This window comes from Melospiza georgiana, chromosome 3 (genome assembly GCF_028018845.1).
Source record: "Melospiza georgiana isolate bMelGeo1 chromosome 3, bMelGeo1.pri, whole genome shotgun sequence".
Lineage (NCBI taxonomy): Eukaryota > Metazoa > Chordata > Aves > Passeriformes > Passerellidae > Melospiza > Melospiza georgiana.
In genome coordinates, this window is record NC_080432.1 from 65245072 (window position 1) to 65533429 (window position 288358).

The following is a 288358-nucleotide window of genomic DNA, read 5'->3' on the forward strand; positions in this document are numbered from 1 at the left end:
TAATTTTTACCTTTTTTCCTCAGAGTTAAAAGACCCTCTCTCTTCTGTATGTCCAAGGAAAATTTCGGAAAGATTAAAAATTATTCCTAGATGTTGCGCTGTGCCAGACCCATGTGTTAAATTGTCATCAAGAAATATGAAATGGAGGGGAAAAACTTTGTCACAAAATTGCTCTGCTTTATCATTTACATTTTTCTTGGCAGTAAAAAGGAACAGGGTATTTCAGCCATGAATATTGGCTCATTGTTTCATTAATTTGTTTTTTTCCTCCTTTTTTTTTTCTGGCTAAATTAAGATGTTGTGGTGGAAAGAAAGATTGTGGAAAATAACAAATGGAGGTGAAGTGCCAGGCATCATTAAGTTAGTCATTAAGTTTTTAAGGGCCAGATTTTCACGTGTGGCCAGAAACCAGCAGTTTCTGCTGATAACAAATGCTCAGCACTTCTGAAAACTCTGACCACTTCATCTAAGTGCCTCAGCCAAAGTCCAGCTCTTCAGAAAAGCTGGCTTTTCTAAGAGTCGCTCTTTTGAAGTAACCCCTTAGAGATTGTAAGTGTATATCTGTTCAGGAACAATAAGCACAGAGGTTCTTCCCAAGCCTTCCTTTTCCTTGCAGACTACTGCTAATGGGCTTGTGCGCTCAGAGGATTCAGGGTGTTTATACCTGGAACAAAGACATTCAGGCAGCAGCACCTCCTGCCATGGCCCAGAGCTGCCCCCCGAAGCCCTGGCAGAGCACAGCTGAGCTAGGCAAAGACCTTTGCTTCTCTAGGAACAGATGGCAATGAAAGGGGTTGGAACGGCAAAATGCCAAGTACTCTGACATTCCTTTGCAACTTTAGCAGCAAGATTTCTCATCACCTCATGGAAACAAGCCTTCAGAGACTACACCTCCTGCTGTTAAAATGAATGTGGAAACTCCATTAGTTTCTATAGCAGGGTGTCAGCCTCTTCTTATATTCTGGCAGGAGATGGGGGAAAAAGAAATGCTGTTCTTCGGTACAGAGCTGGATCTGCCTCCGCTGGCTTTCTGCAGCTCACTAGGTGCTCATGGGGCCGTGTGCTGCCATGCATATTCATCCCGGCTGTTTCGCTTTGCAGCGCTCCTGTCAGTTCAGAGATGTCACTCATCAGGGAGGTATCTGAAAAGGCAGTTTATAAAGTAATATTGTTTGGCTTTTTTTTTTTTTTTTTACTAAGCCTCCTGCTGACCAAGCTCCCATCAACATGTCAGCTTCAGAATGAATATTCATACAATGCAGAAAAGCAAGAAAACTCACTAGAGCAGAAAATTTTTCAGGTTTTCAGAAAGCTGCTGTTTTCTTCTACCACTGTTCCCACCAGCCTGCAGTCCAGCCTGCAAGCAGATCTTGTAGGCTATTTGCATTCTGGAACAGACCTTGGAGGTGTTGGGCTCTCAGAGTCCCTTGGCTGCCCTGCAGCAGAGGTGCACTGGTGCCTGATGTGCCGTGGGTGAGAGCCTTGCCTGAATAGGCAACATATGATTTTGCAACATATACAGCAATGCTCAGTGCAATAGAAGACCATCCATATTTCTTAAAGCTCAGGGAAAATGACAGCAAGGCAGCTTGTGCAGACACTCACCAACATGGACAGACAACAGTCCTGAATGCCAGTTTGTTCTTTATGGGGATTCTTGGGGTTCATGGTCTTTGCTCCCAAGGATGGGTTTTATTCAGTTCTGCCTCCACTTAAGATTAACTTGTATGAAAAGATGGAGATATTTCCTTAACTTCTATCATATGCCTACTAAAGCCCTACACATATGTACAAGCCACCTCTATACCCACAAATCAAAGAAACTCTCAGAAAGAGTTTTTGTCACCAAACACAATCACTTGGAAAAGACTTATGTACACACAACAAATCAGCTTATTATATCTCATGTAGGCATCATCACAGGGGCAAAAGCCAAACATTTCGCAATGAAAGCTGTCTACCCACGTTCCTGGTGCTATCAGTGGTTCCAAAGCCAGTTAAAAGCAGGCATGTTAAAGATAGTTGCAAACACACGTGACAGATGAAGCATATGTAAAGACCCCAAGAATAATTGCAGAACAAGTCAAGCTATCCAGCATTTTCATCTTAAATTGACCTTACAGTAAGCATATGTTCAGGGTCTGTGTTTAGTGCGTGTAGTCTGTGTTTGAGAAAAGGGCACAGGAACATTGTCACTGTAATAAACTCAATTAGTACACAGACTCCTGATTTTTTCATGCAGGCATCTTAACTGAAAAAAGCCCCACCAAAATAGTGATTAGACTAAAAATACATGATGTGCTGTGCAGGTTTTGCATTGAATATCCTGGATTTACTTTAGAGACATTCTTTAGAGAATATTGATTGGGATTTTCAGGGGTGGCTGCATGACTTAAAAGGATAACTTCCATTGACTTGTTCCACTGGACAATGAAATAAATCAATAACGCTTGTTGTTCCTGAGCTATTTAGGGCAAAACCCAATAAAGGATTCAGGCATTGTAACACCTAACTTTTGGGATTTGTTCATCACTCTGAAGCTCAGAATTTTAAGTTTTGGCCCACCTCCACTGGACATAGGAGAGTCAGCCACCTCAGACAGGGGCTGGATGCTAAGTAGAAAGCACGTTTGGAAACTGTGCTCTCCAAGCTGTCTAGAAGACTTCAAGCAGGGAGCTGCTTGAACTCAGCCCTTGTCCTTCTAAGTCTCTGTCACACCACTCCAGTCACCAGCTTTCCAGGCAGCTCTCTTCCACTGAGCAGGGCACATCCAACAGCTGTTTGTCTTGGGGACAGTAGCCTACAGTCATGATGATCCAGTGAATCCTGAATATTTTGTTTCACAGCAGGAGAACTTCGGCAGAAAACAAAAAACTTCTTGTGGGGCATTTTAGGGCACTCTCCTAGGAGACTGGAGGTGTTGATCTAGCTGTTTTTAGCACAGATTTGGGATGGTTTGGGCTTTTTTTAGATATCCATAAATGGGGACAAAATAATTAAACTAATCTGTGAGAGGTAATGACAGCACTTGCCAAAAGTATAATTCAAGAGGGAAGCATATTTCACCATATTTTCAAAGACCCACTCAGTAGGGCAGGTCCCTTGGAGGCTCTAGGCAAGAAATACATACCTTCTGGTGCCCAGGTCAAAGTGGGAGGGGAAGAGGCATGAGGCAGTTCCAAGAAGAGAAGTTCACCTCATGCCCAAAAGCAGGAAACAGCTTTAAACAAGGTGGGGCGCCTTGTAAATTGAGGTGCCTCTAGGGGTAAATGGGAGTTGACTGCAGCATTCTTGAATTGAAATTTTTGTACCTAAGTCCTTTGACTCCATTGGGGTCTGCTATAGTAAATGATGTCCTTTATTGGTGCTAATTATTATCCACTGCTGGCAGTGGGTCCTGCAGTGGGGAAGTCCACACAGAAGTATTTAACATGCAATAGAGTTACTGCCCTGAGTCAGAATCTAAAGCTTTGTGAGAGGATTGTGCAGGCAGTTATATGAGACTGATACACCCTCTGTCTTGCTGACGTGAGTAAGTCCTGAAGTGACTCTAGTGACAGTGTTCTGAGAGAAGAAACTAAAGAGAGCTTGCCAGAGCATCTGTATTTCCCTTGTGCTTTACAGAAAAGACATATGGATCTTCATAGAAAATTATAACCTCCTTGAACAATATAATAGGTAATTATATTCCTGACGTGGAATTTTTTTAGCGCATTGCATGTAAGGATCCTTGTTGGGCTCTGCAGTTTCTTCTAGAGTGCCCTGTTAAATCTTTTCACCCCTTTTAAAAACACAGAGCGTTTACATCAGAGAGCTCGGGGTTACACTTTTTTTGGTCCTAAGAGCCCTCCCTGCATCTGCTGCACCGAGTGTTGTGCAGCAGCCCCCTCCCCATCACCCTCAGAGGGGCTGCCTCACATAGGAACTCCAGTCCTGCCCGGAGACTGGCATTCCCAGCAGGGAACTATGAAGCTGCAGTCTCCCAGCGCGGAGGCTGAATCCATAGGCTCATCACAGGGGGCACAAACAGCCCCACACCATCCTCTGTAGGCTCATCACAGGGGGCACAAACAGCCCCACACCATCATCTGTATGATCATCACAGGGGGCACAAACAGCCCCACACCATCCTCTGTAGGATCATGACAGGGGGGCACAAACAGCCCCACACCATCCTCTGTAGGCTCATCACAGGGGGCACAAACAGCCCCACACCACCATCTGTAGGCTCATCACAGGGGGCACAAACAGCCCCACACCATCATCATCTCTGCAGGCAGCGTGAGGGGGCTGCACTGGGAGGTGCAGGCAGAGAGCTCAGGGAATTATTTGTCCCCCCAGTCCCTGCTGCTGTGCTTGCACAGTTGATTCTGAAAATTGCTCATGCCTGGGAAAATTTTGTCAGATATGTTTGCCATTTGTCCTCCACACCCTTTACAAAGCATGAAAAGTCATCATTGATGCCTATGCCCTGCATGAGGATATGTTTTTTTTCAAAGCACTGTATACACATTATCTCATTAAGAAAATACAATTAAGATTGTAAGTACCTGAAACCTCTTCAGCATTGCTCCATTGTAACCCAAAAATATCACATGTAATTTCAGTGATACTTGCTCACCGATTATAAAAAAAAATGCCCCAAGGCTGAGAAGGTAGATGGCAAATTGCAGCTGCAAATTAATTAAAATAATCAAACAAGTCAGAGGTAACTCCCACAGTAAGAGGGTTGCTTACAATGGCAATGTTAATAGAGCATTTACCATCAGGAGTTGCTTGGTTCCCTTTTAATAAAATATCTGTGATTACCTGATTAGCTGATCATTGTGCAGAGCATTTTGTTCTCAATACAGCCATGAAGCCCAGGAGAAGAGAGGCTTTTATCAGATGGAGCTTGTTTATTTAAAATGTATAATTGAGTTCTCCTTTTTTTTTATGGAAGCATGATCCAACAGGCTGCTCATCTCCTACTATATATACTGTTTCTCCTCTCTCCAATCTGAGATGAGCCAGTTTTCTGGCACATGCTTTTCTTGGCAAGGTTACCACAATGATCTGGAATAAAGGCAGAACATTGCAGTGGGTATGAGAAGCTAAGCTTTAATGTTTAGAAATGGTCACTGTCCATTATGGTATTACACTAATCATATGCCATCATGCTAGAATTATGACAACATGCCACCTGTGGCTCTGCCCCCACACAGAGAAATAAACTGGTTTAGTTTGGTAATTGATGAGAAAGCCAATATATGGTCCACATTTTTCACTGCCACTCACATTTTTAAGGGTGCTTCTTGTGCAGAATGCTGGAACACCAATAAACTTGGAAAATTCAAAGAACACATGAAAACTAGACACCTCATGCATGTAACTGTATATTTATTTCTTTTTAAAGAACACTCCTTAGATGTATTTTCAATATACAAACTTGTTTTCACAGATTTATAATCCACTAAATAGCACAAAATATAATCCAGGTCGTTGGTTTCTTTCATCTGTGCGTGTGCATGCGTGTGTTTGAGTGTGTGTGTGTGTGCGTGCGTGCAGGCACGCATGCTGCTGGTGGTAGTGGTAACCCACCACACATGTTCAAACACAAGCCCAGGCTCCTCCTCCCTTCCCTCTGGAGCAAACCTTGCCCAGGTGAAGACCCTACACTGGAAGACTGCGACTTTCTTGCCCATGAAACCCATTTCAGAAGAGGCCAGGGTGGTGGTGCTCTCCGCCTTGCCGGCAGGGCCACACACCTCCATCCACAGGACAGGACGGAACGGGACAGAACGGGAGCCTCCCCCGAAGCTGGCACAGGTATTGCAGTAGGGAGTGGCCAGCTGTGGAGTTCAAGAGCAAGGAAACACCTTTTTCTCCTCTCCAAACCCCTCTCTGACACTCCAGGGCACTTCTTCTCCATGACACCTACGGCCCTTGGTGAGCCCTCGGAGCAGGGGACTGCCAGGCTCGGCAGGGCGCCGTGTGTCCAGCCGGCAGGCCAGCTCCTGGCCCAGCCCCAGGCGGCCGTAGGGGCCTTGCCACCCTGCTGCTGGAGGCCAGGCAGTGGGTCAGGGCGCTGCTGGGCTCTGCCCTCGGGCAGGCAGCAGTGCCCCAGTCCGCTCCTGCAAGCACCAGCACAGCAAACCCTGCCGGTCCCGGTGAGCTACACAGATGGCACCAGTGATGCACATATTTACATGGGGTGGAATGTTTTCCCATAGCTTTTTAAGGAGTATATAGATCAACATGTTCACATAAGACCAAATACTTTTAATATATTTATAACTGTTTTATAAAGCTTTGAAAAAACTCACAATAGCACATTGTTTTACTTTAATGCTTTACGGTACTATCAGTTTAAAATCACAATCAGCACTTAAGTTATAGTCAATCCGGCAAACAAGAGACAAAAAAAATTACAAGAGTTAAGAACTGACTGATACATCTTTTATCTTTTTTTTTTTAACTAATGCATAAGTGCAGAATAATATAAGATACTCTAGTTTAAATATCTTGTTTTACAATATACATTTTGTTCTAATTACGCAACAGTAAATCCCATGCTTCACATAGAAAAGCAATCCACAACATTAAGAAAAAAATTTACAATTTATGAAACAAAGTAAATAAATATTAGTATTACAGAATCAGAGCTGTACATAAAAGCTGTTCAGTTTTAATCATATAAAAATATGTTTTAGTGCAACCTCACATATATTGATGCTGTTCTGTTTTACATCATTTAGATCCAAGTGTCCAAAAAAGGAAAGAAATTACATTTATTACAAAGCAGATACACAAATTCTAAAATATGTACAAATTACTGCTAAAAAAATGCTTATAAGAATATAAGCAAAGTAAAGAAAAGGCACAAACATCTGTACAATTTAAAAGTACCAGACCCAATAAGAATTTCAAATTTAGTTTTGGTCAGGCTCATGATGACTTGTTACTTTATCTAATTCTTTTGATATAACAAAAGTATATATAATAGCAAACTACTGTAACTTAGAACAGGCATGCTGTAAATTTGAATACTTTTTCTATCTCTAGAAAAAAAAAAGGTGGGGTAAATGTATGGGGTGAAAGTCTCCATGCATCTCAGATCAATGCGGCTTGCTCTTCTCAGATGACGGATCTTTCCTTTCCTGTGTGCTTGACGGGGGCTCGCTCCTGCTGTGAAAGCCCAGCTGCTGGACATCCACAAAGCTCTTGCTGTAAAAGGTGGGATGGGCTGGCGCAGTCTGTGATGTACCAAAACTGTCCTGTTCACCACCATGCGAGTCAGGATGGGTGGCTGAGGCACAGGGCTGGCCCGGCTCAGATCCACTAAAGTGTTTAATGCTAAAATGTGCACTTTCTAAGGGTTTCTGGTGAGGCTCAGAAGGCCTCTGCAGCTGCTCCGCCCCGTGCAGAACGGCTTCTTCTGTGGCGATTCGCAGAGAGGCTATGGCTTTTGTACAAGTCTGTATGTTCTCCTCCTGCTCCCTCTCGGTAGCCACCACACTGTCCTCGGATGTGCTCTGGGCCAGCAACAGCAGCGGCGAGGAGGGGGCGCTGGGGGGAGCGGCGGCGTGCAAGCTGTGCGGAGAGGTACGCTTCTCGTGGGGCTTCGAAACGCTGAACGGCTCTTTCGCCAGGGCTTCCGCAGCTCCTCTCTGCTTCTCCTCAGAGACCTGCCTCTGCAGGGCCAGAGTGGACGGAGAATGTAAACCTGAAAGGGCCACGGGGACTGAATGGACCATCTGGATCCCCCCGATGGGCATCATGGGGATAGGTGCTCGGATCTGCTGCTGGGAGTGTAGTGGAAGATGACTGAAGACGTAGTCGCTCGGACCTTCAGGGAACAGGCTAGACCTGCGATGCTCCATGCCTCCTTTTTCTCCATAAATGTTGAAATAAGGTGCCTGAGACAACCCCCTCCTCTGTAACCAGAAGAAAAAAAAAGAGATGTCAGCACTGTAACTATCAGAATTCTTGTCTGGCTGCCAAACCACCTATCTGCTTTCCTGTCTAACACAACCTCCCATTCACGAAGCACCTTTCATCCAGACGGATCCCAAAGCATTTGGAAAACTCCGCTAATTGCATATCCAAACAACAGAGGAGGTTTTGCTTAGCTCAGCCCTACAGGGCTCATGACTCTGAGGTGAAAGGCAGTGGCTAGTTAATAGAGTTCAGCAACACAATGCAGCAATTTAGGTCAGGAAGTGGAGGGTATTATATTCAATTGAAACTTTGAACAGAATTTGGGGTAGATAGATTTTCATTCCCCAAGAGAAATTTGGCCAGGAGATCCACCTTACCCTCTCTTTTGCAAAAACGCGCTGGTATTTAAACTTTATTGCAGAGAAGTACACGTCTGAACATCCCCTGCTCAGCACCACTGCTGGGCGTAACAGGGAATATCTGACAGCATGTATGTATTTACTGCCTTCTGAAAAACCTGCTCTTGAGCCCCACAGAAGGCACTTGCTCCCTGGGAGCTTTATCCAATCCTTGGTGAAAGCAGATGGGTATTTCCATGCAAGTTCAAGTGTCTTTGTGTGATGAAGACACAAATTTTTTTAGTCATTGAGACAATGGAGTACCCCTCTGGCTTATCTGCAGTGTAAACAATAAATAATAAAAAAAGCAGAGGCATCAGCTGTGAGCAGAAGTGATGATTGTGTCCCAGGGAGACTCACCCAGTCATAATGGGGTTGAGAAGAATGGGGGATTTTGTGACGGCTAATAAAAGCCAATCTCGCAATATTGACATTTTCACTGCCTTCCCATTAGCTCCTGCCTTGAAAGAATGAATAGCTCCATCTCCACTCAGTATTAAATATGCCCTGGCCTTTTGGGTTCCTTTTTATTTTCATTCCTAAGTTTTAAAATTTGTTTGCTATCTGATGATCAAGTATCGTTTCTTGCTGACCAGACGAGTAATGATGACAGAAGTGCAGGATGACATTTTCATAATTATATGTGGGATTTGGCCACACATCTCTCAGGGACTCTCATGTGAAATTAAATGAATGAAAACGCTCATCTCTGCTCTGTAAATTGACCAAACATGGATCAATTGCCCCAGGGCTGCAATGCTACCACAGCCTTGGTGTGGCAGCCCGAGGACTGCGCTGCTAAATGCCAATGCACTGAAGTGGCAGCACTTCACTGCTGGGAAATCCTAGCTCTCAAGGCATTAAGCAACCTCTTGATCCCATCCTAGGGAGCTGGTTTACGGGGCAATTAAAGATTCAGTTTCTGTGCTACCCAAGGGCTCAATCTCACTGTGCTCAGATGCTTTGTCCTGTTTAATATAAATCAATGTCGAGACAGGAAAGGGTGACCCATAATCATCAGAGTCAAACTTCAGAGATATTATTCAGAGACTAATCTATGTTGGGAATTTTCCTATTCAGAAAGTGAGACACTTGAGTCTCATAAAAGAGAAACTGTCACAAGAAAGCACAGTGACAGCACATCATATTGCTGAATGGGGAAAACTATACAAAATAAACTGCAACTGCCAAGCCACAAGACAGTTCACCTACCCTGTCAGTCCTTCCTATCACTAACTTCACCTCTGCACAGCTGCTTGCCCCTTTTTTTTTTCCATCTTTGGTCTGTCAACCAGCTTCTCAGTCATATTGTCCTTTTGGACATTTCCAACACCATGACATTTATTACTATTACATCTGATGTGAACTTGGGCTAAGGGAAATTGAGCAAAAAAAAAAGAGTAAAACTCATCAAAGAATAAACCTAGTCACACACAAATCTCTAATTGAGAAAGACATTGGCTTCATGTTTTACCCTGCCAGAGTTTCAAAAGGGAATAGAGCAAGAGTCTGTCCTTGCTGGATAGAGGTGCCTAACATGACAGAAACTGCTGTGTGCTTCAAAATCCGCCGCATCATCCAATATATGTCTTGTATGCCCAACTTTAACACAGACAGTGACAGTGTGTGCATGTCACTGGATACCTTCCAAGCCTGGCTGGGCACATACTGGATTATTTTTCTCTAACCCAGCCAGGTAAGTTTGGAAACAACACAAATGGTTATAATCACTAGTAACTGTTCCTACCTCTTTCCCCGCTTTTATTTCCTTTACCAATATCAAGCATTTTCATTCCTACAAGCAGACACACATATTCACAGAGAAAGACTGCCTCTTTTCAACAAGCATCCTGAAAATGTAAAGACTTTCTGCAGTTGACAGGGCAAGGATTAGATCACAGAGCACAGAGCACAAAGTCATGGCATCTTTTTGCAGTCAGAATGGGCTGCTGCCAGTGCTGCGAGCTGAGCTCTTCTCTTTGTCAGGTAATGGGAATCCAGTTAGTTTTCTATTAATTCTCATTTGTTACAGTTTAGCATATTTCCCTTCAACTCCAGGTAACATATAATTTCCCAAGCAACAGTATTCTGTAGCAGCTCCTCGCTAAATGCTCTGACCTGGTCACAAAGCTAGACTGCCACATCACACCCCTGAGCAAAGCCAAACCTAGCTTCACAAGTCCCTCAGAATGCCTCAGGGATGAGACAGGGTTTACCCTGTATCTGGTACATCACCCAAATCAGGCTGTGCGAGATTAGGAGGAAGATCACATTTCAAAGCCAAGCATCCTCTGGGCAGCCTCAGACCACAGCTTGCAAAAACATGTTGGGTTGAAAACAGTCTCTTTGATTAGCATGTCATAATGTACTTGAGGATTTTTAAAGTTAAAAACCAGAAAACACTGAACTCTACAGTGAAAATCTGTAACAGAGCACATTACCAATGCGCCTCCTGAAAGACATGGTGCCCAATAAAGTGACTGTAACTCTGTGTGGCCCTCACTTTCAGGATCAGCTCAATTTGCAGCCCAACACAGAATGCACCACAGTAGCCCAGATGCACCAGGGAACCTATTTACTGTTTACCTGGAATTCAGAATTTCTGGCTCTCTGTACAAGAATGCACTTCACTCAAGATGATAAAGTAGTGAGTGTTTGGGAAGTGATTTAATATCCATGTTCGGGATGATCAAAGGACCATAAGTCCTATAAACTTTCAAGTGGTCATAGAGGTGCCTAATTCCCTTCATCCCTTCTGAATATATCAAGACAGGCTTCAGACTTCAAAATGAATGAGATGAGCAACAAGATGGCAGCAGAAGCAAAATCCACTACTGCCTAGAAGCTAAGATAGTTGTGAGAGACCAGTCTGTGCCACTCCCAGCAAGGCACCTCCTCGATCTCTTTGTGTCTATCCTGGGACTGGAAGAAGAGGCAAAGGTTCTGGTCTGCACTAGGAAGTAGCAGAGTGTACTAAGGTTTGGGACAAGCTGGAATGGAGTGAAAACTGCTTGTGCTGGATCCCATATTCACAATACAAGTGTCGTGGGTTTGGAAGGAAAGGTTGCTTCAGTCTAGCCCGGTGTGGCCTCTTTGCAGTCACTTGGATGGCCACTCACAGTTCAAGGGCACCTGCTGCCCTCCTGGTGCACATTTTCAGTTTAATTCCATCTGATAACAATCCAGGTCACTTACTCCCAGACTGAAAATGTGAGTCAAAACACAAAAAATGTGACAACAGAGACATATGCTTCATCCAAATGAAAATGATAAAAGAGATTCACTCAGGGAGAACAAATGAAGCCTTCCTATTACTTCTTGTTCTCTCAGGACTGGCAGAAGATGACTTGGAAGAAGAATCTGAGCCCTTTGATAATGGCATCAGCCTCCTCAGTAAGGAAAGAAACCTCTGCAATTGACAGAAGATCCCGAATGTATTTAGAGAACAGAAGAAATCTGGCATTAATTTTAAAGACACCAAGTTAACTAGTCAAAGCCAAGTGTGACCTTGCATACACTAGAGACTTAGGCTACTTTAGAGAGAGTAATCTGTTGCAAGAGTCTATCCTGCTATTGCTTGCCAAAGGAGAAAATAAGTGTGTATTTTCCTGTATTTTTATACAATCTAAAAAAAATATTTACTTTCACCATGCTCTTTTCCACTTCCTAAACAAATAATTTTAATTGCTTTCTATGTAGTGCTTTTCATGCCTGAGCACTTTATAAGCCTTTTGCAAGAGACCACCAAAGTGCATGGACATTCAACAGGAAGCAAGATGAAGGGCAACTAGACCAGCACTGGCCAAAGAGACTGAACAAATACATCCATTTCAGCTGAGAAGAAAGAAAACTGGCTCTTCTGAGAACTGCAGGCACTGGAAGCACAAAACTGCCCTTACTCCTGCAAGGACTGGGAACCCAATGCAGCTCTGAAAGTACTTTAAGGATTGTAAGCCAGCATGAGCATCACCAATGCAGCTGCTAATGATGTTCTGGTTTGCTGGATTTTGCTGCTCTAAAAAGTGAAAAACAACCTTTATTCCTTTTTCTTCTCTGACAGCTTTCACTTATTGCTAGCTCAGGTGCTATTTGTCTTCCCACATGCTGAGTATAATAACTTGTGTTTCACTTAAGCTTGTCTAATGTTTGGCTAAAGTCCATTTTCCAGAAAGGCATCAAGAGACAAGGAATGCATATTTCCTTCCTTGCAGTCATTTGTTGCAACAGGCAATCATCCTCACTTGTCCTTTTTTTCATTTACATTTGCCTGGGCTCTGCTTCCAGTGATGCCTCCTCTATTCAGGTTGTAGTGACTCTACTGAGGTCTGGCCTTCTCTCCCAAACACCCAATATGCCATCAAGTTACTGATCCTTTCTGTAAGACAACTGAACTGATTTTTCATTGTGTTTTTCACTACCACATGCCTGACTCTCAAAAAACAAGGTAAGCACTAGAAGTCTATCTGGCATGGTGGACTCTTTAAAAGAAGGAATGAGAAGTGCTAAGAGAGTCCTTACAATGTGCTAAACGCCTTGCTGGAAGGTGTGCATAATGCATAAGAAAAATATTACAGCAAGAACTGTCAGATGGTCAAGGATTACCATTTTTGCTAGCATCATTAACATCTAAAATCCTTTACTACAGGATGCCAGTGTGCATCATGTGGGGCATGAGGGACTGGGGCACCCTGCACAGTGTCAGCTGTAGAATCCCATATGATCCCATTCATCTGATACTAAGACATCATGACTAGTTAAACTAGTGACTCTTCACCCACTTGTGCTTCCTCACACAGTCCGGAATGCAGAACTGCTGGTGGGATTTGTACCCTCTCTCAGCTGTGCAGCGATCACTCCTGTCAGAGAGCAGCAGGGTTTCAGCAAGCCCTTTCTCAAGGACCATTTAGTCAATCAGTCACCGTCTAAGATGTGAGAGAAGCATCTCTGTTGCTCTCTCCCATAAATACAGCCACTCAAGTTGCAGCTTTCCCTTACACCCCTGAAATGCTGGGAAATCACTTATGGATCTGCCAAGCTGGCAGCGTCTCAGCTCTTTTTGGTCCACCCCAGCTCCAAACATCCTTGCCCAGGTGCATCCTTCATCCCTTATCCTGGGAGCAGATAACACATCAGCCTGACTCTACAGAGAAAAATACACCAGAGCTGAGAAATGCTGACTGTATGAACTGAAGGTTCAATTCTTCTCCTCCACAGAGGAACACTGCAAAGACTACACGGAGAGCCAAGAAGATTGGGAATGGGGAAGCAGGAAGAAGAGGCCAGCCAGGAGAAGAGCAACGAGTTCTGAAGTAGCTTGCCCAGGTTGAACCCACATATAGGAAGGCAGTGAGAGGGCAGCCACAACAGCAATATGGTGAGGAAAGCATAGTTAATAATTAAGTAAATTCACACCTAGGAAGGCCATTCCTTACCTCTGAAGGAATCCACAATCTATTTGTGGAGGGAGTGCTTTGTGAATGCTAGAGCTGGCCAAAAGTGCCAATCAGGCAGTTTCTGGGAGCTGATTTACCAAAAGGGAAGAGCACAGACAGCAGCTGCGCAAATTTTGCATATTTCCACCCAAACGGTTGTGGCACTTCCTGCGGGGCATACAGCTGCCTGCTCCTCTCACACAATAATATCCTTTAAATTCCAGCCACAGATCATGATTTCAGTGTGCACTCTGCTTTTCTAAGAGGTTCCATTATCTTAGCATTTTTATTCCATTAAGCAATACTCAGTGGTGGGCACCGTACCACAAGAACTGGGCTTTAAGCCTTGGTTTTGGCTGGATCTCACCTGAGAGTCCAGAAAGTACAATATTTCTTACAGTGCAGAAGAAAGCCTCACAAACCATGTAAGCTTTCTGGGCCATTTAAAAATTATACACACATATATATATGTAATGAATATGGAGGCAGAAAATGCAAACCAGTCTAATTTCATTGAAGTTCGTGGAGCTACTCAGAGTTCTACCAAGTGAACACTTGTCCCTTAGGCTGATTCTAGTGTATCTAAATGTATTAGCATCCTGACTTGGTCTTTGTCTATTCCAAATTTCTTGCATTTATTCCAAGACTTCCCACCAAGACTCAAAGTTTATGTCTTCTTCTTCTACAAAGCTGCAAAGATTTTTGAAATGCTCAAATTCAGTAAGAGCACAGTTTTCTACAGGAGGAATGAAAATATTCTTTCATACTTACTGAATGTCCCACTGGAATAGACTCAGACTGTAAATATTGACCCATGGACAATGCTGGGTTGTGGTACAAGCCCCTCCGGGGAGACGCGGCTCTAACGGAGGCCATGTATCGCCTCTCTCGCCTGGGAGACAAATCTCTTCGAACAGACACATCTTTCCCTGGTGACATTGGTCTCCTTGGCGACAGGTGACGTCTCGGGGACACGTCCCGTCTTGGTGATAACTCTCTCCTCAGCACAGCCTCCTTCCGCGGGGAAAGGTGCCTCATGGGTGAAATATCTCGTCGGGGTGACAGATGTCTTCTGGGTGACAAATCCCCTTTTGGCATCAAATACCTCTTTGGTGAGTTATCTCTGTAGGGTGAAGAATCGTAGCCAGGTGACGATTGTCGACTGGAAGGTGAGAGGTCCCTCGGAGAAGAACTGGGATCCAACGAAAGCGTGCAATCCTCGTCCATGCTGCTGGGTATGTCCAATCTGTCTTTATCGGGCTCTGAATCCGTACTCTTGCTCTGGAAAAACCTCTGATATTCTGTCATTTGTGTGTCGTCACAGGAGTCGCTTGGTGTTATAAGCTGAGTAACCTGAATGCTAGGTAAGGTGACCAAGTAACTGATGAGGGAAGAGTGTCCCACGGAAAGGGAGCCCTCTGGGGAAGCCCCCTGCGATGCCCCAGCCGAGTTCACTGACAGGGAGGAGAACCGAGGGGGCTGCGGGCTGGTGCTTCTTGATCTGGTTTTTGGTGTCGAGTCTCCCTGAGTATCATCAAAATCATCCTCATCTTCATCATCATCATCATTGTCATCGCCGTCCTCGCCATCCGATTCCTCTGCGTCAGAAAACTGGTGCTCTGCTGACAGCCCTGCCAGGCTGCTGCTCTTCTCTGCTTCCTGCTGCATGTCCTCCATATTTTCTGAAACAACCACAGCAAGTCCAAATGATTAGCACATATCCCACCTCTCACACCACAACCATTCCCCACCCAGCACACTCAATGCCATCGCTGGATGCTCTTCACCTGGGATGGCTGCATAAAGCCATTCCTCATCGATTAAAACCACATTTTTTTTCAAAATAATGCCTAAAATTCTAAACTTGAAGTATGGAAGCAAATTCATCCTATACGACCTTGCAAGTTCACTCTTGGGAACCTCATATGAGACAGATGACAACAGGCCATATTTTTATTTCTAGCATCTCTTCATGTAAAAAAAGTATAACCCAGACAACTAGATAGGATTTTTTTTACTTCCTGTTTATTAAAACATTAACTCCTAATTAAAAAATACCCCAAATACTCATAATATATTTTCCCATGCCCATCACTGTGCTAAAGTGCAGTGAGTCATTTACAGACTCCATACTTTCCATACTTTTGTTGGAATGAGGCTGTTCCAACTAAATTAAATCATTTTGACATACCTGCTTCTTCAGTTTCAGCATCATCTACAGATGTCATTGATACTCCAAGCTCCAAGCATTTTTTCATGTGTGCTTTAGACTTCATATGTTTTGTCAGATTTCCTGTGGATCAGAGATTAATGTAATTAATGGACAACAACAAAGATCACTCTTCAAGTAAGGTTTTGGTGTATCTTAGCTCCATTATACTGCAGATAATGGGGTTTAGCTTTAGAAAACACCAGAACAGACAGGGCTGACTCATCAAGACCACTGGCCTCAGAGCCTGTTTTAATGAGAGTCGGTTTTTATATAGAAAATAAAAAAATTAAATACACTCAGGGCCTGAGACGTACATAGGCATCTCTCCAATTTTCCGCGTAATATTTAGGCACCCCTACAAAACCCACTTTCGGATGTTACCTGTTCCTGGACTCACTGTTCATAATATATACAGATTGCCACAGCACAGCAGCCATTCAGGGCTCATGCTCCCATTTACACAGTGGCACTTTCCGGGTAAGGGCTCTCACATTTAACTTCGCACATGGTTTCCAAATGCTCCATGTATTTGAAGCATTTGGAGGCAAAAGTACCCCACCAAAAAAAAAAAAAAAAACCAAAACAAGACACTTATAGGAGACTTTTCTATGCAAATTTACCATCTAGCTGCAGTCTCTGAACTGAGAGGATCTGTGCTTACAGCACCCACCTGGGACGGGGGAAATTCAAGTTCAGCTCCCAGATTTAGAGTACGGATCTAAACCAGACACAGCAGAGATTTGAAAGCAAATCTCCCACTCCCCTGAGGGAGCAATCTAACACTAGACTATTGACTTTCTGGAGCGCCTGTCTTGGTCTGTTTTTTCATAGATTAAAAAACTGGGTTGAGATTGGCCCCAAGAGACATTTCATGACAAAGAATCTTGAGCACAAAGCACAAGCTGGAGAATATCGCTCTAATCCATTTGCCACTTCAGCCTCATTTGCAACACCCAAACGGGAAAGCATGGCACAAGCAAACCCAACCCACTACCAAGTCATGGTGTTTCTTAGCTCAAGGAAAGCCCTCTGGAAATGCATTTATGCTGCTTCTAGGACCCCAACCAGCATCTCCAGATGGTGTTGTGGTACATGTCATCTGGGGTCAGGAACACTGCACTCCTCTGCTGAATAGCGCAGGTGTGCTTAGAAACTCACAATGCTCTTCTTCTCTGCCTTTCAGCTCCAGCTAGTTTGAATAATTCCCTTCTCACTAGGAGTTTCTTGAGTCTGTGCACTGCATGAAAAATTTAACTTGGCCATTGATGCTTCTGGATGGCTAAATGCTCGCAAAAACTAAAAACATAAGTACTTCTGAAAGTTTGTCCTCACTGCTCACAGCAAAGTAGCAACAGTAGTTATGAGGCTGACAACTGCTTATAATCAGTAATGCACCAGTTAAACACTGCTTGTACTTCAAAGGCTAACCTAGTCTCTTGCTACTCGTGCCCCTTCTGTGCAAGAGTAAACCACCTCATCCATGTTTCTCCTTCTTTGTCAGAAATGCTGGCCACAGCAAGCAATTTCTCTTTTTTTTTTTTTTTCCATGCCACCTCTTCTTCCTGGAATGTCCTCTCTGAACACAGGTATAAAACCACAATCCTGTCATGTACTTCAAGTCCCTACTCAAGACCCATTCCTCCAGCAATGTCAAATGTAAGCAATGATATGAGAGCAGCTCACCAGATGGTCTACTGGGACTACAAACAAGCAGCTCCTCGTCTTTGTCTCTACATGCCCATGAACATTCCCATCTTAAATTAGGCTGATGGGTCTACTACCATCCATCAGCTGTTCCCATCTTTGGCACAGAAAGAACTGCTGGAGTCATGGAAACTATTACAATTCTCAATCCTCAAAACAGCCATGAAACTGCACGGGGATCTTGGGAGAAATTTCCTTCAGCATCCTTTCTCCTCCTTTGAGTTAAGTTTCACTGCACTGGGACTAGAATCCGTTCTTTTGTCTGCCAAAGGGAAGCTAAGAAACTCAGAATGTAAGGCTGATTTAGGCTGTGCTACAAAGAAATGATACCAAGGAAAGGATTTTTTTTTCAAGGAAATGGTTGCATCACGAATCTGAATTCCAAAGAATACCATTATCTGTGGCCACAGGGTGACAAATGGAAGCTTTTTTTTCTAAGCTGATAAATACATGTGAACAGAAGCTATCAGATCTCTATTCATAATTAATGCCACAGTGGATGGACTGGCCCATCTAGGAGACATATATTATTTATAAACTTGAAACTGACCCACTGTAAAGCCTGTGAAGGCATGTCTTCCTCAGCAGCTGATGCTCTGCTTCTACATTATGTCATAAGAAATATGGTCTCCTGGTAGCATTTAAGTGCTGCTGCAATTAAAATTTGCACCATGCAACAATATTGGCAAAGTATTATTTTTCAAGGTGGTTCTTATGCTACTACATTTTCCCTGCAGACAGAAGGACCATCTAAGAGTCTCTAGGTTCTCAATGAAGCTATCCTAGGAGTCTCAGAGTCTTACAAAATCCCTGGATTAATTGTACGGAAGAGAACAAACTTTCTTATTACGTCCTTTATATAGAAACATAACAATTTTATTCTGAAGAAAATATTCTTCTTGATTGCAATGGGTGATTGAGTCCCAGAGGGCAAAATAGCTCCAGAAGTGGCAAGAGCTCAATTAAAAAGGTCAAGTACCTTTAGTTTTGAAGGCAAAATTGCACAGCTTGCATACATAAGGCCGGACATCAGTGTGAGTGCGGATATGTTTTTTGAGCATGCTGGGCTTTTTACAGCGAATGCCACATTCTTCACAAATGTACTTTCCTCGGCCACGACCTCTGACATAGACATAATCCTCATTTGATTTATACCTGTGGGAAGAGAGCAAGTACTTAAGTCATTCAGATTTTAGGTCTGATACATGTACAAACATCACTTCTATGCATCTGATCCTCATAATCAACGCAAACTCACAGAAGTCCAAAGGAACTACTGAATTTTCAGTATGGAACTCATAAAGTATTTGGCTTTCAGAGAATGTACTGGCCCCAATATATTTAAGCAATATGAAACCAACAAGTTGCAGTATGAGAACAGTAAAAACACCTTGTCAGGAAACCAACGAAGAACCATTCCTATAGACACAACTCCAAATATAAGCCTATAGGTTGAATTTCAGCTCACTGTATTCTTGTACAGCACAGACATTTACCACCACTGAAAACAGCATTATTTTGCAGCACCGTTCATTTAACTATTTTAGTGTATTTATCCCTTGGAATCAGATAAATCACATCCTGGAAATGCCCGTTTCTTCCCATTAAGCATAAAGGGAACATGGATGACGAGCAAGGATATATTCATTCACATTACACATGCCTGACATCCCCAAAGATAAATTGCTCCCCAAAGAGACATGGAGTTGATTTCACTCAGGTATGTGATGCTTTAGAAATAAAATGGTCAAACACAGATACTTTGAAGAAAGCTATTACTGAAATTTTTCTTAGGGCATAGAACTGACACAGAGACATAAGGTTTCGATTTTTTTTTTTGCTGATCACATAGTGTGTAGTTAGAAAATAAATAAGATATGAAAATCTATGTAAAGTTGTACATTGCCTTTATTATCATGTAAATTCTTAATACTGAAATCTAAAGGAGTCCAGGGAATCTACTCCGGCTGTTCTGAGGTTTGAAGACTGCATTCCTTTGGGGAAGAATTCCATCCTCATTCACTCAAAGTAAAATCCAGGAAGTGCAAGAACTGAGAAATAATATTTCTTCTGCTCTCCATCCTCTATTGCCCTCATCCTAAGCAGCACAAAGTACTTTCAGTCATTCTGTGGATGCACAACCCACAAAATATCGTTGATACTGACATTCAGTACTTCAAATAAAAAAGGGACTATGTGAAAGATTCTGTTAATGCGATGATAACTCTACAAGAAAAAAAGTGGCAATTTTTGGGTTACAGAGCTGGAACATTTTTCAAGTGTGCTGTTCTTAGATGAACACTTTCCCATATGTTTAGCTATATCATAGGCAATATAAATTCTGAAGTTAATATTCTAGAAAAACAGTGTCCTGTTCTGAAGTCAATCTTCTTATCTTTTAAACTCATTAGCTCCTCTTTCAAATGCAGATGCCTAAATTCAGGTTTTTTTCATCTCACTTCCAACAAAGTTGTACTTCTCCCATATCCTTCATTGTCCCTGGCAGCATGGACAAAACTGGAATAGTCTAAAATAATGTAGTATTTAGTCATCTCTCTAGCAGGTTTTCTGTACAATATTTTTGGGATCTTGGTTGCCCCGTTTCCCAGGTTCTCCTTCATATGCACATGCCAAGGACTGCTAGTCATCTCTCTATCCACTGCTTCATCAACTTCCTCCAAGCTTTCTCCCACAGACAAAAAAAAAGAAAAGTCCATTATTATTTGAAATACTGCTGTTTTATCTTCTCTTCATCTCTCCTTACAGTCTTATTTTTCTGGGATGGAGTCTACTGTACCACCCCTGATTGATACTGCTAAGATAAATGCTGTGCTATTATATGTGCTTTTCTGATGTTCCATCTCTGCTCTTCTTCTGCTTGACCTCATTCCACTGGCTTCTGTCACCTGTCAGATCCCATTGGACACAAAGAGAACGATAAAACATGTGTCTCTTCATCATTCATATAGATGGTTTTTGGCCACAACTGACCTTGACTCTTTAAGTATGCTTTATCATAACAATGACTGTAAGAGAAATTACACACACAAACTTGACATTTAAAGAAGGGCTGGTGCAAAAACTAAAAGACCAGAAGTCAGAGTCATGGTGATTACCTTTTAGACCTCAGGAATATTCGATCTTACTGCTAGTTTGTGCCTCACTCAAAGCTTTGAGTAATTTCCCCCTTCCTACTATGTAATCTCCATGTAAGGACTTTGGCCACTGCTGCTCAGAGTTTGACTAGGATGGGACTCTTGAGTTAAAAAGCATTAATAACTCTCAGAGTCCTGCAATTTCAGAATAATTCAAAACTGAATTATTATTTGAGTTATAATTGAGTTATTCTATTTGGGTTCTTCAATTAGAGTCCATTACTGGTAAATATGAAAGTACAAACATAAGCAAATGGTGAATTCTTGCTGTCAGCTAATGTCATTAAACTAGGTGTCAGATGAGCAGGCATGCTTGTCCTGTCCCTTCTTTCTTTGCACACCACTAGTAACTAACTGTAAGGCAGCAAGGATTGAACCTGAAATTACCACTTTTCTTTGAGAAATACTGCTTCATATCCCATCAGTCACATCTGCAGTCAAATGATGGAAGGCAGATTTTGTGATTCTGGTAATTTCACTTGAATCAAGCCACCTGCCAGTGATAACAATGTGGGGTTTAGTTTCTTCCTTCCAAGCTCCCTCTGCTATGATGCTTACAAAAAGCTCTTGATGGGCTTTCTGCGGTGAGGTGGTGATGTGCTGTGACATCTGGTGGCACTGGCTGACATTTGGACTCGATCTCAGAGGTCTCTTCCAACTGCAACAACTCTATGATTCAATGATCTACTTTTTGCCTCAATTCTGATTCTGCTCCTTCAGCTTCTCACTCATCCCCAGCCCCAGCTGTCTTGCTCCAGCGGGGTGGAGCATTCATATGGCCCAGCTGCCATATGAATGCTCCACCCCACTGGCACAAGGCAGCTACAGAGCTCCACTTGCCTGCTAATTTCACACAGACCAAAAGCAGACAACCACAGATCTTTCTCAGCTAATTACCTTCTTCACACCTATGAAACAAAAGCAATCACAAAGCCTAAGGAAACCCATTCCCCATGAAAACCGAAAACCAAAATGAAAATATCCTGCTGAAACAAGGTACAACCATTCATACTTGTCTATCCAGGGGAGAAAATGTGACATGAAGACAACAGACATTTGCTACATAGTTCATTGCACTATGTGCTTAGAGGAGATGAAGGTGTGCTTGAAGAGAGAAGAACAAAATAGCTCAACAAACAGCCAAGAAGCAAGCATAGAAACCCACCCACATCAAAAACTAGCTTTAAGAAGTGATAGACAATAGATAGCTTTAAGTGCAATAGACAACAACTTGAAGAGAAGGAAAAATTCAATAACCCTGACAGAAAGCAGTGCTAGACATGACAATAATGTCTAAGGTATATTACACCGATTTAAAAAATAGCCAAATGAATGTCAAGAATGGAAAGAATTAATCTGTTCTTCCACAAATAATTGTTGTAAAATGTACCATGAAGTTATGATGCACGAGGAAAGAGTGCATCACTGCATCACCTCATTTGCTGCAGTTTTGCAGTTTTTATGTTTCTATTGAGGAAGTCCCAGTCTATTGCACAGACTATTTGTTCTCCCCACTCCAGAAACTGATGTGCACATCAAGGTTTCCTATGTTTTGTTTTACTCAAAGGGTATCTAAACATAGCTAAGTATTACTAGGAGACATTTCTAAGTGAAGTGTGAATTACATGATTTTACTCAAATAGTTTCATAAACCTTATTGATGTACAGAAAAACTTAAGGTAGTGCAATTAACACACAAAATTTATTGACGTAAGTATTAGATAGTAGAAGTTTTTTATAGAGTGATCTGCTGCAGCTCACACTCATCTGAATTCTCCTTTAAGTTGCTTTTCTTAACACACTTTCACTCTTCTGACCTCTCATCATGTAGCTTACATCAAGGCAGACTATCTTCACCTGGGTCATCCAAATTCAGAAATGGTACAAAGTGGGAAGCAACTTTATTCTTCAAAGTGGGAGTGAGTTGAAGCACCAGCTCTTTACATTTCTTGTAAACTTAGGCTTACAACTGAATTTGGCTCACTTTTGTAAAGCCAGTCTACTGGCTTAGGTACTAGGACAAGGTACAACTACAGAGAACAGGACAAGGGTGTCTGGGCCAGCACACCTATAAAAATCTCCAAAAGAACTTTTTCAGTCTTTCAAGCAAGATGTAGGCTATACTCCTTCAGTGTTGCAGACTACAGAGAAATGGCAATGGTAATTTCATGGAGATTATTCAATCATAGAAAAAAACACAACATCAATGAAGGACAATTGAGATTTTAAAGGGTACAAACTGACAGGAAAAGGAAATGGATTTATGAATTTCTCACATCTCCCTCCTGACCTATTTAGTCACCCCAATAAAACAGTGCTTTGGGACCATCTGAGTTTGGTAAGACTACAAATCACATCTTGTTTAGCCACCTGACTATGCACAACTAAAAACTAGCAAACTAAGTGCATTGTGTCAGAATTCTGTAAAAGAAACTCAACAATATCTTCCATTTTAGAGAATACTGCAGAGACAAACAAGTGTCTATTTAATTTTCCTTTCTTAACAAGTTTCATAAGTCTCAAAATAATGTTAATTGGCTTTCCCCTCTTTGTTATTTGCTTCTGTTATCACTTGAGTGATAGATTGTCATAGTAAAATGAAACAGTATTTTATCAACCATACATGACAGATCTATGGATTATCCTTAGATACCATAGATTTCATTGGCATTTTACATTTAATCTCCAAAAGCCAACCTCAGTAAATAATACAATATTGCAAGAATAAGAACACCTTGTCAACCCATTCAACTGAGTGGAAGTACACAAGTGCCTAAAAATGGAAACACATCCTCATGGAAGTCATTAAATACAAAGAAATGGCACAGAAAATATCAAAATGTTAACAGTTCATCCACTTCCTTATGACTTAAGAAATTAAAGTAACAATTGCAAGCAAGTGCTCTCACACAGATGGAAAACAATTGTCTTAATAGCAAAGTAGCAAAGTGAGCATACAAGTACCCTGTGGTGCATTTTAAGACTGACAAACACACAAAAAAGAAGAGACTTGGGAGCTACAGGACATGGCAAGAATACAGAAGACTGTTCACATTCTAATTAATTCATATTCATTTTCAAATGTCTGTAAAATGACAGGCTGAGCTTTAAATTTCCAGTTATATTTTCTTACCCTCCTTCAAAGATTTTAATTCGTATCGGCTCAGTTTGTTTGGATGTAATGTCTTTATCTCCATGAATGTCTCCTTTTACTCTTTCTTTTATAATATTCCCCACTACTTTCTTTTCAAGCTTGCTGCCAAACAAGAAGAATGGCTCATGTTTCATCTGTAGAACAAAGTCAAGCAAGGGTGTTACTTCTGGAGCATACAATAAACGCACACTTCATTTCAAATACTTTTAACATACCAGGTCAAAGCCAAACTCTCATTCTGGTCCAACTCTATACGATGAATTAATCTGTCCCATTTAATTTGACAGAGAATAAAAGAGGAGGCAACACAGACAAATTTTTACAAGTCTTGACAGAAAATACAATACTTTATCTTTCCTCAGGAAAAAAAAAAAAAATGGAAAATAGATATGAAAAAGCCTCAGAAGGTAATTTATTGCCATTACAGAATTTTCCCTGGCACTATTAGCAAACCCTTAATCCGTGAGGAAGAGTCAATATGTAAAAGACATTAAATGGATCTGAAGTTCCTTACTCAATTTTATCTTAATCTTTTCTTACAAAAGCATGTGGATGTTTGTGTCTGACACACGGTTTATCAGGAAAAACAAAGGGCAAAATAAAAGGCGATAATGTGTCAGACTCTGGCACACATAAATGGAAGGCTTTAAAAGCCTCACTTTTTACATCTGATTTTGAAAATAGAAACAGAGACAGAGACAGTAGCAGTAGCAGAGCTTGCAGAAGGATAAACTGAGGCTCCAAAGTTGTCTTGGGAAGATGTCACTGGCTGATTTCCCAATAGGGAAATTAAAAAAAAATTAACTCACATTTTATAGTTTACTAGAAATTTCTCACATAAATATATATGCATGTAATTTTATTAAAATTTCTTATTTACCTGAGCAAACTGCTTCCATGCACTTGATGATGTCAGTTTACCAGCTCCAGGTCTGTGCATAGCAGCCAGGGTGTAGATTTCCGTGGTGTTTTTTTGCTTGGACCTTAAAAGTGCTAAAGTGGTCTTTGTACTTAACCCAGATGGGTTTGGATTACATGAACTTATACACCATGAGGCATAAACAGAAGCTTTGAGGGTTGGTTGCTGAGTGTAATTGGGTTTTGTATAGTTTAAGAAACACCAGCTCACAGTAGTCGTCGTTCGCAGACTTGGGAACTGAAGGATCTGTTGAAAATCTGCTACGTCTGTCAGGAGAATGGTTGAGGCTGTGACTTTCCCAACAGCATTAGATGACATCTGGACCAGCATGCCAAGAGGTAATTTTTGATGTTTCAGTTGGTCTTCTGCCTGAATTTCTCCTGGTGGCAGTGAAGACCTCTGTGGACTCATGCTCATATCTGAGGCTGTTTCATCCACATCCAACTCTTCTGGTGAGTCTCTTCCTTCAGATGGGCCACTGGACTTCTGTCCCGGGGATGCGGAATCAAAACTGGAAAGTTTCTCTCTGCTCAGTGGGAATGCATCAGCTCCCGCCATGCTGACAGGTGGGAAATCTTGAGATGTTGAGGATGACAGCGATGAAGAGGATGACATGGATGGCAGACTTTCTTTTGGCTCAGTAGCACAGCTCTGCCTTACTAGTTGAGGCTTCTGCATTCTTGGATAATCTTTCTTTATATCTGAGTTAGTCAACTCAACTGCACTTAGCTCCTCAACTATCTGTCCATACATTTTTTCTTCTTTGACTCGTTTCTGCTGCTTGGTCTCCATGAAGAGGTCCAAGCTGCTGGCAGGGGAAAGCATTCGTTTGCTTCCTCCCAAGGTAGAAGCCATGTCAGAAGTGGAAGGCAGACACAAGGGAATTGGTGCCTCCAGTCCAAGTGGAAGTGTCTGCGGCACTTTCCACAAGGGATATTTTTCTAGTCCTCCATGATGACCCAACATCTGAGCTATGTTAAATCCAATTCCTTGCATGGTTGCATTAGTTGCCAATGTTCTTTGAGAAACTGTCTCATCAACTTTACATATTACAATTGCAGGACTGTTGCTCTGCCCAAGGATCTGGGAAATGCTTGTGTACATGACACTACCATAAGATGGCACGTGGGTTTGTATCCTGACGGGAACAACTGTTCCTGGCAAAGACTGTACAGATCCATCACCTGGGGAGTCAAAATCTGTCTGAAGATGCTGCTCAGAGGAGGTATCTGTTGGTTTAATGCTGTGGTCTGACTGGTACTTAGCAAGGGTATTTTTTGAATACGACCCAGATGTTCCTGAGTAATGCTGGTATGCTTGCTCTTTAGCGTGCACATAATCAGCTGCTTTCTTTCCAATAAGCTCAGGTGCATGTTCTAGGTGATAACTTGGAGGTACATCTATTTGGAAAGCCTGTTTGACATAAGATTTCTGCAGCTGTTGTACAAATGGATGCTGGAAGTGCAGAGGTTCTGTGCAGGACTGCCACAAGATAGGCTGCTGAGATGGTGGTAAGTGAACCATGCAGACAGCCGGATAGGGGAACTGAAACAAGGTGCTATGAATAGGGGGAAACGGGACTTTTTCCTGATGTGCAAATAGCTGCTGCTGCCCTGATGGATGTTTGCTAGGAATATAAGGTGCTTGTTGGATTAAGGGAGTCCTTAACATTTCTGGGCTGTCTGCAACAAGAGCCTGTTGCTGGGCAAGGTGGGATGAGCTATTACTAAGCTGAGCACAAGAGCCAATAGCCTGTTTTCCAGAGTCATCCACCTGAATGGGCTGGAGAACAGAGGAAGGGGAGTGATGCCAGACAAGCTGGGAAGAGCGAAGACCAACCTGTGAATGTTCCATCTGCTCCTGCTTTATACTTTGTTCTGAGCTCTGATCAGTCTGAGAAATCTCTGGAAAACCACTGAAGGAAGCTTGGCGAACCAAGAAGCATTTCTTCCTTTCTCGGGATGGAGACAATGCCACAGTAGGTGTTCCAGCTGAAGAGGCATGAGACAGGTTCCCATAATCAAAGGATTTACTTCGGATCTCTGGGATTTCAGCAGCATGAGGACAGGGCATCTGTTCAGACGAACAGCGTCTCATTTCCCTCTGATGGTGATGCCCAGGGACGGAAAGTGAGTAAGCACCTGCTGGAACTGTTAAAAACTCGGACTGTTTTCCAAATTCATCTTGTTTGGAAGGTGTGATGAACTTCATATTCTCTTCTCTTTCAAAGGACATTGAAAAACTTGAACTGTGGGACAAATTACTTTCTTGGCTAGGGCTGCGAGAGAGACTTGTACCTGTCGACTCAAAGCTGGATTCCCCAGAGGAGTGCTCCATGTCAGCCAGTCTTAAACGCTTCTTTTTGGGTGGTAGCTTTTCAGCTGGAAGCTGAGAAAGGGTTTCACTTCTCTGGGGCCACTGAAATTCTTCAGTGGGTCTCTCCGGCTCTTTACTCTGCACTTCTTTATCTTTCTCAGGCTTATCTGGCTCCTCTGTGACACGAATTTCAGGTACCTGTATGTTGTGCTGGCGAACCAGCCTGGGCTGGATATGACAGGGCTGAGGCTGCTGGGACGGGGATGGCTTACTGCTGTCAGCATTTTCCATTTGTGGAGCTCGGTCTGGGCTCATTGGGGACTCACAAATCTCACTCTCACATGTTTCAGATGGTGAATACATCTTTTCCTGCTGGCATGCAATATGTTCTGTAGATTCAGACCTTTCGAATGAGTTTGGCCGACTCAATGAATTTGTGTGCTGAATGACAGAGATGACATTTCCGGGGGGCTTTCTAACCAGTGATTCCGCAGCCTTCTCTTGCTCTGCAGTAAGGGATGAGTCTTCCAAAGAAGCTGCTGGACTTCCAGACTGCAAGTAAGGCCTGCACATTTCAAAACGTTCCGCATGGCAATGGGGAGCGTTTTCCAGACCTTGAAGGGCAAATCCACTTCTTGGCACTTCCTGAATTTGGGATTTGGGATCGAAGTCCAAAGGTTGAATTCCCCCAGGGGTGCCAGTTGTACTGCTGCAAATCATAGGACTGTCTTCCTCATCTCCAACACTCTCCTCTTTCCTGCGCTTTCTGTTTTCAAAAGTTGTTCCAAGCATGGATGGCACCGACTGGAATTGTCCAAGTGCATCAACAAAAAACTCTCCGCCTTTGTTCATCCCACTTAAGGATGGTGAGTCCCTGTAGTTCTGCTTCTGAGCTTCAAATTCTTCCCACTTTCTGTAGTGCTTTCCACTGGCATCATAGTCATAAAAGGTCTTGTCTCCTTTCTTCTCCTTTAAGGATGGTCCTTTGTCACCTGCTGTCTGTCTGCTCGAAGCAATGATAATATTTTTCCCTTGTCTTCCATGATAATCTGAATCCGAGTGTCCCTCCTGTACAGATGGCAGTTCAAAGGCAGCCTGCCTTCTCAGCATTCTTTGGTGGGATATTCCCACCGTCCCAGGATAAAATACATCATCAGAGCCAGTCATCTTCTCATCAAATGAATGGCTTCCTCTCAGAGATGGGGGAACACTTAGGCTGTTTGCAGAAGAGGTTGGCATGGAGTTACTTCTAATAAGAGGAGATGAATCTACTGGGGGCTCTAAAAGGACAGGCACATCACCCTGCTGACTCACTTGGTACAAGTTGGATTCACTTTTGATGGATGATGTGGTCTGGGATTGTCTACATTCTGTATTGCTGCCTGCATAAACTTGTGTAGATTTAATAGTGCTCAAATTATTGGAGTCAATGAGTTCCTCTTTATTTGGAGTCAGGTGAGAAATATGTTCCTCAAGCATCTTGATATCTAATCTGTTATTTAAAAGAGGTGATGGGTCTGTTTTGCCCTTTCTACCCATTAAACTGTGTTCCTGATTTGTTGTGGCTACAGTTAGTGCTGTTCTTTGATTAATCCTATAGAACTTCCCAAAAATTATTTCTTCGTAAGACTTTGCATTAGTATTTGGTGGGCTAATTTGCTGCTCAGCGCTTTCTGAGCGGGAAAAATAGCCAGAGTCAGTGCTTCCCTTACTGTGTGGGCTCAGGAGGTTTAATGACTGCTCAGAATCTTGTCCTTTTTTCTCTGACAGTCTTAGTGCAAGTCGCTGTTTAACTGTATGAGAGTCATCAGACTTGGTACTTAAGGATGAGGTTTGCAACATATCAGAGCTAATATATGGTGAACTCTCACTGGGTAACTGAATCCCACTTTTAGGGATAATCAAAATGGGGACTTTCATCGACCCCACCAAGGACTCCTCCATGGAGGAGTGAAAGCCACTCCTGCTGGCAATGTCCAGCGGGAGCTGTGAGACGGGGCTCAGTTTGTCAGAGCCTTCCACCAGGAGTGAGGTCTCCTCATCCGTGTCTGTGCTCTGCTCTCCATCTGAATGAATTTCAGCTTCCACATCGATGTAACTGGCATCAAGGTCCAATTTAGAGACTGCTGACTCTGTGAAAGGTACCAACCCTGCCTTAATTGCATGGGCATGTGACTTCCTGTGTTTGTAAAGGTTGCTTTTCGTCTTGAAGGAGAAACCACAAGGGACACAAGGGTACGGTCGCTCACCAGTATGAGACCTAATATGCTTTTTAAGTACACTAGGTTTGGCACAGGCCCGATTACAGTAAGGACAAATGTACTTGCCAGGCTTTTTGGGTTTGTGCTCTTTTTTGTGAGCATCTTCTGATTGTTCTAAAGATTTCTGTGAAAATTGGCTGTATGCAGGGTTCAAACTTGAAATCTTCTTCCTGGAGAAACCTCCACTATGGCTATGCATATGAAAAGGAAACAAGTCCTCTGAGGCAACTGATTGCAAGTGGCTAGGAAACTGCCATGGAGGGCCTTCCAAGCTCTGATGTGGCTTTATGTTGTGCAAGAAGCCTTGTGGCAACGAATGCTGTGGAAAGGAAAGTGAATGTTGACATGAATAAGGGCTTGGACGATGCTGCGGATATTGCTTCTCTGTGACTTGCTGTGCAGCTTCATTTGATGATACCAGTTTCCCAGAACTAAAAAGTTGTGCTGAGGCCGTGTTTCCTACTTGCTCGTGATCTATTTGTGGTTGCCGCTGTACTTCTTGACTGCCGAAAGTGCTCATCTTAATACCAGCTGAATGTTCTTGCCTCCATCTACTTGGTACTTTAGCAGGTTCTCCAGACCTTGAGGTAGCTTTTTGCCCTATAGCTGTGTCCCCAGAGTCCATTTTGTTACACAAGGTCTTAAGTGCTAGTTCACTTGAAAGCTGTGCAGACACATGGAGTGTGCCCAAAGCTGTGCTTTTCAAAGTCTTGTTGCTCCCATTTTTCCAGGGCTGTTGCAAGTTCACAGACTTTTCTTTCTCTTTGGAACTTTCCACGCAGTAGTCTATAGGCATTAGATTTGTGTCTGTACACTAATGAGAGTATTACACAGTTCTGTTCATGGCATGAACTTTCCTAAACAGTTTATTGTACATTTGCAAGGATTTGTTATAGCATTTGGACATGTTTCATTATTATGAAATACTGAGATGAAGAATGATCCAGAGATTGGGATCTCCTAGAGCAAAGTCGTCTTCATCTCTTCCATGGTGACACAGCCATCTGTACAGAAATATAAAATAAAAAAGAAAACAAATCCGCACACACCAGTTAGTACAGCCATACTAAACAACATCAGTGCAGTCTATTTAGCCTTACATGGAAATTACTGAGGGACTTCAGCAAAAGTAACTACATTTCACTAAACTCCCTTTTGTGAGCAGACACAGTAAAGACTGGCTCCAGAGACTGCACACAAGCATAATCACTACTCAATAGCAGCTCTAGGATTGGAAAATAAAGACCTACACTTTCCAAATTAAACAGTAGTTTTGGAAGGTTTTCAGGGGACAGTTTAAAGGCTTGATCTCAAAAAGTCCACCACATACTTTCAAAGCTCTTTCAGCAAATCAGTGCTGAAAATAGAAGCCTAACACTGTGAGTGGGAATTACCTTATCCAGTATTACTCACTTAGGGTTCAGACATGCACTTTAGTCACCTGGCCTTCCTCTCAAGTCAAAGCAGGTTGATCAGAGAAGAAATATTCCCATATCATGACAGATGCTTTTGACACAGAGGCTGTCCATGCACAAGGTGCTCCACTATGGAGATGCTTGTGCCTAACTAGTCAGCTTGGGATATATACTGAATATTGCTAAAATACTGCTGAAGCGAGGCACTTCTTACCTTAGATCATCTAACTGGTTTTATAAGAAGGTGTTGTTTGCCATTCTAAACTACTTTTAAACAGTCAAAAAAGAGACATCAAAGAAGCATTTCAAACCCAGCACTACTGGTACCTTTCCCCAACTCCATCTTCAAATCACTAAGTTAAATTCTAGTGAGAATGTCTTGCCAGATGTAAAGGATGTATTAGAGATTTTTGTTTATGTGACTTTAGCATTTTAGATTTCACTGTTGAAACAATTCCATGCAGGTATACATGTATTTTTAATGCCTAAACACAAAAAGGTTTCCACAGTTTCATTAAAAAGACCAAAAGCTCAGAGGTATGATTTTCATAGAAAAGTATGGCATTTGCATTTGAAGTAGATCTTCCTCTCTGTTTTCATGTTATCCAAACACAAAATATTTTCTGGATAAAATAGTGAGAATTATACAGACAGCCATGATTTAACTACAGCAAGGAAAAGAGTTAAGAAGTCAGTATTACAGATACTGGAATACTTTTCATTCCTACAGTGGACAAAATGAATTTGCCTTAAAGAAACAATAGCAAAGTGCAGGAAAACACACAGGTAATAGGCACTTCAGATTTTTATTTCAGTATAAAGTAATTACCTGCATCTTCTAAACATCTAATAGGCATGACTATCTTCAAAATCCCTGTGGGGAAAAAAATACAATTATAAGAAATTTTTATATTAGGTATAGATGATGATGAAAATCTTCTATTCTTTACAGTAGAGGTCTGAAAATTTCATTTACCCATCCACTAGAAAATTTTATGTTGTGTCTTAGAGGTCTGAGTAATTACATTTGAAGACTCTAAGCATGAATAGTTTTAAAGGACTTAGGTTTCTAATGTGTAGATGAATAACAGCAAGTCTAAACTAATAAAGTCTCACCTTCCTGAATCAGTGAAAAGAGAGCTGCCAATGTACCTCTTCATTCCTATGCCTTTGTTAAGCCTGGATTATCCCTGAATCCCCTTGGCAAATCCCCTTTCAATGCCTCTCTCCAGCTAATACTTTTAGACTCCAGGCCTCTCATTAAACGTTTCAGGGACCAGCACAAACTCCTGGTCAGGGTGTCACCACTGAGGGACAAGAAAATGTAGTGAAACAGGAGTAGGTGTCCAAATTAACACCTGTGTGATAGCACTACAGAATGTACGGCTGCTTTCTCAGAGAAGAAATTTACAGAAGAAAATTACAGAATACATGGTTAAAAGGCCTCTGTGACTGCCATTATTTGCCACCTCTCTGACTGCCACCACACTGCAGGCTACTCTGAATTGTTGAAAAGACCAGCTCAGAGAAGAGGGAGCATGAGCATCATCTCATTGCCTTAAGACCATTTCTCCCACAAAACGACGACTCTCAGTTTCTGACAAATCTTTCTTCAAAAAGATTTCTGCTTTTGTTTCAATAAAAAGGATATATGTTCAATTGTGACAACAAAAGCAACAATGACAGTGTTTATTGGTTTTATTCATGCCAAAAGTCAGAGCACCGCTAAAAAACAGATCTTTAGAAACAGCTGGAACATTAGCTTCAGAGTAGGGGATACAGACTATTGTAATGATCCTCAATTAGCAACTATCACAAAGAAGCTGGAGTACTCATGTTTATTTTTCATTGAATGACACCAAAAAATTATCAAAAACTAACAACTATAAAGAAAAAAAATCAGTAAAAACTGAAAAATATTTTTTAGTTCTTTGTAATTATTATCACTTTCCAAGAATAAATGGACATTAGCAAAGCCTAATAACTTGACACAAATAGAATCAGTACCATGCCACCTGTTATGAATTAATCATTAGTAGTACAAATAATATATCAGTAGTTAGGCCAGCCATAACTGATGGGATGTTGGTGTAGTCAACTATATTTTTAACTATAGAGAAATCCCCTGTAGTACAAAATAACAGCAAGCTATCAAATGCAAACCAGAATGTTTTAGACCTTAATGTCATTTAGCTTTGATGTGCTAATGGCTTCTTTAAATAAGTCTGTTGTCTTATTCTCTAAATTAAAAAAGAAAAATACAATGCAAGTGTATATTTTTTTTTTATTTCCTTATCCACTTCCTCAAAGAAAAAGTGTCAGTCCAAATGGAAAAAGAAATCCTTGTGCACGAGTTACTGCAGAGCAGCTCGGCAGGGGCTCATGAGGAAATGGCAGGGAAGTGGCCCAGCAGTTCCAGCAGCTGAGCTACGCTGACTCCCAGGCGGCTAATGATGCCAATATATGAGCACAGATGTAAAGGAAAATATGTGGCTTGAGAAAGCAGAAACAGGGACAGGAGTGATTGGTCCTCGCTGAGAGAGCAAAAGGGTATTTTCCATCTTCAAAGAAAAATATTCCTTATTAGGCAATTTTGCAAATGATGAAGGAGAAATTTCTAGAAGATGGCAGTATCCTTTCTTTCCATATTCCTTTTACTGAGAGCACCTTTAAAGAAGAAATCTGCCAGTCACAGCAATGGCTTTATTTCAGCAAAAGATGATGCTAATATACATCCAAAACTTTTCTGCTCTGCGCTGAGAACTCTGTTACAGAGTGAAAGCCTTCTTCAGTCCTGCAACTTCAGAACATTCTATACAATTTTTCAGCCTCCACTATGAAACAGGTAGAGACTAATTACAGGGATTATTGATGGCTTAAGTACGGCAAGAGCCACTCTCCTGGGAAAAATAAATCCCTTTCCAGAATGAACATAGTAATTTCTGGTTTGGTTTGAGCTGCCATCCCTCCTGTGTCAAAGATGGCTTTAATATTACTTCTCTTGTTCCTTTTCTCCTCCCTAATGGGAGACTGACCTAACTGGAGAAATGTAAGACACTGCAAAGCTAGTTGGGATTGTGTCTGTTTTATCCAGTCAAAACTCTGTCTCATCTGGCTGCATTCAAAGGCTAACTTAAACCAACAAAATACTTCAATTTTTCCAAGTGATCAATGTTTCTCCTTTAGAAAAAATTGTAAATACACTTTTAAATATTGCTTTTCATCAAATACATACTACTCGATAGGCAGAAACCCATTATATTTCAAGTACTGCCTATTCAAGGAACTAAGGATGATAAAAGGACACAATTTTTTTAATACCTTTGGCACGGCTCAGCTCTGCTGGAGTGAGTGAGAGCAGCCCACCTACCCGGATCAGAAGCTGTATGGGAGTTGCACGGAGCACATTGTTTGACAGGAGCTGCAAAGTCCTTCCTGGCTGGTGGCCAAGCCAGGTTTCCTGGCAGGAATGGGGCCCGAGAGCCAGCTCCCCTAGTCACATTAGCTCTGCTATCTGCCTGCTTCAAAACAGGACATTTCACTCCTATGAAAACTTTGAACACGAGAAGATTACTTGGAAACCAGGAGCTGTATTTATGTCAGATGCACCTACTAAATCAAGACTTTGAAAACTTTCTAGAAAGGAACATTATCCTTTTGCTCCTTTTTTAACGAGAGTGCCTTTGTGAGCTGTATGCAGGGGATGTATATCTGATTGACTGCAGAGCTCCAAGATTATTCCTTCTTTTCTTTTTTTTTTCTCTTTTTTTCAGACCATTAAAATGGTTACACTCAACAGCTTTAAAATAAAATTTGGCAAAATATTACTTTTACTGCTTCTCAATTTGTAGATCATATTACAGTTCTTGCAAGTGAACAAATTGGAAGCTTATGTCTTCCAGGCTAAATCCTGAGTACACCATACAGAATAAATATTGACTCTAGCATAAGGACTAAGGGTCAGATCTAGCCTTGTTTTAAATCTTTTCTGTCCAGCTCTGCCAGCACAAAGCTGGCCTAAAACCACAGTAACTGGCCCCTGAAGAATTTGTATTCTATAGGGCAAGTGTTAGCTCAGACAAGCTGCAGTGGCTCCTATGAAATCCTCACACTCATGCACCGACTTCTGCCAAGACCCTTATTAGGCAAGTCTAGTTTATGTCTGGGATAAGCACAGCAGCCTTACTAGAGAGGTGGCCACCTCTGAACTCTTCCCCACCTGCAACTGAGAAGAAAATTGCCTTGGCTTTCAGGAAGAAAGGCAGCATACTTTCAGCTTGCTGTCCTACATGTTTCCATCTGTCTTACTAATGAGATTCTCCAAAGAACTGCTTGGTGTTGATATCCCAGTGAAAAATGTAAAAAGACCGAGATCACTAGTAAAACATGGATTTAAAGTTTCTCCTGCATCGGCAAAGTCATAGATGGGCAAAGTCTGAAGAAGACCTCTCAACCAGCACCCAGTGTGCACCTCTGAACTGAAGGATTAACTGGTATGAAGTTAAGATAAGCATTTGTTCCTTCTTCTTTCCAAGTTTATATATTCATTCATGGGCTGAGGATGTTATGTAGCAATATAACAAAAAGAATGCAGTCCTTGGGGGGTACAGTTATGGCATTTTACACAAATGAAAAAAAAGATGACCAACTGACACTTGGCAAGGTCTGAATTACTGGTAATGGGAGCATGCTTGTGCTTTTGCTCCAGTTTGGCAGGAATTGTAAGACATCATTTTGCATATGCGAGTCAAAAAAGGCAGCTCTTTTAAAAGAGGTTAGATGTATTTATTTTAGTCTACCGCTTTCTATGTTATAACTGCTGTTGTTAGCTCTTCAGATTTGAAGATAATACTCTAATTTGTTAATTTAATTCCACCCCAGATGTTCTAACTGCCATCTGGATTTCAGTGCTTTACTGAATGTATTGTCACTCTCCAAAATCAGCCAGAGAACCACAGTTTTGGAAAAAACGAAAATATTTAAATTAATACTTATGGGTTTGGTTGGATTTTCAGGGTTTTTTGGGTGGGTTTTTTTTGAGTAGTTTTTTGGTGGCTTTTTTTTTTTTTTTTTAATTTGGGCAGCTGAACTAATTATTACAATATACTTTTTAAAATGTCATTTAAAAGTACCATCCACTACAAACCCAAACACTGCTCAGCAAATGCACCCAGTACACAATGATCTAACAAACTGTACTGAGTTTACCTGAGGTCAAGTTCCAGGGCAGGATCTGTTCTCCATTGCTATACTGTGCTCACACGGATTCCCCAAGAAGCCAGGAACTGAGGGCACTCACTGAGAGGATCCACTTACAGATACATCAAGGGCAGACTGCAGCCTCACTGTGACCAAAACAACAACCTCAGGCTTTTGGGCACATTTGTGTCCCTGGTAGTTGCTGGTTTCAAGGGACAGATTCTGTGCATGTAAAACTAGAAGTGGTGTAAAACCTGGCATTTTGATTTGTGCAATTATTATTTCAGTGCTTGAGCTGTATTTGGCTTATACTTTGAAAACTGTTCTAGAATCTTAGCCATTGAGAATTGGCATCTAACACATTTTAGACAACTGTAGTAGAATTGAATATTTAATTAGTTTTATGTTTTTACCAAATTCACCTCGATCATAATTATTTCATATTATTCAAAATATTACCTGAGACCATTATGAGAGTATGCGGAAGAACATACTTTAAAAGCACAACCAAGATGACAATCAACACCTACTAAGAAAACAATCAAGTAATCAAATCTGTTGTACCCTAACACATGATAACCTGAACTGTAGGATCTTAGACCTGTTAGACATTTCATATAAATGTCTGTATGTACTTGCTGTGATGAAGACCCAAACTCTGAATGTGACCCTACTGAGTAGGAGGTCAGGCACAGACTAAGATAAAAATCAGTTTTGAAACAAGAGTCATTCATTACAAGATTTGACTCAGAGAGACTGAAAGCACACAAATTATTCCAACAAGAAGGAGAGCCAAATTCTGCTCTACATTAACTTGGTACGAATCCGAAGCAATGAGTTGCAAATCCAAGGACATCATTCCAGATTTATTCCTCATAAAAACAAACAGAATCAGACCACTTAGGTTTAGTCTTTTACATCCGACATACAAAATACCTGAAGTTATTTGCCAGAAGGTGAAAATAAACTAATCCAACACCTCTAAGATGTCTACAGAGAGAATTGTAACATATATTGCAAGAAATGCTCAATTACACAGTAGTAAGAAAACATGGGTGATTTTCACTAAGAGATGTTGGTTTGTATTATAAATGCTTTGAGTACAGCTGCAGCAAAATACTCAGTTTTTGCTATGTTAGGTATCTCAAATATAATTTTAAACTGCTACTCACTGTAGAAAAACAGCACCAACCAAAAACCTTAACTTCAAATTGGATGTATTTTAGGAAGCCATATAGGAAGTCTGGAGTAGAAATGCTTTAATACTGACCTTTTAACTATAATGACCAGGATTTCTCACTTAAAAGTATATCACTATTTCCTTTTTCAGCATCATACACAATGTACACATTACTATCAGATGGAAAAAAATGTATTAAAAAAGCTTTAATGTTGCCAAAGACCAGTTGAACAGTTATTTCCACAGGATGAGTATTAAAGGGAAAAAAAAGAGAGAAAAAACTATGCAGGAGCCAAATTAATCTTAAATGCTTCCTTTATAGGTAGGAATTTGAAAACAAATCTCAATTTTTCTCCTTGAACTGAACAAAACCCTGCTATCAAAGAGATGCCAAAACAGCCAACAAGTCAAAGAATCTTGTCAACCAATTAGCAGTTAATTGATCCCTCTGATCCCACTGCTTTTAATGGATCAGGTAAATATTTTGTTTCTGGTTGCCTCATCTTGCTGTGAACCTCAAGAGTCTGACAGAGCATGTCGGATAACACAAAATCTACCTGTTCTCTCTGACTGTCTTCTGACATGGACATCCTGAATCTGTCTCTATACAAAAGCAAAGGATTGGGATTATTCAGATATGAAACTAAACAAGAGAACTATATAAATTGCTAATCATTTCACACTGGTACTTATTTCCTTGGAGGAGCAAGTTAAAAAATGAAAACAGTTTAATAAAATACCAATCATTTCCCATGTGGACCTTAAAATGTAATGGCAGAGCAACAGCAGATCTGACAGGCAGTACTTCCAGGATTATTAAAATTTCAGAAGGTAACGAAAATGCCACCATTGTTTTGCCCTGCCCATCACCCCACCCCCACTCCCCCCTTTCTTTTGAACTGTAGTACGCAGAGATTTATAAGAGTGAGAACAGCTCCCATGCAGAGAACAGTTAGAAACCAATGCCCACCAAGGTCCTCTTTAAACACCATTTTGATGGCTGAAACAAGGTTTATGTGATGCCTACTCCCATTGGTGCTATCTGCAGAACAGTCTCTCAAGAGTGAATTAAGTAGTAAGCAACAGTATTTACTAAATACACATTAACAATGTACAGGGGTATCCAATACAGTGCTGAGATACAAATGAGCTCTTAAATTCTTGGACTACTCTCTGTCAGCAGAAACTCAACTTTATCTCGCTTTCTTCTGAGCCACAGCAGTCAAACATAAGGACACTGTGCCAAACCATAGAAGTGTCAAATAGTTTCTAATCTAAGAATTACTTTTCACCATGTAGAAAAGAAATGGAGCTTTGGCCCTGCCCAAAAAGGGCTAAAAACCTCTGCAAAGCAAAAGCTCGGACACTAACCAATGATGCTATGTGATGCCACTGGTATTGCAATGGAAGTCTTGCATTTGGAAGAACTGGTGAAAATTACTGAGATTAAAGAATTTTTATTCTCAATTCAACACAAAGGAAAGTGTTAATCGGAAAGGGAAATTTCACACCCAATGAAGGACAGATTAAGTCCTGACTATGAATTTAGCAGCACTTCATAAGGATAAAGTGTGTGCAAAAAACCGGATTCCCATGCAGATGTGGTTTGTAGTAATTTATAGACTTATAAAACATCATCTACAGTAGGAAGGGTAAGAGTTCAAACCATAAAGTTGTCAGATATAAGAATTTTCCCAACTGAAAGACAGGCAAAGGCTGAAATGCCTCATCATTTTCACACAAGGACTGCAAAAGGGCAGCCACTGGGGAAAACGCAGCTGCACTGGTAAACCTCTGTTAAGATATCATACAGCTTTCCCCCAGGTTTTCCCAGGGGGAAAAAAAATCAAAATTTGAGTAAATATTGCAACATTTTTTGGTACAAAGTAATTATTCTTCTCATGCCAAAAGGAAATACTAGGCAAATATCAGGCCTCAGCCTAGCATTTTCACCTCAGAAGGAAAATATAACTGAATTTTCTGGGAAGAGGTTTTTTAAGTTAAAAAGTTACACAATCCTAATTATGCAACTGCAGCAGATTTTGTGAACAGTCATGCCTCCTTTCACACCATGTCAAAAGAAACCACTTTCATTTCACATGAAAATATCAGTGTCTTTCAAACACCTTTTTGAATGAGCAAATGCACTGCCTCAGACTGAAACTCTTGCCCTGGCAAGAATTACATATGAAGACATTTATAGTACCTGAGCTTGCATTTGTTTTTCACTCACACCAATTATTATACAAGCTTATTTTAAAACCTGTCTTTGTTTACTAAGCTCTGTGGTTATCACACGTCAAAACAAAAAGAGGCACATGCCAAACATCAACAGTATGTTCTTACTAATTTTTTTCCACTTTTTGCCCCCAAAGTAGAATGGGTCTTCACAGCAGTTTTATTTCAATCCATCCTGAATACTTTTTAAGAGTTCACCTGAGATCAGCTATTAAGCCTCAAATCCTAAATATTCATAGATGTCACAACAGCCACTACTCAGCAGCAAAATGTTTTATTTTGGCAAATGACTCAATACAGGCATTTTGGTGCAGCAAATCCAGCCATTGAACATTGCCTAAAGATTCTGATCACTAGAGAGGTAATGTAGGATACATTAATTAGACTGCATATTTAAGAATGCTGCTTTCTTTATAACCCTCAGGACGGCCAGCAGAGGAAAAGAATAATAAAAAAATTCTTTAGAATTATTTGGATCATATTTTACAGTACTTTGTTCTTTTTTACTGTATGAAGCATTGAAAGTCAGTATGTATAACATTCAATTTCATCAGAACACCTCTTAAAAATTCAGCAAAATATGCATATGCTTTTTGCTGCGTTTTGTAGTTATACATGAAATTTCACTCTTTGCATTTAAGTTTCTTTTTGCAAAACCCAAATCAACTGTGTTTATTAACATTACCATCACTCTCACAAGCAAACACTTCTAAAGAGATGAATGTCTACCAAAATGCCTGAAACTGCATTTAAAACCTCTGTTATTATAGAGCTGTTGCTACTTAAGGCACAGACCAAGCTGACAACTAAGTCAAGATTTCAACAAGAACAACATAATAAAACCCAAAACATTTTTGAGGAAAGACACTAGTCAGATTTCATGATGGCTTTTTACCAGACAAGGATAGATCGGAGGGCATCACCACAGCACCTTAAAGTTTTATCTACGTGTCCCACATACCACTAACTTTTGTAACTACTCCAAGGAAACCTGCAATATGAAACTATTGAACACCAAATTACTCCTGTCCATGAGAAGCTGAAGTAAGGGCAGCAAAGAATCCTAATTTCAGCCACCAGGCAAGAGCTCAATAGGCTCTAAGAGGACATTCTCTCTTGAAGATCCATCAAAAGGGAAAGCAACTGTAGCTCAGCTTTAAAAAACTCCAGACAACTTCATACTGGGTTCTCCTTCTCCTGCATCCTGCCTGGCCCATTCCATCAAGTTTAGCTTTTATTTCCATTGTCAGAAGTGGAAGAGAAATCACCTAACAGTCTGGCCCAAAAGTAACTTAGGTGCTTGCGATACACCAATGACACTTGCACACAACAAACAAAAGAAAGCATCACCAACACGCAACCCAATATTTTGAGTTGGAAGAGACCTTTAAAGATCAAGTTCAACTCCCAAACATCCCCATGTCTAGCCCTCAACATTCCCTTTATAGACAGGGAAATTATCACATAGAGTATCTGTACAGGCATGCATATTTGCAAAGCTAGACTTGAACTAATTATTACTGAATGCTCCTTAGGATAGCTCCCAACAATCTGAAATGTTGCACTGCCAGCCAAAAACATATAGGGCTATTTTCCTTTAGACCACATTGCAATGTTTTATCACTCAGACCACCTAAGATAAATAATCCACTTAATCGTCTTGCTCATTCAATTGAACTCTTCCCCCTCCTTTTCCCTTCCTCCCCCACCGTCAGGGTTTGAGGACAGCCTGTTCGCCTGGAGATGGTGAATCACTACAAGCCAGCAGGCCCACTCGGTTCCTCAAAAGTCACAAAAGGTGTAAAAATAGCTCGTACTAATGAAGCAAGTACAGCGTCAGCAGCCAGATGAGCGTGGGTGATCTGATAAGGGTCTGCTGTTGCAAAGGGCAAATTATTAAGAGAATGCTTCTGCCTCTCTCTCTTTTTATTAAGCTTTGTTCTTCCTTTGCTGAAACCAGCCCTCTGCAACGCCTGATAAATGACATCTGACAAGGCTGGCTGTAATTGCCAGTTTCATACCAGTGCAGGAAGTGGTGCCTCTCTACAAGTCGAAGGTACAGTGGAGATGTCACTAAAAAAAAAACCCAACAAATAAAGAGAGGCACAAATAAAGCCTAAAAATAGCCAAGACTACCCACTGAGTATGACTGTGTGGGTATATTTAGTCTGTCTAACACCAACTTTCCTTGTTAAAAACACAATTTTACCTTTATGCAAAACAGCTTCCTGTTTCTAACTTGAGAAACTTGAGAACACAAGGGGGGTAAAAGTCCGATTTTAAAATCATCCCCTTTTCATTGACATCATAACAAGAGTAAAGGTGAGAAGACCAGGCAAATCTTCCATGTGGCTTTTGCATCCTGACATGCCATAACAAATAATCAGAAGCTTTCCATTAAGACATCCTAATAGACAACCCATCAAACTATGGGAACAGATTCAGAGGCAAAACCAGAGCTGCACCAGCAAACTGGGGAGCAGCAGGAGGTGAAGGCAGGGGCAGGTCCCACGCCCTGGAGCGTGGCTGTGCCCGGCCAGCAGCAGTGGGAAATGGTGGCTTTCTCACAGCCTGGTCCTGCATGCCACACCTGCCCTGGGCTGGTGCACAGCCCCTCCTTGGCACCAAGGACCTGCCAGGAAGGGAGACATCAGGTGCTGCCATTTCAGGTGCAGCCAAAGGGTCGCCCCTTGGCCGAGAACAGGAGGGCTTGGCCTACTGCCACTGCCAGCCAGCCTTGCTTGGGCTGCCACAGGAACCATCCACTGCTCCTCCTGACAGCAGCCTCCCGTGGGTTTGACTGCAACAGGACAAGCACAGCTACACTCAGCTGAGATGTCCAGAGGTGTTCAGCCAAGTCTCCTGCCAGGGAAACTCCGTGCTCCTGCAGGCCATGCGCTTCGCTCCCCGCTTCCCTAAAGGAAGGCAGGGACGGTGCCCCCAATCCCCCTCAGAACATCTGCAACTATTTAAAGCCTGTGACTGGAATACCACTACTGAAGCAACACTCATGCCAAATTCCTAGTGCTGACTAGTGCTCTGCATGAGCTGTGCAAAGAAATGGTCTCTCCCACAATTTTGCTTTTTCTACTTGATATCATGAGTCGTTTGGCTGACGCACACAAGAGGGGTTTGTTTCATTATTATGCAGCCTTCCTGTGTGCCTCCAAATACCGCCCATCACTTCTACTAGGCTAAACAAAAACACACACGTTTTTACCAGACTTTTTCTCTCATTTACAACAGGAAAAAAAAGCCCACTGTAACATACTGCCAACTTCACATGCAAGATCCAATCCAAATGATTATTCTGAAATTAGAATTTTTATTTTCCTCTGATTTAAACATTAAACAAAATGTAATTGAAGCTAATAAGATTAAATTTTTAACATTAACTACAGTGGGAAATTGAGACTGTGTTCTTTTCTTGATATGCTGTGATTAATTCCCACTGATGCAAGAGCACTCTTTGTGCAGCATCACAGTTTTGTCTTTTCATTCTTTGCCTTAGCAGTAAATTTAATAATCACTGATTTTTTTCACTAGAATAGATAAACATGATGATGTAAGACAAATCAGTTCATGATACTATTCTTCAGACAATTTAATTTTCATCTGAAATGAAGAATAGATGTTATTATATTAGAGGAAATACGGATGTAAAAATAATTATTAGTAGGCTTAAATACTGAAGACCATATTCTGGATGTATATTTCCATAAATTAATAGGAAACAGGACCACATATTCTCAATCACTTTGTATAAAGTACACAACCTTCAGTGTAGCTCCTCACTCAGATTTGGAACAGAAATTCTGTCTAAGCAACAGTAATATAGTACCTGTCTTTTTAAGATTGCACCTATTTAAAGAAACATACAAAGGAGAAGATGAAACTAGAAAAACTACAGAAAAGTGTATTAAGAAAACATAACATTTACTATTATATTGCATTTTCCAAAATTCTGTAGAATAGACTGAAATTCCAAAATCAGGGAAAGAAATCTTTTTTGATAAGTTCCTGCCATAGGCTTTCTCCTTTGGCCAGTGTTTAAACTATGGGTGCTGGAACCTTCTTGTCCCAAATGCAGAATCATGGAATCATTCAGATTAGAAAAGACTGTTAATATTATTAAGCCCAACCATTAACTTAACACTATTAAGTCCACCATTAAACCATGTCTCTAAGTGCCACATCCACAAGACTTTAAATACTTCCAGGAATGGTGACGCCTCCACCACTGCCTTATTAAAGCAGCCTGATCCAGTGCTATGAAGAAAGTTTTCCTAATACCCAAACCAAATCAAACCTCCCCTGGTGCAACTTAAGGCTATTTTACCTTGCCCTAAAGTAAGTCCCCAACTCACACCTTCAGAAACAGATGGCACAGGTGGGGTGGGAGACTGGATATAGTGGTGTCCTGCACTTCAGATGGGACAGTAGTTCCACAATGACATTTCCCACAAAATGAAAGCCTACAGGAGGTTAAAGCACACCATGGGCAAATGGAGGCTGTGGGCACCAGCACAGGACAGCAGGGGAGGCTGCAACAGGAGCTACAGGAGGCAGTAAGGAAATACAGCATTAAGTAGAGTCTGCACTATCTCACATCATCCTACATCCTGCTGCAGGTTGCTTTTCCTGCCACAGCCTTCTCCCTCCCGCCCCTGCATGGTGTCATTTTCCCCAGTGTGCACTCCCCTCCCACTCACCAACACATAAGGCACACCATGATTTATGTCACCTCTCAGATCTGGCCCAGCATCTTGGAGGTGCAAGCATAGATGCAGTCTACAAAGGCTTAGGATTAATTTGCTTTATTGCCAATTGCAGCAGGCAAGTGGCTCGGCTCATAATGCAATTTTGTCCTCAGGAGACCTGCAGGAGGTGGGAGCAGGTTGCCACGAGCCTGGTGCCTTCTGTGCACTGACATGTGTCCTTGTTGCTGGGCAAAAGGGCACATCCAATTAGGTGTCTTTTATTATTAACGTTCTGCTGTTTCATCTCTTGATCATGTATCCTCCTCTTGGCCCCTCTGCACCCCAGCTTGTGTAACGCACCAACATCTGCAGACACACTGCTCTACCTGGGAAAGTTCAAGTGGAAATCTGGTGGTGGAGACCAGCTATCTTCCTCTTGTAGACCCAAGCAATATCACACTAACTAGGATCCTCAAGCTAAAAGGATGAGAAATATGAGGTATCTGCCTTGCTGGGAGTAATAATTACAATGTATTATTAACAAAACTCAGGTTTCATCATTAACTCGACTCAGGTTTCAAGAGCTGATCTCACCCTAATGATCCTCCAAATTACATCCAGTCTTTCCTTCTGAGTGGATCTAGTACCAGCAAGGAAGTCTGCTGGTAACTGTTACACTGAAAAGAAAGCACGGGTAAAAATGAGCTATAAATACCACAATCAAACAGGTGCAAAGAATTATAGACATTTTAAGTTGCCCGAACTCAGGGCCATCTCACCACTTGGATCTGATCCTGCCAAAAAGATAGAGACTGTAACTTCAAAGCAGCTGAGAGGAAAGGGCTCACTGTCAGTGTGTGCTGCATATGGCACAGCTGACCTGACCCTCCTTCTGCAAAGGATTGACTCCACTCCCCTCAAAGATGTCAGTCAAGTCAGAGCTCCTCTCTTGCATCTCAAAGCATGAGAAAGGCCACCTACGTGTTTGCTATAATGAAGTAGCCAACTGTCTCAACTCCTGCCACAAAAAAACTTGTTTGATTTTGTTCCTCACCCAAGCTCATCAGAGGAACAAAGACCTTCAAAAGCGTTTTCTCAACCCCTAAGTGAGAGATGAAAATGCGACTTTAATTGTGGATTGGTGAGGTCTCCTTGAGTAAAATAAACCAAATTGCTCAGATGCAACTGCGTAACAGGGAGCCTAATTGCTTGGCTAGCATCAACAAAGGGCTGCTGGTTCATTAGAGCAGCTGGAGGAGCTGCTCTTTGCATCTTCACAAGCTGGGAGTATTTGATTGCAAAATCGCTACGGCTGTTTGATCCAAAACTCAGCCTCTGAGTTCTGATCAGGAAAACTTAACAGCAAAAAGCCATCACTCTGATATTTTTCTTCACAACTTTCTTCAGGGTGACAATTTATTTTTCTCCTTGATCTGTTCAAGGATGTCAAATCTAATCATAAGATAGGATATGAACTTTTATATTCTGTATATGCTGCATAGAGAAAGAACAGAACTGATGTGAACCAAATTGCAGTTTCACATGACAGCTGGAAGATGCTGGCACTTAAGCTGCTATCCTGAGGTCTAACTGCAACAGGACCTTGCCAGAAAGAGCAAAGGGCAGAGGAAGGCCAGGAAAAAGGCCAGTGGAGGTCAAAGGCACTCACATTTTCTGCTTACTGGTCAAAGCAGATTTGGACAGCAGGCAATCGGGCAGACGGCAAAGGAAGCTTACTTCCATCTTATCCAACAGGGAAATAATTTGCTAAATCACACTAAAGGGGAAGCAGTTAGTGGCAGCTAGTGCCATCAAAATGTTCGGAGCATTCTCTGCCTGGGGCAGTTCTACACCACTTTTGGGAGACCACACTGCTCTGCTTAAATTTGCCTGTCTACCACTCACCATGAAGCTTAGATAAACCACAGACTTGCTTTATGCTTTTTCCATCACAACCATCTTTAGACTTAAAACCTGCTCGATGAAAAACACAAACGTAATCTCAGGCAGATAACTGCCTCAGCAAGTCTTTTAAGAGCGCCTTATTTTCTCCAACTCAAACTCCACGTGTGAATAGGTCCACATACAGGCTCAGACACATTTGCATAAAGAGGTCCATTTGCCTGAGTGTTTACTAATGAATGCTTGGCAGTCAGAGAGACACCAGAAGTGCATCCAATTGTTTTCATTTTTTAAAGAAAAGGTGGTTTACATCTCTAGGAACAAAGCATCGATGAACTTGCTTATAAAATGCACCATCCATGGCTTCAAATCTTTGGGTGTGCATTTTTTCCCCCCTTTTATGCAGTCTGAATCAGCTTGTGGGAAAGTTATTAGAAATATTCCACCAATGAATTGAGAAGTGGATCAAACCAGGACAACACAAACCTTCAATAAAGCAGAAGACTCCACATGGGGTGCTCTCAGGAAAATCGCTCAAATGCAGAACTACCCATTGTGCTGAGGGCTTAGGTAGGTCAGCTCTGCTTTGCATACTCTGCTTTTCACTCGAGTTGCTCATCAGGAGTGGAAACTAAAATCTTCTTTTCTGACAGGTTATGAATTAGATACATCTGGTTTCCAGGATCTCTTACCTGCTGCTAGCAATTTCACATAGAAATAATAAAAAAGAGTCCTCATAGAGTAAATTATTTCTAGAGGTATCTTTTTAATCACAGACTGCTGTAAGATATTTCTTCTCCAGCAGCAGTGAGTCCAGGAAGCAGAGAGCACCTGCCAGCATTTAAAGAAGAGCACATCTAAAACCATAGCTCCAAGTTGTCAAAATACTGCTTGTTGCAGGAATTTCATCTATGCTAACACTCTGCTAGAGCAGTTCAGGTAATAACAGCAATAACAAACAAAGAAAAAGTTATAGGCCTGCTAATATAAATGGGGCAGCATTGCTCACAGATATTTTTAAGTCCCAGTGGTGTTGATCCACCCATAAGCAGGTCTGGATTTATAGAAAAGGAAAGAGTAAGCGGATGACTACCCCACAGGAAGTTTCTATTTAAAAAAGTGTCTGCCTTGACTGAAAATCAAGATAACACCTCTGAAATTCCCACCTGTCAAATGCATTCTGTTTCCTCCTTGGTTTTCTTTTTCTTTCTACAGTGAACTGAACTACTCTAAAATTTTCTTTCTGTGATTTTCAGCTAAAGTAGATATGGAAGGAACTGCGGACAATCACTGAGGGCATTAAGCCTACAAGACTTAGCCTTTGTCTCCCTTGAGAAATGGATACAATGCCAGCTTGAGTGGACTCTGAATCCAGGTTTTAATTAGACAGAAGGTGAAATCAGCGAAACCTACCTCTTGCTCAAATATTATTCTTTCCTTAGTATCCCAGTGCTCTCCAGAAAAAATGCTCTTCTGACCTGTTGGTCGCCTGTTGGTCACCACTTGTGCAGGCACAGAATCCAAACTCTGTCCCCAGTGTGTCCTCACCATCTGCATGTTGTCCACCTCTCCATCGAGAGCCTCCAATAAAAACTTCCTATAATAGAATTGTCCTGACTCACAGGTAGGGGGGGAGGGAAGCTGACCTCGCTGCAGCATCAAGAGTCTCTGACGCATTTTGGGAGGCTGTGGTTTCAGGTCTGAAAGAATTCAGCCTTGTTTTCAATGAGGTTTCATACAATTAACTTCCAAAATATCACCCTATAGCTCCATGTCCATTTGAAACTTGATATTGTTTAGTGGTTCAAGTGAGCACTATTCAGGGCTTTAGGCGTGCACTTGGCGAATTAGCAGTACTCACCAGCAGAAGAGAGTTTCTCAGAAACGCAGCCACCCAGGCTCCTGACTGGCTCCACCTCTTGTCCGCCCACTCCCAGTTTCAGACATTTCACATTCCAAAACTGGAAGTGTCTATGCAACGTAAGGTCAGATTATTGCACAACATGCTCTTTTCCTTCTAAGAGCCACTGCATCTTCAAAAGTACATCTACTCTAACAGCAAGAGAGCTGTTTACAGCGAATTTCTATCTGAGTGGGAGTATTTTCTCCATGAATCTTATAACAAGGACATGACGTGTAAGACTCTTCCCTACATTCTGTAAAATTGTTACTGAGATGGCATTTATTCAATACTTCCACATCAGCATGCCTTCCCCTTTAAGCTGCCTTTTGAGAAATTGAGAATTCATTTTTACACTTCCTTAAAGTATTTCTGTGCTGGATAATTTTAGGACACACTAAACAGAACAATTTCTGCCTATCTTATATTTAGAACCAAGGCCTTTGCAATGCAACCATGAAATACAACTGATTGTCACAAATGTAGGTTTTGCCAATTGTTTTTTTCCTGCCAAACTGTGAAGTAATTGCTGTGATCATTCCTTCAGTTAGTCTTCCAATTCTAACAGGTGAATGAAAACTCCAGTTTCAATTATACTTGAAGAAAACCTTCCTTTTTAGTATAGGGGACTACAAGTGAGGTGGGGTTTATTGTTTTTCCCAAAGAACAACACAAAGGTGGAAATTATGGTGATATATTGTATTCTTTGAAACTGTGTTCAGCTTTCAGTACAATTAAGTCTTTGCTGTTAGCACAGAAGGCCTATTTGGTGTTTCCTTGAACGCCAGCAACTTAGGTTGGTATCACCTAAAGGCAACTGTTGACATATTTAAATAAAGAATTAATGACCAGTCCTTATGTGTCCCTTCTTCTTTCTATTCAGACCAGTCACCTTTGTCTTCAGCATCACTGGGGAAGCTAAGCAGTGGGGAAGCAGAAGGGTTTGGGGCTGGGAGGGGTCCCACCATCACCTGGTAAGAATGGGGATGCTGGCAGAATAAATGACTAAGGCAGCACTCAAAAACCCTTCCTGATTTCACAGTCAAACAAGATCTCCATAAGCTGTCGGTCCTATCCTCCCAGAAGGAAGAAGGTTCAGATCCAACAGTCAGCATTCAGAAATCTAATTCAAGCTACCCAGCAAAATTATGAGAGTCTAAACAAACCAGTGACAGAGTAAGGAACTTGAGAGAATCCTATGAAAGGAGCAGAAAAAGGGACAGAGAAGGATGCTTTAGATGTGTGCTGGCACCATGCTTTCCTGCAGGTAAAGATAGCCCAGGATTTCACTCCAAGTCATTCATTTGGAAAATATGATTGAGAGTCAACTGCCCATCATCCAGTGGAAGAGATACTTAAAATGGAGCTAATGGCTTAAAGTTACTTAGCTCCTGTTCAGTCTGTGAGCAAGTAAAAGGCTAGACTGTAATATTGAACCACAACTCCCTTGCCTTTCTGAGAAGCCCAGGGGAGGCTGCCTAAAGGAAAGTCAGGCATCAGCCATGCTGCTTCCTGTGTGCACCAGGTGAAAAAATCTGCACCTGCCTTCGGGCTCATGTAGATAGCGAGCTTCCTCTGGTGCAGTGGCTGTCACACACAGCACTTTCTGGTACAGCCCATTTCCTCCTGGGGGACATTTCCCTCAGGGACAACAGGGGCTAGTGCTCTGTGCGTGCCACCAGTCACGATCACAAAACTGCCAGCCAGTCGCCATGCAATATAACCAAAGTTCTAGTGCTGTGACTAGAACTTGCTCCATGTGCCAATGAGAACAGAATGAAGAATGGATGAGAGACAGCAAGACAAAGATTCACAGAAATCTGGGGACACTGTACCATAAGAGAACCCAGCACCTACCACAAATATTGGTACTATTCAAACTGTTAGTTTAAAAAGTAAAAGTGGTATTCATTCTTTTTTAGCATTCATCCATAAGAGGTCACTGTGTGATACAATGAACACCTTGGTGTCAGCAGCATTCTTCTCCCTTCCCATATGCTCAGCACCAGGCGTCCAGACACCTCCAGTAATGTCTCAGCCATTACCCAGCTGACCACAGTAGGGGCTACCAGGGAAGGAATTAAAACAAGACAAGTGGAAGACTTCATGTTGATTGTGTGATCTTAGTCAATTTTACAATCACTTAAACATATTTTTTATTTCCCATTAATCTCAAATGGAGTCCAAGAGTTTAACAACCCCCACAGACATGTTAAATAACCAGTATAATATACAGAAAGTTTTGGGAAACTGAGTTTAAACAGAAAGACATAGGCTCACAAATGAACAAGGCTCCTCTGGTTTCCCAGGGTTTGGGGCCTCTATTTTAGAATTTGTTTCACTTTGACATTGTTTTTCCAGTAGTAAGTAGACTCTTTCACCCAAGTGATGACAACCCAGTGTGGGACACAAAGACTGTCAAGGTGATCTGCCCACACAAACTTCTTAAGCATAAAATTTTTGTACTGCCATTCATAATGAGATGAGAAACATAACAGGCAACTTAACAGCAACTGAAACCATTTTAGCTCAGATCAGCTAAACAAAGGTCTTCTTCATGGAGTAAAGTGACTTAAAGGGAAGTATTTAATTCAGAGATTTCCATGGGAAAACAAAAAAAATAAAAATAGCAATATGGAAATTTTCCAGTGGAAAACTTGTTCTTGTGGAAATTCCGCTTTCAATTGACAAACTGTTTTTATGGGAAATTCCTAAGCAGCTGTAGGCACAGCCCTCATGCTGAGAAGTTTAAAAGCAGCTCATTTTTGACCCAGCACCCTCAGATTTCCCACATCAGATAAACTGCAAAAGCAAAGCCCTGACTTTTCCCTGACTCCCGAGCACACCCTGCAGCACACAAGCAGTCTCACTGCGGGCATGAGAATATACTGACTGCAGTAGCAGCAGGCACGTGGTTACTGATGGAGTGTTTGCAGGACTAACCTTTTAATGTCCCAAATCAAGACTAACTAGAGGCTCTTATAGGAGCTGTCTTTATATTCTGATAACTCTGATACTGGTAAAGCTGTCGCTGACTCCAGCAACAGGTTTACCTGCACTAGGGATTGCAGGCTTGGGAGAATCCAAAATGAAGCTTCTCACAGTGGACTGCATCAAGGAGAGAGAACTTGGTGCTGACTTTTATGTGCTTATGTGAATGGTCACAAATCATGGATACAAGTCTGTCATTATTAACTGTCTTACACTGGCTTAAACCTGTCAATAAGAACTATTCACCCTACAGCTAACATTACAGAGAGCAAGACAAACATTTTTAGCAAGCTTGCTAAGGGTCTTCTAAATTTGCAGTGGAGCATTGAGTAAGTGTCACCTTTACAGAATGATATTAGGAAAGCATAAACCATTCATTATAACACATCTTCTATCCACCACTTTAGCATGAATCATCATACCGTGTAAACAAGCTAGAAATCATATTTATGGTAGGACTCAAAGTATCTCAGAAAGTCAGAGGAAGAAAAAAGCAATTACAGGAGGCAAGCATGTACAAAACCTCACAGTCCAGAAAGGTACTAGAAAGGTACTGAGCACCTCAATCATTCACCTGAACATTTGCAGTGATTTACATGTTTCTGTACCAGATCTGGACATTTCACACTAATGCATTTTTCACACAAAATAAAATTTAGAACCCCTTGAGTAAAAAAGTTAACTCTACTGGCTGTACGGGACCGGTCTTCGTAATTTATTCTCAAGAATGAAACTGTCTCTTTCCCAATCACCTTCTGCCCCATACAGCCTATTCAAGCACAGAGAGGATCCAGCATACCCCATAGTGAGCTGGGCTGGAGGAGCTCAAGCACAGTTGAGTTTTGGCAGGAGCAGGAACCCCAAGGTGCCATTGGAGGAGGATTTTGGCAGCTGGCTGCCTGCCAGGGGCTGCGGGCTACAAGGTGAAGGAGTGGACAAAGGCCACTGCTCAGCTGCTATAGTGACCTTCAGCTATGCTGATCTGCAACAGGAATGCACCCTCTGGCCATGCTCGTGTTTCCACATGCTTTCTTGGCTATCTGCAGCGCCACATACACACGCCTGACACCGAGCTGGCGTGCACAGCCCATGTCCGTACTGCACGCAGGCCAGCGAGTTCCCCTCCAGCTGCACTGCTGCTCCTCACCCACGCAGCTCAGCACCCAGACGTGCCCACCAAGGCCTGCTGGTGAGCTGCAGGCATGGTCAGCATGCAAGGCCTGCTGCATGGCTATGACAACCAGACACCCTGAGGTCGAATGGCAAGTAGCGTGAATTTCAAAGATGGGTAAAGAAATCCTGTCTCTCCACCTGAAGGAATTAGTCTTTTCTGATGTCACAGTAATAAAATTGTAATGAAAGCCTTATTAATGCAAGCTTTGTTACTGAAGCGACAAGAAGGGCATTTATTTTCAGAGCCAGACACTCAAAGGAATACCCCACATGGTAGAGAGTGTAAGTATCCTGCATTTCCAATATGTAACAGAGCTACTTCTACTACACTGAAGCACATGTGATAAGCGAAAAGGGCCCAGGCCCTTCTCCATATTCTCTGCATACCTGTTACTATCACACAGCTGCTCTCAAGTCTACAGTTTCCTGTGCAGTACAAACTGCATACCACTTCCCCTACGGAAAAAAAAGGGCCTTGCTTGTTCTTAATTGACGATGGAAATACTGTCATATTTTCCACTAGCCAAGCTCAAAACCATTACTGAACAAACCTTCATTAATTTTTCCACAACATTTTGCAGAAATGTCAGGAAACAGCTGCACCAGAATGATTAACTGTCCTTATCACTAAGGCTTCATTGGCCAACTTCAAATTATATAGGTTTTCTTCTTTCAAATTCTACTTTTAGTGGTATTTTTTGCTATTCTTCAGTTGACTGTTTCAGTACAACACTTTCTCTTCAAAAGTATCTGATTGCACAGGTTCAGTGGCAGACAGACATTTTACGACCAGTGGAAGAATTTGTACAGTTTGGAGCGGCATACTTCTAGGAAAAGATTGCTTCCTGCAGATTGCTCAGCTGTGTCTTTCTTGGATCAAATTCAATGAAATTCACAACTTGCAGTCAGATTGTATTTGCCAGTCAGGCTGAATTCATTACACTGACATAAACTTCTCTTCCTGCATTTTCTTATTCCTTTCTTTTCCTGTCCTCCCCTTTTCCTTGTCCCTTCTCTCTCCCCACACTCTCTTTCTCACCTCTTCTTTGAGCTATACCATGTGTCAAAACTTATCATACAATGCCCTGTACATTTTCTGGCAAAAACAAGTGGAACAGTACACATCACCATCCCAAACATGCAAACTCTGAGATGCTAGAAGGCTTAGTACCAAATGAAAGTGCAGCCATCTGGAGGTAACTGCTAGTGTGGATCTGAGCTTCCCAACTGTCTGAAACTTTGCAGTCTCAGAACTTTTTAGCAAAGTGTCAGTGAGCAAGAGACTCCACTCACATGGATTTGCACGGGGCATTGGACTTTTCAAAACTCTAAAATTCTTCAAATTTTGTCTAGAACACAGCCAAGTTCATGGGATTAATTACTTTTAAAGACTGACACTGTAGTATAGAATCCTGCTTGTATTTTGAAATTATTTAGGGTTACTATAGCATGGTGTGTAACAATAATTCTGCGTATATGTCACTGGCAGATTTAAAATTGCAGTTGTTCACTCCATGTTTTAATTAAAGCTGCAAGCCTCGAATATAGAACCTTAAGACATTTTTAGGCAGAGGGAAATATAGATGCAAAAAGGTATATACACATCTTGGAAGCTAAATAAAATTAACGCCATCAAGTGGGCCCCCTATCCCCGAGCAAAAAGTAGGGTACTTGCAGGATTATAAAGAAATGAAATATATCGAGGTTTATCTAGGTCTTATAAAGAATCCATTTGCATGTCTTGCTTTTTAAAAGTATCTCTCCCACAGCAGTGCGCATTGCAGCACACCATCCCCACAGCTGGGTCAACTCCTGAGCTCCTGCATTGCCTTCAGCAGGTATATGGACACCTGGGAGCCCCTGGGCCAGGATGCCTGCCTAACACAGAATGCTGGCCTTGCTATGTAATTGGTGCAGTGCTGGCTACGAAAAATTAAAAAAACCAAAAAAAACCAAAAAACCAAAAAACCAAAAAAAACCCCAAAAAACCCAACAAACAAAAACCCCAGCTATGTTTTTAAATTACTCTACCAAGATATCTGCTTAGATGGCAGAAATTGCAGTACACTATATTCTGCTTAAAATACGTATGAATATATATGGGTTCTATTTACGAGTTACGAAATACTGCCAAAAGTACGCAGGTTCTTTAAGGATTCAGTTTCATAATGTGCAACGCCAAATTTCTCCTTCACAATATCCTTATCTGTCTGTGCTCTAGCTGGAAAGCAGCAGCTCTCGGTGCCAGAGCATTTCAGGGACCGTGTCCTTCCTTCCAATGGGCGGGATGTCGGCGCACTGCCGGCTGCGGCTGCCCCGGCCACATGTTGTTGGGCGGGGGGGAATGAACTTGTTCGATTTCATTAAGCAAGCGCTGATTTTTATGGCTCTGGGGGTTGGTTCCGGTTTTTTGGGGGTGGGGACGCTGTGCAGTGAAGGGAAGCCGAGCGCGGCCCCGCCGGCGGCAGCAGGGTGATGAGCGGGGAGCCGCAGCTGCCCGAGGCCCGGGGCTGGCAGCGGCAGCTGCGCCGGGCGCGGCCTCTCCTCCCTCAGCCCGGCCGCCCCCGCCCGCCGGGCCGCTGCCTCGGCAGCGCGGCCTTCCGTGCCCCGCAGCTGCGAGCCTGCGGAGCGCCGTGCCCGTTCCTGCCTCTTCCGGGCCTGCCCGGGTCTCATCCCCCCAGCCCGGCACAGGCTGTCAGGGAACTGCCGCATGGATTTGCTGTCCAGCCGCGCTGCTCGGCCGCCTCCGGGACGGGAAAGCAGAAACGTGTTTTGCCCCTCTGTGGATACTAGCGGGACCAGAAGCAGGTGCTCCCACTTACCCGAGTTTGCACATCTCGAGCTCAAACCTACAGGAAGATTCAGCCTCGGTCTATTCATGCTGTCAACAATGAGCAGCAGGATCTAGGGGCAATGTCACAACAAAAAGAGAGACCTTGAACTTGCTTCACCCTTTGCATAGTCATTTATATTTGGGCAAAGTGGATAACAGCTCCTTTAGCACCAGCGTAGTGGTATTTTATGCTCGCTCGGCATTCACTTTACCCAGGTATAAATAGCAAAAGGTTTCAGGCAGTAGAGAATCAGGACCAGTATCTTCAAAGGATTCCTAGCCAAAATAAAGCAGCTAGTCCTCCACACCACAGCTTGCAATCTTGCTCAGCTGCAGGAAACATTCCCTGAAGGATGCCTGAGACTGCTGGTTTGGCAGCCTTGCATGCTCTGGTCCCTGGAGAAAATGTGCCTTTCCTACCACCCCGTGCCTAGAGATGGAATCAGACTGCAAGCTTTCACCTGTACAGTAGGCAGTAATAGGGTTCCATTTCTTCATGGGAGCCTTTTATTAGCTCACACAGTGTATTTACTACCCTACCAGTATTAAGTGCTTGCCTTAATATCCTTAGCACACAAGGTAGTGGTACATATCATCATAGCTACAATAACACTGGTTTGAACTACATGAATTGAGAGCATCTATTCTAAAATTTAATTGTTCCAAACAAAAAGTGAAGTGTGCTATTATTCGGCTGACACATTACCGGGGAGAGTTCTCCTGTACAAGAGCCACAGCAAAAAGGGCCCAATGCACACAAGTGCCTTTAAGTTACATGCTGACAAAACCTGAAAGCTGTATGCTAAAACCCCGTTTCAGAGCATGGCTGCCATACTCTTGTGTGCCAAAGTTCTCCGTTTTCCACTTAAATCCTGCCTGGTGAGTCAGGACATGGCCAGGTTTCCATACTCCAGCAGTGTTCCATTACTCCTCCTTATAAATTTCACACGCTGTTAATGCTTTCCAAACTGGCAACACAGCTCAGGGGTGCATGAGGACAGTTTATTTTCCTGCTGAACTTTAAACAGAAATTCCACAGGACCTCTGGCGGGGGTAACAGCCCTGCTGACAGCCATCAGTTCACACCCTCTCGCCCACCCAACTCTGATCCCAGGCTGCCCACAAACATCTCGGCTGCTCTCAGAGGCTGCAGGGGGGAGAGAGAACAATGCAGATACCCACGACCCCCATTGCAGGGACCCTGAGAGGGATCCATAAGAAGAGATATCCCATATAGCACCATTGTGGACTGCAGAATATTTGGGATCAGTTCCAGGGTTGAGCAAAGGTTGAAGGGATTGCCCTTCTCAATTTAACCCCTTCTTTCACTGAATTCATATATAGAACGAAACATAGGTCCAACACTATAACACTATTTACATAATCCTGAAAAATCTGGTGCGGTTATCTCAAATCTGTATTTGAGAAAAATCTGCGGTTATCTCTATGTTCTGTATTTTCTTTGAACACCTCGTGCTCGTGATATCACATGAGAATCTTCAGGGTCTTCCTTATACACCTAGCTTCTATGGTTGAAGATAAATACTGGATAATTAAAAAAAAAAAAAAAAAGAAACTCAATGAGAGAGATCAAACTTTCCTTAACCTTTCACTCTTTCAAGCTTGCCTTAATAAATTCTAAGGGCTAACAATTCTTTGACCATCAAGGATGTGCGAGAAGATGAGAGCAGCTTCTCAGTGCTTCAGGTCTCCTATAGCAAGAAAAGTAACTTTGTATTACTGCACACAGGCACAGTTTTTGAGACTGTGAATAAGAAAACTGACCATCTTGGGACTACCAACCCTAATAAACATGGTGCTGCAATCAGTAGCTGAAAATTGACTTTTTCTTGACAAGATAAATTGTCTTCTGAACTGATGCCACAGTAAGACCTCTGTTGGGGATCCACTAACTTTAAGCTTGGGTGTTATTGCATACAACAACATTAGCACTTTTATAACTGCAGTTTCTAAATGCCCAAGCGTTCAAGACCCAGAGGGAAAATGAAACCTTGAACAGTACTGTCCATGGTGCACTTGAAATGGCAAGATTGTCAAGCATAAATCACCAACTTATATTTTAGGACAAAGTAAATAAACACCCCCAGACATTTCAGATATAAAAACCTCACCCACCATATCTTCCTGTATTTTTACAAGCACGCTTTTTGGTTTAGTTCAAGAAGTGGAGTCCCTGGATATTTGATATAAGAATTGCATAGGAGAAGGGAAAGTGGAAAACCAAATATGTGGACAAAACAAAGACATCACTTCCAAATTAACAAAAACCTGCCCCAAAACAGAAATGTCTCTAATTTTGGCAAAAGCTGGCTTCAGTTGTAACAAAAGGACACATAATGAGGAGTTAAATGTGGGTGACTTCCACATGAAGCCTTTTCAGAATTAAAAACTGCTCTCAGACCCACTCCCTCAGCTCATGCAAAACCACCCTTCCTTTGCTCTCCTACCTGGCTGCTGCCATCAAAGGTGCACATGAGTAATGGTTCCAGTCAAAGCAATTTGGTTCACTACTCCAGCAAATATGGCTGTTGACTCTCTCTTCCACCTGTTTGGAAAACAAATATTAAAGATTTTTAAAGACTGTGATCAATTCAGCCTGCTGTTTGATTTAATAACCTGACTTTATGGTGTTGGCTACATCAATACATGTAAGAACTTCAGAGATTGTTACAGTCCTTCTTGCTGCCTTCAGAGCAATGTGGCACCAGCAATCAGTAGCTCTCCTGTGGTTTCCAACTTGCTGTGGGCTAGAATACACATCAACTAATGCATGTCAAAGTGAAAACAATAGACATAGACATACAAGGCCAGTAGGTGCATACAATGACGTATTTCAAACATGATATATACAAAAAGCAGGGTAAGCACAAACCATGAATTGTCTTTTAGGCCTTGTCATTCCAAGTGTTCTGCCTAATTTCTGTCCAATTTTGAAAACATCATGCCCAAATCCTAACTTAAGAGCACATAATTTTTAATTAAATGCAAATACATTCCTGTTATTGAACCAGAGCAATGTGATTATCTTTCATCCTGCTTCTTTCCTATTTAGCACTTTAAAAGTGAGACCACCTATAGGAATTCCCTTTTCCATATGATGCTAGTTTGTTTTAGAAAGTAAGTTATTAGCATACAGTGTGAAAAACAGTCATAATCCTTACATTTCTCCTTACATGTGATGGCACTCTGGGAAAGACCACAAAGAAAGCACTTTCTGCACACAAAAGACCTGCTGTAGGCACGTGTGCAGGAGTGTGTGTGCATCCAAGGCACAGAGCACCAGGAGATATGTTCATTAATGTGTCAGACACGTTAGACAGCCACAGGCTGCTTTGCTTACACCTTGCAGGGAGTGGGTTATTGAATACCCCTAACTGGGGCAGACACACAAGGCACCGGGAACTGGAGGCTCAGATCTCATTTGTACACAGCAGAGCTGACTGAAATGCCCACCTTGTTAATACTCAGGCAACAAACCTTCAGTGAGCTTGTATTCAGTGAACTACATACTCCAACAGGCCTGGCTGTTCTGACTTTGCAAAGACTGGTGTGAAAGACAACTACAGCATGCATTTTGCTCAGGGCACTTTCTTTCAGGCTTCCCCGCATCCCTGAATACCCACATGTGAGATCCCAAGCAATGTGACAGGTAGGAAACAAGTGTGAGCATCCCAGGGGAATGTGCTCCTGCACAGGTCAGCACTCCAGGGTCCCAGCTAGAAGTGCAGCTCATGTCACCCCTTCTCCTGCTCTTTTGCCCTGGCTGTGGCACTGGGCTCTGGCTGGCTACCATCTCAGGTGATCAGGCCACCACAGCAGAAGGTACATGCTCCTCAAGGCCTTACACGTCATGGTAGAGGAGCATGTCAGAGGACTTGGACAGGAAAATCTCAAACTTAGCCCACCTAACTTGCAGATTTGTGCCTGTGGCCTGACCACACCATACCCTGAAGCCAAAGCAAACTTCCCTCTGCTTCCAGCAGGGAACCTGTGCTCTGGGGTGTGGGCAATACATGGTGCTTCCACTGCTAGCAGAGCACAGATGTGAGCCAGTGCAAACAGGGTGCCAAAAGCTGAAAGGTAAAACAGGGCTGGAACTGGCTGGCAATAAATGGACATGCTCATGCTGGTTTTCCCTGCAATGTTTGCTACCAGCAACAAAAACAAATAGTAAATGATAATGTGTTATTGACCAGCAATATCAACAGCAGTCTATACAGGCATCTGAGTGCATAAAATAACACATGCTCTGGCTGCAGCCCCTGGCACTTTATCACACCAATCTACAGCTTTCTAGGAAATTATCTGGATGTGAAGCCAGGAGCCACTTTTGAACCTTTGAACAGACAGGGCCTAATATGGTTTTAATCGGTTGGTGAAACCTTGGCACGTCTCTACTCAAGGGCTAAACTCTGTACTTAGCATGGCCAGCATTTCAATCACTACTTTTACAATTGACCTGAAAAATGTCCCAGGCAAAAAAGCAAAGTAAAGCAATAAAGAAGTCATGAGTCCTTATTCTCCCATCCTTCAGTAGGATCAAGGAGTGATCTGGATTGTAGCCTCTTCCCCCTGGTGTGGCATGGATACCTTCCAGCCCTAAAGCAGATTTCTTTGTACTTTCACAGGCTGAAGTGGTTTTAGTGCTGCTGGCTACACTTGCACAGTTATTTCTAATTAATATGCATCATGAACTTGTTTATCCTATCTGCAACCTAAAGACAAGGGTTTTTATACTCATTTATACTCAATCCTCTCTATGGCATCCTGGCAGAAGCAGAGGAGAATTTCAAGAAAAGCGAATAAAGCCATAAGTGAAAGATGTCATTTATAGAACAAATTCACACTTCTTCTCCAGCTTCATGGAGAGGGTTTAAATTGAAATCCATGAGGAACGCTATATTCCATTTTGCCCTAACTTATTTTAGCTCAAAACTGAGCTAAAATAAGTTAGGGCAAAATGGAATATGTCCAATGTCTTCCCTCTTGCTGTGGTAACCTCACTGTCTTCAACATGGTTCCTCAAATACTCCAGCATCTGATCTGTTAAATTCAGGCTGGATCAGTTTCTGAGTATTTAAGAAACTTAATAATTGCTTACAAGGACACAAAATATTCTTCAAACCAAGACCTAGTTAGGGACAGCAGGTTTTCATCCTGGCAGTACTAGTGCATCTCCTTGCTACCTTAGCACCTCATAGCAGCACTGGTTCTAGCAAAGGGGAGGTAGTCTGAAGGAACAGCCAATCTGCAGAGTCTCTAACAAGCCCAGATAACTCATGTGTCCTCAAACAGGATTTTGCTGCCTAATTAAAGCTCAAGAGTTTTTGTTTGGATAGCAAAACAGGAACTTTTCTTTTTATCACCATATTAGTAAAAAATTGAGCGATCCTTTGTTCCTTTGCTGCAGAAAAAAAACAAGCATGCCTCCAATGCCTGCCCACCAAAGACAGAGAGCAATGCAGCCACCACTGCTGAGCATTTTCTAGTGTTTGTAAGTTGCTAGGTCTCTTCTTACAACTAACAAATTGTTGGGCAAAAGGAAATTATTTCTAGTTGCATCAGAGGAGGTTTAGATTGGATATTAGGAAAAAACTTCTTTGCAGAAAGAGTTGTCAAGCCTTGGAACAGGCTGCCCAGGGCAGTGGTTGAGTCACCATCCCTGGAGGTATTTAAAAGACATGCAGATGTGGCATTTGGGGATGAAGCTTACTCATGGTTTTGGCAGTGCTGGGTTAACAGCTGGACTTCCAACCTAAATGATTCTGTGATTCTATTTGGTCACACCTGGTCATGACTCTCCTAATCTCTTCTGCAGTTGTTTGGCAGCTATTGGGACTATGAATAGACAAGCTCATCAAAAGGGAAATGAGAGTATGAAAATCACAGCATGTCTCACTGTTTGGAAGAGCTTTTTCAAACACTCTGGGAATAGCCTTTTACACAGGACCTGGAAACACAGGCAGAGGTGCTCTGATAATGACTTACACCATCTGCTTTTGAAAGACTCCTAGCAGCCTTGACAACCCCTGTAACTATTTTCTAGTCATAAAACTACACCTTCAGTGGTGACACAAAAATGTAACAGAGACATCAGCATCATCTGATCATAATAATTAAGTAATGTCATGGATCAACAGCAAGATCTTTGTTTTATATCACTTTTTAAATATTTGTTAAACTGCCACTGTAGGGTCAGTTGAGGGTAGGGGGTTGACTGGGACATTCCTGTGCACCTTCCAAAGCAAAAAAAACGTCAGAAATCTCCTGTGTATTTTAATCAGAAACTAAAATTTTTGGAAAGCAACTGGATAATATTTTACTGCTAATTATTCAAAGATTCTGAATTAGTACAGTAAACAGGTGAAATTGCTTCAAGAGTACAAAGGGCTAATAAAGCCATGCCCATGTTACTCCTTAACTGGCTTGCAGCAGATAGCATTCCAGCATAGTCTGTAACTAACCATGGTTTGGGAATTTACCTAAAGCCTCATTTTGACTAGGTCTGTAAGGTACCATTAAGCTGCAGCCAGGTTCTAGGATTATACAGAATAATTTGTACTAAAGAAGAGTTAAGCAATATGGGTAGAAAAATGTGCACACTTCTGCAGTGCATTGACCATCAACTTGAATTCATGGCGGGTAACACAAAACAGGGGGGGCTATATGCAAATCTCTCACTCGGAGCCATCTTGCATGAGCTCTCTCTTTACAGATGTTTTCTTACTTAATGCAATTAATTGACCACAAAAACTTCTCTAATATGTATAGAGTGTGAAGCCAGTCAGAGTGGATTTTCAAATATTTTAATTTTTTAATTTTCTCATTTTTTTCTTTTTGCTCCTTTTTTCCTTTCCAAACTCAGAAGGTTCATAGAACTCTGTGAATTATCATCTGTTATAGGAGAAATAAGTCTAAAATTTGTTTGATTGCAGCTATGATACATTAAGTTCCAGGCATCAATCTCAATCACAGCACTTTTTCTCCAAATGGGCAATATTTTACAGTTATCGCTCTCTAAACAAAACACAATTTATTATACACACAATTTGATAGCTATGGCAGCTAGAAGCAAAAAAGTCTTCTGAAGAAGAGAAGGAAGGTAAAAGCAATGTCATACTTTAAATTGACTTCATATCATCAATGCCAGAAGACAATCATCTGTGAAATGATGTTCATGCCTTGATCAAATGCAATCATACCATATGCAATTGAATTTGGAAAAAGTGGAAGAAAATTATTCCCATTAGTTTACTGGTGTTCTTAATATGTTCACACAAATCATCTTTGAATAGATGAATTAAAATACTTAAAGCAACCCTACCCTTGCCCTCTTAATTCCAGGTCATTCTGGCAGTTCCCGATACTGCACAAATATGTTTGCCTACAACCAGTTAGATAAAATTAATGGATCAAATCTTGAACTACTTCCAAACTAAGAGGTATAGAATTCATTTTTTGAATCAAATGTTGCTATGCTGTAAACATTTTTGTCTTCATTATTAAAATGGCAAGAGATTTGAAGCCTGCTTTATCTTTCGATATATATATGCTTCTTTTGTTTTCCACAATTTTCTCAATAGGACTGTGATAGCCCATTTAAATCTTTTTTATAGACAGCTTTTCTTCATTTTGGTATCCTGCTAATACCATGTTGCAGATCTCAATGCAAAGAGCACAAAGAAATATTTGAAATATTTCAGTTTGTTCAAATTTGTACATGTATAAATTTATGTGCATATATAAGTGTTTATCTACATAAATATATGTATATATCCATATGTACATATATGTACATATTATATAAATAAAAATAGACATATTTACTAATGCATGTGTGTCAGTGGAGCTGGTTCTATTGTTGCTCAGGTTCTGCAATTCAAACGAAATTTAACTAAAAGGAACATCTATGAACTTTGTTTACTTTACACATAGGAAATTCACTTTATTAAAACCAAGAACCTAATTACTTCTTGGAGCCACCCTATGTTATCTCCTTTATCTTCAGACCCCAATCTGCACAGGAGCTTATTTAGCTGCTGCCACTGAAACTATGATTTTGGGTTACTTTTTTTCACTTCAGCCAGGAGCTAAATTAGCAAGAGCACATCCCCCTAAGTACAGGTCTATAACCTCACTGAAAATAACGGTTTGGATGCTGCCAGCTGAGACCTGCACCCTCACTAACCAGGTCTGATGCTTTTAGACAATGGTCAAGCTGACAATTGACACAGTGTCCTCAAACACACATTGCTTAACCCATTTGCCTAGCCTGTTGCTGCCAAGAGGGCTGTTTGTGCGGGCAGCTGGCAGGAAGATGGGAGTACATCTGGCGATCCTCCGAGAGTAGGCAGGGAAAACGAAAACATCAGATCTCAGCCAAGCCCAAGATAGGATTCTAGGTAAAGCTCATGCTCTCAGGGATCCAAACATGCTCTTTGGCACAACAGACTTTGGCAAAATCATCACGAGGAACCTCCCACACTGAGTGGCCTTGGCTTCCATTCTCTCTTTGAATGACTACCCTGCTACGACACCCATGCATTGGGGAAAACCAATGCAGCAAGGTGCACGGTGAAGAAACTGAGGCAGAGGTACTAAGCAGACATTAAGGCCACTAAGCAGGTAGGCTACAATATGGCAAGTATCCCATTAGACCATGCCAATCACCGAGCTGTCAAAACTATCTCCATCTCCATGGAAAGGCCATGGCAGCATCGAGCCCATGGCAGAGTAACAGCCATAGGGCTGAACAATCTCAGCAGCAGGTGAAAGCTAACTCGTTCCCAAGAAACTGACAATAGGGTCAGCCGTGCAGGATAACAGTGGGATTTCTGTAAGCAACAGAATTTTGTCAGCAGGGAAAATAATCTAAGGACTTAGGGTCTGTTTACAGAGTTTTGGTTGTTGTCTGCAAAATCTAAGCTAAGGCTCCCTATAAAATAAAACTAAAAGCTCAATGAGTCTGATGTTAGTTAAAAGTATAGACTTCACTCAAGGCACTCTGAATTTAGCCCAGATAAGCTGAGATCAGTCTCGGACAGTTGCAGAGACAGCTTGTAAAGCACAGGATTACACAATTGTTGTTTCAGGTTGGCAGCCCCAGTGTAACACCATCACTGGCAACTGACTATTTGTCTTGAAAATCTGATGGTTTGGGCCACCAAACCATCTCTGAACACACACTTTCATAGCACTTCTGCTGGACATCATGTGACCTCTCTACAAGGAAACGACCTCACTATCCCTTGTAATTGCCACATCTAGAGAGGGACTGTTTCAAGGGTCCTCTCTCCCAGCCCCTCCACTCTGGTCCTCCAGGTCTTAAGACTACCAAGAGAGACAGCAGTGAAGACTCTGGTGCTCCTCAGTGAGGCAAGATCCCTCTGCACTGATGTCACTCTGCTCAGTAATTTGTCATGAGCGTGGGCTCTCTCCATACATGGCAGGCTGGAGGAGGAATGACCTCAAACTCCGCTTCTAATCCAGGGGGCGTTGCCAAAGCACAGTGTTTGAGTTTGATGCATGAAGCGCAGAGATATTTTCAGCTACTGAATCACACTTTTGGCTCCACAGCTAACTTGAACTTCTCCTCAATTTTGTTTGCAATTTTTCACATTTTGCAATCACCACTGACTCTCAGAAAAAGAAAAATAGGTGGTGCTTTAAAGAAAAATAAAACCTGCATAATCATAAAGGTGAAGATTTTTTAAAAATATCCATTTTATTTGAGTAACTTCTATTTTATTCTCTTACATGTGTGGAGGAGTGGAGTTAAACAGATTACTAATAGATTATGGTGCATCACTAATGTCTGGCTTCTTTATTTCACGTTCTAAATATATGCTATTAAAGGCTGCCAGTGAATGTTTTCTAATGATTTTTGTGTCAACAAAAGAATGAAAGAGTCTGAAAAACAAGGCAGTGCAACAGCAGTTAGCTTGGACACAGCTACACAAGAGCTTTTAGATGAATTCCTATAGCTGCTCAAAAATATTTTGCTATACTTGCCCCATGAAACCATATTCACTTGATTACAATTCACAACCACAATTTGAAACTGGCAGTAATGGAAAAACAAAATATCATTTTACAATACAAAGGGCATAATTCTTAATTGACTTATCCTGCCCGTTACAACTGCATCCCTCTCTGTCCCTGTGGCCTGAGCCTACTACTCTCACTAATTTGGGAGAAGAGCTCCAGCAGAGAAATTATGCAACCTCATTCACAGCTAAGCAAGTCATTTAAGCAAGTCACTTAATTCCATCTCTAATCAGTAAAGTCAATTCAGCAAAGCAAAGCATGTGCTCAAGTCAAAAGTGAATAGGTAGTGTGCATCTTTTTGCATGTTGGTTTTTCACAGAGTGAGGGTTTTCCACAAAATTTCCCTTGATTTACCTTTGGAGCTCATTAGGCTGGAAGAAGGTAGAATTCAGCTGTTAATCAACTGTCACTCATGCATGTAAATACTAATCTTTTTAACTCATCCATAAATCAGTTAAGCAAAAACAAATTTTAAAAAGGCCATGGGACATATCCTTGGAGTGGACATAGATATACATATGTATACATATGGAATACAGGGACCACAGAGGCAGGAGTCAACACAAAAAAAGTGAGGTAAGAAGCTACCATAGGAAATTGTGTACATACATTGCTGATGAGCCTCACTCAGCCTTTACACACAGTGAACTGGGAAATTATCTGCTGGAAAAATAGTGAAAAATAATGGGCATTTTGACTCTTCATTTACATTTTCCTCACGTGGCGACAAGGAAAGAGCGGGGATAATAAGCACACTACTTTGATAGTAGTGTGAGGAATGTGGGTCTTCCCTTGATGGACTGAAGTAACAGGGCAGCCTCTAACACCATCTGAAATCTATTATTTTCCTTCAAATTTCTTTCAGTCTTCGCAAGCATCATTAATCTAACAGAGATGACTTCCAGTCAAGCACAGATCCCCAGGAGCATTCCTTGACTGCAGACAAGTGGGAAAGGAAAAGCCTGTTGCAAAGAGCAGGGCTGGAGCCAGTCATGGGGAATTTATGCCCAGCAGCAGGCTGCACCATTTGCCTGCCTCTGCCCTTCTCCCCAGATGAAGGAGCCTTATCTGCCTTTGCAGATACCAAAATCAATTACAAATACCACAGGGCTGCCCTAAACTATGCTCTGCTGCCTGAGGCTGCTTTCTGCCAAGCTCCCAAGCAAGTCCCCATAGAAAAAGGCTGTGGGGAATGTGGGGAAGGGAGCACTGAGGGCCAGGCTCTACCTGTTCTTCCACTCCTCCAGCTGCTGTCAAAGCACTGACTTGTTCTGTGTTTGAGATTGCAATCTGTCCCTGCCCCAAAGGTGCTGCCAACTGTACAAATGTTTTCAGAAATTAACTCCAGAAAAATACACATTATGCAAACATCATCTCTCTTCCCAGATGACACAACATGGAGCACCAAGCACGAACAAAAATGGACCAAAGAAAGCACAGAGGCATTGTGGAAAAAAGCTCATTTAGTGAAGGGCTTCTCTGCCCTCTTTACAGCCATTGGGACAGTAATGCTGAACTGGCTGGTTGGCCACAAAAACTGGATAAATTGAGAAAACAGAAGAGACAATTGAAAGCAAGGGGACAAACAGCAAAAATAAGTGAGACGAGATGGAAAGCAGAAATGCAAAGTTTAAACTGCATCTGTAATTCTGAAGGTAACAGTCACATTTAAGAGTAGTTCAGTTTGCTTTCCAGTTTTGGAGAGGAAAAGAGTTTTCTTATAAAAAACCCCAGCTTGTCAGCTGAACTGCTGTGGGTTTTCCCCAGGTATTTTGTGGGACAGGAAAATTATTTTTCTCCAAGCCTAGGAATGCAGAAACACTTCTAAGAAAGGGCAAAATTCTGACAACCCTCTGGTGTTGTGCTAGGGCTGTTGGGATGGGAGAGGAAGGTCACATCAATAAAATCTATAGCCGCAAGTGAAAGAGCTGTGTTTTAGTTGCTGCTGGCCAGGGGTCAGTCCCTGGCACTGTTCAGAGCTCTCCCATGGTAGCACTACTTCCTCAGTCTTTCTCCTTTACTAGCATGACTCTTACAATTAGGCAGGAAAAGGGTAGTTATTGTTGTAGCAATGTTTTTGTAGGTTTATTTGGCAGCTTTTCTAGCAGGATTTTAGTACAGTTTTGATAACATGCAAGTATGGGAAAGAAGGATTTCCACATTGGCCAAAGAAACACTTGTGGCAAGACTACCTATTTTTAACATGGTTTATTCCTAGCACTATTTCAGACACAGTATTTTCTCTCCCATCTGTTGACACAGTTGTTTTGTTCTTCTGAAGACATAGTTGTCTGTCTCTTGGAGAAAAAAACGAACACCAACACCATGAATAGTTGCAGAAAAAAACATGAGACCAAAACCCAATCAAACAGTGATCTGGTCAAAAGGTAACACTGGCAAAGCTTTATGACTGCAATGTACAGCAATTCTTCAGATGCCTCTTAAAATTTACATCAGGTATTTCAAATGTGACTGCAAATCTTTAAAATTCAGGTCTGGTATACTCAACAACAAAGATGGTTTATTGATCTAAGGGGTCTGACTGCAGAGCTGCTGTTGGAGCAATGTACCAGTCTGTTCATGAGGAGTGCAGACACAGAGTAAGGTGCAAACACTTTCTTTAATAACGGAAAGAAAATGTAATGAGAACACCAAGGGGAAAAACATAAACCCCAAAGGCTGATAAAAATTAAACTGGCAAAACAGGATGAAACATTAAGCAATCCTTCTAACACTTGGGTTCCCAGGCTGTTCTCTCTGATTTTTCATGATAATTTTTTTGCCTCACTGGAGTTCACGGTCATGATCTAGTAGGCAATCTGAAAACCTTATCTCCTCTCAAAGGCATTTCAGGCAGCTTGAGAGCTGGTAGGTGGGAGCAAATAAAACTGAAGCATGGCTAAGGTAGGACCTCTGCAGATCACTAAAGCACCTCTGTTCTTGTAGAACAGCCTATTTGCTGGAAAAGCTGCAATATGAAAACCTGATATATTAAAGGTCAAGACTACAATACAGAGGAGACTCATCTGTATTGTGTTTTAATTTCTTTTTATGCTGAGAAGTGCCTAGGGTTCTGAAGAGGTGACAGAAAGATAAATCATGCATGACAAACTGGAACAGAAGACAAGGCTGTATCCAGAATAGGATAGCTCTGCTGGTGCAGCTGTCCAAGCACACTGTACTGACAGTGTTCCCAGCACAGCCTTCCTTCGTACCAGCAAAGTTATGTTATTTGCTGGCACAGCTTTTTCCTGAGGTCCATCTTCCCTCATCCAACACACTAAAAGTGTTTCAGTAAAAGTAAAGGTTTGTTCTAAGTGTATCCACAGTGAGAAGAGCTTTTGTGTGTGTTAGAGATCAAGTCAAGGATCATGCCTCTTTATACCTTTGGCCAAGACAGCAGAGACAGCAAAAATCTGTAAAACAGGCATGTTCTTCATTTGACTGCAGTAAGAAGTCCTTTGTAAAGGCTTCAATACTGGCTTCTGCCCCCATTGGAAATCTTACCTTCTCATGCACTTCTGCAGAAATGCAGAGATAAAATGTCTCACCACATGTGCTCTTGTCAGAAAGGTTATGGTATTTCCACAAGCAAAAGAAGTTTCCAGCACTCCCATGACTGACTCCAGCTCCTGCTCCACCCCCATTCTGCAGAAGGCTCACCCACCTGGCCCTGTCCCCATCAGTGTGGCTGAACCTGGGCGAAGTACTCTTCCCCAGAGCCACAGGAAGGGAGAAGCAGACAGTGGGCCTGGTGCTGCTGCCTGCTGCAGTCACAGCCTTCTCCCAGGATGGAGAAGAGAGGACCATGATGTGCAGAGACATGGGGGAAAATTATGCCAAACTAAGTGCCTGATACTATATGGGCAGTTTAAGAAAACAACTGGTTTAAGATGTATTTTAAAAATAATTTTATTAGTAAGCTTCCAGGAGCCATGTGAAAAGTTGTGCTATATGGTATGACCTACTGGTCACAATCATTTAAGTGATTTAAGATTTTAAGACTTGTCTGTGATTTTCATAAGTGACTTTAACAGAAAGCAGAAATGAGGACCAGCAAAGGATCAGGCAGCATACCCATACATGGTTTTCAGCCTGTTAAAAGATCTTACCTGCCTTTGGTTTGACAATGTCTACAGCTGCAGCCATTGGCCACTCAGTATGATCTAATTTTTTTCTAAAACATACAAAACTTCCTATTTCTGGAAGGCTGGACTTACTCCAGGCTACTATGGTTTCCATAGACAGGAAGCTTGAAGGTCTGGGATTAAAACAGCAGGAGGTTGAAAAGAAAATTGAGGACCTGGAAATAACAACTGATAGTCCTGACGCAATCATCACTGAGAACACTGCAGCTCTGAAAAATGTAATCAACAGCCTGGAGAATAATCTCAGATAAAAGGCTAGGTTTTGGAGGCCAGTGGAAAGCTCCTGCAAGGATAGTTATAAGGCAGGTTCTGGTATCCTTTTCCATAAGGGTTTCAAGACTTTTTCCTCAGCGTCATGTAGGAAAATGTGATACAAAAGCTCATAGCTATCCAAGCCATCCTGGCATATCTCATTTAAAGGAAAATGTTGCTGGCTAAGAGCTATGACAGCATGTCTTGCTCTAGCTATGGAAGCCGAAGGTCCTTCTGTCCCTACTTGTTCCATGCTGGCTGAAGGCTCACATTTCTACCTCATTCACTGTGAGCCCTCACTGACCTTCAACCAAAGCCAACCCAGATGGCTTTGCCTGGAGTAAGAAGCAGAGCACTTCCACAGCTCTTCTGACAAGTAGTCTCCAGCCTGTAAGCAATGATGATCCATGGGCAGAGGGTCATCTTTAAGCTGTGCAGTCCCTTGCAATTCCTGTCCACTGTCTGAGATCTGAAGCATAGATGAAGAGTTATGGAAAAGGCAAGATGGAAAGTTTAACTTGCTGCATCACTAAAGTAACAGCTGAAGAAATAAGCTTACCAGACACGCTACTGAACTTAAAGCCCCAAATAAAAATTATCTATGATGTGCTACTTGACAGAAGACTCATTTCTTCAGGGCAGACACACAGGTTTTAGCCTGAATTTTCAAAGCTCATAAATGTTGTTGTAGACAAAGTACCCCTCTTGAATATCTTGAATATAATTTTGTGATAGTCAAGACAAGAAAGACTTCAAATAGTGTACTAAACTCATCCCTCTCTAAATTGCCTATTTTACTATGCCCAGAAAACTGATCAAAAAGCAATATATTTTAAGAAAAAATTACCGACCTTTGGAACACAAATGATAATGTAGGTGAGCAGAGCCTCCACTAAATTTGATGCCAGCTCAAACAGATACTATAGCACTAAATGGCAGAAAGAGACTGGCTGACTTAAAGAGACTGGCAGGGATTAGCTAAACCTGATTTCTGAGGATGTTTCATATTAACATATGGTATCTTCAAGGCCTGGTTGCCCCAGGAAACAGAGAAATGGAAAAACAGGTTTTTAGGCTACCTTTGCTTTCATTGCTGCATTCAGCTGAGCTTTGGGGCAGCTGCAAGCAAAGACTAAGGAGTATAGGGTGGCAATTTCACCAAGACTCATACCCTTAAACCCTCAAGGTTTGATTTTATGTAAGGGCTCCAGCTCAAAAATTAGTAAAACCAGAAAAATGGTGAGAGGCCACTCTGACTGTAGAAGCTCCAACCAAGGAAAAACTGCCCCAGGAAAGGAGACAAGAAAAATCCACAGGACTCAAAAAGTGCTTTTGGATAACAGAACCAACACATAAGGCCCAAAAAATTGTTTCTACCAGGAAAATATAATGTTACTACTAAGAAACATAAATCAAGCTAAAGGCTTCTCACAAGGAATAAAAGACACAACAAACCATAGTGATCACTCAGAAATTCAGATACAGTGAATGGTTAAGAGAAGTGATAAGGTAGGGAAAAAGGACAAAACAGATCCCTACTGAATTTTACATCTCCAAAGAATTATTCAAATTCCCACTCAAGCATTTCTAAAAATTAATAACATAATTTTTGATTCAAGCAGTTATAACAGATATATAAAAATTTAGTCAATTATGTCTCAAACCATTATTGCACTGTTCTAAAGCATTTGTGACCACCATAAATTCCTTACACTCCTTACTGCTTCTTGATAGAAGAGCAAGCACTCAAAGAAAAGAAGCTATTTTTTTCTGTCAGGACTACTTCATGGGAGACAAGCAGAATAACAAGATCCCAGGAAGAGGCTCCAGGCAGAGCCTGATGAACTTTGCATGACCTTAGGACACTGCTCACCTCTTCTCTAAGGATTGCTAACTAATACACCAATCCTACAGCAGTTTCAAATGTGATTAAAAGAGGATAAGTAAATGGAGTCAGAATTAACTGTGCTGGGGCTACTTCATTTCTTTCATTCTGACAAGTCAAAGAAATTCTTAACTTGAATGGCAGATGTAGGTTTTGGCACCTATGTTCCAATGCTTTTCATACCATTTCATAACAGCTAGTCCTGGCAATGAGCAATGAAGTCCTCAGTGGGTTTGCAGATCATCACAGCAACATGATTGGAAAACTTGATCCAAATATCGTAAAAGTCAGTGGAACCTGGATTGAGACCAAAGAGAAATGCTCTTCCGTGCCAGGTGTGATTAACTATACATCATGTTGCTCCTGTGGGTGAAAGTCAATCTTTACCCATGCACCAATTTTAATTAACACCAGAGCCTGCTTTTGAGAACAATGAAGTGTCATGAAAGAAAACATAACCTGGCACAGAGGAACTGTGTCTTCAATTAAAAATTCCACTGACAACAGTAACTGCTGGGAAAGGCTATCACACCATTACTTAAGGGTGTGCACATACGTATGAACACACAGAGCTTACTGATCTGTAAGTCGTCAAAACCCTTCCCTGGAAACTTGCACCACGACAGACATTTGTAGCAGGACAGATGTAGCTCATGTGGTCATGGGGACACAGAGTGCATCTCACCTCTCGTGTGAGATTATTCTCTAAAATGCTACACATTTCCTATCTTTAAAATATGGAGAAATTCCTGTGAAAAAAAAGTATAATTCTAAGGAAAAAACCCAAATGTTTTAAGTATAGCCTAAATATTTATAAGATTTTATTTTTAATACCAATTTCCAGAGATTATTCACAAACACAAACACACTGTATTATGCATTGTAATACATAATTTATGCAATAATTATTTGGCATTTTATATCTGCAATAAATGCAAAGTAATATTGGTCATATTTTTATCTTACATGCAGAGGGCTTTTTTGCCAATAGGGCTGTAACAATTCACAAACCAACCAGAAGAACAAGTCAGTCTGACAAGAGTTGAATCAGAAGAGAACAAAAATCACAGAAACATTTAGGATGGAAGCCGCCTCTAAAGCCACCCAGGGTCATCCTAGGCCACCTATAATAGTCACTTACCTAGTCTGGCTGTCACTGACCCCACACCTTCCCGTGGCAGTTTGCTCCACTGGCCTAAATGTTGTACAGTAGTAACCCCTTTGCAGTATTGAACAGTCTAGAGCAAAGTACTCCCTGCTGTAGTTTAACCACAGTATTTCACCCCAATTTCTCTTCAGCAACATATGAAAAGATCTTGCCTTTTCATTCCAGCCCTTGCAGATACATATGTGCACCCAAAGCTCTCACTTAGGCTCTCTCCAGGCCCAATGTACCTAGATTTGTTCTCTCAAGCACACTTTCAGCTTGACTTTGGGTTTTCCATCTTCCTGAAGAGTCCTGTGAACTCAAGTTGCCTTTTGGATCTTTGATTTTGTGAAGAAGATTTTAAATATTTGCACCAAGTCTACCTAGGAATTTAATTTATGAGGCTTGAAGTTAAAAATATGTCATTGCACAACTCCCTGCTTTCTAGTGGCATTTGTTCTTTCAAATTTAATATTGTTCTCCCAAGAGATACCTCAAGAAAATCCCACATACAAGATCAATACTGATATTAATTAAATAGCTGGAATTTAATACTGCTCTTCTTCAGCATGTGCCCTGTAATTCCAGAGAACTTCCACCCAAACACCAACCAAGAGTGTTATCTCCCTCCATAAGCTTATGCCACCCCCATTAGGGATTGCTCAGAATGAAGCCACATCAGCACCAAGATTACCTGAACATTTGCACAGAACATCTGGAGGCTGCTGAGGCCATACTAAATTCCAGCAGCAGGAACTTAAAAGCTACTTCTGCTATTCCTGGTCTGCAATCATGGCCCATATACTTTGATTTTTAAGTACCACCCCTCACCTCTTACATGTGACACACCTGTGCTCCCAGCACAGAGGAGGTCCAGGAGCACAGGAGAAGCTGGTGACCTCCTCGTGCTCACAGAGGGTCTTTGGCTGAGCTGCCTGGAGTCACACACTGTGCGTGCAAGGCACATGCCACCAGACATCCACTGTCCCACCTCTGCCAGTGCCCAGCACAGATCCCTCTGAGTGATGTCTGAGCATCCCAAAAACACAGACTGGGGTGGTCAAGCTCTCCATCTGTGATAGAACACCTGTGCTGCTTTTGATACCTGAGAAAATGCAATTTCCACAACTGTGGATTTAAAAATCAGCATTCATTTTGCATATCATTGTATCATATATCTGGGACTTTAAATCAATTATCTGCCTGTAGCATAAAACAAGTCCATTTTCCCAATGAAAATACATGCCTGAAGTCAGCACTTGACATGAAGACACATGAAGAGAGGACTTATTTTCCTCTGTTTAGAGGAAATTGGCAGAGTGCATCTGAATGGCTCTGCTCCACTGTTACTTCAAAGGGCTGCAATATAAGACTCATCCAGCTTGTTTTCAGAATCAACACGTGGAAGGTTTGGGTTTCCTAGTTTTTCACTGTTTCAACAAAGAGAGGACACCAGTGCTGGGACTGCCTTTGCCTAGTGCCAGCATGAGAAGCTGAAAACAGGTTACAATAGCATGGCACGAGCAATTTCTATATTAAAGAGAGAGATATAAACTCTGATACAAACAGACAAGCATTATGTTTTCCAACATGCAGCTCAGAAGACAGGCTTATTGACCATAAAATGAATTATATAACCCAACTTGTATTATGTCATCTGAGACCTTGGTTAGGCCACTATCTTTGATATATATATATATATATATATATATATGATATATATCATATATATAATTATTTCCCCCAGAAAACTGTCAAGTTACATTCCTTATGTAACACTGCTGCAGTGCTAACCTGAAGCATAATGACTGTGCTCATTATAGGGTTATTATGAGTTCTGAGATGAAGAGGTGTCAATAATTTAATTTTCTCCATATAAGGTAAAACACTGCCTGTTGAAAAGGGAATCCCAATTATATCTGTTTGAAACATTAATTCCAGTAATAAACAGGTTAAGAGCAGTAACCACAGGTCCCCTCTGGCAAGACATGCACGCCTGTAACTCAGGGGGTGTGCAGGGCAAGGAGAAGGGATGCTGCAACCTCAGCTGCTGGACCTGGCCTCAGTGTACAATCCTCTTCAGCCTTGTACTGAAGAAGATGGTTCACAATCCTGCAGTGCTTATGGCCAAACAGACTCAAAGTTTTTTTGTATAAAATATATAATACCTATACAAAGTAAATCTTCTGATAATTCAGTCTGGCCCTTTTTTTGGTCATTTTTGCTGTCAGTTCAGTTCAGCCGATTAAAGACTGTGAAAAGAAATGGTCTTCAGTGGGGATTTATATTCCAATCACATAATCTCAAATTTCTTTCAGAAAAAGAGCTATTGACCTGGTTCTTCAGTTTTCAGGTAAGTGAGGTCCAACTTTCAGATGCTGCCCTTATGTTGTGATTAGGTTTGGCCAACGACTTCCTATTTAATATACTGCAAGATAAACTGATACTGTGCACTTGGGTTCCAAATATGTTAAATCAATTTGATAATGACAGACCAAGTAGGTAAGTCTCTACCTGTCCATTTGTACAGTAGTGGGTGTTTTGGTCATCTTTTCTTTTAAAGACCTGTGATTTAAAGGTCTTTTAAAGGCCTTTTGTTAAAACCACCTTTTGTTGCTACAAGTTCTTGCAGTAAAAAAGCATAGGTGTTCCTTTTCAAGGATTCCACTGTATCCCTTACCATCAATATCCAATTAAGTTGCAAAGCATACTCTGGATTCTGTCAGACCCCTTACTGGGGCTTGCCCTGGTTTGTTCCTGATGTTTGCCTGCACTGGTATTCCCAAGAACCAGCTGGGCTGTGTTGAGTGCAGGCCGATGGATCAGCAGGAGATCATGGACCGCTGCAGTGCTCACAGCAGCTGCCTCTGCCTGCTCAGCCTCTCTCTGCCCTAAAGCCTGCAGCCTGCCTCAGTGCAGCCAGGGCTCAGGGCTGATGGATTATACCCCCCTGCTATCTAAAAGAGGTTTCAATGACTGATGTTCAGGTGTAAAGGTCACTGAGGATGAAATCAAAATCTTAGGAACAACTTGGAATGCAGGCAAGTTTATTTCGGTGTATGTGTGTTACCAGAGTTTGAAAATTTTTAACAACCTAGCAAAAGAGAAGAAGTCCTGACTTTAGGGCTTCTGCTGCATCTAGTTCATCTGCCTGCTCCAGGCAGTTCACCTAATGCAGCAAAGTACAAGCCAGCCATAGTGAGACAGCCCTGTTTCACAAGCTCACTGATAAAATGCACTTCCATTTCTAGGGCTCAGCCCACAGTCTGCCACCTTACAGAGCCTCCTCCTGACCCCAGCCCTGCAGGGTGAGCCAGCATTCCATCCCCTCCACTGTCAGACAAGTGACACAGATTTGCAGCTGGAGGTGAGAGAACAGCTGCAAAGAAAGTGCAAACCTTGTTACGTCCACGCTGTCCCTACATATCCCCTCCCTACATATCCCTGCCCTCTCCTAGCGGCACTCACAGCCTGCCTGCCCTTTTGGGCTCAGCCCCTTCTTCCAGTGCCCCCCAAGCCACTGGGACCAGCACAGGCTCCACTCCCTGCCTGAGATGCTGAGGAGTGACGACCAAGAGTCTGCTCCTGCACAATCCACCCCAAACCATAACTCTAAATGTATCTTCAATTCTACTCATGTATTTATAGGCCCTTGCATGGGGACAAATTATGCTTTCAAAAATATTACAGGAAAATGCTGCAAGTGGTTGTCATTAAAAAAACCCATCATAATTTCATTAAAAATTAACAAAAAGAAAGCATTAGTGTTGTCCTGCCAGCTGGGGGTTGGGGGGTATCTCACATTATTAAATTGAGAAGGCTAGCAATGGAAAGCCTTTTTAGATTGGTGTTTCCATTCCTTCCTCTTTTGCTTGGTTCAAAAGTCCTGCATAATTAATACTGTAGTACTTAATAAATGCTTATGAACCTACTACCTCTCTGCTTTTTCCATTTAATTAGGTGATTGACTTCAGGCATACTATAAATTATAATGACAATTTAATTACTTTTTTAATGTGCGCACTTAAAAGATTTATAAACAGAAATAGGGTAATACAGTGCACTCAAAATTAGAAATACCATGAACTGGAGAACAGCACAAAGTAATGACATCTAAAGTATCTCCTCAGTGGCTGAGCAGCTGCAGTGACTGGGAGGTAGGATATTTAAAGTGTCTGGTACTAGCACAGAAAACTGTATATTTCTGTCCAAATGCCCACGTACACAGCTTCTAACTTTTCCTTCCAGCATTTGCGCATCCCACTTGACTTCATGGCAGAAACATAAAGGAGTTCCAAGGACAAGTCTGGCTGTGTACTGCAGTGACTCTTAGGTCAAGCATTCACAAGAAGTGGAAGACCCTTTCTCTTCTTTTAAACAAATCATAAAACTTCTGCATCACTTCATCATAACACAGTCATTGTTAAAATTTGCAGGGGGCCAAAATCTCTTACAATATTCCAGCTGACACAGGCAAACTGCCAAAGAGCGTGGATTCCATCCTCTCATGAACGGACCCTTCCTAGTCAGGAGGCAGAAATGTCTAAGAATATTTCAGAGAATATTTCACACCACATCCTACAACAATCCAAGTTAACTCTTCTGATATTGTTGTTATGCCATCTAGGGCTCATTCTCCTGTCACTCACAGGAATTAAAAGCTAAGAGGATTGCATATATAACAAATCAAGTAAGAATCACATCCTTCAAACTAGTGCTTAAAAAAAATTGCTAAACTAAAAATTAACTTTTAAAATTTGAATAGTTTAAGATAATAAAAGATCAGTTAACCTACTTAGTTAGCCTACCTAAATGTCCAGACATTCCCAAGCCCTGGTTGGTTGTCACAAAGAAAGCTATATTTTCTACAAGTTACCTATCACCAACAGAGAGAGATGATAGCATTTGTTTTAAATCATGCAGTGTGCTACACTGGTGAAAATTTTTCATGTAAAAAAGTCATTAAAATTTGGTCTAGAGGAGACGCTTTCCCATCTGGGATCTGAATCTGGTTTGGTGTGACTATTCCTGTCTGTTAATTTAGCAGTACAAAGTATAACTCTACATTCTTAGCATACTTACTGGGAATGCTGGCATCTCTGTAACCAGAAATGCTTACAGAGAGGAAAAAAAAAAGACTGGGCAATTCACAGTGTGCTAGAAAAATTATGGGCAATTCCACGTTTTAAGCATCATCTATCAACAGTGTTGAATAGTTAAAAGGGGAATAAATTTGAATGCATTGCCAAGGCAAATGCTGTGATAATTGTATCTGCTTCTCCTTTTCAATACAGAAAAAAAAAATCCCAGACGCTCATCTCATTTGCGCCCAGTAGAAGCTGAGTGGAAAGCGGATCAATCCCACAGCTTCATCGTGGCTGCCTGTCCACCTTGGCCAGCACAGAGCAGGAGAAGTACCAGAAAAGGTACAGGTAAAAGAAAAACCACCAGGAGGCTGAGCAGCGTGGTGAATCACAGGGAGCCGCTTTGTCTGCAGCTTCCGCTCGCTGAGGAACTGTGCAGGGCTGAAACAATGGCTCTCCTACGGAGCCGCATCTCATCTACCTCATCTGCAGCCGGTGATGAATGATGGGTCAAGAGGGCAGCAGACTTTGGGTGCACAACCCTAAATACTTTATCAAAGATGGCAAAAGGCCATGTGCTTCAATAACACAGCAAATACTTCCTTTTGCTGTGTAGCAGACAAATTCCTTCCTCTCTGCTGGCTCAAACTGAAGCTTTTTGGTTCACAGCTCAGAGTGTGTGCGAGTTTTACATTCACAAAACATACACGTAAAAAAGCTTCAGTTTTATTCCTGAGACCATTCAACTGTAAACATTCTCACAGAAATGGAAAGTCAGTCCTATCTGTGCTGAAATCCTATGCTTTCAAAAATACGTAATTCTAGGGATTGTGAGGCTTATAGACAATAAAAGAGGGCACGTTTTACTTATTTTTAAAACAGAAACTGAACAATAAGAATTGAAAAAAATTTAAAACTGTAACTCATTCAAACTTTTCCTACTGGGGTTTCCTGAAAGAAAAACATACTGATTTGATAGAAATGAAAAGTTCAATAAAATATAAAAATTTTGTCCCTGGTGTAAATGAAGAGAAATGAAAATAATAGGCCTTGTGATATAACAAGATACTTCAATACTAAAGTTTGACAGTATTTTGCTAGTTGATGAGTTGGAATACCGTCATGACATAAAAAATATGCAAAATAAAACTGTAGCAACATTTTAAATGTTCTGAAGTAAGATATCTTACTGCTTAAGAGTTGTCAAGGTTTTGTCCCCATTAGAAGAGAGGTAAAGTATTTCAGAACCTTCTGCCATCTAAATTTTCTTTCAACCACTTTTGTCTTCTGCTCCTCCTTAGCTGTTTCTTTGTATTTTTATTCTTCTAGATATCTTTAAAAATTCATCTAACTGTCATCTAATTTGACAACAAAACTCAATGTTCCAACAGGACAGAAAGCTGTGGGCTCTTGTTTGGTTTCTAAAGGAAGCGGCAAAAAGCAATCTTGGAAAAAAAACTCCAAATCAGCTGTGATCATTTCAGCTCCCTTACAAAAAACATCAACAACAGAAGAAGCCCACTTGTGTTCCTGCCCACCCAGCACCAGAAGCCGAGGTAACTTTGGGATCATTGTTTAATGGCAACAACACTTAGTCCTGGACCATAACTTTCCCATTTTGGAGGCTTTGAGGAGTTGGTTGGCACCAAAACACCGATGTGAGCAGTGGCACGTGGGCAGTGAGTTGTGCCATCCCACCACCCATCCTGCAGCGGCACAGGAAACCTGAGCCTTTCACCTCCAGACACGTCAGGGCAGAAGAAATGGGTGCTTTCCCTCCCAAAGATCTTACATCATTTTACACTACTGCAATGGATTTGCATAATTTCAATCAAACGATGTATTAAAAATCTTACCAAAGGTTTTGAATTTGAACACTTCAGAACTGAGCAAAGTAAATGGTGCTCATGCTCAGAAAATGGAAGGTCTTGGAGTGGAGGTATCTCAACTTCCCTGTAGCCCTGCTGAACCGATTACAAGCAGGCCTGACATCTCTACTTCAGTCAAGTGAAAATTTCAGAATAAAAAATGAATTATTTTAATTGAGAGCCATAGTGAAAATTTTCTAAAATAATAATAGCTTTTACACAACCACTGCTGCCCAAAAAGGAAATCAGCACAGAAGTAACTCACCCTCTGAGTATTTTCATTCCTTTTTCAGAGTGTGAAACTAAGATTGGCACCAAACTGCATCACCTTTTTAATGCATTTTCCATCCAAACTGAGAGGCACTTGAGGAACCACAGTGATGTCCCAGAGAAAACACATTCAGTATAGCTTTTCTGCTACACCCACCTTCAGTTCATGGCCCAGCACTCTGCTCCCATTTAGTCATCCAGGTGAGGAGAAGCTGACAGCTGGGGGAGGGAAGAGATTGGGAGCCATATGGAGCTACAGTCAATTTTTGGTATGTATTTGTGAATAGATACAAAAGACATAAATGCTGGCATGCATAAATTCATATTTTATCAATACATATTTTGGTACTTATTGTCAGAGCAATTTATTCCAAAATCAGTTTTTAAAAACGTACAGCAGTTTAAAGAAAATTCCAATCCTGACTTATTTCTTGCCATAAATCCAGGATCCCAATGGCATGAATCTGCATGAAAGGAGGCAGAATCCCACTCAACAGGGTTTACCTCATGATGCCAAAAGGGAAAGTGGTGCAAATAACCAAGAACCCAAGAGAGAGATTCTCCATGTCCCTGCTCCCCAGGAATGGGGATGCTCAAGCAGGGGTGGGCAGCCAGCTTTGGCACAAGGAAGCATTGAGGGTCCACATCTGAGCTGCTCACACAGAGGGCAAGGAGAGCTGATGGTTTTGCATGCAGCATCTTGTGATAACAAAGGTTATCAAAATTACAAGATTCACTAGATTGGCTGCCTGTAATTGCTTGCTGCACCTACAAATGTTCAGTTTCACTTCTCAGACTTATTCAAATGATCCAGCCCCCATGGGCCTGCAAACCTGAGCTGCAAGTCTGAATACGGAAGGGGATTTATTAAAAGACTGCTGGTTCATCTGACCATGACAGAATGCTAAAATATGAAAAAGTAATGAAACACACAGAACATTTCTGAGCCCCTGATTATGTTTGGCCTGGATCCAGTGGACACGTTTGATATCCACTGGCTCCCCTATTACAAAGTGTTATCTCCCCAAACTTTGATCTAAGGCCACCGCAAGAGCAGAGGAGAGAAAGTATCTGTGAGAGTCACTTATTCCATTAGTCAGAAATCAAAAATCAAAAGAGCCACTTGAAACACTAACAGAATGAAAAAATTCATCACTTCCTTCAGAGAAGGGCAAAAGACCTTATTTGCAATTGTTGATTGGAACATGTGCCATAGCAGAAAATTTCTGGACTCTATTACCAGCTCTTAAATAGTTCTGTGGCTGGACTCCAGCAAATGGTTTGAATTTTTTATGCTTTTTCAAAATCATAATAAAAAACACATACCCACCTCACAGAATAGAGGCTTCATCAATGTTCCTAACTCACTCTCAGCTTCTTAAGTAGACAGTCCTGCAAAAGTGCAGAGCACCATTATTTAGATTTGATTTGTTGTTGCTTTTTTAAAATAATCCTGTCTATTACTTTGTTGGGTTTTTTAATAAGTATTTTTCAGGTAGGAACAATTTTGGATGCAAAATCAGCATCTCTGCCTGGAGACTAGCCTCAGGCTCCTGCCTCATGCATATGTGTACATCATATTCCTACATCTTCCACAAAACAGAAAGTGAGTCTGTGAACAGGTCAGTAGGATAAGCCAAGCAATGTACATCTAAATCTGAATGCAGAACAAACAAAAAAAGGGGGTATTTTTAAGAACAAAACTCTTTCCTAAGAACTTCATTTCTTCATGGTCACACAGTCTGGGTGCAATGTGTAAAAAATGGCTTTCTGAGGTACTGTGGTGTCTTCTGAATCACTGCCATTACCCGAGAAAACCCCAGGAAGTGGTTTGGATGAGAAGCTGTACCCGGCTTGCGTAGGTATCAGCTGATGTCAGAATACACACAGCACAAAGCCCTAACAGTATGGACATTGTGAAACCGGGAATAACCTTCTCTTATCTCCTGCAGTTGGGGAAATCATTTCTAACCCAGTGACTGTAGAGCTTAGCAATAAGTCAAACAGTTAATTATTCACTACGCTTCCTAATTAATCTTCATTTCAGGCCAAATCTTTGTATGCCCATAAAAACACGAAGATCTCCAGTGAGGGAAACAACAGCATGAGCTTTTGGACCTCCTTCTGCAAAGCAATTCGTTTTTCCATAAACAGTTACTATTAAGCAAGGACAAAGCAACAAACCAGACAGCCATCTGTGTAAACCAATTTTAAAGGATGGTGACCTCATAACATTTTTCAAACTAACGCTCTCCATTTAACTTCTGCCACCCCGTCCTGCCCCAGCAGATGCTGGGTTCGAGCAGCTCCTCGGGTGAGCACGGTGCTCTCGCTTCAGGGAAAGCTGGTGCTTTAAAGCCACAGTGATTTCAAACCCGTGAAAAGAGCATGTCAATGAAAATACCTCGGCATATATGGAAGCAGGGTAACCTTAGTGGCTGCCCACGCTCCCAGAGGGTGTTGCCACAAAGGTCTGTGCTATGTTTGCCAGCTGAGCTTCCTAGAGCTATGAGGTCAAGCGAGCACAAAGGTTCAGGCCACCAATGGTAACACAATCCCTGCTGAACTGTGTTCTTTCTTACGACCCAGAGAGAAGCCAGAACAAGCACAGATGGCAACCACGTTAGAAAAGAAGGCAAACTTGATAGTCTTAGATCCACACTTATGAATCCACATACAGCACGGCTATGCTGTGTGTGCCCAGGATGGCCACAGCATCCCCGGCTCATTCTGCCCATTTAGATTTGAATCCAATGAAGCTTCAGGCAAAATATGCAAAATAAAATCCCAAGTAGAACACCTACAAAGAAGTTCAAGTAATAAACACCCAAGGACATGTCTTGCACAAGGTCACTTGCAGAACTGTCCTTTATTCCATTTACTAAAGTCAGTCACAGCCACACAAGAGCTGAGAGCAGAGTGCATCAGATGATGGTGACATCAGACCATTGGTAGCACAACAGAAGAAAGTGCTCAAACTCATTTACAAGGGCATGTGGACTACAAACATTTCAGTATCAAAGAAGGTAACTGAAAAATGTATATTCTGTATAGTATCTTTATATTTCCAAACATCAGAACAACATAACAGCATATAAACTGTATTTCAAGTGGTGGAAGAAGTGTGTGCTTCATTATATAAAGATGGTGTTTCTAATCTACATAATGCAGACACAGTAGAAATTACCTTCCACAATGCCAAGGCTTGTTACATGGACTCTTTTTTCTTTAACCTGCATTTTCAAAGAGTCATTACTTTACTGCCACAGCGCCTGATGTTTGTGTGCCTGGTATTTGTGTTTGCTTTAAAATAATGGCTGTGAGGTGAAGGTAACTTGCCCTTCTGACCCAGTGCGTAATTGTACAACTGTTTGTGCAGTAATAACCCATGGTACACATAAAGTGACAGTTCTCTAATTGGCATTTGCTGAACACAAGGGCACCCTCTGCAAACACAGTGGCTTTTTTTATTGGCAACCTCTTTAATTATTTCACTCTTCTAACACAGAATCTCCTTTCTGTCATTAGAGAAGAACAAAATGTTCCTCACCACAGCCACAGTAATACTATATATTTCTTTATACGTATCACTGAATACTATTAAAGATTAGCCTTAAAAGACAGAGTAGTATTAACAGCTGTCCTGGGAATTGGTTCCAGAAAACGGAACACTTCTGACCTTTGAGTCTATGTTTCAGTGCCTTTTTGAGATGCTTCAGAACAAAAGTTCAAGTGGCATCTCCTTTCAGTTTGTCTCATCTTGTTGCATGTTAAAAGTGAGGATAGAAATCCAAGAGAAGCCTGGCTGGTGCTGCTTTCCCTTGCCTTCAGTTCTGCCGTGTCAGCTGATGCTGGCACATGCAGCATATTTCTCTGCTTCCTTTGGTTTTGTCTTTCCTTGGTCGCTGCTTCGAGTCCCCACCCAGCCATCTCCACAGCTCTCCTGTCACTGCCATGTTATGTAAAAACTCAGAAATGGCTTAGGAAACATTTAAATCTGTGCTATCTTGGCAAGCAGCTAATCCTTGAAGCAAATGCTACTTACACAACAGAGTGCCTGCATTTCCTACCCTGGCGTGGAGATGTCATGCCTCATCTCCTAAGGCTGGAAGAAATGCACAGCGCTTCATAAAATAGCTCTGACTTTCCATTTCTACTATATAAGCATCTTGTTATCTGTTTTCATTGGGAGGGAAAATGGGAAAGGGAATTCCTGGAAGAGATTACAATTGTCAAACTGGCTTTTGATATCTGTTAAACAGCTGAAGCATTAATTTTTTGGCGGCACTGTTAAAAGCCTATGAGAGCTTCCTGACTGAAGTGGAGGAAATAGTACATTTAGTTCAACTACAAGCTGTACTTTTTAAAAAATCCATATGAAAACAGACTCATTATTCATTTTTCTGTTAATATGTGGTTTTGCCCTGCAGTTTCAGTAATATTTTTTGTAAGACCTGGCAGTCTCAAAAAAGAACTGTAACTTAGAGCTAATGTTTTAATAAACTCTTGTTTATACTATAGTCAAACCAGAACAAACAAAATACAGCTACAAATGACATTTTTATAGGAAGTCAAGAAAAAGATTCATGTGTCTGAATATTTTAGTTACAGTGTGGCAGGCATGACTATTATTTCCTGTAAAGCCAAATTGTATCTTTAAGGAACTGGAAGAAGGCTACCCTGGGAATAGAACATGGATATGACTTGGGCCTCTAAAGAGCAGCTGGATAAAAATACCTTACAATTTAATGCAAAACTCCCATCAAATATTCTGAGAATTTTACAATGGGGCAATGGCAAGATATGGCCATGAGAAATGTTTGGAGTCTTCAAAATACCATCGTGCTGGATTACTGCAAATTTCAGTGGTAATTTACTGTGGTAAAACTGATGAAAAATTTCACAAAGATGGTTTGCAGTGAGACAGGCAAGAAAATGACCATTTTTAAAAGGTGATCTTAGAATCCCAGAAATTAGAGCAAAAAGGAAATTACGCAAGTCTATTAGATCATATTGTATCTAAGTAAGAAAAATCTACGTAGTATATTTTTCAGCATTTTGTCCAGTTCACTTTTTAGTTGATCCAACTAGAGGTCCTCTAGTTTCCATCAAGAGAATAGACTTCCAACATAATTTTTTTCCTAGTAGTTAAAATAATGCTCCTTTTGCTCATTTGCATCATTTTACTACTTCATACCTCTTTGAAACATTCCCTTCCAGGTGATCTTGTCTCTGATACCACTCTGATATCTAATTTAATAGAAATCAAGGTATAAATGCTAAACTAAAAAGAGCATCTGACCTTCTGATATTCAGCCTTGCTCCCTCTGTAACCAGCAGCAAGCTCCTGCTTGCATGAGACTGAGCTCCTGGTCAAGAGTCAAGAGGGTGGAAAATCACTACCCTGCTTCTAAAGACAGGCTGTATTTCATCAGTGCATGCTCTGAGCTTTATGGAGAATGGAGAGCTAACAGCAAAGTAGCCTCAAAAGGCTCCTATTTTCTTTAGTCAATGTGATGCTCCGTGATTTGGTTAGACTGAGAAAATTTGGTTACTATCACTTTTCCCTTCATGTTAGTGAAAGGGGGTTTAATAAGTTTTCTGTTTCTTAGTTGTAATAACCCCTTTTTATTCCCAAATTGCAAACTTCCAGATTAGGATGTCTGGCTGGCCTATGTCTAAAGAAATAGAATTCCTTGAAGGAGAGAAAGGAGTTGCACACTGCAGATTGTTATCCTACCTCCCAAGCAAGGGACAGAAGATGTCATGACCTCATGGACTGACTTTGTATCTCCTCTGTCCCTGAACAAACATGGTCCCAAGCAGCACCCAGAGCAATCCCCAAACATTCGTTCACTTCACAACCCAAAAGGATAAATAAGTGTGCAAGAAGAAAAGAGAGTCCATCCTTGAGGAAGCTGGAATAAGTTTGTGAAAACAAAATGAATAACTGGTAAGGAACTTAATTTTTTAACTTAGTTGTTATTATTTTTAACTAGCAGGGCAGCAACTGGTAATTATACTAGAGAAAGACTGGTTGAGTTTTTGGAAAACTCCTCCATGCTAAAGGCCTGTCAGCAGAGGGCCAAAGTCATGTCATGAAACTAAGACACTTGGCAAACTCCTCAGCAATTTTGAATAAGTACCTTGTACTGCCCTTGTGTTATTAGCTATTGCAGTATCGTGTAAATCCTTCATGACAGTGCCATTTTTGAAGTGCCGCTGTACCATCAGGTGTCCTGACATTATCAAGGCTCCTGGGGATGTCAGTGTGAGGTATCTCTTTCTTGCCTCCTTTACAGCAAGTTTCCAAGCCAGGATGTGCAAAAGGCCAGCATGTGACTCAGAAAAAATGTAACTTGGATTAGAAAGAAGCTTCTTCCCTCACTGTCTCCTTGGAGTCCAGGATCCCTTTATCCAGGATAACCCTGTCCATTAGCCACTCCTGCCTCAGGATGCACGTCTGGCTTTTCATCTGAGAACAGTGGCTGGTAGGGAGTGCTGGTGGCTGCAAGCAGATGGACAGGGACACTGGGCTGAGTCTCTGGAAGCTCACCACTTGTTGAGCTGTTTGAGGTCCTGCAGGAAAAATGCTCACTTTGTGACACTAAAGAGAAATACTTCCAAGAGCAAAAATTGCTAGAAGAACTACTGCTCCGTGTAGATACAGGGAACGAGAACAAGAAAAGAATTTGCCACAGTTTACAGGAGTTGGTGCCAAACTACTGACATAAAGGAGGCACCTTCCTGTCTGCCACAATACACAGCCTTCACCTGCAGTATATTCCTTCTCTCTTCTGCCCACGTGCCAACAAACAGGTGGATTTCATGGATTTAATTTAAATTAACTGTTTGGTGCCAGGGTAACATTTATAAATCTATGAAATTTCTGACAACCTAGTCCTGGATCTCCAACAATCTATTAAAGACACTAGCCACTTGCAGGGAGGACTGAGCTGATGACTAGAGGCCTCAGGACCAAGGTTATCAGGCACAGAACACACAGGAAGAGCTGAAGTGTATCTCACTCCATTCACTCACATTACTGTATACACTAACATCAAAAAGATGGAAGACTCTTCATTCACTAGACCAAGTGGATTTAAAAAATTATATTCACAAAAATGAAGTAACTTTTTCCACTGTTCTGACTTTTCTTTATACTGTATTTTTCTTGTATTTTTTCTTCCTCTTCACTTTTGTTAGTCTATCACCACAAATATGAGCAATGTTTATGAGTAACTCCTTATTTTTCCCTACAGAAAACTAATGCCTAAATGAAGTGATGGCTAGCCTTTATTTCTTCCACGGTACCCAAAGGAGCAAAACCCAAAACAAACCAATGAAACTATATAAGCTATTGCTCACACAAACTGACCAAAACTGCAGTTTCCAAGCATCTGGGAATTGCTTCACTCATTTCAACTGGACTTTAGGGAAACACAAACATCACCTTGAGAGATAAAGTATTTATGACTATAATAGATGATTTTGAATGAAAACAAACAAAATATACCATGTCCGCTGAAAATGTCAAATCACACTTTGCCTCATATTTCAGAGTATTTTTACAACCTATAGCCAGCTCACACTAATAATGTATATTTACTTGTGTTTGAGATTTCACTAATGAATGAGCAGCACTGCCTGCTCTGTACAGTCACTCTTCAAACAAAATAGTGCCGTCAAAACAGTGGGCCATGGCAAGGTGAGCTTTCTAATTTTTTTCTCTTCTTTCTATCCCAGAGCACCTCTTTACACTCAAGAGTATTTAAGCTCTGAGAGTACTTTGTGTAAAAATGATCCAATACTATTAAATACCAACTCATGACCCTCAACAAATACCCAACATACATCAGCTGTACAGAGCAAACAGTCATAGATTTAACAGGTGGGAGAGGTGGAAGAGAAAAGAATAGCATTTAATCGTAAAACAGATTTCAGAATGAAGCCCCAGTATTCCTGTGTCAGATTCAGTCTCCGTTTTTGCCTCCCAGCTATGGTAATTACAGTGCTGTGCCCACTGGGAACTAGCTGCACATTGAAACACCAACACACTTTGCTGGGGGAGGGAGAACTTTGCCGATGGAGATATTACAAGATGCAGCAGTGAATACTCTGACTTTCAGTCAATGTGCAGTATCCCTTGCTCACAACACCCAATTATTTTAACTAAGCAGATGAATATCTGGTTAGCCACTGTGCAGGGAAAGTTTCAAGATTTTAAAGGCGGACACTGAATAAATGAACGTTCTTCTGGAAAAACAAGGCTTTAGTTACTGCGATCATCATTCCTCAATTCAAGCTGTGCCAGCAGAACTTGGTGCCTGCTCTTAGTTGCTGAAGGCAACAGGGTGTAGGCATGCAGACCCAGGCATCCATGGGGCGTGACTTCACTGCAGGCTCAGCACCTAAATTAAGTTTGTCCCCAGCGCGACATCTCTGTCACAGCACACAGGGAGGTACCTACACACCCTGCCACATGCCAGTTTGGAATTCATCCCTCTGCCTTGGCCTCAGTGCCAAGCATCAGGAAACGGCAGGCAACTTGCCAACACTTTTTCTTAGAAAACGGCAACCCTTTCTGGAAATGTTCTGAAGGTTTGGAGAGTCTTTCTGGAAAGGTGGTACTGCTGAGCTTTTGCACAAATACTGTAAATGAAAGCTATCCCAAAATGCTATCGCTATCCTAAAACATGATACCCCTAAAAATGGGGGCAAATGAGGTCAATATTAGCCAAAAGATATTACTGTGGAGCCAGGCATTTTGATTCCTAGAGAGCTGAGGTAAATGGCACATATAGTAGCATCAACCAGTTAGGGAGCTTTACATTTGCAAAGCACACCCTAGGAAAATCCACTGATTTTTAATGCAAATGACTCAAGATTCATCAAAACATTTTGTGCTCAACCTTCTACAGATTTTGCATTATATAACCAGTTTGTCATGAATCCCAAAATGTTACTGAAGCAACTGAAAAAAACAAACCCAAAAATAAAAGAAGAATATACTTGTAAATCACAGTTCAATGAAGACCTTTCCATTCCCTCCTCTCCCCGTCTTGATTTTCCAAGCTTCTTTTTAATTGCTGCTTCTCTTCCTACTGTTTCTGCCAAATGCAATTCTTGACCAGCACTCAACCAGCCAGAGCAGATGAGGAAATTTACTTCAGCCCCAGTGCACGGTTGGACCAGGCACCTGTCCGAAAGGGGCAGAGAGGTGCACACAGCCCGTGTGGCCCAGGGCACACCTGTACGCACTGTGCCAGCAAAGGCACAGACAAGGGTTAACCGCCTCCTGCGGGAAGCCTGGTCCCATTCATTAACTGCGACCTCTGGGCTAGTACATGCGGAGGAGGGAGCACACAGGCGAGTTCAAACAAAGCTGCTGTTTTCCCTCCGAAACTTTTCAAGTCTTAGAATCTTGCACAAAACCCGCTCTGCTGTCACCTGAATGGAAAACAATAGCAGGCGCTCAAACAAGCGAGACCCGCGTGAGAGTTTGCAAGCCCAGCCTGTGCGGAAGGCCACCTGCCAACAGGAAGAAGTGGTGAGAAGGAATTTGGATCCAGCTGCTAGCCTCCCTCAGCCAAACAATGCCACACAATAAACAGCATTAAGGATTTTTTTTTAATCCTCAATCACACTGGGAGCATCTATATCTGTCATTTTTATTCCCTGGTTACCAGGAGAAGGGCTTGAGAGATTTCTGTGCACAAGTTTGCAGACAGCCAATCTCTTGTTTCCTATCACATAGCTTTATCAAAGGGATTGAGACAAGAGGAACAGGAGGGAAAGAAGAAGAAATGACAAAGTGCCTCGCCGTAGGGCTGACTCAAGCTGCTAAATTCATCACAGGTAACACAGAAAATCTTGTAGCTGTCTTGCAGCCCCATTTCGCATGTCAGACAGAAAGGAAGAGTGGACACAGAAAGAGAAGATAACTCAGTATCTGCAGTCCCGATTTCCTTAAAATGAAGTACCGAACACCAGGAAATGAACTACGGCTGTGTGCTCAGTGGGTCACTGTGGCAGGTGCAACTTAACCTTAAGACCACGTAGCCTACTGCATCTCCAGATTTAGCCCAGGCAGCACCTGGGTGAAGCATGCCAATAAATCCACTCGCCGCCGATGGCAATAAAAAGGGTTAAAAACCAACCAGACTGCAGCTGAAAATTCCACAGCGTTTCCCTCCACAGCGCTGCGAAACTGCGCGTCTCCCTTGTTTCAAACGCACGGGAAAGCTGCCCCTAAGATCGGCCAGGCGAACACATGGCAAGGCCGGTGCCACCGGCGGGCGGGGACGGCCGGGGAGCCGGGAGAGCGGGAGCATCACGGGCGGGACGCGGCGATCCTGCTTCCCGGCGTGCGGGGACGCGCCGCTGGCGGCGGCGCCGGGTTCAGCGCCGAGGAACCCCCCTCTCCTTCCTCCCGCCCCAGCCCCCGGTGAACACCCAGGATCTGGGCACTACCTGCGGTTATCAGCAGAGCCATGCCGTGTCTTCAGTCATTCAAGGAATTTAACAGCCTGGAAATTCCCGTTGTCCATTATTTGAGGTCACAGATAAAAGCTAAACAGCAGCCGTGACTCCCATCAATCATAAGTCACTCACTGATAGAGCGTATGGTAGGAGACCTACTGATGTAAGCTAGTCACCAGAGAAAATACCCACTGATGACGCATATCCAGGCACAAAAATAGTTACAGGGCCCCCAAAGGGATTATTCAACAGCCTACATTTAGATATTCCTTCAAGAGACCCGCAGTCAATTTGCTGCTATTAGATGGCTGGGGAACATTGAAGTTTAAGTTTCCTCAGCAGACATAACCACAAATAGCTGGTTTAAATAAGCTACTGCAATTACAAGCTGTTTTGTAAATTTTAACACTGCATTATAGCGATTAAGTCTAAACAGAACTGGCTAAAAAATGCTGTATAGCCTTTGCTCTCAATATTTACCAATCCCTCCTGCATATTAGCCAGCAATGAAAAGAACAATTTAAAATTCATTCACAAATGTTTAAACTAAGCCCCTCGTGCTAGCCTAGAGCAATGTTTCTTTATCATAAAAAACCAAACAATATATGCAAAATGGTACGGGATATTTCAGTGCTGCTTAAATGCTATCTTGATCAACTTTTGCCTTAATTTTTATCCTTCTTTGGTATTTGGCTCTGTACTACACAAAAATACCCAAATAGTTAATTTTCTTGCACAAATCAAAACCATGCAAAGGTAAGTGATTGCAACATGCAAAACCATGTACCGTGCACCCGCTTTGAGCAGGGGCTAGAAAGAGGATCCCCAGAAATCCCTTTGAGCCTAAATTATTCTGCAATTCTGTGCAGCTGGATTTTTTGGCATTAAAAACATAATCCTCTAAATTAACCAATCAACTGATAATCCTACAATACTCCTGCCCCCTTCAACAGTTTCAGGATCCTTCTCATGCCCAGACAGCAACAAAACTTACGAGGCTGCAGCTGAGCCTACTAACACTGCTGAGCATAAAACACTGACTGTGCATTTTTGGCAATATTAAAATATTTATTTTTTTTAATATTTGATTTTAACATCCAACCCCCCCTTTTTGAAAGCAATTTTGGTGCTTAGGAGTCTAAAGTTTACTGACTTTTTATTGCAAATTTAGACTCTAAATATAGGAAAATATTTTATGGCTCTGATGCCTATTTTATTGACATACTTTTGGAAAGCATTACCTAGCCAAACAAACACTCAAGGATTTATAGTGTTTATGCTGTAAAGCAGGAGAAGGAATTGTCTCAGGCTATGAACTTCTACCTCACTTTCTTCATCTGTGATAACATTATTAAAAATAACACCAAAAATTATTTTTAGCACAACTGTTTCGTAAAGCCCTCATGTTTCTCTCATGCATCCATATGCTGCCAGTCCACATGGCCTAATTTAACGGCCCTAAGAAGAAATATTGGTGCCCTCTAGCTGATTTTCCTCTCCAATTTCCTGCAGACACTGAGCAGCAGTCTCTCTTTTCTCCTGACATTCCTGGGTCTTTCACTGGTGCCTCCAAAATGCAGTGCCCCAGAATAAAATAAGGCACTTCCTACAGAAGGAACAAGGAATCAAAACACTTAAATCCCTCAGTGCTCTCAACTGCAGGAGCTCTTTAAATAGCATAAATGCTGTGAAAAACAGAGGACGTATAACTGTGTTCAATACCACCTTACCAAGAACAGGTGAAGCACCTAAATACACTTTGTAGCAAGTCTGCACATTCCATGGGGAAATACAACCTTCAATTTTGCATGGAACACAGGAAGCCCCTCACCCATTCAGAAGTTATTCTGCAATTCCCCTCTGTCAGGAGCCTTCAAAAAGCTCGTAAGTCTTTCACTGTGTTCTGCCACACATTCTGAGGTTAGTTGCTGATGGATCAGACAATTTCACAGCTCAGAGCCCAGGGCCTCCCTTTTGCCATCACACAAGCCGTGGCAAGCAGGGAGAGCTTTCCTCTCCTCTCACTGACGTCAGTCAAAGGGATGCACTCCCTGTTCCACCCTCCCTGTTCCCAACCCCTCTGCCTCCAGCCCCTCTCCTGGAGGCTGCATCGGGTCCCACCGAGGTGCAGGGCCTCATCACCTCATAGCTGCGTGTCCCTGTCCAGCAGGGACCCGGCTGGAGCACAGCTCCAAAGCTGGGAAAGCCACGAGGCAGGGATGCTAACACATACTTTGAACACCATCTCCAGTGTGACAGGTGACGTCAACAAAACAGTGTCCAAATCCCAAAGAGGAGATCTCTCCTGGCTGGAGGAAAACCCCTGCTGAGGAAGAGCTGTCTCAGGAAACGCTGAGCCTGTGGGGGCAGGCAGCTGCCTGGCAGCTGCTGGAACAGCTCTTTGGCACCTCTGAGGGACTGCATCTGCTCTAAGCCACACCAGCGGCTGCCCAAGGGATGCAAGAGAACAGGAGTCTGTGTGGAAAGCAGGGTTAAAGCTCTGTTCTCTTCCTCCTTGTCCAGCTGAAAGAGGCAGAGGTTGGCCGGAGCTGGCTGTCTCTGTGCGTTTAATTAAAGCCATAAACCTCTGTGGAGAACTCTGGATGGCCCTATTAAACATTAATCAAATTAAACATAGAAGGGAGATCAGGATCTGAAGCTCAAAATAAATACTGTGAGACAGACTAACTTTTAGGGTTGCATTCATAATCCTCAGAAAGTCTCTGTAAACCTTGATAGGGAAAAAGGAAGCTGCAGCATATACTGTTCACTTCTGTGTTTGAACAGCAGTTTTAAAGCAGAAACTGCTCAAATGAGTGGGAAGCATCAGGCTAATCCTGCAACTTCCAGCTGTCTTTGGAAACTTAACTTCCCATGTGCCGTCTTCCTTTGGATGACAGAATGGGTTAATCACAGTGGCCAGGCATTTTGGAAGGGTCCTAGGGCTCCATTTCTCCAGCACCTTACTACAACATTCCAGCTAATGTTTCTTTCACATACACCTCTAGGAAAAGGATGCTATGGACTCAGTCAATACTCATTAGGTGGTTTTAATCCAAATCTCTACATCAATTAAAAGATGAAGGGCTTATTTGAACATGGAACAAACCCTTCGTTCACATAAAAGAGGCATTTTATGCCATTTGGAAAGTGAAAATTTTGGCACAGTTAATTTTTCGGCTTGCTTGGGGTTTTTTAATTGGTGTGTTGTTTGGGGGTTTTTTGGGGTTTTTTTGGGTTGTTCTTTTTTTTCAACCAGCTGTGACATGACAGACCTAGAACAAGGCTGGTTTGTGCTATTTCTTTTCTGGAAGGCAACAGACTTTTCAAAAGCTTGATGTCTTGAAACATAAAGGAACACATCAAACCCTTGAAGAGAATAGGTACAGATGTGGTAATGTGACAAATGGGCAGTAAAAGTGGTATCTCTGGGATAGAAGGAGATATGGTGGAAAAATTAAGATCTGGCAGGAGCAGCTTTTGCTTTTTCCAATAGCAAAAATGTGTCACCTTTCAATACAGAGAAAATATAATGAAAACAGGTGAAGGACAGAACAGGAATCATGGTTATAGTGGTAACTAAGTATTCCCATTTAATAAAGTCTTAAAGAGTTTAGAGATGTCCTATTACCACAAAAATTCATGATAGCTGTGTTTGAAGTGGGAAGCTGATGAATTATCCCTTACTGGCATCCAGTTCTGAATATACATTAATGTAGTGCAGGAATATTGTTTATGAAAAGTAAAGAGATTATGATTTTTCCAAAGACAGTAAGAGAACATCTCACATTAGCAATTTTTTATTTGAAATTTCTATGATTTTTGAAACAAGGGGCAGTATTAGAAAATATTGGGTCACTGAGGATGGGATAGTATGGTGCATTTCATCACTGTATCATACAACATTAGATAAACCAGGACACTGATGTCAGAAACATAAATATAGTTCATGCTATTCTGAGTCTGTCTGCCCATCAATGTCTTAGGGCCTTTCTCTCACTGCTGGCATTGGTAAAACAGGTAATATTGGTTATAATTGGAAAAAAAAATTAAAATATTATAGAAGCACAGGTTTCTGAGACTACATATTGATTTTTATTTATTTGGAAGCTCTCCTTGCATTCAAGCACCCCTGAAGAAATCTAAGATGAATCAAAAAACCCCAATATTTTTATCTGTGGAAATAAGTACACTTGAAGTTAAATTTCAAATTAACACTACCTTTGATATAATCTAAGCTAGATACATTGGTAGCATATTTAACAGTAAATTACAGAGATTATAACAAAGCTCTAAAATAAATCAAACCACAAAACTAAAGAAAGCTATTGCCTGAGCACCCGAAACCGGGTTTTCTTGAAATAAGAAACTAGCATTTGATAGCAATAGCCTTGTCTGTGTACAACCCTATTCCAAGATAATAACTAAAGATATTTTAACATCTATTCTTTACCAAAATTCCTTTAAAGTATTTCTAGAATATGGTGATGAAAGACAACACTAGTCTCTGGTTTGTTCACATGGTATGTAAGCCACTTGAGTTGAAGGGACCAAATAATGTCAATCATCAAAACATGACAGATTTATTCTATATATTATTCTACAGTGCCTGCACTGGTGGATAAGGAAAGAGAAACTGATGTCATTGTCTTGCCTTCTTTAAGGTCTCTGATACATTCTCACTCAACATCTCTGTCTCTCTGCATTGGGGAGATAAGGATTTGATGGCTGGACCATTCAATAGGAAGGGAACTGGCTGGATGGCCATACCCAGAGAGTTGCAGTCAACCTTTCAATGTCCAAATGGATCTGCATCAAGCAGTGCTCCTCGTGGAACCTTATTGGGACTAATTCTGTGCAATGTCTTAATTAATGACATAGTGGAATTGAGTACAGCCTTAGCAAGCTGGCAGGGAACACCAAGCTCGGCGGTGCAATTGGTACACTTGGTGGAAGGGATGCCATCTCCAGGGACCTTGACAGGCTTGAGAAGTGTCCCGGTGTGAACCTCATCAAACTCAACACGGCCAAGGATCTGCACATGGGCTGGGGCAACCCCCAGTATCGGAACTGGGAATGAATGGTTTGAGAGCAGCCTGTGGAGGACTTGGAGGCACTGTGTGGTGGGTTGACTTGACAGGACACCAGGAGCCCACCACAGCTGCTCTGTCACTCCCTTCCTCAAATGGACAGAGGAGAAAAACCACAACAAAAGAGATAAGGATGGAGGAGATCACTCACCACTTACCATTACAGACAAAACAGACTCGATGTGGGCAAAGAAGTCTAATTTCTTGCCAAAAAAAAATACCAGAGTAGAATATTGAGAAATAAAACAAACCTTAAAAAAATTTCCCCTCACCCTTCCCTTCTTGCCAAGCTTAAATTCACTCCAGACTTCCTCTACCTCCTCTCTGCCAGTAGTACAGGGAAATGGGGAATGAGGCTGTGTTCACTTCTCCTTCCTCCTCAGGGGGAGGACTCCTCACACTCATTTCCCTGCTCCAATGTGGGGTCGCTCCCATGAGAGGGAGCACAAGCTTCCCATGGGGTCGCAGCCTCTTTCAGGCATCCCCACGCTCCAGTGTGGGGTCCTCCATGGGCTGTAGGTAGGTATCTGATCCACAGTGGAACCTCACGGGATGGAGGGACACAGCTGCCTCACCATGGTCTGCACCCCAAGAATCTGAGCTCAGGCACCTGGAGCACCTCCTGCCCCTCCTTCCTCACAGGCCTTGGTGTCTGCAGGGCTGTTGCTCTCACATGTTCTCACCCTGCTCTTCTCTGGATGTAATTGTTGTTGTGCAGCAGCTTTTTTTTTCCTTCTTATATCTATTATTCCAGAGGTGTCACCTCTGTTGCTGATGGGCCCAGCCTTGGCCAGAGGCACATCCATCTAGGAGCCAGCTGACATTGGCTCCATTAAACCCAGGGGAAGCTTCTGGCAGCTTCTCACAGAAGCCACAGCTGTAGTTCCCTGCTACCAAAACCTTGCTACACAAACCCAATGCATGGTTAGATGAAAAATAAGATAGGACCCAGCAATGTGCACTTGCAGCACAAAAAGGCAACTGCACCCTGAGCTGCATCAAAAGCAGTGCGGCCAGCAGGTCAAAGGACATAATTCTGTCCCTTTACTGGGCTCCTGTGAGACCCCACCTGGATAGCATTTGCAGCTCTGGTGACAACGGCAAGTCAAACACAGACCTGTAGGAGTGGATCCAGAAAGGGCCCCAAAGATGATTAGAGAGCTGGAGCACCTCTCCTGTGAAGCCAGGCTTTGAGACTTGGGGTTATTCAGCCTGATGAACAAGCTCTGGAAAGACCTTACAGCAGCCTTCCAGTACCTACAGGGGACCTAAAAGAGAGGACTTCTTACCAGGGCCTGAGATGATAGGACAAGGGACAACACTTTTGAACTGAAAGAGGGTAGGTTTAGATTAGATATAAAGAAGAAATCTTTGTTGTGAGGATGGTGAAGCACAGGAATAGGTTTCCCAGAGGAGATGTGGATGCCCCATCCCTGGAAGGGTTCAAGCCCATGGCAGGGGGGTTGGGACTAGGCAATCTTTAAAGGTCCCTTTCAACCCAAACCATTCTGTGACTCTGTAATTCCAGTGCACAGAATTAGGAGTAGCTCAGAGATACTGGAAAGCAAAAATAAAGACAGTGACTGCAAAGAGACTATTCTGAAATTACATTTATTTCAGTTTGATGTTTAATTGTTAATCAGTAAAACAATCTTCATCCACAGGTACTGCCAATAAAAAATTAATTCAGAATGTATATCCATTTCTAACCCCATCTGGAAAGGGAAACACAGAGAGAGTGACTAGGGATATCACCAAAACTGGGGAGTGGGAAAGGGCAGCATACAGACACTCCACTGTCTTCACTTTCTCCATCCCTGAGCACTGTGATAACCTAAGATCGTGTTTAAGTGTTAACGACCTCGCATGCACAGGATCTGACCTGCCCTTGAGGATGAAGTTTCATGCTTCAGTGAGGTCAGTGCAGTGGTAAGCTGCCATCCAAGAGGGGAGGATGCCACTTGGCTTCTTCCTCTCAATGCCAGCTGTGTGTTCCTGCCAGCTCTAGAGCTTGCCTGTGCCCATGGGGAGCCAATCCAAGGCTCACCCATCAGAAATCCCTGGCTATCCAACATCTCACTGCCTGCCCAGCTGCCCAAACCAGCCCAGTGTGGGCTGCAGAGGGCAGGTAGCAGGAGCAGCCCCTCTGGCACATGAAACCACAGCCAGGACAGTGGGAAACCTTTCCTCAATCTCCAGCCACCTGCCCACTCACTTCCAGCTTTGGCAGCACTGGAGAATCCAAGCCAAGAGAAAGGAAAAGCTGACCTCTCAAAGTTAAGAGGCACTTCAGACACTGATGCAGACAATCCAGCAGGGACCACCAGAGAGCCAGCAGGGCCCTGAAGGAACTGCAGGGGGAAGAAAGGGGAATGTCCAAACCACTCTATGCAAAGGAGAGACCCAGCCTGGCTGCAGCCCCCTGGCTGGTCCCTGCCACCAGTGCCTGCCAAAAGGGGAGCTCACCCCAGAGGTGCACTGAGCTCTGCATTGATTTGCTTACTGGGCCCGTTGAAACCCAAGTATGCCTGCTGTTTCAGAAATGCCCATTTGTGATATTTTTCAAAACCTTTGTCCATTTTTTTCCCTTTGTGGCAAACTGTACAGATTAAATCCGTGAGTAGTTTCCTCTAAAAGAGATGGTTTCTTTTCTTCTTGCGAGGTTTTTTCATATTGCTCATCAAGGAAAGAACGCAAGGATCAAACTCATAAAGCATTCTTAAAAATCTGATTTATTTAAAAAAGTACAATTACCAAATTACATTGCTTCATCTTTTATATTTCTTAAACAACATAGAAAAAAATTATGACATCTCATGGAGACTCTTCAGGGATTTCTCCTCAAAAGACAGTTTTGCTTGTTAGTTATACTCTTCCTGGACTCCCTCAAGCCACCAGCTCTTATCTCTCATCTCTGGAATATGTTAAACTATGAAAAAAACATTATCTTGCCAACTTGGCATAAGAAGAGGGGAGGCATCTCTCCTTGCTCTTATGGGAATGCCTACTGAAATGAAAGTTTTTGGGTTACTCCAGCTTATGCACTGATTAATATAACTCTTCTCTCACTGACATCTCCTTTTCCTGTGAAAAGTTCAAAAGTTCAGCTAAGCAACACTCTGATGTCTTAGCTTGCTACACAAGCCTCTGGGTTATTTAATAAAGAAATTAGATTTCTACAACACATAGAAGTCACTCACCACAGTCAGACTAGGAACTGTTGCTAATTAACAAAAATGCCAACATGCAATTATTTATTATATTAATTAATGAAAGCATATATAAGCAGCCTATCTGTAAGAAGTTAGATGCAATCTGTAACAGACTTCCTGCTGCTGTGCTGCCAGTTTCTCAGTGCAACTGTGGCCATTCCCAATTAAATAAATAATTTACCCTGGAAGATTTCATTGAGTGCCAGACACAAGCACCAGGGCTGGGTGAAAATAAATCACTGTCGGCAGCATGCCAGTACTCGTTCCTAGAATCTATGGAAAACGGCTACTTCCCTACAGCAAACATTTTGCATAACCATTCTGCACAGCTTAATTGATCTCTGCAATAGCATGAGAGTAAAACCTCCTCCATTTCCATGTATTTTAAGACAGTTTTTCATTTTCTTTTTATTTTATTCTCTTCACATTTACTGGCTTTTTGCATCAGTTGTGCAGCTTCTGGTACAGAATCATATTTTTTAAATTTTTTTATTTAGGGTGAAAGTCTTCCTCAATACCAACTTTTAGTATGATGCTGACCCAAATCCATCCCTTTAAGTCAACATGCTAATGCTCTGAGTCTATCACCATCCCCTGCTTTGATTTCTACCATGCTCCTATCAAACTGAAGTTACTGCCTTCTCTACCAATGTCCTCTAATCATAAACTCATAAACCCTGCTTTTAATGTTTAACATTTACTGTGCTACACTGCTATTTAGGCATTTTCATAACCATAGAAAAAGTTAGGAAAATTCTCACTTTGTGCTGTGATGTCAATCTATTTTAAAACCTATTTCAAGATACCACAACAAATATTATGGTGTGACTTCAATACCTGACAGCAGTGTAAACATCAGCAAGTTTTCCTGGGTAATCGCAGGCATCTCAATTATCCAGATACTGTCTCAGCAAAAGGGCAGCCTGACTTACCGCATGGTCAATGACTTTCTATGCATTAGTAATTTTAGAAAACCTAGACAGGAAAAAGAGTCCTTGGTTGCTCCTTCACAGAAAATTTCTCCATACATTTTTGTGGTGAATTTATTGTTCCTGTTCAGAAGAGTTCAGGCATTCTGGGGGGAAGGGTCTGTGCTCACCACTGCCTGCCCCACGCACCAGATCCAAAAGGTGAGCTCCTGGTCTCTCTGCCCGGTCAGGTTTCAGTTGCTATTCCCCAGTCTTTCAGAGAATTTGGGTTTTTTCTTGCAAATTTTGGCAGCCAGCATGTGACACTTCTAATATAAAAAAACCCACTGGCATTTCAAGGAAAAGCCAACCACCTTGATGGGGCTGCTCCCCTGAGGAAACAATGAAGGGAACACATTCCTCTCTGCATACACTTTACCCCAAGGCACATACCTTCCCAAGTGCCTGCAGTGTTTCACAGCTCCCAAAACTCTGCTCGACCACCTACCCACTTTTTGGCCAGCTGGCTGACCCAGAAAAGCAGCAGAGAAGCAGCAGCCAATGCAGGGAGGAAGCAGCAAGCACAGCCTGCAGAGCAGCACCGCGTGGGAAGGAGCTGCTGGCTGGGCACAAAGAGGGTCAGCTACGGCTTGCCCTGGAATGAACAATCCAACGGGAGCCGGACACAGAGGTCATGAGAAGAAAGGACAGGGAAGAAAGAGCACACCAAGGGAAAGAGCTTTCTTCTTCTACCGCAGTTAACTCCCCTAAATTTCCTCCCTCCTCCTGGTTCCCCAGTTTCCAAAAATAACCTATACAAAAGCAAAAACTGCAGAGGCAGGGAGCCTTGAAAGAGCTGCAGTTGGAAAACACAAAAAGGTGGCAAGGGAATTTATTTAAAAGAAAAAATCCCAAGAAAAAAGAGACACGCTCTTTTTGGAAAAGAACAGTGATGTCTTTTAGCGTGAAGCCATTTCAGCAAGGATGTAGGTCAGTAGCTGAAACCAGCCCCTGTGGGGTCTCAGGTCCTGGGGCTGATGTGGGCAGCCAGAGGGGCCCAGGGGTTGTTTGGCCTCTCCCCAGGAAGATGGAGAAGTCTTGGGCTGGTCTTGGTCCCTCCTTCCCTCATATGATGCTGCTCAACAAATTGTTCCTCTTTAGGCAGCCACACATTTCATGTTTCTAGTATCCGAAGATGCTTGACATTTGCCCTTAAAAGTAAAGGCACCTTAATGTGGAAAACATCTTTTAATGACTAAGAGAGCCAAGAGCAAATATTTGCACCCAAAGAATTCAGTTCCTCCCACATCAAAGCAACCTCCTAGAAAACTGATTATAAACAAATTAAAAAACAACTAGCGTGCCTATAAAAATAATTGTTTTGCTGCTGGCAAAGAATTACAGACTCAGAGGGCCTGAAACAAACACTGGGGGTTAAATTTGATTCCTAATTTGCTAGACTGGACAACAAGGTGAGAGAAGGGGAAAAAAACTCCTCCTGTTGAGCGGAAATGGTTATCCTGTTCACATGGCATCTGTGGGATGGATGGTGTTCCTCAAACAATTTAGAAATTAATTCAGGTACAGGTTGAGAGATTTGGGGTTACACAAACATCAGCCATCATAATTTCCACATCACACCGGCTTTGATTTCAGGTGTATTACAGCACTCCAAAGCCACATGCAATTCTTTTGTCTCTGCTTTTCAGCCCTGATCAAAATAAGCAAGTGTCAGCACATCTCTGCATCACTACAGTGAGATACAGGAACATCCCCACTCACGCCACCAGAAGCAGCAAGACAGCACTCACTGTCAAAAGGTCTGTTTTCACCAACATCTCCTTCTTGTGCCTTTCACCACTTGATTTCTCTATAATAGGAAAAATTATTAGGGTCTCCAGGTCTCCCCATGCTTTTAACAATAAATACTACCACATACTGCAGAGTATCTCAGAAATGAGTGCCCAGAGAACCATTCCACTTCCTGTACAACAAACCCACTATTTTGAATGAACATTTCCCCACCTCTGCAGACATCTGTTATCTTCTTGCATTTCAGTAGGGACATTCCAAAAAGTCTGGAGAAAATTGGTAGCTGGCTCTGAGGAGGAGTTCCAGACTGATGCCCCAAGCTCAGTCCTCGGGTGCTGCATGGCCACTGTGGTGCTCAGCCAGGGTTTGGGCCTCAGCCTGGCACACACTGCTACCACTGCCCACAAAACAACCTGTTTCAGAGAGAGGATGTTTCTCACCTTGGTGGTTCTCAAGAAAAGTGTAAAAATACAAAGCAAATATCACCTAAGTCCTTAGAAAAGAAGAAGCCTAAATGGCAGAAATGGTTTGGAGCTTTGGATAGGGTTTAAACCTCCTAATTTCTGATCTCTTTCTTCCCCTTTGTGCTTAAGTAACCATTTTCAAATGACACAGCTAGCGGTGCCAATGAGTTTTTCCACAGCAATCTTCTTCAGCCTCCTATCAAGATGGAAGTCATCACAATCCCAGAAAACATCCCCTGGCAAGCGATGGCACTAAGTGGGCCAAGCCACTCAGAGAAGCAGCAAAGCTGTTGAGAGAGCAGCATTTTTAGGAGCAAAGTTTAGGAGAGTGGGAAGAAGACAGCTTCACACAGCCTTAGCTGTTTTTCCCAGCAGAACAGAGCTTGAGAAGGAAAAACACCACAAGCCTCTCATCTTCCCTGGCTTGCCACAAACCAGGGGTGTATTTCTCAGCAGGATCCTCTGAGTCTGACACCGAACTTAGCTCAACTGACATGAAACGTTAATGTTTAGGAACAAGGTAGGTGGAGAGGAGGAGGAGGAAAGAAGACATTCATTATTTGATGCAGAATTCATTCACAAGCTTCTTTGGAACAGCCAGAACGAAAATTTCCATTCAGCTCTTTATTTCTGGTAGCCTAGATAGCTTGAACAACTGGAAGAGGGATCTAGAGGGAGCCCTTACCCTTGCCTGCATAGCAACAGCCCATCCTCAGATACCTTCAGACAAAAGCAGGCACATTTTTATGACTGTGAGTCTTCAGATGCAGAATGAGAAATTTTCCTTGGGGATATTCATACTGGCTTTAGGCTTCCAGACATGGTGCACAGAAAAGATCTGTCTCCAACCACCCATTCTGTTGCCTGCAGCAGCCTCCCAGTATGGCCCTACTGCTCCTCACCAGCCCCCAAAACCTCCACAAGAAGGTCACAAGCTCTTGGTGCTACAAACTTAGCAACTACTATTTAAAATAGGCTGGACCATGCTATGAAATTCATCTCTCTATTTTATGTATTTTCTCCTCTTCATGTCAATCTGAATTCTCCTCCCTCTGGTACCTTCTTCCACTTTGTGTATTTTAATTTTTTGCTCTGTTTTTTATTTGGTTTGGTTTTGTCTACAAATCACCTGAAAAACAGCTTTTCCCTCATAGGCACCAGAGGAGCATCTCTTTCCTTTGCTGCTCTCTTCCCAGCCCCATTTCTTCTCTGATCACCCTTCTGCCTTTGCTCTGTTTCCTTTCTCTTCCCATCCTTGATTTCTCTCCTCCTTTTTTTCTTCCTTTGATGATCCCCTTGGTGCTTTCTCCTCATCCTTCCTGCCAAGCTGACTGAGGCACTCCCCTGGGAAGGTGCTGACAAACAGCAGCTGGGCTGTTTGCAGGGCTGGATCAGGTAGGGACACCCACAAAGGAATCCTTGGGCTCTCTTGCTACATTGTTGACTGGAGTGATTCCTCCTACATCTGCTTCCTTGTTTTGGGGGGCTGTGCAGAAATCAGAAGCCACAACAACAACAGTAAAATTGTGAGGATGTCAAATGCAGCACTAGCGAGGGACCTGGTCTTACCAGCGCTGCTCTCCCTAAGAAAGAGAACATTTTAAAATGACACCTTCTTACTTTGCAGCTCTACTGCCTGGAGGGTGAAATCCACCCCTTTGTGGAATGCTGAGACAGGATCACTTCAGTGCTATTTATTCCCTTAGAAAAGATTCACCCACATTGCACTGGTCTCCTGAAGAGGGTGAAATTTCCTCCAAGCAGAATCTCAAACTCAAGGTTCCCACTGCAATGGCAGCAAGACTTGTTTTTAAGAAAAAATATATTCCTGCTGCTATTTAACCACAAAAACTCCAAAAGAAATTTTAAAAAAGGAAGAAAAGAATACAGATTAAAAGAGAGATTCATTTTATCCCTTCTCTCCTCTTGCACAGTATAACCACAGTTGGAAGTTGGTCAACTGCTTCCTTCTTGCACAGCAACTTCCAGCTGCAGAGCTATATTCATCCCCCAGTCAGACACAGAAACCTTGCTGAAATCTCTAGGCTACAAGCACTGGTATGTTCAGGCTGCTTTGCCTGTTTTAGCAATACAGAGCAGCTGTAAATCCAGTTTAACTTGCCACTTCTGTCAGCTTCACCATGCCAGATTAGCACTGCTGTTAGCCTCACAAATATCAACATCTGGAGATTCTCCTACTGCCCAGTCTGACTTTAAACCTTGCAAATCTGCAATTCATCCACCCTTCAGCACAGCTGGCAGGATCAGCCTGAGGTAGTTCTTCACTCTGAGAAAAATCAATTTATCACAATCTCCCATCCCACATTCCTGCAGTCAACCAAGCAGATCAAACAAAATTCACGTAATGATCAGCTCTCAGTTATTCCCTGGACAATTGCCCAGTTGTTCTGGAGGGTGACTCCTGACCCTCTCTGGAATCAGGTGCCTTTCTAGTGCAGGTCTGTGAATCCAAGTCAGCTGGGAAAACAAAATGCACCATTTCTTTGTACTTTTATATTTCTTTGGATGTCAGGAAACAGAGCTAAGTCTTGTTTCCTGCTCCTCAGCCAGGGGAGGTAGGGGAAACTGGAAGTAGATGCAGAGAAAGGCAGAAAGAGGGCAGATCAAAAGGATCAAGGAAAAATAATAAAAAAAAAATCCACCAAACAAACAAAAACCAACCAACCACCCACTGCTTCACTCTGCTCTGTAAAGCAGTATGTCTTGGAAACAATATGTCCCTCCACCCCCATTCCAAGTCTTTTTCTCTAGGGATATACAACCATCTCTGGGATTAATATCACTTTCTTTCAACATTCAAGTGCTGCTGCACTTACAGTCTTATAAAAAACCCTCAGAAAACCCGGCTTCTTCATTTGCTTTATGCCTGAGAAAAATGTATGCAAAGAAGAATCAGAGAGAACTGGGGGGAGTGGGGTGTATTCATGTAACTTTGATTTTCTAAGGACAAAGGCTCTACTTTATATAAAAATAAGTTAAGGGGGAAAATTTAGGTGCATTTTATTTTTGCCCAGCTCAATCCCAGCCCCTCACTCAGAATGCATTAATGCAGCCACCTTCAGCACAGTCGGGCCCTCCGTGTTGCCATGGAACTGAAACCTTTGCAGTTTGGATGGAGATGTACTTATGCTGTATTTATGCTTTGGAAGCATACTGTTCTTACACTTCCTATAACAGAAGCAAAATCACTGCATAGCATTAACTCCCTTCGTATTTAAGGCATTCAATGTCTCTCTTGCCTGCTCGTCTTCACACAGAGTTTGCTTTTCCTATCTTGCCACATGCAAATGAAGCACATTTGACACAGCTATTCTCGTCTTCATGAACTCAACAGCTCGCACGCTGAGCACATTAGAGAAGGGCCACAAGACTGTGGTCTTTCCCTCTTTAATAGGAGGCTGCTGTCAGGCCTGCAGCAGCAGAGGCAGGGGCTGCAGAAAGCATAAATATATGAAATATACGTGGATACAGAAAAGTATTACCTTTCAAGGTGGCATTTAAGTAGACTTTTTAAACCTAATAAACCTATGTGTTGCTAATGCTCTTGATGCTCTCGAATATTCTTTTGTCTGAATAAACAAATTAGATTATAAAGATCGTGCAGTAGGCACGAATTTTTTCAATACCTTTCTTTAACAACCTAGGCTGGTGGGATATCAGTGGTGAGCAAAGCTTTGGGCACTTCAGTTAGAAAAAAAACAAAGTCAGTAAAATTCTGTGTCATCCTAAAGATTTAGCCTACATTGATTATCTTCAGCAGATCTGAGCCATTTGCCAGTGCTTCTGAAAATGCCGGTACACGAATTGCAAATACATAGATTTTTATGCTGAAAGCAAAAGCAGAGTCTAAAAATATCCAAGTTCATTATAAAATGATTACCATAGTAAATAAATAAACAAACAAACAAATAGCCATTCATGTATGTAAACATTGGATCTGTACCTGCAGAAACAACTGGAAGCCAGTCCATGGTCTGAAGCCAGCTTGAGGCTTTTTTTGTCCCAAGTTAAATATTTGCATAGTATTAAGCTTAAAATTAAAGCATTTGCTGAAGAAACTTGCTGACTTGTGTATATGGAAAAACAAGAGGGAATTTACTGTCCCTGCACACTGGGGCAGATTCTTGGGATGCCTTCTCCTTCCCATGAATTCCTGGACAGCAGAGAGACAGACAGACTACCAACCGGGGAATTCCCCTCTTGGTTTCCGCAGGATTTTGTGCCCAGGCTGGACAGAGAGGCAATAACCCAGGTAGTGACTTTATGAAGGCACCATTTGTTGCTTTGGTGCCTGCCCCTCGACCACCTGGTAACACTCCTTCCTTTTAGCATTGTCCCCAGCTCAGAAAAGCCCCATTCACGCAGCACCTCCACCCGCGCAGGTTTGCCCGGTCCCTGTGCCGCTCCCTGCTCCCCCATTCCCGGTGGCTGGGCCAGCGTGCCGGGCTGCTGGCCACTCACTGCCCCAGGGACACGGGCTGGGGGCTGCTCACAGAGGGGCTTTCTGAGGCAGGCTTGGCTCCTGGCGCCCACTTGCCAAAATAAGGCACAAAAGCACTGCTGTGCCTGTGTGTCTGTCTGTCAAGGCAGCTGATTCCCCACGCCCAGGTGCTAGCGGTGCACACGAGACCCTGTGAGTGCCTGTGTTTTTGGGTACCCCCTTCTGCCCCCCTCAGAGGCAGAGCTGTGCTGGCAGCATGAGCTCCCTCTCCTCCTTCCATCCTCAGCACAGTCTGACAGTCACACGTCCCCATCGCTGCGCCCATTACCGCGAGCCTACGTAAGGCTCTCGCCATCGCTTTGCTAGCTACAGGAAAATGTATATTGAGCTGTGATGAAAGGCCAGCGCAATGTCAAGAGAATTAAAAGGGCTCCAGAGACTGATTAGAGTCAAAAAGGAAAGGATTTATGATGGTTAATAAAGTTAAACCTGCCAGAGTTCTGCTTATTCTTTCCAACTGAAGGTAATCAGATCTTAAAGGAAAAAATATTAAGGTGTAAAATTATTAAGTGTATTACCATCCCCTCTGAAAGAAAACCTATGTGTTGCTGTAAAGCACCTGGCCAGGAGAGAGTCAGGCTCACTGTGGCACCTACACTGACCCCAAGGAAGAGAGGAAAAGGAGATAACATCATCTGCCCTGTGCCTTGGGTTAGCAGCAAGGACCTCAGTACCCATCATGAATGTCACCTGAACAGCCCCAGTGGCACCTGCCACTCCACAGGTGGTAGCTGGGACAGAGCTAGGACTTCCACAGACCATGGAGCACCATGGCACAATTCAGCAACAAGCATGGGCAGACAGGGAAGAAAAGCTTCCCCCTCTGCTGGCACTTCACATCCACAAGGGAAAAGGACAAAGCAAAGAAGGAAGCTCTTGCTTCTCCCAGTCTGGTGTCACATATGCACCTTCTGCTGAAGAATGCAATCTACCAGGATGCCATGGGATTGCTCTGAAACTTGATTTAAATGTTTTATAATCTAATGCGCCTACAAGTTAAGATAATTTTACAAGACACTGGAGCTAGTTGCCCAAAGCAGCTGTGAGTGTCCCAACCCTGGAAGTGTTCCAGGCCAGACTGGATGGTGCTCTGAGCAACCTGGTCTAGTGGAAAGTGTCCCTGCCCATTGCAGGGGTGCTGGAACTAGAAGGTCTTTAAAAGTCCTTTCCAACTGAAGTTGTTCTATGATTCTAAGAAGTTAATGATTTTCCACATTGAATAACAAAGCTGAGAGAAGGCAAATCAAAGTGAAGGGCCAAAGTTTAAAAAAACTGTTGGGAATTTTCTATCCATATCTAAATTACATACACTTTATTGGATCTCAAGTTTTCATTTTTCTACTGCTTAATAATCACAAATATGTTATATATACCCTTTCCATTTTGTCATTCTTTCACTATATTACATCAAATTTAATTTCCTGTGGAAGTGTGTAATCTTTTCAGCTGTCACTGTCTCAGAAGCTTTTCTGTAATAAGCAGAGCCTCGTCCTCTGGCAGGTCAATCTTTTATGAGCTGTGCTCCTGCAGATTAGCTTCCTGAAATGTTTGCAATGCTATATGAGAACTGGCAAAAGAGGAGAACCAAAATAACAGCCAAAAGGAAAAATAAACATGAAAACCTTCACTTCCTTCTGACTCCTGTGTTCACCAGTCAAAGGAAATTTCATTTTGATGTGTGTAGATGGCAAATCCGCGAAGGTTATTGCCGTGTACCAGCAGCTTCACGAGGTGTGAGACACAGTCTCCCTTGCCCTACAGCTCATTAAAAGCACAGCTGTGAGATGGCTGCTCGCCCTTTGTGCTGGGGAACACGGAGATCCGCGAGGAGCCACCACTCCGACAGCCGCCTCTCCCCACCGCCGGCCCTTGGCGCTCCGAGAGGGGCCCAAAAAAGCCACATCCCACCAGAAAAGTGAAAATGTCAACTGAGATGCACTCATGCTTTTCATGATGAGATACCTGTGATGGCAGGAAAGCAACCAGCTGGCCTGCTGGGTCCTTTCCAGACCTCTGCCCCTGCAGGACATGAAAATCATTTTCTTCAAACCAACTCTCCTTTACTAACTCTTATACACACACCAAAACAACTTCTTTACAAAAACACATACCAATAAATTCTTTTGAATGTTTGAAAATGAATCAACTCACAAGAAACATAAGCAATAGAAATTCTTATTTCTGTGTCCCTCCTGAAAAGGTGCTTAGGTATGGACAACAGAAGAGACATCTGAACAAATACAGTGTCTGCAAAGGGTCATGTTAATGGTGTTTGGCCAGCAGAGACTACTGAGAATGGCTAAAGAGCCATGCTAGTAGCCCTGCCAGCAGAAGAGGTGCAATGCTTTCCCGCTTCTGTGCTAGATGTCACCTCTGAGAGCTTCTCTTTGAACAGTCCAGCCAGATGTGGAAACCTTCAGCAACCAACACAGAGGCTGCCAAAGGTGTGAACTGCTTTCCCAAAACACACTGCATTGATCAATGAAGAATGATCTTTCTCTTCCTGCTCCCCGTAAGACTTGTCTTGCTTTCCCGCTCCTCGCATCACTGCTGTAGCAGTGGATCATCCGTATTTCTGACAGTGTCTTCAAAATGGCACATCAGAACACAGTGCATTAAACCCAGATATATACTTTTAGAGCAGTCATCTCTCCTTATCACATGTAACAAACATTTCACTAATTGAGTTCTCATTATTTTGTCTATCCATTTCCTTGTAATTCTGTTTTACGTTTGTATCTTTAATACTTAATCTCTATGAAATGGCTAAGAAGTAAAAAAAAAAATCCAAGCAGGGAACATTAACAGAAGGTGTTAAATGCAGTGCTATTCCACTCCCATCAGCATGAAGAAATTTTTTCACCCAGCTTCGATGGAAGTTGCATTGGGGCCATAAGTCAGATGCTCCATGCTAGCTATGTGGTGTGCTCTGAACTGCTTTAGAACCTAAAACAACAATGTAATCACTCCCATAAAACCATTTTGCCATATTTTGCCTTACAGGATCTGAGTGTGTGTTAAAAATATCAAGTCAGAATAGAAAAACATGCCAGCTATCAGTGACCTTAAAATTTTTGCCTTGTAGGCCATAAATTGAATAGCCTCCCTTCACCAGATGTGGATCTCAGCCTCCATTTCCTTATACATGCTGAGGAAAACAGGCTCAAACATGAATTTACTTCCTATTGAAATCTTGGTCAAAGACAGTGGGTGATGTAAAGACGAACATCAAGGGAATAACTGCCATCATCTGGTTGAGTTTGGTAAAATGGAGTTAATTTACACTTCTTTAGGGACTCACTGGTGTGTGAAATTAATCTAATTTAGACTAACCAGAAACTGAAAGTGGAATGAAGAAAGAAAGCAATTAAAGACCTTTCCTAAATGCAAACAAAAAGTACTGCTATAAGTGCAGCAATACAGTTAAAGTACAGAACCCTTCATGCTACTGCTACCACTGCCTCCTTCTTGAGAGAGAGAATAATCATCTGTATATCTACATATCCTCACTGTACCAGTATAATCTCATCCAAAGGAAACATTGGTAGAATGCTTCTACCAATATCTGTGAATAAATACATGTTCAAGTTGAAACTGTTCATTATTCTGCATACAGGCCAGGCCTAGCAGATAAACATCTGCTGGAACAGCTCCATGTAACTGGTTGTACATGTGGCTTAACATTCACTTCAATGACTTTTAGCACCTTCTTGTTATTGTTCCTGTGCTGTTCCAACAAGCAATGGTTAATGTAAGATGCAGACGCTCACATACCGTGTACTTGTGAATAACTGGTTCCCAGAGATGTGGCAGTGATAACATTGTCATCATCGTAGGAGTCAAAGTAGCTCAGGGTAGATCACATGTCAGAAGAGGTCCCACCTGAAAGTATAACAAATCCAGATACTAAGTTCATCATATTCACGGGTTTACAGCAAGCTCTGCCAATGCATTTGTGCATTTCACACATTCATCCTGTGCATTAACAGGGTCTGTGCTTTTTCCAGGCTCACAGAAAACATTTTGCCATTCACAGGGGCAAGCAAAAGTGCCCTGCTGTAGCCAAACTGTTTTGGCCCACTGGTCCAGACCATATTTTAGGCATACTATCAAAGCATAGAAAACTAGTTTTCAACATTAAAGCAGAAGCTGTTACTGTCTGGTGGACAGATACAGAACTTCAAATTTCCCATTTGTCAGGTCCTTGAAAAGCATGTAACTCCTTTCAGCAGTACACCAGTGCATTGCCAGTTTGGCTTTATCTTCTTTTTTTTTTTTTTCTCCCTAACATTGTAAACTGATGGTTTGGAAGTAGACACAACCCTGAAGCTCTCTTGCAACCCGTTTTCTTGAGATCAAGGGATCTTAAGAAAGCATTTACTTTCCACAGGTCACTACAATCACCTTATTTATAATCATTTGATAATTTAAAACCACCCAATGGATGAGTCTGTTTTTAAATATTTTGGAAGGTAACCAATGCAGAGATGGAAAATGAGCTTGCATTAGCAGTGCTATCTGCAATGACGAGACACACTGAAACAAACAAACAAACTACCCAATTTCTTAATCAAGCCTCCCCAAACAGAAGTTGATCTTTCTCCTACTCTACAAGCTGCATCTAGTCCTAGAGTAAGTGGTTTTCAGGAAGGAAGCCTGGCAAATAACAAAGAATTTTCAAGAATTTAGATTTTAGGCATAGTTTATATTTTACAAATTACTCTAATGCTTCTTTGAGTTTTCATGCCCCCAAAGTGGCTTGGCTCTTGCCTTTATTACACTTCAGTGAGCAGCCTCAACACCTCACAGTTCACTAGAATCATGTACACCTTCATTTGCTGCCCCTTAAGCAAGTCAGTGTCTCCTATATTCTGCATTTGGTTTTCAATAACAAGTGTAAAACCATGTAAAGACTAAGTTGCAAAGAACATAATCCATGGGTCCAAAACATCAACAAAAAATTACAGGTGAAGGGCGGTATACTGCCCGTGGGTATGATGCTACAATGCAATATCTAAAGTTTGCCTGCTCTGAAACAGTATTAACAAAAACAGAGTCGTGCACCTATCTGTGGGCACAGGCAGACTCAAATGCCAGCCACTGAGGTGAGCTGCAAAGCCACAGCCTGGACCCAGCAGCAGTGAGGAAAACAGGGCAGCAGTGACTGCCCTGAGGCAGCGCTGGCTGGCAGACGGTGCAGAGATCTATCTGAGTCTCAGATAGATCTGTTCTATGGAACTGCTGAAATTTTCTTTCCCAATAACTCTCCTTCACTGACAAAAGCAAAATTTCTCAACCTGTTGAAGCCTTAAAAACAATCTTTCTTCCCAGAGGAATTATTCGTGACATACCCCCCATAGAAGGATAAACACAGCCAACTGCCTTCAACAGAAAAACACAGTAAGACATGCAACACATTCTTCTTCTGCTTGCAGATTTATTTGGAGTAATTTAATAATCTGTGCCTAATGATTGCATCTAATCATTTACCTTGCAAACTACCAGGACTTTTCAGGCGAATAATTTAAACATTTTTCTTTCTTTTTCTTTATGTCTGTTAAGAGCAGTGTTCTTACCACAAGAATTGAAAAGAACGATCACCAGATAGCTACATCATGAACAGAAATATACAGCACACATGGAACCAAGTGAAACACAGTCTATCATCTTTAGGGAATCAATTCAAACCTAACTCAAGTTGGTAGCTGTCACCAGCTACCCTTGGCTTCCTGCTCTTCAGTGTCCTGTAGGAAATCAGTTTGTAATTCTCCATTTGATTCCCTTTTGCTCAGATTTCTTCACTGAGTCTTTATCCTCTTCCTTGGCCAGGTCTAGATTTTCAAGGCCACCAGTTATGCCTCATTTCAGAGCCTGCTGTCTCTCTGCTCATAGTTGAGAGGGGAGGGATCTCAGAGATCCTGTAGAAGAAAGCCAAAACTGCTCAAAACAAACCACTTTTAGTGGAGCCAGAGGCACCAACGAGCAACAGCTAAGAACTGATGTAATTACTCATGATCCTGACAACTTTCAAGATCTTTTACAAAGATCTTTCTGTCAGAGGCCTCCGAATTCCTACCTGTGGTGAGAAACAAACACCTAAGTCCCAAAAATTTACCTAAAAATTGCAAGTCCTAGAAGAGCTTCTTTAAGGCAAAAGGAAAGTCTTTCTAGGTGAAGCAGAAGCATGGAACCCATTGTGAAATGAAATGGAAATTATATGGGAGGTATTTAAGTACGTGGTTCTAGCAATTATGGAAATAGTGTTGACAGAAATCCACTGGGGACCCAGTGCTTAAAATCTCAGTGGGAGAAAGACTGGGAACTAAACATACAAATCAATATAGTCTCTACAGAAAGAGACACTGCTAAGAAAATGAATACAGTTCTTGTCCAAACTGTTTATTTTCTCTATCTAGACAGTGATAATCTCTAGTGCTATCAATTAAAACCTTCATTTTCACAAGCAATGTTTTAAGGAAATGCAATATAAGGTACCAGTTAGAAAAACTAATGGAAGCTGTAATTAAATTTTTGCTTCCAATTTAATTCCAGACGTGTGCCATCACTTCTTAAAGTTGAGGCTACATGTCTTAGGACTATCCTAAAATTGCATTTATACATACTACATTACAGATAAGTAGTTAACCCAAAGTTACTCCTTTCTTACAACAAAGTACATCACCAAAGAAGCAAATATGCAATCTTTTGTATTATAAATATTTATATCAATACACACAGCAAAGTCACACCAACAGAGCTACAGAGGCCTAACCACCACAGATATTTGAAAGGCCCTATAAAACCACTGTTGTGCTCTAGGACTTACCAGGTTTTTAGCAATTCTTTCTCCCCATGCTAATTTGAAGAATGAATGATGACTTAAGAAATAGACAAAGCAGCTAAACCAAATGCTTAGATTGATTATATACAAGCATCAAGCTCTTTACTAAACCCAGGTCAGGAGGTATCAAGCCTCAAAAACTTTCCAGATACATACAATAAAATATATTTTATTATTAATTTGATTAAAAACTAAAGCTTCTAATTTCAAAAAAATATACCTCTTAACAGCCTTCCAGAAAAATAAGGTTTAAAGTTAAATGAAAATATGCAATTAATGATCTGAAAACAAAATTTCTGTCCTTTCCTCACAGTAAATCTAAGACTCAAGTATTACTTTCCTGGCACCTGTTTTCTGTTTTACAACTTCAGCATGATTTCAGTAAAGGTGAAAAAGTTGGTATTTTGTTCTCTCTGCCATCAGAAGCCACATTACAGACACAACAGCACTTGTATGCTTTATTATGAAACGCAAAAAAATGGATGGATGGATGGATGGATGGATGGATGGATGGATGGATGGATGGATGGATGGATGGATGGAGTGAGTGAAAGTGAAATATATCAAACTGACATCCATGCAGACTGAAGCCTTCTTCTCCATACAGGCTTTTCCCCAGTCCACGTCTCCACACACACTGCAGCTGCACTCTGGGAGGAAAACGGGAGCAGTGGTTTCTCCACACCGGGAATTACACTGCTGATACTCAGCTCTGCCTCTGTAACGTCTGTCTGAACACAAACAGGTCACATCCACAAGTGGCAGGGCAAGCAGGAAGAGAGTGAGAGAGAGGAGATGCAGCTGCAGACAGGGGGTAAACTGCACAAGGGGGTTCCACAGTGATGCACAGCAATCTGCTGCCCAACAGCACTGGGGAATTCAGAAAGCGGAAATTGGAAGCAGTCCCTGGCACAAAGCTGCACAAAAGGAGTGAGGGGCATGCCAGAGTTGTACAGAAAATAAAGCATGAAAATCTCCAAATAAATTACTTTTTCTTTGCCTTTTTTCATAACCTGCAGAGAAAGCCTCTAAAATTAAAAAATACTTGTTAGACTGACATGATATATTCCACAGCACTACTTAATTAATCAAGTACATTATTCTTTGTCACTTTGTCACTCTATGACTTGCTTTGACCTTTCTCTCTTTTAGACTAATCTTTTTTTTTATTTTTTTAAATTCTGCCCCTTATTTTCATGAATGTTTGTGATCACAAAATATATTGAGAGTGACAGACAGTAAACATTACTGGAGGCTGTTGCACTTGGACTGTGACTTGGACTGTGATGTGAATGATCATCCAGAGGCGGGTATATGAGCTCAGAGTTAGAAGGTCACTCCAATGCCCATCCCTCCAAAGATGAACACTTTTGAAAAACAACCTCTAAAATCAAGATCTGACACCAGGAGAATTTCACAGTAATTCCTATTTCTATTCCAGCCACAGTAATGAAACTCATTTCAAAGATCAAAAGTCATTAAACAGAGAATGCTGACAAATGAGACAGAAGATGCTGGGGATATGAAAACACCCCATTCCACCCCATATCCCACTGAGATATAACATCCCAAGCACTGGTGAGAGACACGCAGAAAAAGACAGACAGAGTCAGTCTAGAAAGGCACAAAGAGATTTGATCACTAATCAGAGACAGAAACCCGTCTGAAAGTCACAACTGTCTCTGCAGGCTCTGAAAGACAGAATTAAATTGGCTTAGTACTATATTCAAAAACGAATTTAATTAGCTGACATTAAGCAGGATAAGTTTGCAGCACCATGTTGCTCTGACAAGCTGTCTCCAGAAGGGTAAGTGGAAGGTAAAATCTTATTTTTCAGGATGAGATTACGGCCGTGCACTGAGACAGAAGGTAATGGCATGTCTGCTGAGGGCAGCTGAAACTTGGTGTTGGACATTTCATCTCACACTATAAAAGGATGGTATGTGATAGACGAGTCAGAAGTGCAAGTTTCAGATTCTGCACGTTTATTCATATGGCTGTGCAGCTTCATCCTCCTTCTGCTGTTGCCACTTAGATAAAGAAGAGAACCTGGGTGTATAACCTCTGCCAGGAGCTTTTCTCCAGTTTCTCTCAGTCAGAGCTGCTCCCTGGAAAGATTACGATACCCTAGGTGCAATTTATTTATTTTTGTTTATAAGAGAGCAGGTTGGTCCCTGCTTGGAAGAACGAGGTCTGTGCAGGGGGCAGTGTCTGTGCTCACCAGGCAGGCTGACACATCTGTCAGCTGCTGGTGTGTGTTTTATGTGTTTTTCACCCACAGCACCCCTGCTCTGCTCTACCAGGATTCCTCCACATGTACTGGAACCTGCACATCACAGCGCAGCCTGCAAACAGGGCGGTGGTGTTTGACAGCAAATAAAAGCAAACACAAACTATGGCAAAAATGTAGCTGCACGTAGTGACAAATTAAGAATCAATGGTAAAATGCATACTAAATCCAAATTGTTTCCCCAAGGAATACCTGGAGGAAATAGAACAACACATTTCAAAGGAAAAGTCCCATGAATACAGGACACAACAAGCCTTGCCTTCTCATGCCTCGTTGTATTGATAAATTTAGTTCTGGAGATAGGCATCTCACTGTCAGTGCTAGAAATTCTGCTTATTGTCAAAGCAGGCACATGCATCCCAGGGTGTGACCAGGAAAGCTATTGCTCACATCACTTATACTAATATCTCAGCTCTGTCACACCAGAACCAAGCCAGACTTACCAAGCAAGCTTCATCCATCCCATTAGCAAGTCATCAAGGAGGTGTTCTGCCATCCCCTGACAAAAGTGCTCAGCAATATGAGATCTTAATTTAGGCTGGCAGTGCCCTTCTTCCTCCCGTGACTCCTCTCACCAGGAGTGTATTTAGGCTGTGTGACCTTGTGTGGCAGCTCACAGATTTTGAGTGCAAGCACAACACACTGCATGCCCTTCTGGCACCACATTAATCACCCTACTTTAATGACTGCAGCTGATAAACCACCCTGTGTGCCCAGCCATCCTCCCCAGTGCCTGCATCCACAGCAATAAGCTAAACACGCCCTTTCCCATACCCTGCCACCGTGTCATCCCGCAGTAGAGAAAAAGTCACTGAGACTCTCAGCTGGCAGACACGGGTGAAAACCCAGTTTTACTATCTATTTGACAGGTGGCCCTGAATTTCTCTGGTTTTTTTCTCATGGAAGAATCCTATTTCTTTTCAGCTACAATGAGAACCACAGATACAAGATACCACTTATTACTGGGAAGTATCTACACGACCTATTGCTCTGCATAGCTACACATCAGAACTCCCTTCAACTAAACAAACATAGCTACAGAGAACATATGATTTTGTAGTAATATTTCTTAATTATTTCACTCTCTTCCAGGAAACTCAAGTCCACAGCTGAGCACAAATAAAGACACAAGATCTTTATGATAAGAAAAGCAAAACAATGGCCTGACATGACCTAACGAAAGCACAGGATACTACTCCCCCAGGGTAGAAATCTCCTTATTCCAAAACTTCCTTTCAAGTGTTTTGAATATGTTACTAAACAAAGAAAACATGACATTCACTTTTGCAAGGCAGTAACATTTTTTTAAATAGTGGCATCTGACATTATTCCATAACTCATCCACAAAATCAATGTACTTTATGTCAGACAGGACCTTTAAATTTAAGAATAAAACAAGTTTAGGACTGAATTGCAATACAAAGATACATGTAATAAACTAGATATGTCAAAAGCTTCAGGGGAAAAAGGGTTGCTGAAGGTTTAGCATGGTTTAACACAGTGCACAAAGGCACACAGATTTACCTCTGTGATGCTAAGTGATGTATGGTGCCAGGAGTGCCACCAAATCATAGGACTTGAGAAACAGACTGAAGTTCTTAGCCACCAGTGATTTCTTATCTGACCATGGAGGGCATCTCACAATCTGTCTCCATCTTTGATCCCTGTGATAACATTTCTTTCCTCTCCTCATCTGTCAGGTACTTATACTGTAAATTCAGTGAGTTTGAAGATGTAAAGACACGGAAGGCTACATCTTCATGGAAGACTTTAGATATTACCACACAGACAATAAGAGTCATGGTAATAAAAAAATCACTTACATGACACAATTCCAACATTTTACCATTTGCACACAGCTTCCTATCCAGAAAGTATTCTCAAAGGAATTAATTCAACCTTCCTCCCAACATCTCTTTTGTAACCTTGTTTCCTATGTAAAAAAACCCCGCAATCACAAACTGTGTGTGATGTCACGCCTGTGTCTATCTGCTTCCTCTTAATAATTTCTCTAAAGGCATTCAACAAAGAGGTAGCAGTCTCAAAATTACTCAGTTGCCAGGAGGTCCTAACAATTACAACTTAAGCTTAGACAGGAGAGAGATGGGCAGCATTCATGTAAAGGGAAAAATCTTCCATGCTGAGTCAGAGTGCAGAACTTGCAGATAAAACAGATGTACTGAGACACAAAACAGTGTCAATAGCTGAAGCTCACAACTACAGGTGCACCCATATGGCTAAAATCAAAGTGGGAAAGGAAACAAATTCACCCACTGGAGTACACTGGCCCAGCTACCCAGCCATGGTGAGATGGACAGTTTGTATCTGTGCTCTGTTCCCCACTAGGAAAAGCCTACGAAGCTCCCACCGCCCAAGTGTCTCCCATGGAGTTTTCTATGGAGGACACAGTGCCAGCATTTGAAAATTCCTGAAGCCCTCAGTGAGAAGATACTGCTTTAAAATGGTGAGAGAAAAGCCTGGTAGTTGTTACAGAAGAAAATATGCATACACACACCCCTGAGTACTCATTACAGTTGCAAAGACAAAATTCCAAACCTGCAATAATACAATATTGTCTCTCTTGTTCTATCACAATTGGCTGTTTCAGCAAAATGTAACAACAAAATCAAAATAAACACCACAGATGAACTTCATGCTGTCCTCTCAAAAAAGCAGTGCCTGCCAATAGTTACATTCATGATACTGCCACTGCAACACAGGAAAGAAGGATCAGCAGCAGGTAAATTATAAAATTATAACCAGCAGCACTGAAATTATAATCTTATTTTGCTGTAAAAACTAAAAAAAAAAAATAATTTAAAAGGCTATATTCTGTTATACATATTTGTGTCAATTATATCAAAACACATCTAGATGTTGATGATACTTCAAATATACTGTGTAATGAAAAATATCATGAAACAACTTTTGAAGTAATTTATTACTCATTCCCACACTTGATAAGAAAACAAATATTTTATTTATTTATTTATTTATTTTAGGCTATCAAAAGCATCATATTCTGAAAGCGGTCATTTCCTCCCACTACCAGTTTGTAGCATCCTGCTTCCATCTCTGCAGTTTAGTAACTCAGAGTTTCATCTACTGGTGTGAGGGAAAAGATTTAAATGCAACTACAAGAAATGGCTTGTAGTTGAAAGACAAATGACAGCAGGATGGAACACATAACAGAATATTTTAGAAGTCTAAAATTTTTCTTCATATTGATATAATATGGACAACAGATGGGTTTTTAAATGCAGCTCTCAATACAACTTTGCATGTGAGAAGGAAAATAATTTGGAGTTCACGGGAACGGGAGCAGATTGTTCTGTGAATCCAGTTGGTGTCATTCTGCACCCTTAAATTCTCCTGCAAAATACTGTAAGCAGAACAGCAGGAGTCCCAAAATTCCCCATGCTGGCTCCAGCTCAATAAGCCATTCCTATTCACAAAGTATATAACCATATACTTAACTTCAGGAGAATGTGTAGGACCCAGTGATTTCACTACAGCTTAGGAATCTGTCTGAAATTGAAGTTTCTCTTAGAGGCTTTGCTAATGAAACACCAGATTCATCTGGCAGATATTTGTGCTGCATTTCTCTCATGCTTTGGCTGCTGACTGCACCTTGGTTAGGCTATTTTTCCTCTTAAGTAAAGGAGATGGAACTGGACTCCAAAGCCACATGTAGCCTGACTTTTGCAATGACTTCTATGTTTAATACCATAAATAGTATGAGCAGACGTGCCCATAGCAAATAGCACAAGTATTGGTCACTCTGAGAATGGTCACTTAAACACAGACACAAACAAAAATAAAAATTAAGGAACAAACTCCACAGTCAGTTTTAGCACAAAACCCCTTACTGGCTCCCTATGGATCAATGGCATCTGTCTACAGGACATCTCTGTAAGATAAGGAATGGAACTGACATGAAGAGAACACTGCACAACAGTGACACTGCTGTGTCTCACTCATATTGATGAATATAACTCACATGAAAATCAGTGCAAGGTGGTGTGAATCTTGCCCCAAACTCGTGAGCTGTGTAGCAGAACCAGCTGTGGGTGCTGAGTCCCCACCCAGTGCTAGTCACTAGACCATACTTCCTTGGGTAGAGGTACACTTCCTTGACAAGTCAGCTGTGTACTGCTGAGCTCCTGTGGTCACACGTCACAGACAGTAACACATGCCACCACCATAAACTCAAAGGTCTACTCCATGCATATGATGTTTCTAGTTTCGATGCAAAGCATTCAAATTCCAAGTGCAAACACATGCATTTAAAGCAGTTTTTCAGATGGGATAAAGTATACATTGAAGCTGTGAGTGTTATTCTAGTTTTCAGAGTTTCTTTGCAAAATGGTTATAAAAAACCTGTCATTACCATTTTGAATCTGCAAGAATGACAGGTCAGCAGAAACAAAAAGATTTCTTTCTCACTATTGCAGTCAGGCACCTTACTGCATGCAGTATGCCAGGAAAACAGACTTGCTGCAGGAGGAATTGAACTGGCACAAGCACAACAGAAAGGATTTTAATCTACAAGCACTGCACTGTGGAAAGCAACTGCACAAGGAAGCATGCTCCATGCAGATAAACCAAATCTTGCTTGATGCACTCAAAAAAACAATTCCACTCTTGAGGTAAACCTTGAGACAGACATCTCCAAAGTTTGGGAAGGTTCAAAACCAGGGCCTGCCAAGGTAAAGAAAGACAGCACATACTTATGCAGGGTGAAACCTGTTCTCTACAATAGAGAAGGGTGTTGAATTGGCGCTTCCAAAGAAACATGCACCATGGCAACACCACTAGGGTGTTGAACTCGCCTTGGTGAGACTGATGGTGTAATCAACACCATCCCACAGCCAGCCTTGGCTACAACTGAACAAGAGCTTTTGCTTCTCATCCCCACAAACAGGGAAACCATCCTGACTTGTGATCTGCCTCTCCCAAAGCAGTGGCAGGTTCATGAGGGACTGGCTGAGGGGCAGCAGGACTGCAACAAGCACAAGAACCAGGCTAATGCCCTCAAATCCATTCCTGTGACAAGGAGCTAAGACCACACACCCATTTAGGCTACATACTATACAAATTTTAATACAATATTACCTAGGCTCCAATTTTACACACACAGCAGCTCTGCAGAGGTTGTTTTGCAGCAACACAATGTGGAAAAAGGGTGGTCTTTGCATGGCTCCAGACACAGTACAAGGTACACAGTACAGCCAGAGTCAAAAGAAAATAAGTCTGCAATAATGAGAAGATTTGTTTAAAACTCTCCCATCTTAATCTATTCTTTATTTGTATCAGACTTACTGTAAATTTGTTCGAGTTTTTTTTTAAACGCTTCAATCTGCTAAGAAAAGTCTTCCTGCAGATGGACTGGTAATGAAATACAAATAGAATGCTTAATATGAAAAATGTAATGCACAGCATATTTTTTTCCTTTACTTATTTCATCTTAATTTGCACCTGGTCATTTTCATGCTGAGCATCTCATTTGGTTAAATAATTAGTGTAAATTAAATTTCACCTTTTTTAACAGGCAAAAATGGCGAAACTGGGTTGGTAATTGTTTCAAGTTTTGCCACAACATGGAAACAACTTGATAACCTGACAACACTTAAGCGTTTGAAAGAACAAGATACACAAAAGCAAGGGAAGTGAAACTGTGTACAGCAACTTGAAGGGCAAGAAATCCCTCTGTGCAGAGCCTTAAGACCTGGAGGGTCTCTGAATAGATCTGAGGATCTATTCAAAGACTCCAGGATGTGAGAGTTCACTGCCTGCCCATGCACAGAGATACACCCCCTCCTTGTCCGTGCATCAGTGCCACTCGTGGCAATTTACTTTCTTCCATCAGCAGCCCCATGCTTACCCTACTCTGCTCACTCACAGATTTCAACAGAAATTGCACCAGAATCAAGGCCAGCCCACACCTCCCACAGCACATGGTGAACAACCCTCACACCTCACAGGCACCGATCCCAGCTATGCAGGACAGTGCCACAGCACCGTCCTGTGCCTGCACAGCCCAGCTCACCCCCCAGCTCACCTCCCCATCAGCCCTCAGCCCACCCTGGCTGCCCCCCAGCAAAATCCAGCAGGCACAGGCGAGGTATCACCTGACAAGATAAGGCAGCAGAGAGCCACAACAACCCCCTCTGCAGCCATGCTCATCTCATGGATCCTACCAAAACACAGGGTGGAAACTCCCATGGGTCCCGTGATGCTCCCTCTGACTCTCCTGTCTTTACAAGTCATGGCTCTTAACAAAGCCACAAGGACTTCTCATCCAAAAGAGTAAGGGAAACTCAAGCAAAGTATACCCAAGTAAAGGACACTCAAACCCTCCTAAGTGGCCATAACAACAAAGTGTGCCAACAAAAATTTCAACAATTTTATGTGATGTCCCCGCACAATATTCAACTGTATCAAGTGAATGATGGAGTTGCAGAAAGGACATGACCATTAGTCAGACAAAACTCATTACAGAGTCAAAAGTAATAATATTGGAGTTGATAGAAACAGAAAGCATTTAATAAACTCTAATTTTGGTTTTCACCATGCAGGTTGAGGAAAATGTCTTTCTCCACCTACAAAGCCGCAGTGCCCTCATGTGCTACTGTTTAGATTCCCAGCTCTAAGCTTCTGCTGCTCTAACAGTAACATGACTATTCAAAACTAAGTCAATTCAGTACAATAAACAAAAATTCTCCAGAAGACTGATTTTTTTTTTAAGCAAGTTTCTTCTGAAGGATGTACTGGCAGTCCAAGAGAAATCCTTCATTTGTCTGGGAAAAGAGGACATACCAAGAGCAACATGGTTCACTTCCTTATAGCGCCCTTTTGACATCCCTTGGCCATGACCTGGATGGCCTCCAGTGTGAGAAAATACTCATTTCCGTCTGTGCTTGTTCATCCCCTGTCTCTGGGCTGAGGTTATCAGCACTGGTGCTGGCTACAGCAGCGGCTTACAGAGGCTGCTTGTCACTGCAACATCTCAGCTGCCACCTGTGCCAAGGCGCCACCAGCCACTGTGCTCATGCACTCAGCACTCATTTTTGGCCATCTATTGTTAATAACAATGAAGTTTAAAAGTACAGGAGTTTATACCCCTATGCCACACTTTAGAGCTCTTTCATTTATAGATAAGACAAAGGAAAAATACATCATTATTTGGTCAAAATGAGAGGGAGAAGGACAGGTTGAAAGGGGATTCAGGAGCACTAAACCATTCCTTTCCAAAATATCATTATTCCTAATCCTTACCTAAATACCTGATATTCTTGCACCTTTATCTCCTGACATGATTATTTAACATCTGTATACATGCCACTGAAACAAGAAGTCATCCCAGGCTTAACAACTCAGCATGACTTTGAAGATCAAGCCTAAGTTACAGCAGAGAAAATTGTCAAGGAAATATTATTAAAGGAAAAATTAGCTTAAAATCAATTGCTTTTATTCTAATGCATTCATATAATCCCTTGCCTCTCCCTTCTATAAACTGGTTGTAAAATCTCTTGAGACAGAGGACTGTTGTGTTGCACACATGCCTAATGATACTATAAGGGCACATTAAAAAAAGGAAGGAGAAAGATTCATACCACACTTTACAGGGGCAACCACAGCTCATCAAGATATTTTCTTTTATGTGTGAAATCAGGCCCACTTAAGGGAATTTTCCCATTTTTTATCCCAGAGGAAAAAGACGGTGGGGGGTGGGGAGAATTTGGCGTGCACATATACAGAACCTTTCAAGAACTGCGCGTGCTTGAGCAAATTCGTTCTTCTGTCTGTTAAACATTCCCATCCCAAGAGTTTGTTTCAAGACACATCCTCCTAATGAATAGCTGGACCTTGTCTGTACAGCTGGGAGTACCAACACACAGCATGGCATCTCAAAACCCAGTCATATCCTATTCTGCAAAAGGCTGAGTGCCATTATTCTTTGCCTATCTTGGTTTTTCCTGCTAGCACCAGGCATGATCCATGTTACATAACTCCAGCTTGTTAAAAACAACAGTTATGCAGCTAGGTAGTACGGAAGGTTAATGAGGTAAATCCTGAAGTCGCTTATTACAGAACCCAGACAAAAGCTGCTCCCTAAATAATATGCCTATGCAACTTTAAACAAATGAATAAGCCACTGCACCAGCACTGTTTACATTCAAAATTAATTAAATCTTTCCAGTTCAGCATCCTGTATACTAGACTAGTCAGTGCCACTACTCACACCATGATATGCAAACTCCCTAGTGCATGTGTGTTTTAGTTTTCAAAAGTGACCCACTCCCCTCCCCAATCATTAGAGAATAACAGCTGAATACTGACTCAGTCAATTTCACTCACAAAAACACTGTATTGCTTTAATTTAATGTTCTGGATGACTATGCTGAGATAAAATCTTCCTCCCTGAGTTAGCAGCAAAATGCTTGTGTTTTGCAAATAACCATTTTCACTCATACCCCGCTTTTGGTTATGATGTGTAAAAGCAGCAGCCAGAGAGGGTTAAACAGGCTTCCTGTCAATGCTCTGCAAGAAGCCAGCCTCTGTACTGCAGCAAGGCAAAGAAATCTGTTCAGGCCCAGTATATTCAGCATTATTCAGCACTATTGGGACCATATTCCAGGATCCCTCGATGCCCACCTGACAGTGTCCTCTGCAGAGCTATGGTCTCCCCAAGGCAAATCATCACCTGACCATCCTGGTTTTGCAGCTCAGCTGTGTCCAGTGACACGCTCCGTGGAGCAAGCCATTGCCACATAACTGTATTCTCTTCTCAGTCACTTCTCCAGGAGGTAAAAAAAAAGGAAAACTAAAAAGAAAATTACAAAGCTCATATTTCTGGCATCACCACCCCAGCAGAGCAATAGGGAGGTGAGTGGCTGCCCTGGGGAGGAGGCAGCAGCAGTGGGGGCCTGTGCGAGCACCAGCTGGCTGCCAAGCCCAGACCTGAAACTAGGTCTCAGCCCATTCGACTGCAGGGGAAGGGAGGGGGGGAAAAAAAAAAAGAAGAATCAAAAAAAAAAGGCAGCAGCACTTTCTCAGAGCAGGAAGAAGGGGAGGCCACGAGCGTTTCCTGTTGTGCAGCTGAAACAAGCATAGACGTCATTACACTTACGCTCCCTCAGGGTGTCAGCAGATTGAGGGCCAAAGTTCAGTCATTTCCAATGCACCGCAAGGAGGGAGGTTTGGGAGGAGAAACCAGCAGTGGCTTTATTGCTAACAGTGTTCTCTGCACTTGCATAGCAAAACAGCTAAGCAGTCAGCTGCAAAGTATCGTATGTGACTAGAAACAATATTTGCTCAGGAGCCGTGCTGCTCTTGTTTTTCTTGTACAGCTTGTTAGATTGAATATTACTGCAATATAGAAGTAGAATGAAATATTACTACAGTATCAAATTGTACTAAGCTTTTTTCTGCAGCCCATACTTTTACAAGCATCTGGAAATCAAGCTTTACATTGCTTTGGACCCCATTAAGTAAAACATGTTTTGTAAATGCATCAGAGGCACAACTAGTGGGTAAAATTCCAGGATTCCCTTGTCAGATATGCCAACATCCTGGCAGAGTGAATACAGAGGCTTCTTTTCAAATATGCCTCCGTCTTTCTGAAGCAGGTAAGGTCCCACCTTAAGGCAAACAGTGAAGATGCAGGAATTGGATAGTGGCATGTGGATGTCCAACATTTGGTAACTGATTGTCAGCCAGGCTGTCCATCTAAATGTAAGAGAATCGGTATAGCTGGCAAGCAGAGGGGAAATCTGGATTGCAGTTCTACCCAGCATTACTACCTTCTTAAGCTAAATATTAAAAATACTTTTTAAATGGAAAGCATTGATAAGAATCCAAACGGGATTCCTGTCAGAATTTAAGGTTTCAGAGTCTCCACCAATCACTGGTAGCTTTAAAGTGCAGTCTGAACAACTACCTGCAGGAAATGCTTTGATTATGCTGATCCTCTCTTGGGGCTGAGGGATGCACAGGCTTACAGTACACTCTCACTCATGAGATACATTATTGATCCATTTTTGATAGTCTCTGAACAATTACTTAAAACACAGTGATAAATGCAGTCATTCCTCAATAAGCATGTCCCAGCATACATGGAATGGGACATGTATGGGCAGCAGTGCTCCACTTGATAGAAGTTGTTTTTCAAATGAGGTACTTAACAAACCTCAGTGAAAAAGCTTACAAGGAGTTTGGAAAATGCTCTTCTAAATACTCATACCATCATCACTAGCTGAAGAGAGTATTTTTGCCTTATTTCTGCAATAACCACCCTGTGGTCACACTGGAAACTGAAGCCAGTTTTCAACCCTAGTAATTCAGCTGAAACTAGAGAACCACCAGTATATCTTGGATATACTGTATCTTTCATGGGACATAAGCAGTAAGCAGTGTCACTAGCTAACCAAAACTGGTCACCTAAAATAAGGTCAGATATAGTATTTTAATTATTTATGAATGAAACATTTGGGATATATTTTCAAACACATTATTCTACAAGGATACGATCTGTCTTGGTTGCTTTCTACCCTATCCTTTAAAGGTAAATTTTTCAAAGGTAACTTATCTCTAGAATTCATTACGGCATGAAAAAACCTCCATTGCTTCTTTTTCTGACATTAGCTTGAAAACCTAATCCTGAAGGTCGTCAATCTGGCACTAAAAATCAGGACTCTTTTCATTATAAAAAAAAAAAAGCAGGGAAATTAGTCTTTGGTGTTGACAATGATTTGTAGTACACAGGCATCCACTGCAGCGAAGACAGTTTGGATTAGCCCCGTCAAAGTGATCAAAATCTCACCCTTAAAACTGTGGTTGCTGGAACAGAATCCTGTCCATATTATACACAGCAGTGGCTGTAAGTAGTGAATAATCTCCTGAGAGAAGGAAAAAGGGGGTGAATCTTCAAAAGTACTGTAAGAAAGTTTCCACTGGGCGCAGCATCCTAAACAACACATACAAAAGCCATTTGACTTTCTGAAATCCAACCACTTGGTACTGCGCTCACTCAGAACAAACTTGGCCAACTATTTTTAGACCCATGTCCAAGAATGAAGGAAATGCACCAACAATTTGTACTTCTGACCATAATGAGACAGCTGGCACATGGCAGAGCAGCAGCACAGGGCCAGGCACCGCCACGCCGTATCACAACAGGCTTTTGCCACACACCTATGGCTGCCTGTTGCAATAGAGTGTCTGCTAAAGAACACAGAATATAACAAGGAAGAGCAGTGGATTCACACACCCATCCATGTCCTGAGAGTTAATTTTCATGTAATTACATCTTACTGTCCCATTAGTTGACAAGACAATTAAGCCATCTCTGCCATGGTCGGAGGTCAGAAAGTGGAATATGCTCTCTGCAATATTCAAATATGACCCTAATATTTTTTTAAAGAGCTGTATGTATTGCATTGGGTTTTATTCACGAAATGGTTGAAACTTACAGCAAAGAGACAGGTGCAAACTGTGACCTGAACTCACCAGCAGTGCCCTGGCTACCCTGATGAAAACACTTGCCTTTTCACTCCAGAACAGGTACAAATACATGTGGAAAACAACTCTTAAAGTTGGCTACTTACAAAGTATCTAACACCTTTAGTGACCCCCACAAACTCAGTTACACTTTTACCCTTACAACCCATATGCACAATGACTTTTAACAAAGCCACTATAGTGTATCACTTGGGAATTCAAATTATGTACAAGGTTTTTATAATTCTTTCACTTCCATTTGAAGAGAAGTGCAAATGGAAAAGCCATTATCTTGAAATTTTTTGTAGTTGAATTGTCACATCACTAAGTGAATTCTCTCAAATGATCCTACAAGCAGAAAATTCAAATATCCGGCACCAATTTTATAACAAAAATGAGGCAAACAAAGATGACTAAGTCCAAGCTGCCAAAACACCTGATAGCAGGTCATTATTTATCTTCAAAATATGTGTGGCAAAAACCAGAGGTGGGAGCAGGGAGGGCTTTTTTTTCACTGTGAACCTGGTGTTCAGCCTAAGTAAGCAGTACAGAATGCAGGAGAGTCTTACCATTGCTGAAGGGCACCATCCAACCACCAACGAAATTCCCAAAGGATTCCCCAGCATTTTATCTCCTCGTTTACTGCACTGAGCTGCCCCATGCCAAGCTCTCCTGCCCCAACAGGACACTGCCACCAGCACTGGTCTCGCAGGCCAGGTACCTGAGGGGATCTTCAGGCATAGGGATGAGCAGCGTCCCTCCCATTCAGAAGCTACTGGGAAAATGCTACATTGCCAAGAGGAACATTTTAATTCTATGGTAAGGATTCGGTTGAGGATGAAAACACTAAACTTGAAATGGGATGATCCCATATAGTGCAGATGTGTGTGAGCATCCATAGAGACAAAGTGTGGGAGTGTATTTGTGTCTGTGGTGTGTCTATACACACTTACATACACACTTGTGCACATGGGAGGGTATAGATACAAAACAACATGTAGACATCTAAATATATAATTATGTCTATATTCACATTAGAAGGTTATATATAAAGTGCTTTGGCTAAGTAGTACCAAAACCCTGTGATTGTAACTATCTTTTATAAGCAATGGCTTATGGAGATTCTTTGGGCAAAACACATTAAGTCCTGGAAGCTAAGTGGGGGAAAAGCCAAGCCCTTATTTTGCTGCACCGAGTGTTTATATTTTATTTCATATGTCTAATCAAGACAAAGCAGATCTGAAATGCATATTTAGGAACCTGAAGTTTTCAACAATAAGTAACCTAATTTCCAGAAAAAAGCAATTAAATAAAATCCTTATTTAAACTGCCTTCATGGAAACAAAGAGAAAACACTTTAAAAATCTTAAAAATATCAAATCAACTTGACTGCTTCTGTATCCCATTAATTCAACAAGATCCTAGGCAACAATAATATTTAGAATAAATATTTTTCTTATGGGAATAGCATTTTCACTCAAATTGACCAGATGATATCAATTAAAAAAAACAAATATTAGATACAGAAAATACATCTACTGACTTACTTAAAAACTAAACTGTACTTCAGTCAGTACAAAGCTTGTTTAAGAAGATATTGACATTTTCTTTTAAAAGTCTTCTTACTTCTAAGGGGAAAATGCCTTTTTCCCCTTGCAGTATTTTGAACTAATTTCCATCCAGATGATTAAAATCTGTCCCCTAAAACTTCAGAGAGCACACCCTACTCAGTGTAAAACACTACACTCCTACACAAATCTAAAGCTGAATGTGCCCAAGGCAAACCTAGTACTGATTCCAAGTTCTGCACTTGGCCTATATGCACACCTTAAAAAAAAGAGAGGAAGATGAAGAGCAATATAAATAAATACAATCCAGTGATACAAAAATACAGTAACTTTCTACGCAATATACCATCTGTTCCTCCAGAAAAGCATGCTGCATCAAGCCACAGGGGCTACAGCTAAGAAAAGCCCTTGTAGAAGAGCCAAGTTCTGTAATGAGCAGTTTCAGAAGCTGTGGAAAACTGCAGCAGCCACCACAGAAAGGAGGCAGCCTGCGATACGCTCCGTGGGAATTGCCATCCCCCCGTGCTGGGGGCTGGGGTTACCCGAGCTGCCACAAGGCCCTCAGGGCGCTCCCCAAATGCTGCAAAGCCGGGGTCAGAGGTTCACAGCGTACCAGGAAAGCTGGGCCGGGCCGCGCTGCGGAGCAAGCGCTAGCTGTTTGAGGATGTGGTGTTTTGCTATGGGGTTTTACGGGAAAGTTTTGTCTCCAGAGTTACAGACACAGTAAACTGGATTTCCCCATCTACTCCACAGACCACACCTCCACTGCTGCTGCTCCCTTCTCTTGTACCGTGGATCTAGGATCAGCAAACAGAAATAGCTTCCAATAGAACATGGGAACAGGCTGCCTGGTACGCCTGCCGCCCTTGAGGCACATGAAAAGCAGGAGCTGCTGCTGCATGCCAGGTGCTTGCTCACTGTTGTGTGCCTTACAGCAAATAAAGAGAGCGCCTTCCAGCCACTTGGGCACAGAGGCAGGCAGGAGAGACCCAGATCAAAGAAGTGCTAAGGGGTGCTCTGTTATGGTTTAGAAGGCCAAGTAAGGTGTGCAGGCCTCTCCTTCCAGCTGGCAAAGTCTCAGGTACTCAGGATTATGTACTAAGAATTTCCTTCTGCCGCTTCTATTGTTATTCATAATGTGTGTGTTAAAAAACGCATCCGGCCTTTCCAGACTTTGGTTGCATTATCACACCAAACACAGGCTTTAGGGCGAGGTCTGAGTTTTGTAAACCATGCTTATAGAGAATCTGCTTGTGTTCCCTGTCACCAACCCCAGAACAAACGACAGAATCACAGAACCTTGGGCAATTAGGAGACCATACCCAGACTGGAGGGGATTTGTGAGCCAACACATTATCACAGCTCTCATTAATAAAATAATAAACGGTGCAATTACAGTGGGTTGTACACATACCTTAGGGTATGCAATAAGGCACAAATTTAGAAATGGAATATTTCCAACAATCAACAACAACTTAAACAGGCAAGGATCCTTATCAAACAATTAGGTTACTCAAGAACTACTCCAATAACTGGCCCTTTTTGCCCAGGGTTATGCATTCTAGAACCATGTCATAAGCTTTCGTTGAAATAGGCTTTTTCCTCTTCCTTTTTTCTTTTGTTTGTACTGTTAAAAAAAAAAAAAAAAGCTCATCTCCCATCTCCCCTCTTATCCACCCATCAGATGAGGTGCAAAATTTTATTTTAAACTATATCTAAAAATGGTGAATTGCAATGAAAAACTCCATTATCAAGGATAACCTAATTCATTTTGGTGCTACTGGGCTACAGATGGAGAAGCAGACACATAGGGCAAGTGAAACACACCAAAAGGAAACATGACACTAGAACCATGCAAACCTTTTGTATAGATTGCTTTATCTTTCTTTTTATGCTGAACCATAACAGAAACAGACAAAAAAAAAAAAAAAAAAAAAAAAAAACCTTTCAAATTATGCCACTTGAAATAAGCAGGCATCAGACCTCATTAAAAAATAAAAATAAAACAGATCATTATACACAAATTGAAATTAAATGCAAGTTTCTCACACCTTAATAATTCCAAAACCAAATAATGGCATTTCACTGGGGAGAGAAGGACACAGAACAAGATACAGCCCTGGCTCCAAGCAAGTTTCTTTTTCAGCTGGATTATAACTACAAATAATAACCAAAAAAAGCTAAAACCACAGCTCTAAGCCAGTCAGTTGCAACACTTTCACCTCCAACTCCATGTACTTTATATTCAAATCACAATGAAAGCACCTTGGGGTACATAATGTATAAATTTTTTTCTAAAAATACCTTATACCATATGGCAATGTAAAGATCATTTCTGTGGAGAGTGCTTTTCCTTGTAGGTCTTCTCTGCCTGAAGTATCCAGAGGCTGATTCCATGTAGACAGTTTTTCCAACAGTCTCACCTTGTGTTACTATATTCAATGAAAAGCAAACCTTGCATGCCGAAGGTTTCCATTTATAGGCTGGGACAGTCACGAGAAGCACTATTTCAGCAGTACAAGTCCTACCTACAGCTGATGGCAAAATCCTGGCCTCATGAAAAAAAGAAGTCAAAATCAATAACTTCTCCCATTCTGCACTTTTATTAGTCAGGACACAATCCCAAATGACAGAATTTTCATTACATTCACAAGAGACAAGTCAGTTCACATGGTGTCACAAGCTGTGCCAGGCACAGTTTGGTGTAATTTTCTCAGATATGGGGCACGGATTAGAAAACTGTGAGATAAGGGCAAGACAGTTTTGTGTTGGCTCCACAGAAAGCGAAGCTCAGCAACAAGATCCATGTTGGCACGATGCTTTTTAGGATTTCCACCGCCTATTTGCGTGGTTAGTCTGCTCATGGACTGACTTTCTGGTCCCTTTCCTACAACCAAGAGAGCTGGCAGCACCAGCTCAGCCACAGTGGGGAGGTGGGTGTCCCACCAGAGCAGCAAGGCTCACAGAGCACCCTGCTCAAGGGGACACTAAAAGTGCCAGGCACCACACATGACAGGGCCTGGGGAATGGCCCTTCCACCTTCTGAGCAGACAGAGTGATGTGACTGCGTCCTTCAGAAATATGAGGATGTAAAAGGAATTCAAAGTGCTTCAGCTTAAAGGCAAACATCCTTATGGGGTCCAACGAGACATGACCTTGGCTGAGTCAGTCAAAGGCAGCTAAATGGGGCCATGCTCACTTACTGATCCTGCTGCACCCTCCTGGCAGCACAGCACCAGGAGCAGAGGATAACATTTTGGAAATGCATCTGCATAGACACTTTTGAAATAAATGCTAACAGTCATACATAAATAATTCAAATAAATTTATTTATTTAAAATATTTCCTTTGATAGTTAACCAACAGCAGAAATTGAACCTACATGGAATCCAGGACAAATCTTCCTCCCAGTGACAAACAAGCCAGACCTCCAAGCATGAGCTCTCAGGAAATTATTCCAGGTATATTGTTCTATGAAGGAGACAGGACATGACTAGAGGTAAAAGCAATGATCACATATACGTACATGAGTATAGATGTATACAATTAGACATGCATTCTTAAATATTTCTTCACACAATGTGGCAAACTCTCTCCATTTTCTGCTGTAATATGTTCATTTTTATGGAAAAGCATTAAAGTAGGAATCAAAAAATGCATTTTTGGTTGAGATAAAAAGACAAGTATAATCCCATCACCTGCATGTGACACCGAATTAGGCAAGGAAACAGAAACACGGCTGTTTTCTAGCATGTGAATCTCTAAACAGCCATCAAATGTATTTATTACACTTTTGGTTCACCAGACAACCCACTTGACTGAGAAAAAGAAAATCAAAATTAGTTTCATTTACTCCCCTGCTTGCTAGTTAAGTGGGTTGAACTATGGAGATTAAATGATACTGCAAAGAAATTAAATCAAAACCATGCATAAGCAAATTTAAAAATAAATACCTTCAAGCACTGAGCAAGGTAAGAAGCATCATATTCTGTGTGCAAGCTACCTGTGGAGATGTCAAAGTTGGAAGTTAGAGGATGTTACCACTGTAACCCTGATGGGCTTTCCATAGGATCTTAGTTACTCAGTGATGCATGCTTGGATGACTTGAGAAGGGATGGGGATTCTAAAGACTGTGTTACTAAAATTCTGTAGGTTAGAGGGACACTTGATAAAAATAACTTCCAGTAGGCAATTATAATCCACTGCCAATCACATTCAAACCTCCCATCCCCATCGTACTGATCTTCCCCTCAAAGCCTCATCCTCAACCAGCATACATCCAAAACTGTGTATTTAACATCCCTGTTTTCTTCTATATTAATAAGGTTGTGAGTGAGAAAGAAAATTAAAAGGTTTCTCTCATATTCACTCATTTTCCACTTTGTGGAAAAAAAGCCACACTGAAGTTTTGAAGATGTGTGCATAAAGGAACTCCATGATCCCATGTGTCTTTCTCTTTCCTGCCATGCACAGGGTGATCTGGGGAGCAGGGGAAGGGAAGTCAGGGTACACCTACTGCAAGCTACTTCACTGCTCCTACAGGAGAACGAGCCAAGACCCCAGACACACCACTACAAAGCATCACACAGAGGACATACACCAAAACTAAAGCAAAGGTTCTTCCTGTACACTCATCTTTCACAAGTGAATGTGTCCAGTCCAGCCCCCCACATGGAGCGTTTGGGTCTATCAGCCTTGCATGAGGAAATCTGTACAACCCAGAAGCAAAACAAGCATTTCCAAGGTGACATGTAAACACATCCTGGCCTTGCTCCAAAAGAAAAATTCGGAAGACCTGGTATGTTTCTACTCTCTTCTGTATTACTTTCTCACCTCTCCTTCTTCAAGCCTGTCATAGGTAATAAACAGAGTGGTTGAATTTTTCCATGAAGAGATCACTAATTTAATAGAATCACTGAACAACTATATGAGCTGAGCTAAAATACAAAGCAGAGCAAATGAACGTAATGTATGTCATCCTTTTGCCTCCCCACATTTCACAGACCAAAGTCCTGTCAGACCAAATAAAGGTGCTGTCATACTACTGCATATCAGCTCCAATTTACAACCTTACTTGTTTAGAAAAAAAATAGCTGACTCAAAATTGCCCTACTAATTACTCCAAATCATGCAGTCGTTTTACTAATGCGTGGCTGACTATAAAGTTCTTCACCAATAATTAACATTACTCACTACAATAAATTAGGTCAAAGATGAGCACAATTTGTGCATTTAATTCGTAATCAGGTAAATCAGAGACTAAAAATATATTACATATCAAACATGACAGGACCAACTTCACTGTCCTCTTGATCGCAACATTTTCCACCATAAAAACCAACTGCAGAGGTAGCAACACTGCATTTGGTATCACTCTAAAACAAATACCTTTCTGTCAGTTTGTATTTCACTAACATAATTTCCTCCTAAGCATATTATATAAACTATTCCTACCCTTACACTTACCGCAAATTTCTTCAGATGTATCAGTAACATCTTGCTAAGCCTGTATCAAAATTCAACTGTACCTCACAAATTAAATACATGTAGCTTATCCATTATTTAAACCTTAAGAAATCAAATATTCTAGCCAAGCAGCTCTGTGAAAATACTCACTAACTTTTAAAGGGATTTTTCTTCTACTGCAGGACCAAGCATAAAAAAATGGAACATACTGCAAGTTTTGTTTGACATGAATTTACTAAGAATGTTGGAAGAAATTAAATTCACATAGCTTTGAAGAGATTTTAAAGCAAAATCTCTTTACTCAAGGAGCCTAGTATTACAGCCTCACCTGGTGATCAAAACAGATTATCATATCAAGACAGCAGGAAGATGTCCAACTTTATAGTCTCATAGTTGATATTTAATCCTACAGTTTCTACCAAACTGTAGAAACTTTCTTGACTTACACAGGATGGGGAATTTGGCTGTAGGAGTCTATGAATGTCCTGCCAAAGATAAATGCTTTTTTCACTAAAGAACTATTTTACTTCAGACAAATGCAGATAAAAGGCTTTTCATAAACAGTTTCAGAAATTTCATTCATAAACATAACTGATTTTAAATGGAAGTAAGTCAAAAATTGCCCATTTCTATTGTTTCAGAAGACCATGAAGTGTACTTGATTTTCTTTTCTAAAACAGTAACAAAACAGTTTTAGAAATTCAACTCTCAAGATGAATCAGAGTTTCACAGGTGTCACACAGGACTCAGTTGAACACTGTCAGCGTGCAGAGGTGTCAGTGAACCACGGGCCTGCACGATGCTCTAGGGCATCTCTTTCATTGCTAAGGCTTGTGCAGAAAGAAGGAAAATCACATCCAGTCCTCAGAAAAATTGACAACAGTTAAGAGCAAATAAGGATATTATTTTTCAGCTAACTGAACTATTTATTTTAGCTGTCTTTGAGAGAAAAACAACATAAAACTCCACATACTTCTAGAACTTTTGTAAGCACGCTACACACAAAATGAACTACACTGATCTGTGAGACTGGTAATAGATGCCAGCAGCTTAGGTCTCTGTTGAATACTGACTTTGGTCTAAACTGAATAGTTTTTGCTCTAACTAAATAGTGTCATGTCTTGTTGTCAAGGAAGGGTAACCTCGGTTATAATTTTATACTATTCTTTCTTGACACACTACACATGTTTTGTTTTAATGCAAGCCACAAACACAAATACATAAATACAGAGAACCGGGACTTTTATCTTACTAAAATAAACAAAAACAACAAAAAAACCCCACACCAACATGTAACAAAACCCCACTGTCTAATAAGACTAATTTTGATAGGCCTGATCCTGTGCCATTAGATTTTTTAAACTTAGAGCTCCTTTCTGCCTAAGCACAGATGTTGGTCTATGGAAAACCTGCTCAATAAATAATATTATTTCAACAACATTCTCTGATGTTTTATATCTTACACTGTGCAGTTAGAACTTTCTTTCAGCTTTTTACATTTCTTTAGCAATACTACTCTCTGTACCCACAAAAGTCTGAACTCCACCATAAATTATAGAAAACAACTTGGAACTTTTCTGCCTTTTTTTTTTTTTTTAGTATTTTCTTATGAAGAGGGTCAAACTCTACTTTATTGCATTACTTTTAAAATGTCACCTGACACTGTAATTTCAATTCCCGTTCCCTCCTCTAGTTTTTACTGTTCTATTAAACTGAACTATACATGCAAATTACCTAACTGCTTTTCTTTGTATGAAATTTCCAATAAACTACTACCTGAAACTTTCTGTAGCAGTCAAACCTTGAGCTTCTCCTGAATGACACATCAGCAATTAAGCTAAGCCTTTCAAAAAATACTGTACATTCTTTTCCCCACCTTTTTTGCAACTTACATAAATCTAAGATTTTAGTCAGAGTTGCAGCAGTTCATTACGAGTTACTTTAGTTGCAATTAAGTGAACTTCCACATTTAAGAACAGATATATTCTTTACTATTCTTTTTTGGGGTGTGCAGGATCAAATTTCTTGTACATGAATTGCATTTTTCAGGCTCGGTAAGTGCATTAGGGCAGAACTATCAACTAACAGAAAAAAAAAAAAAAACCAAAACAAAAAACCAGAAAAACAAGAAAATAATTTTATGTAAAACACAAATTGAGGTGCAACAAAACAAACTCATGTGTACATCAAGCGGCCATAAAGTCATTAGCTACTACATTATTACATGACTTGTGGTTACCATGTCATACTTAGAAGGAACTTTTTTGCTGAGACCAAGTTTACACTGACAGCGATAGAATGTGCATAAACAAACTCAGAAAAAGGGGATATTATCACTATACAAACTGGTCATATCAGTATCACCATGTACCAGGGGAATTTACATCAGATAATTAAATCCATATTTATGCACTGTATCACTTTCAGAAAAGCACTCAAGTGGTACACTACTGGGCAGGCTTGCCCTGAGACTCCCATCCAGAGAAAGTGAAGGGGGGAAAAAGCAGGCACAGGCTTTTTCTTATTCAAGTAAAAGGCAATATCCAGGTTCAAAAAACAGTAAAAGAGACACATCCAGGGCAGAACAAGGAAATAGGGAAACATAAGCAATACTGTAACCAAAACCAGAGTGGTCCACACCCCACTGCTGTTACCCTGGCGTACAGAGAACAGAGTGACCACTTTGCAGATGTACAGAATGTGCCTGAAAGACAAATGAAAACAAGCACCCAAAATCCACAACACTTTCTCAGAGCAAGAAGAAGCTTTTATGTTTAGACCATATCAATGATGGCAAGAATTTAATCACAAGACAATAGAAAAAGGCAAGCGATTCCTGACAGACAAAATTGCATATGGCACTTTAATGTCTTACTCTACGCTGGGGCTTTTGAAACACTGTTTAAGATTCTTCCCCCCACCTATAACCTCCTGCACCTTTTCCAGGCTCATAGCTTTGGGAAAGAGAGTTCTCAGGGACAAAGCTTACTGGGCACAACCCAGTGTAGAATAAGACATTAAACTGGCTTTACCATCCTTACTCACTACGAGTAAGGAGGGCAAAGCCAATCGTTTAATCTATGAACAAAGCAGAATGGTGAAATAAGATGTCCATGGTACCTCCCACTTGCTATTTTAGTAAAAACAAAACAAATTTTAAAACCCCAGATGTTTCCAGACCTTAATATAGTCTTTAATTTCACTAATGATTTCTTGAAATCTAAACAGGGGCTTGCTACTTGGTTGTCATGGAAAAATTTGTAATATTTCTATTTACAGTGGATTTTTTCTCTCAGGCTGTCGGACCAGCATTTTCACAAGTCCTAATTTCACTTGAGAATTAAAATTATGACTGCAATGAACTGCTTTTTAATATTTCCTGCTGAAATAGGGGAATCATTGCAAAGTCTTACAAAAAATTTTAAGCACCCAGAAGAGAAACAAGGCTGTGCAAAGCTGCTATTTCACATCAGAATGGCACAACCAGCTTGAAACTTTCATTGTTCTATCATAATTCTGTGCTGCTTTATTTAAATGTAGCATCCCAAATTACTGACTGAATGTGAGAAAAATATCATTCTGTATTTTCCATCTAGCTTATACTTCCCCTTGCTGTTTCTTCACTTTTTCAGCAACTGCTAGATATTATATTGAAGGGAAAAAAAAAAGAAAAGAAAAAACAAAAACCAAAACACCCAACCAAACAAAAAAATCTCCAACAAACGGTTAAATACAGAAGAAAGCCAAATAACTTAAAAAATATTTAATCTGTAGCTTGCTACTTCAGAGATGCTGTTTAAGAAATCTTAAGAAAATTAACCTGCCTCTTAAAAAAAAAGAATTTTTAAAGCAGTTTCCTTGTAACTTATCGGACCTTTTTCAAATAACAAAGGTATGCAGCCTCTGCACTCAACACTGCTGTTCAACTCCCAAAAGTATTAACAATTAACTCTTCCTGAAGCCTTTAACCAGCAAGAATAATAATAATTATGCATTCCTCCTGCTTGGAGGACCACTAATTTAAAGCCACATACTGACAGTCTGAGGTAAAACGGATAAAACATTTTCTCTTTACTCTGTGTGAAGACCATTGACATGAAGAACCAACTTTTCATGGGCCTGAATAATGATGGGACAGAGGAAGCCAATACTCAGCTCTGGCAATTTACCTGCAGTCCTTAGGCAGAATCAACTGTAAGCAGGTAGTACTTGCTGAGTTGTACAGATAACTATCAATACAGCCAACCACAGCTTATTATAAACCCCACCACACTCAAATTTGAAGGATGGCAAGCCATATTTCATAACCCGAGTCATATTACTGTGACTTATACATTACTATGACTTGCAAACAGGAATACTGTTAAATAGCAAGCATTTTTCTCTTAGATGGGCAAGTAATGCAGTGTTTCACTCAGTAAACCACTTCTGCCAGGCACACAGCTCCTATATTCCCACTACCTTACCCAATATGGTTAAACTACAAAAGCAGTAACAGTAACTACCCCTGCTGTTGACCAAAAATGATGAGCAGAGGGACATACAAAATGGTACTCATTTCTTTCACTTCTGTTTAAATCCAATTCACCTTTATTCTTTTTTTAAAAGCACCTAAGTAAATGAATAAGCAAAGAAGTTTGGCAAAATGCTCAACAATAAATGTCCTGCTTTAAAAATGTCCAGCTTAGTTACAAACATGCAGACCGGGGTCATAAATTTGCTCACACAACTAAGTACAGCCAATGGTATTAGAAATAGTTAAAAGTCAAAAAAGAATAGCCTTGTAGGGTGCCACCACATAAACTAAACATGAATACTGCCAAACACTCAAGTAGACACATGTACCATTATTCAGCAAGGACCACATGAATGCATATGGCTCTCTGTTTTGTCCTCATAGTAACAAGAAGGTTTGTAAACAGATCTCGCATATGAGGCAATCTAGTCACTTGAGAATCTAATAATCTGCCTTTATAAAGAAGCATTCTGCACTGTTGCCACACAATTGGACTTAGATGCACAATTAAAAGTCCTCTGCATTTGTGCTTTGGGACAAGTGCTGCTCGATTCTATGCTAATCCATAGCAGCGAGGTTTTAAGAAGTCACCTCAGTCAGGACGTACAGAACTGCCATGCCCAACAGCCATTGGAAAATAACATCAACACAACAGATACAAAACATTGAAAATGCGGATTGTTCGATCAACAAAAGTAATGACACACTGATTTTGTACTGTATTACTGCTGCCTTTGCATAGCTGAAAACCACAGCAATCTTCAATACATTTGCAGAAGACAGTAATACTTCTTAAAACTCACATGAAAAAACCCTCTCAGTCTACTCTACAACACTTGACTTTTTGAGAAATGAGACAAAGCAAAACAAATATTGAAGAAAGTTTCAGATAATCCATACCTGAAGTTTCAGAAATATCTCCTGAGTGGAAGGATCAGGAAAGATTTAACATCTAAGTGTAAATAAATATAAACCACAGGATATACTGCATCTATCTAAATATATTCACGTGCTGCAAATCCAACAGGCAGAGACTCTCCTATCTTTGAAAAACAGATGCACTTTTTTAGCATGCCTGTATATCATCCTCACTATCAAAAATATTGAGGATTCCACACCGTGTCCTGATAACCTGGGGATCAAATTCCTCTGGTAGTCAGTGGTAATCCACAACAACAACAGAACTTAAAACTGGGCCCACTGAATTTGTACCTCGTTAGACCATAAGTTCCTTTAATCTATTAATGACTCCAATTACCCGGTGTCCCCAGAACTGCTGACGATGATGACCGGAGCCCCCTTGCGCTGGGAGCTGCACGAACACTCGCCCGCACACGCAGCTCCGGGAAGCAGAGGAATACAGACCCAGCCAGCAATGCTTCTCCTCTGCCACCCTGACCACTTTGTTTACTTCTTTCGTAATAGCTCTCTGTATAAATTCATTAGAAGAAAAAAAATAAAGAAAAAGCGACACCCTTGACTAAGTCAGCATAAAACGTTTAGTGCCCCCTCCATTATTTAATAATGTACAAACCCAGACAGATTTAATACTAAAGTAGGCTTCACTTTAAAATGAGACAAGAGAAACTATTTAGCTAAATGTTTCTGCTGATACTCATTAGTATTTCGATTACTTTAGTTTAAAAAGGTATTTAAGAACTATTGCACAAAAAACTCCAACTCTTTAGTGTCTCAGCAAAAGTTTCATTTCTGCAACTATCATATTTAAAAAAAAAAAAAAAAAAAAAAAAAGAAAAAAAAAAGTTTGACCATTAGTGCCAACTAATAAGAAAAACAGAACCCTTTTCCGGGAAATTAAGCTCTGAGGAGGTTTATCGTTGTCCCGGGGCGAGCCCCGGCCGCCTGCCCACGGAGACAAGATGTGCTGGCCAGCGGCCGGCCGGGACCCCGGGCCAGGCGCGCTGGGGCGGCGGGGCCTCCCCCGGCTTCCCCACCCGCGGCCCGGGGCTCTTGGGGACACCCAGCACCGGGAGCCCGGACACCACCACCCAGCCTCCCTCCGTCCGTCCGTCCGTGCCCTCGGCCTCGGGCTCCCTCTCACGAGGGGAAGGCCGTGCGCCGCGCCAGCCCCCGGCAGGAAGGTCGGGGCGGGCTGCGGGGCATGACCCGGGATAACCCGGGGCTTTCCCCCGCCTCCCCCCCCCGCCGCTTGACCCCGACAGCGGGGACACGGCGGGGACGCGGCGGGGCAGCTCGCCGCCCCTGCCCGCCTCCCGGCGCGGAGCCGGCGTGCGGTGGTGTGTCCTATGCGATATCCTATGCGACAGGCGCGGATGTGCCGCTTACATAATCCCCGCCGGCCGCACACGTACCCCGCATTACATAAGGGATCGTGCCCCCGCCGGCCCCCGCGGCAGCCCCGCCGGCGGGCGGGGGGACAGAGGGAGGGAGAAAGGGAGGGACCCGGCGGCGGCCCCGGCCGAGCCCCTCGTTAACCCCCTTCCTGTGGCGTTTACACGTCATGGAACATTCCCGGAACGGGCCAACGTCCCACCCACTTCAGGGAACAGTCACCGCGGCGCAGCGCGCACACGCACTCTCGCACACGCACCCCGGCGCGGTGCCGGGTGTCCCCGCACACACACGCACTTCCCCCGTGTCCGGCACCCCCGCGGGGACGCGCTGGCAGCCGGGGCACGTCCCCTCGCTCCGCTCCCTCCGGCGCCCTGCCCTCCGCCGCGCCGGGCGGCCCCGGGCGCCCCCCCTGCCTCGGTGCCCCCCCATCCGCTCCCGGGGCGCCGGAGGCCGCGCTGAGTGCCCCGTCGGGTCGGCCCCCCCGCGGGCGCCTCTCCCCGGCGGTGACCATGCCCATTCCCCGCCGCAGGAGGGGATTACGCAAGGCTGCCTTCTCCTCATCTGCATACACTTACAAGCCGGGTATTCCCCACATTTCCTAACGGCGTGTCACCGACAAAGGCCTGTCCCCGCCGTGTCCCCCTCCTGCGCCGGCTCAGCGGGAAGGGCCGCCGGCCGTGGTGCGCCGGGGACGGTGCCGGTGCCTGCCAGCGCCCGGAGCCGCCGCCACAGAGGTGACTTACCGGTCCGGCGGTTTTACAGCCCCGCCGGCTTCCCCCGCAGGCGCCCTCCCGCCGCCTTGCCCTCCATTTACCCCCGCAGCCCCGGGCGGCACTCGGAGCGCCGGCCACGGACCCCCCGCTCCTGCCTGCCGCGGCCCGACACCGGCCCCGCGGCGCCCCGCAGCCGAGCCCCGCCGCGGCTGTCAGCTGGTGCCGCTGACAGGGAATGAGCGGCGGGCAGGGAGGAGGGGGCTGCCCGCAGCAGCCGGTGCTGCTCACCTGGGAAATCACCGAGGAGGAAGGAGGGAAGCCCTCCCGGTGCCCTTGTTGTTGTTGTTGCTGCTGCTGCTGATCCCGCCGGGCGCTCGTGTTGCTCCTTTGCTAAGGGCTCGCCCGGAGTGAGGCGGCTCGCGGTGCTTCTTTATATATAAAGACAGACAGAGATATTCCAGCGGCCAAGGGGCGCCCGCTTCACGCGTTTATCTTAAGGCAGGTCATTCCTCTCCCTCTTTTTGGAAAGGCTCATCACCATCTCCCTGACAGTGGCGGAGGGGCTGGTGTTGCACGGGGGAGAGGCGGAGGCCCGGGAGCCGCAGCCCGCCCTGGCCGCGGCGGGAGGGAGCGCTCCGCGCTGCAGGCGGCTCCGCCGGGCTATTCCTGGCACCACTTCCCAGAACAGAAGTTACAGGGCGGCGAGCGCGGAGCGAGCGCGGGGAGCGAGCCGCCCGTGACGTCACCGGGTCCCCCCGCGCGGCGGCGGGAGCGCTCCCGGGCGCGGTGCTGGGCGCTGCCCGCCCTGGGAGCTGCGCGGGGCGGGAGCCGCGGGAGCTCCGCGCCGGGGAGGGCGCGCACCGAGGGGGCAGGGCCTCGCAGGGCGAAGCCGCGGCCTCTCCCCGCCGGCGGAGATCGCCGCTCCCCTCCCCCTCCCCGCCGAGGGAACTCCCAGGAGAGCCAGTCCCGACTTGCCGTGCGCAAGCCGCGCGTCCTCCCGGCCTGAGAATTTCCTCCGAGGACGCGGGATCCTCCTGCCCCCTCCCCTCCCTCCGCTTCCTTTCTCGAGCTCCCCCGGCCCCTCCGCCCCCTCGCTCTCGCCCGGCCGAGATCGCGTTATCTGTCAAGGAGAACAATGCACCGCCGGGGCTCCCCGTGCCGGCCGCCGGCCCGGCTGCGCAGCCGAGCCCGGGTCTCCCCCGGGCAGGGACCACCGCGGCCCTCGCTCACCCTCAGCACGTGGACCCGCAGGAGGGGCGCGCATCGGGCCGGCCCGGCGGGGCTCGCCGCCGCCCCGGAGGGCAGGCAGCCCGCCGCGCCGCCCCGGGCTGTGCCGCAGCCATACGCATTTATTGCAACACCCGCTCGCCGCCAGCGCCGCGGCCGAGCGGAGCGGAGCGCCGGCCCCGGGAGCGACCCGCGCCGCCGGGCGGGGGACGCGGGACGCGGGCCGCCGCGGGTAACGGGGCTCGCAGCCCCCGCCGCCGCTCACGGGGCTGCCCGCGGCCAATGGGGGCCCGCAGTGCCCGGGGCGGCGGGAGGGGCTCGGCCGAGCCGGGGCCGGCGGTGGGGTCGCTCTCCCGCAGCAGCCCCCGGCCCCGGGGCAGAAAGGCGCTGCAGGGGAAATTCCCTCCCGGCCGGGCGAGGCGGTGCCCGTGCTTCCTTGAGACATCCCACCGCCCCTCCGCGGTGGTCGGGAACCCAGCACGGGTTTTCGGAGCCTTCGCCGAAGCAGGACCCGGCCCTGGTCCCGCACCGACACACGCCCCGGGTCCTGCCGCTCACACCATCTCTGAGTTAGTTAAACCTGAGCGGGATGCGGGGAACAGCGTTTGTATTCCTGAGATTTGCCACGGCTGCTCGGAGAGCGAAGCCTAACCGGCTGGTTCCCTCTCCCGGCCGCTCCGGCAGTGCGGGGGTCCCTTGCCTGGCCTCGTCTGCTTTGGCTTTGCCGTGGCACCGGCGCCCGCTGGGTTTTTGACAGCAGGTCTTCACTTATTGTTCAGAGTAAATTTTCTTTTGGGGAATCCATTCAGCCGCGTTTACAGGTTACTGGAAGACGATTTGAAGTGTAGCCAACTCGCAACACCATCACAGTGACATCGAAAGTCATACTTGGCATCTGAGATTATTCTTTTGACTGAAATCAAGAAAAGAATCTGTCTCGTGGATGAAAAGGAAAAAGTTTATACATAAATCCTGAAAACAATGGTTCTTATGGTAGATGCCAGAGTAAATAAAACCATTATTTCATCATTTTAGTAGCTAAGAATTTTAAGTTGTTCATGCGTCTTTTAGGGACTAATAACAACTCAGTGCTCAGAGCTGGCAATACAGGGACATAAAAGGGCATAGAATCCATTAATACAAATCTCATGCTACTGTGGTCTTTGGCCCCTGTTAATTTTGGTGACCTCTGAGTCAGGTTCGCAGTGCTTCATTTTGCTCAATCCAGGAGGTGCAGGACACTCTTGGGATTTCTTGGGGTTTCCCTCATGTTGTATAGGCACAGGATCATGTGACCATAATTTCTTGATAAATTATGACTTCTTTTACAAATAAGGCTTGCTCCTACAAGCATGTTCAATACTGGGAGGGCTGAACAAAGAGGGTTTGGCTCCTTGTTATGTCCGTGAGCATGTCTGTCTTTTTTTCTTGATTTTGGTGTAAGTGATACTGTCATTTCTGACACTGAGTATTGTTTGACTGGAATTATTCTGTCTGAGCAAACATATTGACTTTGAGCTTGTGATCTTTATTTGATGTCATGTTAGAATAAGTCAATGGGAAATGGGAGTGCTTAGGATTTGTTTCAAATTGAGGTTTTCCCATCCTGCTGTTTTCTACAACAGCAGCATTTATAATTTATCTCTGACCCCAAATGATGGTTGCCAGTATCTTCCCCTCTGGGAGGCTGCAGACTCCTGACCAGCACCTTTGACTTCTTTGCGTATGCCCAGCGTTGTCATCCCCTCTCCTCCTCTTGCAAGACTTCAGAAGTTCATTTTTACTGTCACAGAGACCAGGCCACAGAATGTTCAGTGTTCAGAATAGGAGTTTATTTACAATCGGTCTCAAAGCAAAGTAAAAAATGCTTCTCCATAATGCCTTTCAAAATAAGGGTCTTTTTCCAATTACATTGGTTACCTCAAGAAGCTATACTGTGTGTGCATTCCCACATTTCCCACATGTGCCATCTGAGCCAAAGCCATTTCCTTCACTGTGGCTCTACAAGGTATGTGCTGGAGCTACAACTCTTTGGCACTTTGGTGCTTCCAGGGGAGAGAGTGAAGCTATACCTGTGCTCAGAGAGAGACCCTCACTGTTCCACAAAATTTGTTTGGCTCAAGCCCCAGAGCAGGTTTTGACAAGCTGCACAACTTGTAGCTGCAAGGGTCCTCAGCTTGGAGGAGACCTCCCCAGGCAAAGAGGCACGGAGTCCTCCCAGGGTCCCTCCAGCCCTGTCCCTCTTTGTGCACACGTGCAGGGGAGTGGGTGTAAGTGAGCACAGACTGACCTTCATCCCGACCGCTGCCCCTTTCCCGTCCCCAGGGAGCAGGAGGCAGGAGCGCTGTCCCTCAGGGGCCTGCAGCTGGGATGCTGGGATAGTTTTCCTCCCAGACTCCTGCCACTGACTCCGCAGAGAGTCATCAGACATCTGAATCACTTTCTCTCGCCTACTCATGGTAACAGCATAACTTAATGATGATGTCCTTGCTTCATACCATCCTGTCATTTCCCTCTGGATTTTTTTTCTATGTTTACACCCAGCATTTAATAAAACTATCACTCTAACAAAGAAGATAACTAAGGGAGGTCTCAGATGTAAGATTTACAGCTAATATTTAAATATAGATTTTGCAGATTCATCAAAAAATAAGTCAGTCTTGATGCCTGGAAAGCACCTTGGCCATCACAGCTTCAGCTCACAGCAAACACAACATACAATGATAATATTCCGCAATGATGTTCACAGATTATTAAATGCTATAAATTATTCTGAAAATTTGGTTTGATCTCAGAGCACACAGAATCCATCCGTTTTGTAAACTGTGCTGCTCTCAAAGTAGATAATAGAAAGCATTACATAATTTGTCTATAATAGTGCAGTTGAATTGAAATGTTAAACAACCATTCATTCCTAAAATAGCTAATGATTTTAAAAGAATTAATCCTTTCTTAAGAAAAAATTACTTTGTCTCCAAACCTGTACCCACAAGCTCAATACAATTCTTCACAAAGTTGCTGCAGGTAGAACTGCAGCAAAAGGGACAATTCCTTTATATAAGGCATTGATACCTCTTAACTGATTTCACTGTGAACAGTGTAAAGCAAAATTGACCAAATGTATCCAATTTTCTGAAAGTCTCTGAGGGTAGGAGTGCAAAACAAAATTAGTGGTGTTATTTTGCTGTTTAGATCCTCTTTCTTAAAGTTTGATTAAAAGTTAGAAAATCTATAGGAAATCTATGGGAATCTATGTGAATGGCTTTCCTCATCAATAAATACGAGTTTTCTACCAGTAATGTTTAAAAGACATTCTCCTTGTTTATACAGGAGTTTCCTCCCATATTCCTTCTCCCATTTTTCTGACCTGCTGTTTCTCTGCTCATCAGAGAGAGAAGGGCCCTGAGCTGGGTGCTGGGCGATGAACAGCCTGCAGGAGTGAGGGTCCCAGCCACCAGTCCCTCCTAGGGACACATGGAGATCCCAAGAGGGCACACCCAGCGGCTCTGGGGCCAGCAAGGAGGGCGCCAAGGGAGACCCAGATGGATCAGAAGAGTTGGCAAGAGTACTAAAAGGGCTGCATTTGCCTCTGACTTTACTTAGGGTGTTAAATACATCACAAAATCCATTTTAAGAGCAGTACTAATTAAGGTAACTGATTTTTTACTTTAAGAGACACCTACCTTCTACTGACCATCTCAAGCTCTTCTCAGAGATAACTAGAAGCTATAAGATTCACATATCATTTAATACGATAAAAATGCATTTCCTGCCACAGCATTCCACCTTCTCATATTGTTTTCCTTTTGCTCAAGTGCCATCTTATCATATGAGAAAAGAGGAAAAGACGCTGCCATTTCACCCTCTCAACACCTCTTCCTATGTGTTCCTTGAATCCAGGCTGCTGTATCTTGTTTGTCTACTCTCCTACGTAAACAAGGGTAATCTTTCCTCACAGGGGAGTGTGCCCATGACTCCTCCACAGAGCACAAAGGAGTCACAGTGAAGCACTCCTTTATGCACAACAGCTCCAATCTCATACAGTATCAAATGGTGTGAAGGAGCACGAAGCCAGGGTGGTGAGCTTGAACAAGCCTGTGTGTAAATAACTTTGGCAGAGGGCCCAAAGGAAGGGGAGTCCTGTTTGTCTGCTAATGAACAAATGGCTGTATTTCCTGAAGGAAAAATATTTTTCTGCTATCTTGAGATTTCCTTAAAAAAAAAAAAAAAAGTGATTTTCTTCACATAAAGTATTTCCAGATGCAGAACTAACATGCTGTGTGCATCAACAATTTGATAATAACATGTCATCACTTGACCTTGGAAGAGGGTGAAAAAATGAAAAGGGCAGAATTTTATGAAATTATGCCCTTTCATGGGAACATTTTTTTAAGCCTGTGAATCCTGGGAAACTGTTTTTTAAATAAAATTTGATTACTTTTACTCATTTTAATTTTTTTTCATAGCTAATTGACTAGCTGAATAGGAAAATCTACACTGCTGACTTGAAACTCAGGCAAGGGATTATGTGCACTTCTCATGTGAGATAAATAAAGCTTGTAAGTTCTATAGCCAGGTTCTATTTGCTTGTCCTTTTTAACATCACAATCCAATTAAGTTTTTGAAAGACTTTTAGGCATTTGAAAAAAATATTTTGCCTTGCTGACAAGTGGAACATGTTACCAAGCACTGGTTATTTATCTTTAAATATAAAGTATTAGCTCCTGCAATTTTCTATACTGGACTCAGTTTTCCCCCTCACCCTGCCCCATTTTTTATAGGAACAACTGAAGTAAGAGCCTGCCAAAAGCATGACATGATTTAGCAACTTCTGAGTTATATATAACCTGAACTATTAAGTGACTTAATTTTCTAAAAGCTTACCTATTTTTATTCCCATTAGCCCTGATAGCCTTTCATTTAGCATTCTTCTCAAACAGGGAACTCTTTTGCATCATCTTCCAATTCAAAGAAACCTCCAGTGCTTCATGCATAGAGAATTTAATGTATGGGCTGAGAGAGCAGAGGGGCAGGCCACCCTTAACAGTGAGTAGTGACAACTTGAAAACAGAGTAAAGAAGAGATCTCAAAATGGCAGGTGGCAGGGGGCACTTTGGATAAGAAAAATTGCATTAACTAAGTTGCAGCTATCTAGAATTTCACCACATTATCCTATCTCCGTAACTCCTCTGGCACATGTCATGGGAACCTTCCTAACCACATTGGTTACCTTCCTGGTTTTGCATCCCTGGTATCTTCCCACAGGCAAGCGCCCCAAGCATCCTGCAAATACTTTCCTTCTCAACTGATTGAGAGGGAAGTGTGCCACCTACTGAAGGACCTCAGCCACTTTCTATATGTCTTGGACTTTCTTAAGTTCTTTCCCATTTCTGAACTTTCCAGGCCTTCACACTACTGTTTTGAATTAGAAATTAGTCTTTGGTTTATGAAAGTTTGTAAACTCAGCAACTGGAAGGTCATGAATATGGACATGAGCAAATGTAATCCAGGCCGATTCCATCTAATTCACGTGTAAGCAGCATAATTTGACAAATCATCTGAAAGCAGTTACTCCTCCATTGCCACTTTTTGCCAGAAATGAGATAAATATCAAGAATTATCTCTACAAATGTAAGAAAATACTCGATTTGTAGATAATTAGTAAAACACACAGATGAGGTGGCAGTACTGACATACATGGTATTTGCAGTTTAGGTGTTAGGCATTTTTAACAAATGAGTGAACAGCTTCACTGCCAGGCAGTAGCTGCCTCTGATGGTGGGTGCACTTTCTTCAAGTAATCATTTGGTTGTACAAGCTCAAAGCAAACTTTACACAGCTGCTGTCACAACTTGCTGTTTGACACACCTAGAGAGTGTCCTTTGGTTACCTGAGCCTAACACCACTGAGTTATTCATGCACAGCATGCATTATTTTGGCTACCAAAAATGTTGGAACAGATGTCAGTGTTGTTTCAAGTGTTGTAATAGTGGATCATCATAAAAAAATAATTTAAGACCAATTGATTTTATTAATATCTATGAAACCGCTCAACTGAAAAATTTTCAATGTTGAGGTTCATCAGAGCCTTTCATTTTTGAGTCAGCAATATAAATTCTATTATATGCACTACAATAGATGATCAAAACTTCTAAAATTGTGATTCACTGAAATTTACAGATAATACATGCTTTTTAAGTTTCTCACACTTCTGTATTGAACTGACTTATTCCTCAGAAGTATTGTTCTCAATAATTCTCAGTAAGAATGTCATCAAAACTTCTGCTGGAATGTAAGAAATAAAATAATGCAGTTTAGAGTAAATATCTTAATGGATTAACAGTTTGAGGATGTGCAAAATAAAATTTGAAGTGTTTCTACCAGTTTTGTTAGTCTAAACCAACTTGTCATACGGTACACCAAAATCTCTGTAATACTTGAAACTGGACCATTCAAGGTTTCACATGTGTAAGACATAGAAGAAAAATAAAATTCATTGTCAGCAAGAACAAAACAGGGAGAAATTTAACTCTAGACTCACCATCATGTCTATACCTACTATCAGTTAAAAAAGTTCTATAAGTCACTGCAGACAGTCCAGCAAAACTATCAGCCCAGTGACCAATGCAAGCACTGTTATCAGAGTAATTCAGAAACAGAAGGGATAAAAAAGTGTTACACCTGTATAGATGCAAGTGGCACACGCCAAATACTCTTCTGCTCAGGCACAATCTGAAAAATAACATGGTGCCATCTTTCTTCTTTCCCATCAAGAAAATGATGAAGTCCAGCAGACTTAATGGGGAAAAAAAACCCCACCCCACTTACTTAACACAACACATGGCAGAAGTGTAGGCCTGAGGCAGAAGAATGCTGTGGGGTGCCTGACTATGAATGTCTGAAAACAAGATTGGCCTCATTAGCTGTGAGACAATCCCTTACTGGCTATTAAAAAAGCTCATATATGTGCAGATGCTTAGGGGTCAGTCCCTAAACCACTCACTGACTGGCAGAAGTGGGTGTATCATGGAAAAACTATAGGAGATTAAAAGAGGAAATTCTTTCCCTAAGTAGTGTAACTGGCCCCACTTTGAGGACAACAAATTACATGGAGTTCTCATCTGGCTGAAATAATGGCAGCTCTTATCTTCCTACTAACTTATGGTGGGTTGTTTCACGGGGCTTTTTCCAGTCACAACTGGCCTTTCTTTCTGCAAATGTCTGACAACTTTCGGGCTTTTGAAATCATTTTCAGTTTCAAAGACTGTATGGAGAAGCATTCAATGAAAATTTCAGTTCATCCTTGAATTAATTTTCTTCTTCATAATGGAAGAGACATTGCAGAGCATGTTGTATTTTCTGGTTTAAAATCCAAAATGCATTAAAGATCTCCAACAAATTACTGATTTGTCATAATGTAACCAATTCTAATAGCTAAAATATCAATATTAACTCTATTTCTTGAATACCACAGATTTGTAAATGGGAAATACCCAGGCAGCAAACTTTGTATTACCTGAGTTTTTAAACTTATAATATTTTTGAGCCATTGGCAGCCCAATTAGGTGTTCAGCATATGTCTTGCATTTCAGAATCCATACACCATTCATCTGGAGTAAAGAAATATGAAGGGGATGTGAGTCATTAATCATATTCAGGAAACAGGTTTCTGAAAATTAATACATGACCAGTTGCCAGTAAGTAACCATCTGCTACATATATGAAAAAAAGTATGTTCTAAAGCTACATATTTTAATGATAGTTTTAAAATGTTCAAATTGTAAATGGTAATGGAAACAATGTTTCTCTAATGGAATGTCTGAGATCACTTAAGACCCACCAAGGGCTGCACAATAATTCTGATCAATGGGAGCTGCGTAAAATTGCACAGTCAGTACAGTACAGACAAGTCTGAAGTCAAGCTGGTGTGTAAAGGCATAATTACTGTTAAGTGCAGGAATAACCTTAGGGATTTCAGTGATGTACTCCTGGGCTTAAAGTTAAACAAATGCTTAATTGTCCTAGATTTCACAGTTCTATGCCCTCCATCCTTACTCACAGACATTGACATTTCTTGCACACCTCTAGGAGAAGACCCTAGACAGTTTGGCCCCATCTCTAGTTAACTATGAGTATGCAAGTACATGGTTTTCCTACTTTTTGAAAATTTTTGGATTTTTCAAGCAGGTGGACACTATTAATTCAAAGAGGCTACATTCATTGGAGGTTTTCTGTTAACAATTTCAGTTGTAATCTCAGTATGTGTCACCACTGCATCAGTGCTGGGGGCAGGGGAGGGAGGGGGGGCAAAGAGTCGAATTGTGTTCTTGGTCAATAAGGACATTGTCAGACTGTTTAAGAAGCATATTTACCCAAAAACTAAGAATGGAAATTGCCAGCACAATTACAATGTTTTGGCAAGGAACTAGCACGAAGCCTGGGAAAAGTATGTTCATGGATACCAACATGTATAAAAAGAGATTCACTTCTGGCCTTACTGCAGTGCTCCTGGCTCAAGGTCTGTGGACTGTAGAAATTAATAAAACAGCAAATTCAAAGTTCTGTTCTAATCTTCACTTAAAATGTAATTATATTTCAACAATCCAGAAACTTTTAAAACTGCAGAAAAGTTGGCAGCAGATAACCCTGTGTGCTATGAGCAATAGGCACTCACAGCCATATAATAAATTAAAAACAAACCTCTCTGCTGCAGGTAGGTGTAAAGGTCTGTTAAATATTTTAGGTGAAATTCTTTTCTTTCAAAAGATCAAAATTGCATCTTCAGCTTCTGTGCACAAACCAAAATATGACTAAAGATAGTCGATGACTGTAGGCAACAGATATTCTAAAGTGTAATTTAACTCTGATTTTGGTCAAAAGATACAATGTAAAAAATATTCTAGCAGCCAGATACAACAAGTAGGATATCTCATGGTGGGGGAAAAAAAAATTTCTGAAACCAACAGAACAGATTGGCCAGTCCTCTTCAGTACCGGTCATCTATTATCATCCCAGCAGAACTTCAGAGATTGGTAGGTATTAGCCATTTACATTAACATAACAAGATATTGCCTACATATTCTGTAGTGTTCAAGAGCCCACAACTGAAGAAGAAGGTTTGTGGAATGCCTGACAAACTTCCAAGTACTGAGAAAACAAAGAGTTTCAAGTTTTGCTTCAGTGAAATGCTGTTAGTGAAATTATGAATAAAATCTTCTGGTTAAAGAAATATTTGGAGCCAACAAATCAGGTATTTGGTGAACTCAATTTGTCTACAGTTTGGGATCTTCACTTACACTGTCTCAGACCTACTAGCTGACTTACAGTGCAGTACTCACAAGCTTTTTTATATCCCTTATCTACCTCTCCAAGGCCACAGGAGACAGGACAGCAATGAGAAATGGTGCAGAACTAGATTTTTCCTCCATACCCTAGGTTCTGCTAACAGAAGAGGTTGGTATGGAAATCTGAATCCAAACTTATTTAAAGATATTTAGGCTTTTTAATTAGGTTCTCTTTAATTTTCTACAGGACTCGTACAACACAGAAGACAACAAAGTTATTGTTATAGTAGTCAATGAGCCAGGGCCCATCCCTGAAGATTTGTATCTTTATTGCCCTGTATCTTTAATGCCTTCCCAAAATAGTGTGGCACCACACACACACTCCACCTAAGAGAAGGAAAAGATGCCAACCAGCAAGTTGAGGGCTGGCTGGCAATGTGCAGAGGGAAATGAAGTACATATTGGCAGGAAGTGAAAAAATAAAGTTATGCTGGATGGGAAGAGAAATACTGAGAAGGAAATTATCTCAATTCAGGAAGCTCTTAATAATATGTTTAAAAATAAAGCATATGCTTCACTATCTTCTTATCAATAGCCTGTGTGCCTCAAGTTAGGCACATATTTGAGCATCTTGCTGAGCTGGGGCTCTGCAGTGAAGTTTCATGAGCTGCTTAAAGGGACATAAGTCTGTGGTGTCACTGAGAGATGTGAACCTCCCCTTCCTGATGTCCCTAGCCCTGTTGTTCCACCACCTCTCCTTTCCTGGCACGAGAACTTTGGGAGCTGCACTGCCAGCAGCATCAGCAATGCACTTGCAATGGGGGTGGAGGAAAAGAGCAGGTAGGGAGAGGGCAAGGCTGGCTTCTTCTGCACATGCAGGTGAACTGGACACAAGCTGAAGACACTTGTCAAACCATACCCTGTGTGTCCTCAGCCACTCTATTCCTCTTTTAGCAAAGCTAACAGAGAATTCAAAGTCAGCTTGGATGGCCTGCCTGGGCCTTCACAACCTTTTTCTGAAGTGGTTAAACAGCCACCATATCTCCATGCAGACATGTTTTAAGATACATATCCTTCTACATGATTTGAAAGAAACTTAAAAGTATTAATTTGCATTTGCAGAACAAACATTTCTAAAAATTGTGTTTGTTTTTCTTTTTTTTTACTGGAGAAGTGCCTGACAGATGGTTTGAGTGAGGAGTGGCGAGGCACTTAAACCAATTTCCCAATGTTCTGTCAGCTATTTACAGTTTCTGTTGCACACATTAATCGTTCATAATCTTTCAAAAAATTCAACTTTACCTTTCAATGTATAAGGAAAAAAATGTTCTGATGTCCCATACTGATACCACTGTATGATACTGTTCAAGTTATTGGTCTCCATCATTCAATGTACAGTGCAGATATAGACTAGCTCATTAGTCAGGATGAGACAATAAAACAGTTCTAACCATTTAAAACCTATTAATCTGGATAGCACCATTAGCATAAGCAATAATTTATTATTACCAAATTAAATCCATTATAAGTATCTTGAGTGTCCAATCAGGTTAGTAATAAACTGACTGAAGCTATCTCCCCAAATGACTGTACTCCTTGATGGAATGCTTTGGGGATTGCTATGCATTAATCTGACTTTTAGTGGGCTGTTCTGTTATTTATAACTCTGATAAACTGACTTTCATAACATGTAGAACAGCTGAACATTTTGAAATAGTTAGAATGCTTTCATAGGCTCTGTGATCAATATTTTTTTCTCTCTTTAGAGGGTAAAAGGCATTTCTACCATATCACAGTTTCATCAGTTAGATAATCCCTGATCAATATGAAACCTGACTATGTATTTTTTCCTTCAGATTTTACAGGACTTATGTTAAAGGAAACAGCAATGAAGACAAAACTTAAAATACTTGAAAAAAAAACAGGATGCTAAATGGATATTCCAGATGACAAGACTAACGTGTTCTCATTGTTCCCACGGAGCTGGAGCCCTGCTAGCACTGGCTGAGCACAGCACACTGGGTGTGCTAGTTTGTTGGGACAGACTGGGATTGAGACTGCCCCTCAAAAAATACTTTAGCTATTTAGAAGTGACAGAATAAAGTCACAGATTTACTAAGAAGAATTTTAAGAAGAGAGGTAGGGAGTTTTAACTATTTTTTAACTATTTAATAGAAACATGTAACTTTCTTTGCTAAGGACATGGGTATAGGATTTTTTCTATTAATTTTAAATTATTTGTCCAGATATTTTTAAAACCTGCTATTTCTTGTAAATGCTAAATATTGTATATTCTATTTATCAGAAGTCAGATTCTATTTATCAGAAGTCAGATGTTAAGCAATTGCTGTCATTGTCAGCGATTGCATCCCATATATATTTTGAGATATACAGATTAAAAAAAATTATTTTCCAGTGCTCTCCCTCATGCAGTAGAGCTATGCTTTCACAGGGGCAAATGTGGGATAAGCTGTTTGAATCCCACTGACGGGAGATTTTTATCACTGCTTTGAACTTTTTTAATGCCATTGGAAATGAATGTGGTAGGATCAGCATCAAGTTTAACTGGTCCCCAGTCTCAGTCCAGTAATTTACTCCATTGGTGGGATTGTGGGCAAGGAACCAGAACAAATACCCAAGTTCACAGGATATCAGGAGTCAAATAGGGTAAACTAAGTTCCAGCACTGATGGGCTAGCATGGAAAGAAGGGGACTGTGTTGCCTTTGTTTTCCTGTTGCTTCCATTTTTCTGTGATCTGACACATCTTGGTACTCAGCACAAGATTTTTCTTGAGGCTGTTGTGATTTTCCCCTGAAGTAAGAAAATATATGACTAGGTCTCTTCTGACAAACTGACAGGGCAATAACTTATGTACACGAATCAGATTAGTTGACAGTAAAGATACATGGGATGTGTTATTTGAAGGACATGAATAGTTGTTGTTATTTTTCAGCCTGAAACAACTTTGCTCTCCTGAATGCAAAAACCTGCCAAGAAAAGTAGAGTGAACGTAGCTCAGTGTCATAAAGCTGACAATAAGATACGCCTAGTATTTTAAACTGGCCTCTTACTCCTTTTTCCAAGGTTCAGCCATAATAATAATTCTTCTGAAAGTCAGATTGTTTTGTGGGATTTTCCAGTGTAGCATAATTCAGTTGCTTAAAAGTCTTTGAAATTCAAGAAGGAAATAACCTAATGGAATCAGAAACAAAATCTACTGAATTTTAAATCACAGGGCATCTCTCAGGCTCACTGTTTCTCCCTTATGCATGGGTAAATAAATTTAATTTGAGGGTAAGAGATGTAGCTTTCTCCCACAAAATTAACAGATTACACAGAAATGAAACCTTTTCTGACAGTCCTTCAAAGAAAGTTTTTGTTGGTAAAACTGAACGGGCTTGCACTCTGATCTTTTTTGGCTGTTTTCACTACAGTCAAAGCAATTTATGCATCTATAAATACAGAGATGTGCCTACTTCATTTACTGTTCCTCTTTTAGTCTTCTTTTAAAGTAAAAGCATATTCAGTGAGCAACTGAATTACATTATTTAAATGTGCTTCATGATCTATGCAGCAAAGCTAACTATGCTCGCTGGTTTCCTTCAGTGAGGTTTCTGTGAGGCTAAGCAGGAATCCTGTAAGCCGTGGCTCACAGTGTGGTCCTGCACGTCCTCCCTCCTGAAAGGGAGAAAGCTGAGGGGACAGTGGGACCACTGGCTTTCCCCTGATTTACTGCAGGCAGGATCTTGGCCCCTGTGACTTACTCTGAGGCTCACTTCAAGCCCAGACTCCCATGGAAGAGGAGCTGCTCTGGGGGAAGCCAGGCCTTCAGCCAGGCATGCAGGACCACAGCGGAGGGAGAAGCACTCCAGGCTGGGGCAGTGAGGGAGCAAATCTCATTCTGGACAGCTGGACACAGGCATGACCTGATGGTGAGGAAACATCTTTTGCAGAACTTTGCTGCAACCAGACCAGGGACCTTCTGGCCCATCTGAATAGACATAAATTTTGCTTATATTTTTCAGTTTATCCAGTCTATATTTTCATGAGAAGAGAAATTTTCTCTGGACAAGGAGGTTTTTGTTACTGAGGGAGGAGATAGTGTCACCTATCAATTTCCCTGGCCATGCCTGGGGATTCCTCTTAACCAAGGAAGAAAATTATTATTAATGGGAACCCAAATCTTTGCTCCCTGGCTTAATGCAAGTGATGAGCATGACTAACACGACATGTGGCAGAGAGTAGAGTCAGACTTGCTCCCTCACTATCATCACATGAGCACCCTAAAGGCTAAGCTATAGAACAGTCAAATTTTCTACAGATGACACTTTTTCCCTTGCATAAAACAAGCTGTCAGCAGCTAAGGTCACAATAAATCCTCAGTCCTGCTTCAGAGATGAAACCTGAACATTAAACTTCAAAATAAAGTATTTTATTGTTTATGCAAAATATATAGTCATCAAAAATAATTAGAATCCTTCCCCATCCAAGCATATCCTCTAAAAAGTATGACAGAACAAGAAGTGGAAGTTGCAGATTATAGTTTGTTCTGCTACGTGGCAGAACTAAAACAAACTTTCTCACATACTTCATGATTTCTTTAACTCCTGGATTATTTGGGGAAAAATGTTACCCTTTCAGTTTCTTGTATCTGTTTCTTCTCTGCTCTCTCTCACCCATCTTTCATTTCAGGTCACATAAAAAAGGTTTTCCACGTTTAAGTTATTTGCATATGCCCTTACAGACTAACAGCTTGATGGCAATTTGCTACCCACTTGCAGCCACAGACCTCTCACTTTGAACACCAGGAACTGAGGGAACCATGCAAAACAGGATAGCAGCACTTGAATATTGTATTACCCATATAAAGATTAAATGCAATGGGCTATCAAAAGTAAGAAGGCTCTTAGGAGCATCAAAGTAAAAACAAAGGCATTATGTAAGGACAAATAAATTATTAATTAGATTGATAGGACCTACAACAGAAGAATTTTATTTCACTGAACTATAGACTTATGTTTGTAACAAATCTAAATGTAAACTATAGACACATATTTGAAAACAAATCTATATGTAAACTCTTGATCAGTACATAATCTTCCTTATGTACTGATGAATTACAATCACAAATTTCTACCTGTAAGTGGAAGTTTCACTGGCAGTCTGGCATAGTGGCTGTTTCTATAGATTTGTGAGACAACTTGGCCAGCAGCTCTGCAATTTCACATTTGAGTTCCTTCAAAATCTTGGTTGAATGCCAACCTGCCCTGGTGACTTACAGATATCCGTCTATTTGATTTAACTCCATTTGGATCCATGCTTCTATAGCTGAAGGAGATGGGAGCAGGGACTTGAAGCAAACTGTCTTTGTCTCAGCCACACTGCCAAAGCAGTAGTGATATGTTAAAATGGAAATCTGTGGAAAGAAAACAGGTCTAGTGATTCTATCCAGTCACCCTCATGCAATCTGCATTGTGCTGCAAACACTGGGCAGGGTAATGACAACGATCACAAAGGCAGCAGTGAGGCACCTTGTGATTTGCACATCTGTCAGAGCAATGCCAGCCTACTCATGAGATGATAAAATGAGCTAAATTAAGAACGATCAGGGAACCCCATTCACATTATTGAAGCATCATACAGTAAGTGCAAGAGACAGGTGGCATAAGTGCTAAAACAAGGATGGAGAGTGTGTGCTGCAGGGAATCAATCTACTGCATTAAGGGCTAATGGCACACTCAGTATTTATCCATTATTTATCACATAAATGAGTATGTACTGTCTAGACTGCAGAGGTGCTTTCATAACTAGAATGACACTGATTACTGAAAATTAAAAAATGAGAGATGATCTTAATAAGTGAATTGAAAATTAGCAAATGGTAACAAACTCCACATGGTATATCTGCTCAAACGAATAACAGTGGGTTTTGTTTTGGTTCTATGAAAATTATTTGATCCATTGCTATAATTTTAGAGTTTGAAGAATAATGCAAAATCTGGAAAAAAGGTAGAGGACTTAGGATGCAATCACTTCCTGCCACTATTACATACTTTCATTTCATGCATACTTTTCATTCTGAGATGCTTTTTGTTTTGCTTTAATATTATGCTCATTTATTTTCCCTTTAAACTTAGTGGTTCATTAGTGAAAACTAAGAATATCTGCTCACACTGAGAAAAGAATTCTGTTACTCACCATGTACTGTGTTCCAGTTGTGGCATGGAAACCACACTCTCTGCATTATTTTTAATGTTTTGATGATACCAGAACACCGGCCTTGAGTAAGTCAGTTACATGAGCTCAGGCTTGATCATGTATCATTATCAATGCAAGCTGCGTTATTACATTCAGAAGAAGAAGCGTCAAATTTTCACCTGAGACCCACTGAGGGTGTTAAAATTGGACAAAAATTTTAGATGGTTGGTTGAATCAGGAACCTTTAGAGATTAATTCTAATAAAAGTAGCACAAGGTTTTTTAGGCATGCTAATTTGTTAATGAGGGATAGAATAATGATATCAAATAAGTGAAAAAGAAGCCCTTACGTGTTCCCACTATATTAAATATCTTTAAAAGATGACTTCTACATTAAGAGAATTTTGTTCCTAGAGACATAGGTAACCATTTAAAATTTATACTAATGCTAAATGTTAGCTATTTGCATTCATCCACATTACACTCCATCCTCACCACAGACCAGGAATTCCCAAGAGACAAATCATTATATCTTGCAGTTGATCAGGTTTTTATCTAGGTATGCTGGCCCTGAAAGAAACCTGTGTACTTCTTCCATGTGAATCCATCATAGCTGGTCAGTTTTTTCATAAGCACCAAACTGTTGTCCTGCAGTGAATCCATTACGAGGAAAATGGATATGTTTTCCATGACAAAGTGAAAAACATAAAATTTTCTCAGCTGCCATCGGGAATGTCTGAAAATTTTAAAATCCCTATCTCCAATCATTTCTGGAACTATCCATGATATAATTTGCTCTGATAAGAAGGATATATGTTATATTAAGATGCCAACAAACAAACAAAACCAAAATAAAAAAATCTCTCAAACCTTGAATTGCCTAGGTTAAGAAAACATAGAGGAGAGTTTTGTGATTAATCTAAATCAGCCAAAATTAAATGGAGTCTTACAAAGATTTAGATTGTGTTCTGAATCACAGTGTGCCATCTGGGCTGCTCATAAATTATAAAGCTGCTAGGTCAGTGGCTGCATAAGTTCATGCAAGGCTTGAAGATGCTTGAGAATAGATAATATTTTTTGCAAAATGTTCATAAACAGGATTTCTTCCACCCTCATGCTCACGAATATTTTGGTAAAAAATTTGCAGTCCTGTGCATTTTCAATTATCTCTGGCAGTTGTATATTACTAGCATAACTAGTCAGATTTACCAGTTAATATACTCCAAAAAGGCACCTAAAGGCTTTCAAAGGTACCTTAATTATCATATTTACAGTCTCCAGGGTTACTTCCAGCAAAGACATCCTAATTCAACCTCTCCTGGTTCATTCAATTGCATTTTATTAGCTAGTAACTATTCTGCTAAAACTTATAGTAATGCTGCTCCACATCTGCTTAAACTGCTGTTTCTTCATGATGCATATGTGAAATGGACACAACTGTGTTCCTTCTGTGAACAGAAAAAAAAGGCCAAGTGACTTGTGGCTAGTCCGTTCAGTTAGTAAATCTGAGATTCATGGGTGGGAGCTCTGGCAGCCAAACATTCCCCATGGATATTAAGTACTAGGTTTTCTTTGCAAACACCCATTTTTCCAGTGTGTCCTCTGCAGTGGTTATGAACATTGTGCAACACTGTTGTCATCCAGGAAAACAAGGATTATGATTATCTCATTCACTTATAGAGAAATTCCCATGATTTAGCTGGAATAGTTTTAAACTGTTCTAATTTTTATTTTTGTTTTAGCAAGTGAGTAGCAATAATCATAACATGAAAAAAGGTATTTGTGAGAAAGTCTGAAGTAATTTCAGTGTGTTCATTTTTTCCCATTTGCATTTGTGGTGATTTACCTAAGAGCTCAAATATGCAATTACTGGTTTCTTTATGCAGGTTGGTCTCAACCTCCTGCTTCTCCCTTCATTTTCTCCTTTAACACACATTATCTTTCCATCCTCTGCAATTAATCTCAAATGACCATCAGACTATAAAAACATACAAAGCTGAACAAACAGTGGAGAAAGTTATTCATGGTTGTTCCCTTAACCCAGTTTGCAATTTACTTTTTGTGTCACATCAATATGTGTGTTTCCTTCCCTTTTTCCTTCTATTTTGAGGTTTCTATTGTGGATTTTTTTTCAAGCTCATTTTAAGAGAGGCTTTTAGTTATGGAGATGCAGACACATGGCAGATTAATAAGTGAGGAAATTACAGGAATAGTTTTCTGTCTACCATTTCCACACTGGCTTCGTGCATCTAAGAGCAAGATTTGAAAGAAGGCTGGAAGAGTGTAAATCAGTGAATGGGGAAGGAGTTTAATCCATCAACATAGCCATGGACTGAACTAAAAAGGCAGGGGAAAAAAGGATGCTCCAGAGGCATGAAGATACCTTACCCAAAGATTTCTTGATCGTGTTCTTATTTTCCAGAATCTGAATAATTTTTGATACACAGACAAGAAAAACAAAACAAAACAAAACAAAAAAAGCATCAGTATCCAGGAAAACCATCCTACAAACCATCTGTGGTGCAGTATCATCTCAGTGAGATGGAGACCCCCTGCCATTGTCAGCCCAGAGAAATGTGAGCCTTCAGCAGCAGATTGTATCAATGGGAAGGACACACACTGAAAAATGACAGTTTCCACAAGGTGTGTGAAAGACATTTTGAGGATGAGCACTAGAATAAAAAATCAGATAGAAAAAGAGCTTCCAGCTGGTGACGGAAAGAGCTTGGTTGCTGCTGTATTGTCTGGCAGATAGCAAAAAGCCAGAAGTGTGGCATTCTGCTGAGAGTCATTCCTACCAAGAGAGGAGGAATTGGCAAGGATCAGCATTCCCTGCAGGGGGGCTAGCAGATGATGGAGGCACCTACAGGTTTGCTTGGCAGCCCAAACACAATACAAGCTTCTGCAAAAGCATCAAAGCAAAACTAGTTGAAAAAACTGGCCATGCCAAATCTTTGACATGGGTATTAAGTCACTCCCGTCCTTGCTAGCCACTGCTGTCTCTCTGCTACTGAATGAAACATGCTCTCTCTGTCCTGGCTGTTGTGTTAGATGTGTATTACTGCTCTCCCTTGATCAGCTAAATCTTACTGCAGCTGAACCGGACAATTTTGTCATTCATAATCGAAAATATTTTATATTTACTCTATTTCCCAGTACTGCCTATGAGTTGGTTATCACAGAAAAAATAACATTGTTTGTTTAAGAAAATTCTGTATTTTTTAGTATTTAATGTTTCCTCATAGGTCCAGGATGTAACTGAGTGAAGTACAGTTACATATTTATAATTTCAAAATAAATTAAGAAATAGCTCTTGCTGAGATGAACTTTCAGTCAAAAAAAAGACATAAAGTTTTACTAGTCCAGAATTATGAACAAGAATTTGGGGTACAGACACAGTGCAAACAAATAAGTCTACAACTTCTGATAGGCAATTTCAGGGTAGACATTTGTTGCAATTCAATTAATAAAATACACATGTGAAGTCTCCAGCACAACTTAACAATTATATAACTTTTTTTATGCAAGCACTGCTACAAAAGTGGTGTGGAGCACCACTCCCATTCCTTCTTATCCTACTAACTCGTTTGAGGAGGTGCTCAGAGGAGGTAGCATGGTGATGAACTTAGGGGATTTAAGCCATCAGAGAAATTATTTTAACAATCAACAATTTAATCTATTGTTAACTGTTAAATCTAAGAATTTAAATTAATAATTACAGTTAGCAATTTAAATTAGTTGTTAAAATTACAAATTAACAACTTTTAATCAAGAAAGTCCAGGCAGACTCAGTGAGTCATGCATTAGTCACTAAGTATAAATGCAAATCTCCATTTACACTAACACATCACAGCAACCTGTTGAGGTTGGAAGGGAAATATTGTTGAATCCCCCTGCTCAGGTAGGGTCAAGTACACCAGTTTACCCAGGACTATGTCTAGATGGGTTTTGAATACTGCCACAGATGTAGAGAGTCCACAGTCTTTCCATACAACCTGTTCCCATGTGCAAGCAATCTGAGAGTAAAGAGCATTTTCTTACATCCAGATGGGATTTCATGTGTCTCAATAGTAAAAATTCTTTTGCCAGGATTGTCTTCTACCATAAGAAGAGAAGGCAGATCCTTAGCGTGCAGTTCCACACAGGGTTAATTTTTCTGGCTTTACAGTTATTTGTGGAAAATTGCTGTGTCTTCATTTGTACATTTTTAATGAATAAGAAGCTGACTCATATTTCCCCATGGCAAACAGTTCTGCTTTTTTACTGTTCACTGATATTCCTAAACAACAATGTATATCCATCAAAGTTAATTAACACCAAGTTTGTGGGTTCAACCCCTGTATGGGCCATTTACTTAAGAGCTGGACTTGATGATCCTTGTGGGTCCCCTCCAACTCAGAATATTCTGTGAATCTTTTGACTTCAAGATCAGCTCAGTTGGTTAGGGCATGGTGCTAATATCCAGCTCATTCCAAGAACTTGACAATAGCTAGATGCAGTGTAAGGGATAAGCTCTTAAACCATGACAGCAGATAATTTATAACTGTGCACTGTGCATGTTCCTAAGCTGTTTCCCAAAAGCCACATCCTTCTGTGAGACTGCAGCTCAAGCAGAGGAATATTTGCTCTGGTTTACAGAGGGCCATATGATCTGTGGGCAGGTGGAATACTCCCAGTCAGCAGCACACTTTGTGCCTCAGGGCCTGGTACCTGCCTTCCCTTTCTGCCCTAACACTGTCTGATGTACTCAACAGAAAGTATATGAAACTGAGATATTAAATCCTGACTAAGAAACAGCTTTGTTACACACAAACTATCTGATCCGAATGTGAAGAGAAGCTAATCTGCTTACAGAGTCCCTGAATCACTTACACATTCAAAATTCCTGATCTGTACAATAAGGTCTTTTCTTTATAAAAATCATCCCTTTGGGGCATTATAATTTAAGAGGGAAGATGAACATAGTGAGTTTTTTCACTGATTTCATCTTTATAGCAAGAAAGTTCATGTTTTTTTAGGATAAAGCCAGGTTTAACTTGCAGAGAGGATAACTCAATTTCCATCTTCCCCAAATTTTGTTCCACTAATCTCCTGGTCATCTCTGCTCCAGCTTATTTCCTCATTTTTAAATACATATAGATAGATATACAGTACAATATGCAGTACAAAATATGTCAAATTAGTAACTTCACTGTAATTCTTAAACCTAAATGTGAAGGTAAATTGGCAATAAGCAGTCATTGGAAAATGAAGTAGTTCCATAAATCTAGACATTTTGCTCTTTATACTAGGTATGAATGCAGTTTTATAATTTTTATTACCTTTTTTCCTCCATCCTTCAATCTTATTATATAGGAAATACATGCTTATTCAAAGTAAATGAAGAAATAAAAAATTGCCTAAACTTTATTAGTACTTTTAATAACAGGCCTAGTTACAGCATCTGTCTTTACCAAACATTTTGAGTTGAATCCTCCCCTGATACTAGAGGCCATTTCCGAGTGGTATTTTATTCAACTGAAGAGCTACATAATAAACACATACATATTAACTCAGAACATTTCTAAAAACTCTTCTCTTAGACACTGAGAAGGTTTTTCAACAACTTCCTGTTGATTTTTAACTTGCATTGTTCCAGTAATTTCACTTATGTTCCTCACAAGAAATGTAATTTTTTGCATGTCTCCTTATGTGAGAGTCCCACTGCCTCACATCCAAGTACTTACCTACTTACCTTGGCACAGTTTGTACTCTATGCCTCAGATATTAGAAATTGCAGTATCAGGTGCATCATCATGTCCACATTGTGTTCAATTATTATTATTATTATTATTATTATTATTATTACTACTACTACTACTACTACTACTACTACTACTACTACTACTACTACTACTGTGGAGGGAAGTGCTTGTGGCATAATTCCTTGTAGATGAATAATCTGCATTTAAAGCAAATAAAGAAAGGCCCATTGTGGGTCTCAAAATTTCTCACACAGATAATTCACCAATATCTTTTGATATTCACAAACTAAAATAAAATGCTGTTCAGAAATTCAAATGTCATTTGTTTACAAAAATGGAAAACAAACAAAACCCAAAGACATTAAAAAAAATCCAAGCAAAACAAAAAACAGAACAAAACAATCCCCCCCCCCAAAAAAAAGAAAATAAAAAATCCACCAAATATTCCTTCAACATTCTTATTTGCTAGCCTGCCCAGAAAAGATCAAAACTTGGACTCCAAGATGTTATGCTTTATTCTGTCAAGGTGCCAAGTAGAAAGAACACCAGCTACTCATTTTATATAATTGGATGGGAATCCCCTGCCCCCACCCTTTTTTCCCCCACTCAGTTCTCTGACAGATTTTTAGGCATCTTGCTTCCTCCCCTGTAGTAGACAGCCCTTACTAACATGTCCCATCCCACACACACCAGAGCTTTGAACTTTCTCCTTTCTAATGCCATCTCTCATCTCAACTGAATGACAACTATGACCTGTGTCAAAATCCCACTTTCAAGTAAATTTACAATATGTGGCTTATGAAAATTGAGTCTTTTCACAATTTACATACAAACAAGTATTTAATCATTGGAATCTGAAAAATGACAGGGTAGCCCTGGATATCCGACTTTATATGGTTAAAATCTACCTAACAATGATTAAGCATTTAATCCAAAACCTGAAATGTAAACATTTTACCAAAGTACAAAAAAGCTTCGTTCATACAGCAATGTAAAGGTCAAAGCAGTAAACTTCTAAATTTTACTTTGCTGGGAAATATTTAAGACCAAATCCAAAGGAAAATAAAATCCTTTGCAGACCAACTTCAACAACAGTCACGAAAGACTTTTCTGCTTGTCTCTCAATAAAAAGAGTATGAAATCCACAGCAGCACATACAGACTAATGGCAGCCTCCAGTCTAATCTAGTCCTTATAAGAATACTGTACAGAGAGCCAACAGATACTCCTCTAGAAAGGACACAGGCTCAAAGAACCCACCCACTTATGCTTCCTTTCAAAGGTAGAAACTAAAAATGCATAATAAAGAAGAGTTTTTGACTAAAGACTAATAAAGAAGAGTTTTTGGCTAAGCCTGGCATGATAGTTAGCCTGCCTTGAGATTTTCTTCACTTTAAGAAAAAAAATGTGGAACAAGAGTGTTATAATGTACAACATTCTGCTTCATTTAGACTTTCACCTTGACTTAGGTTTAGTGAAAGTTTTTCTAATGAGGTTAAGATTTTCTGTGAGCCTTGCTGAGTTGTCTATTGAAGAGTGGAGAGTAAAATTGAAGAATGTTCAAACGGGGCTCCAAAATGCCTGGGTGGTTTTTCAGTTTTAAAAAAGTTTTGAGGGTGCTGTAATCTTGGAGACTGTTTAACCCAAACACAACTAAATCATGTAATGTTCAGTGAGTGTTAGTGCCTTCTTATTGACAGAGATGACCAAAGGAGTGAGTTCCTGTATATTGTAGGAGGTGGTGGAGAAGAAAACTAGGGGATAGGCTGCCCAAGGCTCATACAGTCCCAAACTCTTGCTGTCAAGAGGCTGATCACAACACTGTAGAGTTCTGCACAGAGCAACTTTCCTTTGAGAGCTTCTGCAACTTGACACAGTTTCAGAAAGCAAGCTGGACTCCTTTTGAATAAAACCAAAACAGAAGATGTGCTCCAGGATTTCACTTACTGCACCTGAGCCACTCATGAATATTCACAGGTCCAGAGAAGTGAAACCTCCTGCATGCATACAGAACAGACATCAGGTCCCCACCAGCAACTATGCTGCTTCACAGACTCCCTTCTGTTGGGTCACACTGAAATTGTCACTAGTCTGGTCTCCTGTTGTACTCCAGACCACTACATTACACTCAGGTGACTCTTACACTGCACCTTGAGGCTTCAGGGAGACTGCAAGACTTTCAGCCTGCAAGACTAAAACACATGCCACAAACAAGGGTATGATTGCCCAATGTGCTTGCTGGGTCTGTGAACTGATGGATATGATTATCTCAAGCATCTGGTGCTATGTACATGCTTTGTGCTCCTAGAGGATTCTTTATACATTCATGCATATGACATACAATTCCTCTGCATAAGCAGAGACCTTGAACAGTGCTAAATTCATTGAGGATAGCTGCTAGCATGCGTTCTCCTAAAAACCCTTCATTTTTGCAGAACTTGAGCACAGTTGGTATCAGATGAAAGGGCTTTGACTTAGTGGAATAGAAGCAGGGAATGCATTGCACAATCACGGATTCTTTTTGCCTTCCAGCAGCTTAACTATGATAAAGCACCTTATTGTTCAAATATTTACTTCATAAGACAGATGTATGGAGATGGTACTTTATAGAAGTGATTTGTCTATCCAAGCCCAGACATCACTGCTCATGGGTTTTTTCCCCTTTAAAATAACTTTTCCAGATAGTGAAGCAATTTAATACTTCCTCTGCAATCAAGAATCTTTCTTTCTTAAGGTGTAGGAGTCCAAAACATGAGCCCCCCTTGATTTCTCCTAGTATCAAGGATCCCTGTGGTGATCAAACCTCTGCTGACAGGACAGAATCACAGAATGTGTCAGGTTAGAAGGGACCACAGTGGATCATCTGGTCCAACCTCCCTGCTCAAGCAGGATCATCCTAGAGCACATGGCACAAAGCATTGTGTTCAGATGGTTCTCAAACATCTCCGGTCAGGGAGACTCCACAGCCTCTCTGGGCAATGTGTTCCAGTGCACAGTCACTCACAAGTAAAATCCTTCCTCATATTTAGGTGGAACTGCCTGTGCGTCAGTTTCTGTCTGTTGCCTCTTTTCTTACTGCTGGGCACCACTGAGCAGAGCCTGAATACATCCCCTCGACACACTCCCTTAAGATACTCCCAGAAATTGATGAGGGTCCCTCTCAGTCATCACTTCTCGAGGCTGAACAGGCCCAGCTCCCCGAGCCTTTCCTTGTAAGACATGCTCAACATTGGTATGATGTCCCAGGGCATCATGCCTTAAAATGCTTCATTTCAACCCAGGGACCAGGAGGCTCCCATCTCCCAGGCTTGTAGGCACTGGAGAGCCCACTCCTAGCAAAAGTCTGTGGATGAGCAGAAACCTGAAGGTTCCTCAGGAACACAGAGGGCAAAACAAATGCATTGCGCGGCGGGGCCGCTGTGCGGACACACGAAGGGTACGGACACAAGCGGGGTACGGACACAGAAGGGCAGCCCTGGCGCGGCAGGCAGGGCGCTCAGCCAGAGCCGCCCCCCCTCCGCGGCCTCTCCCGGGCGTCCCCGGCCGCGCTCCCGCCCATTGGCAGCGCGGGCCGCGGGGGGGACACACACGAGCCGGAGCGCTGCTCCGAGCCAGGCAGGCATAACCCGTAACTGCTGAGTCATTGTAGCTCCCGCTTGAAAACCGGCGGGCAGCCGGGTCCTGCGCTTAACTCGTGCTCACACCGGCGTCCCTCCCCTCCCTCGGGAACGGCCCGGCCTCCTCCGGCCCGGCCCGGACGCGGAGCTGAGGCTCGGGAGCGCGCCGAGCCCGCCCGGCCGCCGCCGCCGCCCGGCCCTGCCGCCCCCCTGCCCCGCGCTGCCGCCGCCGCCGCCGCCGCCGCACCGCGGGCCCTGCGCTCCGCCCCGGCCGGGGCCGCGGGGGCGCTCGGAGTCCCGCCCGCACGGCGCGCACACACACCCAGGGATACACACACACACACCGGGACACGGACACTCACACGCGGGGCACTGGGACACGGACACGGGCACAGGCACACGGAGGCGCACCCCGCGCCGCAAACATGGCGCTGGTGCCCTGCCAGGTGCTGCACGCCGCCATCCTCCTGTCCTATTGCTCCATCCTGTGCAATTACAAGGCCATTGACATGCCCGCGCATCAGACCTATGGAGGCAGCTGGAAATTTCTGACCTTCATAGACCTGGTAAGTGCCCCCGGCGGCGGCCGTGGCCCTGCCCCCTCCCTCGCGCTGCCCGTGGAGCGGCCGCGGCCCGGGTGCATCGCGGCCCCGGCGCTCGACGGCTTCGCCATGCGGTGACCTTAAAGCGGGGCGGCGACATGTTGGGGCTGCAGGGCCGGCCGTGAGAGGGGCCAGCCGGACTCCGCGGAGCCGGGTGGTTTGAACGGAGACGGGCACGGACAAAGCCGAGCGGCTGCTGCCTGTAAGCGACCGCGGGGAAGGTGCGCCTGACGGCCTGCCACCCGAACCAGTGCTGCTGATGTGTTTCGCCTTTTCTAATGGCCGACAGTGAACACCAGAACCTGCTGGCCCAGCATCTGGCTCCCGTGTGCTGTCAAAATAAAATATATGTCTTGCTCCTTTTGGCCCTTCTGAGGAATCCATCCGTGACAGGTGCAAGTGTGTCAGTGATGCAAAAAGAGCCAGGCAACTCCAACTTGCCAGATCCAGTTAGTTTTGGCTGCAAATCCATAAACGAGTGTATGAAATAAAAGACATGTCATTTCATCATATTTCTTCATAAGGGTCCAGATCTGCTGGAGTCACCAGCATGCTGGCCTGCTGGAGAACACCAGGTGCTAGTCAGGGCTATTTTTAATCTGAGCTTCCTAGGCGTGCCGCCCCCATAACAAGTGTTCCCTTAGTGCCGGTGGGAGGAGAGGGGGCGGGAGGAAGAGAGGAGATGGGAGGAGAAACTTCGTTTCTGGTTCAGAAATATGATAGCCAACTTACACCTAGTACCTAGATCAAAATACTTCTTTTTCTTTGTATCCACGGTGTAACTAGGTGAGAAATTTTGCGGTTCCAACTCACTGAAAAGTACCAAAATGCAAGTATTTCAGTGCCTCCCAGTGATAACACCTGTCTCAGAACTTCATTGTACATTCACAAGTACTGCTGCTATTGCCTACACACGTTACTGACTCTATAAGTTGAGTTTGTGGGCTTGGAGACCAAAGACTCAAACACTCATGGCCGAGCAGGTCAAGCAGGCAAATTTCTGTATCAGGATTAGGTTAAGGTTCACTGAGGTCTGTATTTTATTTGCAGAGAAGAAGAATCCACTATATTTTTCACTTAGCCAGGATAATTTTTTTTGCAGGTGCAAAGATTTGCTGGAGCTCTGAGGTTCCACAGCAGTAACTCTAAATTAGTGTCTTAAGGCTTGATGTTTATCTGGAGAACAAACTAGAATCTATGTTTTTTTTTACCTTTTGGGTTGCTGAACAGTACTGTCTGTAATATTGGTTAATAGAAGTTAAAATAAAATCCCAGTAAGTTAGGGGGGTAGCTGTTGACTTCAGTGACAGTTGAACTGGAAGTGAACGAGCCAAAGCTAAAAGCTGATAATCTCTTTGAGTCTCCTTCACCTTTATCTCTTTTCTCCTAGCCCTGACAGTTGCTTGAGGACTAAGTCAACTGGAGCTGTCATACAGTGAAAATTTAACTGTAAATGATAGTCATCATTTCCCAGAAATTATAGCCTTGTCAATGGCAAGTTCACATGGGCTTTTCCATCAAAGTATGTACATGGTCCAGTCTACTTCTGTCAGGGCTCAAAAGGTCATGGTAAATATGTAGTGCTTTCTAAAATAGCTAGAATAGTTATCAACTGCAGCTAGTTATTTCTGTCCTTTAGCTAATAGTTGTCATGTGTTTCCCATAGTCAAGCCCAGTAGTTGAGGAAAGATTTAGCTATTTCTTACAGTGTTCTGTCCTTCAAAATAACACACAATTCAGTGACTTGAATGCCTTTCTCAGGGACTAGCCAGCATGCAGAGCTCTCCATTTGCCAATGATATGTCTTCATGTCCAAATGGCCCTGCCAGTATCTTATGTGAGCAACTGTATCTTTCTGTTTGCTGGGACAGCTAGGAGATTTGACAAAACAAAACCAGTTAGATTCCTGAGGAGGGTACCAGGAGGCATGGTTAGAGGATGTTAGGCATATTTCCAAAATCCTGTATCTTGACTAAGTCTTGAAAAGCTCTTCCATAAGTTTCAGTTTGCTCAGCCATGTGCACTGTTCCTGTGTCAGTCACATTCAAAGGCTGTCTAGACAAAATATCATCAATGCCAGAGTCTTGGCAGACGTGTGTTCTTGCTACAGATTGTACCTCCACAAACAGAGATTTCATCTTTGACATCACAGAAGCACGTAGAAGTTCTTTCTGCTTCCAAAAACTGCTACCAGTTTTTGAGAAAAGTCAGTTTATTACTTTAATCTGTAAAGTAATTTGGAATTTTTTCCATCTGTCCATTTGCAAAGGGATGTTCGTTCCAGTCTCAGCATCCATAAATCTCTTGGAGTCTTAAGTAGCCAGTTTTGTAGAGGGGCTGTGATAAATTATTTACAGTTATCAGCAGGTATTATACTTTTGAACTGAATTATGAAAATCTAGTAGTTTGGACTCTAAAATGTGGGGCATTATAAGTGAAACATTATAAGTGTATGCAGTGGTTTGAACAGTAGACTTTGAACCCTCACACTGTTCACAGAAGTTGAGCATAAGGAGGAAGTTTTTAAATACAAATGTAATGTCCATGTTGATCCAAAGTATTTTGGATATTCATATCTAAGTAGTGTTTAGTGTTTTGGATACCAATGTTCATCCCTGATGTCTTCTGTCTTTAAATTATGAAAGAAAATAAGTACAACCAATAAATTTTAACTGCTGTCATTCTTATGACTTACTATTTTTTTTGCAGTTGCAAATCTGGTGGCAGCATTCCCTAAAACACCAGTGACAGTGGAGTATTTTTCTGGTTTACGAAGCAATGCACAGGCAATATGTTTTGACATTATATTCAAGATGCTCCTGACTGCTGCTACTAACAGTAATATCTCCACTTCAGCCTTTCTTCTGCGTATATAGAGGTGGTAGATATTTACCCTGCTTTTTGCAAAGGTGGTAAAGATACCTGCCTAGTACCTGTGTATTCCAAAGCCCACCCAGAAAAGACAGCAGTGTCTTCTGTGTCATGTATAGAGTGCAAAACCAAGGTGTGAAGAGGTAGAGTTGCTGCCAAAATCAGTTGGTGGACCCAGCAGATGGAATTATGAAACTGAATATTCAAGCTAGTTCAAAACTACGTGTTGCTTTCATTTAAACTCAAAACACAAACAAAGCCCTGAGGTTACTTCATGTGAAAATAGCAAAGAATTGGATACAGATGGGATATTTACAGAAATGGGCCTAAAATTTCTTGTATAGCTGCCTTTGTTTAACTCAAATTCACGATTTTGTGCTTTAATAGTAGAATGCTGCAGGGCAGCACTGTCCTGTGCTGCACCCCATAAATACATTGTTGAGCCTCATAGCTGAAATTTAAGTTAGGCAGGAAATGATGCCAGCAAATATGATTCTTTGCAACAAGTTTGTCATCTTATATAAATCCCTCAGAAATTCTCCTTATGCAGTTCTGTAGGTACTTGAAGTACCTGGATTAGAGATAATAGTGCTTGGTCATCCTGCATACACTGCAATCACACACTTGCCTTTATAAATGCACATTTGTTGAGGAATCCATTGCACCCACTCGTTTAAAAGTTGCTATTGCATTTTATTCTTCAATTTCTCTTGGATCTCTTACTTTTGTTGGGAGAGGAGGCAAAATTAAATAGAATTTGTCTTCTGGAATAAAGTGGAGAGCCTGTGGGTGCCAAAAGAAGACCAAATCTACTTTATGTGTTAGGGTGTGTGTAATAATTAGCAGAAAAGTAACTTAGAGCTGTAAGTATGTACCTCCTTAGTAAGGGATGTGCTAGTCTAAATAGCTTCTAGTTTTAGTTGTGCAGTTTTTATGAAAACCTTATTCCTCAAAGAAAGTAGAGTAAACCAAGATACAAGTGCACATATATTAATAAATTTATGGGTTTTTTTGGTTTCATATTTTATAATCTTTTTTGGTTTCATATTTTATAATCTATCTCCCTGATAGGCAGCACAGGATAGTTAGAGACAGAAAGCAAGGCCAGATTTTTGGAAGCAGTCTCAAGTGTTATGTTTTATGATTAACATCATAAAATTAATAGTCCCATTTTGAATATCAGAATGTTAACCTGGGTATTCCTATGACTTGATTCAGCACAGCCTAAGCTAGAGAGGAACAGATTTTGCTCATATATAAATCTGCCTGAGTTATACATTTATTATTCTCTTGAAAGAAATAGCAGGATGTCTGTATGAACTTTTTATATGTTGCCTGGCAGATTGAGTTCTATGAAAAATAGGTATGTGCTCTGTTCCCAGCACACATTTTTTTTGCCAGTAAATGCTGGAGGTTTTTTTCAGAAAACACCTTTAGATTTAGTTTGATTAAGTTCAAATAAGCGATCAGAACTTATATCCTTGTCTCTGAAAACTTTCAGAGGACCTTGTTATCAACAGGACTAGAAATTCGAGTTATTAGACTTATAATTTATTTAATTAGTGTATTAGTTATTAAGCTGCTTGTGATACAGTTATTGGACAACAAAAAAGATATCAGTTTAGCAAAATGCAGCTAAAAATTTTGGTGATTTGTGCCCAATTTGGATTTAGTGGAGCTGATAGGAAATAAAAGGACCAGAAAATACTAGAGGCCAATAGTTTCAGAATGAAGGAATAATAAACAGTACCATTGATGTATTATTTGAAACTGAGTTTCATTGCTAACTGTATGGGTTACACTTGCCACAAGCAGAGGACAAAAGTGAAAACACATTCCACACTCTATGGAATATAACTATGACTCTTTTACAGGATTTCCCTTAGTAAAATACATTTCACCTTATGATTTCCTTTTTCATCATCTGTAAAGTTACCCTGATATGCAAGTGTTTTATGGCTTTTGAGTGAAAAGATTCCAGAAGTGTAAAATATTACTATGCATTATTCCCAGTAGTAATTAACCATCATATCTAAATACCTCTGTGGTGTTACAGATAATAAGTCAATGGAGAATGTATCAGTTTACATAAAAAAGGATAGTTTTTAAAGGAATAACAAGATGATTCTTAATGATAGTTAAGGTATTTCAGAGAAAAGGTGATAATATATGTAGAAGAGCCTTTTAAGTATTTCAGAGCTTTTTTTTCACTCTTGGGCTGTAAACATGTCTGGGGAAGAGTAATGTATAGTGCTGTTGATGCAGTAATAAAAATGTAATAGGTTCACCCTTCTTTATTCATAGATCCGTATTTTCCATTTGCTGTTGGAAGCGCTATTACAAATTGAGTGGAATTTGAGCACTACATTGAAGTGTTCTGTTTTCACATTGCATTAGTCTGCCCTTTATTTTACAGTTGTACTTAAGTATGATGTACATTTAATTTGAGAATTCTCAGGGAAGTTATGGCTGTCTTGACTATTTGTGTTGGCAATAGGGTTGGCAGCATAAAGCAGGTGAATGGAAGAGAGGAAAAATTGGGATCACTTTCTATGATGATAGATTTAACTAATGTCAGTAATTTTATTTTAGAACTTGGAGTAGGTAAGTGATATGCAGTAGTGCTGTGTTTTACACCAGTGTGCTGTCTGTAGAGTTTTGCCAGAAGAGTTTCAAATGATGACAACTTCTTTAAAATTTTATTACAGTGGTAAGGACAATTCAGATAATCTTATATGCCTTCATATGGAAAAATTGTTTTAAACAAGGACAACATGTCTAGTGTTCTACGTTAGTGTGCTTTGCTGAAGTCATTTGGGTTCTGAGCTGTCCTAATCCATTGTGAATATAAGTATTTAAAAATGATTTGATCAATGTATTTTTGGCCTTATAGTTGTGTTATGTTAATGCAGCCATGTAAGTTTATACAAGAAATAGATTCTGGAAGATTGACCTTCTTAAGCTGTAGTAAAGATCTATATAGCCTATCAAATAATATTCTTAACTAATATAGAAATTTGCAGACTTAGTGTTCTAAATTAAATATATTTGTAATAAAAATCAAATAACACTCGATTCTTGGCAGTTACATGAACCTTAGGATGTACAAGGATTTGTAGGGTAGATTGCCATGTAGATAGTCCTTGGGCTGAAAAGGAATATGTGGTAATATGCCACTGTACAACAAATCTGAAGTTGACCTATAAGTAAAGAAAAAGCCTTTATGAAATTAAAAAACCTTCACGTTCCACAGATATAAGTTTGAAGATTTGAATTAAGTGAAACGATAGAACATAATAAAGAAAAAATATGCAATTCTGCAGTCTGTTGAGCACAATATATGAGATTCATTATGAAGGATTATGCTGAGTGTGTTTTTACCTGAACAAACCAATAAAAAAAATCTTAGATTCCTTCTATTAGATGAAGTATTTTCTAAGTTGCAACCTTCCATATGTAATAATAGGTTTTGTGAGGGCCTGCATATCCTAATACAATATGTAGAAAACATTTTTCCAATTGTGCTACTTTAATATAGTCTCTGATGTTGGGAGGAGCTCATTATGAGTGGAGAATTTCTTGTCATTTGGAGTTCTAATTGCTAATGCAATTCCAGACAGTAGATGTAAAAACGATCACCACCAGTGTCAGGTTAGTATGCTTTCTGTAGAATTCAAGAGTGAAATAAATATTGGTGTATAAGAAAGTTCACATTGGATATTTCTGTATTTGAAATAAAAGTGATGTTATTGCTTGCAAAACATTCATGCAAAATATCAAACTCCTTTCAGTGTAGGTTTTTGGGATTTTTAAAGTAATTGAATATGAGGCCTAGTCTTCTCATCTTGGTGTTCCACTGTATGTATGTATATATGGGTAAATATGGCATATAAGGTAGAAACAAAATTGACAACTGAATTATTTTGTAGACCAACTCTTTGAATGAGTGAATATGAAAAGCTTTCATCCTTCCAATGAAAGCTTTTTCAAATTTTGCCTTATTTGCCAGCATTTATTTGTATAATTACATTTTCCCTGTACTGTATTTTCCAAGGCTCTGAATTTGTTATTAGTCTTCAAAGCATTGCAGGCTTTGTTCCATTACTCTTACTATGTATAATGCAAGATTTTTTCAACTCAGCATAGTTAAATATGCTACCATTGAAAAAGCTGTGTTTAACTTTAGTGGATGGAAAAGTTAACCCAACTCTGAAGAAAAAAAAATCTGTTGGAAGTAAAACTTCCAGACTTTTCAGACAGGAAGAAACTCTAAGTTAAAATTTATAAGTATGTGTTGGTAAGACTTAAAAACAAGCCCCTCTCCCAATTAGAACTGTGATTAAGTTTTGGGGTTTTTTTTTAATGCTGCAAAATTGCTTTTATGCTGCAAGTTTTAGGAATTCTGTTGGTTGAAAACAGGCTAAGCTTATGTGAAATGCTAGGGGAAAATAAGAACCTGATTTTCATTTGTATGAAGGCTTCTTCTGGCAATGTAGCTAAATCCCATTTCTCCCTTGAGAGTTTCAAAGTACCATTTGAATGCCTCTAGTTGTATTCCCTGAACATCCTGTCTTGCCACTGCCCATACAAGCATCCAGTTTACAGTAGGTTTTCCAAACAAATATGCCAGAAGATGAAGTTGTATAATAATTTCCACTTTAATCTGTTTGTAGCTGACATGGTTCAGGTATTTTTGCTGCAGTTGTCTGTCAGGTTAGTTGTTTTAAAGTGCATGAGGACTCTGCAGTGTAGCTTAAAACAAAACTAGTGCTGCTGCATTTTTCCTAGCTGAATATTTGGTGTCCTGGTAAAGTAGAATAGAATGTGCAGGAGAGCAGGATGTAAAATCCCTCACTAATTTCTTCCTTACATGTAAAGCAGTGCACAAGGGGTAGTGGGTTTTTGCAAATAATTGGTCCAACTGAAACAATTTAAGAGGCTGAATCTTAACTCTACAAATGCTGCTAGACTCTTCAGACTGCTTGTGCAGGAAGGGACCTAGCTGAGAAATAAAATTTTAATCTGTTCTGGATTGATTGGCTCATTTTTGGTTTCAGGCCGTGCTGTCTGTATTTGTATATTTTTTTAAACCTAAGGGGTTTCTGTACCTGAGGGTAAATTGACTTTTTTCTTCCCTATATTTGTGTATATTTTATAATGTGTCTTGAAGCCTTTTGGTCCTGACAGCACATAAGTAATAAATTGTTATTTATTATTATTGCTAATATTATTAGAATTCAGCACGAGTGGGAGTTCCACATGCAAAGTACAGGTGGCATATGTTCCTAAATGTACTTGATCAGATGCAAAAGGAAGAAAAAGAAACTGCTGACTTGAACTGCTGCTATATGAATTGGTGAAATGCAAGAATACAGAAGGGATGTTTTCCCTGCGAGGCGCTTAACAAGCACATGCCTGTGAAAGGAGAGGAAGCATTTCAGACAGCTGATGTTGGGGCAAGTGGCTGATCCTGAGGCATGGCAGTGGGGCCCTTGCCCATAGGGAGGACACAAGTTGTTTGTGGCCAGGGCTTGTGTAGGCTCAGCCGTGTAAGGAAAGGAAGTAGGGAAGTGAGGGAGAAAAGGAATCAGACATGACAGCACTTTGTACCTGGGGCACGTAGGTGACAGAGTGCACTGTGCCGACCAGTTCTGTGTTGTGATAAACTGGTATTTAGGTATTTGACTGCCAGCTATGAGGACAAAGTGAGGGAAAGCAAAGGGTGGAGATGCAGTGTGGCTGGTATTTCTTGACTAAACCAGCATGTGTTAGCTCCCTCAGACTTCCCTTCTTTCCTTTTCCTCACTGTCATTTCTTCCTCCCGCACACCCACGCAGTCTCCCCACACAGCCCCCCTGGCTGGGGGCACTGGTGCCACAGCACCACTTCTCTGCGCATCGTGTCTGGCTTAGCAGGCTGTGCTCAGCGCAGGGGGCTTGCAAAGCTTGTCCCTAGCTAGAAGCCATATGCGCTGACAGATGCAGAGGTCCCCATTGCTGTTCACTTAGGCTTACAAACAAATGGAGACTCCATGCTGTGAAAACTTTCTTAACCTGGGTTTACTTGTTCTGTGTTCCAAGGACTGTGCAGTAGACACAATTGTCTGCATTCCAGTAGGTCCCAGGAAGTGAGTCCCAAGAATGCGTGAGTCACAGTGGAAACCTCTGCTGTGTGGAACTGCATGGCACTGTACTTTTAAACTGGACATTCGGGAGGTTGGAAGGGATTTGGTGTGTTCAGGTGTGGATACACATCTTCATATACATTTGATATAATAGTTATTTACCTATGCTGCGCATAATTTGAAAATATCAAACTGTCATAAGAGCTACTCTGTTCCATAGCCTCTCCATATGCTGTGCACATCTCAGGGTAAATTGGTCCTACTACTACTGAAGTCAGTCTAGGTGACCAATTAATGAACAATGGGTCAAAGATTACAGCGGTTCAAGATGCTGTTCAAGTTTTTCAGTGTCGACTGTAGAGGACAGGAGAGAGCAGACAGCTTTTGGGTTAGTTGTCTCATGACCTACCGTGGCTAGAAAGGGATATTCCTGTGTTTATTAAGGAGCTAATGATCTTTCTAATTCTAATATATTATTATAGAAGATTAGCATTCAAATCTCCTTGACTCGTTGCCAATATAATTTCAGAAGCTAGATACCTCTGGTTTTCTATAGATTGTATTCTCTGCTTTTAAGTTATGTATAATTTCAGGCTAAGTTTTATTTTCTTTTTGTCATGGTTTAAGGCAGAAGCTACTTAAAATTATTACCAAATATTACCAAAATACTTCAAAGCTGTTTTGCATTTGCTCCCTATTAATTACAAGGCTGAGTTCAAATGATGAGATGTATTTTATGACAATGCATTTTAGAAAAGCTTGGAGGGACCTCTTGTTACTTTGAGGATTTGGACCAGTGGGATCTGAACTTTTTGATTTTAAAATTCAACCTGCAATATAAAATCGAAATGTGAATGTTCTTGAAGGTGTGCAAGGGATGACTCTTTTCATCCACTGCTAGCTTTGTCAGTGAAAGTACTGTCCCTTTGCCCTGATCCATTTGCACCCCTTATCACCCTGTCACGCTCCTCAGTTACAAGTTGCTGTCAGCTATCAGTATATTTTGTGCCTTTTTTTTTTCTTACAGGAATCCCCCTATCCGATTTCTCTTCCCTTGTTGTAGTATCTTCTAACCCAGCAATCTCCTTGGTCTTTCAGCTCTGCATTGCAGTTCTAATTACACTCCCAGTGCTCTTCCAGAAGCCTGTGTTTTCCTGTCAAGTGCTGCTTTTCTTACCCCACGTACTCCTTACACTCCTTCCCCACCATTCACACATACTTTCTTCCCAGTGCATTCATTCTCATATATTCTGTGTTCTCACCCTGTCCTTCCCAAATACCAGACCTACTCAGTGTCATTCATTCTCTCGTGTTTTTAAAGGTTCTTGTATAGAACCAAACCAATAAAAAATAAGCCATCTTCCATTAGAAAAACTTGATCTTGCTGTGGTGTGGCCTTAAATAAACCAGTTTGGAAATTATGCTGTTACATAAGACTCTTAGCTTTGCTTTCTGTTTTTGAACAAGTTTTTAAGCATCCTGGTTACAGGAAAAAAAAGCCTGTAAGTGTTAAGCATAACGGATCATGATCCTAATGTTTATTATGGTGTTAAAATCTTGTCATTTCTTGGTAGTCTGCCATTCAATTTTTTTATGATAAAATTTCCAATTCAGAAGCAGGTCCTTGATAAAAACTGACATTTAACATGAAAAATCAAAATTATGTACAGAATCAGCAATCAATATTTATTCCAACATTTTCCATCTTTGTTTTTTGTAATGTACTTGTTTTAAATGAGATGCCAAAATTATTTAAATTGTATTTTATATTTCCTAATAAGAAAACTTGTCTTTTAACAATCATTGTGAGGTTTGAAATCTACTACTTTCAGTGAAATGAACAAAAATGTTTTTGAACATTGCTTAGCTGCTTAGCTTTTCAGCTGTTAATAGAAACAGCTTCTTTCTCTTTTTTCATGTGAACGTGTACAAGTACTTCTACTTTGTTTGTAGGTGCGAATTTTGGCTGTATGCAACACACCTGGTGCAATTTAGGAGTAAGGAAAGAGAGAAATATACATTTCACAATGATAACTTTCTCCTCAAACCCACATGAAAACATACTCATTTTTGTCAGGGGTTACCAGATAGAGATAAGCCTGATAAGCCTGCCATGGCTCCACTCCCCCATTTCCAACCATGAGCAAGGCTGAACGCATGCCCAGTGGACACATACAGAGACAGATGTATAAAATCAGTTTGCCTGTAATCCAGGTCAATACAAATAAACTTTTGATTGAACTAGGTAGCTTAGAGTCAATATCTTTTAAGATATGTCAGCCAGGATGCCAAATGATGTTTGGAAGAAGGAATGCTCAACATATGACCCCCCTAGAGTCTGTAGCCTGCCTGCTTAGCCTTCCTGTGCTGAACACAGGGCTGGGCTGCTGTTAGGGTGCTGTGTTCTGGTGGGAGCACTTTGGTCTCAATGTCACTTCTGTCAGAGAGTTCAGCCCTAGCACAGGGCCTACCTGTGTGGCACTTCCCTGGAACCAGTGTTCACAACTGCCTTGTGATACAATGTCCCAGGAGGTCAGTGCATCTCACAAAGGTCCAGATCTACAGGCGTATTTTGATATTACTTCCAACAGCTAATGGAAAGGTAACAAAGATCTTGATCTACAGGGGTACTTTGGTGTTAATTTTTACAGCTGATGGGAAGGTATTCTCTCTGTATTATTCACATGGGTTCTGCGTAATTTGCACTTGAGTTGAGGTCAGACTCCCAGTTCTGGTAGATACAAAGCATCCACATATGCATGTGACTTAGAAATATGTGATTTTTCAGCACATTGTAAGATAAGACATAAAATACTGAAGTAAGGTTTTTTCTGTTTTTTGGTTGTTTTTTTTTTAATGCCACTTCTTGTGTGATTGTAAATTTAGAAGTTACGAATTTGTTCCAGAAGGGAAGAAAAAAATCAATCTTACAATTTCTTGTGAGGAAAAAGATTTAGGAAAAGTATTTCAAAATCATGGTTTCAGAGCAGTTGAACTGATCAAGTGAAAACAAGACATTTGATTGTCTTCATTAAAATACTCGGACAAAACGAGGTTAGAAAGGAATCAGCCAGTGCAGTGAGAAACTGTTATTCAGAAATATTTTGTCAGTGGTATTAATTGAAAATGTGTTAAATTTCCCTCTAGCAAGGGACAGATCAATGTCACAAGAGGATTATAACACTGAAAGTTGTGACTTAATCATAAATATTACCTTATTTCATAGAAATTGTACCTGTGCTGTGTGGAATAGTCAATGCAAGCTTAAATTTGAAAGTGAGAGTCAGAAGAGTATGATAAATCTAAGCCCAGAAAATAACAACTGCTTAACCTTTTTCTTTTTATTTTTTATTTATTATTTTTTAACTATGTACTGTGGGATCTCAGCACCTCAGGATGAAGGTGCAGAGTGACCGAGACCACCCTTGGGGGGCTCGGGAGTCCTGGAATGTTGCCAGAAGTGTCTGGTGGCTGGACTTTGATCCTACACAGGAGATGACATCTGTATGAGGACTGGGAGGATTTTACTGGGTGAATGGTGAAGGGATTAATTAGAGTATAAAACACAGGGTTTAGGATTTCTGGACAAGGGGGTCTAGAGAAGTAAGATGGAGGAATTGGGGTGTGTCCTGTCCTTCTTCTTCTTGGCCTCCATCTTCTGTGGTGATGGTGGCACTTTGGGATTGGTCTTTACTAGAAGTGCATCGGTTAATAAGGGTAGAAGGTATTGGAGAAAAATTATAAATATTGTACACGTAACTTCGGGTATAAAGATAAGTGACCGCCCCGGGGGCTCGCAGTGTGCCCATGGCTGACTTGCTGTGCAGACCTCTGTCGGGCTGAAAGAAAATCTTTTAGATAAACAATTAATAAACACCGAGACCGAAACAAGATCAGAAGTCTCTCCTCGTCCTTTGAAGCGCCGGGCTGTCCAAGGCCACTCTGGGCCTTTCCAGGCCACCTAAACAGCCGAGAAACCGACAATGTACAGCCTGATTACAAGAATTAGTAAGTATTTTGAAGGCAAAAACAAAAAATAACAATATGGGTACATGTTCTCTTCTGGCCAGTCTTGCCCTTGCAGACCTTGTATTTTGCCTGTCTTGTTTTATGTGTTAAGTGAATGTGACCAAACAGTCTTTGCCAGACAAAGAACTGTAGTGATGGAGGTAAACATGTTTTATGAGATACTTATTTGCATGGTGTGCCTGTATCTCAGTGGTGTATTTTCAGACAAGGTCTCTTTGGCTAGGCTGTGCTATGGACAGCCTTGAGCCTCATTCTGAATCACTCCAGTGTCTTCATGCTGGTCTCGAGTGTATATATCTTGTGTGAGAGAAGACATAGCCTTGATACTCAGAATTCCATAGAGTAAACTGACCTTTTTAAAGAACTCTTTCTAAGCCAGGTAGATGGAGGTTCAGCATTCTGAATCAGACCTGGAACAGACCCATCTTTTATTAATATAATGTCTTCTGATTTACTGCAAGAAGACACTGAAATGATTAAGTGTACCAGCAGTCTGCATAAAATGCCTGGGCGACCTCCGAAGCACTATGATAAATATCAAAGAAAAAATTTTAAACCTGTATGATCAGCTTAAGGAAAATTAAGGCCATATCTCAGTTTGTTGGAAATACTGGTAAAGTAGGAAGACAGCTAGTGCCTGCAAAGTGGCAGAAGATCTAGGTCACATCTTTTTCCATATGACCTAAAATGAATGAGTATGCTGGGTTGAAAATATCTTTCCACTGGAGTTTGCTTTGCAGTTTTTCTCCTTGGTGGTCTTCCCAAAAGAAAGCCCAGGTAAATAGTATAAACAGCTAATTGACCATTCTAAATGATCAATCTTGTCTGTTCTCTTTAGGGATGCTTACATGCGTACCATCTCCTTTGTTCTCCTTTTTCCAAGAAATAAGCAGTACACACATAGAGACCTTCCAAAAAAAATTAACGTCTTCTGATAGCAAGCATCTTACTAAAATTCCTTTGTAGTGCCATTGTACCTTTTATTACAAGTTCTCAAAGCATTTAAGAAATATTTGCTAACTAAAGCCTCACATCTCTCTGCGGAGAAGTGTGATTTGAACCAAATGCAGTCACAGCAGACAAGACACTGAAATTGGTTGGACGTATAGTCATTAAAATCCTTTAGGAATTACCTTAGTTGTGTAATCTGTATGTTAATCTCAGGTGGTTTAGGAGGTGATGTGGGGCACAGGCTGCCCACAGATTACCCCTGTTCAGCCTTTGGGGTTTTTGCAGGGTGGGGCTGGTGGCTATTCAACCTGCTTGGCTTGGGCTGTTAAGCATCACCTCCAGTCTGCCCTGTCTCACCTGGTGACTCTCTGCTGCTGCTATTCACTAAGATATGGGAAATGTGTGGACATAGCCATTGGGTGTGAATAAACGCCGGTCCTTCCCCCTTGGTGGATCAGGAGCAACCCAACTCCACTTTGGCCCCCTCTTCTTCTGCTGTCCAAGATAAGAACCACAGCCTGGGGTAACTTTGGCTTTTGGTGTTGCAAGAGGCACTGTCTTCAGCCTGTACCTACCCAGGCACTGCAGAGCAAGAGACAGGAGAGGCAGGGTGCATGTTTACATGCTGGATGGTACAGGAAGGGTGATCTGAGTACAGGCTGCTGATGGGGGAGGAAGGAAGAGACACAGCTATTTAAACGGTAGAACGTAGGCTGCTGCTGTGGGTGCAGAGTGGGTGATTGCTGCAGCAGCACTTCAAGAGGCATAGCTCCAGCAGGGCAAGTTGACCTTAAGAGAAAAAAGATGAGGGCTGTAGACTGAAGATTTGCCTGTGTGCATGCTGAGTTCAGGACATCTTCAGTCTGCAACAGCTGTTGGAATCATGGACATATTTCTGGACAGAAGGAGGTGTACCTGCACTGTGCACCATATGTGGCATAAATGAAGAATCTCTGGGAAATGTTTAACCTGCTGGGTGTATACTGTGAAGTTAATCCCTGTGTGAACAGTAGGTGTTTATGCAGAAGAACCAGGCATTCAGCAGCCTGGACAAGTACCATGAGTCCTCACATGCTGCCTGAAGACAATTTCTAGCTGGAAAGAGGGAAAAATGAATGTAGGGTAGCTCAGCTCTAACCTACACAGCGAACATGTAGGTTAGCATGGAGGCTTCCACCCACATGACCTACTTGTGGAACAGCTTCTTTTTTGAAATAAACAGCACAGTATCATCCATGCCGATTTGAGTAGGACGTGTATTTCTGTTGGCTGGAAGAAAGGAAGGTACAGTTGTCAAGCCCAGATGGAGGCTTTGAAATATGCATGATAGTGGCAGCTGTGTGTGGGAAGAATGAGTTGAAGTGTGTTGAGGAGGAGGAGGCTTGTTTACTGTGCTACTGTCTTCTTGTAGCTGTGGAGTTGAATGAGGAGAGAAATGCGGAATGTGTTTCATGTCTGTGGATTATTGCTTCACTGTGCTGGACAATTTTTCTCTCCCGATATTCATTACTTGTTTGAAAATTCATAAAGGATCAGTGATTTGCAGTGAAAGAGATTGCAAAGACATATCATCCATATTTCCTGGATCCCCATGGATCACTCCCTGATTTCAGGCCATTCTGCCTGAAGGATCCATCTTCAAATGGATCTGGGCTGAGGCAGCTGTGTGCATGCTTTGGGGAGGAATGCATTGCCCTGTCAGCCTTTCTGATCTTGAATATTGCGTGTGCCCTTATTTTTTAGTGTATTTTGTAGTCCGTGGTTATGTAAATGGTTAAGCCTCTGTATGGCTGGCTGGGTGTCAGGGCCGTGTTTTGTTGCTGCTGCAGTCGCTGGTTGGCAGTAATGCTCAGGGGTGGCTGCAGGTGAGACCTGGCTGAAGGCAGTGGTGTGCAGCTTACCCTCTTCCTCATGGGGAAGTGGGGGCAGCTGGGGACAGATTGCTGAGGCCTTCCAGCCAAGCCTTGCCTAGAGGGGTCCTGCTGCTTCGTTCCTGGGTGCCTGCCCTTCTCTCCCTGCTTGGAAAGGCAACCTGTGGTGCTGAGCTGGGGCAGCCTGGGAGGAGATTCAGCTTTCATGGCTGTGGAGTGCACCCCCTCTTTTCAGGACAAAAGGCGATGCCAACCCTAGCCAAAAGGTTTAGTGATTCATGAGAGAGACTATATGTACTTAGGATTATAAAAGAGAGGAGGTTGTGCCATACACAGCAAAAAGCATTGCATTTATGTAGTGAAGTGGATAGGGTCAAGTTAATTCACAACCTCCTTTGGGTTTTATGTTTACTTTAGATTTTTGTTTACAGCTTTCAGTTATCTCATTAATTAACACTTTTCTGTGGGGAGAATAAGAGTTCATGGTTTTTTCTTTTTCTCACAAGAGTATTTTCTAAGCATGTTTTATTATGTATACGTTTTTTGCGTTCCCATCCCAGAGCTTGAAATTAGTATTCTCTGAATAATTCCCGAGTATCTCTTTGAGCTATGTGGCCCAAAAAGCTTTTTACTTAAAGCAAATGATGTAAAAAGAAAGTCTGAAGATCTAGAGTTTTCTGTTAAAAGCATGTCAAGAAGGCATGAATCCTAATTACTTCTACAATCAGAGAGTCAGTTTTAGTGTTGTGTGTTTTATTTTGTGCTAGTGCTTGGTTTGTCCTGTGCTGTCCTAAGAGCCTTTGCTCTTATACTCAGATAAGGGGTATCTACCTCTGCAGAATGCCAGTTAATGTAGTGAATGGTTTCCAGATACACCTGATCTTGAGAGTAGCTGCCATTTTAATCTGTAATCATATGACAGTGACTTCCAAATTTTTATCAGTTGAAAGTCTACATCCCAAGTCATTAATCTGATTTGAGCTTTAAGCTTACAGCTATCAGACTTCTATTATAAACATCCTTCCTTCCCTCTTCATTTTCTTGTTGGTCTTTGAATAAACTGTGCTTCAGACCTTTGCCAATCATGAGGTATGTCCAAGTATTTTATAAAGAACCATAGCCACAAAAGGAAGCAACATTGCTGTTTATCCTCACTATGACTTTTCCACAGCTTTTATTTTCTCACCTCATCTGTGACATGGACAACCATGTAAAGAGCCAAAGTTAGAGGTCATCAAGTGTTTCATATGGCCAGTTCTTAGGAAATTTTATAAGTCTCTAAAATCCAATTTTCTTGAAGTCATGAAAGACACTGAATTGATCAAAGTGTAGAACCATCAAAAAGTGAAATTTACAAGTGTTTGTGTTGGACAAACACAACGTCTTCACAACACTTCAAACAGAAGATGCTGCTGCAAATGGAGTGTGAAAAAATTATTTGCTTAATTAGTAGTAAACAATCATGGCAGCAAAAGGATTTTAGGTGTTTATATTCTCTGAATCATAGTCCAGATCTGCTTCTAACAATTTTACTGTGAAAATCAGGCTTGTTTTATTTTTCTACTCTTTTCCAAATGAGGATGTAATTTTTTTACTGCTAGAATTTCTTTGCATTCTTCATCCAGTTTTAAGGCCTCTAGTTTCCACCTTGTGTTGCCATGTACACCTTAGCAATACAAGTACACATCGTTATTGTCTGGTAGTGCTTGCATCTTGTCTTCACTTTGTATGTAGACATAGAGGAAATGGAAAGTTCAAGACATGGCCTTTAGCCAGAGTCAGTCTAATTTTCTTTCTTCCATGAAGCAGATACCATTTAGAAATACCTGTTTAATCTGGTAAGCAGGCAAACTGAAGCACTCATTTAAATTTTTGAGCTCCTTGTGAAGGTCTGTAACTGAAAATATTTTTTTTCCATGATAGAATTATCATCTGTGCATTGCTTTATCAGCAAGAGACAGATATAAGTGGTGTTTATTTAGAAGTGTGTATGTCTATATTTAAATATGAGCATTCAAAAGATGTCTATAGGAGAGGGAGATAATCAAATCATGAAGAATTTCTGCCAACTGACTTCTATCAAGGTCAAAAGGATAATTTAATGAGTCTTGGTCAATCAAGAGTTTTGACTGTCTTCTTCCAGAATGTCCTGAGCTATAAGATGTCATCACAGGGAGTAAATTCTCTGGGCTTCACTTTATCTAGAAAATTGACGATAAAAGTAGCTATTGTACTTCCCTGGATGATGTGTTCAGGTAAAATATTATTTTCCACTGCTTTATACCTTGGGCTATGAATTCTAGTAGGTTTCTTTATCAGTTTAAAGTCCTACCTGTAAATGTTAAATGTTAAATTTCTTATAAATACTAGCTGTAATTCTTCTTCACAGTTTCTTCAGACAAATCAGTAATATAGTATTTTTTTACTACATTAGTGAATATTTGTTGCCTTAATATGTAGGATATTTTTCAAATGTTCCAAACATCAAGGAAGAAATTAATAAAAGAAAAACCAGCAGCTTAATTTTGCCACAGTATGTAGAGGAATCAGTTATGGCCCTTCAGTGCAGCTTATCTCAAAGTCCTTCATGTAGACATTTTCTATGCTTTCATTCTCCAAATGCTTAGAAAAATTACTTTTTTCAGAAACTTTGCTGCAGTTAAAATTCAGTAACCAGCAGCAGTAGTAGAGTAGTCATGATTTAACCCTGGCCAGCAACAGAGCACCATATGCAGCCCTTGCTCATCCCCCTGTGGTGGGATGGGGGTGAGAATCAGGAGAGTAAAAAGGAGAAAACCTGTGGGTTGAGGTAAAGGCAGTTCAATAGGAAAAGCAAAAGCCATGCACACAAGCAAAGGAAAACAAGTTTTTTTGCCACTTTGCCTGGGCAGGCAGGTGTTCAGCCATCTTCAGGAAAGCAGGGCTCTGTCACACATCGCCGTTACTCTGGAAGACGGACACCATCTCTCCAAACATTCCCCTCTTCCTTCTTTTTCCTGCCAGTTTATGTAAGGAACATGATACCATATGCTGTGAGATACCCCTTTGGTCTCTTGGAATCGTCTGTCCCAGCTGTGTCTCTTCCCAGCTTCTTGTTCACCCCCAGCTTCCTCACTGGTGGGGCAGTGTGAAAGGCAGAAGAAGCCTGGACTTGGTGCAAGCACTGCTCAGCAATAATGTAAATATCTATTTTCAATACTCTTCAGCACTAATCTAAAATGTAGTCCCCTATTAGGGTTAAGGGGGTTCAGGGTTCTAGCTCCAGCTTTCAGGATCAGTGGTGAGGAATGGCAGACTCCTTTTGAGGAGTGTACATGTCCAAGGTATTAAACTGGAAGACTCTAGTCTCCCAAGACAAACTGAAGCTTTCGGTTCCAGCAACAGAGAAAATAACTTTAGTTACATCTGTATCTTGCCTCTTATATTTTAACTAACAAAGTACTCAACTAAGTGAAAAGATAATTTCATACTAGTTTGTTATTGTCTTGTCTATATGAGCAACCACCTATGGGAATTCAAATCCTTATTCTCCCAGTTGATAAGCACTTTCATAACATACCATTAGCTGTTGGAAAAACTACCTGCAAAACTTTAATAAGCTTTTTCAAGAAATTACATTAGTGCTGCATTTCATATACAACTTGCCTGGCTGTTACTGAAGTGATAACTTTTTTATCAACATTGCACGTCTTGGTTAAAAGCTGAATTGGTTAGTTTGCTGCTGACACCAGCAAGGTGGATCCAGGATCTATAATGAAGACCTCACCAATGAATGGATAGCATCCCTTTAATGTAAACCAGAAATTTGACATGGTATGAGTAAGAATTCTTCGTAGGATTGAAAAACAGTGGACTGTAAAGTCACATAGAAAAGACAAAGCTATTTGTTTCAATGTCTTTCGGTTTCATGGAGATAGAAACAGATTTTGAACAGTCACTATAGACTTAAAAGGCAGTTCTGGTATGTGTGTGTGTAAAAACTTCCTGACCTGTTTAGACAGAAAATGGCAGTGAAAGAATCAGTAAGGTACATGCCTAAACATGCACAGATAACTCTTCTTTATTCTAATGGATGAGTTGAACCTGTCAAGTGCAGATGTTGCAATTGCAGAATGATTTCCAGATTTACATGGGTGACAACTTGGATAGGGTTTGAATTTTTTTGATTCAAAAAAATTTCTATATAAGCATATAAAATCACAACCAGGTGCTACTGAGTACCTCTTAGTTAATGATAGTCTAGTATACAACTTTACACTCAAATCTTTAGTTGGTCTGTGTCCCCTGACTTTTTTTTGCCCTCTGAGTAACATGTTTGAAGTCTTACCAGTGTCAGTTCACCAGAATCCTCATGTGAAGTTTAAACCTGTAATGACCATAGGAAAATTCCTTCAGTAGATTGTGAGAATAGTTCAGAAGTGTTTAAAATGTTGTGATCAGCTGGAGTCATTCAAGAGATATGAGAATTTCACAAACAATGAAGAGATTTCACAATCCTTGGTGCAGCTGAACACTTTCCTTACATGAAGCCCCAGATGTAATGTAATCATAGGATCACTGAGGTTGGAAGGGAAGCTATGAGGTCATCTAGTCCAACCCCTTAGATTATGTTAACACTGACCGAGGTTGCCTAGGACTTCATCCACCTCAGTTCTGACTTATAAGTTGGAAACCTCCACTCTTCTACAGTTACACATCCATCTCTTTCTGTTGTGTTGTACTGAACTGCTCGATCCCATTGTCTGCTAAGGATCTCACTGGTGATGATCCTGTTTGCTGCATGTGTGATAGTGTAACATGCTCATAATCCATCATGTATCCTAGTACAGCATATTTTCAGGTACTTTTATAAGCATGTACTACACATGCAGATTTTTCAGTAGTTCCTGTTAAATCTAGATGGAGACTGTGCTATTGAAGTTTTTAACAGGAACCACACCACAGAACTATTTAAAGGTAATGGTTAAGGACCAAAGTTAGAGTTTCCTTCAGTATTAATTGCTTTTTTTGACAACACTGCTCTCCTCTGCAGATACAGAGAAAGTATTTCTTGTTATTCATTATGTTAGTTCAGTAACTATTTCATTCACTCAGAATGAAGAAAAATCAATTCAGTGAGAAACCAGCTGGGAGTTAGAAAGTAGGAAAACTGGTTTTCCTCCTACTCACCTGCGAATAACAATGAGGTGTGGGAGGATAATATCTACTACCTCTAAAATCTTGTAGAGCATTGTGAAAAGAAATACTAAATCTGTTTTTACTTACCACAGAAAACATACAGTTTTTTAGTATGTAATTTAAATACATAATGTGTTATTTTATGTTTTTCTTTGCATTTGCAACACATCTGAAGTTAAGATCATTTATTTAGTTCAGAACTGTCCAGAGTTCTGCTTGGAGATATTTAGCATATTCCAGCCTATCACCAGTCATGATACTTATCTAACAGAAATAAAATAAATGCACCATTTTAGTCACGGTTTTCTAGTACAAGAAAATATAAGCAGTATAGCAAAAACCAAGCTTTCATTTTTTAGGGGAAGTGATTGCCATTGTGTTACTTGGTTTTGGCCCTTACAAGTCTGGTTACCTTCCTGAACTCTGGAGTCCTTTTTTCTGCCTGGGGTTGACTAGGTGGTTGTGTTCAGTGTCACGTTTTTGTAATGCTCACATGGCATCAATGCCTTAGGCCTTATTTCTCTGCAGTTTCCTTCACCAGAAGCTTTATCCAAAAATGGCAAGTAGTGCAAAATGTAGCAGTCTGCTTACTAAGTATATCTTACCACAAGGAAATTGCTTTTTTTTTTTTTTTTGTTTTGTCCAGCTACAGTAGTGTTTCCTGTATTTTTTTCAAGCTGAATTTAAAGCGCTGGTTTGGGTTACAAAACAGCAAATTGCTGTAGATTTGTCTGCTTTGCTCTTGGTTGCTCTTCCTGTGCTATTATGCAACAGTGCAGTTAACAGATGTACTATTTTGCCTTCTTATGAAATAGCCACTGTTAGGGAACATCTCTGTTGTAAATCTTACTCCTCTTTTTGATCTAAATAAATATGATGGCCTATGAAAAAATTATATATGAAAAATCTCTTTTATTAGTTATTAAAAAAGATTACCATTGATAAGAGTAAAGAAATTAAAATTGGGGAAGCAGACATAATTGTTTTTGAGGTTTTATTAATATAGTTAGCAATTTTTGGTCTCTGCTTCATGATTTTCTGTTGGTTTTTAAAAAATCATAGCTGGAGAGAAATATTACAAATATATGTATGTTTACACTCAGTTTACACTGCTGAGTAATGTGCATTGATATTGTTTAGGCTCGTTTATGACAGTTCCATGTAAAGCATCCTTTCCATATGACATTTGGAATAATTTAAATAAGAGCTGCATAAGAAATAAACAGATAATCTCTTTGATCAGTTTCAAGTTTCTTCAAAAGATGATAACGGTCTGGTAACACCAAAGAGAAACTCCTATCTGAAACTAGCTCTCTGTGTATTTAGCAGCAAAATAATTTCTCATTTACTGAGGGCTATTAAGGGAAAGCAAACCTAGAACTGAAGTACTTGAGATCCTTTCAGGTTCCTTCTCTGATTTCTTGAGTTGTTTGGAGAGGCAAGAATCCCTCTAATAATTTCTCCATCTTCAGTCTGAAAACCTGGGAAGTGGTAATGACAAAAAACAAAGTAAGAGTAGGAAAATTTCTGGAGAGAAGTGCAGCGAGGTGTATTTGGCCTTCAAGAGCAGAGAAGGTCAGAGTCCGGCTAGCTGAGGTTAAGGCTGACACCCAGCTGCATGGTCTGCCAGCACCCCTCGGCGTCGTAAGGCCTCGGGCTGTGCTGGCTGCGGACTGGATCGCTGCTAACGACGAGAAGGAAGGAGCTGGACACTCACTCGGGGCAAACTTGGTTTATTGAGAAGCCCGCGATTCCAGCAAGGGAGGGATGCCCTGACACACCAGCGAATGACCCAGAACAAAAGGTGCCTCAGGGTTATAAAGGGAAGGGGTGGATCCGGCAGGCGTTTACAGAAGACCAATAGAGGGAGAAGAGGGGATGAGCTTAACACAAATGACATAGTGGAGAGCCCAATAGGTACCAGGTATGGGAGGGGCCCCGGGACCACAGCCAACCACAACCCCCAAAGAGGAGAAGCTTCTGGAATACTAGGTGGAGTGGGGAGGTGATTGATTGGCCCAGAGAGGAGGAAAAGCATACATATAAGGGAAGAAGGGGAGGAGGAATTATATAACCTAAAAGATTGACAATATAACTGGCAGGGCTGTGGCGGGAAAACTGAGGAGGGCAGAACCATTTTACACAAAATGGGGGGGGAGCAGATACATAAAATGGGGGAAGAATTAAATGGACTTAACAAACACACTACAACAGAGAAGCAATCATAATGCTGTAGTAATACTGTGATATGCAGATTGATAAATTTTTTTTTCAGCTAAATACGTTTAAAATATGGACATCATGATATGATAGTTATCCTTTTACCATACAAGGGCAATAAACACTTGGTTAAAATATGACCATTTTTGCTGTAGATATTTTGTGCTTATTTTTCAAATTGACTATGGATTAACATGCTGACCTTGGCATTAATACAGGTGTTGTAATTATAGACAGGAAATTCCTGAAGTAGTAGTTTTATATTAATTATAATACTAGTTTATTTCAATACTATATAATGTTTTGCTTTTAGATGAAGTACATGTTTTGACTATGTTCATAGCTGGATAAACAATGCTTCTTGAGAAGAAAGCCCTTTGCAGGGAAGCACAATATGCTTTTACTTCACTGCATGTATGCAAGTTGATGATTGAATGTCAAGCATTTTATAAATCAAACCAGTATTTAAATTGTATTTTCCTCTGAAAGATAATGCAATTTCATATAAAGGCAAGCTCTGGTATTCTAACTTGGAATCCATGTGCATTTTCTGGGTTATTGTTTTGTTTCAGTGTTTTCCACTCAAAAGGAGATGCTTGCCTACCTGTATTCAATTTGCCATACTTGCAGGTGCTATTTTTTTAGTTATTAATTGTGCATATTTTGGAAGCAGATACAAGCAATGCCTGCAGTGAGTCAAACAAAATTTCATGGTTCTCATAAGAGCTGTCACTGTGTTGTAACTGCTACTACACCAAGGACTCGGTTCCTTGAAATGTAATACTAATTTTGATTGCACTGTGGCTGCACATGTGTTCCCTAAACACGTAAGGAAAACAATTTATTAGAGCACTAATTCCAGCAGAGTAAGTGAACGCACATCTGTGTGGATACTGTGGGAGATTACTGCTGAGTGGTATCTCATACTGAAGGTCATCAGTTGGATTTTCTGGTAAAGTATTACTCTTCCTGAGTTGGCATCAGAACTAGTAGTCAATAATTGCAGGTAACCAACAGAAGGAGTTGGTTAAAAAAAAATAAAATTGTATGATCCATATAGTCATTTCACAGTTGTCTGCTTTTAAAAACCTTTTTGAAGTAGATAGAAGACATGGCTGGAGCTGTAATGGAATGGACTTTTGCAGTCAATAGGCTAGGCACCCAGCCAGTTTGTAATTCAGTGAGACACAGTACATTATCTGTTTTGACAGTCTTCATGGCTAAATAGTCTGGCTCTTGTAATACCTAACTGTGTATATAAATAGAAATAAAGAAGTAAAATGGCTGATCTTGACAGCAAACTTTGGGTATGGCCAGCATTCACACATGCTTCTTCCCTTCAGTGGAGTGGGAAGAACAAAGTAAACTGATTGCGTTAACTCAAGAACTTGAAAAACATCTCCAGCATGTGTTTTCCTTGATGTTTCAGGAATGCATGAAGAAATGTCATATTTACGAGCTCTGCAGTGCGACTTCTAAAATATATTGGTTTTCACCCCAAGAAAACAATTACTTTAGTGGCAAGATGGTAGACAGTATTCACAAAGAGCTGTACTTAGAGTCATGGCTGTCCAGTTTGCATGTTGTGTGGGGAAGGATGGGACAGGAGGAAGTAGTCCTTGTTTCTGATTCCTATTTGTTGCTCCAGATAAAATGTTTTAGCAGATAGTTTTTATAGTGAAATACAAGCACAGGGCTGGAACCTCAGTATAAGTTCCAAAGATATCTGTGGGCTCTCTCCTAAACTAGCACAACTTATCAGGAAAGGTGGGCATAAAGTCTTTGACATTGCCAGTAATATGTATCTTCTTGAAGACAGGAGCTTCTTTAAGCTCAGTTTGGGTTGAAATGGGTGTAGAAGGTGCATCTGTTAGCAATCTGATACTGCATAAAAGTTGATACAAAGAATTTGTCTTTTCTTTCCACTGTATGTTACAGCAAGTAGTCCCAAAAGTTAAAAGCTGGACTCATAAAGCCCTTCTCGGTTGTCAAGGTGTGAGTGCTCATCTCACACAAGAAATTGACTGAGGTCACTTAAATTCTGCAGGTATGTGCCTTGCAGGAGAGGTTGGGATTCCAGACATACTTCTTTACCTTACTGTATCCAGTTCATTTTTGCTTTATTTTCATCTCACTTTATGATCTGCTCCTTGGAAATTAGTGTTGTTTGAGAGCTGTGCTTTCCACTTTAGCCAGGTATCTAAAAACACTGTGCAGTGTTGCACCTGAACCTCCTGGTGGGTACAGGCATAATCCAAACCTAGCTTTGCTGAGTGTAAACAGAACAGCCCTTTATGGTGCTCAAAGTCCTGGTGGACCCAGCTCAACTCTGCATTGAGTAGTTGGCCTTGATTTCATGACATGGAAGGAAGGATCCAATGCCCTGGTCAGGCTGTTTCATATAAAATTTGTAACACATCTCTCAGCCAGGATTCCTGGCTTATTCACAGCTAGAGGTTGAATGTGACCCAGTCTCGCTGTTAGTCAGAAATGAATGTCTCAAGATGGGCATGCTGATAGGGGCTGCTCAGCAGCTCTGCTCCGGGACTCTGGTGGGAAGTTTCTTGTTGAGTGGTTACAGGTGGCCTGGACTGCTGAGGTTCTTGTTCTGTTGCAGGGGTGTCTGGGCCTGGTGCTGCAATGGGCTACTGCCAGATTATAAACAATTGGGCGTGGCCTAAAAGCCTCCAACGTTTATAAACATTATCTGGGCAACCAGCTGGTTTTTTGTATTGTGAAGAACTGGGCAGAATACTGTAAAGTATTTACAAAGTGTTTTGGGAAAAGAGTATGTATTCTGCAAGCTGGAATTAGAGGTACCTTACATAAAATCAGACAGTAACATTGGATACATTTACTTGGACCAATGTTCTTATACTCTAGGATAATGTTTTAAATCTGTGTGGCATTTCACTGTGGCCAGTTTATGTGGTGGTAGACTCATTTTCTTAAGAAACTGTTCTGGTTCATGTTACACACATATTGGTTTACATGTTAGCTAACAATGTGGTGTTGCTGTTGTCACTGTTGTGGCAGTAAGGCCAGTTTCTCACCAGGTGATGATAGGATACTCCATCACAGGTATCCTCGTGGCAGCATTTTCAGCTCATTTGGATGAGAACCCTCCCAACCTCTGGTTTGCTTCAGCTGGCTTGCAGCCCCTTGTCAACACTGCGGTGTATACATGATGAGTTTCTAGTTAAAGTCATCTCATCTGTGTGCAAAAAGTTGTCTGGTTCAATGATATACATATCTCAATAGATAAAGAGTGTCCATTAGTTCACCGTTTACATCGTATGAGCAAAGCAGGATCTGCCTGGGTTGTTCCCAGGGCTGCTGGGAACTCCCTGCCTCCCCAGTCTCTGACACGCAGTTGATTTTCTTGTTAGCATGTGCTGGGACTGCCTGTGCAGTTCTTTTATCGATGCCTCAGACCTCTGGTGGGGCTGGGACTGCCCGGGGCAGGTTCCAGTAGCTATCAATCAATTATCTCATCTGTACAGAAACTAGCTGGGGAGTTCCCGGGACTGCCCAGGGAGTTCCTCTGGTGACTCAGCACGCCCAGCATGTGCAGGGGCACAGCCCTTGTCCCCAGCTGCATGACAATTACAGCTACTTAGCTAATTGGGAGTGCACGTGCATGTACCCACCTGGAGCATGGAGGCAGGAGTGTTGGGAGGACCAAGAGTTTTGCAGTGGCCAGTTGATGCTTGGGCATTTCCTGGTGCGTCCTGCTCCGCTGACTAGTAGGCTGTCTTCTTTGGTAGGCACAAATGCCCTTTTTTTTTTTCCATGCCAGGCTGCCATATTTACAAGCTACTACAAAGTGCTTTTCCGGCCATGGAAAATCAAAACCACCTTGCTCGCTGTTACCAGAACTAGGCTTCAGCAAAGCTTTCTTTACTGGAGTGATTTGCAACTTTCTTACCTGCTACTACAGGTGTTGTTTGAGCCTTCTGTTTCTTCGAGAAGAAAGGGCTGCCTATTGCTGAACTTGTGGTGCTTACTGACTGAAAAAGACATAAATTGCTGATGGAGAATATCTAAATCTCATGGGTTTGGAACCTGGTTTAATATCAGGTAGTTGTCATAAAGTGGCTTCCCCTAATATGTAAGGAGATGTAAATTTAAACTTCCATATAGTTAATCTCTTTTTTCTTTTGCAAATGAAATGTAAAGTAGTGAGTAAGCCAGAAGTACAATAAGCAGATATGTCTGAAAGGTTAGTTTGGAAATTCAAGGAACAGTTAAAGTTGGTTACAGTAAGAAAGAGTGGGACAGGTTTGAGCTGTGTCTGTTCATGAGCAAATAAGGAAAGATATGGTTCTATGCTGATTTTTTTTTTCAGACCACTCTCTCCAAAGACAGTCTTCAGGTAGCAGATGAGGTTGTTGTGCTGTTTCTACTCTTTGATCTGTCCTACAGACATGCTGAGAAACCAAGTGTACCCCATGTTGACATTGCAGTGCATCAAACTTACTCATATGGAGCAAAACAAGAGGAAAAATTAAATACATATTTACCCCTAGTGTTGTTCAAAATCAATATTTGCTCTATGAAATATGATGTAAGAGCAGTGAAGTTGGGCGTGGTGTAATGGACAAGAAGATCTCCAAAGGTATTAGACACCTTGGTAACACTAGTTTTTTGGCAGAAATAGATCAGCTGGTCAGAGTTATAGTATCTAACTATTAAAGACACAGTGCACTAAAGAAGATCTTTAAAAACTCTGATCACTGTGAGCTACATAAGAGGAGAAATATTTGGATTTACACTATTAGTACATACATACAGAAGTATGGCTGCATTTGAAAGGAATGAAATGTGTGCATTGGAAATGGCTGTTTCTATAAGAGTGAGTGTAGGTGTGTGGAAAATAACCTTGATACAAGCCTGGAGAACTGCCTAGGGGTCAGGATACCTGAGTTCACCCCTGGAGTGCCTTGCTGCCTTGGCCAGCTCATTTCCCCCTGCCTTGCTTTCACCAACAACAATCAGGAAACAAATCCTTCATTTCCTCTGAGATTGATTCATAAGAAAGACAATGAAAGCAGGGAAGTGTTATCATCTGTGGTTGGAATGCCACACACCTAGTGAACGCTTAACCCCCACTTGTATTTTTAATTTAAATGCAGTTAGTTTATATCAGGGGTTTTCCCATGGTTTCTTTAGAGATGTGAGATAATGAGATTTTTTTTTTCTCCCAAAATGCAACTCTTTAGAACAGTGTCTTCCTTGGAGTGCTGTGTAAAGAACAGTCTTGTTTATGAGGACAGTATAACATGTTAGATCACCTTTCATTGAACCACATGCTTTATAATTATGTTCAAAATTATGTCCTGTCTTTTCTTCAAGTGGAGCTTGAATAGCAGCATCCTTTGCTGTGGTCTAAATTGCAGAAAATCCTTATCTTAGTAATAACTTTATTTATGAATATACTTTATCTGTCACAAGTTATGCTTCAGCTGCTGCAGCAGTGTGCAAGGAAGAAGAGTTTAAGCAAAAGCTGAAGATGAGCCTGATCAGAGATTTGAGCTGTTTTCCGCAATATGAGTTTGCAGCTGACTTATTTGTGTATTGTTGGATGAATGACAAAGTGGGATAAAGCCCTCAGTGTCTCCTTCCCTTACCTTCCCTGGAGAGAAGGAGAATTGCCCAACTTAGATGTATATCATGTAAAGCCTGTCTTTCTGGACTGATGTGTGGAATCATTCATTACTATTTTCACAGTGCTCAGGAAACAAACCTTTAAAACCTTTTATTTCCTAAGCTACAGTAGGACAGCAGTGAGGTTGCTGTGTCTCAGAAGATTGTAGTGACTTTCTCATTTGCATTTCCAGATCTGTCCCCATGTTGCTGAGATACATTTGTAATGACCTTATCTAAATTCAGGAGTTTAGAAGGCAGCTATTACCTTATTCATTAAAAAGGGAAGAAATTAAAAGCAAAATAAGTTACTCTTTGATTAGTCAAAATTGCTTCCCTGTAGTGGTATTCAAACTGTATTTCTAAACATGAAAAATTTGGTGCAAGGTAGAAGTTTCTGGGGTTTTGAGTAAACCATTTTTTAAATAAAGTTTTGTACTTAATAAAATGCAGTTTCTTTTTGGGGGTAGCTAATTTACAAACTGCATGGGGCTTTCCAGCCATGGGAAACCCTATCCTAAAGCTCATTTTAGCACAGACAGCTGTAGAACAAGTCTTACCTTCTTAGCTAGCTGTCCCAAACATTGTCTAGAGGGCTGCTTTTCCTGCCTTAACTGCAAGGGCACTACTGCAGAGAGTGTACCAATCACGCTAAAATGTGTAAAATGATCATTTATGCCAAAATAATGACATAACCTTCTGAGCAGTGTATAATCCTAATAGGATTAAGCTTTACTAAAGAAAAACATAAAATATATAACTTAATAAAATGATAATCTATTCTGAATAAACTGTATTACACATGTTTGCTGAATGGATTATATAAATTTAATGAAATTACACTGTCTTATAAGCAGGATACAATAAGTAGTAATGGCAGCTTTTCTATAGACAGTGTAAGAGAGCAAGGAAGAAGATGGGGATTATTAGAAAATGAGTTTAGTCAAAACAATTAAAAAGATAAAGATAAAAATAGAATAATAATTTCTTAAGTAGTGCAACAATAAGCTTCATGCTTCTTTGAGTGTATTAGCCAAGATCAAAGTAAGATATATGAACATCTAAGAAAAAGACTGACATGATGTTGGAGAGGAATGACACAGCTGATATAGTTGCAAAGGATTTGAGAAAATGTAGTACTTTCTCAGCATCTGTTCAAATTCTTATTCATATTTCTTTAGTACATTGTCCATTCCATCTCTTCATTGGATATGTGCAATGGATTGCAGGCTGCTAGCACTTCTGAGCCAGATGGCATACACTCTGTCATGCTGAGATCATGTTAGAAATGTCATCTATGCAACTCAGCTGAGATAGAGTAGCACTTAAAAATGAATTCCTCAGTTGTCCACTATGGATTTTTTTTTTCTGGTGGTATTGCACCCATGTAAAAAGAATAAAGATGCTTCTGTTGCTGTCGAAGACTATAACATTTCCAAATTTGTTTGCTAGTGTACCGAATTTCGGTTTAATTTGCTGTAGTAAGGAATATTTGTCCTTACAGAAGCACTTAGAGTATTATAAAAGCTGCTTTAAAACTATGTTAGCACAAATACATTATTTCAAATTTTACAAGACAGTCAAGAATCATGTTAAAACTGAATGGTCTAAGTTAACCTTTCCAGTAAGAGTAACAGAGTAAGGGATTTTCCTGGGTTAAGAGGAGGAAAGATGAAAAGACAAAGGAAGAGCCTGTTGAGCTGCTTTTTTGTCTGTCCAGATTAAAACACATCTTGTATTCCAACAGACATAATTTAAAAGGCATCTCTTGTCAAGGAAACACAAGATCTTGTTATCTTACACAGCTTGCTCCCCGTTCCACACCTTCATAATAGGTGCTTAATCACTAGGAGTTGAACAGCGTAGTACCTATAAAAACCAGACCCAAGAGTCAAACAATTTTTTCTTCTATGCATATTCATGTCTTAGTAGATTTTATTCTTTTTTATATCTATATAATCTCAGTGGTTTAAAAACCCGTCTTTGGTTATATTTGGACAATGCCGGTGGGCTTCAAAGAAAGAGACCACAGGAGGTTATGTAGAATGTAAAGGATTATATTTAAAGGAGTCCCTGAACTTACATAATGCGGTGAGGGATTAGGCATGTTTTATAAGCTGATTCATATCTTATGACTAAACCATGAAAATGAAGTTAAATTTCCTACTAAGGACTAGTCTTCATATGCAACATGCTGGGTACAAGAGCCGTCCCCCCCGAAGGCTGCAAAGGGAGACATGAGTCATTAGCTTGGATGAGGACAGTGCTGGACATTTATAAGGCTGTCCCTTTATCCAGTTACTGAGGTTCTAATGTCTCTTCTGATAGAAATGTCGTGTTTTACTAGTTTAGTTTTTAGTTCTAATTTATGTAAATAAAAGAGAAAGGAGGGATAGGAGAAATACTTTAAGGTTCCTAACCAGTAAACAACTCAAAGTAAAGTAGATGGCATTTGTGTTAACTATTCCTTTGGCTTATTCTGTTTTCGTTGCCTTGTCTGTTACTTTTCTTCTGTATATGATGTATTTGTTTTCTGAGACTACTGGCTTTTGATGGGCCAGGGGCTCATCCTTTTCTGTATTGAAGTGACCTATGATGTTGAAACCTGTTTAAGAAACAAAGCAACCTAAAACAACCACGGCACTTGCAGCTGGTATGGAAAAAGATGCGATATAAGCTTGCCTGTTTGCCTCAGCTTACTGTCAGTGAATCTTCTGGGGTGATGCTTCTTTTTTACTTCTGACCTTTGAAATACAAGTACTTTTCCCTATTCCTTGCACAGACATATTGGTTCTGAGTAGCACACTGTACTTTTTCACGGTTCTTGCACCCTAATTAATTATAAATTTTGTGTTTAGATGTATTACACTGTATTTTAGTATTTAAAAGGCTCTTGGTTCTTGCATTTTTTTGCTTTGTCTCTCTTTCATTTGTCTGTAGACACAAAGATCTACCTTTTTCTTATCTGAAGTCTGTGGCATCTCTGATACAAAGATTTCATGTTGTAATGTTGTCCAGTTTCTGCTTGCTGTCATAACTGACAAAGATAAAGCAAGAAGAGGAGAAGTGAGAAGGATAAAGCAGTGTGCCTGTGGGTGGTGGTGGAATGGCAATGGGCAAGAACAATCAGTAGTTCCATACAATTAAGAACAGTAACATTTATTAAGCAGCTACAACCCATGACTTCATTTGAAGCATCTTCTATTAAAAATATCTTGTTATTCTCCATCTCTCATCCTGGACTTCCTCTGTATGTTGCAAGTACAGGTAACGGAGCTGTTGCTAAGGATGCGGCCTGTCCACAGGTGCCTGCAAACAGCCCAAATACTAAACACCACTTGAAACAGTCATCTTAATTGATGAGGCATGGTACATTTGTTACAGCAATTGATGGTGTCTAGAAGCTGGAGAAATTAAAGGTGACGGTGAGCAGTATTAGATACTCCAAGGTTATAAATAATTTTCTGTTGTTTGAAGAGGAAAATCAGACCATGTTCTTTATTTGACAGATTGTAAAACCTGAAATACAAGAAAAACTACAACTTTGAGCAATTTGATTTTGCATGCTGGTAGAGCTGAACTTCCATCTTCTTGTGGAAATACAACATGTGTCTCAAGCCTGAGTGGTTTGATGGGTCAGGTTATGGCTGTTCCCCCTGTGAGCTGGGTGGCCTGTCCCAAAGGGGGTGCCCGATGCCCTGAGGCTGGGACTGCCCCTGTGCCGCTGGCTGCCTGGCTCCTGGCTGGGGATGGGATGTGCCCTGACTGCCCCCCGCCAGTCCCTGCCCCCATGGATCAGTAGGGCTTCCCTGACACCCTTCTGTGAATTAGTCATCTTATCATGTGGGTTATGTTTGGTTACTTAGTGCTTTTTTGTTACTTCTTGTGGATTTTGTGAGTGTCGCTCCCATGTTTTATTCTGGCAGTGGTGTCTTTCTGCCAGCCTAGAGTGAAGCCTTATTTCATGGAAGGTCATGAAGTAAGTGGTGTTAATCTCTAAAATGATAAGTGTTTTTAAGGACAGTGGGTTTTCATAATCACAGGTAGGTAGAGGAATAATTATCCTTGGATGGTATTAGTGCTTGCAGAGACTTTTCCAGTTCTGCCCAGAGCTCAAAGGAGTGCTTCTGATTATGAGAGTGAACTTGAAAGAGAATGAAATTCCAGATTCAGTGAATTTAATGAGGGATTTTCTCCCTTGTTAAGACTAGTAACAGAATTTTCATAATCTCAAGAGATCTTGTCCACACTATGGAGCTTCATGGCATGGGGGAGAAGGGGGTCTCCATGCCCTGGATACAGATTTATGAGGAAATAGGTTTTCTGTTTGACTCTTAAGAAGTCAAATTAGAGGTAGTATGAGGAGGTCATTAGCTGCAGTCCTTGTGAAAAAACTGTCCTACTGAAGCAAGTTTTTATTTTCTTTTAGTAGATAGACACATACAATTAGTTTATTCCATGTAGTTCAACGCAGCTCACTGGTGGAGAAGGTTTCTGTGCTGCTTGGTTTCATCTTATGTTTATAGCTGTTTTTCTCCTGCAGCAACTTATCAAGTGTTTTCTCTGCTCTGAGTTTTGTTTACTGACATCCTTTACATGGCCATTGTTATTACTTGTCATTACATTATCACAGTTTAAAGGTACTGTAGTATCAACTCCAGTAGCAGTGGCCCCTTTAGGCTTCTAGGAGAAAAAAGATCAGCAGTATTTTATACCTGTTCAGTTATTTTCTTGGGATTGCATACTCTGCTCATAAGTTTCTGATTCTGTCTATACTATTTATCTATACTGTTACATGGTACAGGGAAGCTCTGTCTGTTTTCTGTCAAATTTGTCATTTTCTAAATCACTGTTTTCCTTCAAGCTCTAGTTAGAGGCAAAAGTGGAAAGTATTTCCTCTGAAATACTGTTCTTGCTTACATTTCCAAGGGGGAAAAAGTCAGCTGTGTTAAACAGCTTGAGGATGTTTCATGTATAGATTTACCACTTGCAAATTTTCAAAATAATAAAAATAAATTTTCATAATAATTTTTTCTTTTGAAATCTGAGGTAACACCAGGGCACCTTGAAGAATGTTGTTTAGAGAGTTTCTATTTCCTTGCCGTGCTTTTTTCATATTTGTTAGACAGCATTCATACTGAGGAGCATGGGCTTTAAAACTTTGTTTCATACCAAAAAACACCATTAGCTGCACGCTGTGCTTTTCCTATGCCAGACCCACAAAGGATGTAAATCATCACTGATTCTGTTTAATTAATGTTGCTGAGACTCGTGCAGCTCTGGAGGTCCTAACTCTAATCCCAGGTTGATAGGTGTCAGAAGAGTTTTCTTGTGCATTCTAGAAAGGAAAGGAAGTAGAATGAATGGAGTGCATGTATGTACATTATTTGTATGACTAAGCTGTAACTGTTCCTCCTTGAACATTGTACAAGTTTTTCATTTGCTCTGAATGTTCTCAGTGAGGATGTAATTTTCTCTTTCCTATATGGATTTTTATTTGTTAATGTTTTTGTAGAGTAGTCTGCTTCATAGCTACCCTCTGAAATCTTTGGGTATTTCCCTTCAGGGGTTGTCACTCCTAATTGGGATTTCATTCCCAATGATATCATTACATTTTCTCTGGAAGCTCTGTGTTCATAAGAGGATAATAGGGAGGGCAGTTGCTCTGTTTGTGATTGATTAGTGGATGTACAATCTCAATTCCCTTGGAAAGTGGGTGTGTGATTGTTTGAGTCTGTGTTTCTTTGGAGAGGGACCATTTCAGGGAATTGTAGTTAGAGCTGCAAACAATCCATTAGTCACTCTTCCAAAGTCTGCCAGCATAATGCTGTTCCCTGCAGTACATTATTGAGTGTTTTGTCCAATATTGGTTTGAGTGACTCAAGCCATGAGGCTTCCACCACTTCCTCTGAGAAACTATTTCATGGTCTGACGGAGCTAACTGTTAGGAAATATTTCCTGGTACTCAGCCTAAACTTTTTAACACCCAGATTGATCTCATTACTGTTAGCTATACTTTTTTCCCATCTCCATCTTGTTTGGCATTCACACTCTTGAGTGAATAGTAGATGGTATCATATCTCCTCATAAGTCAAGCAAATGCATAATTAGTTCTTCTATTTCAGCTCTCCAAATAGGCCATCTGTTTGGTGGAAAACAGGGCTGAGTATGGGAAGATTTTTTTTCTACTAAGTACTTGTTTCAAACAAATAATATGAAAAAGTGCATTAGGAGTTCTTAGTAGCTCCAAGAAGCCCCAGCTTACATTTAAAAGGCTTTTCAAAAATTATGTGGAAGATTGTAACTTTTCCAAGCAGTCATTTGAAAAAGTAATACCTCTTTCTAGCGCAATATACAGCTCTAGCACTAGTAGTCTGTCACATCTCACAGCTTCAGGGAATGTTTTGTAATGTTGCTTCATCTATTTATCAAGCGAATTCTGTGTAGCTACAGCCTGGAGAGGAGAAAGCAGCAGCAACGGAATTGCAAGCAGATCCAGGGGCCATTTGAGTGTTTGTCATTCACAGCTTTACAGCCAGAACCTACAAGTGTTTGGGTCATACAAAGATTGTTGAGGAAGGGAGTGTAATTTAATCCATCCAATCATTACAAATCTCTGGATTTCTTCCTGGTAGCCAACATCTGTTTAGTATTTCTTTCTGTCCATCCTTCCTGCCTGCATGTCTTGCCTTATTGTAGTGTAAATGCTGCAAAGATCTATGCAAATAATAAATTGTATATTGCAGCATCTGGGTATATGCTATTCTTATTTCTTTTGAGTAATCTTCTGCTTGGTCAGTGGAACACTTAGTTTACAGTAAGACTTCTAAACTCCATGCTTGCTTTAAAATACATGAAGTATGAATTCTAAGCATACATGTGTTTATGTTTTTTGACTAATCACTGTCTAATTTGGGAACCAAGCCCATGTTTTGTTAATTTCTTACCTGAGATTACCTGATGTGTGTGGGTTTGTGACCTGGGCTTCCAGTTTGGGGAGTAAACAAGCTGCATGCACTTCCTCTGAACTGTACTAGAAAGGATGTGCAAGTCCTCAGGCAAGAGCATTCCTGAGCTAACTTATTACAGTTTTACTAAGCCAATTAAGGGAGAAAAACTCAGTGATCACATTAAGATTGAGTCAAGTTTGAACCAAATCAGTGGGTTCAGATGATTAAACTAATGATTTAATATCACAGATAATCTTATATTGCACACAAATACGTAAATGCAAAAAAGGAAAATTTGAAAAAAAAATTACAGACTGCCATCAGGAAAAGTAAGTGAATAACTCCTGCATCTTTCTCGTTCTATCATCACTACCTGAGATGAAGTAGAGATAGATTTGCTGACACCCGGGCCATGTGCTGTGTCTGTCAGGAAGTCTCAGGCACTTCCTTTGCCTTTAGATGGAGTGTCTGGGACAGGCAGAATCTCCAAGAGAGACCTCCTGTCACAAGGGAAGGAAACACTCCTTTCTGTTTCTTTCCCTTCTCACAGGGAGCATTCCTCACTTTTCTGCCTCAGAGGCAATTGCTTTGGGGATGAGCTGCATGGAGTGACACAGGAAGGGGTGGCTGCAGTTCAGTTCCCAGCAGGTGACACATATCTGAGCTGAGGGTGGAAAGCCACCTCTGGAATGGTCCTTCCACTCACATGGATTCCCCCTATACATGCACCACTTTGAAGCACACGTGGCTTTTATGTGAATAAACTCTACCCATATTTAAGAGACTGGTGTATTCCCACTCCCCATGTCAGTTCTGTGGCAATATTCCTCATGCATGCCCGTGTCTGACCTGCCCTCTGCTGAAGGGCTGGTCATCTCTGTTCAAGAGAAGAAGAAATGGGAGAAGGAGCACAGAAAGATTAAGAGGTGTTCAAGAGTGTGTTTCCCTTCCGTGCAGGTTATCCAGGCTGTCTTTTTTGGGATTTGCGTCTTGACTGACCTGTCCAGTCTTCTCACGAGAGGGAATGACAGTCAAGAGCAAGAGAGGCAACTGAAAAAACTCATTTCCCTCCGTGACTGGATGATGGCTGTTCTAGCTTTCCCTGTGGGAGTGGTAAGTACAGTGTTAATCTGTGCATGTCTTTGCTAGCTGGGTGAACAGTGTTACTTACTGAATGTTTTCTTCCTGAAAGGTTTTCCCATCACTATATGAAAGACTATGCAGAAAGGGGGAAATGGGAGAGATGATTTTACTACTCTCCTATTTTTCACAGGTGTAAGGGAACAAAATATACAGTGTGTTGCTGAAATAATTCTTGTTTTGTTATAAAAAAGCCATGCTACGATAGGAGCTTGATTGTACAAGTAATTTTATATGTGTGTTGTACCAGCAGCATCTTGAGATTCAATTTGGACTTTTTCTGCTCCACATGTCATCATCAGGAGAAGTGAAAGTGCTGACTGTGGCATGTTTTACACCATAATGACCTGAGGGAATCTGGGCTGTAAGACAGTTTCACATGGGCAAGAAGAGAAGGAAATTCCAGGTTGCTCTTTGTTAATTCCACAAGGGATTCGGAGCTGGCAGAATAATGGAGGTAGAAAAAAGGGGTTTTGTTAGTAATGTTAAAAAGGACACAGAAGGTATGTGAAAATGTGCGATTGACATGTCTTTTAAAATAAGAAAAATATTTTTTGGATCAGATCTTGCTCTGCTGGGACATTGCACATCACTTTCAATGGCAAGAGGTGTTCATTGTCTTTACATAGCTAATAAAGCTGCTAAAAATCCAAAATTTTATGAGTTTTTACATGGAAGTGTCATTTATGTCGATCTAGTTCCAAGCTTAGGCTGCAATGCAAAAATGTGTGAACATTTTGTTAAAGTTATTGCTTTTATTGTAATTCAGGATCAATCTTTAATTCTCTTTTTCTTATTTCATTGTACAGTAGCTCAAAATAAATTCACTAGAAGCAGATTTTTTTTCATGGACTATTAGAAAGCTGTATGAGGTCTTTAAAGCTGTACTTTCACAACAGCTGATCACTTTCTGTCAGTTAACAGCAGCTAACATATCAATCTATCACTTATAATTTCATATATTCAGTGATGCTTCATTAGAATTTCATTTCACCATTTATGTGGAATTTCACAATACATGGAGAATGCTTTTGCAGAGTTACAAAAGGCAAAACATATGTGAAACGCTGCAGGTACTTCTTTAATAAAAACCCAGCTGGTAGCCTTCCTTTATTATATTTGCTGGGCTGCCTTTTGGGAGCTGCCACAATTCATGTTGGGGTAGCAGACTGCAGTTTTCCAGCAATGGTAGAGGAGAATGGATCAGGTAATACAGCTAGTAGAAAATTTGTCCACAGACAAGTTTGCAAATATGCATTCTATGGGTGCAGAGATTTATGTTGCATTTGTGTTTTTAAGGGAGATGGGGAGTTAGAAGTAGTTGTGATTGTGAGTAGCAATAGATGCTTTTCCTGTGTTGATAGTAGAAGTGGAAAAAGAGAACAACTTCCCACTATTTGTCCGTGTTTAACTATTTTAAGTGCCTTTTTCACTCTAAAAGTGCACTCCTTCACATGCATCAAAGCACACCCTCCTTGGGTCTCTCACACCTGTCAGGATTCAGGAATTCTTTCCTGCCACTGTTTTAGCTCATACTGTTGTCTGTGTGCTCCTCCACTCCTGCAATGCTCCTGACCTTGAAACTTCTCAAGATCTTGGAGAATTTCAGCTTCACTTTGTCTTGGCAGTTCTGAGGCAGGCAATGTTTCTCAGTACACAAAGACTCGCAGTTAGCCACTGCCTGCAGTACAGGTGTTGTTGCAACATTGACAAATTAGCAATTCCCAAGAGATGTGTCACATATCTGGAGATAGCTGCTTTCCCAAGGGTTTCATATAAGAACAGCTTATGTCTTAAACAAACATAGTAAGGAATTTCTATGCTCATTGCACAGATATGCTCCATTTCCAAGTGTTACCTTTGTGTGCCAAGGGGGAACAATTGTTTACCACTTTTCTTACTAAGAAATCCTAAAAAGGTTGTTTTCATTGCCATTTCTTCTCCTGGCTACTGAGAGACAAACAGCATCACCTCCTAACTTTACACTGGTCTCAGCTCCTTCCTGAAACCTGATCCTCACCAGCAGCAGATCTCACCACACTGCAGCTGCAACTTGCCAGAGTCTGGCCAGTGCCTGAGAGACTGCTAGGCACTGCAGGCTCTGCTTTGGTGGGATTACAGATAGGAAGAGTGCAGGGCCCAAAAGTAGCAAACATCTAAGGCAGATGTTGTCATCCAAGAGCTATTTATGTGGAAGAAAATAGTGAAGTTTTGCTATGATGGAGGTTCTCATTAGAAGGAAGGTTTTAAACACCAGAGTGTCTACAGAAAAAAAAGTTAAAAGTTCCCTTGTTTCTCATATTCTTTTAACAGCTTCCTCACTCCAGAAAAAAAAAAAAAGGAAAAAAGAAAAAGAAAATAATTGTAAATGCAAACTTTCTTTCCTTGAGACTCACCCACCTAGCTCTCCACGGAGCTTCTCAGTGGTTTCCAGTAGTGACACAAGGGAACCTTCACACATAAAAACTGGGCAGATGTGAATAAAATCTTTATTGGGTTTCTAATGTAACAGTAGTGATCATGCTTAAGTATTTGTCAGTTACCTTAACATCTAAATTATTTTTATTGCTCAGTGTTTTGCACAAGACGTGTTTAGGCAATAATGCAAATACTAGGGGAGCATTTAAAGCCTAATAACTGCAGCTTTTCAAGAGCAATTCACCACTTTTTTTTTTCTATATTTCCTGCTGACTGGAGCCCTTGAGATGACTTGTTCTGAAAAACAGATGAGAAAAGGGGTATCCACTCACAAGTTAAACAGTGATGTGAGAAAAAAAATGTAACCAAGTTCTTAATTTTTAAGACTTCCTGAGAAACTAAGCATACAAACCATCTGGGAAATCTGACCACCAGCTTCTTCCCACCTTCCAAAGGAGGGAAAGAACAGCCCAAGGGTAAATAATCTCCTTTTGTAGCTTCACAACAAAGCAAATCTTGCAAACAAATCAAAGCCTGAAAAATCTGTGCAGCAAATCACATCTCTCCAGTGTTGTGATACGCATTGTGTATCTCCAGGGACTCTGATAAAATTGAGTTGCCAACCTATATTTCACAGGAGAGTTAAGAAATAAACATGAACCTCTTCTAAGGGCGTAATGGCTACTATTTACCTATTGTTGCTTTTTGTAACATGATTCTTCAGAGAATCAAATCAGAAATCAGCAGAATAATTTTCTGTGCAGTAAAGCCTTACACCACAAAAAGTCTGTGGGCAACATTTCCTAGCCCTTTTTTAGTTCATTATAAACCTGCAATACTATTCAAATGCCTAAGAGACTAGGAAGCATCCACTGAAGAAAATTGCTTGCATAGGCATTTTAGAAGTTCATTACCAATTTTCGTCTGCAATTACTTGGACTTGCCATCCTTTATCTGTGTAAAGGAGATATATATTAAGAGTAATTTACACTGCTAGAGTGATGTGAGATGTGCTTAAAAGTCAGACATTACACCAGTGGTTTAGCTTATCCCTACTTTTTTTCTATTTGTTTGACATAAATAATTAAGTTTCCATGTTTCTATGCTTAATTAGTGTTTTGGTTTTTTCAATATGTTTCTTGTAATTTGTACTGAACAAAAGGAAGAAGAGATAAATCAGGCATTTCTGGTTGTTTAGGACTGTGTTTATTAAAAATAGGAAGAATAATAATTGATCTTGTTACATATCAAAAGAGAGATTGCTGCCTAGAAAATCACAAACTCTACCACAGACATTTTATATCATGTAGCATCAACAGCTGTGTTTGAATCAGAGTCTAAACTGACCAGAATTACCTCATTTTTTCTGTTATACTTTTATGGGTTTAAAAACCTGTGATACAAAGGAGAGAAAATCAGGCATGCTTTATTATTTCATGTTTCTCTGTGTAGTAGAGTCAAAGGAAAGCTGATCAGCCTTCTGTAGATCATCAATTATGCTGATCTGTGATCTTATGCCAAGAAAAGATGTGTAGGCATTTGCTGCAGTTTCCTAGTTACCTTGTTGCTTGACCAGACTATAGCATAATTTTATTTCCATAACTGAACTCAACCATGCAAAAATCTCCCTTCTAGATTTTACCCTCATCTGTTGTGACGAGATGACTTGTGATGGGATAATTAGTGAGTAGTGGTACGATTGCCCCCTGAAGTCTGTTCTCTGAGAGTGGTTTTCCCTGGGCTTTTCCCCCACTCCTTGTGATTCCTGTCACTGGTGCTTTTCAAATCCCTTTGGTGTATTGTGCTAGCTCTCAATCCCACCTAAAGACAGTACCATGCCAAGTTGTACCTACTGTGGTCTGCCTTTAACACCACTTTTCTTCTGGATGTAATATCTCTAACTGTTAAAGAAGTTCACAAACAACATATTTATACCCACAGTTAACCACAAGTGTCTTGGGAGATAGGTAGAAATCTTACCTTTAACTGTACTTTTAACAAATTGTGTCTGGGTCACAAGGGTTGGGGTTTTTTTCCCTTGTCATTAGCCATCCAGGAAATGACTGAACTATGCAGCCGAGCCAAAACCAAAAACACATAGTGTAGGAAAATAAAGTTCCACTGGGTTCATTCTTCGTTTGCATAACATTTTTTGGTTGGACTCATGTAAAAGTGCGAATTGTAAAATTCTTTTTGTTGGCTTTACTTTCTTACTTTCTGTTTGCTTCCATTTGTAGTGTTTTGACATAGCCACTTGATTTCTCTTTTGAATAACTATCCATTTTCCAACTTGTCCTTTAAAACTTTTCCCTTGACAGGGCCACATGCTGTGCTCGTGTCCTCTGAAGCTTCAGAGACAGAGGACAAACATCAAGGAATACCTCCATAAGTGGGAAGACAGCAGTTTGTTTTCAGCCTTATTTTTTTTCTGCCACCGTGTATTTGTTCAGCAGTCTTTCAGATGCCTGTAATAAGTGAGCTATTCCATATTTCCAGGTTCCAAGATCTTCTGACAAAACTGTTTCCTTTGGTCTATTATGACTGGACCATAGATAGATAATCATTACAGACAGATAGAATCTTTACAGATTCTAGATAGGATAAGCTGCAAATGAGGGACTTTTCTGTTCTATATGTTGCTTCATTTTATGTTTAACCCAGTACTCTTTTTGCAAATCTGTCAGTCTTAGGAGGCTCCTGTGCAAAGAAATGTAAAAAACAATTTCTGGTGCCTGTTTTCTTCCTTGAATTCAAAGCTTTGAGTGTGTCTACAGAGGACATGGAAGGGTAATATTTGTGCCATTTTGCCTTAGGAACAAAGAAAAATAAAGTATTGGGCTCTCTGAAATTTTTGTTTCATATGAGCAGCCTGTTCAGCCTGGCATGTGAATATAGTACAATGTCTGTCTCCATGGGGGTGATGAATTATGCCACAAGGAAGGCAACATGAGCACAAGAGCTGGAGTTCTGTTTGAGGCTTACGTAGGTGTGAGAGACCAGAGAAAATGAGTACTGGCTCAGAAGAGCTAAAGGAAGGGAGGAAGAGGGGCAGGGCAAGTCCTGCATAGGTGGGATGTTACCACACCCCCTGGAGCCTCTAATCCAGACCCAGACTGGCTATTAGCACACACAGGTGTAAAGATTGCTGGTATGAAAGAAAGAGAAATGGGGAGAAATTCTGAAAAGTGCAAGATCCAAAATGGTATCAGTTGGATGGGTAGCAGCCCATCAGAAGGAGGATCTTCCAGCCCACATCTTAAATGACCAAGTAGACTCTGTCACTCAATTGGCTATCTTAGCTGAGGAAAAGGAAACAGAGTAAGAAGAGAAATTGAGGTATTTGTTGGAATGGCTGCATGTGAAGCATGGCCACTCTGGGATGAAAGACCTGTTAAGAGAGATGGTAAGCAGGGGATGTCCTGTCACCTGAAGGGCTTGTGAAACAGTCATTTCTGTCTGCAGCCAGTGCTGCACCCAGACTGGAGGAATACCCCCTGCACATTTACCCCCTGCACCTAAGGATGGGAAGGGAGTTGAGGGAAATTTGGCAGGTAAACTGCATTGGTCCTTTTAATTAATCAGGAGCAAAATAATATGTGCTGACAGGTGTACAAATAGTGTCAAGTGAGGTGCAGGCTAAAGGAGCGACATGATCTACAGGGGAAAGTACTGTGAAAGGATTACAATTATGATTGTTTCCTTCCTAATCCAAAATCAATGCAATCAGATAATGGCAGTCACTTCACAGCAGGAATAGTCCAGGATCGGGCAAAAACTGAAGGGATACTGTGAGTGTTCCATACCCCCTACACCACATCCACAAGCCAGTGGGATAGTAGAAAGGACAGATGATCTCCTAAAATGGTTTTTGAGACCTCAGGATCCAAAGGTGCCTGATCAGCTGTGGGACACTGTGACCCATGGAGAGTAAGTGGATGTATATGACTTACAGCATTTTTTCTCACAACACCTGCCATGCCTTCCAGAAACAAAAGGACTGATGATCTCCAGAACCCCATACATTTTCCTGGTCAGCCAGTACTGGAAGGCCTCCCAGCTATCAAGGAAGTCCTGCTGGTCCTAAAGACCCCCCTGAACATGCATGCATAGGTAACCAAAGATGCCCATGGCAGAGAACCACAAAATTAACAGCAGATGGATAATTCCTGCTTTTTAAAACTGGTCCAAGTAGGACTGTGTTTTCTTTTGTCTCTCCTTCTACAAGCATTCCATGCAAAGATGTAGCTGTGAGAAGATGAAGCGGCAACAGGACTGAAGATTTACACAGTTCTTTGCTGCAGTGACTGTTTGTACATGTTTTTATCTTAATATGTTTTGTGATATTTATATTCTTATCTGTTTTGCCTTAATAGTTTTGCAGTATGTGTATAAATGTCACAAGCATTGTTTTGGGCTGTTTGTGTCTTCTCTCTGGTTGCCACAGCAGGTGGAAAAGATTCCTTCCTGAATTTAGCTTGGAAGCTCAGACAGGATTTCATATGATTATGAAATCAGATTTGTATACTCCTTCCTACCTCCTCAGAACAAGGTATAGAATTACTTTGAACTGAGAAAGAAGTGTACTTTGATGCCAGAGGAACCACATGTGGTGGTGGAAAGCGATGCTTGAAGCGTGATCGTACAGAGAAGGGGGTTGACAGAAACTGAGGCAGCAGCTGGAAAGTTTTCTCCAGCTGTAAGCAAAGAAGTCCTAAGTGGCCAAGATGTCAGAAGAAAGGATTTTGGATTTGGAAACCAGTGAAGGGTTTAGTAAGTTAGGAAGGTATTTGGTTTGAACCCAAGACCTTGTCTAGAAAAATATGCCAAATAGATAGAAATGGTTTGAATGTTTGTTATACCTTTAACTCCCCTGAAGCAACCAGACTAAGAACTTTCACTTGATGTAACTTTCCCATGGCGCACCCTGATATTCCCCCTTATCCTGGCATTTGGATCTCTAGCATTGTAATAAGATAATTGACTGTAATATGGACTCTGGGGACCCCCCCGACACCACATTGGTGGAAGGGATAAGGGTGGTAATACAGGAAATGTGTTTGGGTTACAATGACACCTGGACTTGTGAAATTATCATCTCCAAAATGTAAGGCTGCCTACTTGTTGAAAATTTGACTTATCCTTAAGTTTTCTATTTTTTGGTGAGGTGTGCAATTACATTGCAATAGAGAATCTTAAATTGGACTCATTAGGCCATTTAGGAGCTCAACTTAGAAGTCCAGCAAATATCAAAAGTTATTTTATAAAATTGTCTAATCCTCAATAAATTGTTACTAAATGGGCAAGAAATATGTGAAATGCTGAACCTCACCTATAGGAAAATGATATTTTAAGCAGCACAAGCAAAAGTAAAGTAAATTGCCAACCAGTCTGCTGAACTCTTCCAATCACTGCAGCCAAAAGACTGGTTTCATGAACTCTTCCCCCCAGATCCTGATTTGCATCTTTCTTGCCATCTCTGGAACTGACACAGTGAGGGATGAAGGCTTGCATAGTCTGGAATCCCTATACTGACTGGACTTCTATTTTTAATTATTGAAGTAGCAATTGTCCTCTGTATGATTTCTTGTACACTTTCCTCTTTTTCCTCTCCTTTTTTTTCTCCCTCTCTCTGCTAGGTTAGAATCCCACTACTGCCATCATGGAAGAAGAAGATCCTGTTTCCCATTGTTCTGGTCTCAGTCACTGTTTTGAGCCTCGGGGTAGTGTACTTAACCAAAGGGACAGGGGCAGGGCATGTCCTGCAAAGGTGGACTGTTGCACTGCTCCACCCCCACTGCCCTGATGCCTCTAGTGCAGCCCCAGAATGGTTATTAACCACTGGGACAGCAAAAGTCCCACCAAAGGAGGAATGCCCTGAGAGACCAGGGCAGATAAAAGCAGTTGCATAGGCACATGTGGTCACAGCCCACTGCTAAGACTTCACAGTAGCTGAAATCACACTGGAATTCAAGCAATGATTTTTAATATTTCTCTCGTCCTCCCCCCATTTCTTCTTCTCAAAATCTGGGTAACTTAAGAGTTGTATGGTTTGGAGTTCGCTAAGCCAATGCCTTGTGAAATGCTTGATTTTGAATGAATGTTACTTTAAAATTTGCCAAGTACCCTTACTTTCTAATGTTTGCGAATGAAAGTTTGTTGTTTAACCTCCTATGTTGTCTCATTTCTCCTGTGTGCTGCCTTGTGTATTAAAAAAGCATAAGAAACTCATCCTGCAGGTCCAGGACTGCACAAGAGGCAGTGTAAAGAAGCAGCTCAGTTGTGTCATGGTCTAGCGCTACATGATGGCCTGGGATCTTAGCAGAGCCCAGCCCAAATAAAAAGTCTGCCAGTGGCAAAGTGTAAGCATAGTAGAGGGGACTTAAAGTACCAGACCAACAGTTGCTCATTAATCAAAGTAAACAAATTCAGAAGCAGCCAAAGTAACTATGTCACAAGCCCTCATTATAATTCCTTTTATTAGAATAGTTAATTTTTATAGTTCATTTTATCCAAATGAACTAATTGTAAAGAGTAAGGTGAACTGTTCAGACACTGGAAGGGATCTTCCCCAGGATGTTGTGTTAAGTCTCATACCAGGTCATTCTCTGGGACAGGTTAGTTCTGTGACACGTTTGGTTTTGCACACTTCCTTTACCTTATGTCTGCCTTGTGATAGTGCTTTGCTAAGCAGCATTTGCCGTCTGTAGCTCCAGATGGTTGCAACCAGCTAGGCTGATCCTGTTCCATCCATTGGCTGACTTTGGTTAAGGGACAGATGGCATGTCCCCTCTTTTCTTTTCTTTACCTCCTTGACAAAGTCTATTGTTTTATTCTGCTCTACACAAAAATCATAGGTCAAAACATGCTACCTCTGTTCTAGTCAGTGTAATAAAGTTCAGTCTGATCCTGGTGGATTTTTCTTGTTTTGAGACTTCCTTGGGGAAAAAACATTATCAATCTTGGTCTTCATATGCCTGAGAAGATGTTTTTATGCCCCAGTTGATCTTAGCAGGTTCTCAGAGACCCACTGTGATAATACATGACTTCTAGGAAGCCTATAGAGAAGAGGATACTTTGCTTCCATTTTCCTGCTGTTCAGCTATTCATATCTTGGCACTTACGTGTCAGCAGGTGCGTAAAGAGCAGCGCTGTGCCAGTGCCAGGACTGACCCAGAAGAGAGATTTCTTGTGGGGTGCTTTACACTTGCCGTACTTTTCAGGCTGTCCATCATAACCTATTTTTTTTTCCTGGCCTCTGTGCACTAGTCAAATAGTCCAAGCTTATTCTGAGCAGGCACTGATAGCTGTCGTAACAGATGGACAACTGTGCTGGAAACCAAGAAACTGTGTACTGTATGCACACTGAGGGAGCAGTGTACTGGTTCAGGTCATTCACATAACTGGCTGGCCGAAGTCTGCGTGTCTGTGGTTGGAACAAGGTGCCATTGATTAACTGCAAACCTCAGTTTTAACTTTCTAAAGTCAGAAGCTAATGAAATAACTTATGCCTACACTATTATACACGCTGTTGATTTGCAGGATGTTCTATGCTCACCCCATATTTATTTCACTGATCCTATAAATTATCTGTAAGATCATGAGCCACATCAGTTTGGACATAACTGAATACTTCCCTTCTATCTCAGTGAAAGTTCTATCTTTTGGCTCTCAATCTTTGAACTTGGATTTAGCATTTCTGTTTAGAGAGCCCCTGTAAATGGTCATTGAAAAGCTCCTTGCCCAGGTATTAGGTTTTACTGCTATGAACAATAAGCCTTTTTTATTACTAGAAAACTATGACTCAAATCCAAGGTAAGAAAGCAGTGGTGTTTTAATTAGAAAAATACTTACCTGCCACAGCTAAGGTAAGCTAAAACTATTATTTCTGTACATTTTTGTGGGTTTGTATTGTCTTTGCCTTTCAGACATCAGGATAACTTGAAAGAATATGTGAACACTTCGGCAAAAATTTAGCCTACTGTAAACTTTATCTGATCCATTTGTCCTGGTCTCAGTCTACAGGAAATAATGGTTGTTTTCTGGGCCCCTAGTAAATAGCCTCTGAGAAGAACCAAACCAAATTTCATATTGACAAATGAGCAGGATACTAGACCTCTTCTCTGTGGATCCCAGTCTACCGAGAATTGTGTGTGAATTGTGTGCAGAGTCATCAAAAGTTCTTTGGTTTGTTTTTTTTTAAAGCTGACTTGATGGCTGACACAGAAAAGTGCAAATATGAATTTACAGGCTTCTGTTCAGGAGTGAATGTTTCATATTGATATGTTGTATGAATTCCAAGTGATATTTTAGCTGATTTTCCATTTGTTTTCTATCCTGTTAGTGGAGAAGCATTATTTATGTGCCACATCTGCTACTAAAGTCTAATATTCACTTGTAATTTGGCCACAGGCATGTTAGTCAAAAAATGAGATTTTTTTTTTCCTGGCTAAAAGTTAAGGAAAGAAAAAAAGAAGAAAAGTTAAAACTTCAGTGAATGCAAAGAGTAATCCAGATTCAAACTGTTGATTATAACAGTATTTGGTCAAAGAACAATAATGCCCATGTCTATCTCTAAATCCTTTGCTAAGTGACCCATTTTGCTATCTAAAGAATGCAACTTATTTTTCAGAAGCATATATTTAAAAATGTCTTGTCTTTTTTTTTCTCCTTAGTTTGTTGTGACGATGTTTTGGAGCATCTATATCTATGACAGGGAACTGGTTTACCCAAAGCTCCTTGATAATTTTATACCAGCATGGCTAAATCACGGAATGGTGAGTAAAGTAATGTAAACACTTCCTTGCATAAACAAAAGTGTAAGAAAGACACTGATTTCTCTGTGCATGATTCTGCATACTCATGGTGCTAATTCCCTCAGAACTGATTAAGGAATGTGTTTTACAAGAAACAGTAACATCTTTCCTTCCCTGTCTTCTGGAGTTGTATTTGAGTCCTTATTAGGTTGAAACTGGAGATTTGAACTTACATGTCGTGTATCCCAGGCTTATGGGGGTCAACTCTTTCCTGTGTAAGGTAACTTTCCCAGAGAAATGTCGCTGTGGTCATGAGGAAGAGACTGTTCATTAAACAGAGGTTCTGATTTTGACAGATCTTGTTCTAAAATGACAGAAACACTTAATTGAATGTTTCTTTACCAGTCTACCAAAGAATAATTCATGATGAGAACTTTTAGTTAAAATGCTTTTTCAAAAAATCTCTATTTTTTGGACTTGGGTGTTTTAAGAAAAATAACTCGAGCACACCAAACTTACAAAGCAGAACCTGTATCTGAATATTTTTAATAATGTGGAATTATATGTATCAATGCAAAGCTTTAAAGTTGATGCATTGGTATTCATAAAGGTAGTTCCTTGAGAAGAAAACTGACCTTTTAATCCCTCTCTGCTATGTGAAGTCAGACATCCTTTCTCTCAACTATATATTTAAATGCCAAGGGAAAGTTAAGGCCACAATTTGCCATCAGGTACTTTGCACTGTTGATGCAGCATTTGGAGCTGAAAAGTGTCATGTTTGCTTCTCTAGTTGCATCTGTGCAAAATGTTTCATTATTTGATTTCCTCATCAAGATGTGGCAAACCATTTGGCACTGCTGTTCATCACTAGACAACAGCAGAGTTCATCCTTCCAGGTGTGTGAACTTTATCACCACGGCAGATCAAGATTTGCCCACCATTGCTGTGCTTGATAAATGGGTTCGTTGTGGAGTGGGGCAGGTGACACTGCTGTTTATTTGTTCCCCAGATTTTGTATCAAAGGAGCATTATGAGAGTTGCTACCGACAAAAGGAGCATCAGCTTCTGCTAGATACTGTACTGTTTTATGATGTTTTGAAAGGAACAGCGTGATACTATGTGTATCTGGAGCTGAGGAAAGAGTCTGATGACTCCTGCTGTGTTTGTTCAGGCTGTACTCCCTTGAGCTCTGAAGTTACAAACTGAAAACTTGCAAACAGTGCTAAACCATGCTCATCTTGATTTTTTTCCCCACAACAGATCAGTCCCAGTTCTGATGACATTTCTTTCAGGAAGACATTCCATATACTGGAAGTGTCTAACTCATAACATTTTTCATGAATGTACATTGTGAAGCAGTTGGCAGCAAAAGGCTGTAGGTATTCAGGAAGTCTTCTTTGTGTGCTAACTAAAAGGCAACTCAAGCTCATGTTGCTTTGTAGAAATGTATACTTAGTGAAATATGTGAAGAGGTCTTCTGTTTGAGGTTTTTGGACATCATAGAGTTTGCAGAAATGTATTGTGTCCAACTATTTTAGACTTTTTTTTTTTAACTTGAAATATTGTAGAAAGCATTTTTGAAAGACTTTTGTAAAGGAATTGGTTTCTGTGTCAGTCTCTATTTATCCAAGTGTTCTTCAGTTAGATCACAAGGGAAGTTTATGGCTGTGGGGCTTTTCACCACATTTAGTGCATTCTTTCTGATGTTTTATCCATCATTTTATCCTCACCAGCTTTCATGCTAATTAATTCTGATCCATTGCTCATCATAGTATGAAAGGGTTATTAAACAACCTTGAGAATGCTTGCACCCTACTCAGTAGTAGTTAAAATTTTGACGTCAGATTTTAGAGAATATGATAGAGGCCCACTTGGTGAAAGGGTAGGACCTCTGGGAATAATTTTAAAAGGTCAGAATCCCTGGCTATTGCTTTATACTGAAATAAACATTTATTCTCATGTATTCCTGCACATTTTGACAGCAGCTGTGCTCATGGAATGATAACTATTCTGAAAGCAAGGGTGGCCATGCTGGAGCCCAACCTTGCACAACAAAACTCACACAAGAGACTCTCATCTGTCAGTGAGAGGTGGGTTGTTTAGCTTCTGTCATGTTGCTGATTAATCCCACTTTCGTGTAATCTTCCCACAAAGTATCTGGTACAGCTCCTAAGGATATGAGGTCAAACATTACTTAACCTGTGAACACTCTATCCAGAATTTTTTCACAGCAATTTCCCCAAAATATTTCTTTAGCCCCCCCCCCAAAAAAAAATTGCACAATTAAAAAGCCTTCTACTGTATTATGATCAGGTGTAACAACTTGCTCAAGTGTCAACATCAACCTGCAAAACCATGCATAGAAAAGGAGTGAAAAGACATGAAATCTGGGTGTTAAAACAGCAATCATATTTCCATTAGTAATATGGGCATGTATTAAAATATTTGAGAGTATTCATGCTTTAGAAGCGTTCTTAGGTCACTATCTTGAAGTCTCTGTGAAGAAGTTGTTTGAAAAGCTCATCCAATTCAGTGCCTTAGCCCAGGAAGAAGTGATTGGGCTGAAGAGCCTGCTGCTTTTTAAGCTTATAGTAATTAGTTCTCCTTCTCCTTTTTCTTTTCCTCTTTCCCATCCCTTTTTTGCAGTTACAACACTGTCCATATCTAAACCCCTATTTTCTTGAACACGCTGTAATGTCTTGTTAATACTCAGAGATACCAGTCCTTCATAGCAACACTTTTTCAACATTAAAAAAAATCAGAATTATAGAAAAACTTCCTTTGTAGAAATGGGAAACATGAAGGAAATGAACCTTGGAAATATGTAGTCCCATTACCGATTCAATTTTAATATTTTTTATAAATTTTCATAGAAAAAGAGGAGAGGCTTATTGCAATGCAGAACCTATTCAGCATAAAATTCCATATAGTTTCAAGAACATCTTTCTATTACTACATACATTTATTTATATTTGTATCTATATTTGATATATACACACACATTAGTTACAAACATAATTCCTGTATTTGGGACAATCTGTGTATAAAGTGATGCCTTATGGTACCAGACAGTACCTCATATGTGCAGATTCATACACTTGTGAAAGGTATCACTGACAGAGTTGTACTGTGCCATAAAACTGATGTGTTGCATCATCTCAGTCAGTTCATTAATCCATAACCAATGGTATCACTATGACTTGAAAAATGACCATGGAAATCCATAGCAGGGTTGCTGCTGATTTGACCAACACAAGGATTTAATTTCTGTTTATTATCTGAAGGAGCACATTTGAGTAGCTGAAGCTAAGCTTCTGTCCACAGACCTGTCTAAAGAGAGTTGTTGGAGAATAGAGCTGTCTCTCAGCCTTGATCTGTTTCTGAACTGTCAAGTGCACTTCCTGGATTTATTAGTTATGCAGATGAATTCATCTTCGTGGGCTACAATTTCAGTTGCCAAATTGCTGAACTCTTTCATCAAAGATGTCATTTGTTTTCTGGAGACTGTCCTGCAGTTTGGAACCATATCAGCTCATAATTCCAAATGCATGTTTTCCACGGGAAATACTCTTTCTGATGGCTGGCTATCTGATCTTTAGCAGTATGAGGAATTTTAATTGAAGACTAATCTTTAGTGTGTAAAACAGATGTGTCATGGTAGTAGGATTTTTATCAGCTCATTCCTTGCAACTTTTTGTGCTGGGACTGGCCAGGTTGATGCATGGATAATTTTTTCAGAAATTATATTCTCTTCAATATTAGCACAGGCTGTAAAACTAGAGGTTGCCCGTATTCTAACCAATGCCCACATAAACAGATATGTAGACTGAATTAATTTATGCTTGAGCATTGCTGATTTTGAGCCAGGTTACATGGCAGGACTGCCTGCAGTATCTGTCCAAGTTAGCATACCATTTCAGCAAGAGTCCTTCTTTGGTTTTTGCAGACATTGTCTCACATTTGTTTTAAAAATGTGAATCATCTTTTGTTTGTGGGAAGGAAAGCAAAATACAGAGATAAATTTTTACTTACTGAGGAGCTGAAATGCTCTGGAGGTCAGAAACAAAGTAATGTCTTCATATGAAGACCCTAGAGGAGAGGTCAGGAAGGGAGGAAGAGAAATATGCTCTGCATCTGTGGAGTTGGAAAAATTATTATTGTCTGAGTTCTGTGCCACTGCAGTCTATATAAGCTCTTCCAGTTTTGTACTCTGTTATTTTTTAAGCTGCTTTCGGGAAATGGGAAACAAAGGCATTTCTAGAAAGACTTACCCTCTGTTCTGGTATTCAAGAGAATGCACAAAAACTGGGACAAATAGTAGTTGGAGGAAGGAGAGAAGAAGGAAGAGGAAGAAGCCTGTCCAAGAGATGAATCTCAATTTCACAAGTTGTCTCTCTTTTCTTACTGCTGACTAGTCAGCTGAAAAGTTGAGCCCACTGGAGAATGGTACAAAGTCACACCAACAACCTCTCCAATTGTTTGTCCTAGTAGCCTTGTCCTAGTAGCCTTGTCCTGGTAGCCATGGCTTGTGTGTCTGTTTTAATGGTGGGAAGGACATAATCCTGTTGGAATGAGTCTGGAGGAGGGCCACAAAGGTGATTAGAGCATTGTAACACCTCTTCTATGAGGAAAGGATGAGAGAATTGACATTGTTCGGCCTGGAGAAGTGATGGTTCTAGGGTGACTTTATGCCAATCTTTCGGTACCTGAAGTGGTTCTTCAAGACAGCTGGAGGGACTTTTTACAAGGATTTATAGTGACAGGACAAGGTTGTGTAGTGACAGGACAATGGCTTCAAACTAAAAGAGGGCAAGTTAGTTAATTAGACATCAGGAAAAAAATCTTTCCTATGAGGGTTGTGAAGCACTGGAACAGGTTGTCCAGAGAAGCTGTGAATGTCTTGTCCCTTGAAGTGTTCAAGGCCCGGTTGGATGGGACTCTGACCAATCTATCTAATGGAAGGGGTCCCTCCCTTTGGCAGCGTGGTTGGAACTAGGTGATCTTTAAGGTCCCTTCCAATCCAAATCATTCTGTGATTTTATGAAAGTTGTTTTTCTGGTGTAAATCTCTTTTCCTTGATGATTTACCAAGAACAATAGAAAAGGCATGCAAAAATCAAAATCCATAGTGACCTGAACATAAAGATTGGAACATCCAAAAGTGGTGAGTTATTTGACAAACCCATCTCTCCATTAGTCACTGGTCAGGTGATACACAGTGGTCACTCTGATACACAGTGGTCACTCTGTTTTTCATCAGGGTGTTTCTCTCCATGTAGACCTAAAAATCCTTTTCAGCAATTGTTAATTTGAAACAGTGCACTTTAGTTCCTGGGGATGCTTTCCTAACATGGCACATCCCATGGATGGGCTCTGCTTGTGAAATGTAGTGCACCTTCGTAATGCTTCATGCTTCTGCCTAGAAGATATTTACATTTTTCTGGGTTTTATTCTCTAAATCAAATAAATGTGTTTCAGGGTTAATACAACTCAAGTGCTTTTCTTAATTTATTTACAATATTTTCATATGTTAGGTGTGAATAAAATTTTCAGTGCTCCAGGAAGGCGTTCCCACTTTCTACATAAGTTGCAAGGTTTTCTGATAAAAATCAGGGAAAATTTTAAATTTAATTTCCAACAGACTAACCACTCCTAGACGGCTATTATTTAAACATCTGATGGAGAGAATAGCAATTGAAGCTGGTTGCCTGGGGACTTAGGATATTTGCAAAACCCATGAAAATAATGTTGTTGAATTTGTACACTTTTTGAATGTTTGTGCTGCAGTTATGTGGCTCCGTCTGTTATCTCTCCTCATTATCTGCCAGTTCCACCACTGGAGCGTAACTACAGTGGTATCAATTATCTCCCTGCTCTGGGGAGAAAAACAGCACCAGCTTAAAAGATTTTCTTTTATTTTCTCTTACTTATATGAAGGTCTTGGAAATTGGTGGTATGTCAAAACCTGTGATAGTATAGCACCTGAAAATTGAGAGAGGCTGCTAGGGTGAAGAAGTCCTAGTTGTCTAAATGGCATCCTCTGGGGGCATTAGGAAATCCCCTTTACCTAACACAGTAACAGCACAGCAGTTTTTGTGAAGTGGGAAGCTGGCCTTAACCATGTTACATATCTGCCAGATAACACTCATCAGGGTAAGGTGAAGACAGCTTTTTAACTGGACACAGATGCTGAATTTTTCTGATTGTTTGCTATTTCCACTAATCTGGAGAAAATCCACACAGAGGCTCCTCCTGATATAAACGTCCCAAAACCTTAGTAACAAGCAACCTTTTTTAAAACATCTTCGAGCACTTAATGAAAGTAAAACCTGCAAACCCTATTCTGGGTGTGAACATTGAAAATGAAAGGCCTGAGAGCTGAAATCCCCAGATGAAATCTCTTTCAAGAAGTTTAACCACCTTCTGTTGACAAGATCACGTAACTCGGTCTGCTAGCAGAGAGCATGAGAGCATCCAGTGTCAACACCAAGTCGCGGAGTTATAACCGAAGGAAGCGAGAAGGGGATAGAGCCAGTGAGAGAGCACAAAAAGGGAGGTTAGGGAAAGATGGTTGAATGAGAGGAAAAGACAGGCAGGAGGAAAGAGATGAATTAAGTAGTCAGCTTATGCTGTTCCAACTCCTACCTAGGGGGAAAAAAAACAAGGAAAAATAACAGATGAGGCAAGTGAATAAAAAAGGAGCCACAGAATAATGTAGACAAGCTGGAAGAGACTCAAAATGGTAAAGAGGACTTCAAGGGGGAGGAGGAAGAGAGAAGCAAGGAAATAAACAGTAAGATATTAAATGAAGAGTATGTTTTCTTTCATCTCTTCACTGGGTAGACTTCCCTGAGATGTATTAGTTTGAGGAATCGAGAGCAAGGAAGTGGCTTATGGGTGCTGCTCTGAGGAGGAGCATTGTTTCTGTTGCTGTTGGATGTAGGTTTACAGATCAGGTAAAGTCATATTTGCTCAGTGACGTAGCAGGAGCTTCAAAACCTTGGAAAAATTTAAGATTAAAACCATCTGCAGCCACACAAGAGTATGAAGCCTGTGTTCATATAAAACTTCCTGTGTGATATCTGTAGAATGACATTGATGTCCTTGCATCTGTCTAGATTTTTATCTGGCAAGGCTGTACGTAATCTTGATAATCTGTATGACTCTCAAAACTAGAGTCCTTTGTTTGGAAAAGACCCTTTTTTTTCCATATCAGCTGTGAAGTGTGAAATGCATTGCACATTAAAACAGATGCACTTTGCTGAGGGTTGCAGGTGAGCTGGAAGGTCACATATTTGAAATACCAGGGGTAAGGAGGTGTTCTGTCTGAATTTCAAACTGCCCTCCTTTAACATCCAGAACTAGATGTAACTCTGGAAGTAGTAATTATGCTGATAGTAATAATACTGATAATGAAAGCTTTAAGCCAGATTTTCAGCTGAAGTTGCTCATGCAAATGTTTGTTAGAGTGATTACTAGCAAACAAAGCAAATAACCAAAGAAAAACCCCTAAAGGACACATGAAGGGAGTCGTAGCCTTTCTCTGAGTGTGAAGTACTGAGCTACGTTTCCTAGAAGCAGAGTTTGGCCCTGGACTGTTAGGTTTGTTGTTACACCAGCAGTGATGTGGGATGGACATGCATTTGGGACAGTCACACAGTTCTGACAATATTAGGAATGCTGGTTTTGTTTTAACATTCACTTTTTGCGCAGCTTACATTGCTTTCCATAGATGCTGCTGGAGCTGTGCAGAGCTCTTCTGTAACACCTAAGATGGTACATTTTCGGGTGCTACTGCACCATTTATCAGATATATATTTACAGGTTATAAATGTGAATAAATGTTCAACTTTAAAATCAGTGCAAAATGCATTAATAAGTAGTATGATTTTTCAATAAAAAATGTATGTTCTTTCTTCTCTCTGCTGAATCAAACACTTGTTTTATCTTTTAACAGAATAGGTTTCTGGTTTCTTCCCTGAGTTTTTTTCCAGAGAGCATAGGCAGATAGTAGGGTCAAACATTATGGGATAGATTGTTATTATTAATAATGAGTATATCCAAAGTCTTTTATCAAGAAAAAAGAACATTTCAATGGAAAAAATTAATGTATTGGAGGAGGATGGGTTATATTGATGAAGATTTAATAAGTCAGCTGCCATCTACAAGTTAGGTACTCTAATAAACACTCCATACATGAGCATCCTGGAGGCTATCACGATGAGGAGCTTTGTCTCCTTAGCAGGTCTCACAAACATGAGGAAGGGTGCAAATATCTCTTTGAAGGTATAATAGTTTAATAGGCATTTATTGTATACCTTTGTGTATTTAAGGGACTAGGTTTTGCCCTATTATTACAGTAAAATGCAATGTTATATACCCTTGGGCATGCTGGTTACCGTTAGCACCCAGGTAAGAATTAGACTTTGCATAGAGTAAAAGTGGGACTGTACTATATTGTACCCACTTTACTAAACTGTGCTGTTAGTGTTCACACATGTGGCAAATATGACTTAATCAGACCACAAATATTTTGCAGCATTCCATGGTATCTCATTTATTTGTTTAATGTGCCACTATAGCAACTGAATTGCATCCTTTCAGATTCTTTTTTCCACAGACCTATGATCTACTTGATTGAAGCTTGGCAGACAGCTTTTCCTTCAATTGAAGGCATATGTATTAGCTCAGTGACCAGATTTTTACCTATTTATCATTGTTGGAAAGTGGGTTATTTCACATGGACACAATACCAGAAGAATCAGCAGACCTGGGGAAGGGAATCTGAGCCCAAAAGCTTATATGCTTTTTCCAGCCCTTGAAGTTGATGGAATAAAAAATACTGCTTCTCCCTGTATCCAGAGAACATTATTGCTTCAGGAAAACTAATACAAGGAAATATTTTGACATTGTTTTTGTAAAAAATTACCACTTTTTAGAAGTAGCTTTTTCTTTGTTAAATGCTATCTTCTACGTGTCTTTGTATTTGGAAACAGACAGCATTTCTGCAGAAGTCATTTCATATTCAGATGATTAATATGCTGAAATAGTGCCACAGCAGTAATGTTTTATACATGCTGATAGGCAGAAATCAAGAATTTGGGGACAACCTTGGGACCTCTGCTCTTGGAAGACTAAGTTTTAAAACTGTTATGTTCAACCTCATATTTTAAAATTTCCCACATAGATACAAAGAAGTAAAAACAGTGTACATTTTTAGTGACTGGAGGTAGCACAGAGAATGTTTTTGACAGATGTGTAAGCCATTGCCATTAGTCATGCAGTTCTACAACTGTCTCTTCTACCTTTGGATCTTTACATAACACACCGAAGTTCCATCCTGGTGCCCTACTCAGGAAAAGCTATAACCTTTCAGAGGTGTCTTGTTTCTGCCAGAGACCACAAGTCTGACTAAGGTGACCCTTGCCTTCCCTTTGACACCACAGTTATCTGAGCAGGAAACAACTCTTCTCATGGAGAAATAGCAGATGGTGTGAAGTGTCTCAAAGTGGCAAAAGGCGGACAAGTGGCGGACCAAAAGGCAGACCAAACGTGATTTGCTCTTTCATCTCCATTGCATTATTAACTGATACCCTTCAGCTCTTCACAGCTTGCTTTCTCTTCAAAACAAGGAATGCTGCATGTTTGAAGTGCTGCTTTTAAACCCCATTTTTATATTTCTATTTTTATTCCTAGATCTGTTTTACTAAACAATCTGAGGGAAAATAAGTAGTGTTTGATCAAAAGCATTTTTTATGTCTTCATAAGCTAGTGCCTGTGTTTTGTGGAGCTTTGTGATGGTAGCTGGAAAAACACTGCTGTCTGTCAGAGGGTTTATGGTACTGTGCCTCTGATTCTGGCTGTGAGGTGTCCCAGGCGGGGCTGGGCTGCCGTGCCAGACCAGGGTGCCTGTGCCTGCCCTCTGCTCCTCACCATGCTGGGGCTTGCTGGGACCTCGGAGGGATTTCCCATTCACGTGCCTCAGCATCCCATTCATTCAGCTGCAGTGAAGAGAGGAATTGCCTGCTGCAGATTCCTCTGAGGTTCATGGATGCAAATGCAACTAAGAGAGTTCATCCATTCTGCTGCACAGCACAAGTGGCCTCTACTACAAATAATAACATTACCCATGGTTATGTACAAATTTAGTGCTCCTGGTATATCATAAAAATTCTAGGCTGATGTAAGGCATGCTGTAGAAGGTCAAATATACTTAGAAAGGAAATTCTTTATAAAAATGGCTGTGACAGTCAAATCACATCTTTCACTTTATTTCCAACAGGAAGAAATTTTATATGCTTCTTGGGGCTTTTAGCTTTTTATTCTGTTACTTTGAGCTTTACCAGCTTTCTATAAAGCCAGTATACAGGGTTCCAACTTGCTGAGTCACTGTAATGCACATTTTTGTGGCTTCTTTTACAAATGCAATATGCAATGTAGTTTTTTTTTGGTGAACTATTTATGAGAAAGAGGAAATATGCACATCAGTCTACTAAACTTCATATTTTAAGGCAGTTTTTAAAATAAAGGAATGGGAAATTATATAATTTTCTATTAAGGAAACATCCGTTAAAAGTGTCTTTTTAGTAACACACAGATTTACTGATGTCTCCATTAACAAACAAATTTTTTTTGGCTGCAAGTTTTTTAAAAATTCATACAGCTGCAAATCATGTTAGGAGATGAATATACATATTCTTAGATCAGAGAATAAGGTGGATGGTATTTTGGTCTCTGCTCCTGAAGCAGAGGAATGAAAGATGGAAAAGAAGAGGGAGTTTGAAGGAGAAAGAAAATCAAGTGTCAGAATCTAAAAGAGAAAAAGTGATAGCCTTATAGGTTGTTAAGGAGAAGAAGACAGAAAACAAAGCAGAGGAAACCAAATGCTGAAATAAAGAGGTGCTAATAGTAGTCAGCTGGAGAGAGCCATAGAATGTGGAGGTGATAATTGTGTGTACTGTACTTCACTGAGAAAAAGATTGAGATAGAAGTTTGAAGTACCCAGTGTGTATTGAAAATGGCATGCATAGTTTATTTTAGACCAACATGCAGAAGTGTAGCTTCATTTGGTTTCTTGTGGCCAATGTTTTTACAGAACAGTTCTCTTTTTCCAGCATTCTTTGTGCATGCAGACACCAAAAGAATGCCCCGCTTTGCACACTTGGTGCCTCTACTGTCGCCAGAGTTTGTGGGCCTTTAGATCTCCCAGTTGTCTGAACACTGTGCTACTGAGCCTCCCATAGTTTTATTCTCCATTACATGAGTTTGGTGGGATTATTATATACAGTAAATCTTTAGTAATATATTTATCATGCATGTATGTATATAGTGTATGTATAGTGTTTGTGTGTATGTAGGTGTATATATGCACACACACACACCATACATAGAGAGAAATACTTGATATATATTGCCATTCAGCTATTATAATAATAATTATGTTGGTAGATAATACAATCGTAAAGAATATCTATAATTCTATCTAAGCTGATCTGTTTTGATACAAACAAAAGATGTTTAGTCCTTAAATTTATCTCAGCCTAAATGAGTGGACAGGTAAAGAGCAGCGGAAGAGAGTTAGTATTTTCCCTGCGTTACAGAGGAGAAACAAAAACATGGAATTTGTGGTTTGCCTGAAGGCACAGGCAGGTTATTAAAGATTGAACTGCAAAGTGAATCTGCATTTGCTTCATTAGTCAGTACTTCTGTTAAGAAATTATTCACTATCTACAAACCAGGCTAAGACAACAAATTCATAGTCTATGAATGAGCATTCACTTGGGTTTCAAACTTAGTCTCTATTGGAAGGAAGAAGTGACTCAATTTTTGAATAGGGAGATGTTGCTCTAAGTCCTGCTTCACTTAGTTACAATAGGCGTTTCATTATTTTCATTTTGTTTATATCACTGGAAGTACAGGTTCACCTCACCAACTGCTTTTGTGTTTATGTTTTCTTTTAGTATAGTAACTATTGACAACTTATTCCAAATAATTTGATTTTGGGCGTACCTTTTCTCTGTAAGGAGGAAAATCCCCTAGGTTTCCATTCATTCTGATGATTGATTTGAGAAGAGAGACACTGATATGTAAACAGAAGGATGATTTAAGAAGGATGAACTTGGAAACTGAAAATATGTCAAGGGAGAGGAGCTCCCTTTCATATGCCCTTGCCCTGTCATTTTGGAAATGTTTTTTTCTTTTGTTGTCCATGAATGCTGTTGGGACCAAAGTGGGCAACAAGGGGCAAAAGGGGATGGGTGGGTGTTACCACTAACCAAGATCAAGAAAAGCTGAGAAGTTGCAAATTTTTTAAAGATCTTTCAAAAGTATGAAATTCATTTATGGAGTCAAAGCTATTTCAGAAGTTTTTTCAATAGTTGTGATTGTGGGTAAGAGGAAATAAAAATACCCAAAAGACAGAAAATAGCTTTTGCAAAAGTGGGTCACTGACAGTGAAGTCTAAGTGGCCATGAGGAACTCCTTGTATTTAGATAATTTTGACTGGTGTAATAAGGTGTGTGCTTAGTAGACAAAGCTACACCACAATGAGTAGCAGCACGATGTAGAGGCCTGGATCAACTTTGGGAAGTACCTTTCTTCAGGCAAGAATTCAGTGTTTACCAGTTCTGTCTCAAATCTGAACTCTACAGCTTAGCTGGCAGTAATACAAATATTCACAGCTGTATAAAAAATGTTATTTAGTTCACAACAGTAGCCATGGTTACCTGCATACTTTCATTGCCTTATTCATGTGCAATTCTTTTTTTTCTGGAAATACCATTACCATGTAATATAATACTGTACAGCCTCTTGGTAAGTTTTACAGCGTCAGGAAGAAAATTCTGTGGCGAACCTGAAAGTGTATTTTATCGAGTTGACTTTTTCATGGAAGATCCCACCTATACATTGCCAAGCAGAGCAGGGCAAGTCTGAACATTCTGTGACTGCAATTTCAAAATATAAATAGTAATATGTAAAATTCCTTGGCATTGAAAATTCTTTGATAATGTTTTAACTGCACAGCATTTTAAAAGAACTAGCCCCTGCTTGGTCCCTTCACTGGTGACACAGACCTGCCAGTTCCTGTCAGTACAAGTTAGAATAGCATGACTATTCTCATTCACTCTTGCAAGAAATGTGAACCCCAGCAACCTCAGAAGGGTAGAAAAGCACTGTGATTTTCCTCTTCTCTCTTACTTTTGTAAGTATAACTCAGTGCACTCCATGCAGATGAAATATGCTTGAGAATCTAGTGTTTCTCTTACGTTCATGGAAACTAGTCTTGTGTGTATTACTGCCGCAGAATTCCCAACCGTATTCTAACCTTTGCTAGGAAAAGAAAATAATACTTAATTTTCCAGATATCTCAGATCACTTTGCAAACAAATGAATTAAACTTTACAAGAGTATGAAAGACAGTTTATTTAGGCTTGTATATTCTTTTCCTAATTGAGAGGTGTAACATTAATTCTGGAGGATTAAAATCGCCTATCGGTTTAAATTAACAGCAGCAAAAGGAATAAAGGATATTTGCTTCTTTAATCTGGCAAATTCATCTAAAGAATTTCTGTATGAGGTTCTTACCACTATTACTACTTTTGTAGAGAACACTTATTAGACTAAATGTAAAAGTTGTATTTCAGGGTCATATTACTTGGCATTTTCATGTAAACAGTGAAACCTAGGATTTTGTAAGTGTTGCATAGAGATTGAACTGAATTTCTAGAATGAAATTTTAAAATTGCTCATGTAACCATATGAAACCTTGATAAAAGCCTGATAAAGTATTTAAATGCTACCCAGGCCTGTTTTTAATGCATCTCCTACAGGAAGAAGGAAGTTGGCATTAAGATGAAAATTTCTATAGTGAAGCCGGCTGTTACCACAGTCTGGCTTCTGTTCCTGCCATAGCACTGCCAGCTTGGAGCTATTTATAGGCATTAGCCTATATCTATCCACACACGTGGATCTACTACTCTCTTTAGCAGTAGTTTTGCTCCTGAATAAGTTGGTCTGAGGTTTCAAGCTTTATTTTTCCTTTCAGAGACCAGTTTCTTCAACTATCCTTATTACCAATTAGTGGGAATTTGGCAGGCATTCACTCCCTGTCAGAGCTCTTGCATCAGCTTTCCTGCACTGGCCTACAAGGCAGAAGGCTCAATTGTGGTGCCTTCAAATTCCTCAAAGCTAGTTTCTTACAGTACTGGACCCTCTGCATTATCTTATGATTTCAATACCTTTTCCTCCTGAAGTGAGAATGACAAGGATCTTCAAAAATGCTAATTGGTTCCCTTATCCTCAAAGATACAACTTGTCTCAGTTACAAAAACAGAATTGCCTCTTTGTCAGATATCACACCAGAATTCAATCTTCTTCTGACTGCAGTGATGTATTCTGGTCCTGTACATGATTTACAGTACAAATAAAACCTGTTCTCTTTCATTTTCCTGATGATGAATTCTGGGCAATAAATGCTTTCCCCAGGAGTCAGTCCTTCCTTGGAGCAAAGATATTGTTTAAGTTTGTTGCATCACAGAACAGCTGCAGCCTTGTGTGGTCTGCAGCATTCTCTTAACACTTCATGCCTTCATTCACCTATCCATAAATTAGATACAACGCAGCCAAGCACAGCCGTTCTGCATCCTGCACTACACCATCTTTATCCATGACATGAATCCCGAAGTGATACATGCTCCCTGGCAGAGTCTGAGTGAGAGTATGCTCCACAACCATAGCAGCAGCAGCAGCAGCAAGCCTCAGGCAGTGGCCCTGGGGTGTGTTATGTCTTCTGCCACCTCATGCAATACATTTATGTAGCACTGAGGACATCAAGAAGCTCTGATAGCTGGTACATTTGCAGTGATGGGCTCAAAACTAAGTTAAACTGAGAAAGGAAAATAACAGAACAAGTATTTGATGCAAACCATCATCTTCATTCTCACATTCTCAGTTCTAATGATTGTTTCTCTGCCATGAAGCTTAGGCACATTGGTGACCTAATGCAAGAGGGTTTTTCCTATTTAAATGGAGTGGAAACCATTCTGCAGCTATTCAATTGGTTCTCCCTGTTAGTGGTGATTTTAAAATAAATATAATATTTTTATTTCTTTAGTTACTTGTGGTAGTTTGCTTTTGAAGAACATTTAACTTAGCCTTCTGGCCTTTACCAAGGAGTGGCTCAAATGTTAAACAAAGATATTTGTGCAGAAATGTGCTTGCACCAAATAAGTCTTTGATATCAAATTCATAACCTTCTGGAAAGGTAGTAAATTTTATATCCAACACATAGGTAATTTTTCTTCCATGTTAGCAACTTAAAACCATTTTTACAGCTCTAGTCAGCACGTCCCCCACTTTATTTATCTCTTCTTTTATGTAGCTGCATAATGTATATATATATGTATCTTTTACCCTCTTGCAGTGTTTTGTCCTTCGAAGAATGAAGGATAAAACACTGCAAGAGGGTAAAAGATGCAGTGTGCTCAGTGTCTGCTAATATAATTCTCTCCATGGCAGAAAATTATGACTTTGCAGAAAGAGAGTTTGCTATAAGCTCAGGGGAAGTCACAGCCTCACAGCATCAAGTTTGAGTTTTAGCTGGGACTTCCGCCCCTCATATGTACTTAAGCTCTCCTGAACAGAGGAGATGTCATGCTTAAATTATTTTCAGCTTCTGACCTCTTCAGTTCTGAACTTTCAACCACTAAAACGCGAGGTTTCCCTAGTATTGATTTCAAAGAACAGGTCAAGGTGAAATGTCAATGTGAAAAGGAAGGTAAATATAGTTCTCCATGGGTTCCTTCCAACTCAGGATATTCTATGATTCTATATAGTATTATCTGGGTATCCAATGTCCAGTTAATGTAAATAAATCAGTTTTACTAGAATTTGTTGGAGTGTTTTTACTGCTAAAACTCAGACCCCGTGGGATACAGTTAACAATCTCCAGATGTGAAATGGAAAGGACCATCAGCAGCACAGAAAAACTTATCCTCAGTGAGGAGGGCTACTGCAGCTGGAATTCATGGAGATGCAAAGGGAAGCTAGCTGCTCAGACTGTGAGAATCAACAATCTTCTTCCACTTGCTGTCTTCATGGCAGGGCATTTACCAAACCTGCTGTGCTAATAGAGGTGCCAAGGAGCTGGTGAGCTACCCAGGGAGAGCCAGGCTGAGCTCTCTAGCACACTCCTGAGGCAGGGATCGATGTTTGCCTGTTGTTAGTGCTTGGGGAATGCCTCCTGGGGTGGCATTTAGATGAGCTGTGTGTTGAGTGAAGTCCCGTAGGACTGAAATGAGCACAGAATCCTCTTTCCTTTCTTTTGCAAGTCTGTCCACAGGGAAGCCTTGGATGACATTTGACACTGTCTCACTTTTCACGTCTTTATCAAACTGTGGCCACATAGAGGCTCTGTAAGGAAACTGGATGCTGGGACAAGGAGTGGGTTGGAATCTGTCTGCTCACAAGATACTCTGTGACTAAGTACATTTCTTTCATCATAACCTTTTCCACCTTGCTGATTGAGAAACTGGGTAATGATGATACACAGATAGTTTTTCAGAAAATTTTATGGACCTATTGACTTGTAAGGAACTCTTTGTGCTTAAATGAGATGTCCTGCTTTTAAAAGGCTGTTTATCTCAGCTGGTCTCTACACAAGTTCAGGGAAAATGAATGGGCAGAAAAATATGTCCACCACCAAACAGCCTAAGGTGCCGTACAGAAAGATGTATTTAGAACATAATATTATAGACACGTTGTCAGGGAGTATTCCTGTTGCACAATGTTCTGAAAACATCTCTGTTTGCCTCGAGGGAATGCCCGTCTGCCCTTGTTATGATCCATGGGAAAAACTACCCTTGTGGTAAACGCAGATGGAGTGTTTCCAATGTCTAATACCCATCCTGTTTTTGTTCCTAGTACAGCAACTGAAGTGATGTGTTTGTGGAAATCATACTGCTACACAACTTTTTCAAGTTTTCAACTTTTAAGGTTCTATGATTACAGAAAAACTCAACCTTAAGGATACTATTATAATGCCAAAAATTTCTGGTTTGCAATTATTAAGTGTTTTTGAAATGTTTACCATGTTTTATAGTTGATATCCAGTAGCTGTGATACTGTTTAAATCCTATCCCCAGTGCCTCTTTCCAATTACTCTGCCCCTCCAGATGGACATTATTCTTTCAAGGAACTATCCTCCCACAAAACCAGTGACTCAGGATGCTTTCAGGAGCTATCCTGTGGAATGCATCATATGTGCTTGTACTGCTCATGCACCAGTCCTCCTTGAGCATTTCTTTACATACCTCCATGAAATATAGAGATTAATCCTGAGCATCCTGCACTGGTATCATTATTTTGGGGCTCTTCACCAGGTGTCAGTGGTTTTGAGATGTAAGCTTGCAAATATTAGAGTCTAAATGGTCAGGATTAAAAATAGCAGAAGCCCAGAAATGTGCAAGTTTGTGAATTTTATCTTGATAGGTTAACCCTTACAGTCTCAGTTTGAAGCTCTTCTTCACACCATGAAGGACTGGAAATCCTTTTTTATAAATAAAACCTGAGATTATCAACTAATCATGTAAATTGAGTATCTGATACCCTAAAGAGGTGGGCAGAGTAAACATCTGAATTTCACTTTTGGTTTGCCCTTTTACTTCAATACTTCTTCATGGCATTCAATCCTGTGGCATAAGTCCTTTAGGACAACATTTTTCACTCAGGACCATGTTCTGTCTTGTTCCTTCAAGCTGTGTTTTACTCGTCAGTGTAGAGCTCTGTGCTGAGAAACCAGGATTTTTCAATGTGTTGCTCACTGTATTTTCTATAAAGACAAACTACGTGGTGGCAATGATATTATCATCATTATCATTTTATTTGGCATCTTTGCATGTCCAGTGCATATTCTTAGCACCTTGTTCATTTTTCTACTCTTTAGATGTTAAGCATAGAAAACAGTGTGACTATATCATTTGTTTTGCATTTGGAGTTGCTTTCATTCATTTTACACTGAGAAAAAGAGACAGGTCACCAAGCAGGTGCTGAGAGTTTGATGGAAGGGAATGCAGGTTGTCCTTTGAGAGCACTTAAAGTCCAGTTATGACCAATGAGCCACTCTTGCTCCAGAAGAAGAGAATCCATGACACAATTTGCCTCTGAGTACCACATGCAGCAAGAGGACCTAATGCCCACCTGCCCTCTACAGCAGGGTAGTCACTGGGGTTTGCTGGGCCTGGCCTGTCCCCATGTGGTACAGCTCTTGGGCTTGAGGGCACTGCATCCAGGTTAGCCTTCTCCTTGGCCAGGCTTTTTTGGTGCTGAGATGGCTGTACTGCTGCTGGCTCCAGCATGAACACCCTGGTGCTATCTCAGAAATCCTTGCACCACGATCCAGGGCATGGCACAGGCATGCCTCCTGTCTCCTGATCTGTAAAAATGCACCAGGTTGGCTGGCTTGTCAACTTGCAAACGTAGGGGTAGGTGTGTCTGGATGGTATTTTGTGGACAGATGCAGCTTGATTCTGTGTTGTGAGCTTGCTGATACCCAGTCAGGAGCGAGTTATAAGGTTGGTTGTGCATTATGCTAACCACAGCTACACACTCCTAATTCATTGCTGGCAAGGTTTCATCCAGACTCAAGAGAGTGAGTCCTCACCTACCAACAAAATACGTACAGACAAACTCAGACATCTACAGCGTGTAAGGTCTGGAAAGAATATTAGGCGTTTTTGTCTGACCTCCTGCTTAGCACAAGCCATAACATTTCACTTGCACCTGTAGTGAGCCCAGTAATTTTCATTTGGCTGAAGTTTGTCTTCCAGAAAGGCATTTGGTCATGATCTGAAAAGATAGCAATCTTCTATTTTCCTTAGCAGCTTGCTCCTGTCATTATTCACTGTCACTGCTAATTCTTTTCCAAATTTCTAACTTGTCCAGCTTCAGCTTGTTATGCTTTCCACTGCTCTATTAAAAAGAGTTTTTTATTCCTCATCTTGTATCATGGTTTTCCATACAAGGAGAGATCTTATATCTCCTTTTGGAGAAGGTGATCAGGTTAAGACCCTTGAAAGTGTCATCTCAGGAGATGATCTACAATCTTCCAGGCACCAATATCTCTTATTACCCCTGTTCCCATACCCTCTTTTAATGGATGGCACCTGAATTATCCTTACATTGTGACCTACATGAATCCATGGGTCTGGTGTCCCCTCGCAGGTCATTTTGATCATCCCTAGCAAATCAGCACAAATGCAAAGTAAGATGGTCACCACCTACTTTCAATGAAGCACTGTTGTTTATTTTGGGAGTAATGCCTGACAGAGAAAATGAGTTATATATGGTAAACTGTTTACATGTGGTGAGCTATATATGGTAAACTGTTTACGTGTGGTTGACCTAAGCACCAGCTGTAATGCTTCAGCTGCTTCTGGTGCTGTTACAGACAGATGTGAGTTTGTCACTTGTTGATGCCACTTTATGTCTGCATGCAGTTCCTTTGCCTTAAACTAATTTTAAAGCTCTCCCAGTCCATTATTCTTGTTGCATGCTAAAAACATCTCCCACGTGAGGGGAATTGCACGCAACAAACTCTGCACTTTAGTTTACCTGACTGTCAGTTTGCATTAATTATTCCTTTTTTTTTTTTTCTTATGCAGCCTGAAATAAGCCATCCTCTGTTTCTCTCTTACTTGGATAGAATGATAGAGCTTACCAAAAATATATTTTACCTACTCATAAATGCAGCACAGGTAGGGCTTTCCAAGGTCTCACATCTGACAAACCCAAACACATCATTTCTATAGACACCCAGCAGTCTGCACAGCCATTTTCCACACATTTAAGGATTGTATTTACTCTTTATATTATTAATGGAGGCAAAAAAATTGTAATGGTAGTCTTTTTCTGGTTTTTTTTTCCTTTAGTTGGTTGGTTTTTGTTGTTTTTGTATGGTTTTTGTATGATGGGATTTTCTCCATTATTTTGTACATTTTAAATCTGCAAGTCACAAAATAATTTCCTCTGAGTTAGTGTAAACATGAAGTGCATCTTCATACAGGTACTTCATGGTTGCACTCTAAACTGGTTAGGTTGACAGAAGGAAAAACTGTTGTGAGAGCCAGAAGCTAAACCCACAGCCCAGAACTGTTGTGTCAGGTGCTTGAAAACTAAATTCTTCCAAGGCTACGTTGTTCTGGAGAACTGCTGGGAGAAGGCAGAATGCCACCAGTGCAGCCATACTGAAGTAGCCTGATGGAACTTTTAGATTGTTTATAAGCATGGAAAATTTTTTAAAATAACAAAATTTCAGCTATACCCAAACAACATTTCCCGTCAAAAATTTGTTTTGAAAGACATTTTCTAACCCAAACATGCAATTTTGTGACTACTTTAAGTGTGATGCTTTTTTCAGCCTCAGCTTTGGGGATACCTGAATTACCTTGAGGTTTGATTTTGCTATCATATTATAGAATTAATTGGCAGAATGTTAGTCTTTTTTAAATTTACATAAACAGCTTTTTACGGCATCTTACAGTTTCTAGGTAATTTATGGAGGAAACATGGAAGTACAGAAGTGATAATGTTAAATAAGCCAGTCACAATAACTTGTTTGCCAGATGTGTTGTGGAATTTTGGGTGGAGTTTGTTAAATCCCAAATGGGGGAAAAGAAGGTTGGAGAGTCACTTCAGAAATATTGCCTGAATTTAAGCTGCACTGGGAAGTTGATTTAGCTGCTTTTAAGCTTTTCAGGAGCTAGTGTCAGAAAATCCAGCTATAAAGATGGGGTTGGGAAATGGGTAAGTCTTGATACGAGTCTGTAGTTCAGCCATATCACAGTGAGCACAGCAATGCACATGTTTGAAAATAATGGTTTCCATCACTTTCAGAGAAAAGTTCTGGGGTCTGTGCACAGATGGAAGTAAAAGAGCTGTCAGCAGGGCCCTCCCAGCCTGGAGGCAGGCAGTCTGCAAGGTATTGCTGTTGCAGCCTAGCAGGTGAAAGCGTCACCTGTCCTGGGTGACACTCTGGGAACTTGTGTATGTTTTGCATCTCATACTGTTTGCAGTATCTGATTCTCATCCCTCTTGAGGATGTGCCCAGAACTGGGGTGCAGCTCTGCCATCATATTTTGATGGAGGGGTGGGTAGCAGGATGTGTTCATTAACCTAATTAATTTCTTCATTGTCTCTATATTAACCTTTGACTCCATTACCACTCTTGTTTGTTTTTCCTACGTGTTAGAGGCCAATTTTCCCCACAGGCTTTGCCTATCCACTTATTTTGCAAACAAACAGCTTCTCTCTGAAGAGACATTTCTCCCCAGAGTTCTAATGGTAAAGTCTAAACAAGCAAGTAAAAGCACTTCTAGTAGGTTTAACAAAATAAAAAGGCCTGCTCACTGGGCTAAAACTGTGCCAGGTGTTGCTGCAGTTAAATTAATGGCTGCCTCCTTGACTTTGACATTCCAGATAAAACTAGGAGGATTTTTCCCTGCTTACAGGGGAGATGAGCATGATCTTTAGTTTCTTTCACATTTTCCTAAGTTACTAGAAAGGAAGCTGCATCTATCTTGAACTCTTTCCAAATATGCCTTTCTGTGGATGTCTGCAAATCCCAGCAGATACTGGGATTACATTTTCCAGGATTCCTTCTATATGAGATCAAGTGAAGATGTAGCCTGTGCAGGTCCTGGTCCTTGCTCTAGGGCACCTCAGGTGCAAGCTGGACTCTTCCCAAGCCATGGGCTTCCACCTGAGACCACTTCTCCTCGCCATTATATCCCATGGCTCTGCTTTGTTGAAAACAGCCCACAGAAAGGGATTTTCTGACCTCTGGTACCTCCCTATTCTGTCTTAAAACATAACTGTGCGCTTGTACAGCCTCCAAACTGAGACAAGGAATACTCACAGACTCTCTGCTTCCCTCTTGAAGGAGGAATAGAAATATCAGAGGTTTCTGTCTTTTTTTTTTCAGCAGCCTCTTTAGAGCAATGTAGACATAGAGGCTAGAGCTGGGATATGCTGTTTTCATACCTTTTCCAGTTTGCTCTCAACCAAAACTTTTCTCATTATTTAAAATGCCACCAGAACACCAAAATTATTATATTGTTTGCAAACCTCTCCTTGTGTTGTTTTTGGATTGCAGTATGAACAGCAGCATAACAGATGCATGTTCCTTCTGTGCATTCATGTTTTTTTTCTTTATTTGAAAGTTCCTGTTCTGACCTTGTAAAATCTAGGGCCTTTCAGGAAAGAGAAATTAGAGCCTTTAGTTTCCAAAATTCCTTTCACATACAGACATCTGGGTACACACACCCGTACTGATTACATTTTGTTTATGAAGAATTTGATTTTTTTGCAAAACATTTCTTAATGCATTTTAAAGAGAAAATTAAATATAGCATATGGTGTCATACAAATTATTAAATGTCTTCTTTAGCAGAGCTTGGTGATTACTCTAAGTATTACTGGTAAATGTAAAATCTGTTTAAATTTGAGAACTTGGGCATCTGGCAGAGAACATTGGCTATTTGAGCCTCAGCTTCCATACAGTGTGAGTCAAATGAAACTTGGCACTAGTTGTACTGTTTAGTCTTAAACATTTTTTATAAGCCTCCTTTCTCTCTGTGAGATCAGATCAGCCAGTGAGATGATATTCTGATCGGCATGGACTGGTGTTGTTCTGGTAGTCTGTGGAAGATAATTTTGGAAACAATATTAAATTATGCTTTGAAAAGAATAAAATAATTAAAAATTCATCAGTTTCTCTCCATAGATTTTTAAAGCCCAATATGATTCTTAAGATTAAGGGCAGAAAATAGCTATAGAAGTAATTTTTCTTTAAGTCCATGGCATTGTTAACTTAATTTTTCTCCGCTTTCCCAAACGCAATCTTCTAACAAAATCAAGATAATATCTAGATGAAAGATGTAGCCAAAGCTTGAATCACAGCACTCCAGTCCTACCAGATTACTGGGAGAAGTAGACTTGACTAGGTCTTTGGGTGGAAGATGGCAATATAAAAGACACCTATAAATTAAAATTAAGAAACACATAATTCACAGGTGTAGGAGCTGTGGGTAAATTTTTACATTGAGCTTCTGAAGGGTTCAACTTGTCCCAGAGAATAGAGAAACAGTGGAGGTGTTAGGTTTTCTAAAGGTTGTCTTGCATCTTTCCTTATGCCTTTGACATCAATACAAGTTAGGCCATTCCATTCAATGCAGTGAGGTATTGTCCAGTGATTTGCTTCTTAAGAAACACATTCACAGACTTTACATATAACTAAATTTTCTAAGCAAAATTTTAAAATGTTTTTCTGGAGTTGAACTGAATTGTTGTTTGATATTTACCTGCCTTTCCTCATCATATGTCATCTTATGTGCTGTCAAGATGCAGTGTGAATTTCTTCACAGCAGTAAACAAAATTGCAGAAACTTGGTCACATTTTCTGGGCTTAAAAAATTAAGTACTGCAGTCTAAATTACCACATATACCAAAAGTGGTGAATTGCTTCTAACGAAGTGTCTTGAACATGGCGTGTTCCAAGAAAACTACAAGTTTTCAGAAATATGGCAGAACTGAAGGGACAGGCAATGCATGTTCATGGCTGAAATTGGATGCAGGTAGTGAGCACACACGCTGTGCATGCCTCTGGGTCAGGTGCCAAACAGAACAGGTCAGAGCTCTGGGTCTGTGTACTTATACTCCTCTGCTGGCATATACCTTATTTCCTGATCTCATTACCTGCTGTCTCCCTGCTTAATCACTAACTCTATCCCCTCATTCACTTGGCCTCAGTGAAGTTTTATAGTTGTTAAACACATGGAATACCTTATGGAGAGAGGCTGCTGAGGAGAGCAATAACTTTTTTGTTGCTGTTGAAACAATGACTTTTATTTGGACTGCACTTACTCATTAAGAATAATTGCTGGCTTTATCTGAAAATAAATATATATAAGTGAGCTATAATTTTTTAAGTATTCAAGTACATTCTTAGAACTTCGTTCCCTGATACATCAGAAGACCATGAAGCTTATTAGGAGTCTGGAGCATCTCTCTTATGAAGTAGGCTGAGGGAACTGGGCCTGTTTATCTTGGAGAAGAGATAATTGAGAGGGGATCTTATCAACACACACAAGTATCTTAAGGGTGGATGTCAAGATGATGGGACCAGCCAGTGCTGTCCAGGAACAAAACAAGGGGGAGCAGACACAAACTGAAATACAGGAAATTCCATCTGATTGTGAGGAGAAGCTCCTTCACTTTGGGGGTTACAGGGTTACTTTGAAGGTAACAGAGCACTTGGACAAATTGCCCAGAGAAGTTGTGAAGTCTTTCCCAGGAGATGTTCAAAACCAGCCTGGATGTGATCCTCTGCAGCCTGCTGTACATGAACCTGCTTTAGCAGAGGTGTCTCACTGCATGATCTCCAGAGGTCCCTCCCAACCCCAACTACTCTGTGATTCTGTGACTTAATTGGGTTAGCATTTTCAGAAATGTGTCCCTTCCTCTTTTTTAATTGTTCTGCCCCTGAACCCAGTGGGCTTTGTCCTGAGCTGAAGTACCATGAGGCCTAGGTGGATCTTCCAGCCTCTGTTAACTTTCTGGTCTGTGATTGGTCTGTAGTGGAGTTGTAAAACTGAGCCAGAAAAGGACACAAGGGTAAAAAAAAGGCAATGTCTGCTCAGAATCTTATTATATCCCTTTTTATCTATAGTTTTGACTACTTTTGAAAGGTGATCAAAAAGCTATTCTTATACCAGAAACCAGCATATGCTGTGAGGCACAAACTGTTTTTCTCTAGTCTTACCCTAGAAGATTTGCATTTCTCCTTCCCGACCAGCACTGACAGAGCTGTGCATGGTGCACCACCATGCCTGACCAGTGCCTGGGTTTCTCTGAAGCTTGGCTGGTTGCACTCTGGCCATGCTACAGAGCTCCCAGTCACAGGCAGGCACCAATGCACAAGATACATGAGAAAAGCAGAACACAACCAAATGTCAGGACTCGTCCCCATACAAGCCACCAATTGTTGGCATCAGCGCTTGGCACCAATCTGACGGTCATCACCAGCTTATCATCTTACTATAAAACTTTCATACCTTCTCTCTGTGAGTCCCCATGGGCAGCTTCTTGCAGCACTGATCCTTTCCTGTCCCTTGCAAAACCGCCCACCACCTCCTCACAGCAGAACCAACAAACCCCAATTCTCCTCACAACCAGCTAACCCAGTCTTTTATAGCACCCATCCTTATTGGACACAGCTGTGGCCTATTAAAGGCAAGGCTGTTCCTACTCTTTGGTGATCAGTACAGCTGCAACTCCTCAGGGCTGAGATTGCCTTCACCGCTGTCTCTATTCTCCTACAATCGATCCTCCCACAACCAAACACCGGGTTGTGGCTTCTTCTGCTGGTTGTGTCACTTCTGCTTCACTTCTGATAAATTAGAAAAAAAAAAAAACTGATACATGAGCAGTTGTCTGGAGGAAAAGAAAAGGAAAAAGAGTGAGGGAGAAGAGCATAGGTATGACACAGGCAAGGGGAGCAAGGAAGAGAGAGCTGTGACATGGCAGGGAAAGGACAGCCAAGGCTCAGGGTGTGGCAGGGAAGAGCTGTGCAGAGCACATGTCCAGCCCAGTGGATGGAGATAAGGACAGTGGTGATAGAGAGGAGCCATTGGCCTAAGAGCATGGCAGGAAGGCCCTAAAATCAAATGGGAGGATGCCACATAAAGGACTTCTGGGCTAAACTGATATAGACAAGGTGTTGGTTTGGAGGAGGGGAAACCAGTGTTTATGTTTGTTTGACGTGATATCCCTGTAGCTGAATAGTAGCTTATGAATGTGCCAAAGAAACAAAGCTGGAGAAGTTCTCAGTGCAAATAGTAAATACAGTCAAGAATAACTCTTTTAAAAATTGAACTTGGTAGATGTTATCAGTTTATGCCTCAATTTATTGCCTCATGATTCGATGAGACATTTTGGATGCTACTGCCAATAGCAAAGTGTAGCTGAAACAAAAATTAAATCCTTCTGGCCTTCTACTAGCTTTTTGGTATGGCTTTTCCTGAAGGACTGGTGTTCTTTGCTGTGAGCATGCCAGAAGTAGCAGAGGTCAATCAGGGACTAGAACCATTAGCTGGGCTTGATTGTAAATGCTGTCCAAAAAAAGTCCCTGCTTAAATAAGTGGTATTCTCTTCTCTATAAAAAGCCTACTAATATCTCCTGTATATAGTCTTTACCTCAAGAAAAGCACCAAAAATGGAAAAGCAGGGGAAGGGAAGGGAAGGGAAGGGAAGGGAAGGGAAGGGAAGGGAAGGGAAGGGAAGGGAAGGGAAGGGAAGGGAAGGGCTTGCCATTTATATTAGTGTTGTGTAGTAGGGGTAGTGACAGAAATTTCCTCAAATAAACATTCAGATATACAACATCATTTTTTCAGATTTTGTCTTCTTGCTCTATCTCTGTATTCCTTGTGACCCTCTTCATCCTTTGCATTCTTTTCACCAATTTAGGGGTTTTGTACTTTGCCTTGCAGACAGAAAAAATATTTTTCTGGCACCAATAAAAATAGTATAAGAGACACGAAATCTCTGGCCTACTAACCTCAAGATACATATTATTTTAATCCAAAATTGTATGAAGAAGGACTCTTCAAGAAGGAATATGCTTTTTTATTTTACTTCTTAGTTGGTCCAAATAACAGCACCTGTCTGTAGGGTTTCCCCCCCTCCTTCCCCCACAGATTATTACTGTGGGCATTTTATGTTAGACATAACACTAGAATTACAAACAAGTGGTTACCCTGACATTGTTGTAGATGTGTGCTGAGTCCTATGGTTGTGTTCATGTAGCTTCTCTTTATTTAGTAATTTATAAGCTGGATGTTTGCTTGCTTAAATAGTGGAATTCAGTTTTGGTGATCATCACTTCTACTAATTGCCTGGCTTCAACAGAGATCAAATAATTATGTTCCTGAAGCAAGTCTTTGTTTAGTCTTCATTTATGCCTCCACTATAGAGGAGGATGGAGGGCAGCCTCTTTTAAGTGTTTTCCTGCTCACCTGCCAGTGGAATGGATGTGTCTTTGACATGGACAGTTTGCTGTCACAGTTTGGTTCTTCCTTGGAGAACATGCCGCACTGAAAGGAAACTTCCCCCTTCATTACCCAGCCCTTTCTCCTGGCGCTAATGATTTTTAATTTTTTTTTTTTTTTTAACTGTGGGGAAAAACATTTTCACAGCTCTGAAAAGGGTTCATTCAGCCTTTCCGTAATAGTTCAAGTGGTTGGTTTTCTTCTGGCTTCTGAAATACATTACAAATCACAATCTGGAAAAAGTTCTAATATGGTTCCAAGTCTTGCTGCTGAATTTGGATATGTTGCTGGGACTTACTTTGTAGCTCATCCTTAACAACTGACAAAATATTTACTCGGCACAGTGCAGAGAAGGCGAACTTTCTCCAAAATATTATACAGAGTTGGAGTCAGAACACAGACAATGAGGCAAAAAATTGGACCTGCCCACCAAGCCATTAGTTGAATAATTTTCCAGAATGTCATGAGAAAGAGCTTCATGAAATTACTTGCTGCATAGCTGCTTCTTGTGATATGGGAGTGGAGAGGGCAGCCAGGTCCCCAGTAGTGAGGACAGCATATTGTAGATACTGAAGTCTTAAGTGTATATTTGCATAGGCAGTTCCAGCGAGGAATGTTCTTTACTGTTTATTAAACGTTTACTTCATAAAAAGGTGGTTTCCCTAAACTGATCTTCTGCATTTAAACTGAACAAAAAAATCTTTAACCCAAGCTGGATCAGTGTTGTTTCTGTTTTGGTATTTTTAGAGTGTTAGTTTTCCCCTGGGGTAAGGATTATTAAACTATTAGAACCAGACTGGAGTTTTGTAGTGTGGTGTGTAGTGCTGTTCATCTCCTAATCTAGAAAATGTGGGATTTCTTTCAGGGGTTTCACCCCGCTTTTTTGAGAAACCATGGAGGGAGAAAAACTGTAGTAAATTAACTTAAGTACAAAAAAGCCCAGAGTGACAAAACTCTAATAATAGGTTTATGATTTTATGCTGTCTTCATGTGATCCTTTGCAAAAGAGCCTCCTCAGTTATATTCCATTGTCTTTTTGACAGTGGTACGTGGTTGTTTTAGTCCAAATAATACAGGATATGTCCCAAAATAAGATCAGATCCCACTGTGTGCTGAAATGCAGTACACTCTGGTCTATATTTCTGGCAGATTCCTTATTCTCAGTGTATTTCCCCCCCAATAAAATATATCAGACATGATGAGGCATAATAATTCACCCCTTCTGAAACTAAGGAGAACCGTTTTCATAAAGCAAAATATTTTTGACAGTCTTAAACTACAATAAACTTCTCTTACAACCACATTTATATCCATTGATGTCATGTTACTGTTTTCCCATCTTGTTAAAATAATAAATATGCTGTCCCAACTGTCTAAGAAACAACATGGCACAGCTACTATTGCTGTAGAGATTTGGAGGGAGGGGATAAGAGTGGGGATTTTTTTTTGTTTTATTTGTGTAATAGTTTATACATTTGTCTTTAAAAGTAACAATCACATGGATTGGTATATTGGCTGACTTGTCTGCAAAATTATCTGTTATCATCTTTTTTGAGCCCTAAGAAAGCAAATTCTTTGTGGGGTCCTCAACCATCCATCAAAGGTGTTTGTAAGACTAGGAATAACCCACCGCTTCCATGGCAGTGGAAAAGCAAAGAACAATTCCATACACTTGTTTTAAAAAACAGTGAAAAGTGCTGACTTTTCATTCACCCTGAGGCTTGAAAAACAGACATGGATGTCCTGCAGCTGACTTTCTCTTGGAACTCAAAACATTAAAATCCATTGTTTAGTGGTTTTCAGTCACTTGCTTTTTTTGAGATGTTGTGTAACCTAAAGAAAATAGGGCTTTTCAGGGTTGTTTAAAAGTTCTATTTATGGTACAGAAAACATGACAGTCCAAGTTAATTACTATTTCAGTTGCTGACAAACTGGAAGCATGAACAAAAAAGGAAGATAAAGTAACCCTTAGAAAGATTTTGTCAGTTACTCCTCCAGGGATACAGCTGAATTGTTATTATTTTTATATAAAACAAATGAGAAAAACTCTGTGCTGTATTTGAATATAATATTTCATTGGTAAATAAGAACAACATACCCACAAATCAACCAACATTTCCTCAAAAACCCAGTTGAGATGAAATAATGAAATAACTATCTAAATTGCTATTATCCCAGAAACCAAACTATCCATACTCAGGAAGCATGGAATCAGTTAATTCTCAAACAACTGAACCATTCATGTTACATTGACCACATTATTACTACTTTTGTTTTAGCATAGTGTTTTATCAAGGGTTGAGATTTTCAGAAAATTGCATTAAAAGGTTTGCCCACACCTTTTTTTCTCAATATGAATAGATGTCAGGCCAAGCCTCTGCCAGCTTTTTAAAAATACAGGTTTTTAAGGGAAAACACAGGGAATTTTTATGGGGGAGAGGGGGGTGGAGCACATTTAGTCATTTGCTCCCTCAGTTTTTATCCAGGTTTCAAAAATATTTTCTGATGTGATGGAGAAATGCTGGTCAATTGTAGAAATAAGTTATTTTATTCCCATCATGCATGAAAACAAAACCACACCAAGAAACCAATCAAAACACAACAATAACAAAAACCTTTGTCTAACTCTCAGTTTCTCCTGATAATTGATTAAATTAATAAAATTGCCACATTTCAAGTTGTTCCTCAAATCAACTGCTTTAGAAGATTTTGAAAATGTGTAAGAATCTGAAAAAAAAAAAGTACATAGATTTCTACAAAGAGAGATCATAATATTGCCGTTCTGTGTCTTCTGAAAAAGAAAATAGAACGTAACATACCTATACTGTACATTTAAAGCATTGCCTTTATAATGTCCTGTACCTAGTGCTTGTTAAGGACTTGATTGCCTCCCTGAGCCTCGAGCAATTCACCAAGCTGCAAGAGTTTCAAGTTAGTCAGAAGGGGACTGGAGCTCACTGATGCTGCCCTGCTGTGTCATGTATTTGGAGATGAGTTGTGTGGGACAGGAATGTGAAGAAGAGTGTAAAATGAATGCTCTCCTTTGCCTTTTCTCATAAGTTTTAGCAAAATGCTACTGTTAGTATTGTGGTTTTTATAGCTCCTTTATTTCATTTGTTCTTTCCCTAGTGCCCCAAGCTAAAGCTTGTTGAGAAAAAAGAGAGTGTAAATGGCATTCTCCAGTTTGATCTCACATTTTTACCTGTAGTGGCCAAATAGTGGGAGAATTTGAACATGGACAAGGCTGCTGAAGCATTTCTTCTGCAGCAAGGAAATCACTTGCAACAGAATATAATGAAGTCCTTTTCTTGTTCTACAGCCACCATTTTCCAGCCCCTTCCATCATCTGCGTCTGAGACTGATCTAGAAGAAATGTGATAGCTAACATATGTGAAAGATGGCTCTTTATGAAACTCTGGATGTTGTGGCAGTGTTGGTTTAGGTTGCCCAGTGTTGCTTCCTTTCTATACCAAAGTGGATGTGGTTATACGTCTAAAAGTATTTTTGTCACTGTAGCCTATTTTGGTCAAGGAATTTTCTGCCAACATAAACCGCCTGTGCAGAGTTGGGGTTACTTGGAGTGTCTGTGTAGATACATCTCATAACCTGCATTATATTTTGGGAGACTGACACCTGTGACTTTAGTTAGGACCACGTAGTGCAAAAGGTGAAGGGTTTGTATGTTTGCAAGCCAGCACTTGCTCTGGGTTTATGCTGACAAGAGCATGGGTGTGATGAAGAGCTGGGCCCTTACTGTCACCTTTAAATTCAGTACAGCAGTTTTGCTGTCCCCTTCAGTATGGGTTCTTCACCCTGACACGGACAGCCTTAGAACATGTGTTTCCTCCTGTTGAGAGAAGGGCAGTGTTTCATTTCCGTACTTCTCTTTTCTGTTCCAGCATAGCTCTTGCTCTCCTTTTACATTCCTACTTTGTAATGAGGGTAATGGTACAGTTGTTGTATTTATCAGTGAAAAGCTATTATCTGAAATAAGCTGCTACCCATACTCCAAGACAGAAATTGTTACCTAATACCCATTTCTAGTGCTGGATGTGCTTAAAGACCACTTTGTCCTCCTTAAGGAGTGAATGCTGTACTTTGGCTGTGGAAGTCAGACTGTTTCTCATATACATACCTTAATTGATAATATATTTGACAATGGTATTATTGTATGTCAGTTGCTGTAGGAATGTAATAAATTCTGCTTAAAGACTCAGACATAGGTATAATTGTCTGTAATGAGATCATATATCTATTGATTAACAAGTACAGCTCTTTAACTGAGTTTTGTACCTCAGATGTTAAGAACTTCTAGATGTTTTCATATTTTTTTATTTTGATTTTACTAAGACACACTATGAATGTATCTATTGCAATTAGAAGTTTTTGGAATCTCTACTTGAAAAGCAGTACAGAACATAATCTTATCCAAAAAGCAGCAGTAAACAGTGAAGTCAGAAATAACTGCTATTTGGCCTGAGAAACTGGCATGTTGTGCTTTACTTCAGTTATGTCCATCCCTCAGTTGCATTTTTCAGAATTTTTAAAAGTGGTAGAAATCTGGGGCAATTTTCTCTATTTATATTTATTCTGTCACAGTATCTGTCACCAGGTCTGTGCATATAGGTAAAGTTTGGTGGGATAATATTCCTGCAAGACACTACATTCTCTTTTTACCATAGTCTTAACTGGCTGATTGTGTCTTTCCAGTAAAAAATCAGAAATCATCAGAAATCATCTGATGATCATAGGCTTTTTCTGACTTTTCTTCCCTTCTCCATCTGGAATCTATACATGAACATCATTTAACTATCATGTTAGTTTACAGGAGCTAAATTTGACATGACATGTAGCACTGTCATCCTTAACTTCATATCATCATCTGTTGTTCTGGTTAGCATCAAGCTTCTTAGTAGACTTTGTCTGCCCTAATCTTTTAATGATGAGTTATTTTACACATATTAATGGGCAGTAATTTTGTGGTATAGATGAGGCTGTCCTCAGCTGACGTTTTTTTAAATTTCAATGTATAATTTAAGGGAAAAGAATCCCGTCTTCCCCAGGTGCCTTTAACCTTTGCAAACAGTATTATGCTTTCTACTTACTTTGGAAGCTGTCTTATTTCTGTTCTGTATGGCTTATCCAACATGTCTGCTTCTTGGTTTTACAAAAGAAAATCCCATAAATCCCTCCCTGACTATCCTGTAGCATTGCCTTAAGTACTCTTTGGCAGTTGGTTATGTTCATGTCAGCCCCTTAGTCCCTATGCTTCCTTCATAATTAGATATTTTTTAGGATATTCTCTAATACGGTTGGCGCAGGTAGCACATCACATCAGTTACATCTTCAGCAGTAATCCTGTATATAGCTGTGAGGTTTGCTTCCAAACTTCAGAAGACTTCTTTCCCACCTCCTTGGTTTGGTTTGCTTTGGTTTGGTTTGACCTTGAAACATAACTAAGATCCATCATAGGTAGCTAAGTATCATAAAATGGAGCGACAAGCCCCTGAAGTTAACACAGTTGTGAAAAAATGCTAGATAGGGTGTGGAAGATTCCTCATCCAGTCCTGATAATAGTAAGCATGCTGCAAAAATATCTTCAGAGGAAAAGGGTGGAAATGTGTTGGACAAGCTGGTGAAAAATCCCACTGACCCTGATGGCTGGCTGCAAGGCTGCCTCTGGTGGCTAATACCCATTTGAAAGCCCTGGTTCCTCTTCAGATGTGCAGAACATAGACATTGTATGATGTCCTGAACTGAGGTACTCAGCTAAGGTACCAAGGGATGGGTAAAGTAAACACATCGTTTTCATCCTGCTCAAGAAACTCAGAGACAGGTGGCATCATCAGGATCATATATAAATCTTCTTCCACAACAGGAAACTGGCAAAGAGAGACAAAGGTGACTGCTGTGAAGTAGGCTTTCTTGGTAGATTGGCTCTGTGATGTTTGTTTAACTTCTGCTGCCTGTGAGTTAGAATATAGATATGATACTAAATGCCTCTTTTCAAAGTTAACAACCTATGGTGTGAATGCTTGTCTTAAAAACTTCACAATGATACATGGAAGACAGGGAACTGACCCTTCCTGCTCATACTTTGTTTTGCAGAAAGTTTCCCTCAAATGTATTTGCAACTTTGCAGTTCCTTGGAGGCGGGAGAAAAAATATTCACATGGTATACTGAGCTAAGGTCATATAAGAAAAACCTTTTTTGCTGTGAAGGTTACTGAACACTAGATCAGGTTGCCCAGAGAGGCTCCATCTGTACCGATAATCAAAATTCAACGGGATGCTGCCCTGTACAATTTGTTCTGGTAAAACCTTGTCTGAACAAGAAGCTTGGACTAGGGAATCTCCAGAGGTCCCTTCACACCTCAGCTTTGGAAAAGTCTATCCTATGCTTAGCAACTTAGGAAATGTATCTTTCAGACATAGAACAAAGCAGCAGCTATCATCAGTCCTGATTCAGATGGGCCTTGCTTGACTGCATATGGCCTAAAATGCTGCCATTTTGCTTTTACTATTTTCCAGCATGAGAAGTAGATCATTGCAAGCCATCACTGCAAGCCCAGGAAGCAAGAAGCCGAAGTGTGCCTTTGCTGACCTGTTTATTTGAGCAGAGGTTCTGCAGCATAGTGAGATAGTTGCAAAGGTACCTCTGACAGAGGTGTCAGGATAAGTCCATTACAAGCACATGGGAAAATTCCTGATAACATGCGAGTGGGAAGTGCAAAAGATTTAGCAGATGCAATAGCAGCATGTTTTGCTGGGCCTGTGTGCCCTTGGAAAACTGTAAAATACTTCTCCATTGATTCTGCGTCTCTTGTAGGCAGCTGATGAAATGTCACTATTCTTCAAGCACAACATGCAGAACCGTCACTGTAGTGGCTGCTCTGGGGAGATTTACAGCCTTTGGAGCCTCAGCAACACAGATAGGGAAAGGTTGTCTTCATGTCTACTCTTCTATGTCTGCTGACAGGGAATTGTTTCTCACTGGCTACATAGGAGAGATTTATAGCCTTTACTCTTCAAGAGTGTATGATGTACTGTCTACCCCACATTGCCAATGTTCAGCAGGTGTTTGGAGTTGCATTTTGAGTGACTGATCACATTTCAGCAGGAGGAGAGTGACATTGCTTTTAGAAGTTGCGAGTATTTAATTTCATAGGTTTTCCCCTGCTTCAGCTGGAGGGTGAGAAGAAAGCATTTGAAACAGCTCACAGCTAAATAATTTGCTGAGGTTGATAGTGTGTGTGAAATTGCTGTGGATTACAATTTAATTTTGTGATGCGCTTGAAAAGGAATCTGTCTTTCTTTGAGTATTGTACTTTTTCGAAACCTTTTCAATTATTGGAAGGGATTTGGTCATGGGTTTTGGACAAAAGGGAAGGAAAATAATGGAGGCCAAAGACAAGTGTGATTTTTCCACAAGTATTTTTTCATAAATGTGTTTAAAGGACAATGCCAGAAAGGGATGAGGAGAAAAGTATTCACTGAAGGGATGTAGGAATTAGAAGGGAATCCTGTCTTTGTGTCAAGGATTTACTCAGTGAAATCCTGGTTACTGAAAAAACACCAACCCTTTCAAACCTTCGACCTGCAAAGGTAGGTAGAGACTTCGTTAGCACTTCAGTAAGAGTCAGACTTGAAGACTGTATTAAAAGAATCAAAAATTTTTTGTATTTTTACTTTTTCCTCACCAGCCCGTTCTTTCTACTGAAAAGAACAGTACTTTTAGATTAAGGATGCTGTTTCGGTGCAATCATTAGCGCTTGGGAGAGCTGCAGGGGGACATGATGAATAACCATATGGCTAGACTGTAGCCTAAAAAAAATAAAACCTGGCAAGCCCCTGGCCCTGAGTTAAAAATTGCTAAATTCTAATCCAGTACAGGTAAAAGCACAATACCTAAATGCAAATTTAAAAAAAAAAAAGGGGCAGGTAGAAATAGGCAGTGGGTTGATGAAGCTGTGACAAGGGCTTCTAATGAAACAAAAGAGGTGGCATGGGTCATTTTGAAAACAATAGAAAAATATGGCTGGAGCAAGAAAGCATTGCTTTTTGTTCCAAATGTCTGGGACATTTGGAGTCCCAGACAGAGTGAGAGTCTGGATCTTGATGAGAATGTGAACAAGATTGATTAATAGAGAAAAGCCTTTCTTGAAATGAAAAATTCCTGCTTCCCTAAAATTGCTGCACCAACTAGTGGTGCCAAGGACATGGTATAGTGCTGAGCAGGGGCAACAGGACCTGCTTTCTGCACATGCCCCTGCGTCCTCAGGGAGCAAAAAGAACTTCCAGTCCCTTGCAGGGCTGAGTGAGAAGGTGTAATACAATTTGGGGGGGTGATGTTTCCCCCAAAGCATAAGTCTCATCTTGAGCTACAGATAAACTACTCCTGGCTGCAGATACAGAGGCTGGATTCCCATTCTTCATAGTCACCTTAAGAGCAACTCAGGCCAACTTGAGTTCAGGCATGAAGAGGAGGAGACTGTGTTGTGCTCTGTCTCAAATCCATCCTCTCAGGAGGCAGGTGTGTTGATGTCTTGTTCAACAAAAACAGCTTGGGGAAATAAGGTTTCTGACAGCCCATGGAAGTTGTTCCAGACCTCGACTGAATCAAGCCAGGTAATCAAGCTAATAGGGAGGCATCAGAAAGATTAATCACTGTTATTTATATTGTGTGACAGCTGAAGTCCTCCACCCTTTGTGCTTGGCACTGTACAAAGCACATACTAGAGGATGATCCTTGCCCTGAATTCTTGCTGTCTAATGAGAGTGTGGACTGCTACAACTTGTAGAAGGGGGAGCAGGGCTGAATTTTACTAGCTGAGATCAGTAATGTTGGTTCACTTCTGGAATACTTGACATGTCCACAGAAGGTTATGGTAATTGCCTCCATGGCCAAGCTATTGCATATGGTCTTTTGACAAGCATGGCACAGGAACTTTTATTCACACTTTAGCTTATTAGAGCCAGAATTCTTGGCGTGATCTTCTTGTCCTCTTGTATGTTCCCACAGAATCTGATTATTCTGCTTGTTTGGGTGACTTAATTTCTCTTTCTTTTTCACTCTGAAAGACTGATTAAAATTTTAGTACTTAAGTGAAGTATCTGGGATTTATGGTGATTGTGACCTGGTACTTGATAAAGACAGTGATGTTATAAATAATGAATGACGAGATTGCAGATTAATACCACTGAGATGACCACAGTGCAACCAAATGTTCTTCTTACCATACATATGGAGCCACAAATCTGTATTTGGATTTTCATAAATGCTCTTCCTAAAAAAAAATTCTAATAAAAACAAAGCATCCCAAACATGACTTGCTGGTATTTGTAAGCTATTTTTTTCCTTACTTGTTTTCAATTATGCTGAAAAAGGCTCAAATGATCTCTCAGTGATCTCTTACAGCTTTTAAAACCAGAAATTAATTAGCTGTCTGGTTTGGGGACAGTTGATAGCTGATTCACATTCATATATATTCTGATTCAGATTCAGGATGTTTCTTCCTTGCTACTCTGATCACGCACACCTCCAAAGCTGCTAATAGTATTTAATGTAGCTGTTTCCTGTAGGGTGTCATGTCAACAGTTTTCTATTCTGCATTTCTTACAAGGACAGGTTCCTTGTGTATCTCCATTTTTCCATCCTGCTGTCGGCTCTTGCAGTGTCATTTCCTTCTGTTCTTGTTTCTTCCTTCCCACACACCTCCTTTCTCCCAGGTTCACAGCATGATTACAGCCTAGAGCCTGACCCAGAGCTCGGTGGAGCAGTTTGCAGCCACGGGGAGTTGCAGTGACCATGATTGAGACTGACAGAGAGAATAAAGCTTTCCACTTTTGTGAAGCATCTTCATGGCTACCATGAGAAGCTCTGTGACATACAGCAATAGCCCTAAAGGAGGCTAAAGACATAGACACAACATCAAAAGTGCTTCCTGCAGCATATTCAGATGCCAGACAGGACTTTTTCCTAGCCAGTCCAGGAAACTTAATGGGCAGTTCTCACCTTGCTCACGATTCCTTTTCTGTTTCCACTGTTTACACAATTCAAATTTAAATAGGCACATAGCACAACTTGTAATAACTTGTTAACAACAGAATTCCTCTTGCAATTCATTTTTTCCATCCCACCACAAGCTGCCCCGTGCCTGTGCAAACACCTGTGTGCTGCTCTGTGTCCCCTGTGCACACAGGCACAGCCTCTGCCTTGCATTAGCAGCCTTGCAGGAGCCCGGCATTGGCTGCCGTTTGTATCAGCGTTCCCTTCTTGAGCGGGCTGTGTGAGAACCCAGCAAACAGGAAGGTAGCCACCCTCTTATGTTGATAGTTCTGTGGTGGCAAGCGTTCTCACCCTGTTGTCCCAGCTCTTCTCAGCCAGTTGCACCATATTTAGGGCAGATTTGAAGCTCAGCCAAGCTGACAGTCAAAGTTCCCCTCGATAAAGCCTCCAACAGCAGGAGGCTCCCGATGGTGTTGTCATTCTCATGCCTACTGCTCAGGTTTTTATTTTTTGCCCTAACACATGGGATATGCTAAACATGAGATGAAGGAATGGGTGATTCTTAGATATCCATCATGAAATATGATACATATCTGAGTAATTTTGATTTTCCTTTACCAATTGTAGCAGCTGAAGCACTGGGCCCTATAGTGAAGTTGTATCATGATTTCTAGTCCAGTTTTCTTTTTGAAACTGCTTGTGAATTCCTGAAACTTTCCTATCTGAAGTACTCGAGCCTTTGTCTCTGTTTCACTTTAATCAAAGTCAACCAATTTTCTTTCACTTTTTCAGAAAAAAATGATTGAAGACTCCCTCAAAATCAAATCAGACAAGTTACAAAGTTTGTTATCTGTGCACACAAAGTGGCTTCATTCTGGAAACTGAAACACAGCGTGGAAGCAGTCTTTGGTCAGACATCATGTGTTTCGTTGCCACTAGCTTTGGCTTCATTAGCCTCCCTGGCACATGGTGAATGTGTGAAATTGTTAATTGTTTAAGTTAAGGTAAAATAAGGAGTTTACTCTTTTTTTGCAGACAGATGAGTGTTGTCACTTTCAGGTAAAGCTTCCAAAGTTGTTAAGAGTATCAATAAAGCTTGTTTAGTTAAAGTTAACTTTCTGAATCTTCAGTGGCTGTGTTTCAATAAGTCTGTGAGCTCCATATGCTGTAGCTGTACTCAGTATTAACTCAGGCACTGAGATGGGTGTGGGAATTCGCCCTCAGCCCTCCAGCTGGCACTGAAGTTGTTGTTCACGTAGCTGCATGTCAGTCTTGAGCTGCTTGGAGTGTGTGTGGAGAGGGGCAGGGGCCAGACCAGCTGAACTGGCTTGCAGCAGCTTGAGTCTCCCGCAAGGGCATCCTGATGCCTCTAATCCTGTCCTAGAGGGGGACAAAGCAGGAGCTGCCAGGCTCTGTGCAGAGCAGCTTTACACTGGCAGAGTCCTTCGCATGGAAGGATTTCCTGCAGCCTGTGCATTATTGCCGGAGTGGAAGGACACAAAGGCAGTCTGGTAGCTCCAAGGATCTGGATTCCAGGCTTCAGTGGCTGTGTGGGAGGTCTGAGGGTCAAAGGCCCAGACCCAGGCATGCCTATATGCCCTTCTTCTCGCCTGTATCGGACTCCCATCTCCTTCCCACTTCCGCAAAAACTTCTGGATATTTTGGGAAAAACTGCACGTTGCTTGCCTGGCTGTCCGCTGCAAGGGTATGGGAGATGAGGTCATGTGGGAAAAAGGCTCCAGTGGAGCCAAGAGGAATGTGGAATTTGGGCAGCAGCCAAATTCAGATTACTTTTACATGGCCATCTGCACCTGTGTTTGTGGGGGTGGGGATTTCTGATTCTGTTGAACTGACTCAGCAGTTGTACACACAAAGGCTGGCAAGGTTTCTCCCCTCTCCTCTCATCTGCTCAGTGTCCCTGCCAACACCCCATCATTCCCATCCAGGTGCAAGTAATCTCTATCGAGAAATCAGAAGAACTCATCCCAGGAACTGACGTGAGACTGATAGTGGAGGAACAACTGCTGAGGTGCTACATCCAGAAAATACTGGCTCACTGTGTAAAACATGCCTGTCCATAAAGCACCGTGCCCTGGAACTGTGGTCTGGAGGGAACAGCACACATGGTTTTCCGTAAGCCCTGTCCTGCTTTCAACACAGGCCCATAAAAGGAGGTGTTGGTGGTAGTGAGGGGATCTGCTGTCTCTACAATGGACTTGAGTCTGTACTGGGACTGTCTCTGAAGGATTTCCTTTAGTCTCGGTTGTGGCCTGTAATGCACACAGAAACAGAAATTACTGGGTTTTACATGTACCACCAGAAGTCTGCTTTTACTTCTGAAGACAAAAAAGCTACATGTTCCAAGTAGTCTTAAAACAAAAAAGAAATGTAATGCATGGAGGATGTAGAAGAAAATTATAAAAATAAAATATAAAAAAATAACAGAGTTATAGAGATGAGTGTAGGCGGCAATATTGCCCTTTGGTTTGCAAGAAAGGAAGATTTTCCATATCTATGAAATAGACATCACTAACATCTGTACCATTCTCTGCTTTATAATCATCCAAGAAGGTAAATCAGGGTTAGGCAGAAATTCGTAGACCTATAACCAACTCCCTAATGGCCCTGCTGTCCTTTGTGTGGACACCAGCCTGACACAGAAGGCAGCAAGGCATGTATTGTTCACACTCTAACTCCCTTCATTATGTGAGAGTATGCTAATAAGCATATTTTTCTGACCCCCCAATTGCCAACTCATGTTATCTGCCATGGGAATTCCACGCTCTCCAGGGAGATAGTTGTGTTACCCAGAGATGAACTGCCAGAGAGAAAATATCCAAGTAAACAAACATATGCTTAGTGACCTAATTAAGCAGAATGTTTATATTCCATTCAAGTATGAGACCATTTCAGTTTATTTCCTGTTCTGCATTCTAATTTTGCTTTCAGAAGTATAAACAACTGGCTGTAGAGTTTTTGTCTCTCAACAACTAACCCCGTTAGACATTGAAAATACAGCAAAGATATGAGGTGTCAAGGAGTATCAGCAAAACTTTCACTTCAGAGAGAAGCGGAAATTATAATTATTCCACGGATCTCAACTTAGTTCCCTACATTCATCCACATCATCTAACTCAGTTAAGCAGCCTATACACTTAGGAAAAGAGAAATGTTTTTAATGGAGTTCACTAGCCAATTGATTGCAATGTATAATAAAATAGTCACAATATAATGTTTTATCGTAATTTGTTGGGCAATATCAGAACAATAACCCTAATGTTAATAGCAGAGCAAAACTGTTTCTAGAGAAAAATTTAGAGAAAAATTGTTTGAGGGCAGTTCCTGCCAGGATGCAGGGTTGTCCTGCCAAAGTCAATATGGTCTCAGATAAAGGCCGTCCACATCTGTGCCAAAGGATGTGCAGAAGTGTGGGCATAAATATATGTGCAGTAGCTCTGTGCAGCACTTATCTCAGGTTTGTATGTCCATGAACTTAAGTTGTTCCAAAAGTAAAATTGAAAAGTGAAGAGAGAAGAGCAGTGTGAAATTGATTGAGAAAGTCAGAATTTGCTGTTCAGGAGGATAAAGATGGAGAAGTTTGATGCAGTGTATAATTAGTACAATCTGACAAGGAAGAGGCATTTACTGGATGTGTTGTGTCAGTTCTTTTTCTAGACAACATGTTGGTTATGCGCAGTAGCAGTGTAGTAAAATGGCATTTATTTATACATAAATACTTAGGGAAGGATGCAGCTTTCATAAAAGAACATGCATTTGGTGTAATACTGCTTTTGCAGGCATGCCACTAAAAACTGGCTGCTGTTTGAACTACCCCTCAGCTGGAGTAGTTCTTCAGGAGTTGCACAGGCCAAAGGGCTTCAATGAATACTGTCCTGTGAGGCCTGGAGCCTGTTAAATCAGCACTAGAAATTTCCATCAGTTATAAAGTTAAGCAGTGAGTCAGTAATGTTACCTACTTCAGGGCAGAGAGGATATGTATGTACCTGTACACAAATTCATATACATGAAACAAAGATTTCTTTGTTTTGTCTATTGAATTTGCTATAAATCACTTAAATGGAACAGTAGAAAAGTATTCTGTGCTGTAAATAACAGAGTATACTGGCAATCATCATAAAAAAGTACCATTTCACTGAGATAAATCACATCAGTGAGTTCATCAGTTAACCAATTAAACATGCATGAAGTCCCATGAGTGCTTTATAGTAATGAAATATGGTTGCATACTTAGTTACATTAATAGAAATATAATGGCTTTTTTAATAATATACAGGAGTCCAGAATTTGTATAGATATGTTTGTGTTTGTATAGATGTTTATACATTTACAGTCTAATGAATAATCCAGGACTGAAATAGTGTTCAGCGCTTACTTCCAGTCTTTCAATATAAGTGGGATCATCTGAGCCAAATATGAGGAAGACTCTTCTTCTCAGACCCTGCTGCTTACAAAAAAAAAAAAGCTTCAGGGTTGAGGGGAAGTCATTCTTCAGGCTTCTCCCAGCCTAGTTCTTTCCTCTTTTGATGTCCTCAGATGCTCCCAAGGACTTTGGGGGCTTTTTGAGCTCAGCTTGGAGCCGCCTGCCAGTCCCATTGGGTGCCATTTCCTTTTCAAAGAGCTATTCCTGCAGCTGCTCCCTTCTGCGCAGGGAGCGGAAGCCTTTGAAATTGCTGCAGCTTCACTGCACAGTCTGTTGGAACAGCTCACATCAAAAAGGAGAGGAGGAGAAGTGCTTGTATCTGTTTAAATTAATTATAGAGGCTCCAGCAGAAATGTGAAGGCAAACAGAGAGAGGAGACCTGATTTGTGGGGTACTTCTTAGAAAATCGATTGCTAATCTCTGCATCGACTTTCTGCTCCTGGCAGAGAATGAAGCAGCCGTGCCAAAAATTCTTTTTACAGGAAATGTTCTCCAATGGGACAGACAGACAATGTGTGATCAGCTCAAAAGCTGCAGTGCTGCTAGAGAGCACCACAGGGAGGTTAAATCTTCAGCTGCTTTGATAATGGAAAGGCTCAAACCTGTAAACAACATGAAGAAGTCACTTCAAAAATTGTACCAAAATATCACATCTTTATTCTCAGGGTGGGCAGTCTCTGAAGTCCCCTGATCTGCCCGTGGGACCTGTTTGGCACTGCGGCAACCCAGGAACTAGGCCCCATAGAAGTCCATTCTCTCTGTCTTCCATCTTCTGGGAGGTGCTGCACAGAGAGGTGGTTGTGCTCAGCAGTGATTGCAGATGAACTGTGGGGAAGAGGATATTACATCAGGTGAGCATGTGATGAGTTTCTTACCCCATGGTAAGATCAGAAATTGTTCTGGAACATGGTGAAAAATAGAAGGATTGAAACAGGTTGGGGTTGGGGTGTTTTTTGGCATCCAAGTCAGCTTTGTTGCTTCCAGGTGTGATGGATGGGAAGAGGAATCATTCCCTGTGTGAGGCATTAACACTGGTCAGACTGACAGACTGATAAACAGTTTTGACCAGGAGAACTGGAGAAGACCCTGAAGACAGCAGAATAATTGCTGCTTTCCAGCAGCCCTGTAAGGCTGAGACTCATGGCGAGTACATGCTGTTCTGTCCATCAAATGAAGGAGAGATTATGCAGCATCCACCTCCAGAGGAGTTTGAACTACAGTGTCCTTGACTGTGTGGTGCCAGCATCCTTCATATGAAGTCATCAGAAGCAAAGAGCTTGGGTTCAAATGTTAGGCTAAAGAGTGGATTCACTCTTAACTGTAAGATTTATCCGAGGTTTTGCCTGAAAGGAACTGACTTACAGGAAGATGCCTGATCTGCATATCTGATATGGGGAAATAGGCAATATTTCCCTCTATTTTTTATTCCTCTGGCTTAATCTTTGTGTGTATGTAGAATATACTTTGGAAATTAACTTATCACTAGCAGTGCTGGTGTTTTTTTACGTCTGCATTCAGTAATACATGCAGACTTTGAAAGTAGATGGTTTGGGTTTCAATGCTTCACACATTTCTCAGCTATGGTTCAAGTCTGTTGTTGCTTTGGCTTAGAGGTCTGGGGACATTGTGCCAACAGCAGAAACTGATCTTATGTGTTGGATGTGTGACAGATACTGTGGCATGAACTTCTTAGGTGGCATCTCCTCGTTCCTCAGTGGCCCTTTGAAAGGATGAAACAATCTTTTAGCCAGAAGGTCTCTAGCTCCTTTGTCCCAGCTTGGGTGCTTGAATTGATGGTGGTTTTAGAATCATGATAGAGTTAGATATGAGCAAATACTGGAATAATGATGTCCTGATATTTGAGAATTCAGAGTTCAGTGGACCTCTAAGGTATATTGCACCACTTTAGGAAGAGGAACTCTGGATTTTACTAAGCAGCTGATATTTAGGAGGACAAAGCAGGGTTCTGAGCTTCTCTCATTAGAAAGAAGCAGAATTCAAGATACCAGGCTTAAATGCTTCTGGAGTTGCTGTCCATGGATAAATGCTCTTAAAGAAGGAAAGACATTTTCCAGCTCTGCCTTGCAGAATCTTCCATGCTTTTGCTCAAGTGAGAGGAACAAGTTAGTTTTGGGGCAATAATGGAGATAGCTTTTTTCGTAATGTACCAGTCTTAATTGCATATTCTGCAGTGTTTTTCTCTGCCTGGTACATTTGGCTGCACTAAATCAGAGTGAATTTATAATCTTTTACTTCTGGAGGAGGTGGCAGGAAGGCAGATGACTACAGTACCTCTTATAGAATATTATTATAAAAGAAGTGTGAATTACCTCCTAGCCTCTCATGCTGTTGAAAATTGATTTGAATGACATTTTCAAGGTGTTGTTTCTAAGGCATTCAGTAATTGTCATTCTCCATGAATGGTTAGTGAGATGAATAACAAAAAGTTGTTTTGGATTCATAGGAGGAAGTGTTAAAAAATAACATTTAGAAAGAAACCCTGGTTATGCTAAATTCTCCTGTATATCTAAACAGCACCAAGGTTATCTAAGTGGATTTAGGTAATCCAGTAATTGTGAAAAACATTATTTGAGATATAGAAGTGGAAGATCATTTCCATTTGTGTGTGGACTCTTCAGAGTTATCTGACATGGGCAGATGCATATAATATTATGGCAATGTGGCTTTGAGCAAAATAAAGCAAACCTCCTTGCTGGTAATTGTTTAGGCAGATAAAATATAGCAGCATTGCTTTTGACTTCATTCATCCTTTCAGCAAGCAAATGTCAGAATTCAAACATGGCAAAGAGAGAGGAGGGATATTAGTGAATCTTAGAGGACTTCATCTTTGAGTGGAAACCTTGAAAATAATTGACCTGCAAGGAGACACATACTTACTGGGTAGTTGCATGTAGGCTTTAGGAAAAGCTTACAATAGATTTCTTTCTGAAAATATTACAAAAAGGTGGTGTGCCTCAAGAAACCAGAATACTTCATCAGGATTTAAAGAAGATCCATGTAGTTCTCATAGACATGTGCTAATGGGTGAAAACAATGTGTGTTTTTTTTGAAAGTGCATGGCACTTTAAAATTGCTGGTATCTTAGACTGAAAATGGAAGGAATTATATAAATACAAAACATCTCCCTGAGCAGCTCTGGCTCTGTTTAACTTTAACCTCCCCCCCCCCCATTAGGGGGCTGGAGTGGGCAAGTTCCTGGAAGGGGACACAACCAGGCCAACTGAGCCAAATTAACCAAAGGGATATTCCATACCATATGATGTCAGCTCAGATATAAAAGCCAAGTGAGGGAGGAGGAATGTGGAGCATTTGTTATTTTACAATGTTCACTTTCCCCTGTGAAGTGCAACCCCTGTGTGTGCTAAAACTCTGCATCCCGGGAAGTGGCTGAACATCACTTGCCAATAGGAAGTAGAGATTAAACTTTTTTTCTCCTTTACTAATGCACATGCAAACTTTTGCTTTAGTAAAATGCTTTATCTCAACTTACTGGTTGTTTTCCATCTTGTTTTCTGTCCCACTGGGAAGGGGAATGATAGAGCAGCTTGGTGGGCACCTGATGTCCCCCCAAGGTCAACTACAGATACATGCATCCTCCAAAAACATCATTAGTAGTGCTGAGCTTCCATCCTATAGGTCTGATTCCCAAAACTTACATTTGCACGAAAGCAATCAGTAAAGCAAATACTTTTTTGGTTCCTTACAAGAAAGAAACTTATGCTGAAGGAATAGGTTTCTAAGGAAATGCTAAGAGCACTTAATAAAAAAGTCTTCTACCTATCTACTTCTGTAATATCTGTTTATAGAGTGTGCTTTGACTCACATGTTCTCCATCTGCTCTGTTCCGCCTGTCTGTGCTTTTGCCATGCATACATCTGCTTGAGATGCAAGGTAAGTTGCCCAGCTCTACTGAGAAGTAAGCAGAGAGTATAAATATTTTTTGCCACATTTATAGCAAGAACTTGCACTTATGAAGTGCATTGCATTGTCTCTAGTGACTTCTGCACCTTGCCTACCCTTCTTTTGTTCCCTGAGCTCTGGATGTCCAGTTGGCTTGGTTTTTGCCACTGCTTTCTTTTTTTCTTTTTTCCTGTCCCTGAAAGATTTTTGCAGTGTTAAAAATATCAATGATGTGGTTAATTTCTTTTCTCCCAGTCCACAATTTAAACCAGAACATCCTTGAACAATAATACTTCTTCTCCAACCTCCATAGGCTATCTTCCTTGGAGGACTTCATAGCTGCACAATCACCATAAAGCCTGCCTTTTGCTGTGTCTGTGAATGAAGCAGCACCTTGTCTTGTGAGTGGTACCAGAAAAGAGCATAAAGAAGAAAGATAGGGCAGGGAATTTCTTTCCTATCAAAAGCCAGACAGGTCTTCCACTGATAAAGACTTTGTTAACACCCATATTCACACTGTTCAGCACAGGTGGAGAGAGAGTGGAGAAGCTGAGCAGCATCCAGGCAATGTGAAGCTGGAAGCAGAAAGGAGAAAAGGGATTTTATAGAGATAGAGGTGAAAGGTGGGAGGAGAAAGAACATTTCAGCTTGTGGTGGCTCATCCGAATGAAGTTGGCTGGAGGTTTCCCTGCTCTCAGTACAACCAAGACACTAAAACAGTAGTTGAAGTGATTTAGGAGTCCTTAGAGGGCAGAAAGCATGATATCAAATAATGAAGACTTTTGCCATATTACAATTAATCTAATTTTTGTTTTCTCACTTTCAGTTTGAAGGACTATTAAATACATCTGGAATTGATAAATGAATGAATAGACTGCCATTTACAAATCCTCACCCAAAATGAAAGAATGTGGCTTCCTGTTAAATGGGAGATTATTAGTGTCCCAACATAGGCAGCAGCATTAGCAATGAGTCCAACAAAATTAAGGAGCTTTCTGAATGCTTTGACAAATAGAGTGCAAATGGCCTTGATGAAAAATGACTTTTAGCAAGATCTTCCAAATATTTCCTCCAATTTCAACTATATTTCAGTCCCACTACATGCATCTGTTCTTAAAGGAATTCTAGCAGGCGTTAGGACATTTTTCAACATCATTGGTCAATTACATTACCACCAGGGCTGGTCTCAAATTCAAAGAAAGTTATGGTTCTCAGAGACAGAAAGCCTACTACTTTGTGAACAGTGGGGCTGACAAATCATGCCAAGGGAATCACAGCATGGCACCAACATTTTTCGCCTCCCCACTTTTCTAATCTGGGCCACCATTGTGCTGGAGACCTCAGAAGCAGCCCCAAAATTCCATTACAGTTAGTGTTAAAGTTCAGAGAGTCAGAAATTGTAAAGGTCCAAGGACACTGTGACCACAGAAGTCATGCCAAAGGGATCACTGCAGAGCACCAACATTTCTGCCTTCACACCCTTCTAATCTGGGTCACCCATGGTGATACCAACTTCAGCCTTAGCACCAAGGTTCCATTATTGTTGGGATTAGGCTTAGAGTTCAGAAAGCCAATTCAGCTCAGGGCACTCAGGGGCTGGAAAAGTCATGCCAAAGGAATTATTGCAAGGCACCAGCATTGCTGCCTTCAGCCTTCACGCCTTTCTAATCAGGAACACCCACGATGGTAGAGTGAGGGGAAGCCATATGAAGAGTAGCTGAGGTCACTTGGTTTGTTCAGCCTGGGGAAGATGAGACTGAGGGGAGGCCTCATATTTCTCTACAGCTCCCTGGTGAGGGGAAGAGGAGGACCTGATCTCTGTGGTGACCACTGACAGGACCCAAGAGAATGGCCTGAAGTTGTGTTAGGGCAGGTTTAGGCTGGATATTAGGAAAAGGTTCTTTATGGAGAGAATAGTTGGGCACTGGAACAGGCTCCCCAGGGAAGTGCTCACAGCACCAAGCCTGACAGAGTTAAGGAGTGTTGAACAAGGCTCTTAGGAGCATTGTGTGACTCTTGGAGTGTCCTGTGCAGGGTTAGCAGTTGGACCTCATTGATCTTTGTGGGTCCTTTCCAATTCAGGATATTCTGTTTCTATACTTCTTAATGTAAAAAGGTGTTTCTGATTGGCTTAAATAAATACTTCAATATTTTTTTATTATTTTGGAGCGAAAAGTAGAGTTGTTTTTACTTTAAAATTTTAAAAAAGGACTAAATCCACATTGTTTGCATTTCACAGAAATAAAATATTTTTGTATTAACCCTTACACCACAAAAAGAGCTGTAAGCAGTTAATTTTCTGCAATTTTCAACACTTAGAAAAGGGTTTACTGGCCAAAAGGGCTGTTGACCTTTCCCAGATGCAGAGTAAGAAGGCCTCTCCACTTTTTGGCTAAAACAGTCCGTCTGTTAAGTATCCTGGGGTAGGTACAGTAGAGATCTCCTTCAGTCCTTCTTCCTGGGATAGGAGCTTGTGTCAGCTTCTAGCCAGAGACAAAGGATCACTAGGGGTTTCCTGAAGGATCAAGGCACAGGTGTTAGTGCTGCCACTTACGCACTGTATGTAAATAAGTTGTAGTTACAAAATCTTGGTTCTGTTTCTAAAACACATTGTTTCTATTAGTTTCTTTAGACTTGTGGTTATTCCTAAAGGTGTTGTTGACTTTTCCTGGGAAGAGGAGATGGGAAACAGTACAGAAAATCCTTCACAAATACTATGATGATGTTTGTGGCTCCCTAGTCAGGGAGCTGCATCCTTTCTGCATTCTGAGATGTGCCTAACTGAATTCTTGCCATGAATCCTTGAATCTCAACCATATGAATCACTAAGATGCATCTTGCTAAGCCTGGGCTCAGGTTCATGGAGCCTAAGTTGCCCTGAAGCTGAAGTGCACTGGTTTTAAGCCCCTGGTTGCTCTCTGCTTTCACTAGAAGAGAGGGGTCAGAACAGGAATAAATTTAACAGGCAACAGCCCAAGTATTCCTCTGGCCTTTTTGTGTTCCCTCTAGCTTGTTTACATTGACATTTAGAGAGGCAGATGAGCTCACATTCAATTAAAAGTTTTGGAATAATCGGCTTTGATAGGGTGCCTAAACTATTGGATTTGATCCACATGATTTTCTTCTCTTGCCATGAATGTAAGAGGTCAGTACATTGATGCCCCTAAGTAGCTGTGCTCTTCCCACCAATATTGCTCTGACTCTGACCTTCTGACAAGGGAGTGTTATTGTGGGCTGAGTCCAGTGGAAGGCATCGCCAGCACCTGCATTCCAGTTCAAAATCCTTCACTGGAGGAGGATTGGCCTTTTGCTTTGGTTTGGTCAAGATGTTTTTTCTTTCTCTGTATGCATGTCTTAACTGATAAAATGCTTTTATTTCTCTTCTCCACTGTCTCACAGAAACATTGTAAGGGTTAATTGGAATTTTTATAAAGCATGCTGACAGTCAGAAGTTATTTTAATTAATAAGACTGTTACAGAGAATTATGCTCTGGTTATCCTAACAGCTGATTCCATAAGGTTGTCAAGTGTCTCTTATTCCACTTCTCGTCCCAGTTTGCTAAAAAGTTTGGAGTTTTGGTTTATTTCACTCCTTTGTTTTGCAGTGAAATGGCAAAGTGGTAATTGATATTCCTGAGATGACAAAGCAGTCTCATGCTCTGGAGAACATATAAGAGATGGCTGTTTAAAGTTTAAGATTTATCTAAGGACCGTAAGGTAATATTAAGTCTTTTTTTAGTGATTCCTCTGCCCATGAACGTTGCAGCAGAGCAGCAAGCTTTTCCTATTATTTTGATTTTGTTTAATAGTGAAGGTCAGTAAGAAGTTGGTTATATGGCTGAAGAATTTGCCCAACAAGGCAGTCCAATAGGTCAAGTAATTAAAATACAAACATTACTCTACTGCCAGGTCCCTTCTGCAGAAGTGCCAGTACAGAGTTTAGTAACCCATTAAGAACATGCTGCAGCAGCAAAGGAGAAACAAGAGTGTGTGTACATGATGTACCCTCTCTGTGCCCAGCGCTGCTGCCAGTCACACAGGCCAGCTTCGATCACTTCAGTGTTCTTGCTGAAAATAACACTGGCACGAGACCCTGCCTAGAAACTTGCAGAAGTGAATTACACACGTGGGTGCCCCTGAGCAGCAGTGCTTAACTGCTTGCTAGCAGTGGCTCCAAGGTTTTAACTCAAATAGTCTTATTTATGGGGGGGAGGTACAACAAACCAGCAGTATTAGGTAAGTCTCCTCTTCTTTTGGCCTGCCTTTGCAATCCTCTTAAGTCAGTCCTCCTACTCAGTTCTGGGAGAGTAGCTGCCATCCTTCTGGTCTCCACCATGGGCTCCTCATACCTTCTTGGCTTGGCTTGGCACTGACCCAAATCTGAGCCAGTCAGTCTTCAGCCAGCACAGCTGAGGTGGCTGCAGCTCCAGTTCTGGAGAGAGAGGCGCTAACCTGCCTTTCTCAGCTAGCCTGCTGTTTGGAAGAGGTCAGCTTCCTGCGTACAGCCTAGCCCACCATGCTGGCTCCCACACCTGCACTGCTGCCTGATGCACTTGAGGTGGTTCTCAGGTCTTTCTCTTAGCAATGGGGTTATCCTTAGTGCTTCTTCCTAGTGGAAAATATCACTGCTATGGAGTTCAAGTGCTCCTAATTAAGTGCGTCTTTTCCTATTCCCAACAGACACCATTCCCCAGTATAAGGTCAATCAGTTAGTCTCAGGCAACTTGGGATCACATTGTAGTGATCTTCCCTGTTTAAAAGGGTTTATGCTGCAATTCTTGCACTTGGGGACTGCAACAGAACAATGTTGGAGCTAACATTACGAAATACATCTAGTGACCGGTTAGTCCATTCCCACCTCAAAGGCATTTCTGAAATCTTCTGCTTCAAACACACATTCACACACTACTAGTGTGACCATTAACAATGAGGCAAACATGTAGAACTGAGGATTTTTGACATCTTTCTGCTCCCCAGTTAAAAAATGGTGAGTTACATTTCTATTAAGAAAATATCGAGAGTCTTCAAGAGAGAAAATACTCAAGAGACACTTCTGAAGGGCAAAGGGCAGAAATACTTGCAGATCAGGTTGGTTCATCTCTCCTTCTTTTTCTGATGCAGCAACTTCTTTCAGACCCAGTGTTGTCCAGGGAGTGGAGATGAACAAGAGACACTGAGGGGCTCACAAGACTGGCTATAAAGGCCAGTGACCATAACAGCCAAGCCCTTAGGGTCATAGAATCAAAGACTTGCTGAGATGGGAAGGCACCCATGGAGATTGTTTTGTCCAAACCCCCTGCTCAAGCACAGTAAGCTGGAGCCAATGGCCTTGGATAGTGTCCAGTCAGGTTTTGAATACCACCAAGGATGAAGATTCCACAATCTCTCTGGGCAACCACTTCCTGTGTCTGATCACCTTCAGAGTAAAAAAATGTGTTTCTTATGTTTAAACAAGAATTTTCATGAACCATTTGCATGTGTGGGTGACCTCTGTCCCAGTGCTGGCATCCATCCCACAGCACAGAAGAATTCAGACCAGCTGGAGCATACATGACAGAACTTCACAGAAGACTGATAGCACAGCTTTAAGAGCAGGTGCTGCAGAGGAAGTTCTGTCTGGAATCCCTGTGGCAATAGGAGAATACAGATAAAATTTATAGTACCAAAAATACATTATGATACTACAATTATCACCAAATTAATGAAATTTGAGGCCACATTTATCAGCATCATGGGAAGGAAACCAAGGGTTACTTCACTTTAACTGCCTTGGGAGGATGGAGCAGAAGTTGTTGAGGACTTTACTCCATGATAGGAGCTGTGATACCAAGTAGAGTAAGAAACCATTCATCCCATTGCAACCCTACTGCACACACATTCTCTCCCACGGTGACTGCTGTTGTTCTGCTCCTCTGCTTGCTAGGAAAAATGCTACTATGTGGTAAGAAGAATCAGATTTTTTTCCAGTTCTCCTTCCGTTTTCACATTTAAAATAGAAAAGCTGTGCAGGTCACTCAGAGCTCAGTGAGATCTGCCTGGCTTGGGTCAGAGCTGTAAGTGAGGGAAGCATAGACAGGCACACTAACATTAAACTGAAGAGAAAAAATCAGGCCAGAGTCTGCAAGAGAGCCCAGAGAAGCCCATAGGTTTAGTACTACTGCACCCTGATCATCTTGGAGCCCTTTGATACTATATATGTTCAGTGTCACTGTTCTCTCATATGTTTGTATATTGCCCATCACTATAATCTCAAAAAGGTATTTGACTGCAAGAAAGGCCATTTCCCACTGAAAGGTTTTGTTGTTATTTCTTATCAAGCTCTGTGTTAAAGCAAGATTACTTATGTTTACAGAGTTCAGAGTCTAAAAAATAACAAATGTGAAAGATAAACTCTTTACAGTAGTGTTAACATCAGTTTTATTTGCATCTTCTATTTTATAGTATTCAATAAATGTGTGCAGAATACATTTGCAGATTACAATATCAATGTCCACATCTTCTGAGAAAAAAACAGATACATAGAAATGTGTTCTGTGTAAGGAATGAGGTTGCATTTTGCTCTAAAAGAAAACATCACTTGTAATTTATTGATATTTGACACTATAACAGTATAACCTGTAGTTACATGACGTATATTGTTTTCAGTTCTCATCTGTTGGCAGGGACGGTTCACAGAAGATACTAATTCCTCAGTGCAGGCATGGGTGAAAGGCAGAGCACCTGTCAGTCTCTGAGTAGATTCCTCTTCTCCTGCCCTGCTCCCCAAACATGTACCTTATCATGCTTGTCTAAACTGCACTTCAGCCATGCACTGTGTTTGGATTTTAGAAAGCAATGACATTATCAGGATTCATACATATTTAAGAGCAAGGACAAACACTTTCTTGCACAGTATACTGGTTAGCACTAAGATCTTTCTTAGTCCAAGCATTTATACACATGATTTAATGTGATTCTGTTTGTAAAAAGCATGCCACCCTCTCGAGACCCTTGTATTTATCTGCTTTCAATTACATTTGAAGTATTCTGAAAGTCTCCTATACTAATCCCATCCAAGTTGGAAGCCACATAGCTCATGCATGAGACTGTCAAACATGAGTAGTTGCAGATGTCAGTGCACCAGTGGCAGGAATCCAGGAAGATAGATCAAGGCTTAGTCACTGAAAAATACACGCCAGCACATCTCAGCTACATAGCATTGTAACACCTCATGAGGAAAACGTGTCATGACAGGAGATCAATAACCTCTTGGAGGCGATCTGGTTTTGAAATATTCTTGATTAATTATGCCAGGGTGTGTTTGGCAACTTAGCCTGATCCAGCCTTAACCTAATGCTTTTTGCATGAAGCACTATTGTTACTAGTCTCATAAGTCAAATCTGGTGGTTCAAGTTGGGTTTTAAAGGGTCAGGCTATATATTTTGTAATGTCTTTCTGCCCGACATTCCTGTCTTTACTATGGTGGGTAGGCTTTTACTATTGATCAAAATAACAGGTGTTTTAAGATGAACAATAGCATTTACAACTAATTGCATTTGAAGCAAAATGACTCTCCTAAATAAAGTGTGTCATACAGTGGGTAAAACAAGTAGGGAATGTCAGTGTGTTTTCATGGCAGGTGTTCATTCAGGATGTTCCCCAGGCTGGTTTGCTCATGTGCCTTCTTTGCAGAGGAGAAGCAGCTCTAGGAGACACACAAGCAGGGCTGCTTGCATCTCTGTCCTTCCCCTGCCTTCCTGCACAAACTCGTTCTCACCCTCAATAAGTGTTCCAGCCATACCTGTTACTCCATCTGCCTTTCAGCCAATGCAGGAACCCAGCCCATGCCTCTTGGCTTCCCTACGCCCCCACCATGTACCCCTTCTTCCCTGCAACTCAACACACACTAGTGCCTTAGACACACCTGCTCTTAGGAATCTGTGATGCCACTAAGCCCAGCCTTGGCCTTCTGCATCCTGAGCACAGAGTGTGAGACCAGCAGCTGCCTTGGTGCCTGGCCATGGCTCGTCTCCGCCTGCTGGGTGGCTCGGCAGTAGCTGCTCGTGGGCAGCTGCTGTCACACAGCTTCACCCTGCACTGCTGCACGGGCATGCACGTCTGCCTTGCAGTGGAGTATGTGCTGTTTAGAAGACTCAGGGCAATGCACATCCAGTAAAACTGGACAGACAGACAGTGTTGGGTGCAGCAGTAAGACTATTCTCTCCTTAGTCTGCTACTGCTTTCTGTAATACAACAAAAAAGATTAGGAGGTTCCGTCCTCTAGAGCTATTTGTTAAAGGAGTTTGCATGTACAATGTAAAGAAATAATGAAATAAAGATAGTAACAATATCTGTGAGATAAATTGTTTGAACCATATTGCAGATAGTTGCAATCACCATGTGATAGACCAAAGTTTGACCTTTGGCTACCTCACCTACACAACACCCAATAAATCCAGTCCCTCAGTAACCACTTCCAAGATTTCAGATTTCTGAATAGCATCAAAGAGTCACCACTTGAAAAAGAAACCGAGAAATAATGGGGTTTTTTATTTTCCCAAATGTGAAATTTCTTTCCCCAAATATACTGGCCCAAAGCCCAGGACAAGCAATATTTGGTCCTGGACCAGTGACAGATTCAGAGTCCAATGTTTTCAGGTTGGAAAAAGGATACTTTGGCTATCATGAAGCCAAAAATATCCCTCTGTGAAAGCCTTAGTACTAGTCCTGGGAGATTGCCAGATGTTAGAATTTAACATAAAGTATTTTATGTACTGATAAACTTTTCAAGTTAGTTAAAGAGATTTAGAAAACATACTAATACAAATTATTTTCTCCCTTCTCTCCTTCGAGTATGGAAAGAGTTCACTTTTCAGGGAGAGGAATACTATTTTCCATATGAGTAATCTCATTTAAACCATTGGTAAAATACATATTTTTTTAAAAAAAACTCTCTTTAGTGATTTTTTTGCTAGGAATACATGAGGCTCAATGACTTTACAAGCACTTTTTCAGCATGATCTGCAAAAACAGTTAAATATTCATTCATGCAAATTAAATCTTGGTAACCCCTGTAAAAGTCCGAGTGTGTGTGTGTTTAATTTTAAGGATAATTTTAAGAGACAACAATATATTTCTTTGCCTAGATAAACCTTTTTGCAAATAGTAGCTTAAGAAATTCTAGAGCAGGTGATTCAACTGGCAAATTAAGTGAGAAAAATATGTAGAAAAATTACTTTGCATAACACTGTGATTAATGAGTGCTCCTTGCGCAGGATATATTTGTATGTATATTCCAAGTTGTTAGTAGCATGTTTTCTCTAAGGATTTCATGACAAAAATAAGGACTTGGGGTTGAAAGTAAATTAGGGTCGGGAGGGTTTGCTCAGCTGTGGCTGAGTGCACAGAACCAGGAGATGGTCTGGTCTTTGCTGATTGTCTTGTATTTTAAAAGCCTGCTAAGGGTCAAGCAGTGCCTGCTGGCAGGAGAAGACTGGGAAGTTTGGGCATGGCACAGAATGAACAAGAAAGCCTGGCTAAGGGATCCCAGCAAAAGGAGAGAGTTGATTTATGTGACATTGCACTTGGCATGTGTTTAATGATATCTGCATACATGAAAAGCGTTAAAAGTAGTTACGTTGAATTAAAAAAGTTAAAGAAAATGAAACACATAGCGATGCTGTTCCATTTGGCAACATGGCGCTGGTTTTACACAGTTTTGCTATACTGTATGTACTGTGTCTGGTCCCTACCCTCTTCTTGTTTCAAGTCCAAGAGACCAAGATTTTGTGTGTCATGTTAAAGTATTAAGGATGGGAGCTGCAAGAAAGCAGCGTGGAGCAGCAGGAGCTGAGATGAAAGAGAGACAGATTGCTCAGAGGGAGGCAATTGAAGAAGCCTCCAAAAGCAGAGGGGAACCAGGACAGGGGGTCAATCAGGGTAACAACTGATAGATGCTGAAAGGGCCAAGATGTCTCAGAGCTGTAAACTTGAAGGATTAGATTGGCTTTCATACCAAATTTTTTGTTATTTCTCTATACATGTTTGCTCTTCTTAGGCAAACACCCAGGAATGGAACTGAGGAATGTGATGTGATTCTTCATTCCTCCATAGCTACGCTATGTGACCTTGAGCGAGGCATGCCATCTCCATCTTGCCCTTCTTCAAAATGAGGATAGGATATCCTGCTCCTACAGATCAGGGCTGCTGTGAGGGTATGTTTAGTAATGCTTTTGAGGTGCTGAAATGCTTCAGTGATTGGCACTGTGGAAATTCTATAGATAAACACCTATATATAACCTCCCTGACACCAGTACAGTCATAGGGTGAGATCAGATTGACACTGCTATTTCAATATGTAGTATATATTGCATGTGTCTGAAGAAACAAGAACAAAGCTGTCAACATCAGGTATGTGTGGATAAAGTGATAGAAATCCTCTTAAGTCAGGAATGCCATGTCCACTGTGGTTTTTACAGAAAAAAAAGGAAAAGAAGGGGTAACATTAAAGAGGAAGTGTTGATTTTCTTTTCAAAGAACTCCACACTCTCATATTGATTGGAAATGGTTATCTTTGGCTCTTGTGTGTTTTGTGGCATTATTAGGTATTGGTCTTCATTTAGATCATATAATACTTCTTCCTCCCTCCAACCTACCATAACAATTAGTGAGCCGTCTGTGGCTGCCTTGGAGTGCATCCTGTGCATCAGCATGTCTCATTTAATAGTCATAATTTCTCATTTGTAAGAGGAAAAGTGCTACCAGCACTTTCAGTCTCATAAGGGCTCTGACTTACTCAAGGGTTCCAATTTATTATGCACCCAGCTCTGATATCCTGCTGCTCTCTTTATGGATTAGGCTGCCTTGGTAGAAGGTATCATCCTTCAGACAACACATAAATACTCTCTTGCCAGCTGTTCCTTTCTCAGAAGTTTCTCAAGGAGTAAATCATAATCATGCCTCTATTTTACTGGTTCCTGATCTGGTTTTTCCATGGTACTCTGCTAGGAGCATGCAGAAAAATGACCTTTATTGCTACTGTTACTCTATAAATGGCACTGACTGCAAGTGTAGGGATTTTTAGGCCTATTAGTATTGGTTCCCAGGATGAACACACTAGTAGTGATTTTAAATTTAGAGGAATAGGCGTAGGTCAGTTTGCTGCTGGTTTCTGTTTTCTTTATCTCAAGGTGCTGCACAAACCCCTGAGAGGGAAGAAAGAGTGGCAGACAGACTGTTCCACTCATTCTGACATGGAGCAGCAGCTGTTTAACATCATAGTGTTGTTCTGAGTTCACAAGAAAAAGGGGAAGGATAACATCCTGCTGATGGAAACTGTATTTTATAGGCAAATTTTAAAAGAAAGCAGAGGCAGACAGAAAACACAGCAGTTTGCACAGAAGGGTGCAAAGAAGGGGAGCACTGCCAAATTTACACCAGCATAAGTCTCAGGCACAGAGGTAGTGTGCTGCAGGGTAGTTTCCCTAGCAGATGTTGAAGCAGCTGTCCTTGCCAGGGCAGAGGCTTTGACATGGACACAGCTTTGGGTGGCAGATGTAGCCCTCCAGGTCCTGGGCTGCACAAGTTCTGCAGTCTCCTTGATGCAGGACACACCAGCACTCCCAGGAGGCTCCCAGTCCATCAGTTAAAATGTTGGTGGACATCAAAACTGCAAGGCCTCCTTTCTTGTCACTGGACTTTTGCTGATTCTTAAAAACATGGGCTGAATGTCATGATGGAGACCTCAGAGGTGCACGGTATTTTGCTGTGCTGAAATGTCCTATACCTTGTAGTTTTCAGTACGATTAAACTGAGTAATGAACCACAGTCTGTTGGTTGAAGTGAATTATAATCACAACTTTTGTGACCCTCAGTTTAACCATTCCTACAGAACTTCTGTGAGCTACCTTGGCCATCTGAGATGCCTCTGTAGACTGAGCTCCTTGTCATAAAGGTAGTTCTGGACAGTCGGTGCAGATCAGGAGTTTGACTTGGGAAGACATCACTACCCTGTTTATGCTGGGGATACAATACATGAAGCAGTCAATTTAGCATCTTTTGAAAAGTTTTAAGATTCCATTTAAAACACAGTTAAAGAAGGGAGAGAAGGCCAAGTAAGGTACTGTTGAAACCAGTGTTAAAAAAAAGCCGCACTTACTGGTTGAAAGATAAAATATATAATCAGGCTTTCAAGAATGAGCACTTAATTGTGTAAAGACTATTACAGAACTCATTGTTAATGTACCTAATTTGCATAATTTTTTTTTCCAAGTAACTGTCGCAGAACACACCTACAACGAGGAAGCACAGTCCTCCATCAAAGCTCAGTTTCCCAAGCCAGCACTTCAGCTGTGGAGCATATTTGTAATGTGATTTCCTGGTCTCAAATGTCATTAGGCACATATATACCATGTGGGGGGTGATACATATTTTCATAATATCTTTTAAAGGGTTATTAATGAGCAGAGTTTGTCTCAGGACACTGTGACAGAGGCTCTAGGAATTATTCCACCTGCAAGATCCTAGGATGGCTTGCTTTATAGTGTGTGCTAATTCAGCTTCACTCAGAGGTTGCTTCTTTGGAGTTAGTCTCAAGAGTGTCTTGTGGGTCAGATTCTCCATATGATAACCTTCCTGCACATTTCATCCAGGCTCTGTGCATTGTGCTGGTTTCTCTGTTTTCTAGCAATTGGAGATTTAGCAAGCTGTATTTCTTCGCCACTTGTTGGTGGTGGGTCCTTGGGAAGCAATGCCATGTGGTAGACACAGAATAAGAGGAAGTTGAAGCTTTCTACTCTGCTCAGAGCAGCACTCCTAGCAAAAAGATTTATCAGAGCTGGCTTTTCAGCAGCAGGGACCAGCAGTGAGGGGTCTGAGCAGAGCAATGCTGTGGCTGGGTAAAGGGGGCTTATGGTCAACCCTTCAGCCCACAAAGTGGTCTTGGCATATGAGAGATTATTTACCCTTCTGAGAAGAGTAAATAATGGGTCTGAGGTTGCTGTCTTGGCACTCCAGAAGAAAAAAGGATTTGTGGCTGTGAGGACACTTTGCAGATAGCACCACAGTCACAACGGGAGAAGCTGACAGGGTGCATTTTCTTGCAAGTAGATGCAGTTACCAGCCCTGAAAAAGCTCAGTCTAGCAACTCCTGCTAATGCTATATGGTTTGATATCTCCCCCACTGCTGCCTGGGCCGTGCTGGGGGCTGGGGACTACCCTGAGCCTGCAGTCACCACAGACAACAGGTGAAGAAAGGGTTGCCTTCCTGGGACAGTGGGAATGGTGCTCCCTGGTGTGGCCACAACAGTGCTGAGCACAAATCTCTTGTGTCAGCACAGTCATACAGGCAAAACCATCTCACAGGGGCAGCTGGTCTCAGTGGGAGAAGAATAGGATGTCCAGGTAAAAATACAGTTTTGCTTGTAACTACTTAGTCCATATTAAAAATCCTTATCAATATAACATTAATTAGTATTGCTAGCATAGTTTACTACTATTGTAATATTATACTAGTCATTATACTCTAATTATATATTAGTTCTTTTCTTAAAAACTTTTAATGGTGCAAAATGGCAACTACTGGAAAGCTCTTAGAGCAGCTAATCATCCTTACTGTTTAAATCTCCTTGTTGTTTGAACTTCCTCATTCCTCAGTCTTCTCTGAAGTAAGCGAGCCCCAGGAGATACTTTGGCAAACAAGGTGAGAAATGTGGTTTTGTCCCCCCGCGTGCCAGTCGGTAAAAGGGATCAGTCCCAGAGGTACCAGTCAGGTATGTTTGATCGGCACAGCGTGATCTTTAGGCAGGTCAGGGAAATATCAATGCTATTTTCTCTCTAAGCCTCAGATTCCCACTGGCCTATTTATTCAGAATTCAGGTGGCAAAAACATTAGAGGATATGAAATCTTAGGCCCCCTGCAGAATACCCAGCCCTGATGGATCCCACTGCAAGCACATTTGACCCCTGACCATCTCCACTATGCTTCAGTCTAGAGTTTTTATTGACACTGTTGGGTAGAAGGCATCCCAGGCTACAGAATTTCATGTTTTTTAAATCAAGGTTTTTGGAGGAGCTGAAATGTAGAAAAAGGAAATTTTATCTTAGTTGTGGTTTGGTAAAGGATCTGAAGCAGCATTTTAGAGTGGCACTTCCACAAAAGCATTTTAACCAAAGTTCATACTCCAGATTTGTAAAACTGCAGTGTTTGCATGTAGCACTGACATTCGCTCTAACAGACTGAGATTAAAGTTACATATCTGATTTTCTCTTTAGACTTCTAATTCCACTGTACTTTTAATGGGATCTTGTACACAAACTTTTTAGTGGCACAGCTCATTATCTGCTTTTTCTTCTGCTCTTTTCTTACCTTTAGAAAAGAGCAGAAGTGAGAATTTAGGAAAATAATAATCTATTTTATTATATAACCACAAGAATTGGGAGGAGGGAAAGGAGAAAAGTATTTGAGATTAAGGCTTGATTGCTGAAATTATTTTAACTACTTTTTAATTGGCAAGCTGTTGAGTTGTTATCATCAATGAAGAACTCATCAACAAGCAGTATCAAAAGCAGTAAACATTTACATGGAGCAACTGAGCTCACAAGCTCTGTAACAATCATCCGGAGAGTATAGAGTTAAAACTGAGTGACTGGATTACAAGAATACATTGTACAAGGAGTATCAAGGGTGGAGTTTGGTATTAATAGTTGTTTTTTTCTTCTGTTTTTTTTTTCTCTGAATAAGTTATGGGGGCAGGGCAGGAGACACCTGCACAGCCTCCAGCAGCTCTGCTTTGGGGGCTCTGCGGAGTGAGGCACTGATCTCGCTTTTCCTGGAGACCTTTTCCATACAGACACGAGATGTGCAGGTGAATCTCCAGGGCTTGCTTTGCTGTCAGTCCCTGATCATGGATTCTGAAGGTCCTCTGCAGCTCATAGACCTCTAATCTAATGGTGGGCACCTTTATAGCAGACCACACTGCTATAAAACACCTCTGCATTCCCTTGATGCTGATTTATACTGTTTAAAGGGATCGGGGTGGAACAAGTTGTTAGAAGATGAAGAAATTGAAAGCTCCCCTAACTGCTGTATTATCTACCTGACATTCTCCAAATGCTAGTCATTAATTACCAATGCCTTGAAAATCAGAGCAGGTATCCAATTCAATTAGGTTACATCTCTCAGCAGGAGCATTTCCATTATCTTACCATTTTCCATTCAAACCATTCTTCTTTGCAGTTTTTAAAGGCTTAGACCCCACTGTGTTGCTTCTCAGATGAACCTGTAATCCACACAAAGATATTTCTACTCCATGCCTCTCCTATCTGCATGCAGGTGAATATCAGTCTGGGTTTACATTGTAATTATTGCAAACTTAGAAATCTGACCTCCAGCATCCCCCAGAACTACATGATGGCAGAATGTGGCCAGTGTATGCCACAACTTTCCTTTCCAGTTGGTGATGAAGTACCTGGGGAAGGACTGAACTTGCATTAGGACTTAGGCTGCCCTTGCAATCCATACATCTCCAGGCCTTCTTGTGGAGAGGGCAGAAGAGTTCACAGTCAGTCTTACCAAACCCTAGAGCTAACCTCTCAATTGAAGTAATTCCCTTTAGATGCCAGCAAAAACTTGGCCCCATGGAGGCAAGGCAGGGTATGTGTCTGGAGTCACCACTAATGCTGGTCTAAAGTGAGCTGTATATTCAGAAATTATGGGGTTTATTTCCTGGCACGTTTGTTCTTTACTTATGTATATTTTCATGCTTGCCAGCACTCTGAAATGTAGACTTTGAGTGTTGGGGGCAGGCTGGATGCACTTTTTCATGCTGCTGACATTAATTGGATGAACAGGCCTTCTCAGAAGGGGCAGTATAGAAAACGTGTATGGGAAAATAACAAAATAAGGAGTTTCACAGCTAAATAAAGACAAGTGGCTGAAAATGGTTTTTACAGCTTTGCCTTTCATATGATTCATTTAGGAATCTAAAACAATTTTGTGCAACTGAAAAATTAAGATTTACAACACCTTTCTGAATATAATTGCTTCTGTCTTACAGATGGAGAAACAGAGGTATTGATGCTATCATTTGAAAATATGTCCCCTGTTTTCAAGTCCCCAGATTAAGATACATTTAAACCTAATTCTCAGAAGCATTAAATACCTCCATTTATATTCATTCACTTGGCATTGTTTGTACTTAGTCTCTGAAAACCAGATGTGTTGCCTTCCAACTAGAATGGTGACAATAACTGAAGTGACATGGCAGAGATCACAGAGCAACCGCAGGGCCAGACTGGGGTTGGGACCTGTGTCCCTTCATGACACATTTCCTTTTTACTCACTGAGTATCTGCCTTGGATTCCTGAACAAAAGCACATTCTGGTCATTCAGTTTTCCTCTGCTCTCTCAAACAATTGGACATTACAGAGATTATACTGGTTGGGTTATTGATCAATTTTATAGCTACTTTACCTTGCCTTTCATGCCATCAAGAATTGTCTTCAGGTTCCTGCAATTAAGTTTCTTATTATAGAATTGAAATGAAAATATAGAGAACCATTTATATCACCTGATTTTCCCAATTGTTTTGGTTTTTTTCCAGCACACAACAGTTTTGCCCTTTGTATTAATCGAGATGAGAACAACACATCATCAGTATCCCAGCAGGAGCTGTGGACTGGCTGCAGTGTGCACCTTCGCTGTTGGCTATATTTTATGGTAAGGGCTGTACATGCTGTGTTTTCACATTGTATTGGGGGTTTTGTACTGCTAAATTTGGGCACATATTTCATTATGGATATAATCGCTAACAGATTCACGCTGCATGCCTCGTTTGGTCCAAGACCTGGGCTTTGTCTGGTTTCCCCAGATGCTTATATTTTTAGAAAGTATATGCCAAACCTCACACAACAGGAATTTGTTGAACAATCCCATGTAAGCAATGGTCTTTCCAAGGGTACATTTTTCAACCTTTTTTCAAACTAAATGTTTTTCTTGGACCTTAGTTTTATTGCTTGGGGTTTTTGTTCTATCAAATAAAATTGAGACTAGGCAAATGATTTCCTGCATCAGTATTTAAGCATCAAGAGAAAAGATAGAACACTATCTTTTTTCTTTACTGATTCATAAATTCTTTCTGTAAAATTGATTACAGAATAAGTCACTAATCCAAACACTCTAAAGTTTGTTTTAAGAAATGCAAATGTTGGTGAGAAATTAAACTAAAACAGAAATAATCTTTCTTACACAACATTAAATTAAGTCTTTGGGCAGTTTCTTATCAAGCACCTGACTTGCATGGCAGAGTTAATATACTTTGGTCACCCTGGTATTTATTTTTCACTAAACCTTTGTTTTATTTCTGTTTCTCCTTTGATACTATCTATTCCTTATCCTTTCTGCATTTCATGACCCCCAGTTCATACTCTTTGTTTTCACTTCACAACATCCTTCTCTCAGCTAAGAAGGTATTTTCCAAAATTTCCACCAACCAAGAGAGATGAAACTAATGTGAGAGTAACATGGTCTCAAGGCAGTACTATAACACTGCTTCAACTTTGCAAGTTGTCCCTTGGATCCAGCTAAGAGAGGTCATTATTCATACATATCCACACACACTCAGTAATCACACAATGCTATTAATCCAGCTGATGTAGGATGTTGTGTCCCAGGGCAAGAGCCACATACATTCTGCCATTTGCTTTTGTAAACATACCTACCCTTCTTAAAAAAGAATAATATTTGTAATTGTAAGATAAGGGCCGCCTCATGCAAAAAGGCATATGATTATTCCCTCAGGAAAAAGTAATTATGTTCTTTATCCATATACAGTAATGCTTAAATGTGATAATTCTCGACCTTCCTCTAATGATGCCTGGAGACATATTGGCAGGTACCTATGGCTTGACCTCCTCTGGCAACTCCTAAAATCATCTAAGTAGACACATGCAATAGTATTTAATAAGAATTTAAAATTGAAACAACCCAGTTTTACCAGCGAAACAAAACCAGATGTGTTTTAAAATCTTTAAAGAATCTGTTACAGTATCAGTGTGATGCTCATGTAGTTTGATCCTGCCTACTACAGTGCATCTGTGTCCTGCAGCTACAAGGTTAAAGAATATAGTAGACAAGTAAAGCAGGAGAAGCAGATTCTGCATTAAATAATTACTGCATTAATAATTACCCAGGCACAGACTATGGTTATCTCCCTTTGGTTTTGCTGTTTATTGGTTTTGCCTACACATGTATAATTTCCAAAACAAATAGGGCTACTCTCAATTGATTCGCCTTCTTCCAGGTTGTGATTTCTCTTTAAATAAGATGAGACAATCTTAAAAGTTCATCCTGCTAAATTATGCACATACAACCCATTTCTCCTTCTACTGTTATGGAAGGAGGCCTTTGCAGGTTAGTGGAGGCAGACAAAAGCTACACTGTGCCATCACTTGAAAGTTCTGCATATCTTCAGCCTGCAGGTGCTATTGAAGACTCTATACAAGATGTGCTTGAGGCTGCAAGCCAAATCTTGGTCCCATTACATCAATATGATATATCGTATTCACAGGTTGGAAAAATCTACCAGAAAGTATGAAAAGTGAGGTGTTAGTCATCCCTCTCTTCAGAGTGTGGGTTCTTTTCACAGCTGAAGTCCACTGTCTTCCTGTTGCCAAGTGACCACATTACAGTAGAGACCTTAATCACTCAGAGGGCTTGGAATTGCTGAATTCAAATTTGTTGTCCTTGTTGGCAGCACCCTCAAGGTTAGCACAGTGTATTAAAATGAGACTATACCTGCACATGACCTAGTTCCATACAGTCTGGTGGAACTTCCTTCCTTTGTACCTAGGGTTGACCATGGGTCCCGTTCTGAGCCTTAGTTTGTGGTTTATGTATTTTTAACTAGAATTTAGGGATCTGCCGCTTGAGAATTTGTTCTTTTGCCTATTCCATTTTTCCCTAAGCAGAAGTGTTTTCACTGCATCTCTCAGAATAAAGTGAAGACAGTTGCTAATCAGATGTTCTCTATGTTTTGTTCTTGAATTTTGAATTCTCTTCCCATCTCAGCTGAAACTTTCTTACCATCCTACATGTTTTATGTATTGTGTTGCACTTTTTACAGGAAAGGAATATACAGGAGGATGTTGTTTAGGTTTGATTCTGTGAATGCTTTTGTCAACTTCAAGTCAGAGGAAAGCTTGTTTTATTTTGTATGTTACTGAATCTGTCATGTATGAAAGAGGTGGTAGAATAGCAAGTGCTTTTTAATGTATAATTGGTAAATAAGAAAACTGGCAAACAATTCTGAATAGCATCACTGAAATTGGAAGAACATAGCTACATAACTTGATATCTCCTGAGCATGATTCAGACTTGTTTTCTGAGAAACATCCTTTCTTGAAGAGTAAAAGATTTTTTTTTTTTTTTTTTGCATTCTCTCCCTTCAGTCAAAGAGTTTTTGAGTGGGCACACTTAGCTTATGCACTCTCTGTGAGAGGGAGCTCACAAGGAACAGTGCCCAGGCAGAACATCCACAGACTTGCATTGCATGCTGCGGACCATACATGGACTTTCAGGACCAAGGCCATGGGATAAGATGGGAAAAGCCTATTGGCTTTATTTAGCATGGCTTGAAAAGGTCACAGTTTGTATTGAATTGTTAAATCTAGACAGTGCTAAGAAAACCAGAGCATTTGCCAGTACTACCAGAAAATTCTGCCAATGAGTGTATGGAGTTAGTTGTCAAGGAACAGAAAAGAGCCAAAAATGTGTTGCTCCTTGTAACAAGAATGACATCATGGTAACTAATATCAGAGCCTAATATGTCCCTAAAATAAACTGAGACAAATACGTTTATTTTAAATGGTGTTCCTTTTCCCTCTACTTTTGAGCACTTCAGGATGCAAAAAAACCAGACCCTAAGAATCTGACTCCACTGCTGTAGTCGGGCTGGGCTGCATGTTTGGGAGCAAAAGACTTGATCTGCTCTCTTATAACTATCTCAAATCTTCTAGGAGCTGCCTCCACGTGTGCCAAGCTTGGACTTGATTTACTCTTTCATTCTTTTATAAATCTATTTAAAGAGCTTTTAAACTTCGATTTGAAAATAAAGTTTCTCTTGAAGTGACTTTAGGAGAGTTCCTTAGATTCGCTGAGGGAGAGCATTTAGATAGGGTAATTTGATAAATTCTTCTTAAGCAAATTTAAGAAAGGAATGTACACTGAGGGTTTGGAATGAATTTGAGATTGATTCTATCAGGCTTGTTGTAGGATTTCCACTAGCTATTCTCCATAGAAGGAGAGGAAGATCAGAAAGAGCAGATGTTGGCACAGACTGCTAGGACGAACCTTGACATTCAGAAGAGAGGGGTGGTGGGTTAGAGTGTGAAGTTTGGTGAGAATTGACAGTCATATTGATAAAGAAGGACAGGATTGAGAAACCAGAAGGATTTTTGAGGTTGGTGGAGGCAATGGAGCGGGAGAGACACGATATGTCTTTGCTAAGCTGTGCTGAGGGTTTGTATGTAGGAAGGGCATCATGCATGCTTTTGGAAGTGAGCACTGGGGATAAAAGTTCTATAAAGATCAGAGGAGTCCATGGTTAGAGAGAAAAAAAAAAAAAGTAAAATGTCCTGGAGGCAAGTAAAAGAAATGAACTAAAATCATGGGTTAAAAGAGAAGTGGATAAGGAAACATACAGCTCACTGGTCGGCAGCTTCAAAGCTGAAATCGTGGAACTAAGTGGGGAGTGCTGGGAGAGGGAGAGAGAAACAGGCTTTGAAACCAGAGTGGAAGGCTGATGTAGAAGTGGATGATAGATGAGACAACACAGAGCTGCCCCAAAGAGGAAAGAGTAGGAAGAAACAGAAGCAGCAGAAATAGGCCAGGAGAAGATTAGCATCCCTTGTACCTGACCCAGAAGGTGGATAGGAGGGCAGAATTGCTTTCAGCAAGAGAAGGCTGTATGGATCCCCAGCCTGTTAGGTCTCACATAGCCATTTTGGACTGTTACTTTCTGGCTTGCCTCCACCTCCACATCCTCAAATGTTTCAGTCAAAGCAACAGCACAATCACAGATGACATGCATGGGTAATATGTTCTCACTTCCTTGTGCAGCTCCTTCAAATATAGCTCAAGAAGGCATAGCAACCATTGCTATATTTAAAATTAAAAATTATTTATCAAAATAGATGACTTCCAGAGATGACAGCACTTTGCTGTGAATCTGCTAAATTTCTGTCATTGTAGCTACCTGTACATAAACACAAATTTCTGCTAAGCTTTGTTCCTCCCAGAGGATGCCAGCACCATGTCATGCCAAGTACATTCTGGATGTGACATTATTTGCAGCTGCAGTTTCTCAGGTCTTGTTGCATAAGCCACTCCACACCAGTAGCACAGTCCTGTGACCCACGTATTGTTCTCCACTCAGATGAATGGAGAAGAATCCAGCAATAAGAAAATGGAACAAGAGGGGATGATTGCTGTTATTTTCTAAATGATGACTGTTTATTGAATTTTCTTTTTAGTCTTTAAAATTCCTAAACTATGTACATTCCTGGTGTAGGTGTATTAGGTCTGGCTGGCTGTTAATATAAGAAGCCCAGCATTTTAATATAGCTGAGATCTTAAGAAATCTGATTCAATGCAGAACAAACTCTCCTGTGTTTTTAGGGGGAATTTTGAAGATGTGTCTCACATCAGCCAGTATTAGAAACCAAAAGCAGAACAAGTTTAGTGTGGGTCATTGTGCTCTTGTCCCTGAAAGCACAAGATTGGACCTGCACTACAACCACAAATTATTTGTTTGTTTGTTTTGAATGTCTCAGCTGCTGTAAGCCCATCACCTTGTTTGGAAGCCATTCCATATTTTAATAGCTCTGGGTAAAGTTATCACTCTTGGTGGAAAAGGAAGGGAGTGATGCTGGAAAAGATCATGAAATAAAGGCGTAGAAAATGCCCATGTTCTGTTTGCTAAAGAGTAGCCACTGGGAGCTCATCTACGATTTGTCTGGAACCAAGGATTCAGCCTTCCTTTGTGCCAGCCACTGGAAATATGAAGAGTACTGAAGATCTGGGAGAGGATTGGCTGCTGCAAGTAACCAGAAAGGAACTGCTGTTCGTAGATGAGAGTTGTCATGTACCCACGCTCCAGGTAGAGCTAATGTCAGATGCTTCAGGAGAGCTTAGCAGACCATTATGAAACAACCAGCCTTCAAGGGGGAGTTTTCTTCCAAAACTTATGTCAAAATGTAGGTGCTTAGATCTTTTGGTCTTGGTGGTTTATATACCTTGTACTCTTTTAAACTTAGGCATAATTGTGCACATTCTTATTGCTTGTACAATCTCCTGATTTCAGAAACTGGCTAGAAACGCGTGATAGAGCCTAGAGAAGAGTGGACGAAATAGGCTTCCAGACTTTCATATTTCAAAACTTCCTTGAATATCTCTATTTCAGTGATCTGTCACTGAAAGGTAGGGTAGAGCATTCCAGAGATTGATTAGGCATCATTCAGAAAGATATTTCCATTATCAGATTTGAATTTCTTGTCTCTGAGTTGCATTGAGGTGATTCTTCTGTCATGAGGAAGAAAACTGGAAGCTCTTCACCCATTTTATGTCATGCATTATTATTCTGTGTCCTTTCATTTGCTGCTCTTGAGAGGTTACATAGCCCCTCATCTAGCAGCCCCTTTTTCCAGAACTTATAGTGCTGGTTGTTGATGATGACAGATTATGTGAGGGAATCCAGCCTGGGCAGGAAATGGGTGGAGACTCTGAGAGTCCAGACCACAAAGTACTGCTGAGCTACGATAGCTGAGAGCAGCCACCATGAAGGAGCAACCATCTTCTGCAACATCTCCCATTAAAAAATTAGTGAGGTTTATTAAATTAGTCATGTTTATTATCTGCTATTATACTCACTTGTTGAGCTTGATTCTGCCAGGCCTAAGGTCTTACACGTGCTGTTGCTACAGCTGTATCATTTAAACTGACAGAGTAAACATAAACCACAGGGTTCCAACAAATTTTTGTGCTTAGTTTTCCTCATTAACAAAAGATCTATATGCAAAGAATAAATGTAAATGGAATGTTCCCTGAATAGTTTTCATTTTCTCCTGATTACTTTGATAGGAGAGATATACAACATCTACTGTAGTATAGGAGAAATGAAAACTAGATACAAAGCCACATTTTTCTGACAGATTTGTTAAAAAAAAGCAATACTGTGCATTTTCAAATAGCTTTTTCTGATTTCTACACCAACTGGTTGAAAATTTTTAAAAACAACGACTTTTTTTTTTTAACAGACATTTTAATTTAAATACAATATGTGAATATTTTCATTCCTACTTTTTTTACTGTTGCTAACAAATGGCTAGATGAACTCCATGACCTGTAACACATTCATCTTTGAAAATACACAGTTATGTCTACATACAGCTGCTACTGTTCCAAATCAGAGGGAGGTTCAGGTTAATTTTATCTTCTCAGAGTAGCCAGTCCAGTTTTACTTCTCTTTTTCTCCTTTTCCTTTTTCTCCTCAGTTTATTTCTATCTAAACGACACATTTTTTACACCTGTTCAATAACAAAGTCTTCAATTTGATCTAGTTTTTGCACTCCTAAGTAAATCTTAATGCATGCTTCCCTGTGCTTAACTAATAATGAGGTTGGATAGGAGTAAAGGCTGCTGGAGTGGCAGCACTGAAGGCATTCATTAATGTTGGCAATCAGCACTCTGGTGTGGAAGCTTTGTGCGAATGGTTGATCAACCCTTTATAGTGCAGCCTCGAGAATGCCTGTATTGCAGCAGGAGCAAACCCACTAAGAAAGGCCACCAGGTGAGGTTTCCATGGCAGCAGTTGTCCCTTTGCTGCTCTCGTTTGTAGTGCAGACAATGCTGGAGCAGTCAGTGTGTCACTGCTCAGTGAGAGAGGGCTAATATTACTCCACCCCAGCATAGCCAGCAGCGTGCTGTGGCTCATTTTTAGAAGGATCAGGTGGGTTTGTGACTGTTGTCTCCAGAGTGGTCCCTCTTGTGCTCAAAGCAGTTCTGGCAGTGTGACCACTCTGAGGACAGGCAAACAACAGCTACACTGAGGGCACGAGCAGCATCACCATGCAGGGAGTGGGCTCCTGAGCTGGGCAGCAGGGAGCAGAGTATGGGAGCTGTCTGCAAAGCCTGAACTAACCAGGTATTGCTGACATGCAGGAGCTCATCACTGACTCATTGGTTGGATTTAGAAAATGCTTCCTCTTTCTAGCATAAATGTGACCTAGTAAAAGCCACTTCTACTTGGTTCATGAAGCTGGCTACGTAGATGCTGTTTAGAAGGTCCCTTGAGAAGTCCCTCTGTAAAGGTACTTTATACTCCTGGAAGTTTCATCACACCAGAGAGAATAAGTGCAGAAAGAGACTGGCTCTTTTTCAGTCTTTTTCCTTAGAGCTTGTTTTTCACAGAGTGATCATTAGAAAAAAAAGCAAATGAAAACTGAAAAAAGTAAATGAAACTGAAAATTTTTAGGCGATAATAGACATTCCCTGCTAAGCGGACCTGGTAGCAGGGGACATCCCACTACCTTCTACCCAACTGTCTCATCTTTTTCTTTCATCAAAAGGAACAAGGTGTCCCCCTGTTACCATGGGTTACGCAGGAACCCTTCATTTTTTCATAGATAATTTTATCTTGTCAGGTTAATTCTATCACAGAAGAATACTGGGGAAAATAACTGTAAAGTACAGAGATAATTTCCCATATGTGAACTGATTTGGAGAGAGGGGGTTTAATTGCATTTAGATCATGCAGATTAATTTACTGACACATGTAGTTTCCCAAGTGAAGTGTCCAACTGTTAAGGGGTGGGCTGTAATAAAAGCTTTTCCAAGGAGGAGAGAAGCTATGACAACCATGCACATTTCCAGGGTGATTGTTAAACAGGGATTCTGTACTCCCTGTGTGACAGAATTTTATGCTAACAGTTTTCTGTGGACTTCTCTATCTCTGCCCTTTAGGAGCCTTTGACTGTTGATCTAGTGATCAAAAATCTTCCGTAAGCAAATAGAAACATCAGCAAGTGAATCAAACCATGGAAATCCCCATGTAGTACAGTCTGTGCAGTCACTCTAGCTGTGCTTCACTGTGAGCTTTTCACTCAAATTTTCAGGTCAGAAATGAAAAGATTTACATTCTTGAAGAGAGCCCAGCAAAGCCTCAGCTTGCCTTCACTGAGCGCTTTACTCAGTTAGCCTCTGAGATGTTTGCTCAGTTGTTTGCCAGTATTTGCTTTTCTTAACTTCCACCTACTGGAATGTATGGGCTCTCTCTGCTCCCTCTGACTTCACCACTCACTGCATCAGATCTCAACACAAAAGCAATCTCATCAGAGGATGCAGGTGTCCAATGCAGCCACACACAGCAAAACCACACACCTGGAGTGCTTCTTTAGGTTGCACTGCAGTAAAGCTGATAGTCTGTCTCTTGAGTTAGTGTACTGACAATGTCCTCTGTATGAATGCTGAAAATCGCTGTGTCACCAGCAAACCACCATCAATCCTTTTCCTTTACTGTATATTAGCTGTGGGGCTGGGCACTACTTTTGAGGTGTGGTTTTGTTTGGTCTTTAAAAAATATATTTATCTTACCTAGAGAAAAATTACTAGATTCCAAATTATAGCAGGTAGCTGAGAGAAAAGGAGGGCCAATCTAAAACACACTTGCTGAAGAAATTATTCTCTACAAGAGAATCTAAACCATATGCTTCTGGCAAACCCAAAAACTGATTACCATGTGTAGCGAGGAAAAGCAAAAGAAAAACGCAAATGTGTATGAAGTGAAAACAGGAGAACTGCAGAAAGCAGTGAGAGATGGTAGGAGAGCCTGTAGAACCCTGAATGCTTTTAGGATAAAGAACCTGCTTGGAACAGAGGCTGCTGCAGTTTCCATCTTTGGCACAAAACAGGGATTTCCTCAGAAATATAAGTGAGCAGGAAATACCTGCCTACATCAGAAATGAAAACAGGCCAACTGCTCATAATAAATTGAAAGCAAATCAGTAAGAATGTGGGAAATCAGTCATAGTTTCATCATTTGTGATGTCTATTCAGGATGGGTGTCATCCACATGCTCCAGTTCACCTGCAACTTGCAGGCCTTTCAAATAATTGCTTTTTGGGTTACAGTAGCTAAGCCTACAGACCAAGCCACTTTCGTAAAACGGGGCTGTAAGAGTCAGTGCTTGTTATTTTTGTTTTGTTTCAGGGTGTGCTGGATTCACCACGTTACAGGAGTGTGGGTGTACCCGCTTCTTGAGCACCTCAGCCCAGGTGTCAAAATAATCTTTTTTGCCGCCGTTACCGTAGTAATTAACGTATTCTACTTGGTGGGAGAAGTCCTGAACAACTACATCTGGGATACGCAAAAATGTGAGTATTGTTTTAGGGATATTATCTCATGGCATACACCATCAGGACTTGAGTATGTTTCTCTGAAAGTGTAGAATGTTTTAAGCTGACTAAAACAAAGGAAAATGACAGAAGTTTCACTGAAACATCTTGCTTGCCTGCCCTTAAAAACAGACGGATGAACAGAATGTCTGCTGGAGAGCCTGATGAGCTATGAATATGTATTCTCTTTTATAACTTACAGTACTAATTTAAGAGCT

At 41.1% G+C, this 288358-nt stretch overlaps 2 protein-coding genes across 10 annotated transcripts in view; one reads left to right on the plus strand and one right to left on the minus strand.

Moving 5' to 3' along the window:
• Positions 1–6424: 6424 nt before the first annotated feature.
• Positions 6425–142078, minus strand: HIVEP2 (HIVEP zinc finger 2). 9 transcript variants are annotated; one of them, XM_058019447.1, is made up of 12 exons: positions 141715–142078; positions 109989–110096; positions 81055–81116; positions 79882–79943; positions 57471–57568; positions 31716–31760; positions 24856–30475; positions 23955–24109; positions 18646–18821; positions 15942–16043; positions 14522–15432; positions 6425–7916 (listed from the first exon to the last, which is right to left on the minus strand). In XM_058019447.1, exons 7-12 carry the CDS (start codon positions 30265–30267, stop codon positions 7098–7100), a joined length of 7575 nt encoding a protein of 2524 aa, XP_057875430.1. In that variant the 5' UTR covers positions 30268–30475; positions 31716–31760; positions 57471–57568; positions 79882–79943; positions 81055–81116; positions 109989–110096; positions 141715–142078; the 3' UTR covers positions 6425–7097. The 9 variants fall into 9 exon arrangements, with proteins under 9 accessions (XP_057875430.1, XP_057875432.1, XP_057875427.1 ...); XM_058019449.1 differs by lacking the exons at positions 79882–79943; positions 141715–142078 and adding exons at positions 131798–131886; positions 132369–132745; XM_058019444.1 differs by lacking the exon at positions 79882–79943.
• A 25685-nt stretch (positions 142079–167763) lies between these two features.
• The window catches only part of AIG1 (androgen induced 1), a 123954-nt gene continuing 3359 nt past the window's right edge, over positions 167764–288358 (plus strand). The window contains exons 1-5 of the mRNA XM_058020100.1: positions 167764–168061; positions 204895–205050; positions 216168–216269; positions 278297–278412; positions 287956–288119. Of these exons, the coding sequence (XP_057876083.1) occupies positions 167921–168061; positions 204895–205050; positions 216168–216269; positions 278297–278412; positions 287956–288119 (679 nt within the window). The 5' untranslated portion in view covers positions 167764–167920. The remainder of the gene's footprint in view (positions 168062–204894; positions 205051–216167; positions 216270–278296; positions 278413–287955; positions 288120–288358) is intronic.

What these genes read in the sequence shown, in the direction of transcription:
- HIVEP2 (XM_058019453.1), bottom strand. Translation starts at nt 30,267, where the DNA reads ATGCCTATAGACTACTGCGTGGAAAGTTCCAAAGAGAAAGAAAAGTCT. An exon ending in TGCTGAAACTGAAGAAGCAG is followed by an intron (nt 15,433 to 15,941) that starts GTATGTCAAAAT and finishes TGGTTGTTTCAG; the next exon opens with AAAATATGGAGGACATGCAG. An exon ending in CTATTCCAGTGGGACATTCA is followed by an intron (nt 7,917 to 14,521) that starts GTAAGTATGAAA and finishes TTCTGGTTACAG; the next exon opens with AGGAGGGGGTTGTCTCAGGC.